The sequence below is a fragment of the Astyanax mexicanus genome, chromosome 19, assembly GCF_023375975.1.
Source record: "Astyanax mexicanus isolate ESR-SI-001 chromosome 19, AstMex3_surface, whole genome shotgun sequence".
Lineage (NCBI taxonomy): Eukaryota > Metazoa > Chordata > Actinopteri > Characiformes > Acestrorhamphidae > Astyanax > Astyanax mexicanus.
The window spans coordinates 14,572,434-14,834,960 of record NC_064426.1 but is presented as its reverse complement, the minus strand read 5'-3'; the positions used below and the strand labels follow the sequence as shown (position 1 = coordinate 14,834,960).

Below are 262,527 nucleotides of genomic sequence, written 5' to 3'. Positions count from 1 at the left end.
TGTAAACAGTCTTCAGACGGCCCAACCACAGATCTGACTGTTCACTGCAGAGCTGGGGCTCCGTCACAAACACACATAGAAAAATAAAAAGAACAATAGAACGAGAAATATGTGTTTAGTGAGACTGGTTGTTAAGAGTATATGAGTGGTTAGAGAGCCTGTTTAGTCAGGGGGTCTGATTAGTTAACAATGTTAACAGAGCTTACCAGTCTGTGTGAACAGTTGTCAGAGGGCCCAACCACAGATCTGATTGTTCACTGCAGAGCTGGGGCTCCGTCACAAATACACACAGAAGAATAAAAACAACAATAAACAGAACAATAGAAAGATAAATCTGTGGTTAGCAAGACTGGTTAGAGTATATGTGTGGTTAAAGAGTCTGTTTAGTTGCAAAGTCTGATTAGGTAACCATAGTAACAGAGCTTACTGGTCTGTTCAGGCGGCCCAACCTCAGATCTGACTGTTCACTGCAGAGCTGGGGCTCCGTCACAAACACACACAGAAAAACAAAAATGACAGTAGTTAGTGAGACTGGTTAGAGCATATGTGTGGTTAGAGTGTGTTTAGTGGAAGAGTCTGTTTAGGTTACAATTGTAACAAAGCTTACCAGTCTGTGTGAACAATCGTCAGACGACCCAACCACAGAGCCGGTGCTCCGTCACAAATACACACAGAAAGAGATACACTAAACCAATCAGTTCACAGTTGGCAATCTCTTAGTAAATCCATAGCAGACACTACGCAATTTAGACAATTTAGAAACCCCACAGTAAACACATTTCACTCAGCTAAATGATTCACACGCGACACCGTTACCATGGAGATCGGTGCTACTAGTAATGTCCGGTGATTACGTTACGTTCACATTGCAGCGAAGCGATGCGTTTTTTCCATTGTTTTCTATGGAGAGCGGTGGCAGTATCACGCAGAGGACTCTGGGACCGGTAGCGGCGCGAACGAGGCGAAGCCAGCGGCAAAAAAATTAGATATTTTCAACTTTATGCAAATAAGAAGCGAGTTTCAGAGAGGTAACGTAGCGTTTCCCCGCCCATAATCACACCCCTACCCCGCTGCCGCTCACCGCGGTCAAAGTTCAACATGGTTCATTGACGTGACTCACGCGACCAGGGATAAACTGTAGTCCAAACAACTATAAACACGAGCCAGTGACTGTTAGTGAACACCCTCAGCTGTACATCACTTCCCTGCACTCATATAGAGATCAGAATCAGAGCTTTATTCTGAGGCTGAGAGACAGATACAGATCTGTAGAGACTCAAAACTACAAAACACCGGTCGCGGACGTGACGAGTTTTAGAAAACCTCGCCTGTTATCAGCAGGCCACGCTCCTTGTCAGCAGCACCACAACGTCTCTCAAGCTTAATTTTTCTCCTTTGGGGTGCTTTTTTTCCTCGTGTGCTGTGTGTAGTGATGGGTCTGACGACCCTGAAACCTCGACACATGCGGCGAGCTGTCAAGGCGAAACCCCGTGTCGGTGCGCGTATCAAGTTAAGGAAAACCACGTGACCGATACACTTCCTGTATCGTTTGGTAGCGATGGGTCTGACGACACTGAAACTTCAGCGCATGCACCGAGCAAACAAGGCGAACCCCTGTGTCAGACCGCGTATCATTTTAAGGAAAACCACGTGACCGATGCATTTCTTCGCGCAGTTGCTTGCAATGACTTTCTTAGTCCAGCAGATGTCGCCATTAAGTGATACAGCAACACAGTTTCAACACAGTGTCGATACAGTTTGGGAAATGTGCCATACACCCAATGAGGCTTCATCTGCCCATCACTAGCTGTGTGAATTACCTGCAGCAACAGTTTGTGCTCGACTGAGTGTTTTGCAGAGTTTTGAAAGGGGTGGTTTTGACACTTTGGGGGCGGAGTCACCTCCCTCAGCGAACGCTATTGGCTGATATCTCCAGGATTTGTGACGGACCGCCTACCTCCACCAGCCGGAAGAGGGCGGAGAAAGAAGCAAGACAGCAAGAGAGTTAGCTAACTGGCTATGCTAACATTCAAACCCACTCTCTGGCACTCTTCGCCCGGCTATAGTGCCTGGAACGACCAGCTCTCGCCTGGAGCGATCGGGTCTCCCCTCTGTCTGCCCGGAGCCACTGGCTCTCGCCAGGAGCCAGGGTATCTCCAGGGTTTGTGACGGACCGCCTACCTCTACGAGCCGAATAATCAGTGTGATGATCATGAAAGGTCTGATTTGAAATCCAGCAGAAAGTAGACTGAATACCGTTTAAACAAGACCACATTAACATGTGTCTGATGCTCTTGCTTGGATGTGCGGTGTGCTACCCTGGCTAATCCAAAACTTGCATAAATGTAATTTTAGCATTAGCATTAGCTACTTCAGAAGAGGAAAAACCAGCCCACATTAGTGCACAATTGTAGTGAAATTATAGTAAAATTAACTAAAATAAGGCAAAAGAAGGCTGACTGTAGTACAGCCTGACCGCAGAATACATTCAACATCGCGCTAAACACAAATAATCAGTCAATGACTGATTAATTAATAATTAATTAAAGTTTCTGCATTTAATTTGACAGCCCTAGAAACAACTAATGTAATGCTAAAGTAACAAACAGCAGTAGCACATAAACCCAAAACAAGACGTATATATTTAAAAATATCTTTAATTTATCTGTTTTATGAATACAAAGAATGATCTACTACCACAGAGGGTGAAAACTGAGTGTATAATATGTGTGACTCTACACACTGGGCAGATGGTGCGCTGCAGTGAAGAGTATGAAAATGGGATGAGAGTATATAGCAGTATTATTGCAGAACATCTAAAGATATGAGTCACTTTGTGTAAAAGCATTCCTGTACATTGACCTCAGGGGCAGGTTTGACCCCGGACCCCCTGCCCCCGGCCAGCCACTGATTCTCCATCAGAGGCTTTGTTTTTGGGTGAACTGACCCAGATATAGAGACGCTTTGTGTTTGTTACAGTTTTTTAGTCTGAACATAGTCTGAGAGAGACACAGACAGAGAGAGAGGGAACGAGAGAAACAGCATCTCAGTGGAATTAATTCAGATGACATCAGTAGGAAGCATTTGAAGCCAAGTTAATCCTGTTTTTAGAGGATTTACTGAAGCTCAAGCACAATGACAAGGACTTAGAGTGAGAGAGAGAGACACAGAAAGAGATACATACAAAGACAGACAGAGAGAGAGAACACACAATGCTACTATAGATTTCACACAGTCACAGATGTGAGACGTTCTCATTAGGTGTGAGGGAAGAATACAGCCTTAACAACAGTAAAGTGCTTCTCTAATGCACAGAGTATAACCCCACCCCTATAATCCCCCACATAAAGACCCTTCCCACAATCCTCTTCTGTGTCCGGCTGCATCTATACACACATTATCATTCAACATGCACATTCACATATACATTATGTACATTATATACATGTATATAGTATACACAGTCTTAGGCAAACATTTAGACACCCCTGATCAGTGTTCAGTCACATCCTCTACAGAGACACATTTCTGCACATTTTACTAAATTATATTTAATAATTACTCAATTCAACTGATTAAAAACAGGGATTTATTTATGCAAAATCTCCATTCTGAATGCTGTGCAGTCTAAGACTAGTCTAAACTGCCCTAATATGTGGTGTGTGCAAAACAAATAACATTTAATTTTAAATTTAAATTATTGTTAATTTTAGATAATAAAACAATAAGTAAACAGAAATTATTTTTTTTTAAATGCAAAGTCAATGTAAAAATATTTAATTCAATTCAATATTCAATAATTAGTCATTTTGGAGCATGTTCATTCATCATCAAGTTCTGATAAAATATAAAGAACAACTGACAAATTTACGTTATGCCAAAAAAGTGTAAACAAATCTTAGCAAAAATCTATAAATACACTTATATAGTAAAAAAAAATATTTACAGGACACAAACTAAAATGTGACATTTTTCTAAATATTTATGACACTATTTCTATGTATTTTCTAATAATAACTGATAAATAAACAGTATAATAAAATGTACAGAAGTGTGCTCTTGTAAATTGACTGAGGTACCTAACATTTTGCATATGACTGTGTTTACATACATCACCAAGAATAAAAAGCAAAAATAATTATTTTTTGGGATGAAAGAAAATAAAATGTAAGAAAAATCAGGGGCCTTCGGGGGCTGTTAGCAGAAGCCGAGTGAAATCACATGACCTCACATGGCTTTTACTAACTAACAAAAACAAACATGATAAAATATATCAATGTTCAATAAATATATATATTTTAAATAATACATTTTAAATGAATACATAATAGTACTTGAAATGAACAACCCCTTCACCAAGCCGTGAAGTAAGCTAGGGTTGCCAGATTCATTGATACTAAACATTCACACGTGGGCCTGACAAAATTAATTTAAAGTTTTCTGCATTAAGAAATGACTTTAATTATTTTGACTGGGGTTGGTGTGAAACTGTGGAAATCATGTTTGAAGAGAAACCTCTAAAAAAAGCTTGTCACAAAAATATATTATAAATATGAATATAAATGCACTAATATCTGATGTCCAAACAGTTTTAAAGAAATACAGGAAATTATTTTGTGTCTAAAAACGTGTTTTTAAAATTGCATATCATTAAACTGGTGGAGGAATATACACAGACGTTGTGCAGCAAAAAATAGTCCCTACAGAAAAACAGATTTTCATATCTACATTTTATTTCATTTTTGCTATTTTATTGCCAGCAACAAAACACATGGCACTCAGAAGATACATGTTGGTTTATTGGTGGTATTGGACAGTAATGAAAATGGCTTTTTTGTGTGTTGTAGGCACCTATGGCACCTATTCACCACCACTGTAAAGAAACCAGGGTCATAAAATGAAGCACAGTTTCACACCAAACCCCGACTCTGAATGTGTTCATCTCACACACGGAATTATAGAGGAACTGTAAAGCCTGACTCCTGGTGTCTTATTATGTCACATCAGCATTAGGTCTGGCTCAGCCAATCAGATTTCAGGACTGCAGTGGGACTCTTCTTAGGATATGGTGGCACAGCTCCCGCGCGGTGGCAGCAGGGGTCTGTCGTGTCCCATCTGACTCATGGCAGTGTGCACCATCTTCTGCTTAATGATGGGGATCCAAACCAGCCCAGTGACCAGAAACATCAGTCCCATAGACAGGAACAGGGGTCCCACCAGGTAGGGCACGTTCCCCACGTGGGTGAAGTACAGCAGGGACATGGCAGTGCCAGTGCCGAACACCAGTGCCCCGATTAAAATAGACAGCAGAGGCTTGTGAAAGTAGTTCCAGCGCCTTTTCAGCGCTGATTTAAAAGAAGTCTCTCGGGGCGGTAAACACGCCTCCTCCACACTGCCCTTCCGCTCATCGCTCAGCATTAGTGACATGGTGCAGACAATCCTGAAACTGAGAGAAGATGGAAATGTGTGCGAAAACATTAACACTTGATTTTTTAAATCAATTTAATACATTTAAAACATCAACAATCAGCTAAACATAGAGACATAAAAACAGTAAAATGCTGGCGATAATTAGAGAGTTTTTGGTCAGCAGAACTACCAAAGCACCTTTTTACCAAATAATCATTGAGTCCTGTACGCTTACTAACAGAGATCAGCCATAACATTAATTACCATTAACTGCTTAACACAGTTGAAGGGCTCTCTGGTGCTCTGACTTCTGAAGGCAACTAGATGTTAGCAGCAGATCCTTTAAACGGTTCTGTAAATTGTAAGGTGGGATCTTCATGACATGATCTTTATCTGTGAGCTTTGAATACATTAAAAACACTGCATACAGGCAGCACCCTACAACATCTAGTTATCTATAACATCAGTTTGTTTCAGATTCTGAGGTTTACATATTAAAAACAGACTGTTCACCTGCTTCGTAATATGTCCACCACTCTACATGAACCATTGGAACCAGATCATCAGTGCTTTTATTTTTACTTGTTTCAATCTAATGGTTGATCTGTGTGCACACTCTGTACTGGCTGGCTGAGCCTGAAATTTCAATAAATGGTGGAATTCTTAGAACGGATGTAAAACATGTGCAAAAGTTTGTGCAACATAAATTACTCTTGCACGTTTTAGATACATATGAACAAAACAATATTAAAATGTGGAGGAACCTTTCCAACTTTTACAACTGCAGTAGTATTTTTTTGTGTTCTTTATTTAAGAACTATACATAATAATTTAAACCATACCAAACCATTATTTAAAAAAATGAACCATTCATATAATGCAAACCATTCAATGAATCTAAGACCTAATGATTTGATTTGGTTACGTGATTTCGATACATTAAATTCATTCATATACATAAATCTACACAGTGGAAAATAAACAGCAAAAACATTTTTTTTACATTTAAATATAGTCTGACATTTAGTTGCTTATCACAAAACTGAGCATTTACTTCATTATCAACTGTAATTAATTCTATAATCGGAAAATTAAAGCAGCTGATTTAGATCAGTAAATCACAGCCCTGTGGATATGACTGTGGCTTTTGCTTATGTCTATACACAGAGACACACACACACATCATAAATACCCTATATCATAACACATTCTTATGCATACCTCAATAGTCCATAAAGGAGGTCCGGCGAGGGTCCTGAGTGGATTGTGAACTCTCAGTGGCTGTATTTGCTGAATAAATGCACCAGGATAAGGCCACGCCCCACTGGGTGACTCCGGTTAAACATCTGTGCACATCTGGCACGGGGTCAGCATCATGCTGCCCTATTTGTGCTTCAGAGAGAGCAGCGATTAGAGCAGTAAATCTCTGCTCTGTTTAGAAGAGCAACAGGTCAGCCTGGAAAACTGCCTCTAAAATAGACTCTAAACCAGCCTCTATACCAGAACACGTTTAAACAGGAGCCCATCTTATTCAGGTTAAACAAAAACACACACTCACAGTGTACAGCATGATGTGAAATATTATATTGCATTATTTTAAAACATTTTCTAAATATGCTGACAGAAAAAAACGCTCAGAAGATTTCTACTAGATTTTGGAGCATTTCTGACAGGATCTGACTGCATTCGATATCACAAGCAGTTTTAGTGAGTAAGTGAGGTCAAAATGTTGGATAATCACCAGCCCACCTCAACCTCAACTCATCTCATCCTGAAAGTATTAGATGGAGAAACATTATTCCAGAGAACACAGTTCCTCTTCTCCACAGCTCAGTGCTGAGGGGCTTCATACCCTTCTAGTCCACACCTTGCATTAGGCATGGTGCCAACTGATTCATAAGAGTCCTATTCTATCTGTAATACTTCTTTACCAGGATTAAGCAAGCCCCACCTCAACTTCAGTAGTAAGCTCTAATGGGACAGTTATTACATTTCATTCGGACATGAATTCCGCACTGCTCCTAGACGAAATGCAGCGCCACACTGTGACATTCAATGAAGTTCAGCAGATTGAATTTTAGGTGCAATTCTGACACAAATTTAGCTTTTGGTTTTTAAAATGTAAAATCTTGTGTATTGTTTTTCAATGAAGAGATCAAGTGCAGTGTAATGTAATGTAATAGTGGGTTCGCATTTCATTTTGGCACGTATTCTGCATGTTAGTGAGGATTGCATTTGTGGATTGCATTTATATTTCTCCATACTTACCTACCAAACCTGCACTATTACGATAAGCATATATAATATATGCCTTATAGTATTAGTGTATGCAAGGGCGTAGGAGCGGGTTTGATATTGGGGGGGGGGGGGGGGGGACACATCTATAATGTAATATAATATAATATAATGTAATCTGCTTATTTGAATGAGCCCATCTTATAGTCTCTTAAAACAACATTTCTGGAATTACCTTTAATCACAAATAAACCATTCTTTGCTGTACTTCTGTTTATTATTAGTTACATCCAAGTAAAGGTCACTTTACAACCTAAACATGTTACTCCACATTACATTTACTGTTGTTAGAAGAAAATATGCGTGAAATGTCTATATATATATATATATATATATATATATATATATATATATATACATATATATATATATATATATATATATATATGTGTGTATATATATATATATATATATATATATATATATATATATATATATACACATATATATATATATATATATATATATACATATATATATATATATACGAAAAAAACTGATGAGGTATTACCTAATGTTTAAAAGAATATAACAGATGTTATTATTATTATTATTATTATTATTATTATTAATATATACGTATTGGCATGTCAATTCTGTTGTATATTTGTATATTTACATTTACGCCGCCCTTTTCGACTAAAAGTACTTATGATGGCGATCTTTTACGTAAAAGAATATAACCTTAAGTTTCATAGAGATTTTTGGCAGAAGTTAATATAAACTTTAGATGACCCAAACCCTCCTAGTCTGTTAGTTTCATGAGCTTTTACTAAAGGACCAGATATATTCCATTAGTAAATCTAAGGGACTAAGGGATTTTAACAGGTAAACTCAATAAATGAGTGCTTATTAGCTGGTGAGCTGGATCCTAGTTAAGCTAGCTAAAATAATTTTCCTTCATTAGAATTTACAGTAATCCTGCAATCCTAGTCTACAAGTCACAATGACTATCACAAACTCACAGTGGGTTTGATCTGTGGGTTTTGAGTCATTTATTTTTAACCAGCTATCAGAAATAATCTCAACACAGTTTATATAGTTAGCTCCGTTACCTTTTAGAAAAATCGCTGTATATCCAGATATGTTTTAACGTCAGCTCGCTGCGCACCGCTGCTAAATCTAAAAAAGAAAACTTTACAAATCCTCCACAGCGAGGGGGGCTTCCCCACTCTCCTCCGCGCTCCGCAAAACCAGCGAGCTGATTGTCTGTTTCTATTAAGAGGCGGGAATTTCTTCCTGAACCGGCTCCGTGATTGGTGCTAAGAGATTTCACATTTACACAGCATTCTGTCTACTCATTAAAAACCCAGCTGAGCTGAGAGAAACGATTCGCTCCTGGCGACGCCACTGTTCTGCGGTATCATTTTTGGAGGGGACAAATCCACCTGTTTCTGATATTGGGTGGGACATGTCCCTTCCATCCCCCCGGTTCCTACGCCTATGAGTGTATGGTACACAACTGGGATACAACTAAAAATTACCAATTGAAATGTGGTTTAGGTTTGATAGACACTAGAGGGCGCTGCTGAGGCAGCCCAAAATCAATAGCTTGATATGGGCTTTTATACAGGGCCCCTTTCATGGGAATGAGATCATTAAGGCGTGCCCACAAATTATTAAGGCGTGGGAATGAGTTATTTAAATCATAGTTATTAAGGTGTAGCCAAAAGGTACTTTTGCTTCACAGCTAATAAAGCGAGCAGCTCTCAGGGGCTGTGCAGAATATGACTGTGTAAGGAAGGTAAACAGGTGTGTATACTGTCTGCGTCTGAATCTGTGAGCTTTTAGTATGAGAATTAAGCGTCTTTTACTTAAAATTATTCCATGTCTCACTGCAAGAGACTTCAAAATATGACCATAATTCATTCAGAGATGAAAAAAAAGGACCCAATTTACTTTTTTTTTTTTTTACTAAAGATTATCCTGGATTGGAGCTTTGATTTAATGTTCAGTTTGTTAATGGGCATTAATTTACAAAAAAAGCAAACTTTAATATTCTCCAGCTAGATTTAATTTACTCATTCCCACGTCTTAATAAGTTGTGGCCATTATTTTTTTTTTACATGATGTCACCTTAGGGGCTTTGTATTTTTAAGCTAAAGCAGATTAAATATGTTTCATGATATTTTTTGCACTATAAGGCGCACTTAAAATTCCCAAAAATCATCAGTGCATTTTTTAATCCGGTGCATTTTATGTATGAATTTTACCAGTCAGGTTGGAAGGAGCAGTAAAGTCACTCTGCTAAAGTACAGCATATTACAGGAGCTTCAGTTTAGTTCTCCAGCACAGAGGCTGGAGCAGTATTAGCATTACCTGCTAACCAGGCTAAGTGTTAGCTCTTTAGCCGTTTAGAGGTGAGCATTATCTGACTGTAGCCTGTTGCTAACCCTGGCTAGCGCTGCTAGAGCAATATTAGCATTAGTTGCTAACTGCACTAAGCGCTAGCTTTTTAGCTGTTTAGAGGTGAGTATTATCAGCCTGTAGACTGCTACTACTATTGGAATGTAGTCTGCACATTTACTGTGTTAAATCAAGCTATATGGGACAAACCGCCAACTAACATAGCCCTAGATTACCGGAATAGCTACTTAGGGTTTCTTAGTGTAGCGCTGTCAGGTGGCATTTACTAGCGCTAGCTGCTAATGCTGCTGCACCCAGCCTTGGTGGAAATCTGGAAATCTCAGCTTACTGTAAAAAACAGTTTAAAGGAGAGAAATGTGTGTGGATTAACATCCAGTGCTCATTTGACTTAAAAAAAAAAGCTTTTTTAAAGAATTAGTTTTGTTTACTTAACTTAGTTAAGTATTGCCAAGTAGCAGTACAGCGCACTCGGAGTAAAGCACAGCAACTCAGTAAACCTTCCCCACAGAACATATTTACAAGAGGAAGGAGTGAAATGTTTCCCCTAAGAACTGGGACAACCCCTCTGAAACCCAATACAGATATAGCTATAGTTTGTTACTTTTTTTTAACCAGGGAATATACGTTTGGGTTTCCTTAGTTGCTTGTGCTGCCATCTGGTCAGTCATTCTGGGTCCTCTATTTTGAGTGTTCTGCTGAAAAATCTATTTGAAGGGCCATGTAGCCCTAACCCTCCCCCTCTCTTTTCAGCCTTACAAGAATCTGAACATCCTGGATGTATAAGCACACAAAACAAGAGGGGTAGGGCTAAGTAGTAAAATGGGACTGGGTCTAAAACTGATACTACTTTATCAATTTGTAACCTCTGAAATCACAGGAAAATTGCCACTAGACAATGTTTTGTGTTTGCCAGAAACTTAACTGTGCTCCTGAGTGAGTCCAAAACATTTTATTATGTGTACTGGAAAATACACAGATTCCCCAACACAGAACATAATTAAATCCTAAGCACTGTAGAATTGTAAAGCTTTTCAACTCCAGATATAAGCTTTTCAAACATGATCTGGCAAAAACTCCAGTATCAGCTCACAGTAGCCGTTATGCTAGCATCTCTATTTACGAAAAATAAATACCATCTTTTACTTTACTTCTTTAAGACGGTATCTTAAAGTGTTTTTATCCGATTAGCTCTTTTCATCCACATACATTAAGGACTCACTTGCTGGCTCCCTCTTGCATTTTCTGATATAGGATAATTAAGAAATGGGCAGACACTATAAACCAGCTCTGGGGCCACTTCAGTGTGCAGAGGGACACCAGGCACTGTGCTGAGGTGGAAGTGGTTCAGTTTCCTCCAGCTCAGATTTGTGGAGAAGTGTTTGACGCACTCTTATTAACCACATACATTTAGCTACGAAAACTAATGAAGATCTGGTCGTCTTGGAAGGGAAACATTTTTGGGTTCATTTGTTCAGAGTCTGCAGTAAATACAAATCACACTGTGGGCGCTCCTTCACAGACTGCTGTACCTGTGCATTTGTTGACAAGCTGAAAGATACAGAACCATCACAGCAGAAAAAAAAAAGGCAGACAGTAAATGTACTAACACAGGACTTCGCTCAAATATCACTTTTATACAGTGCTGGCTTTAACAAAATTTCACGGAGCAGTAGCAGCATTTCAGCCCATAATGGGAATGGCAAAGTCCATTCTCACAACTATAGCCAGTATATTATTAATATAATTCCAAAGCTGAAATTACGAGATAAAACAGAGACATTATATTTATACAAGTATTAATAGCATTTACTATATACCCAGATAAACTATAAAATATCCCAAACATATCCATCTCATCTCAAAAGAGTAACGTTAAACTCATTTTGATTGAATATCCATAAGAGTTAAAAAGGTAATGGTTAACATCTGTATAAAAGAAACTCAGCCCATGCATGAGTAATCACAATTTCCCCAATTTAATATTTTATTGTCATAGAAGTCGCTTTAATAACATGTGAGCACGCTCGTGCACGTCGCAGGAACGTCGCTTTGAGAAGAGAAACCAGAGTGGGTAGAAGCAAAGGGAGACGTACAATAACATTTTGGTTTCAACTGGTTATCATTTCAAACTTCTTTACTGTTTGTAACATTTCTTTATTGTTATACAAGCAAACTCTGGTCCACGTCTGCTGCCACTGTATTTCTCTGATGGAAAAAAATAAACAATTTATAAAAAAAAAAAAATAAAAAAAATTAAATCATCAAAAAGAGCTGCATCTCTGGCCGTCTGTATGGAGGAGGAGGAAGAAGAGGAGGAGGAGAAGGAGGAGGCTGGTGAGCAAAAAGGTTGAAAGGTCATAAAGGGGGGGAGACCCTAAACAACATGGCATCGCTGAGCTCTCAATATGAGAAAGCTGACACGTGTGGACTTTGATTTCTTTTTCATTTGCTTAAAAACATGTTTTTAGAGAAGAAGTTTCTTTTTCTTTCTTTTTTTTAAGCTGGCCTTCTGGAGGCAGGAAGGCAGTGGGAATCGTGTTGCTAAAGCAACACCCACCTCTCCGCCCCCTTCAGCTGTTCCACAACAACCATGCAGTGTGTTCATTCCTTTTCAGCAACCAGCTTCAGCACTTTCCCGATGGCGATAGTCTTCCCTGCAGGACAAAAAACAAGAAAAATTAACCTAAACTACAAAACACAGTTATCAAACCATAAACAGACATATAACTGTACATTAAATAGACAATTATAAATCTAAACACAAAAATATGTATTATTTTATCACGTATGCGTACACACAAGTCTCCAGGACTAGGGAAATTCAGTATTTGGGACATCACACACTTTTAAGGCGTCCCATTATAATTCCACAGGCAATAATATGAAGCTGATCCTCCCTCTGCTGCTCTGACAAAAAGTTCGGAACTCTGATTTGATTGATTTAGCAGAGCATTGGTGACTTTTATGCACTGTGTCTCACAGCATCTGGCTGTATTACAATATGCATATTCTGTCAAAAAATAAAAACTTTTTTTTACAGTTTTCTGCTGTACATAAAATAACATGTATGTATACGATTAATTCAAATTCACCACCTGCCCAAAAAAGTAAGGAATTATTACTGAGCTTTAATTATTAAACACTTGTTACCCTTGTTGGAAATCAACTAATTTTGATCTATTTTGACGACCGAGGGTTCTTTTTGTTGCTTAAAATGCCAAACCATAAAAATAAAACATTACAGTTACAGTAACTCTACATAGAGCCTTTAAAATATTCCCAAACTACTTAAAAATATATTTTTTTACAGAAAACAATACTTTTAATATCCCAGTGTCTGCACCCCTGACCCGTCCAACACTTAAAGCACTGACCTTCGTCTCTCAGGGTGAATCGCCCCATCTGGGGGAAATCTTTGAAGGTTTCAAGGCAGATGGTCCCGGAGGTTCTCAGACGGGCGATGCACACTTGGTCCTGTTTAACGAAACGCGGTCGCGTCTTACTCTTCTCACCCGTCTTCTTATCTATCAGACAGATTAAGGCCTGCAGGAGAGAGAGACACAAAAAAGTATAGTTTACAAAACTGCACAAAAATGTATAGAAACAGTAAAATAATAACACTAAAAAATGAATAGCATAATTACATTACTTTGCAACCTTAGTGAAGCAAAGTATAGCAGAAGCTTTACCGTGATTTGAACTTCCTCGATGCAGGTATGAATGTGCAGAACTGCATTGTAACCCGGACAGATGATTGACTTGTGTTCAATGATGACTATCTGAAAAACACAACCAAACACAAAAAAATGTTTTATATTATCCGAAGAGAAAATGTATGGAAAAAAATATATAAAAAATATCTTCAGGTGTATTGGCAAAAATATAAAAGCATAATGAAGTTATTAGACATTCAGTTTACACAAAAAGTGATTAGGTGATTATTTCCTATAGTAATTAAACAAGTCAGATGAAACTATCACAGTTTATAGGGTTCAGCTCATTAATTCATCATCTTTTTTTTTTTTTTTTGGCTTGTTATAGCTACTACTAGTGGGGCTGGTTTCCCCACTAGCACAGTGCCCTCCACACAACCAGCACACTGATTGGCTGTTTTTGCTGAAGAACGGGACTTTGTCCAGGAAGAGGCACCATGATTTGTGTTTCAGAAACTCCCATTCATACAGCAACCAGTGGCTTATTTTATTAATAAGCAATTGCATTATCTTGCTTTTTGGTTTGCTGTATTGTTATAATGTTTTGTACCTGCAAAAAACTGTACACCTGTACACTGAACCTTACACCTTTAGAGAGCAAATACTCACCTGGGCATCAAAGGTACGGCCGGTGTGGCAGAGGCTCTCTGAGGTGCAGAGGATGAAGCCTGGCAGGATCTCCTCCTCCTCAATGCCCTTCAGTCGAAGCTTCAGGTTCTCTCCCGGCCCGGCGTCGTCCGTCTCCACCTCGTCAGAGAGCAGACTCAGAACCTCCACAGTGTGCTACAGAGGACAGAGTTACGACAAACGTGAATACTGGTGACGTTACATAATATTGTCCTGTCCTGCAGATAATGTGATTAATCCAAAAATCATAACCAATTAAATCTTGAATCACGTTAAACCTTCATCATTAACTGTTAACAATTTTTCCCCTCCAGTGTGAGATTTATATATTCAACTTTATTGCAATCTACTGCAGAACCTATAACATTAAATACAAAACTCAGCAGACTTTACAAACCCTGATGGTTTAAAAACCATGTAGCAGAGTCAAGTAAAACAGTTACTTTACTGAATTAAATAAAAATAGAAACATTGTCTATAAAGAAACTGTGTGCATGTAGTAGTTAAGATTCTATATTAGGGATGATGCATCAGTGGTTAATATATTATTGCAAATAAACAGAAAAACTATCAGCCTGAAACAGAAATGATGTCTGATGATAGTGTCTCATTTTGTGATTGTGAACTGAGACAAATCACAAGTACTAATTCAACCTTAGCCAAAGATGCTTCAGTGTTTCAGCTGTTTTTTTCTGCAGGCTTTTAACTGAAATTTTCCAATCCATCATAAAATGTTGCAGCTGTTGTATTCTTGCTCAGGCTGACCTAGTAAACTGCTGCTCCACTTAATGTGAGTCATCGCCAGTCTAAATGCCTTTTAGTGGATAAAACTAAACCTACAGAATGTCCAGGGGTTACTCTCTGATTAGATTTGTTTTAGATTTTGTTTGCTTACTTTGTCTTGAAAAATTTAAAAAGTAATGTGAAGCAGCACCTTTAAATGTGGTGCTTTTAGCTACATTGGTCATTGTACAACTATTTTATTTTATTATAATAATCCGAAGTATTTAGTCCTAATTAAACAATTTAAAAAACTGTAGGTTTATGATGATAATATCAGCCACAATAAGCTGATCATTTGTGTTTAATATTTTAACTTACAATGTTTTTCTAATAATCTTAAAAGTTGTACGAAAAGGAAATATCTATAAAAAAAAAAAAACAACATAATTGATGTTTAAGTCTTATTGCTTATAATATTTAAAAATGTGAGCTTACTCTGTTGGGCATCATCACGAGCTGCTGGGCTTTGCTTATGGACCCCGACTCCAACTTCCCCAAAATCACTGTGCCCATGTCCTGCAGAGAGACAAACAACATTATTTAATACCTGGGTCAAGACCACAGAAAAATTTAGCAATTATTACTAAAGTTACAAATGCAGTAATCTAAATAAAATGCAGGTATTTTAAAGCAGTTCTTAAGAGTTACCTAAACACTCTTCTGCTACCAACTTCAGATATTACAACATAAACATCTGTTCAATGCCGATATTTTAACAATAAGTAAATGTTTTGTCCATTACTGTTCATACTATGATTTCACTGTGCATTAGTAATATAAATATTAGAATCTGATGTAAATATCTCAAAATAAAACCACATACTGATCTATTTACCTTGTATTTATCTACAATCGGTAACCTCACTGGTCCGTCACTGGATCTGTTGAAATTTGGCAAACTGTCCAGATGTGGAATGAATGGTAACCCTCTGTGAAAAACAAACACATTTACATGATTAGTTTATAAGGTAAGTTTTATGTAAATAGGTTTCTAAAGAAAAAAAATTATACAGCTCATTTATATATCATAGCAGGTGTGAAAAATGAACTGTATTAGCGTATGTTCAGTGTGGTCAGATCACCCACCTCAGCTTTAACACATTTACACATTAAACACTTAATTTCTACTTTTAATATCACTCTTGTTCATCTGAAATTAACTGTTATTAAAGGGATCTTCACTCACGTGTACCAGGTGCAGTGCTCAGCTGGCTCCTTCAGATTGGCCCCTGTCATTCCTGAGCATGGCATGAAATGAATGTCTTTTCTTGGGTTGAACCCGACCTTCTTCAAAAATGGCACCAGTTTCTCCTTACATTCCTCGTATCTGTGAATGAACAGTGTGATGAGAACCAATTCTGAACATCATTTAAAAAAAGAACAACATGTAAAGCCTGACTAAATGATTAAAAATCAATGACAAAAAATAAAATAAAATAATGGGGTTTAGTGTTAATACATATTGGAGCTAATGTCACAGTGAACATGCTAATGTGATCATGGTTGGACATTGGTCATTTTATTATTTATGGTTATTGTTCAATATATTTTGATTTAAAATTAAAATCCAATTCTAATATAACAAAACTAATATATTTGTATACTTTTATACCATCTGCATATTCAGTTTACAACTTAGACACATGGAAAGTGATCTTCAGAAGGCCCATAAACAAACTCGATCCCACCCACATAAGCTTTGAACAGTGGACCCTTATTTTGGATGACCTTGGGCTGGGCTCACCTCTCCAAACTCCAGTTTACTGTGGGGTCGTCCATTTTGTTCACCAGAACAATCAGGTGCTTGACCCCAGCAGTTTTAGCCAGCATGGCGTGCTCTCGCGTCTGGCCTCCTTTCTCAAATCCCGTCTCAAACTCCCCTTTCCGCGCCGAGATCACCTGCAGGGCAGAGGCATGTCTCAGTTTAATGTAATAGAACCCAGTTTGTGTGTAAGCGAATGCTTTAATCCGCTCTGAATTAGCATCTGTGAATGTTTAATCACTACACAGGAGATTTACAACACATGAGCTTTCACACAGCACCCCCTGCTGACCATTACACAACATGAGTAGCTGTTGCATGAACCTACAATGGGGCAAATAAACTAAATTTTATGAAAGCAGAAATATCAAAAGGTTTATTGTATTTACATATTAAATACCAGCTAATAGAGTAGTCTAAAGATGGATTGATCAGGGGGGAATGAGAATCTGGGCTGTGTATTGCTGATACCTTTACTTACCAATAATTCTTTTCTATCAGTTCTTTAAAATAAAGAGTGTTTTAAAGAAAAAGCACAAGGTCCTGAAAGTGAGTTTATTTACCAACTGTAACTACAGTTGAAAGATTTGCTGAAATTAAAGATTAATTTATATTTGTGTGTGTTTATAAACCAAAAACCCACACAAATTCATCTTTTGCCTTTAAAACTTTGTGTGTGAAGGAGCTTTTCTCTTCTGACTGGCTGCCTGCACAACAAAAGGTTTACAGACAGTAACTGCCTGTTTTTAAGCCTAAATAGCATTTTGAAACTGAACATTAGTTGAGTGCATGCTGGTCCAAATTGCTATCAGGCCCTTACTCACCAGCACAGCCAGGTCAGCTTGCGACGCTCCACCGATCATGTTGGGGACGAAGCTTTTGTGGCCTGGAGCATCCAGAATGGTGAAGTGTTTCTTCTCCGTCTCAAAGTATGCACGACCCACCTCCACAGTCTTCCCCTTATCTCTCTCCTCCTGGTTTGTATCGAGAGCCCAAGAAAGGTACCTGAGAAAAGAGAAATTTTAGCATGAATACTTAAGCAATAAAATTAGCATCACTGGCACAGAAAGTCATAAAACACTTGATTTTACATTACATTTATGGCATTTAGCTGATGCTCCAATCAAGAGTGACTTCTAAACAAAAATACTAAATTTTTGTAGATATTTCAAAGTTTTGTTTATACAACATCCCCTACACTACCTACAGCACTGAAGTTTGCCAGAATGAACATTTGTATCATATAAATATCAGAGCACTAGAGTGTCCCCTATGCTTTCTGGAGTGTATTGCAGTGTGTCTGAATGACTGCATGGCTCATATGAACATTATAGTGTGCCCCTTATGTTGCCTGTAGCGTATTACAGTCCGTCAATTTTGTAGTCAGCGCCATGTTGTTTATGCCCATATTTGGAGTTCTGTGTCTAAGCTGCATTTGTCTATGGCTGAAATAAATGGGCGTTTTAAAAGCCTACAATATTTTCAGAACCCTGTACATTTTATTGTGCACATGTTCCTCCTAAACATCACTGAATCCTCTGAAATAAGAGATTGTTTAAGAGTCGTAATAAAAATAATGCTGGCTTTTAGCTAATGCTACAGCGCACTGAACTGACGTCACAGTACAGCGGCAGAGAACGCGAACAAACTTCGGCTGGATCACGTTTTGGATTATTATTCTTTTTCACAGAGGATCATTTAAGTGTTCAGAGAGGTGAAAACAATTTTAAGCTGGTGATGTTGAGCAGTGTAGCCTGTCTTAGAGTTTTTAGAGAAGCGCTTCTACACAGATTTTTTTTTATAATTCCGGTCATTGGTTTATACTGATTACAGCACTTCTGATCCAACTAATCAACTAACAAGCTGCCCTCACTGGGTGTGTTACAGCACGAAACCCCCAAAAAGAGCAGGACAGAATTACTCCAGAACCACAGAGCTAATCTAGCTAGATGAAGGACCAATAAGTGAAAAGTCTAAAACTCTTAAAAAAGGCATAAAACTGTTTTAAGGTTCGATGAGATTGATGGTCTAACTGGTCTGTCAGCATAACCAGAGTGGTCGGCTAGAAAGATTAGAGGTAATACTGATATAATAGCACATAAAACAGGGTAGAATCTGCTTCTCAAATTTAAACACACCACTCGTAATACCAATGGTAAAGCTACAGCATTTAACCCTAGTTCTGGGGTAACTCTGTGCTGCTTGTTTTAGTGTTTTATTGCTGTTACACTCTATAGCACACTATAGCTTTCCTTAAAGAGGGCAGTTAATTCATTTGTTGGATCAGCTGGGTTTAATACGCTGTAAACATACAACCAGAGTTCGCCAAATCGAGTCCGCTCCCGTTCTCTGCCGCTGTTTTGCAACATCAGTTTAGTGCGCTGTAGCATTAGCTTGAGGCTAGCATTATTCTTGACTCAAATGATCTTGTAATCCAGAGGATTCAGTGACGCTCAGGAGGTAAATGTACACAGAATAAAACATACAGGGTTCTGAGCAGATTCATTTACCACAGAATGTAAAAGAGGTGAGTTTTTGAAAAGCCCATATATTTCAACCATAGACAAATACAGCTTAGACACAGAACCCCAAATAAGGGCAAAGAAGAATTACAGAATGATGCACGACTGCAGTGGTCCAAGCTTTTTTTGAAGGAGAAAATCAGTGTGAAGTCAGTGTAAAATTGACTTGGAGTGTAGTAAAACATGATTAAGTACAAACTTTTGTTGAAGGAACTGTAAAGAGTGTTTTTTTTAATATCTGCACTTTTTTATAGTTTTTAGTGCCTCGTTTTAAATGTCATGGCCCTCAGGATTCTACCAATGAAGTGTGAAACTACTTTGAGCTTGTTAACGCTGTAAAAATTGTGATTTTGGAATGCCAGGGGCAAACTGAGGTGGGCTATTTAACAAAAGTTTCACTACCACCCAAGGCCATTTCACACCTGATTTCTCCTTTACAGGACAACTGGTGTACAAAAAGAAATCAGACAAGGAATACTTCATATAAACACTGTATACAAAGTAACTTAAATTATGTCCTGCTACTGTTCTCATCCATACAAATAACTCAGTCCAACGACTTGGCTTGTAAAGACTGTAATATACTGTATCGGCTCCTCTCAGAGCTGCGGTCTATTGAAAAAACACCAAAGGGTTCAGTTACCAGGTCTCTCTGTTCTTCTCCTTGGCTTCCCTCTCATACTTTTCCAGAGTGCGCTTATCCACCATGCCTGTCAGATACCTGTGAGAGAGAGGCACAAACACAGCAGTGAGAAACTGCTCACAGCAGCCACATATACCCAACACCAGCAACGACAAGAAAACTCACATTATCTGTCCTCCAATGGTCGACTTGCCAGCATCTGGAAGGACGGGAGATAAGGAGGTGAGTGAGGAGATAAATCACACTGAGCTCAATTTACATTACTTGTGGCAAAAGATGCAGTTATGAAACGGTGGCGAGAATAATAAACAAAAACTGAACAACATCGGGAATCATTAGATCAAAAATACAGATAACCCACTCTCCAAAAAACAATTTAAGGACACAGAACCACCAACAATCACTTAATGTATATATGCACAATGTACCAGCTACTAAACATTTTTTATTCTAAATAAAAGTTAATTTCTTTTGTTTAAAGAGAGCATAACACTTCATTAACCAAAGGCTTCACCCCACTCTTGTTGCTTGGGAAATACGCATTCACATAGAAATACATTTATTGAATTGATTTATTTTATTGTGGTATCAAAATTGGTATTTCTTTTTTATTTCAGAACTATTGGTACTGACAACAATTGTGTCAACAGACACTATTTTTGCTGAACACTTATTATGGAATATCTCCAGAGTAAACCTCTCTAGAGCATCTGAGCTGTTCAGAACACAGTGCCTCAAATACTTCAAATATGAACTTAAGAAAAGTGATCTTTAAAAGTATCAATACAAACTGAGAGATATTGAGAGTTGAGGGTGCAAACGCTACAAATTGACCCATATACTGAGTTAAATGTGCTGATGGACTGGTCATTCTGAATGGGTGTGTAAGATGGTGTTGTGCTAGAACACGTATATCAGATACAGCAGAACTGCTTAACAAAAGTTTTTAAACACCTTTAGTGTCACGATTAGTCCACCAACCACAAATATACATACAGCAGCATCCTGTGCTCACTGATGAAGGACTAGAAGATGACCACGGAGTGTCTAATAGAGTGACACAGTACAGTGCTTAAAAACTCCAGCAACACTGCTGTATCTGATCCATACATACCAGCAGTAACAGTGAAAAAGCCCTTTCAAGGCCTTATTTTCTTTTCTCCAAATCACAAATACTGAAACTTTTCCAAGGTCCGTGGGAACCCTGTCATTAGTCTGCACTTTCCACTCTGGCTGACTCCACTGCAAGTCCTTTTCTCAGAAACGGAATATTGTGAAACCACCTCAACAAGGCATTTTTTCACATGTGAAATATCTTGGGCAGAACGTCTATAACAGTAAGCACCTGAATGGATCATAAATAGATTTCGATTAATACAGGCCTGGGTGATTTGGTGAAAGTTTTCCAGTAATTAACAAAATGAAATGTCAAACTTCACAAAATCCTACATCCTACGATTTGAGACATTCTTATAGGACATGCTATACACAGGCATTTTTAGACATCTTATATTTGTCTCTAAACTCAGTTTTACACATGCTGAATCAGCCATACGGGAGCACTTCTCTTCACTGTGGAAACCTGGCCCTGTTACAGGCCTGTGCAGAGACCTGGTCCTGCAATAAATACTCAGTACGAACCCAGACAGGCAAATGAGCATCTGCATGGCCATGATAGGTAACCGAAATTATGATGCTGAGCAGTCTGGTTCGAAGTAATCTAGACACATGACCTGTGTTTTAAAGTGATAACAGGAGGAAAGAAAGCAACTCTGATATGAATCAGAAATGGCACGTCTGAAGTCTGCTTGGCGCTAACTGCATACCTAAATCACACACTTTTTCAGAAGGAGGAAGTATTCAGAAAGTTTTAATATTCTTGCTGTTAAGTCTATGACACTGTATGGCTTACCTATGAACAAATTCTAGAGGAGTGTGTGACATGGACGTGGGCAATATATCAATGTTTAGGATATAAAATTTATATAAGTGTAATGGGGTGTTTTCAATGGCAATAAAAAAAAAAAAAAAAACTGCTCTTGCCTACTGGCTTGCAATATAATACTGTATATTAAATAGTATTGTGATATGCATTGTTTCAGCTGGTTCCTGCTAATACACACCCCTACCTAAAGATGAGGAGAGTAAATTCTAAATTATCACTTTACTTTAAACACCCCCCCCCCCCCCCCCACCCACCTCAACCCCAAGAGTAACAACTGCAGGGTGAAGACTCACCGACGTGGCCAATAAACACCACGTTTACATGCTCCTTTTTGGGAGCGTTTGGCTGGGCGGGGGTTACTTTGGGCGTTGGCACTTCTTCATCCTCCTCTAATCCTTCCTCCTGCAGGGATTCTTCCTCAGTCGGCCCGCCGCCTCCAGGCTCTGCCTCGCAGCCTTTCTGCTCCCAGCTGTCCTCAGCCCCCATCTCTGCGTCTCCGTTCTCCAACGGTGGAGCTGCTGTCACAACAAACACCAACAGGTCACTATCACACACCCCATTATTTACACACCACCTTCCTGAGGTCGCCACTGCTGTTGCTGTTACTACATAAAAGCAGGCAATACTGGAAAAGCCGATCATTTTCAGAGGGTAACAATTTCACCAAACAGTGGATAAAAAAAAAACACTGTAAAGAGTGACGCCAGAAACACTTTGTATTAGCCAGTTTTGAGGAACAGAAACTTCGCAACCAAACAAAGTAGTATTAAATATTAGTTTTAGTCTTATATTTACGATCTCAAAGTTCATAATTAACAACTAAGAGGTTTTTCTAAATAATTTCTATGTAAACACTTAAGGGAAAACAACACACTACAAACAATAAAATGATCTATACTTTCATCAAATACAGTATATACACATTTAAATCAGTTGTTCAAGCAGTAATGTCATTTAATCAAATGTAAGATCACTAGGAGTACAGAAACAGTCGGTCATCAGCCTCGTCAATCGTTCAGGCTCCTAAAGCAGCTCCTAACACAAGAAACAGCTCAAGCTTTACCATAAACATCTGCTGGCACAAAACCACAAAAACACCTCCACCCCAATGTCCATCTCAAAGCACAGTACTCATAAGGTCAGAAGGTCAAAAGGTTTACAGAGAGTATCTGAGTGCACGAGTGAGTTTGTCAACCACGGAATTTAACAGCAACGCAGATTAAAACAAACTGCATCTCATTCCTTTAACCAACAGCACTTGTGGAACTTTGCTAAACAACTCTTTACTACAGTGTTGAGGCTTCCTTATGGTTCTGCTGTTCTCTAGATGTTTATTTGAGGCAGTCAAGCTGTACAATACCACTGCTAGAGCAGACCTTTATCACTGATGGTACAGTTAAGTCTTTCCATATTTCTGATTGTTTAGGTCTGTAATTCCTCTTTCAATTCCAGCATGAAAAAGTAACAGGCAAACATCAAATAAAATAATCATTCAAAGTGTAAAACATATTAGCCACAAATGCACTACATAGAGAAAAATATTGGTACACCAAACTAAAAATAAAGATTTTTTTTTGCTACTGTTTTTGCTGTAACTGTCTAGAGTCTGGGAAGGAGTGTCCACAAACATTTGGACATAGAAATGGACATAAGCTAAAAGTTTTATTATAGGGAAACTGGAAAGTGAACCTAAGGGCAGAAAATAAAAATGACAAAACAGGACATGGGTGCTTAAAAAAAAAGCATTAATTTATCTCTGTACAAAAACAACTTGACCCAAACCTAAAATCACTTGAATGTTTCCTAAACTGTTCAATTTTATGACAATGTACATAACTATTTCTGATACCATGCTTCCTACCTTTCTAAATGAAGCATTACAACACACAATGAAGATACGTTTCTGTTAAACCAGTTTTTACACCTGATTTCCCTCTAATAAAAGGCACTAACGTTTATTTTTAATGCTGTATAACTAAACATCAGCTGTTCTTAAACGAACAGGTCAGGTAAGTCTAAAGTATCAAAACTGACCTCTGACCCCAGATTCAGTCAATCAGCTAAGACATGTTTGGTATATGATGTGTGTTTAGTTTTCCACAGGAGATGCCAAGCTAACTCTGCTAACAATCATTGGATTTGAACTGTGAAGAATGTATTTATCACCCCCATATCTTCATCTGTACACTTTAAATTATGTTAAAATACTGCTGAATGTTAAATAAACCGAGTCTTTATTTAATAATTTTTAAATGCAAATAGATCATGACTAAGCATCTTTAGACTAAAGTCAGCCACACTGTTATAAACCACAACCATTTAATAAAGATATGGAGGAGATCTAAGAGCAGTGTTAGCTTAACACAAAAAAATACTACCATCAATCACTTTTTGTATTGGACACTAGGGGTGGGCAATACTATATCGTATACAATATATTGTGACGCAGAAATATCGTGATATTATAAATCCATATTGTGATAATAGAGATGTTCTGTCTTAAAAGTAGTCTATTATTTACTGTGTATTTATAGTGTATTTATTGTATAATCATTTTAGTTTGCAGTTTATAGGCATGCACTAAACATTCTGCAAATTTTTTTGCTGACTTTGCTGATATTATTTTATGCTATGTTATTTATTATGCTGTTATACTCTTATACTATATTCCTGAAATTAATTAATTATTTTTCTGTTTTCCTATATCGCCAAGTATATCGTTATCACAAAAATACCCTGAGATATTGTGATATTATTTTAGAGCCATATCGCCCACCCCTATTGGACACAGATGGGATCTGACTTCCACCTGTAAGCCACCCCTGCAGTTAATATAATCATACACACTGATAATCAAACACACACCGTGGACAGTAAGCACACCTGCCCAGAGAGTTGGGCAGCTTTAAGTTAACATTGTGTTAAGGCCTTGATCAGATGCCCAACAGTGGCAGCTTGGCAAACCTGGGCATCAATACCACAACTGTCTTCAAAGCACTGACCCAGCACAAGCCAGATGACCAGTCGTGACTAAGAGAATGAATCTGGGTACAGAGATCAGGTTATTAAAGTAGTAAAATAAGAGTAACAAAAGAGGTAAGTTTTACTTACATTCAGGTTCCGAGACCTCTATACTGGCATCCTCAGAAACTATGAAGTAGAACATAAAGAATCAATATACTTTTTTTAAAAATATATATGCAATTTTAAAATCACACAAGCAAGTTTAGAAAAAAATAATTAATTAATAAATTTGCGTACATTATTTTTGTACCACCCAGTATATACAGACTGCAGTGCACTGTGCCTAATGCTAAAAGCTAGGGAAGCAATATTATATCAGAAAAGTACTGATCATACTACTTTAAATCTCTTGATTTAAGCTCATTTTATTTATTTAAATTTGTTTCAATTGTTTGACTTGTATTTAACATGATTTACTGAAAGCTATACCCAATCTATGTAAGAACCTGTTGGCTAAATAAAAGTGAATTAAAAAATATGTGAAAAACACATTTCTAAGGAGGAACCATTTATTTTATTGTTTGCATATAGTTTATTTAAAGCAAAATCGCAAGGCACATAAATGTTACATTTGTGTCTAAGGTTATCCCGGGGTGTGTAATCTCTGTTTAACTTATAAATATTTATACTGGTATCGGCATCTGTAGATATATACATGTGTAATATTGGATGTCGTAGTATCCCTAACTAAAAGCGAATGGAGTGTGGGCTGAAACCGAAATGTGAAAAGGCAGGGCTAAACTTCAACAGGTTGCACAAATGGAAGTGTGTGGATTTTCTGTGACATGTTAAATATTAATACTTCAAACTGACTGTATTATGTTGTTTTCATATGTGGATTAGAAAGTAAATGATACATTGCTTTTTAATGTCACAACTTCACAAAATCGGTGGAATTTTCCTTTATAGTACAAGCATGTATAAACTAGGAGAAGCGATAGTTAATGATTTTTTTCATGAAACTGTAGTTAATTATGGAGTCCATAAAACTTAAATATCATTATCATAAAACAAATAAACAAATTCATTGACCAATGAGAGTGTCTACCTGTGTTAACACTCTATATAACATTGGAATAAACACAAATAAACGAATTCAGTAATCAGTATCTACATGTACACGTATATAACATTAGAATAAACCAAAGTAAACTGAGTGTCTAGCTGTTGTAAAACTCTATATAACATTAAAATAAACCCAAATATAAAAAGTGAGTGATCAGAATGAGCTGCTGTGCTGGGAAACGGTTTTCTGTAGATCATTTTGGGTGTATATCTGGGCTGATCTACAACCACAGAAGATGGATGTCCTCCCTCTCCCTCTCCAGTGAGCCAAACCCAGTAAGAAGAGGCCTAAAAGCAGGGCAGCCCAACACAGCACCACCAAACTCAAAGCATTTAAACAACTGTAGAGGCATTAATGCACCGCCAGCAACCTGGAAAAGCATTGTATTAAAGCCACACGCACTGTGACAAAACCTGCAGTCACATGACACGCGCTGGCATTAGACTCACTCCTAAAGTGGGCTAATAATAAGTGCAGCGTTCACACATCAACAGACCGGTTTTCAACCTAAACCGGTTCATTTGTCACACTATATACATTTAACACAGTTCTGAGGTGAGATTTTCGAACTTTGACTGATGTAAGTGTCGCTAGCTCAGCGCAGACACGTGTGGACAGGGGTTTAACCGCTGCTAACGCCAGTCTCACTAGTTTTACTGGAACTTTTACTTTAAAGCTCTAATAATTAACATGTAATATATCGTCTTCAGCTCATTAAACCGGTTTTAAATCACCACAACTGAGTCGAGCTGATAAAAGCTCAGAAAAATGAAGTTTGCAGCGGCGCTAACAATGTGAGCCGGTTAGCTTAGCAGCAACGTATAAACACCCCCTGCGCTTGCGTTACTATAGCTTAGCTTAGCTTAGCATAGTGTGCTAAAAGCGCTACCCCGCGACCGGCGCGAGGAACAAACCGAGCCCTCACCGGCAGAGGCGACGTTTTCCCCCGGGGACTTCTGCAAGAAACCCGGGACGAACTCCGCCGCGTTCACGTTGGGCACGAACGGCTTGGCGTTGACGTTCAGGCCGGTTAAAGCGTCCGAAAGTCGGTTTTCCGCCACGGCCTCGCCGTCCTCCTCCTGCTGCTCCCACGAATCCAGCACGGCGTCTGTGGATGGCTCCATGGCGGCGGTTCGGCAGTTCCTGAAGTTTGAGCTCGTTAAAGCGGCTGTTCGCGGAGGCGAGGCGGCCTCGGGTTCGGTTCCGGCCGCTTTCTTTAGGCGGGTAAAACTTTGTTCTGCGGGAGCGCGGCCTGTTTCTCCCCGCTTCGCCGAACTGAAGCAGCCGGTTTAAGGGGGCGACAGAGAGGGAAAGTCGAGTCAGCAGCAGCAGCGCTCCGAGTGGAACCCTCGTGTGTGTGAAAAGGCGTGAGTGTGTGCGTACGCTGCAACCAAAGGGAGCGACGCCCACAGGCATGCTGGGAAATGTTGTCCCAACGCATTCGCTGAAACACTGCGATCTGTTCACAAAGCCCTTACTGGAAACTACAGTTCCGCGTCGCGATTCATGTGCATAGAACAATCTACGGTTAAAGTTCAACAGACGCACAAATTTAAAGTCGTTACGGGTCTGTCATTCCTGAGTTCAGGTTTGTTAGACTAATATTTTCACTTTAGTGTAAAATTAAACACTGCGGCTCCAGAGTAAGAGACGTGGTGAACTTACCAACACAACATAAAACAAACAACCAAAGCTCAGAAAAGAAAATTAGAACATTAATAAGTGACATCAACCATATATTTAGATACAGTGCTGTGAAAAACTATTTGCCCCATACAGATTTCTTTTGTGTTTTCTTTTTTATCATACTTATCTTTTTCAGTTTAACAAACACATTTTTTAGAAAAAAATATTTGGTTGGGCCAACATTGGTTCTAACAACTGCAATCAAGTGTAACTGGCAACAAGTCTTTCATATCTCTGAAGGAATTTTGGTCAAAATTTGGAGGGTTTTGAAGCATAAAAGTCCTGTTAAAGTTCATGCCACAGCATATCAATCAGACTTTGACTAGGGCGATCCAAAACCTTCATTTTGTTTTTTAAGCCATTCAGATGTGGACTTGCTGGTGTGCTTTAGATAATTCTCCTGCTGCAGAACCCAAGTATACCTGAGCTTGAGGTCATGAACTGATGGCCAGACATTTTAGAGAGCAGAATTCATAGTTTCATCTATTACAGCAAGTTATCCAGATCAGAAAGCTGCAAAGCAGGATGTTCTTTTTCTGAAATTAACTATTTTGTCAGTCTACAGATGTCTCATCAGATCATCAAGATGTTTGTTGGCAAATATGAGATGGGCCTTTATGTTCTTTTTGGTCTACAATACTATTGTCTTGGAACTCTCCCATGGATACCATTTAATTATTATCACTGGCTAGGGCAAGTGTGGCCTGCAGTTCTTTAGATGTTGTTCTGGGTTCTTTTGGGACCTCCTGGATGAGTTGTCCATGCCCTTTTGGAGTAATTTTGGCAGCCTGGTCACTCCTGGGAAGGATCACCACTGTTTCATGTTTTCTTCATTTGTAAATAATAGCTCTCACTGTGGTCTGCTGGAGTCTTAAAGCCATGTAAATAACTTTTTAACTTTTTCCAGACTGATAAATGTCAATGACGTCTCATCTGTTCTTGAATTTCTTCGGATCAGGTCATAATGTGTCGCTTTTTGAGATCTTTTTTGAGATTCTGCTTCATGTTGTCATACAGATTCTATTTACAGGGGCTTGCAAAAGTATACATACCCCTTGAATTTTTACACATGTTGTCACCTTACAACCACAAACTTGGATGAATAAAATGAATTTTATTGAGATTTTTGGTGATAGACCAACACAAACTAGCACATCATTTTGTGATGTAGAATTAAAATGATACATGGTTTTCAAAATTTTAATTAAATAAAAATCTGAAAAGTATGACACGCATGACAGCTTTTCGCATCTAGAGACTGAGATTTTTAACCATTCTTCTTTGCTAAATAGCTCAAGCTCAGCCCGGTTGGATGAAGAGCAATTTTCATGTCTTCATGTCACAGATGCTCAATGAGATTTAGGTCAGTTGCTGTGTCCCCTACATGGCTTGTAGCACACTGCAAATGGTACTTTATATGTCTTTTTTTCTACAACATTTTCTTCTTGCCACTCTTCCATAAAGACCAGATTTTTTGGAGTGCACAACTCTCCCACCAGAACTGTGGATTTTTGTAGCTCGTCCAGAGTGACAATGGGTGTCTTGGCTGCTTCTCTGACCAGTGCTCGTCTTGCTTTATCTGCCAGTTTGGGTGGACGGTTATGACTTTAACCGTTGCAGTTGTAAAATTCTTTTTCCATGTTTGGATGATGATGAATTGAACTTTGCTTCTTAGAATGCTTAAAGCTTGGGATATGTTTTTCATAACCTAACACTCCTTCAAACTTCTCCACAACTTTATCTCTGACCTGGTGAGCTCCTTGGTCTTCATGATGCTGTTTGTTTACTAGTGCTCTATTACAAACCACATAGGCTTTCACAGAACAGGTATATTTATACTGAGACTAAATTACACACAGCTGGACTCTGTAACTAATTAAGTGACTTCTGAAGGCAACTGATGCACTGGTTTTATTTATTTATTTGATTTAAATCCAAGATTACATGTATCCATGTAAAAAAACATATATTATTTTTGTTGAACTTCACAATTATGTGGTACATTTGTGTTGGTTTATCACTTAAATTCATTTAAGCGAAGTTTGTGACAAAATGTAAAAAAAGTTCAATGGGTATGTGAATACTTTGGCAAGCCACTGTAAGTGAATCTCTGGTTCTACAGACCTGGTTGTGGCTAGTGAAATTGAACTCAGTTTTCCAAAAATGTGATTAAAGTGTGGTTAATTAAATTATTTAAAAACACTTTTTGTATTTACTCAGGTTATTTTTGTCAGATATTAAAGTTTGTATGATAATATTTAAGTATTATTATTTTGCTTACCTAATACTTAACTGTCCCCTGATTTCAGACCATCTTGGAGAATTTCTACTGGTCTATTCATCAAGAAGTGTGGACACAGTGTAAGAGACGGTTTTTCAACAAAAATGGATGGAGATACTTGTTTTTCATTGGACAGCACATTCTACTGCTACCACTTTACAAAGTGTGAAAGTGTTGGATTTACAAAAACGCAAGACTGACTTTTCTTTTAGCATCATTATCATTTATTATATTTCACAGATTTGCTGATGTGATTATAAAAAATCCTCTACATTACCTTCTGAGTCAGAGATTTACTGCCCCAGTAAAGACAACCAGCTGCTGACGGAGAACCCAGTCTTAGTTTACATCAGTCATCAGGAAGAACAGAGATAAACACACTCCATATTAAAGCTCCACAGCTCTCACAGACATGTGGTCATCATTAACATCAGGTCCAACACCTGTTTATGGCAGAGCTGCAGTCATACTTCATATAATATTCAGATCTTATTTATTAGTGCATAAAAATGACTGACACAACGACACACTGGAAAAAAAAAAAAAAAAAGTTCAGGATTTGAAATCAGGCAATAACAATGATAACTGTGTGAAATCATCCTAAATCTAATCTTAATCTATAATACTACTCATTTTGAAAATATGCCTATTCTATTGCATCACAAAAAAATAGAATATCATTCAAAAGATACTTTTATTACAGTTGTTCAGTTCAGAATATGAAACTTATATATTATAAAGATGTATTAAACACAGAATTATATATTTTAAGTTTTTATTTATTTTATTGTTAATGATTATGTCTAACAGACAATGAAAACCAAAAAATCAGTGTCTCAGAAAATTAGAATATTATATAAGTCCAAATGGTACTTTTGGCAGTGTGCCAAGTCCTGCTGGAAAATGAAATTAGCATCTCCATAAAAGTTATGAGCATATAATCATAATCCATAATAATCAACAATAAAACAAACAAATGTTTAAAATAAATCACTCAGTGTGTAATACATCTATTTAATTTTATTTTTAGGAGTTTCACATTTTAAACTGAATTACTAAAATAAAGCAAATTTTAAATGATATTCTTTTTTTAAAAGAACTATATACAAATCATTTTCCCCTTTTTAATAAATAATTTAAACAATGTTCCTTTTTTGAAGAAACACTGCAGATATGTGTCCTTTAAGAAATAAATCAAAATATTTTAAGACTTTAATGAAACAATGCCGATTACTTAACGTATGCCAACAAATAATTGAAGACTATAAGAATATTACTTTTTCTAATAAATAACGCAGATATTTTTTCTCCTACGACATTCTTACAACAAATTAGTAAAATATATATTTGTCAGATTTACGATGATTTCACTCACCAAGTCATCCTTTATGCAGAGCAAATAAACATGACTGTTAAACCTTTTTTTTTTTGTTAACAGAGATTCTGAACAAATTGTCAGGTTTCTGAATGTGAGGAAAATTGTCAGTGACACGTTTTAATGAGATGAAACAAAAATCAACAGAGTAATCAACATTAATCACAAAGCAGCCGGGGGGCATAACAGTTATCCTTCGTAAACATTAAGACCCGCTGCTTTTCCCAAAAGAACCCAGAAGCCCTCAAATCCCTCCAGAGCAGAGTATCAACCCCAGCCAGCTCAGAACATCAGAACAGAGAAGTGCAGGACGGACAGATTAGATTAGATTACCCTTCTCTCTTTTTTTTATTATTCTGAATTACAGATACAGTATTAGAGTCTAACTAACAGCCTACAGTCTAGTCTGTTCAGATCACAATTTTGTAGAATAAATAAACATTTATTTCTGATTAAATTATGACTTTCTGTACAAAAAGTGCAATAAGGCATTCTGATCAGATCAATAGCTGCATGAGTCTCAAAGCATCGCCTTCGACCTCCTTCACCGCATATCTACACCACCATGTTTTGGCAACTAAACAGAACAAATTATAAAAGTCTTTAATCACAAAGTAAACATCAAAACAGCCCTTATTTTATGCAAATGAAGTGTACTAGAAACTATGAAGAAACAATAACGAGGTCAATCAGATCTCTAACGTATGAACACGTCAAAATATGGCATAAAGTAAATCGATTACAGGAACGTAGCAAACTGGCGGTGCACTGACGGACTGAAGGAGTGTTGCAGTGACACACAGCCAGGGTTTTAAAGGTCTATTCTACTGTTATTTAGCCTGGTCTCCATTTGCTGCATCTGTGGAGTTCAAAAACCTCATCATCCAAAACTCACTTATAATGGAAGTCAATTGGCAGCTGCTGAGTTCTGTGAATAAACATTTAATATTTTATACTATTTTCTTACCAACACAACACAACCCACTCATTAGGACTCTCCCTATAACTAGCAATGCCCCCAACACTAGGAGAGTAAAGACTCTTAAGCAAAGAATATTGTGAAGAATGTGAAGTCAGCCACGCCTCTTTTCCAAACCCCACTGATGCAGCATCACAGGGTAGCCAGCAAAGCTAAAAGGAGAGCGCTACCACCCCCACTCCCCCCAACATATACCCACCCAGGGAGAGCAAGGTGAATTGTGCTCTCTCAGACTCTGGCTGCTGATGTAAAGCAGCATGATGCAGGATTCGCATCACATTTTCTCTATGCAAAAAGGATCTGTTCTTTGCCGTGACAAGAGTAGAGAACCCATATTATTGCTACACAGAACGATCTTTAAAAGGCTCTATGAAGAACCACATATCAGAAGCTTTCCACCATACTTTTCTTTAGTGGTTTAGGACCACACAGATGCTTCAATAGTTTATTGCCTGGTTATAAAGGGTTCTTTTAATTGGTGGAAAGCCTTTTCATATAGCACTATAAAGGCTCTACTATAATTCACAGAATATATAAATCTCAGTATTGATAAAGGTGCTATTTGATAACATTTTTAACATTTTTACTTCCAAAAATAATAATTATAATGTTTGTTCTGTTTTTTTGGAAAAGAGATGTTTATGAAATTAAAATGGTTCTTAAAACAGATTTCACACTATCATCGGAACCAAACATTCTTTAGTGAATCAAAAGTGGTTCTTCTGTGTATTCTATTATTTTAATGACGGTTAATCACCTGCAGCGACTTACATTATAAAGGAGTTCTGAGTTCTCTGGGATCTAAGCTGATATCAGTGTTTGTGGTAATGGATGATACACAGCAGATGCAGCAAACAGAGATGAGGCTGGAGAATACTGGAGTGTCCCTTTTGCCAGGTAGGACGGCAGGTATCTAGATCTGTGTGGTGAGAACCGGGCTGTGAGGAACTACGCATGCTGTTGGAACCCCAGTGTCGCAGTAGTTGCACTTAAAGCTGCTTCATAAACCTAATTTCTAGAGTGACTCTGTCAAAGGCATCGAGGTCGCGCACCCGGGAGCGATCACTCCGCGCTTCATACAGTACACACACTTCGCCTGCAGCGAAGTGAGCTCTATCTGATGGAGTCAGGCTCCGCCCCCTGGCCGTCCGGGACACGCTGGTCCGAGACGGAGGTCTCCTCAGCGTGGAAGGGGGGCGTGTGAGGTACCTCCAGATCCGACTCAGTGTGTTCAGACGTTTCAGCCGGCAGCGGCTCTCTGAAGGTCTCCTCCAGGTGGCAGACTGAGCTGGTTTCACTGAAAGAGTCAGAACCCGCCCCCGAGCGTCGGAACAGCTTCTGACCTGAGATTAAAAAAAAAACAGGTAAAAAGAGTCTAGTAAGAACTTAAACATATACATACACTTCAGTCATAATAAACATAGAGGATACAGCCAGGGGAGGAGCTGAAACACCAACTGGATATTATAATACAGTGGTGAAATTAAGTATTTGATACACTGCCGATTTTGCTCATTTTCCCACATATAAAGAATAGAGAGGTCTTTCATTTTTTTATTGTACGTATACCTCAGCTGTAAGAGACAGAATCTAAAAACAAAATCATGATGTATAATTAATATATACCGTATATATATATATATTAATTTACACTTTACTGCATAAAATAAGTATTTGATACGACTTAATATTTGGCACAGAAAACTTTTTTTGCAATTACAGAGCTTTTCAGTAGTTCTTGACCAAGTTTGCACACACCGCAGGAGGGATTCTTGCCCACTCTTCAATTTCATTCATCTTCTTCAAATCTTTTATTTTTCACACTGCAAAAAACTAAATCTTAGCAAGTGAAAGTTTCTAAATTTAAGGCAATAAATAAATCTTATTTTCTTCTCTGATAAGACTTTTTGTCTTACTAAGCATTAGAGTGTTAGATTATTTTGCTTATTTTAGGGATAATTATCTTAATCATTCTTACTTAGAAATTGTACCTTATTTTAAGTAATTTGAACTCAAAATAAGCACAATCAAGCAGCAATCAAGTTATTCTGATTCTTGTGTCCAAAAACAGTGACTTTTTTGCTTGATTTAGGTGTTACTTCACTCATTTTGAGACTTTGCCACTGCTTTTTGTAAGAAATCTTACTAAGAATATTTTGCTTACCCCATTGGCAGATTTCTTTTGCTTAATATACAAATATTTGTCTTAATTTGCATATATTTCGTCTAGTTTTTGCCAATTGCAGTGCAGTTTTTTGCAGTGCAGGGCTGTCGCTGGGCAGCTCACTCCAAGATTTCAGACTGGCTAGGCCACTCCAGCACCTTGAAATGCTTCGAACAGAGCCACTCCTTAGTTGCCCTGGCTGTGTATTTCTGGTAATTGTCATGCTGGAAGACCCAGCCAGTGCTTTAACTGAGGGAAGGAGGTTGGTGGAAATCCTCCCTTCAATTTGGTGCAGTCATGCAGGATTTTAATCCATGACAGCGAAGTGTGTTACTAATTCTGACCTTTCCCAGAATCATCCTTACCCCAAGAGGCCCGATCTGGCACAGAGTGTGTGGACAAATGTCTTTTATACAGATAACAAGTTTAAACGGGTGAAATCAATAAAGGTTATGAGTGCAGAATAGGAGGGGTTCATAAAGAAAAACAAACAGGTATGTGAGAGCAAGAATTCTTGCTAATTGGTAGCTGATCAAATTTTGTATTTGTGCAATCAAATGCAAATTAATAATTTAAAAATCATACGATGTGTTTTCTGTTTTTTGATTGATTAAAATGTACCTACAATAAAAATTACAGACCTCTCTATTTTGTGTTGCTGGGAAATAAATAGTATATATGATATATGATCTGTACATTTTTGACAAAAAATGTTGAACTATTGCTATAAATGGAACTTGTTGTAAGTGAAGATCGGAAAAAGGCTACCTGGCAGGCGTTTGGCTGTGGCTGTTGGGGTTTCAGAGGAACCCTCTTTATTCGTTTGGGCTTTCATAGCATAAATGGGATCAGTAGTGTCCAGTGAACCTGCAGGAAACAAAACAAACAAATACAAATACAAAGTGATTTATACTGTGTTGTCCAAATGTTCGGATTTAGGTATTAATATTTATTAATTTATAAAGTCATTGGTACATTTCTATTGAATTGTTGAATGAACAATTTCAAAAAAAGAAGAAAGGCATCTGTGTGGCAGGTGAAAACAGCTGTTTCTTACTTTATATAATTATATACATAATATAAGTTTCATACAATAGTTTTTCACATAAGGCGCACTTAAAACCCTTTATTTTCCCCAAAAATCGTCAGTGCACCTTATGTATGAATTTTACCAGTCAGGTTGTAAGGAGCAGTAAAGCCACTCCACTGAAGTGCAGCGTTATAAAATTTCAGTTTAGTTCTCCAGCAGTATTAGCATTAGCTGCTAGTTCTTTCGCTGTTCAGAGGTGAATAGTATTGGCCTGTAGCCTGCTGCTAACCCTAGCTAACACTGCTGGAGCAGTATTAGCATTACCTGCTAACCGCTAACTTGTTTTTCAGAGGTGAGTGTATCAGACGGTAGTCTGCATGTTTTCTAAATTAAAACAAGCTACGTGGGACAAACCGCTAGCTGATAGCGCCTTGGCTTACCGGAACACTCAGGGTTCCTCAGTGTTGCACTTTTAGGTGGTGAGACCTGCTGTATTAGAAGGGAAAAATGGTGTCGCATAATTTTCCTAATAATCTGGTGCACCCATAGACTGTATATAGCTGGACAGAGCATCGTCTCTTAAAAGTGAAGCCACCACAGGTCAGGCGCCCCCTGCTGTTCGGCTGCAGAAAGCTGTGTAACCCCACCCATCCCCATAGGTTTCAATGGCAAAACAGACAACTCTCAATCACGTTTTTTTCTAATATACTGTAATTCTACCTCCTTTATTTAAATGTAACAGCTAGTGTAACCTCTACTTATATTGTCAAATTTTTATATCCCCACAGAATTCGGTTTTTAAAACTTTATTCAGCTCTATTCAAAAAAGGTGTGGTTATGGTAAAAGGGCTGCTTATGGGCGGGACCAATAACAGACCGTCAGCTCCGCTCCGCCCCGCTCTGCAGTCTGTGACCGCGAGGCAGCCCTCAGGGGCGGGGTTATTCAAATGAGTAGGTTGCTATCCACAGTCTTTCTCCCTCCTCTGGTCTCTACTGCGCAGAATCAGGTGGCAGGATCGCCAACATGGCGGAAGATTTTGGCTTCATTTTCATTGAATGAATGGGAACGGAGACACGGCGTCCATCTTTTTCACAGTCTCTGGGTGCACCTTCTTTATGAAAATAGACCTGATAACTGATAATGCGCCTTATATTGCGATGCGCTTAAAAACACGGTACCTTTAAATGTACTTTAAATGTAAACCTTTAAAAACAAGTGCTTTTTAAATATTTTTTTTCTAAATATTATTAAAATCTATACTTTAACTTGTATAGAAATTTGGTGTAGTGCACAGTTTCATAAAGAATTACAGTATTAACAGCATCCCCTTGTGGAGGATCATCAGCCTGCAAAACATGAGTTGATTACTGTGTATATAGTTAGTTAGGGAATTAGTTAATTAGCTGGTTAGAATCATCTTACCTAATTTGCCCGGTTGCATTTTTTTTTCTGTGCCATTTTTTAAAACCAAAATATGGTCTGTTTTTGTGTGTGTGAATGTTTTGTGTTTGTGTGTGTGTGTGTGTGTTTACCTGCAGCGAGGTTGAAAGTCCTGCCTTTAACAGAACTCTGAACAGGGGAGAACCAGTTCACCACTGAGCTCACCAGTGGGATCTGCCTGAGGACTCCCTGTAGAGATGAATACAGTGATTGTGGCCATTGAGTGATGTGTGTCATAGCATTTTAGTACCCATTAAGTTTTTAACACACACACACACACATACACACACACTTACATCCCTACATACCTCCTCCATGAGCTTCTCCTCTGACGCTTTCTGCAGCTGCAGTTCAGCCTCCAGGATGCCTTTCCTCACCACCTCGGTCATGTTCTCTAACAGCTGAAGAAAATGCACTGTTAGAATTACCGTAAAACTCTTTACTATAAACTATTTATAAACTATTATTTTTTGAAGCAAACTGCTGATACCTTTCCACTCTCTTCAATCTCTCTCCCAGTAGATGCGATGGTGTCTACCAACGCCGCTACATCCAGATCCTCAGTTGCCATTCCGATAAATATACAGTTCCTCTCTTCACTGAACTCTGGACCTGCAACATGAAGGTCATAAGACTCATATAGAGAAACGAATGATTATTTAGGGTCTAAATAAGTGATTAAAACAGCATTATGTGAGAATTTGTATGTTTTGCTCCTTAGCTACCCTATACAGATGGGAAGTGTAATTCACTTTTACACCATTTTGTAAATACATGTACACATTCATTTGTTAACAAGCTAAGAGATACAGAAGCATGCGAGACGTGAGATGCATGGAACTAAGGTGGTACAGTAGTATTACAGGATTTTACTCAACTATGACTTCATAGTTTATAGTGTATTAGCAGTGCAATTCTTCCAATTACAGTCAGTGTACCATTAACATTTCTCTGCTGTTTTATTGCTGCTGTTTTAAAGCTCACCTTCCGCAAAAATCCGATTTTTCTTGTTTTTTGTGGAATACAGTAGGTCTCTCCGAGTTGAATGTGTACACCTGCACATTAAACTGTTTTGCAGCCCCCATTGTCTGCAGGAGCTAAGCAAAGAAATCCCCCCTCCCCCCCTCCGAAAAACGGGTGAATTTTGAATGATCTTTCTGCCTACGTAGGCAGAAACTCACAGACCAGCCCACCTTGGCTCGAGAAACTCCCAGAGGCGGAGCTGAAGCGACGCAACATCACCGCTCATCAGTTAGGAGGTGGGAGGCAGTGAGCGGCAGAGCGGTGGAGGGGCGTCGCAGTGCTCCTAGCCAATCAGATATTTGCATGCTGTTTGCATGTATGAATATCCATGAGCAAAGCTGGAATCCGGTCATTTTGGACACACCCCTAAAACAGTCCATTAAAAAAAGAGCTATACAGAGACACCTGAGCACTTTTTTTTTACAAAAACGGCTCACATGTCATTCATTCATACTAGAGACCACAACTAGACATTTTAAAATGAAAGAAAAAACGACGGAAGGTGAGCTTTAAGGTAAGAATACTGCATAGTGCTGCTTTAAATGTTTTATTACATGTAAACATATATAAATAAATAAAATATAAAAATACAGACCTGTTGAGAACTCCAGATCAGTGTCCAGTTCCCTCAGTTTCTTCAGCAGCTCTGTATTGATCTTCTCCAGCTCCTGCTGCCTCTTTCCTTCCTCTAGGTCCGTCCTCCGAGACTCATACCTGCAGACATACAAAAACACACACTGTTCATATATCCAAAATACTACAGTGCTGTGAAAAAGCATTTGCCCCTTCCTAATGTCACATTTAAATCTTATACATAATTCAATTTTATAAAAAGACAATATAAAGCAACACAAGTAACAAATAAAAACAATCCACCTTTTGAATGATCATTTCATTTACTGGAGATAAAAGATTTATTCCAAATGTACATTACCCAGGTAAAAAAATACTTGGATGTGGACTATTTATATATCAGAATAGTCTGTACATTTAAGATTTTGCAGTGTGTAACATGGGAACAGAGATGCAAAGAGGGAGGGGTAATGGGCTCCTTCACTCAGTTTATCTCTACATATCAGCACATTACATATTTAGACATCTTCTGGCCAATATCATCTGTTTCTTTTATTTAGACGTGATAGAAAAAAAAAAGCTTGGAACAGGAGCGGTAGCCACAGAAAGCAAAAAGACTACGGTAAATGAAAAAATAGTCGACAGTCAACTCCCAAAATAATCATAAGTTGCAGCCCAACTACCATAACTAACACCAACAAATTTATCTATTAATACTGGTGTTCCTATGGAGGAATGCAGCGTTAGTTTTACGCCAAATTTAACAAAAAAAAAAAAAATCTACTTTGACTCATCAAATGGTCTTGGGGTCATCTAACTATTTTCTGGCAAATGTGACTTCTAAAAAATTAAGCAAATAATAAACAAATTCCCATTTGAAATTCAACAGTTTGGGGCGCCCAGTGGTCCAGCGGTCTAAAGCGCTGTCACTATGAGCGGGAGGTTCAAACCCCTGCTTATGCAGCTTTGCCATCAAGCTGACGGAGCTCAGAGGGAGCAAATTGGCCCTGCTCCCTCCGGGTGGGTAGATGGCGCTCTCTCCCCACATCACTCCTATGGTGATGTCTACAGCACAGGGCGTCTGTGAGCTGATGTATCAGAACCGAGCCGCTGCGCTTTCCTCTGAGCGCGCTGGCTGCTCGGCTATGCTGCATCAGCAGCAGCTCGAAAAGAAACATGTATCAGAGGAAGCATGTGTTAGTCTTCACCCTCCTGGTGTGTTGGGGCATTACTAGTGATAGGGGGAGTCCTAATGAGTGGGTTGGGTAATTGGCCGTGTAAATTGGGTAGAAAATGTGAAAAATTAGAAATAAAATTATAAAAAAAAAAAAAAATAGGATCTGATATCTTCAGCACTTTTCTCTCTCCGACCTGACAGCGCCGAGACCAGGCCAACTCAGGTCCTCTATGTAGCTTAGACACGCATGCTGGAGAACCTCCTCTCTGAAGTCCAGCCTGAAACGCAGTGTACAGCTCAGCACAGGAACCATCTCAGCCAGCTTCTCCACCAACAGAGCCACGTCTGACTCCTGAGTGCCCAAAGCTGCGCGCACACACACACACACATACACACACACACTGTTATAAAATACTAAAAGGAGGATCTGGGTCAATTCAGAAACACAGTGTAAACACGTTAGTTTTTTATTGGACAGTTCCTGCAAGCGCTAACACACCTTGCACAAACATATGTGCCATACAGATAAAAACTGTAGTGTTACTCAGCACAGTGTATGTGTGTGAGTGTGTGTGTGTTTGTGTGAGGGTGGGTGTGTGTGATTGAGTGTGTAAAGGTGGTGAATGGGTGCATGTAATGCTTACCTGCGGCTGTCATTAGAGGGTTAAAGCGCACACACACTCCTTCGTCCTCCAACTCCACAACATCCACTCCACTGGTCGGAACAAGTAGTGCCAACTGCTCACCAAGCTAATACAAATACAAGTTATCAAGACAAACATATTGATCAAGCATTGTTTCTTCTAAAAGGACATTAAAAAAAAGAATTAGTTGCAATAAAAACATGTTTATTTATTTAAAAAAATTAATGGATACAGTGACAACAAATAAGTTTTGTTCTATGATTATTTTTTGAGACTGACTGCTTTTTACCATGACCAACATTAATAAAACTCAGAAGACGTGTAGGTTCAATTGTCAAGACAACTAATGCATGGAGTTTGGTTTGGTAAGCCCTTCTCTGAATGTGTACATTTTAAACAATGAATTATGAATATAATTCTGTAAATTTTGTAAATTTGTGAATGGAATACCACTGTAAGTTACTGTCCTGTACAGTTGGGTCTTTTATATTCTTACCCATCTGTTAAGGGAATCCTGCACCTCTCTATCTCCTGAAAAATACCCCTCCACAGAGCCGCCACTTGACGCTGTGGAAACAGAAAAACACAGTTATGGTTACACTTTTCCAGATAACATGATCATATGGGGTCTGTATGGGTGGCTTAAATGCAAACATGTTTAAAGAACTAGAGACCCTGACTTCTCAATACTTAAAGAATTGTGTTATGTAATCATTACAGAAAACATTCAATGGTTCGAATATAATACTGCAGGAGTGAAAGGCAGAATGGAATCAGCGAGGTCTTTTTATAAGATCAGCTTGACCGCCTGATTCACTCAATGATGAGGAGGAGCTTCATCAAACCTGGTATGGGTTTTAAATGATTCCTAACATTTTTATAGTTGTAGCAAGTAATAATGCAGCAGATACAGATGTATCACGGTTTAAATATTAAACTCATCAAAAATATGTAGTGAAGTACAAGTGGAAGTAAGAAAAAAAAATACTGCAGAAAAGCACAGATACAGCATTTTTTACTTAAGTACGGTAGTTCAGTAGTTATTGTTAATACTTATTCATTACTTAACACCTCTAAATGCCTAAATTGGAACCAGTATGCTTTGCCCATGGTTTCCATGTAGGCCCCTCATATGGAAGTCATGTGTAATAGGACCAGGATAAGTTAAACAAAAAAAAAGGGCCCCATCTGGGTTGTACACTGAGTTTAAGTTGGGCTGTAAACTTATAGAGAAAAGTCACCTGAACTGGTGTCTTGGGAGAACCTGAAGACGACCACAGGAGAACTCAGCTCGTCCTCCACCTGAAAATGTTATAGAGCATTACAGAGAAAGAGAAGAGTGAGAGAGAAACAGAAAGAGAGAGAGAGGGAGAGAGAGAGATAAAGAGAGAGAGATGGTATCTAACATAACTTATTGACACTTCTATATGAATATGAATCACAGCGGGGTTGTATCATGCAGAAAGCAGCACTGGTTTGTGACTTGTTCATGTCCAGCTTTCAGTCTGAATCACTGGGATGTGATGTCATGAGGAGGTTTAGTGTGAGGCGCTGGGCAGACTGGTTAAACTGGACGACATGGCTCTTGACCTGAAGTCATGCACTGGTGCTGGAATGTCTCGCTGGATCCAGGAGTGATGCTCTAACAGCCTGCATTCCATCTTCACAGCAATACAATGAACCACAACTAAATAAAGCAACAGGCTAGTACCTCTTAGTTTCCTCATATTCCTCACTATATTTCGCAATTTGTACTTTCTTTCTTTTTTCCTTCAGAATTAACCAGGCTGATTTATGTACTGTGCTTTATGACTAATTCAATATGCAATGCAGCTCAGTTCTGATTGGCTGCTCTGTACTAAGCCTTGTTCAAAAACTGTTGTAGGCTAAATGGACAGGGATAAACTGCTGAACAGAAGAGACTAAATTCTTTAGGCTAAATGAATGGTGACAACCTGCTTTAGGCTAAATGGGTGGAGCTACAATGCTGTGGTCTTAATGGGTGACGTTTACATTGATTAATTTGCGATATATTGTTGTTTTGCAGTATATATTGCGATATTGTATAATATATAACAAATAACCCAAATCTTGCCAGAAAATCAATACTATGTCATGATATTTATAATGCAATCTGTGAATCAATGATTTGAGTGACGTAAATGGTATTTCATGGACAGCATTTGTAATTTGGTAGGTATTTTCATGTAAAATATGAACAGTGCATTTGTTTTCTTTTCAAGCAGCAAACAACCTTAGAAAATGTAATTTAGAACTGAATGTCCTGCAATGTGACTATTGCTATTGTTTAACGGTAGTAGGCTGGTGAGAACTGCTTTTTAGGTGGGAACAAAAACTGCTGTAAACTATGTATGGAGCTAAACTGAAAAAATGTTAGGGCTGAGTGGGTGGGGCTATACTGCCATAAGCTCAATGAGTGTAGCTTACTTGCTGAGGGAGTGTTTGGCACTAAAATGGGTGGGGCTAGGATGCTGTGAACTGATTGGGGAGAATAAACTGCTGTGGTCTTAATGGTTGGATCTAAACTGCTGTAGGCTGAATGGGTGGAGCTAAACTGCTATGAACTGAATGGGTGGGGAAAATTGTTGTAAGCTAAGTAGGTTAGGCTATTCTGCAATAAGCTGAGTAGGTGAGGATGAACTGTAGCTAAACTTTATATGTTCTTGTGTTCAGGTTTGTGGTATTTTATCGTACATATAAAGTAATTTTTTCTCACCTGTAGGTGTGAAAATCCCTTAAGGATAAGTGCAACTCTATAATATCACACAGGTTTTCCTTATACAGTAGCCTCCCTTTCCATTCTACAACCTGTCAGGTAACAAAAGAATAGGAATGTGAGAGTATCCTGTCTGGTCAGTGTCAAAGTAGCATTCAAAGCCATTAAAAACCTGTCTGTGCAGTTTTTACCAAAAATCACAGCTTCACAACCTGCTGATGCCACAGGGGCAAATATTTCTCATTTCATTTAAACAATAATAACTAGTTCATAAAAAGCTTAGGGGCCAATTCCGTAACATATATCCATGTATTCTTGAACAACAACTACTGCGTTTTAAACAAGGACCTATACAGGACAGCGAATCAGAACTGGAACTTCTTTACATATTTCCATCTTGACAGCACAGTCTAGAAAATTGTTGTGTAAAAATTACTTTTGTTGTTGCTATTAATAATAAAGATTTAAATAAAAAAGAAATTATATATCTAAATCTACACTTAAACCATTTTAAAATGAAATGCTATTTAGCATGGTGGAAACAACATACATGAGCAATGAGCCAGCTTAAAGTTCTAATTTAGTGATAAAATCATATTTACACAATTTCCCCCTCAACCCAAACATAGCCATGTGCCTGAATAATGTCAGAACTATAGTTTTAGCAATGAAGCTAGGATGCTAATGTAGCTTACAAGTAATAAAAGCTTATGTTCACAAATTAGCATGATGCTAACTGTTTGGCTAAATCCACAATCTCTCCTCAAACTGTGTGAAGGCATTTAGTAGCCACCTATAGACTTCCTCATGTAGTTTCTGACACTGTATAATTCTCTGTTATCTATAAACATGGACTAGGATGCAGAGCAAAGGAAAAAAAAAAGTCTGTACTTTTGTTCATGTTTATAGTTTACAGTAAGTTTTACATTTTACTGCACCCTGAACCAGCTCCACAGGTCCAGGTCACCTAATAAAGATCTAAATGAAGGCAAGAGACTGTGTGCTTGCTTGCGTGCGTGTGCGTGCGTGTGTACTTAACAAAATGATCTGGATGGTGGTTGACTTGTCAGTTACAAAAGCCATATGGCTCCAGCGCTAAACTACAAACATGTCTTGGCTGACTGGCTACAGTGCTGTGCAAAAGTGTCTGCCCTCTGATAAAGAGCTGAAGCTGAAGTGGATTTTGGGTCCTACAACAAGACAATGACATAAAAAAAAAATATAAGAAATCCCAACTGAAAAAACCCTTCCCTGTATAGTAGAGACATTAACCAAACTAGAGCAGACTAATCTCGTATTTTATACCCCTAAATTCTAAAGAAATAATGATTAAGTAAATATCCCAATACTTTTGTCCATGAAGTTTTAAATTGCCTCCAAAATTTACACACACCCTGTCCACTAGTCAAGTCTAAATGAAACTGCTACTCTGGGAAAATATGGAAGTGACACTAAATAGGCTAATGGATAATGCTAGCTGAATGGGTGAAGCACCAAGCAGGTTTCCACACAGCAGATGGGCTGGAGAGGCTAGTGCTAGTGCCCCCTAAGTTTAGCATTTAGCATACTAGCACCTGGCTAGCACCCAGCCAGGTGCTAGTATGCTAAATGCTAAACTTAGCAGAGCCTACTACAATATTTTAAGCTAACGCTACCTAACAGGACACTGTTCTGAATGGACACAGAGAGAACTGAGAAAGGACAGCTAAACTATGTAATAAAAACAGAGAATATTACAAAACGTTCTTGTTACAATGTTTAAAGCAAGGCAAAGCTAAAAGTGGCTTTGTAATGCACTGCTATGTGGCTGTGGGCATTATGAAACAGCCAAATAAAAGCAGACTGGAAAATCAGTGTGGGTTAAATAACAAAGTAACAAACCTTGTCACACACTTACTATTTATACATAAAACAACTACAATGTACCCAATATCTTTAACCCATAAGAGCCCAGACCCATGTCCAAATATTTATTTTAAATGTAAATTTAAATCAGATAAATTCACTTAAATATTTTGAGGTTAAATCCTGATGTAACAAATGAAAAGTTCATAACTTTATAACTATATTTTAACATATTGTTTCAGAAATCATGTCAGTGCTAGTTATATAGGATGTAAAACCTATAAACAAAGAACATGAAACTAACCAACATTCTGTAAACTAGATAAGTGCATTCCCTGAAGGAAACGCAGGATCTAAAACAGCTCCCACTGTTTGCTATGGTGGTTGCTATGGTATTGCTAAGGTGTTGCTATGGTATCTGTGGTGGTCGCTATGTTTTGGTAGGTGGTTTGCAAAGGTGTTGCTATAGTATCAGTGGTGGTTGCTATGCTGTTTTTAAGTGGTTGTGAGATGGTAGCTAAGGTCTTGCTATGGTATTTGTGGTGTTTGCTTTGTTGTTGGTTTGTGGTAGCTAAGGTGTTGCTATAATATCTGTTGCGGCTGCTAGGTGGTTGCTAAGGTGTTGCTATGGTGTTGCTAAGTGGTTGCTAGGTGGTAGCTAAGGTGTTGCTAGGTGGTTGCTATGGGGTTGATAAGTAATGTATTTGCATAAATAATGTTTTGCAATTCGCAACCATAATAAGGTCAGTATCAGGAGTATGACATGAGTTAAAGTAAAAGTAAAAGACTTAAAGTGAAGGACAAAGTGATTTAAGTAACTTTCCACAGCTTTTAATGGGTCTGTGACATTTACATCACCACGGGCTCCTTTGGTTTAAGATATAGTATTCAGTTGTTTAATTCATTAATTTAGAGGAGGGCAAATAGTTTTTCACAGCACTGTAATCTACCATTAAGGAGAAAAGTGTGATTAATGAGAATTTTCACCAAACAATACTTTAAACTTTAGCCTGTCGCTCAACTCAGGTCAGGTCCAGCGCTGATGACCCACAGGCCATCAAAGCTCTATGAGGGACATCCTTTGGATGCTGTGGAAACATGCCTGATGCACTGATCGGTGAAGAACCCTCAGAGCGCGAAGTTGCAGGCAGACATGGTGAGGGAGGGAGAAGTGGAAAAGACGAAGCAAGCAAAAAGAGAGAGAGAAAGAAATAGAGAAAAAGAGAGAGAGAGGTGAAGTGCAGGAGAAGTGTGAGGTCAGGCAGAGAGAGGGTGGGTCCCACCTACAATAGAGAGAATGAGCGAGCCCAGGACGTCCCGCAGTGAAACCCCGGAGATAGGCGGGACCCGCGAGCGAGACACCGAACCCTGAAACCAACGGCACCCGATTCTCACTAACACACACTACTGCAGAGCCCCACACTCACACACACACACATACACACCACTGCCAACTAGAGCTGGGAGATAATCACATATTTCAACATCAACCATTCATTTAGCAGATAACAATTACTACTCATAGTAGACACTAAAAAACACAAAAAATATTACTGGATAATTCATAGAACACATAATAGTAGATTCTGAATAATTCATAGAGAATTACACTGCGTTTCATTATGCAAATTGGATTTAAGTGTTATAAAGATTTTTTTTTTTTCGTTTTTCAATTAAACTCATGGATGGTACTGTGTCTCAGGGCTCTTTGGATTACTGAAATCAATCTCAGACACCTGTAATAATTAGTTTTAATTAGTAATTAGGAAGGATATTACACATTGTTAAGATGGCCACAGGTTTCAAGCAACATGGGAAAGAAAAAGGATCTCTCTGCTGCCGAAAAGCATCAAATAATGCTATGCCTTGGACAAGGTAAGAAAACATTAGATATGTTATAAAAATTAAGTGTGATCATCGTAACGTGAAGAGATTTGTGGCTAAATTTAGAGCCCAGATGGGTTTGTGCAGATAAAGGCAAAATGAGGAAGGTTTCTGCCAGGCAAGTTCAATAGATTAAGAGAGCAGCTGCTAAAATGCCATTATAAACCAGCAAACAGGTATTTAGAGCTGCTGGTGCCTCTGGAGACTCGCGAGCCTCAAGGTTTAGGATCCTTCAAAGACTTGCTGTAGTGCATAAACCTTTTATTCAGCCTCCCCTAACCAGAGCTCACCAGCAGAAACGGTTACAGTGGATCCAGATATACATGAAGACTAATTTCCAAACAGTCTTGTTTACTAATGAGTATTGTATAACCCTGGATGGCCCAGATGGATGGAGTAGTGGGTGGTTGGTGGATGGCCACCATGTCCCAACAAGACTGCGACGCCAGCAGGAAGGGGGCGGAGTCGTGTTTTGGGCCGGAATCATGAGGTTAGAGCTGGTAGCCCCTTTAGAGTCCCTGAAGGTGTGAAAATGACCTCAGCAAAGTATATAGATACAAAAAGAAGAACCATGCCTTCCGGAGCAAAATCATATTCACGCATTACAATGGACCATCTCATGCTGCAGAGAATAGCTCTGTGTGATTGGCTGCTATGGTCATAAAAGGAGAGAAACTCCTTTTTCCCCTGACCTCAACCCTATAGAGAACCTTTAGAGTATCATCAAGCAAAAGATCTATGAGGGCGGGAGGCAGTTTACGTCAGAACAGCAGCTCTGATCATGCAAAGAAATTAAAGCGGAAGCTTTTCAAAAACTCACAAGTTCAATAAATGCAAGAATTGTGAAGGTGATATCATAGAAGGGTTCCTATGTTAACATGTAACTTGACCTGTTAGGATGTTTTTAATTAAAAAAGCTTTTGATTACAGAGAATGTGAAATCCTCCAAACGCTGCAAATTCAACAAATGACCATTTCAGTTCTTTATAACCTATAAAATGTTTTAAAAATCTGATGTGCATAATAATTTGGAACAGTACATTTTGAGTTTTTTTATTTTTAAAGAATATACTGTTTTCATCGGGAGGTTGGTTTAATAAAATTCGATTTATACTCTAACGGGTGATGACTTTTATTATACTGACTGTGCATCGGCCATTTATGAAAATCAGGGAAAAATATAATTTGCATAATAATTTGGAATGCGGTGTAATCATAGCAGAACAATTCATAGTGGATGCTGAATAAACTACAGTAGATACATAAAAGATTCAAAGCAAGAACTAAAATTTAGAATAGTTACTCTATAATTCATACTGGATATTAAATAATCATAGAGGATACTGAATAATTCACAGTACATACTGATAAATTCATAATGGAAACTCTAAATACAAAAATCATTGCAGACACTGAACAAATTCAGCACATTTATTGTTCTAAAGAATTATTGCTAAAATATCTTGTTTGTACCGCCCAGCTCTATCGCTACACACAGACACAGACACACACACACACACACACAACAGTGGCTGCTCTTTACCATGCTCAAAGCCTCGAGGAGAGAGATTTCACTGTCGATGACATCCTGATGATGGTGACACAGGGAGAAAGGTCTGGTTTTAAGGGGAGTGATTAAAGCACTAAAGATAAGGGCCATTTTATCTCCTTTACACCTAAAAGCCTAATGTGCCACTTGATCACTCTAAATTACATTTAATTTAGGGAAAAGTGAGATTTAAAACGATAAACATAATCTTAAAAGAGCATACACTGCCTGTGACAAGTCTGGGGACACCTTGCTGTTCAACAAAAAAACAATAATATAAATCCTAATGTGTTTTAAAGCCTTGGAAAAAAAATAGCATTTTGTGTCAGCAGTCAAAAGGAGCTTTAACCTGTGCTTTCACTCTGTGCACCACAACCAAGGATCTAATTTGTGTAGATGCAATGTTTTTCATGAACTTTTAGCAGACTGTCTAATAGTTGTGCACTAAATGTAATGTGCTAGCAAACACGATAGCTACACAGCACTGTTTTTAACAAAGATAGACAACCTTGAGGTAGTTTTATTTATTTCTGCTTTATGTCTGCTGATTATATGTTTACCAATATTCAAAAAAGCAGTAAGACACTATTTAACAATAATTAAAAAATAGTCACACAATCTTTTAATTTCTTTAATTTTATTAACATCTGCTCTTCTTTTTCATAGACAGTCAAAGCTGAAGAGTGGTTCTATGAAAGCAAGGTGTCCCCAGACTTCTGATGGACAATGCATAATACTCTGTTTCTCAGAGAGGCTTTGCCTGCATGCTGCTGAAAGCTTTAAAATGTGTTTGTTCACCTACCGAAGTCTTTATGGAGGTCAGTGACTTTAGCTGCTCCAGTAGTGTCTGACTCTGTAGAAAAGGCAGAAAGGTCAAAGAGGTCAGCCGGTAATTATTTCTACCATGTTTACAATACTTAATACAGTTATCTATACTCACACTGAATGTTCTTCACTGTACCTAACTCTTACTGTACTACCAATACTATTTATTATTTTATAGTGCCCAATATAATGTGCAGAGCACAACTATGTGTTTTAATAAAGTGGCCAGTAGTGCATTATGACTTTAGCATTAGAGGTGTAACGGTACATGTATTCTATGGCGTCACATCAATGTCAAAATTCGGGGGTGCAAAAACTTGCTAGCAAATAAAAAGGGAATCGGTGCAAGCTTCATTTTTCTCCCCTCGGGGGCTTTTTTCCTCGCGCACTGTTTGAATTACCTGCAGCAGCAGTTTGTGCTCGACTGAGTTCTTTGCGCTCGAGTTTTAAAAGGGGTGGTTTTGAAAATTTGGGGGTGGGGCCGAGGTCACCTCCTCAGCTAACGCTATTGGCTAATATCTCCAGGGTTCGTGACGGACCGCCTACCTCCACGAGCCGGACGGCAGGAGAGTTAGCTAGCTGGCTGTGCTAACATCCAAACAGCCCGCTCTGTGGCGCGACCCACTCTGTCTGACCGAGTTTAGTGCCCGGAGCGACCGGTGCTAACCCAGGCAGACAGAGCCGGCAAACGATCTCTTCAGGCGAGAGAGCATAGCCAGCTAGCTAACTCTCCTGCTGTCCTTCTTTCCCTGCCCTCCTCCGGCTCGTGGAGGTAGGCGGTCCGTCACAAACCCTGGAGATTTCAGCCAATAGCGTTCGCTGAGGGAGGTGACCCCGGCCCCGCCCCCAAACTGTCAAAACCAGGTAATGCTGCAGGTAAGTCACACAGCGTGAGGAAAAAGCATTCGAGAGGAGAAAAATGAAGCTCGAAAACAACATTTTCTTCATCGCACACACATGATTCCCTTTTTTTGCTCGCTAGTTTCACATTTGTGCTCACGAGAAGTTAATTTACACACACAAAAAAAATTAAAACACGCTGGTAATTTTTTTTCACCTTGTATTTTTGTGCCCCCGACTTTTGAGATTGATGTTACGCCATAATATTCTTTACGAACCGTCACAGTATAGGGGTCATGCTTCGGGTCGCGCGAACGCACGCATAATACATGGGACAGGCAGGTTATAGAAGACTTGTGGAACCAATGAATGTAACCCAGAAAGTGTATCTGTAGCACTGTTACTTTTAGGAACTCGCTCTTAATTTTAACAATCTAATGCTTGAATTCTTAAAAGAACTCAAACACTGAAATGCATCCAGTACTATGCTTAGGAAAAATATTTGTAGTTTAAGCAGTTAAAGTAATGCTGTTGTTTTTGTTCCTAATAGAGCACCACAATCAGGCTCACTGTTTGTTTGTTCCAACAAGATCTAAAAGGTGAGACCTCTTATGATGACAGTAGGAGAGAACCCTGGTTTTAAGCACATAATAAAAGAGCTCGAGCCCTTTTACAACAATCTATCCCAAAAAATGAAACATGATTATAATGAAGTTCCATTGTTATTATAAAGTTAATATAGGTGAGGCTATACAGAATGCCCAGTGTATTTTTTTTCCCCCCACTAACCAAATCGAAAACGTACTGAACCGTGGGGTTCATACTGAGGGGTGAACCGAACCATGATTTTTCTGTAACGTTACACTCCAATTTAGTAGTGTAGTTAATATTTAGTTAAGTGAATAAGGAGATATTTTGTAGATTGAAGAGGTACTCTCTGTACTTACGAGGTGGGCCGAATGCCTGATCCTCTCTACAATCCCATCATGCCCCAGGTACTGCAGAGACAGCCAGAGAGGCAGAGCACGCAGCTTCTCCACTGGCTGACTGGATGTTAGGCCTGCTGCTAGAGACTGAGAGAGAGAGAGAGAGAGAGAGAGAGAGAGAGAAAACAAATAACAGATTTTTTTATACAAGTATAGGAGAGAAGCAGCACCCCCCTTCAGCTTCCCAGCTAATTTTCTAATTTCTGTCAGCACTCCCCTTGATTTAGCATAATTATACACTGATTTACCAAACCAGCTTTTAATATGATGATAGCTTTAAATAATACTATATATATATATATATATATATATATATAAAATCTCTGTTCTTTTTTTGTGTGTGATGATTGTTGTGAGTGTTTACTTACCAGCGCTGGATCCTCGTGTCTGTAGAGCGTGACAGCTGGCACAGCCGGCAACCCGAGCCAAGGACCCGGGGTCAGCGTCATACTGTCACACTTAGTGGCTGCCTGAACACACAGAGATACAAAGGCAAATAGACAGACATACAGGCAGGCAGACAGACAGACAGACAGACAGACAGACAGGATCAGCTAGATTTCAGAACAGACAGAAAAAAAGAAGCCAACTGTTCAGTTCTGACTGGCTACCCTGCAATAAACTGCTGTAGCTTGAATGGGTGGGGCTAAAGTGAGGTCAGCTTAAATCATATGAAAATGTATTCATGGTTATGTGTATACATTTTTCTATATGTTTACATTACATTACATTTACATTACACAGTTTAAAGCTTAAAACGGGCCCTTTAAAATATCGCAGACAACTTCCAGACAACAACGAAGACCTCACAAGTCAAATTAAGCAGTGTGAGGGAAGAAGAGGCTAGACACTCCCAACAATCACACACAGATTTGGCCCATCATGAAATGTCTAAAACTGTTGGGGTTTAAACATGCCTGTATCATTACTGTAAAAATATATCATTAGAGTTTTAAAGAAAAAAAGCTATTCTCTTAAATAAAAAAAAATGTAGCCTACTGTGACCACAGAGGAAATTTGTCCAAGCACCAGGGTTGCCAAGTTGACACTAAGAGAACAGAGAAAAAAGAATTAATAAACACAGAATATTGCTAACTATAAACTATAAAAGTAGCATAGTAGCATAGTAGCATGTTTAAGTAGTGTCAGAAGCATCCCTTTATTATGCCTATTAAAAGCAAGAATTAAAACTTGGGTTGATTCTGTCATATGGAGTTTTACAGGTTCTCACTAACTACCGACTTTTTGTTCATTAGGGTTTATTCTAATGGTATAAGGGCAGTTTTCCAGACAGGGACTTAATTAAAATTAATGGACTATACATCATTTTAAATGGAGGATTTTAAATGAAAAGGCCAATTTAGTCTACAACTAGAATTAATCCCTGTCTTAAAATATTACCCATAGAGTTTTATAAGTAAACACTCTCCATGTAATGTATATAATTGAATCTACTAATACTAACCCCTCAACATGCAGCCAGACATTATACTGCACACACAGCTCTTTGAGGCGACTCAGTTTATCTGTATGACCTGCGCCTGGAGTTCCTGTAGAGAAAAAAAATGAATAAATTAATATTTAAAAACATTTAAAGAAGCATTAAACATTATATTTTCTGCAGTAATAATATAATCAGGATGCATCATCAGATAATAAAATGTTAAAACAGGTTACGATTAAGCACCAGCCCAACATCATTCCCCCAGTCCTATTTCCACATGTCACTGTGCTTTAGTAAGGTAACCACTAGCGTAATAGGGATGGGCTTTCAGCATTTGAGTGCAGCATTGCTCCATGTACAGCTGGGTTATCAAGGCTGTTTGTCAAGGTGTTTGAGATTAAAGTAGTTAAAGTAAATGTGGACAATGTTGGTTAGTGTTGTTATGCTGCAACAGGCTAACATAAAATTATATCAGTCGTATCAGATAAGCAGACCGGCCACAACTGATCACTAACATGGCAGTAACTACCGGAAATCTATCAGAAACACAACAGAGCAGTGGGCTTTTTTAGAATAATGGACAAGAGGTGCATAAAGGTAACAGAATTATTTAAAATCCACATTTTCGTTTTAATGTGACTTTATAATGTCTTTAATGTCCAAACAAGAACACATTGCAAATATACAGCTCTGGGAAAAAATTAAGAGACCACTTCAAATCCTGAATCAGTTTCTCTAATTTAGCTATTTATAGGTTTATGTTTGAGTAAAATGAACATTGCTGTTTTATTCTATAAACTACAAATCATAATATTGTCATTTATTTACATTTTGCAGAAAATGAGGAATGGCTGAAATACCAAAAAAGATGCAGAGCTTTCAGACCTCAGATAATGCAAAGAAAACAAGTTCATATTTATAAAGTTTTAAGAGTTCAGAAATTCAATTTGGCGGAATAACCCTGGTTTTTAATAACAGTTTTCATGCATCTGGGCATGTTCTCCTCCGCCAGTCTTACACACTGCTTTTGGATATTTGGATAACTTTATGCATCAGTTCAGCTTGGTTTGATGTCTTGTGATCATCCATCTTCCTCTTGATTATATTCCAAAGGTTTTCATTTGGTTAAAATCAAAGAAACTCATCATTTGTTGGTCTCTCATTTTTTCCAGAGTATATAAATACATTGTCATTGCTTGCCACTGTGCAACTGTGCAAACTGGCAAAAAACAAGAGCTTCACATCTGGGAAATTGGACAGCTGAAGTCATTTCACACACTTATTCTCATTTCTTACTGATTGTTCCTTTAATAAATAATATGCTGCTGTTATTTTTCTAATTTAACCAACCAGCATTTGCTATTAAGAGCAAAGGGAGCTTCCCCGTCTCCACATCGTCTCTGATCAGCTTGTCCAGCAAGGCGATGTCCTGTGAGAAAAAAAGAGCTGACAGTAAAAAACAACATTTCCACCTTTAACAATATAGAAAAGAGAAAGAACACTGATAACAAACCATTTGGTGCTGAGATCCAAACATGGTGTTGCAGGGCACGATACAAAGACTGGACAAGGGCAACCCGAGCTGCAAACAAAGTCACACAGATCTGATTAACAATATTAAATAAGCAAAAAGGTTCTACATACTACTAAAAAAGAACCATCTATAAATTGTTTTTCAATTTAAAGAACCATTTAATCAGACAGTGGACCAATCTAAAATCTATTTTTTAAGTATATATGGTCAAAAACCATTAATAAGAGGGAATAATGAAATTAAAGTAATTCCAAAATAGTTACAGTAGAGTTACAATAGAGATCAGTGTGAAAAAACACTCTAAGTGTACCTGGCTGCACAGATGCTGTCCCAGGCCAGGCCTGCAGGAAGCGCTCTGGTAGATTACAGGCTGTTTAACGCTGAGCACTGTGAAGCCCTCTGTGGCGTAGTCCTCATATCGAGCGTTAATAACCAGCCTACACACCTTTACCAAGCCCTCACGATCATCTTCATGATAGTACGCTGAACCATTTTCATACCTGCACAAAAGTAATATATATAAATATTTTCAGACATTCCAACTCAACAGATGGCATTAAAAATAATATAGCGTAGCATATAGATATATATATTTTTTAAAGGTAATAGTAGATTTATGTACATATTACATTACACAGATGTTATACTTATACCTCCTGATTACTCTGGAAATCCACAGTATTACTATTAAGAACTTGAATAAACTTTATTCTAAATGTAGTGAAATGTAGCCAATTATTAGTATTAATTCAGCTCTCTGTAATAACACCTGTACTTGTTCTGTTCTCAAAATAAATGCACAATAATATCAGAAACACATGACATTTTATTTAACATTTATCTTAACTATACAATGTTATCTTACCACCTACCTCTTATTAATATTTTTATATTAATAGTGCTAATTTACAGTGGTGTAAAAAAGTGTTTTCACCCTTCATGATTGTTTATTTTTTAATGTTTTAATTTTTCAAACAAATGTAAATACTAGCCAAAGAAAACACAAGTAAACACAAAAAGCAGTTTTTAAATGAAGGTTTGTATTATTAAAAGAGAGAATAAAATCAAAACCACATGAGCCTGTGTGGAAAAAATAGTTTAAAGTATTTTTTTTTTTCAGTGTAAAATTTCTTCTGCTTGCCTTGAAATGGTGATGATGAAAATAGTTCATCTCACATATTTGCAACCACCCCCTGCAAACACAAGTCTAAACAAATCTAAAACAGAATTTTAAATGTTATGTTTCAATGTCCAATGTTATATGTTGATCTTTCAAAAGTAATAAAGCAGTGAAACATTAAAAAACGTTTGAACATGTGGCGCCGAGTGGTCCAGCGGTCTAAAGCGCTGCCACTATGAGCGGGAGGTTGCAGGTTTGAACCCCAGCTCATGCAGCCTTTGTCATCAAGCTGCCGACGCTTAGAGGAAGCACAATTGACCCTGCTCCCTCCGGGTGGGTAGATGGCGCTCTCTCCCTACATCACTTCTTAGGTAAGCTGATGTATCCGAACCGAGTCGCTGCGCTTTCCTCCGAGCGCGCTGTAATGCTGCTCGGCATCTCGAAAAAAAGTGGTGGCTGACTTCACATGTATCAGAAGAGGCTTCACCCTCCTGGTGTGTTGGGGCATCACTAGTGATAAGGGGAGTCCTAATGAGTGAGTTGGGTAATTGGCCGTGTAAATTGGGTAGAAAATGGGAGTATTTTTTTCATGAAAAACAAATGAATTATCCTTACTAAACCATTACCTGTAGGTGAGGAATTCCACTGCACTAAATATTTACTATATTGATAATAATTAGTAGATAGATTCCTCGCACTCGCATTCCTGCCCACACCTTTCTACCTAGAGCTCCAGCCAAAGTCTTATCTATACTGACCTGAAGAGTCTGCAGAGCCAGAGGGTCGTATCTGAGAGGATGCGGGTGGTCAGTTTTCTGAGCCTGTCTCTGTCCAGGACGGAAATGTAGGCGGCCAGACTGTGTCCCAATAAAGCCATGTGTCCTTGCTCCCCTACATATTGCATTCTGCTGAAGAAACACACACACACACACATGCGTCAATAAGTATTGGTTTATTATGAACTCATGATAATGTGGAGACTACAAGCTAATATTCTAGCTTAGAATTATAACATGTTAAAAAAGTCTTTAGAATTAGCAATACCAAATTTTTACTTTTTCCCCCAAACTAATATTTTCACAGATTCCCCTGAAGACCTACCGGTGTGCCTGTTTGTCCTCGTCGTCATGCATGAGATTCTGAACAAGCTGGAGAATAGTTACCACATTCTGACCACTGAAACAAGACAAAAAAAACAATACACATTTATAAGACTCAGCAAACAGACATCTTAGATTAACATTCTGTATAAACTGTTCAATCACAATCAGTTTCAGAATGATATTGATGATGTTGATGACAGTAACAGGGAGAATTACGCCTCTGTCATTCTCACTCTGGGCTGGACACTTCTAATGCACTATGGAACCTCGCTGGAGCTGCAAGAGAGCCCTCTCCAGAACGACATAACACAGAATAACTTGATTAATATGTATGTAAAAAGCTGTAATATTACCCTACAGGCTCAGTCCAGATGCTTCTTCCACCTTAAATGCTGCTTCTGTATTTCTTAGCTTGTCAACAAATGCACATGTACAGCTGTTCAAGAGTGGGTGCTCGAAGTGAGATTTGTATTTACAGCAATGATACTGTAAATTATCCTCTCCAACTGAAGGCTAAGCCCAAGAGCAAAAATACCAATATCATCAATTTCATTTAATTTGTTATACTGCGCTCCTAAAACACATTCCAAAATGTTGTGACAGGGCAATTTACGGCTAATAATGAGGGTTTAAAAAATGGCATAATGATGTCAACAACTGTTTACCCATAATCACCCATGAACCCATGATTCTTAATGCCAGGTTCACACTACACGATTTTAGCCCATTTTTTTTAGTCGCAGACAGTTTTTTGTTGATCGCCAGCAAAAACAGTCGCAGACGCCTAGACGTGAGGAACGGTGTGTTTATTTATTTCCTTACCGCGTCTGCACGGAACCGATTGGCAGAGGAGAGCGTTTGGTGATCTTACCCCACACGTGATTGGTCTGTGAGTTTACTGCGCTGCAAAGCACGTATACAATTAAATCCTTCTCAGTTTGTTGGTTTGGTTCTGCATTGGACAACATTTGGGTCCGGACCGCGGTCCGCCTATAAGTGACCTCTGCTCTAGAGGAAGCCCGTGAGCGAGTCCCTTATGAATGGGAGTAAATGGAGCTAAGAGCTAAAAACCTACAATTAAAAATAATAATGTACTTGTTCTGAGTATTTCTTTAATTAAAGTAAGAATAATGAGAATAAGAAAGTAGAATAATGTATTTGTACTACAAAAGCAAAGAACGTGACCCAATATATATATCAGTTTATCTACAGAAAACAGGTTTTACAGTGTAAAGCATTAGCATTACTGCTACTGTGAGCTAATTGGTTGGCGAGCTGATCCTGGAGATACAGGTAGAGCATGTTTAAAAGGCGTATAACTGGAGTTTAAAACAATAAAACAAATTATGTCTGTGGTACTGAAACATTCGTCTGTGTTGAGGACATAAGTATATATTTCAGTATAAGACTGAGCAAACATTTATAAACTCAGTTGCTTCATATGAAGCCGTTCATGTTGGACTCATTGCGAGTGCTTGTGTGTGTTTAGTTCAGGTGTGTTCTCGTGACGAAACGTGTTTCTGGAGAGCAGCCAGGTGATTCGGCGATTTCACAGGGTAAAAACTGTGTTATTTGTGAACCTGTGACGCCGATCAGTAGTGTAGTGTGAAATTCTCAACATCTGAAAGTGTGAACAGCACAATGACCGATGACTCAAAATCATTGTGTAGTGTGAAATTCACAACAACTGAAAGTGTGAACAGCACAATAACTGACGACTCGTCATGTAGTGTAAACTACAGAGCCTCAGATGGCTCTGCAATCAGTCACATTCAGCAAAAGCTGATAGAAGATAGAACCACATGGTCGAGGGTTTTCCTTTGATAAAACTTCATCAAGAATTACAATAACAGAGTTAAAGTTACATTCACAAATTCAACTAAAACTTATTGTACAAAAAGAAGCCTTATGTTACCCATGACCAGAAGCAGCAAAAACCTTCCTGGTCTTCTGTTTTTTTTTGGTCACAGATGCCTCTGGGATGGACTATCATACAGTGGAAATGAGAACTGTGGTCAGATTGTTGTTTAGTTTTTGTTTTTTTCGGCTTCAAAAAGCACTGATGGAAAAGGACTGTCCACACTATTATCAACAACCAGTTCAAGGGCCAGGGTCTGTCATTCTATAGTGTTGTGTCAGTGGTGGCATTGATGTAGAAGAGTATATTGATATTTTAGGGCATATATATGCTGACTAGAAATGTTTTCTAGAAATGTACCTGCATTTTTCAACAAGACAATGCAAAACCACATGTTCGTTTTTATTTTATTTTTCTAATTTTTTTCCATTTTACACAGCCAATTACCCAACCCACTCATTAGGACTCCCCCTATCACTAGTGATGCCCCAACACACCAGGAGGGTGAAGACTAACACATGCTTCCTCTGATACATTGATGCGGTTCTGATACATCGGCGCACAGACGCCCTGTGCTGCGGACATCACCCCAGGAGTGATGTGGGGAGTGAGCGCCATCTACCCACCCAGAGGGAGCAGGGCCAAATGTGCTCCCTCTGAGCGCCAGCAGCTTGATGCCAAAGCTGCATGAGCTGGGGTTCGAACCTGCGACCTCCCGCTCATAGTGGCAGCGCTTTAGACCGCTGAACCCCTTGGTGCCCAAAACCACATGTTCTTGAGAGTCCTGCTACCATAGCAGTGGTTTGAGCTGCTGAAGGTAAATGACATAACAGGTGGACTTACTCTCCCTGCAGGGGTCCGGGGATATCCCTCCAGCTCAGCCTCCGTCTCCCTGTGTCTTCTGCTGTCTCTCTGTACATCAAACACAAATACACACACACACACACAAAAAATCAACACAGACAGCCTTACACACACTAATGTCCAAGTGTTTGTGGACACTGCTTCTAATGAATGCTTTCTGCTTCAGACACAGCTGTTTAAATGCACACACAGCTTGTCTATTAATCTACTCCCTGTAGATCAGTAACGCCAATTAAATAGGACTCTCCGGGGCAGATTTACATGACTCTGTTGGCACCATGCCTAATACTAATGTGGGCTAGAGGGGTAGCCCTCCAGAATTTTACAGAACAGAGATGTGGAGCAGTGGAATTGAATACTCTGAAATGATGAAGCAATTCTTTTGAGATGAGATGGGAATGAGGTGTTGTGGAGATCATTTATCAACTAGTTTACTTACATTTGTCCACTCTCCAAAATCTTCATGGCATCAGAGAGGTGACTCCCCATCTCAGCGAGCGTTGGGTCCATCTGAAAACATGTAGAAAAGTAAAGGTTTTAAGTTTTAATTTGTTTTAACTGCAATTTATACCAAAACATTACCATATACCAGATGAAAAGACAATAAATTATAGTATAATAATAATAGTACAAGTGTGTTACTGGTTGTTGCTCTCAGAGTTGAAATAAGGGAACATATTCTCTACAGGAAACAAACTTGCCAGTGGTGGTTTAGTGGTTTTAGCACTGGGTGAATTGTTCACATGGTCGTAGGTATATATATAAATTCAGTTGTTTTTTATATTATTTAAACATGTTATGCATTTTACATTAATACTAGTCATCCAAACTATGAAAAAACATATGGAATAATTTAGTAAACAAAAAACATGTTAAACAAACCAAAACTTATATTATATTTTAGTTTCTAAACTTAAATAAAGGAAGCTCAGTCAACCTGTAAATTTTCAAGAACTTTAAAAGTATCAACTGCAGCCACAAAGACAATCAAATTATATGATTAAAATGGCTCTTATCAGGACTGCCCGAGGAAAAAAGGAGCAAGATTTACATCTGTTGCTTTAAATTCAATAAGTAAGACAAATAAATGTGTGTTACATTGTGCAGAAGTGTGCAATTCCTAATTATTTAAAACATTGTAGAATAAAAATATGAAAGATTACCATTTCCATAATCTTTTATTTGTGGCTGAATGTTTGTCCTATTTTATGCTTATATGTGAAAAGTAGTAAATACACAACACTTGTGTATTAGAATGTAGAATGTGCAATGGTGTTATGTATAATTATGCACCAAATTAAACAAACTAAAAAATAATAAAACAATAACATATAAAATAATTTGACAGATACGCTTTGTATTCTATGTTAATTAAATTAAATACAGTAAATAAACAGTAAGTGTGTATTCAGTTATGTACAGGAGTGTATTTATGTGTGTTTTTATTATTTATTGGATTTAAAAGGTTGGAAAAATAAAAATCAAATATAAATGTGCTATTATTTTTTACATATGAAACAGTACCAGTCAAAAGTTTGGACACACCTAAAGCTACACAGAAACAGATGTGGAATTGTTTAGTAAACAAAAAGTGTTAAACAGACTCTTCTAAGTATCACATTTATCTTTGAGGACAGATCTGCACACTCTTGGTATTTTAATCTTAGTGTTTTTATGAGGAAGAGCCACCTGGAATAGTTTTCTCAGCATCTTGAAGGTTCCTGGAGGTGCTGAACAATAGTTTCACGCTGTGAAGCTCCAGCTCATCCCAAATCACCTCAAATCACCATTGTAGATCAGGTTTAGGTCAGGGGATTGTGGAAGACTTGGCAAAACACTCTTTTTTCTGTTACTACATAATTCCATGTTTGTCCTTTAATTGTATTCATGTTTTTTTATTATTAATCTACAGTGTAGAAAATAAATTAAATAAAAAAAATAAGAAAAACACTAAATGAGAAGGTGTATTAAAACTTTTGACTGGTACTTTATATGTTTTAATGTTTTCTTAAATTGTTCAGTAAATAAACAGTAAATGTGGATTGAAATGTGTAGTAGTGTGTCTCTGTAGGATTTAACCTATTAACAATTAATTGCATAATTCTTCATATTTGCTAATACTAAGCACATGCAGTGTATTAATCAAACCTAAAATTCACTGATGAGCCCAGTTGTCCTGAGAGCTGCTCCTCTGCTAGTGTCCTGCAAACGTGACTGAGCTTGTTTGGACTGCAGTGTTCTTCACTTTCCATACATGGAAACTACTCTGCCAAAACAGCCTGTTTTGAATGACTGTTTTTGTGACGTCATAAAGATCCAAACACATTTGCATACAATATATAACCGCCCATTCTGGCAACAGACAGTTAGCTCCACCCATAAGCTTGAGTTGGAAGTTATAAGGAGTGTTTCAGGTTGGTTTGCAGATGCGGGTTATTTACATATTTAGTAATAAAAGTACAGTAAAAAAAAAAAACATTTATTTTAAAAGGTAAAGATAGACAGTGATTTTAAAAATAAAGAATGACTAGTTTTTTAAATGTCATAGGTTAAATCATAGTTTATAATATGTGGTCCCTAAGGGGCCAGCATGCAAGAATATTACGTGCCTTTTAATTTAAAATACCTCAGGCAGCAACTCCAGCTAAGAAGTGGATGAACCAGAATTGAACATTTACAGTGTGGGAGTGGCTCTGCTACACAAATACCACCAAACAGGATCCTCTCAATGAATAGAGGTGAGACAGGCATGTATGCATGATATCAGAAAACACAATCACCAGAATGCATGTGTGCATGAGGCCAAATATGAAATGAAACAAACTTAATTTTAAATTAGTTTTCTACTAAGCTTTTTTGGAGCTTATGATTAATAGTCACCTCCTACAGAAAAGCAGAGAGTCCTCCTACACTACCAACAGAGCAGAGAAGTTTAAATCAACAAATATATGGCCATGAAGATGATAAACTCTCGCTGTTATTCTATCTGCACTGCCTCAAATCATTAGAATTTATGTTATTCAGTTTAAAAGCAGGACCAGAGTAAGTGTGGAAACTTCTTCTGAGTATCTAGGAGCTTATGGTCAGCAGTGGTCCTCCTAACAGAAACAACACAGGGACAGACAGGGTGTGAAGTTTAAAGAAAGGGCTTTGTGACTGGATTGTTATTGTTTTTAAACTTAGTGCCCTCAAGCAAGGCACTCAACTGCTCCCTGGGTGCCACAGCTAGGGCTGCCAACCACTCCAGAATAGTGTGCTCACTGTTTACCTTCTTCTTAATAGAGCATAGAGGCTCAATTATATCAATAAGTTGATAATAAAGATAACACAAAATTACCTCTCTAGCTGCCCTGCTATAATTAGTCTGAGTGAATTTGTTCCGAAACAATGTGAAATGAAATGAAATGAAATTATTTCATGTATTATTAAAAATACTATTCATAAGTTTTAAAGCAAGTCCAGGGTATGAAAATGCCTGCAAACGTTTTACTGAGCTTCTAGTTACTAGTCACCTCCAAACATAAATAACAGAGCAGAGAGATCAATTTAATTGACATATGACTGTGACGATAACTGTGAAGATAACTCTCTCTCTCTCTATGTATGACGCAATATCTCTTTCAGCACCTTTATCAGTTTGTACTTCTCTCTGAATTTCTGAGTATCTCTCAGTGTCTCACTATGTCTCTCTTTCTGCATCTCTCTATTTTTGTCTCAGTTTGGATCTTACTATGTTTCTGTATGTCTATCTTGGCATATCTCTTTTGTCTCAGTAAGTATTTCTTTCAATGTCTCCCTATGTTTGTCTAAGAACCTCTCTCCATTTTTCTTTCTTCATGGGTCTCAGTATGTCTTTATGCATGTCTCCCTATGTTTGTCTCAGAATCTCTTTCTCTCTCTTCATGTGTCTTTATTTATGTTTCTATGTCTTTTTATGTCTCTATGGCTGTCTCAGTGACTCTACTTCTCCGCGTATATATGTCTCAGTACCTCTCTTTCTCTGCTTCTCTCTCTCTCTCTCTCTATGTCTTTTAGTATCTCACTTAGTAACGTCTTTCTCTTCTGGTATCTCTCCTGATATATCCCTCTCTCTACTCTCTCTGCCTATGTCTGTTTTAGTTTCTCTCTCTGCATGTCTCTCATTCTCTCACTAGGTCTCTCCCTACAGGCCTGTCTCAGTAACTCTCTTTCTTTCTTTCTTTCTTTCTTTCTTTCTTTCTTTCTTTCTTTATGTCTCTCCCTACAGGCCTGTCTCAGTACCTCTCTTTCTCTCGCTCTCTGCATGTCTGTCTCAGTATCTCTCTTGATATGTCTCTCTTTATGTGTCAGTATCTCTCTGCATGTCTCTCATGCTCTTAGTATGTCTCTTTCTACAGCTCTGTCTTAGTATCTCTCTCTGTATCTCTCTTTCTTTTTCTCTGTGTATGCCATTTCTCAGTATCTCTCTCTCACTCTGTGCATGTCTGTCCCTGCATGCCTGTGTCAGCATGTCTCTCATTCTCTCACTATGTCTCTCACAACAAGTCTCTCAGTATCTCTATCTATCTATCTATCTATCTATCTATCTATCTATCTATCTATCTATCTGTCTATCTATCTATCTATCTCTCTCTCTCTCTATCTCTCTCTCTCTCTCAGTATCTCTCTCACTCTCTCTCTCTCTGCACTGCTGTCTAATCACATGAGCTCGAGTCTTCAGCTCTGTGTAAATCAGTCTGAGGGCAATGTCACTCTCTCCTGCTCTCTCATACCTTTCAAAATCAGTCCTTCCTCGGAGCGTGGAGACCAGAGGAGCGTCAGAATATCCGCGGCTCTTTCAGGGAAGCCCAGAATAAATATGGAGAAAGGAATTAAAATAAATAAGAGTGATATTCCGCCTCTTCGCTCCTCTGCTTTCAGCTGTTAGTGCAGATTTAGCTCGCTTCCTGGTGTGCTGGCAGCGCTGACGTAGCCAACGGAGGACACGCCCCTACATCCAGGCACCCATGACAACGCGACGGGTTTAATTTTACATTAATAAAGTAGTTTTTAAAGCATTACTTTACAAAATAACCTAATATAAACACGCGTGTAAATAATCACAGACTTTTTAATCGATTCATAACGATTCTCCTGCAGGAAACAAACTGAATATGAGAACTAGAGCGCTGACGTTTCCAACACAGGACACACCCCTTACCTTCCAGCAGCGCGCGGGCACGCGCGGCGCGCTCTGTATTTACTGTAATATGTTACAGTAAATATACAAATAAATGTATTTATTTTTTAATTTTATTATTTAAATCATTATTCAAATATGAGTTCATAAATAATTGTGTAAATAACTGACCCTTGTTTGACGTATAAAACGCGTGGTACGTCTCTAGATAAATTATAGCGCCCATGATAAAACCTATTTCTTTCTTCCTTTTTCTTTTTTTTTACATTATCACAATAATTTAAAGCATTAATAGTAGCAATTATAGCCTTATTCTAGTTACGTGGATATTGTAATTATAGCGTTTTTAATTTATTTAGCTAAGTTTCTTTTGGAGAATAAATAAATATGAACCTTCAGTTTGAAAAACGTTTTTATTTAATAGTTAACCGTGTGGAACCTGAAAATGAACCGCGCATGCGCACACCTAAATCTGATCTACAAACATATGGGTTGTACCGTAGCGCTGCTCGTTCCGTAATAGTACGATTCACTCACTTTACTGATCTGACCAAAGCCGGTCTATAACATGCCTAACTCGGGCAAACGCGCAGATTAACCGGGATTTATTGAGCTCCTGACGAAGCAACTGGGAAACTGCTGATGGAGATCCGGCGGGAGGCTTTTTATTATTTAGCTGCTTCACGGATAAATCAACTCCAGTTTGACCTCGCGGACTCTTTTAAAGGGAATAAGATCATAATCTGATTTCTACAATAAATGTATTAAAGTTAGACTGGATGTTCTGGAGCATCAGAGCTGCGCACCGAACTGTTAATTGCGAGTTTACAGCGCTTATGTTTCTGATATTCTGTTTAAACCAGCCTGACATGGATTAATGGAGCCACATTGATGTTTAATTTTTAGGGGCAGATGGACTGGGAGGCAACAGGTTCTCATCTACTCTTTCACCATCGTGTTTGACCTGCACTCAGCAGAGGTCAAAGTCTCTACAGGCCACTGGGACCTCTGTATCTGACACCAGACCACCTGTCTGAGAGGTGCTTCCATCCACTGACAATATAACCTAATACTTTTTATTAGTTTTTCTTAAAAAATGAGAAAATCTCTTTTTCAAAAAGCAAAAGTCTTCCCTTGGATAACCAATGTGACCCTGTACGGCTGCCTATTCGCTGGAGGGGACCTGGCGCACCAGTGTCTGGCCCATTCAGACCACATTGACTGGAGACACACAAGGAATGTGGCCATAGTGGCCCTCACTTTCCATGGAAACTTCAACTACTTCTGGCTGCGAGCCCTGGAGCGACGCTTTCCGGGCAGGTCTCTGGGCATGGTTCTCAGGAAGCTGGTTCTGGACCAGAGCTTTGCATCACCACTTGCAACAAGTGTCTTCTACACAGGTGGCTTTAACCCCAGCCCTAAACCTCACTTCTCTTGACCTCATGGTTTAGCTTTTGTTGTAGGCCTCGGTAGGTTCAGCTATAGGCCAGTTGTGTCTGTATTGAGTTAAAGTTCACTCATTTTTATATAGTTTGTGTGAACAAACTAATGCACAATGGGTTTGGTGACTTACTTAGTCAGAATTGTTCACAGTGGAGGTGACTGGACCCAAACATACGTCTTAATGTTTCCTATTATAAAGTTATTGCAGACAATAGAGTTTGTGTTTAGGAAAGTATACAGCTTTGTTTATATGTAGAACATAGTGTAGCAGTGAAGAAATCTGTATTAATTCAGAATTGCCACCATTTCACCAACATCACCATTCCATATAACACTCAGTACACAGGCAAATGAAATGACTATATTTGTGTTGTTGATGTGGCAACAATAGCAGCCAATGGGTAATTTGTTCTAGAGTAAGTGTGTTTTGTGTCAACAGGTTACCAGTGCCTTACCAGTTCAGGGAAATGTGTTGAAATGACTGGCTGTGGAAACTGACTACATGATTCAGATGCAGCAGATAGAGATGAGGTGAAAGGAAGGAAGTGTTTCTGGAAGTAGAGCTGGTGCTACCAGTAGGTGTAGTCCTTCCATCATCAGCTAATGACCAGGCCCTTCAGGAGCTGAATCAGCTAAGAGTTAAGAGTGTTAAGAGCAGGACACATATGTGTAGGTGGACTATAGAACTGACAGTGAAAAATAATGATGAATTTCAGGTAGTAATAATAATAATGGTGAAACCAGACAGATTTTTATATTATTTTATTTATATTTTGCTGTGCAATTTAATTTCTCTCAGCTATAAGTAGAACCTAACAAGTATATAAACAAAACTTTGTATTTGTACAGGAATTAGTGTTTTTGGGAAAAAAACAGCGTCCTCATATGGGGGATGTACTTTATTTTTTACATTTAAATTGATTCTTGCCATCTGGGATCAGAAGGACCCAATTATTTCAAATTAATTCAAACATAACATTCTACGAGAATCATCTGTCCCATGTTTTGCCTAGACTGGCTGTAGAAACTTTTGAATGGGATTCCTGCCGTGTTGTTTTCAGTCAGTTAAGTGTAATGTTGTCATGTGACCACTAGATGCACAGGCAGTGTTTCCATATTAGGGTCGACATTTTATGGTGCAGAGAAGCAGAAATGTAATGTCCCATATGAGGACTCAGGGTCTCAAGAGGTAAACAAACAAATATAATGTCATCTTTACTGACCAACAACTTGTTCTGTTCTCTGGCTTTATGTTAATTTTGTATATACAGGTTTATACTCCATTATGCTATTTACAGGTAGATACTCTCACTGACTACTGACTTTATGTTTATTTGGGTTTATTTTAATGCTATATAGATTTTTTTTTTCAGGTAGACACTCTCACTGATTACTGACTTTATTTGGGTTTATTCTGATATTTTATAGAGTTTTACAGGTAGACACTCTTAATGCCCAGTGAGTTTATGTTTATTTGGATTTATTCTAATGTTTTATAGAGTTTTACATGTAGTCACTCTCACTGATCACTGACTTTATATTTGTTTGGGTTTATTCTAATGTTATAGAATTTAATACAGGTAGACACTCTCACTGACCACTGACTTTATGTTTATTTGGGTTTATTCTAATGTTATATATAGTTTTTAGGTAGACACTCTCATTGTCCACTGACTTTTCTTTTTATTTTGTTTTATTCTAGTGTTATATAGAGTTTATTTACAGGTAGACACCCTTACTGACCACTGACTTTATTATTATTTGGGTTTATTCTAATGTTTTATATAGTTTTTAGGTAGACACTCTCACTGACCACTTACTTTGGGTTTATTCTAATGTTATATAGAGTTTTACAGGTAGACACTCTTACTGCCTACTGACTTTATATTTGTTTGGGTTTATTCTAATGTTTTATAGAGTTTTATAAGTAGACACTCTCACTGACCACTAAGCGCAAAAAGACGTTCAGAAAAAAACACAGCGCATCCAACAAGAACAAAAGACTTGTTCTTTTTTATAGAGCAATTAAAACATAATATGAAGACACTTTATTTTACTAGGAATTGTGCTGTGTTCATCTATAATATGGTCATTTTAAATATAGCTCAGGTTCAGCATATTTGTAAATAACAAAATTACATTTTATGCACTGGATGGACAAAAGTATTGGGACTCGTACTCATTTACTGTTTCTTCTAAAATCAAGCATATTGAAAAATAGTTTATTTTGTTGGAGTAACTGTCTCTACTGTCCAGAAAAAGATTTCTACCAGATTGTGTAGCAGTGCTGAGTACAGAGTCTGCCTAAGGGAGTCCCATTCTATTGGCATTACTTTGCTGCATGGACTAGACATGCTGTGTTTGTGCCTATGCACATCTGTGCCAGCAATGGGAGCAACTTAAAGAAGTTAAAGATTGTTCATAAACATTTGGACACATATAGTGTATATCAACCCCAGATATGTCTCTTTAGCACTGGCTTTAAACTGAGGCCACTGTGGCAGCGCATAGAAGGTCATTCAACCCCATCAGGCATCAAAATATCACACACAAGAACATCACTGTAGAACTGTAAAATGAAGGGAAGCTGATGATCTGGACGTATGTTGCTGTTTTGTAGGCGTCAGTTTCATGGAAGGAAAGGAAGACATCTTCCAGGACTGGAGAGAGAAGTTCTTTAACACGTATAAGGTAGGATCTCTGACTGAATGGACCAGGAGGACACCCTGTTCCATCACTCTTCAACGATTAACCTACTTTACTGGTTGCGCTGTGGCGTGATGCCAGTGTAATTCAGTTAACAGCTCCGGTGCAGACAGGCCATATTCCTGCACTAACACACCTTCTAAACCTGCTTCAGCTCTTTATTAAACAAACGGTGCTGTAAGAGGCGGGTGAAATGATATTAGGATACACTCTGAACAGTAAAGCCACTACTGTATAAAAAAAATCATTAGTGTTGTTATATTGCAAAATACATATTCATTTAATGCTAAAATAACACAGATTTACTCATAACACAATTACTCTCTAATTAATAGTGCCTGTAGTGACTGTGTAGTCAGTGCCAAGATCATTAGTTTGTTGTTATGCATCTCGCACCCAGAAGGACTGGTGGCATGGTGTGGGATACAGTTTTACAAGATGCCAGCATAAGATGACAGCAAGGTCCTTCAAAAATTGGCTCTAACTTATTTAAGATTATTCCTTGATTAAAAATATTTTAACAGGAAAATGCTCGCCCACATACTGCTGAGACCTTAAAAGATCACCTTGGAGACACAGATGCTATGCCATGGCCAGCCACATTGCCAGATCCATTACAAATTTGTGGGATTTTAAATCCTGTTCATGTAGCTTGCCACTGGCTACCAGAGCCCTGAGAGAGCCCAATTGGTCTTGCTCTCTCTGGGTGGGTAGATGATGCTCTCTCCTCAAATCACTCCTAAGGGTGATGTCGATCAGCACAAGGCATCTGTGAGCTGATGTATCAGAACCGAGTAGCTGCGCTTTCCTCCGAGCGCACTCTGATGCTACTCGGCAATGCTGCATCAGCAGCAGTTTGAAAAGAGGGGGTGGCTGACTTCACATGTATCGGAGGAGGCATGTGCTATTCTTCACCTTCCTGGTGTTGGGGCATCACTAGGAAAACAAATTGTGGGATGCTATTCAATCTGCAGAAGTATTTGAGCTGCATGGACTGGATTAAATCTAAATCTGTATAAAAAGATAGTAGTTTAACAAACATTGCCCGTATAATTTTCTTTAATAAATGATTTTTCCTTGGTAGGCCTGTGACAATAATTGTATTGGTTTGATTGATATACTGTCCCAAAAATAATTGCAATAAATGATTATACACTGAAAAAAATCTGCATACAATATTACCTAATTACAATTACTTAATTTATACAATATTACTCAAATAATATATGATACATAACATATTAAAATTTCTGAAATTTAAATAGTTTTAGATAAAACACACATATTTCACTGTCTCAACACATGGACATAAATTATATAAAGAGTAATTATTAATAGCATATATAATTTAATAATAATAATACAAATGTAAAAACATGTCTGACATTTTGGTACATTGTGATCTGTTTATAAAGTTGTAATATTAATAATGTTGTGTGTTTTTTAATTCCAGACTGGCCTGATGTACTGGCCCTTTATGCAGGTATGTGAAGTTTCCTAACCTGTATACCTGTACACACACACACACACACACACTCTACACTAAGGGCCTCTTGCTTGTCTGTTTTGTAAACACTCTGAACGTTCTCTCTCTGTTTGTAAGGATTTCTACTATATTTCTATATTACTATATTTTTCTCCCTCAGTTCCTGAACTTCGTGCTGATGCCGCTGTACCTGCGCACGGCCTTCATGGGCTGCTCTGCGTTCCTCTGGGCCACGTTCCTCTGCTTCTCACGGCAGAACGGTGACGGGACGGCGGCCGTGGCTCTGGCCTGGATGATGGCCCCTAAAAAGAGGCTCCTCGCCCGAAAAACCAAGGAAGAGAAATAGCCCACTGGAGGCACATCTCACCAGCAGCGCCTGTGCCTTTATGATCCTCACTGATCCCGCTGATCATTCCAGCGATTTCCTTCTGTTCCACATCATTAAAACACCTTCAGGATCCCTTACACGGAACAGGTAACTGACTTAAAGTGGAGATGAACAAACACTATGCATTATTAACCTGGGAAGCACTTTAAAAAAACACACACAATTAAAGGACAAGGAGAAAATAACATTATCAAGTGAAATTAGGTTTGAACTAGATTAAATATCTAATATTGATTATTTAAATGCATATACAGCTCTGAAAAAAATAAAGAGATTACTTTAGTTTCTGAATCAGTTTCTCTGATTTTGCTATTTATAGGTTTATGTTATAAAGTATAAATAAGGTATAAAGTAAAATGAACATCATTGTTTTATTCTATAAACTACAGACAGCATTTCTCCCAAATTCCAAATAAAAATATTGTCATTTAGAGCATTTATTTGCAGAAAATTAGAAAAGGCTAAAATAACAAAAAAGATAGCTTTCGCAAAAAATGCAAAGAAAAGTTCATATTCATAAAGTTTTAAGAGTTCAAAAATCAATATTTGTTCGAATAGCCCTGGTTTTTATTCACAATTTTCATGTTGGCATGTTCTCCTCCACCAGTCTTACACACTGCTTTTGGATAACTTTATGCAACTCGAGTAGTTTTGCTTGGTTTGATGGCTGGTGATCATCAATCTTCCTCTTGATTATATTCCAGAGGACTTTAATCAAAGACTTTGGTCTCTTTTTTACAGAGCTGTATAAAGGTTTATGAATGCTTTGATGTTTATTAGTGGTCATAAATTTATGTCATAAACACCTTACAAGTAACTAGTAATCAATTATAACACAAATAAAAAGGACAAATATAGATGTTTCTATTTCCTTTGGCATGTAGGTCAGTCAGTGTTAAATCTCTCAGCTTCAGTTATTTTTTTCCTCAATAGATTTCACCTATGAAACCACAACAAGAGTCAGTCTTTCACTCACAAACCATCATCTGAACTCCATTTTCTCCTGCTTTATTTGATATTTCTTGATCTCAGATGGTCTATTTCCATTTATTAATGAGTTATTCATACTTATAACACTAAAATGTATCTTATATACTACATGTAAAGTGTAGAACATATAAACAACAGCAGCATTTATTCAGCAAACCTGAAAATGAGAAGTTCAACATTTTTGCTCAGAGCTCACAATGTGAAAGAACTGAAAGGGACAACACTGAATGAAAGAGAACACACTAAAAGATCGGGAACCACCAACATCTGAGCTTCACTGAGGAAAAGTATGGAGAAAAGTAGCTCAATGTTTGCAAAGCTGCAGGCCACTGTTGTCCTTTTTATTTATGTGTTACTTAATGAAGTTTAATATGAATATCTATTAGTAAACACATTTTAATCATTCATATGCCCTCTGCAACAGCAGCCTTACAATTTAAAGTGAATGTATCTCCTGACTTGCTGAGCTCAGGAATCACACAGTTGATTAAAAGCCTTTGAACAAGTTTAAACAAGCAAAAATGTTTAGACATAAGATAAATAATCTCATAATGTTCTATTAACAAATTATAAGGGAGGAATATCCGATGTTTGAACAAAAATAACATTTTGTCACTTGCTATAATGTTTGCAGTGTGGTCTAAAACCAGATTTGCACAATTTACAACAAATGTAGTTGATCAGCCAGGTCATGTTTGGTGTCTGAAATTTAGCTTCTTTAATTTTGCACTGAAATGAAGAGGCTAATGTAAAAGCCATCAATTAAGATTCTGGGAAAAAAATGAAATCGTCTATTTTGATATAAATGTGCCTGACATATGTGTTTTTAGCAAGAACCCAACTGTAGCCTAGCTAGTAAGCTAAATTAGTAATGCAGTGCTAAGGGGCTAACATAAGCAACCAGGGTTAACACTAAAATATTTAATTTAGGGTAACAAATTTAAACTAACTACATCTGAGGGTTTAGGTTGAAAGCAACACCTTTAAATTTAAAGTTAAAAGTCTAAATAACAGATTTACTGTATACTAACACTAAGAGGTTTAATTTAGGCTACATCTTACTAACATTTATTTCAGGACCACATATGAAAGGCTACATATATATTACCAGGATGAAGTGACTCAAATCAGATTTTTTGGCCAATGTGTCTCAGGTCTGATTTTTTTATGGCTGTGTGAACATGGTAAATCCGATTTTTTCAAATCAGAGTCACTTTCATATGTGGATAGCTGCAAAAACAGCAAAAGCAAGCATCCTGGCCTTTTTTCTCCTCTTCGTACTGAGCATGAACTTCAGACCAGCTGTTTATTCTCCACTCCAGCAAAAGATGCTCCACTTATAAAGAGTCGTCTCTCAAATAAAAGGTTTTTTGTTGTTGGTAAAGAAGGCGACGTTTATATCAATGTGAGCATGTGAGGCGTTTCAGGTACAGATTCATTCACATTACACAGATACAGGTCACTTACATTTATGAATGTGAACCGTCGAGATCAGATCTTAAATTTAGCCTGGTAATGTGAACATAGCCTAAGGTTTATGTGGGGTAAATAACAGAATTAATTCAGGCGAATTCATTTGCTGTGTGTAGTTCAGTACTAGGAGTGGATTCTATGGACAATTGAGAAATAATGGAGCTGTCTGTCCTTCATGTTGAGGACATCATGTCCTGTTTAATGTTTAATGACACTTTCAGGAAAAGCCTGAGGTGGTAAAGCCTGAACATTACCAGTAAAAGTATCCCAATTACATCCAGGGTGTGAAAAGGGCTAAACAGACCTGCTTCCTGTGTGACTCACTGTGATCTGTAAACATACCCAACATCACTCTGCTCTCTCCTTCATTCCACGTTTTACTCTAGATCAGGGGTGTCCAAACTACGGCCCCGCAGGGCATTTGCGGCCCTTTTCCTTTTTTGGAGCGGCCCGCGAGGTATTTTAGAAATAGAATGAAAGTTGGTCCGCTGTTAAGCAGGTTGTTATAATGTGAGATTCAAAGTTTGAACGCTAGGTGTCAGAAACGAGCCATAGAGTCTAAAAGCGGAGAGGGGGCGCATTTCTAGCGCAGAGAAACTGGCCAAAGAGTCTAAAAGTTGCCGTAATTAAGGAGTTTAATATTAAGAGACATCATGAAAAATCAATTTGAAAAATCTTAGTTTACACAACACTGTCAAAGATAAAGATAGTAAGTCAAGTAAAATGGTGTGTAAATTAAATAATCAGGAAAAAGTATTATTTAAAGTGGTATATTTCATTATTAGTTTTATTACAGAGTCTGTGGCCCGTGACTTCAGATATATTTCTCCTTCTGGCCCCCAACAAAAAAAGTTTGGACACACCTGCTCTAGATAACTGTGAGAAATATACAGTGACTTGCAAAAGATTTTGTACCAATGGAAACTTTTTACAATACGTCACCTTACAACCACAAATTCAAATCTATTTTATTGAGACTTTAGGTGATCAACACAAAGTAGCACATGATTGTGAAATGAAACAAAAATGATACATGGTTTTCAAACTTTTTGTCAAATAAAAATTAGAAAAGTGTGATGTGCAACAGTATTCAGTCCCATTTACTCTGAACCGCCTAAATAAAATCCAGTGCAATCAACTGCCTTCAGAAGTCACTTAATTAGTTAAGTCCAGCTGTTCTGTGACAGCCCAAGTGGTTTGTTAGAGACCAAAGAACTCACCAGACACGTCAGAGATAAAGTACAAGCTTTGAGCATCCCAATGAGCACTGTTCAATTCATCATCACATAATAAAAAAAGTATTCTATGACTGCAACCTACCAAGACATGGTGGTCCACCCAAACTCACAGATCGAGCCAGGAGAGCACTGGTCAGAGAAGCAGCCAAGAGGCCCATGGTCACTCTGGAGGAGCTGCAGAAATCCACAGCTGTGGTGAGAGAATCTGTCCACAAGACAACCATAGATTGTGCACTCCATAAATCTGGCCTTTATAGAAAAGTGGCAAGAAGAAAACGCTTGTAAAAAAAATAAACATATGAAGTGCCGGACACGGCAAACAAGGGGAAGAAGGTGTGGTCAGATGAGACCATGAAAACCATGTTTCATTTTTACAATTATGTGCTAGTTTGTGTTGTGTTGTCTTAATAATACATTTAAATTTAAAAAAGATCAAGGAGTATGAATACTTTTGCATTACACTGGAATGTCAGACACATAATCAAGTCTATTAGATACTAAATGTCCCTACACTCTCTGAACAGAGTATTTGAAGATTTAGGGCTGCAGTTAGCACAATGCTAATTGGAATACATTGGCTTATATATACTTGTTAGCTACATCAGCCTCGTAGCTTCAGCACAAAACGAAAAAGCTGATAAAATAGAGGAAACGGGAAATGGGAAAACGTGTGTTTTGGGGCTGAACTATAACTTTAATATTTCACTTCAGTATCAGTTTATGTTTTTCTTTGTGGTTAGATTTCAGGTTTCATTTAATTAATTTAGTTTATTTAAAATTTTATTTTTATGGTGCTCAAAACACAAAGTTGTTAGCTACTGTTATTATAATGATCTGTGTATGAATACATTACCTGGGTCTAAGGGTTTGTATTGATGTGTGTTTGGTGTATTACTGTGTATTTATTTAAGTTATAGATAAAAAAAAAACATTCCTTTACTTGAAATATCTCTTATTACATCAGGCTGCCATTTAACCTCAATACCTTATTACACATGTACATGTACGCATAATGGTTTTACCTAGATATTTTACTGTTGTTGCCCCCCCACACACACACACTTTTAAGATTTGTATTGTTTGGGTTTGGAGATATTTTATGTTATTTATAATTATTTATTTTTGGTACAACCCATAACCACAGTTATGTCTTCTTTAGTCTCTGGAAATCTGGTTAAAGTCTTTTAATTTATTTAAATCAGTTATACACTCTTCAGCCATGACATTTATACCACATTCAGGTGACACAAATAACATTGATAATCTGGTTCCAATAGAGTACACTTTGGCATACGGGTAAATAAATATATTATAATACTGTTATTATTCTTTACAAAAAAACATTTGTACTTTAAATGTCTGGGGTCTTTAGTTGTCAATGAAACCATATAAAATATAAATATAAAAAATAATATACAAACTTTAATGCAGTTCTAAGCCAAAATAAAGATAATAGCAACTTGCACTTGTAAGATAATAGCAACTTGTGGTCAGAAACTCAATTATTAGATAAAATATAACTGAATACCCAAGCGAAGGTAGCTCTGGTAGGCAAGGATTGTGTTTGGGGTATTTGCCCATTTTGCAAATAAAGGATGTCAGGAGCCAATAAGAAAGATACAACATTTGTGTAACACAGTAAAATGTTATACAAATAAGAATTTATATTGTGTATTATCTGTTTAATTTTGGTAATATAAAAAATAAGTAAGAGCAAATTGCTGCTATTTTATTGGGTAGAATTTCTGCATGCAGTAGATTTATGTGTTTTGCTTTGCATTTAGTCTCACAACAAATCTGTACATTTTATTAGAAACATCTTAAATACAATCACTCGTTTCCCTCAATTGATACAAATAAAATTGTGGTTTTATTCTATAAACTATGGACAACATTTCTTCCAAATTCCAAATAAATATATTGTAATTTAAAACATTTATTTGCAGAAAATAAGAAATGGCTGAAATAATAAAAAAATATGCAGAGATTTCAGACAAAGAAAACAAGTTCAAAAATCAATATTTGGTGGAATAACCCTGTTTTTCATCATATTTTTATGCATGTTGGCATGTCCCCCTCCACCAGTCTTACACACTGCTTTTGGATAACTTTATGAAGCTCCGGATGCAAAAATTCAAGCAGATCAGTTTGGTTTGATGACTTGTGATCATCCATCTTCTTCTAGATTATATTCCAGAGGTTCTCAATTTGGGAAAAAAAACAACTCATAATTTACATACAGTTATCAGAACCAGATATCGCAGGTCCAGTGATGCCTCGATGGGTCAGAGCTGTTCTGGAGAGACATGAGGGTGCCTACACAATTTGAGGGACGTGGATTTAATGCTATGGCTGATTGGTGTGTTATACTCTATGCAAATCAGTGTTTAACTTTCTCTAATCAGCCTTCCTCTGAAGTGGTGATGTCATGCTGATGTGTTTACACTTATAGATCAGTCCAGCACATTCCCACTCGAATATTCTATATAAAAAAAAAAAACTTCTTTTAAGTTAATATTAATTATTTCTGACTGTTAGTTTGAATGAAACAGGTGAATAAACTGTGGGAAAATGCAAATATCAGTGTGTAGTCCTTCTCACATCAGAATCAGTAATTATAAAAGATGTTTTATTTTTTCACCTTTCCATTCTTCTTGAAAAAATAATCAGGTTGAACTGTATGTATCTGTGTTAAAGCAACAAGTTTCAGTTAAAGGACAAATTCACAAGATACTTGTATACACTGTATAAGTTAATGTTTAAAATGTGAACTAGATAATTCAGAGTAGATACTTTACAAAAAAGTGAATACACCAAATGATTATGAATTTACTGCCTGATATCTGAGACATTTTTTAAAATCATATATCATTAAAGTGGTGGAGGGATTTATGCAAGGTTTTGGTCTGCAAAAAATAGCTGTAGGTTCACTGGTGGGATTAGATATTAAATAAAATGGTTACCTATATTTGTGTTGCTTCCCAAGTCCAACAGGATGAAGAACTGCATCAGGTTTTGTCAGTTCTAGCTGTAAGAAATCTGCCTTTATGTTGGGTTGTATATCCTACTGTAATTGTTGTTTATAATGAGAAAATCTAAATAAAACTGAGTATGAATTGAAGATGAAGTGTGTTTCTAGATTTTTCATAAATGTAGTATTACTTCAATCAGTTCATTTCTTACATGGGTTTAATTAATTGAGCTGGTCTAGGAGTGGAAGATGCTATACTGGATCATTTGGATAAAGTATTTGTGCAGCTTAAATAGGAGTGTAAATGTATTCTTCTCTCAAAATAACTCGATATACAGCCATTAATGTGTAAACCACCGGCACAAAAGTGAGTACAAAGAGACTACACCTCTACATGTCCAAATTGAGCACTGCTTGTCATTTTCCCTCCAAAATGTCATGTGACTCGTTAGTGTTACTAGGTCTCATGTGTGCATAGAGAGCAGGTGTGTTCAGTTTGGTAGTACAGCTCTCACACTCTCTCATACTGGTCACTAAAAGTTCCAATATGGCACCTTATGGCAAAGAACTCTCTGACGACCAAGATTATTTGTTGGTGGCAATCAGGTGAGGAGTACAAAGATAAGTGTGCCATACCTACAGTCAAGCATGGTGGTGGAAATGCCAGGGTCTGGGGCTGCATGAGTGCAGCAGGTGTTGGGGAGTTACTGTTCATTTCATTAAAGGACACATGAATTCCAATATGTACTGTGAAATACTGAAGCAGAGCATGATCCCCTCCCTCTGGAAACTGGGTCGCAGGGCAGTGTGCCAACATGATAATGACCCAAAACACACATTCAAGTGATGGACTGGCCAAGCATGTCTCCAGACCTAAACCCAATAGAACATCTTAGGGGCATCCTCAAGCGGAAGGTGGAGGAACAAAAGTCTCGAATATCTGCCAGCTTTGTTATGTCGTCATGGAGGAGAGGAAAAGCATTCCAGTGGCAACATGTGAAGCTCTGGAGAGTTAAGGCAGTTCTGGAAAATAACGGTGGTCACACAAAATGTTGACACTTCAGGAACTTTCACTAAGGGGTGGACTCACTTTTGTTGCCAAATGAAAGTTTGAAATTGTTCTACTGTGCCTTAAATATAAATTATGTATTCTTAAGAGCAGTGATGGGAATAATGTTGTTGAAATAAACGTAACTTTTTCCAGTAACGAGTAATCTAACTAATTACTCTGACTGTAACTATAACGCCGTTACCATTTTTTTTTACTTCGCGCATACAGACAAAGCCGCAAGTGTGTGTGCGCGTTGTGTGTGTGAGTCACAAGGGAGGGGAGGATGAGATAAACACTGTCATGCACTCTATTCATCTGGCTTATGAAACACGCTCTGAGAAGGTGGGGGCCAGGGGGTGGGGGTTACAGGGGCGAGTAACACAAAAGTAATGCAATAATTATTTTACTGGTAACTAGTTACTCTTTTAGTGGAGTAACTCAGTAACTACTCCAGTAACTATAACTAATTACCTTTTCAAAGTAACGTGCCCAACACTGCTTAAGAGTGAGACAATTGTGTAATCTGTATTACTATTCAACAATGAACTTTAGAATGACCAGAATATACACTCAGGAGCACTTTATTAGGAACACCTGTGCACCTACTTAGTGTAATTATCTAACCGGCCAATCCTGTTGCAGCATTGCATAAATAATGCAGATACAGAGCAGCATATTTAGGTAATGCTCAGGATCTCAGATCTGCAGACAGCAGTATGGCCTGTAGGTGGGGTGATTCAGCTGTCTGTGGTTACGGCCGTAAAATCCTATTCATTTTTATGAATTTTATTCAGGCATAGGAGCCATTCACACATTTGACACATATGATCCTAAATCAGCTGAAGTTCAATATGTTTAATTTTTTTACCTTGATGTTTACTCATACCAATCAATTTGAAATATTTAAATATTTCTTTTCATTATTTGGTAAGATGTGGAGGTTGGGTTTAGGGTATGTTGGTTGGATTTAAAAATGCACTCATAAAAACAAAAAAGTTTTTAACAAATCAGAATGTTTTATATTTTAGATTCTTCAAAGTAGGTCCTCTGGCTTAAACGACAGCTGTGCACATCTTGCCATTTTCTCAGTCAGCTTTATGAGTTTGAGTCACATGGAATGGCTTCAGGTAACAGCTGTGTCTCATCAAGAGTTAATTACTTGAATTTCTTGCCCTTTTAAAGTGATTGAGAGCATCAGTTAGGGTTAGGGTTGGTGTTGTGAAAAGGTTATTATTTGAGTAATGTTCTAATCCATATTATGGCAAGAACTGCTCAACTAAGTAAAGAAAAAAATACTTTATCTTCATGGATCATAGGAGACGTTTGAGTGGCAGGTTCTTGTCACAGAGCTGCTCTACAGACAGACTCAGGAGGTCCTTCATTCCGAGAGCCACCAGACTTTTTAATCTCCTCCCAGTGGAGCCGGAGGAGAGATGAGGACAGTTGAGGAACGAGTCTCTTATGCTTTCTTAATCACAGCCTATTTTTATCTGTACTGTAATCACACTCTGTAACATGTACATCTGCACTCTGGGACTCTATTTTACTGTTCATTTGCACTCCTGGGCACTTGTCACTTTACAGTACATCCTGTACCTTTGCACTCCTGGGCACTACTCACACTTAACTTAAATATAATACTTGCACAGGGTTATGTTTAGTATTTGTCATATCTGCTGATACCTGCTATCTGTTATACTTCATTCTGTATTATTGATAATTGTATTATCTCTTATCTGCGGCTGATTTCTTTCATAGTTGTATAGTTTTTGTATTTATATTCATGTATATATTCTTCTTTCAGCATTTTTTATTTTATTTATACCTTAATATAAATAATAATTATAAGGTATAGTAATTTTTCAAATCTCAGTTTAGATTCTAATATAGTGTTGTACCACCCCTATTATGATTGTTTGTTTCTACTGTGTTGTGTAACTGCTACTGGCTGCTAATTTGCCTTTGGCATAAAAAGAAGTATCTATCTATCTATCTATCTATCTATCTATCTATCTATCTATCTATCTATCTATCTATCTATCTACCGACCTACCTACCTACCTTACCTACCTAAGTTCACCAGGGTTCACCATGATTGGAAGATTGCTTGCTTGAATCCCGGTCATGTAGCTTGCTATCAGCTGCCTGAGCCCTGAGAGAGCACAATTGGTCTTGTTCTCTCTGGGTGGGTAGATGGCCCTCTTTCAACACATCACTCCAAAGGGTGATGTCAATCGGTACAAGGAGCCTGTGAGCTGATGTATCGGAATCGAGTCGCTGTGCTTTCCTCCGAGTGCGCTGTGATGCTACTCGACAATGTTCGAAAAGAGATGGTGGCTGACATCACACATGTCAGAGAAGGCATGTTCTATTCTTCACTCTATTTTGGTTGTGGCATCACTGTGATGGGGGATATACAGCTGAGTAGCACCCATAAAAGTGAAACAATTGGCCTGGCTGAATTGGGAGACATTTAGAAGCAAGCTTATAAAAAGAAACTGAGGTGAATAAGAAAGTGTGTCCATACTTTTGAATGGTACTGGCATTGCATTTGAAAAATAGTATAATAGTACTATATAAAAGTATTTTATTATAAATCCTGCATTTAGAAAACACAATAATTTGATGCTTAATTAATCTATCTTTTTAAACCTTTTAAGGCCTTAAATTCCATTAAAATAACTGTGTATAATAATCATATAATAATTATCTGTAGTGTTGCAGCCACCATAATGGAACTGCTGCATTATTTAAGGTGGAACGGAAAATTCGTGTTAGAGCAAACTTCAGCCTGCAGTGTCACTTCCTATTCCTGCCACTCCCTCCTCCTCACCTGGGCTTTACCTGTACACACACACACATACAGAGAGAGAGAGAGAGAGTTTGGAGCTTTAGCTTGAAGCTAAGGCCAGTTTACGGTCACAGAGTCAGCAGGTACTGTGGTACTTTCTCGGCATGGAGGAGGTGTTCGGGGGTCTGGGCCGGTGCTCCTGGGCCTTCTGGCTGGCCGTGGTGTTCGACTCTCTGGGGCTGGTCGTGCTGCTGCTGGGCGTTTTCGCGGATTTGTTCTTCTACGACTTTCTGATCTACGCCGGAGCCATCGTCATCTTCCTCAGCCTCATCTGGTGGGTCTTCTGGTACACGGGCAACATCGAGGTTCCTCCAGAGCAGCTGGAGGACGACGTGGGCCTGCTGAAGAAGGAGAGAGGTCTGGGTGGGGCGCTGAGGAGGTTCTCCAGCCGCCTGTCCAGCGGGATCAGGGCGTCTCTGAGGAGGAACCAGCCCAACAACAACAACGCTGCTGGAAGAAGATCTGGAGCTGCGAAGAGAGGAGGCCCGGTGACTCTGGCCATGAACGCTGAGGATCTGAGCACTGTGTGTGAATCTGTGACCACTGTGGAAACTTCTCACACTTCAGCCATATGAACAGTGTCTTCACATGACCTTTCTTCAGTGATGGACATCACGTGGGATCATTTAAATAATGATTCTGTAAATTAACTCGTTTTAAAATGTTATTTCAGTAAATGAAGGTGTACACTCAGTTAAGATGTGTAAACCTTTGTTTTGTTTATAGAAGAACATATGCTAACTTATTAATAGCATCAGTAGTGTTATTCAATATTAGTTATTTTTCTTTTTGCTGCCCGTTACGTTAAATTTCATTAAATGTCATTTTAAATTACAATGTTAAGAACTACTACTAGAAAAAAAATATTTAAGGATATTCATTTTGTTAATAAAAACTAAGATGCTACTTAAGTTAGCTTACTTACTGCTAAGCATCAGTAGGAGGTTAGTTTAATAATATCTACTTTACAGTACTGCACAGTTTTTCCCCACACAATACATTTACATGTTCCTAAATGCTGTTTTAACTAGTATATAAATTAAATAGTATATATTTAAATGAAGGCATACATTCATTTAAGCTTTGTATGCCTTTGTTTAGTCTTTTTAGCTAATTATGCTAACATATTACAATCAATATAGTGTTTCTTTGGCTAGCTAACACTGCAAATTTTTTTGGCACATATTATGTTTAAATATTACTAAAAGTAATTTGAATATTTATATAAAACATTCTTTTAATTGTTAAATTGTAGAAGTAGTACACAATGCTAAATAAGAAGAGCTATACATTTTGTTTTTTTATGGTAATAGTTGATGCTGTAAACTTGCCTTTATTGTTGTTTGTGCTGATTTGGCTACCAATTATTTAAAAAATCTTTACATATCAATTAAGTATAAAATTACAGAAATTACACTTAATATTGGCATCACAAGTGATTTATTGTCCCAACATTGCTGTAGTATGACCTGCATTTTGTTACCTGTATTGTTTAACAGTCTTGCACAGGCTGAACCAACATTTCTTTATGTGTTTTTGACTCTTTGTTGTTAATTTTCCCTCAAAAATGGGCATTTCAGTTTGAGGAAGTACAGTCTTCAGAGAAATGAGAGCACATTAGCCTTCTTATCAGTCTGTTAACCATTAACCCCATTTTACTGAGGACCTGCCCAGTGCAAAAACCACACACTTAAAATGCGGGATGGAAAAATGATGTGTAACACCTGCTAGCAGTAGTGGAAGTTTCTGAACACACAGGACTGTCAGGTTAATAACGAAATAATTATCATGTAATTGAGAACTGTACAGAGAGACCATATTTACCGTTCTTTTTTTTTCTTTTTTTTTTGTATGCAGTTTGTTTTACAGTGTTTTTATACCTGTTTTTAATCAGCATTGCTGAGAAGATTCATTGCAGAAGACTAAATGATGAATATAATTATTTTGTTGTTATGTTTGTATTTGTTTACACTATGTTGATCAAATTTAATTTAGAATTGCTCAGGGTTTGACTGATTTTCAAAATATAGTGTATTACAGGTTATTAATGAGCTGTTTCAAATTCTAATTAGTAATCTGTTAGACAACAATTTTCAATGTAAAGCAATCGTATTAAATTTTGTTTTTGTAATTTGCAATGTTTTTTATGTTCTATTTAGAATTTACGTTAACCATCATTTACATTTGTGTCATTTTACTGATCGTTATGTTTTGTTTCTGAGACCCTGCCTTGTGAAATAATTAATAAATGAAGCAGTATTTTTTTATCTGGTGTTTCATACTGATTTTAATGGGGAAACCTTCACTGATATCCTTTTCTATGCTAAATTACACTCATAACCTTTGACCAATGAGGATCGTTGAATTGTAGATACTTCCTCTTATCTTCTGTTTGCTCTTATAAAATAGGAACGGCTGGCAGAGATGGTCAGAATTAATTGGTGGCAGTTTAAGTTGTCTACTCATATATTGTATGTATAGTTTAGTATACTGTTGTGTTATGGTTCAAGATTTTTGTATTTTATGTGCAGTTCAGATTCCTGCTGCTGCCCAGAGTTAAACACAAACAAGTAAACAATCAACTGTGATAGAAATATCTCAAATATACAGAAGGGAAAATAACTATTTGATTTTGTAAGTTTATTCCCTTACAAGGGCAGGAACAGTCTGTATTTTTAAGGTAGATTTATTTTGACAGCGACAGTCAGAATATAAAAAAAATCCATTGAATTAAGGTTATAAATTAATTTGTATTTTTACCAATTTGTATTATTACTAATTAAGCTATGCTAGCACTAGTAATGCCCCAACACCAGGAGGGTGAAGACTAGCACATGTCTCCTCCGTTAGCTGCTGTGGAGTAGCTAGTGCACTCAGCGGAAAGTACAGAGACTTGGCTCTGATACATCAACCCACAGATACCTCGTGCTGACCAGGACCAGGATTTGAACCAGCATTCTCCTGATCATAGTGTCTGCTGGACCACTCAGAGTCCCAGTGTTAATTTGTATTTGATTATGTGAAATAATAGAACATGACTTTGCAGAAAATTTCCAAATCCTAAAGGTTTAAGGGTGTCAGCAACTTTCCACATATTTTTTATGGGATTAAGGTTTGGGGACTGGCTAGGCCACTCCAGTACAATACAGTACAGTACAGTGTCTGTCCCCGTTAAAAGTAAACGTACCATAAAATTATAGCCATATAGACATATGTTCATGTCTTTTTAAACTTGAGTAAACTTGCTTAATCAGCAGGGGATTAAAAAATATTCACCCAAAAATATAAGTTGTTTGACCAAAAAAGGTTGGTTTATGATGTTGGTTGTTGAAGTAGGTCATCCAGAAAAAAATAATCCTACAACTATTCTAGCTAACTAAAATCAATCTGGTTGACCACCATAATCATGATTAACTTGCTTACCAGCATGACAGACTGACTTAGGTAGCCGACCAGTAAGCCAGTTTAGTCCATTAGACAAAATGAAATAGAATCCATGTCTGAAATGTCTGAAACTCTAAAAGCTCCTTCATAAAAATGTATTACAGCAAATGGTTATGAATACACTGTTTGATTGGTGGGTTTGGATAGTAAATAAAATATCAAAAGTATCAAGAAATTAGAGTTTGTAAGTTTTTTTCAAAAACAAACCAAAGATTTCAAAATAAACATATTCTAAATGTGTTAGTTTGACCCCTGAATGATGCTCAGAATTTTCTAAATTGTGTAGACTACATGTATTGTGTAAGCAATACATGTATTGTGTGTTAAACATGTTAAAATAAGTTTGCAAAATTAATTCAGTGAAAATCTGTGAATACTATAGAGATATTTTCATCAACAGCTGAAATTCATGTATTTTCAGAGAATTAACTACCTTGTGAACTACCTGAAGGTACTGAACTTTTAAAAATTTATTAATATGAACTTTTTTTCTTGCATTATTTGAGGTCTGAAAGCTCTACATCTTTTTTGTTATTTCGGACATTTCTCATTTTCTGCCAATAAATGCTCTAAATGACAATATTTTTATTTGGAATTTGGAAGAAATGTTGTCCGTAGTTTATAGAATAAAACAACAATGTTTATTTTACTCAAACATATACCTATAAATATCAAAATCAGAGAAACTGATTCAGAAACTAAAGTGTCTCTTATTTTTTTCCAGAGCTGAATGTTCAGCGCTATGCAGTATTGGAAACCTGTCAGGAGCATCGGCTAAAAGCTCTGTATTTCAGAGTGCTGGGGGTGAATGGAGGTGGTCTATTCGACACAAGTTTTACTCGTTATCGTGTTTTACTACAACCAGTCCATTTTCACTTCGGATTTCTCGTCTAATAAACCTCTTAGACCGCTGAGACCGGTGTTTTTACTCCAGGCCGGCGGGGGCGCTGTGAGAGCTGGCGGCTCTCCGCGGTTCTTGTTGTGAGAAGTCCAGCATGGTGCATGTGGCTCTCCAGTAGCAGCTGTAGGATTTTCTAAATATTGTGATTAAAGCAGTTTATCAGCGCGCGTATGGTAATGAGGTAGGTAATTTATATGTGTTTAATTGTTACAGTAACTGAAGAGTCGCGCTGTGGTGAAGCGACCCTTTATTAAACCTGTCCGCTTTACTGTGGACTAGTCCGGGCATGTTTATCAGAGGAACGCGGGGATTTAACACACTAACACACACTCATATCCGCGGGGAACAGGAGGGCTGGACATGTGCAGGGAAAATGTAAATATTCTAATGTCAAAAAATATCTTATTTAATAAGATATTTGCTATCTGCTTTTTTTATTTTCCTGTTCTACTTTAAATGCCTTAGGTACCAGAATGTAGTTAACTAGCTGCTGTACTGTTTAAGGTGAAACGGCAATTCCAAAAAGAAATCTGAATTAATACCTTAAAAAAATTAAAAGTATATATTGTGTTTGTTTTATTAATACTTTACAAAACACTACATGTGCTTCATATTTTTTTATATCTTTTTAATACTCTTGAATCACCTTAAAGTTATAACTACATTTGCAGAATCCTCTTAACACCAAAGCTATATCACCTGTATCAAGCATGTTTTAGTTAACATATAAGATACTAGACCTATAATAGTTAACTCTAAATTGAATGTTATAAAATGTATAATTATATATATATATATATATATATATATATATATATATATATATATATATATATATATATATTGTTTATAATTATAGTTTTTTTTATTATTATTAACTAAACAATTCCTGCAATTGTCAACATAGTTTTTTACTATATTTAACAGCTACATAAGCACTGGCTGCAATTTTTTTTTCATTAATATAATAAGGTTTATACTGATCAACAGTTTGCTGTGTTGCGATTTGTTTTCCAGATCTGATTGGTTATTCTTTAGAGGTTTAACATGGAAGTGGAAAGAGATTTTATGAACAGTCCTCCAATGAAAACAGTGCGATTTGGAAGCAGTGTAATCAACACGTTAGCCAAGGTGAAACAGGTAAGTTTTAATTCTGAATTAAATAGTTAAACAGTACTAGTCAAAACTTTGGACACACCTTTAATTTAGTTGTTTTTTACTTTAAAATGGTCTGCGTTGTAGATTAAGGTTAAAGTAATCAAAAATATGAAGAAAGGCATATAGAGTTTTTTAGAAAACTAAATAAGTGTTAAACAAATCAGAATATGTTTTATATTTTAGTTCTGTAAAGTAGCCCCTCTTGATTAGATGCCTGATTTGCACATCTTGGCTGGATTTTCTCTGTCAGCTTTATGAGGTATGTGAGCGTTCAGCTAACAGCGGTCCTAAACTTGTCAACAACACAGTGAAGAGCTCTATTTGAGTAAAGAAAACATACTTAATAAAATGAAGGTGTCAAACTGTAAAAAATGATTTTTTGATTGTTTTACACTTTTAAGTTCACTACACTATTCCTTTATTTACTATATCCTTCATTAATAGTGTTGAGGACTTCAATATTAATTTGCAATGTTAGAAAATAAATAATGGACATTGAATAAGAAAATGTTTCCAATAAGTTACCCTGAAAGGAGAGGGGACAGATGACTGAATCAGTTCATATTTGCTACAAAACATATACAAATACAGCAGAACAGCAAGGCTTTTTACAATTGGTATGTATTTAACGTCTCTCTTTTTTTTTTTTTTTTTTTAAGGGAGATACAGGTGATTATGAGCTGATAAAGCATCAACTTGCGGACCCGGACATCAAGGTACGAGTGTTTCTAAAGAAGTTCAATAAAAAATGAGTAAGGAATGCACAGGTGAATATGATTCACTGAGCCACAGCCCATCTCTCCTCCTGTTTCAGGATGCTCAGATTGTTAACTGGCTGCAGGAGTTCAGGAGCTGCGTCACTATGCTGGGAAAAGAACACGAGCAGCTGATCTATTCTGTCCTGGTAAGAACTACCATCATCACTATTTAGCTGTTTCAGAGTTAATCTATTTAATTCATTAGTTAATTCACTCACATTGTCAGTCAGTTGTTCACTTATTCATTTGCTCACTTGTTAAGTTTTCACTTTTGTATTTGTTTGATTACTCACTCACTCGCTTGTTTGTTAATTGTTTGGCTCACTCAGTTGGTCATTTGTTTCTTCATGTCCTCAATCTGTTACCCACATAGTCATGTATTCAATTTACTAATTTAATTACACACTCACTGATTGGTTCATTTCTTTACTTAATCTGTTGCTCACTCACCAAGACATTTAGATGCCTACTCATTAGTTTGCTCGCTTGTTAACTCTCTGAAATGTTCACACGTTGGCTCACCTGTCTGATCACTCTTTTGTTTTACTTGCTCTTGTCACAGTTGTTGACCTTCTAATAGGTCCTTCACAGAATAAGATGCCATAACAAGGTGACAGCTAGGGCTGGGGCGGTATTGATTTTTTATAACCGCGGTAAAAAACTAACGCATCACCGCGATATTGCGGTTAACCGCGAGACCCCAAACCAACCCCCCCCCCCCCACCCACCGCCCCCAAAAAAAAAAACACCACAAATTTATTGGTAACAAATCTTTATTCTTCAAACCATACAGCCTACATACAACCTCTACATAAACCATAAATACAGCATAACAAGTGAACATATGCTGCCTGTATAATTCGTCATTGTACAGCTAACCTGTCTTTTTCCGAGCAGACTTTTTGAAGGAGGAGCTTGTCCGCCTACCCCTTCTCCATCCATAGATCTATTTTAGGGCTGGCCCGAATAGCGGTTTTGAGCTCAGGATATTCGGCAGTAATTGGTAGCGAATATTCTAATATTCGTTTAAAAAAAAGACGAATTAATCCACAGCAAAATTTTCCACTGACCCCCGGCCCCGAAAAAAATATATTTCTCACCCCTTTCCTCGGGCCGTTCGGGCTCAAGGCTCAAGAAGTCTGTGATAGGCGTCTGTTTTTTTTTTAATTCACACTCTTCTTATTTCTCATTAAATATCTACTAGATACAGATTATATCTGTACAGTATCATTTATTTCACTTCCCTCCTGAATATTTGGAGAGCATTATGTCTCCTTATGTTGTGTAGTTATGTAGTTTTCACCCCAGAATTTCTGCTGCCTCACACCAGGCTTCGGCTGCATCGCAGGGCAGGAGCGCAGCTGCGTTACGGCTATTTCGTTTGAATTGTGCAGTGCAGAGTATTACAGATTTTGTATTTTTGCACTTGGGCTATTAGCTCAATATTAAATATTTCGTTTGTTTATAAATTATTTTATATTCTTAAACCATGTTAAATTATATTCGATTGGAGGAAATTAATTCAGACATCATTTCTTTTTTGTCCCGTTACCGTTCCGCAAAAAAAATCCTTCTTTTAATCCCGCATCAGCCCGCCACATACACAGTTTTGCCGCACCTGCCCCGCGGTCCTAAATAAATTTAATAAATTACATTTAGTGCTTAAAATTAAAAAAAATATTTATTAAAACCGCGCTGAATAGTGCGGTCACGTTTCTTACCACATTACAAAAAAAAAATCGGTGTGTGTGCGTGCGCGTGTCGGTCCATTCTCCGCTCCTTTTTTGTGCTTAGGGTTTTTTTGTTGCGTGCATGAGAATCACTGCATGATTATTACAATTTTCTTAACTATTTATTAATGTGCTCCCACATCCTCTGGATTGATTAAACTCCTGTTCCCGCCAATAACAATTCAGTTCTGTCTGTGCCGCAAGATATCCTGACGGGACCCGCGTCATATAATATGTTGATTAAAATGTCGTGACGTTAAGAAATCGGCTCGCAAGAGACAACCGACCAAAAAAAAGACATTAGTTCCATTTTAAAATAATAGAAACCTGTCCTTTATGTTTGACAATTTTTGTTTCACTTTACGTGTCCTTACTCATCTGAAGTTTATTTATCTGAACTGAGTTTTATATGGTTATATTTGTAGCGGTTCTGAACTCAGACTTGGTCAGATAACAACATTTCAGTAAAGATGGTGGTTATAGTTTTATATCATTGCTTTGCTGTTTGAACTACACTTCAACCAACCTTACTATTTTTACCAAGACTGAGGCGCAATGCCGCACGTTCTCCGCGGTGCTCACGCAGAACAGCCAGCAGCCAGACAATGAATTAATATATTTTACTTTCTCAAAATGTGACCACGGAACACCTTACATGGCTCTATGGTTTACCTTGAGGTGGGTGAATTAGTTTCATGTGTTGGCGAGAGGTGCAGACACCACTTTCCGGCAAATCTTGCAGATGATTCTCTTCTCTTCTGAGTCTTTTTCTTCCTTTTTTCTCAACTTACTGAGCTTGCCCTGTAGCTTCCATTTCCGAGCCAATATTAGTGCTGCTAATCTTCACTCTCTTCAGCAGCCTCAATGGAGACGAAGTGAGCAGGAGACTCCAGAGCTGTTCTGACCTCAATGAGTACCACGCACCGCGTTTTGCTTAACCCATTCGCTGCCGCGCCAGTGCAGCGGCAGCACAGATAAATGACAAAAAATTTTATATTCGATATTATGAATTTTGAGATCGTTTGACACCAATATCTATCACGATCAAAATATATTTGATATATTGCACAGCCCTATAGTGTAGGACTTACACTTGACATATTAATACTGAATTCACCACAGTTGTGCTTATATGGAGCATTTTACTACCGCTCAAAACGCAGTCAATCAGATTTGACAGCCATAAAAAAATGCGGTAATGACGGTAATGAGCTCATCACCGCGGTGACGTCCCATAACCGCGGTATTGCGGTAATAAAATTATCGTCACAGCCCTAGTGACAGCGTGTTCTCATTAAAAGCAGCAATTGGTCTAAAGTGTGTGTTTGTGCGTGTTTGTGTTTGTGTGTTTTACTCTCTCATGATCAGAGGTTGCCGTGGCTGGGCCGGAGTCCGGCTGTAGTGGACGAGTATTTGGCGTTCCTCGGTAACCTCATCTCAGCACAGACAGTTTACCTCCGGCCGTGCCTCCGAATGCTGGTCTCCAATTTCACACCCAGTGAGTGTCATTAGGCTGAGTGTGTTACTGAGTGTGTAACTGATCTATAATCCATGATGATTAATCAGATTTCTAACCTTTTCAGAGAGAATAAAAATCCAGGAGGGAAATGTCGATATTTCTGATTCTGACGACGACGACGAGAGTAAGATGATTATTATTATTATTGGCGTACAATTATTTGGACTAGAATATGTTAAAGCACAATGGCTTATCAGCATTTGTCTAGACCATAATTGAATGACCAAACTTGTTTGATTTTTCATGATATCAGCCCTTGGATCAATCAGAACACCCTCAAGATCTGTGCTTGGTCTGGGTGCTCACAGTAAAATATTTAGTGATTGGTCTAAAGGCTCATTAATTCAGAACCAGTGGTATAGTGATAATGACAGCTTTTCATAAGTGTGTTCAGCTGCTTCTTATGTTTATTTGACTTTATACTGATGTTGTTAAAATGCAATTTCCCATTCAGGGATTAAGCCTTAAGTCTTGAGCTTTGGAGATTTTTAGTTAAAAGGAATATATATCTATGACTAGGTATAATCCCTGTCTAGGAAACTGACCTATAGAGTTTTACAGGTAAACACTCTAACTCTAAAATGTGTTTATTGTTTGTTTATTTGTTGTTTATTCTAGTGTTATACACTGACATGCCAAAAGTCATGGTACTGCAGTTTGTAAATTGATCATGAAGTGTTATCTGGTTGACTGTGTGGAAATACCCACACCTGTATTGGTGAGGTGTTATCCTGTGAGCGAGGTTTTACACTGACCTGTGTGCTCATGGCAAGGCATTGTGAATTATCGTAGTTTGAGCGAGGGCTAGTAGTTGGTGCAGATGATTGGGACATTCCATTTTTGCGTGGACAGATGCATAGGTCTTGATCCACAGTATCACTTGTGGATTACTGGAATACATCATAGATGGCATTACCACCTGCAGTGGACAGTGCAGTGGGTGATAATGACTGCCAAATGACTCTGGCAGAAATAACAACCACATTAAGAGAACGAGGCAACACATCCACATCCTGCAGGTCAGTACAGTGTTCCTTGGTTTCTATGGGAAATTAACTAGTTCCTGTCCCATTTACTTTTTGCATGACATTTTACTGGTTCACACACGATACTGAAGATAAAGGAAAATTACCTTCAGCAATGGAGTGTCCAATCCATCTGGCACCCACTACCAGGCCTCTTTTGTTTCTAGCTAGTCAAGAACACGTTAGCCATTGTTCAACCTTGCACATAAGATAACTCCTGACAACTTAAACAGGGGTGTGGGTTTTCCCAAGCTTTTCCCTAATGTAACACTTCATGATCAGTTTACATATTGCTGTTTTATGACTTTTGGCATGTCACTAATGTTATTTTGTGTTTTGCAGGTAAAAACACTTTTAATATGATCTGTTTTTGCAGCTTCCTGGGGCTTTTAAAAAGATCAGTGTATGAGCTAATGTTTGCTGCACATAGACTGTGTCTGTTCTGTTTCTAATTACATCTCTTATTACACATTTATTAAGATCTCCCCCGGATATTTGATCAGTGTCATCAGGCCCTGCAGATGATAGCAAGATATGCCCCTTCGTAAGTAACAGTAAAACACTAATAAACAGTGTACACAGATTGTCTTTATTCAGTCTGTAATAAAAGCCCTAATTCTTTTGTCTACAGCACCAGCCGGTTCCTTATGCCAATCCTCAGTGAGAACTTTCCTTTTGTGCAGAAATCATCCAGATCCTTGGTGAGCTCTAGTTCCATTTTCTAGTACACACTTTTTCCCTAATGTTTTTTCCCCTATTAGCTTAGTCATGTTTGATGTCCAAATTCACTTCTGTAGATTTATAATGGAGATACTGGTCTAATATAGACAACATTTATTAGAAGCTTAACAGGAATTCTAATGTTACTGACGATAATTTGTTTCGCTTTATCAATTTTAATACCTGAGCATCTAGATTCAACTCTGTCTAACCTGAATGTTGTTGTTCTATAAGTGCTTATAAACGCTGACATCTATAGTATTTACCATATTTTACAGACTAAATAAAAGGGTGCACCAGAGTATAAGACACAGTATCAATGAATGTCTATTTTATAGTCTATTTTCACACATAAGGCGCATCGGATATTAAGCCTAACCGGATTATAGGGTGCCTAATAAACAAAACTGTAGTTCTTAAAAAAACAAACAAACAAAACAAAAAAACACTTTCTTTCAAAGTCAAACGAGCACAGGATGTTAGTCTGCACAGGTTTCTCTCCTAAAAACTGTTAATTTGCCGTCTGTTATTAAGCTTAGATTTCCAATATTTTCAACAGCGCAGTTAGCAGCAGCGCTTAGCACTACTAAATGCGCCAGACAGCACTACACTGAGGAACCGCCAGGGTGCTATCAGCTAGCAGTTCTTCCCACAAAGCTTTAGTTTTAAAACAGGAAATATTCAGGCTAAATACTCACCTCTGAATAGCAAAAGATCTAGTGTTGCGGTTAGTGGCTAATGCTGATACTGCTCCAGCCTCGGTGCTGAAAAAACTCCCTCATAACACTGGACTTCATCGGAGTGGCTTTACTGCTCCTTACAGAAGGAGCACCAAAACACAAAATGCTTCTCTATCTCTGTAAAACTACTGGGTTTTTGTTCAACAGTTTTTTGTGTCTCAGCCCAGGTTCTGCAAATAATTACCAGTATCTGAGTGTCTGTATTAAAGCTATTTGTGTGTGTGTGTGCCTGCAGGAGTGTTATGTCCATAACCTGCTGAGGATTGCAGTGTATATCCCCACTCTGAGGAGGGACGTGCTGGAGCTCATCATCAGTAAAATGCTCACGCTGGATGTAAGAGATTTTTTTTTATTTTACTCTTTTACCCTGTATTTGTATCTTTACTTACATGTTGTAATAGTTTAGTCTGAAAATGGTTTAACACTATCCCTGTATTTGTGTTAGTGGTAACCTGCTGCTGCTGTTTTCTTCAAGGTGAGCGCCCCCCGCAGTGAGATTGAGGATGTGGAGAGCTCAGGCCAAGAGAACCAGAGCGGAGATGATTTCTTATTCGACATGGTAAGATTTAGTAGTGTATTTCTGTAGTATTATAGTTCCCTTATTGCATTGCACTCCATCAGAATATGCATGTGGATTATGTGAACAGTAATAGAGAATTATACAGCTCCCCTTATGCTTCCTGTAGTGTATTACAGTCTGTCAGAATGAGTGTGTGGATTATGTGAACAGTTTTAGAGCATTATACAGCTCCCCCTAGGCTTCCTGTAGTGTATTATAATCTGTCAGAATGAGTGTGTGGATTATGTGAACAGTACAGATCATTATACAGCTCCCCCTATGCTTCCTGTAGTGTATTACAGTCTGTCAGAATGAGTGTGTGGATTATGTGAACAGTATAGAGCATTATACAGCTCCCCCTATGCTTCCTGTAGTGTATTACAGTCTGTCAGAATGAGTGAGTGGATTATGTGAACAGTATAGAGCATTATACAGCTCCCCCTATTAGGGTTGTCACGATACCAAAATTTTGACTTTGATACCGATACCAACTGTAGTATCACGATTCTCGATACCAAAACGATACTTGGAAGAAAAAAAAACAATAAAAATATCTGAACATAAAATGTTTATTTTTGACTGAACTGGATTGAACACTGAACAATCGGTGCAAACGTTTTTATTCTAAAATGAAACATTTGAACAAAAAACAAGTTTCATTATTATCACCTTAACTATAACATAATTATCTAAACACTTCCTAAAAACTAAAACTAAAACCAGAGGTAATGGTAGCCTGACTATGTGAACCTGACGGGCGGGCAGAAGTTAAGTTCTGAATAAGGAAAATAAAGAGACAGAAGAACATTACAATGTTATGTTCATTTTAACACTCACTGCTCCGTTTTATTAATCAACCGTTTACCGTTTTTAATAAGCCCATGTTCAGTGTAACGAGCAAGCAGGCTACGTGCCTGACCACAGATTTGCGATGGAAACGCGAAAACGTGAACATCTTGAGTTCATGTTTCACAGCCAATGGGATAATGGAGAAATAGAGAAAACCACGGGTCCAAAACAAAACTCCTGCACACTCCTCTCCGTGTTAACGTGATTTACTAGCAGTCGCTAGTAAATCTTAGTTAAGCTACAGACAGAGTGTATCTTGACTAACTCCACTAACCTGTCGACTTCTCAGCTCTTTGTAGAGATCAGGGTGCTTGTCTGCTAAATGAATGAGCAAAATATGATCAGAATTATGTTAAATAACACTGTAACATAGAAGCATAGAACTATTATTTAATTAAAATGATTTTTAAGAACAGCTAAACACAGTGCTGCAGGTCAAACGCGGAGGCGTTCAGAGAGAGACAGATAGAGACACAGAGAAAGAGACACAGCGAGAGTGAGAGAGAGAGAGATTTGCGTGTTCTGGTGTGAGCTACTCACAGGTAAAGGTTCTCTTTTATCTCCTCGTGCTCATATTCTAGTCCCACACATAAGCCTGCAGCTCCCTCAGTGTTTTCTGTCGTATTTTGCGGCTAGCGCGAGCGCTCACAACTAACACCGCGGACCGCGAGGTGCCGCCGCGCTTGTGCCGAATCCGCTACTGAATCCGACTCCCGCTTCGCGGACAGAATCGGCACAACACCCCCGCTGTACAACTGCGGGAGTGAAAACAGCGCTAATAAATAAAGTAGTTTAGTTTCACTTTCAGTTTTCGTTATTTTATTTAAAAATAAAAATATAAATAAAAAACAGATGCCTACATCTCAGACTATTTTCCCACACTTCACTCCTCGCGCCCGTTTTGTCCACAAGTCGCGGACGAGAGACATCTGTTATTTTAGCCGTCGCCATTCTACACTCGCTGCTGCTCTGCTGGCTTGCGTGTGCGTGTGTCGCTCTCAACCGAGTCAAATGAATCGATTCACACGTGAATCGATTCATTTGTTCAGAACACTAAGTTTATCTGAATCCTGCCACACCGACTGCTGCGGTGTGAATCAGTTTTCTTATGAACTGAATCAAATCGTGCCTACTAATTTGACTCATTTGAAGCTAGTGACTGGGCTATATACAGTATCGAAAGCATCGAACACTAAAGAACCGAATCGTTTGTGATGACGTAGTATCGAAAAAGAATCGAACCTTCGGTACACCGTGCAACTCTACCCCCTATGCTTCCTGTAGTCTATTACAGTCTGTCAGAATGAGTGTGTGGATTATGTGAACAGTGTAGATCATTATACAGCTCCCCCTATGCTTCCTGTAGTGTATTACAGTCTGTCAGAATGAGTGTGTGGATTATGTGAACAGTAATAGATCATTATACAGCTCCCCCTATGCTTCCTGTAGTGTATTATAATCTGTCAGAATGAGTGTGTGGATTATGTGAACAGTATAGAGCATTATACAGCTCCCCCTAGGCTTCCTGTAGTGTATTACAGTCTGTCAGAATGAGTGTGTGGATTATGTGAACAGTAATAGATCATTATACAGCTCCCCCTATGCTTCCTGTAGTGTATAACAGTCTGCCAGAATGAGTGTGTGGATTATGTGAACAGTAATAGATCATTATACAGCTCCCCCTATGCTTCCTGTAGTGTATTACAGTCTGTCAGAATGAGTGTGTGGATTATGTGAACAGTACAGATCATTATACAGCTCCCCCTATGCTTCCTGTAGTCTCTGTTCCATGCTGTTTACACACACAGTGTGTGCCGCGTTCACTGTTTACAGCCGTGTGACATGTTTACTACATGTACATTTGCGGTGCACGTCTCGTTAAAAAAACTCAGTTTGGAAGCGCAGTGGCAATTTTTTTTAGCATTCTATGTTAAAGCAGCTTCACACTGCACTAATATGTCTGGAATACAAAATGTTCTTGCTATATTTACTTTCTTGCTCCAGTGTCAGACAGCTCTTACCAGGGGATCAGGGGAGACAATGTGCTTGCGTGGTTTATTGGTGCACATTTTGGTGCAGTTAGGTTTATGCCTGTGTGAAACCAAACCAGGTTGAGAAACGCTTCAAGCAAACAAACTCATCAACTGATTCAGACCATAGAAACCAACTACAGGTGTAAAAAACGCTCTTACATAATGCAAGTGGTCCACGTTATTGTGAATGTTTATATCTCTGTAAGTTTGCAATTTCACTGCTGAAACAACGGCATGGGTGGGAAATATGATGCGAGTTAGGATCTCCTGAATTTGTACTCTCTTTTTCTCTTTATTTGTAAGGATGATGATGAGGATTCTCCGCTGAAGAGCTCTCAGTCTGTGGACGGGAAGCCTATGCTTCACCCCATAGCAGAAAGACTGGACACACTCATGAGTGTCCTGCTGGCCTTCATCAAAGACATGTGTCATGTTAATGGTGAGAAGTTAATACTAGTAAATAATAAGTAATTTATTATTTTCATGTTATACATAACCTTCATAAACATAGTACTAAATAATAGTCATCTGCAGACTAGTGGATGAGAGACGTATTGGGAAAATTCAGTATGTCTCTTTGCGTATCAGTCAGCTACTGTGAATGTGTTTAGTGACTGTATGAAATTATAACATCTGCAGGTTCTCTGGATGTGGAGATGGCTAAAGGTGTTTACAGAGACCTGGTGTGCATTTTTGATAAGCTGATGTTGCCCACACACGCGTCCTGCCACGTGCAGTACTGCATGTTCTACCTGTGCAGCTTCCGCCTGGTAAGGAACCACACCACAAACATTTACACTATTTTATAATATACAGCTCCACTTCAAAATGATTTTACTATTTGTTGGTATGTGTTTGAGTAAATCATTGTTGTTTTATTCTATAAACTACTGTCAACATTTCTTCCAAATTCCAAATTAAAATAATGTAATTTAGAGCATGTATTTGCATAAATTTAGAAATGCTCAAAATAATAAAGATATAATGCTTTCGCAATGAGTAACAAGTTCGTAATCATTTAGAAACAACAACAATACTAATGTTTTAAGAGTTCAGAATAAATGGAATAAACCTGATAAAAAAAAAAAAAATTAAGCAGCTCAACTTTGTTTGCTGGATTGTGACCATCCATTTCCCCCTTGATTACATTTCAGAGGTTTTGCTATATGGTATGCAGTAATATATAAAAATATTGTGATCTTGTGATATTCTTAAAAGCGTTGTCTGCTGTTTTTTATTTGTTGTGATATTTACTGTATGTATTTTTTATTTATTTGCAGTTTGTATTCATGCACTAAATATGCCGCACTTTATTTTACAATACTTTATTTTTGTAACACATTATTTTACTTTTTATTCAAAATCAGTCATGATTCTTAGCAAATTACTATTGACAAAAAATATATATATATAAATATATTTTATTTCTACTGAATGAACACTATATATTTTTTATAAAAATAATTTTATTTTTTGTTGCAGTAGTATATTCTTGAGGAAAAAATCAGTTATGTCACCAAGAATGCATTTATCTCAAAAATACCTTGCAATATTGTGATATTACTTTTTTGGCCAAATCACACATCAATAAATACCACTTAATTACATATGGATATATTAATAAAATCTATTTAAAAATCTATTATAATTAAATCTAGGGATTGTAATTACTACTGTGTAGTAATTGAAGGTGGACGAGATATTAAATAGTATAAGAATTTTATCAGATTTGTAACAGGTCAATAATGCAGAATGTTATGACACTATAAATGCACTCCAATTATATCCAGGACTACTTCTGCTTTTATTTGTCCATGAAGGCGTGACATGTAGTTACATTTCTTTGGAGCTAAGAATCAGGCTACGGCCTCAAGTATGCGGTTAAGGCATAGGTTACTGCATAGGTTCGAAGCAGAAGTATAAATTGGCTATAAATATGTATATCTGTGTTTAAACTGTTCAGGAATGTGGTCAGATTGTTCTGGTTCTTGTTTCTTCGAGCTGGTGCTGTAAGGGTTAATGTGTCTCTCCTGTGGTTTAGGGTTTGGCGGAGGCGTTTTTGGATCACCTGTGGAAGCTCCTGCAGAGCCCCTCCCAGCCCCCGGTGCTCAGACAGGCTGCTGCAGGGTACATGGGCAGCTTCCTGGCCAGAGCAAAGTTCCTGCCCATCCCGTACGTCATTCCCCCCACTCTCATTACTGCTTATACTCAACTACAGTCCTGTTAAAACCAAATTATTCTTCCCACAGAAGTGTAGACAAGACTGCAAAATTCATACTGGATTAAAACCACTTTATAGTTATTGCTTTCAGACGGTAACTAGCCGTATTGTAGATTCATGCGAACACATTTTGGAAATGTAGAAATTCTAAAAGGTTTTTTAAAGATTTCAAGCACCACTATATTCATGTATTTACTGAAGTCTAGTAATCTTCTGTGTGTTTGTGGAGCAGTCAGTAGCACTGTTAGACATGATGCACTTTTCTGCCTCAAAACAAGACCAGACAATGTGTTGCACAGATAAAGATGTGTTCCACAGTCACACACATTTCGGGAATTCCACCGTTTCTGGTAATTCACAGTTGTGCCTTGAGGGAAGATTTAACCCCGCCGCACAGTGGAAATTGAACCAGGTGGATTGTTCTCCTTGTTTCTCTAGAACGGTTCGGGCGTGTCTGGACCTGCTGGTTCCGTGGCTCCATCTGTACATAGACAGCCAGGACTCGGGTTCTAAAGCTTTCTGTGATGTTTCACTGCACGGCCCGTTCTACTCCACCTGCCAGGCCGTCTTCTACACCCTCATCTTCAGACACAAGGCCATGGTGGAGGGCAACATGAAGAAAGGTTTGTCTTAAATAGCTTTGCATTAAACATGTTTTCTTTTCAAACACTGATATTATTATGCATTTCCGATCATTTTTTTATGTGCTGCATCGTTACTTTTATTACAATTATAAAACTATTAGGAATCATTCCAAACCCACATTACATTACTGCCAGAGCAGTAGATGCTCTGCACTGTCATCGAGTATATATAACAGTATATTAGATACAGATACAGCTTTTTATTACTTAAGTACAGTAGTGAAGTAGATCGACATTAAATCTCTGGATCTAAGTATTAAGGGCTTTAGTTATTAAGGACCTGTGAGCATTGCAGACTGAGGTGTTTTAGATCTGAAATATCCAGGGTTGCAGATCTCCAGAGCACCAGGAATGATTTAAGATATACATTTATGATATTAAATTTAAAGGGGTAAATACAAAGTACCAATCTGTTCACACTATAAGGCACACTGGATTATAAGGCCCACTATCAAAGAATGTCTATTTTCTGGTCTATTTGCACACATAAGGCACACCAGATTATTAAGGCGCATTATGCGACACTAGTAAGGAACAGGGGTGTGGCCATGTTTTCCTTCTAATTCAGCAGGTCTCGCCGCTAGGTCGTGGTGGGGGGTAACTAATTAAGTTAAGTAAAGCTAAGCTAAGTAAACAAAACTGTAGTTCTTAAGAAAAATGACTTTCTATAAAAGTCAAATGAGCGCCAGATGTTAAACTACGCAGATTGCTCTCCTGAAAACTGTTTATTTGGGTGACTAAAGCGCTTCAGTTTATTTGCAGCAAGCTTGGATTCCAAATTTCTCCAGCACTAAGGCTGGAGCATTAGCATTAGCACCTGACAGTGCTACACTAAGGAACCCTAAGTGTTCTGGTAAGCTAGGGTGATGGGTAGCGTTTTATTTCACATAGCTTGATTGAACACAGTAAACACGCAGGCTACAGTCTGATATACTCGCCTCTGAATGGCGAAAGAGTTAGCGCTTAGCCCTGTTAGTGGCTAATGATGCTTCAGCAGTGCTAGCTGGGGTTAGCAGCAGGCTACTGGCTGATAATACTTACCTTGGGAAAAATACAGAGTAATGTAGACACCTAACTTGACTCTGTGTTGTGTATCAGGTTTGGCGTACCTACAGAGTCTGAATCTGGAGCGGATCGTGATGTGCCAGTTAAACCCTCTGAAAGTGTGCCTTCCAGCCGTCACTAACATGTTCGCTGCCATCACCAGGTAATACACACCACAGACCTGACACACACACACACACACACACACACACACACCACAGCTCTAACACACACACTGACTGTAGAGACGATAAACCATTCTCTTGTCATGTTTCTTCAGGAAGTATCAGTTAGTCTTCTGCTACACCATCATCGAGCGAAACAACCGGCAGCAGCTTCCGATCATCAGGAGCTCAGTGGGCGGAGACTCGCTCTCCACCAACACCAATCCTCTGGACACATTCTTCCCCTTTGACCCCTACCTACTGAAGAGGTCAGAGCCAAACCTGCAGCCTGTGCAGTCTTAATGCTGTTGTGCTGAATTCAGTTTGACTTTTTGTGTATTTATGTTCATCGTCAGGTCTGGGAAGCTGTTTGAGTCTATCTATCAAGTGTGGGAAGAGCCGTCAGACTGCATGGTGGATGTTGCAAGAAAGGTTGATAGAAAGGTAAAGCCTTTTACTTGCAGTTAAGTTAACTTGAGCTAAGAGGCTAACATAGCTTATAGACTGCCTATTAGCATGATGCTAAGTACACCCCTTAATCATGTTGAGGTGTAAAATAATCTCTAATAGATTTGATTATGTGGTTTCTGATCTGCACACATCTGAAGCAGTCTTTCTAAACTTTTAATTCAGCTCTAAAATAATAATGGTGTTGTGTAGTGGATAACAACCCTCCCCTGTAACAAACTGCCTGGCCAGACAAGCACATCATACACCTCCAAATTGTGTCTGTAAATTAACGTATTTTCTGGTCTGTTTTTTATACACAAGGCACACCGATTATAAGATGCTTTTGGGCCACTAGTAATGAACAGATGTGTTATCATGTTTTCCTTCTAATTCAGCAGTTCTTGCCACTGGGTGGCAAAACCTGTAAAGCTAAGTAAGCTAAGTGAGGATAAAGCGCTTCTGTTTATTTACAGTAAGTTTAGATTTCAAGATTTCCACTAGCGCTAGCCGCGGTTACCGCCTCTACCGCTACTCTGGTAAGCCAGGCTGATATTAGGTAGCTGCTCGTCCCACGTAGCTTGTTTTAATGCAGTAAACATGCAGGCTGCCAACGATAATACTTCTGAACAGTGAAAGAGCTAGCGCTTAGCACGGTTAGTGGCTCATGCTAATACTACTCCAACAGTGCTAGCACAAAATTCTCACTGCATCAGTTAGGATTAAATACCTTGTTTTAGCTGAAACAAACTCACCCATTATTATTATTATCCAATGGGAAGTTCTTAACAATGTGCTTAGTTAAGTCTAGGTGGTGACCTTGTTTGGCCAGGCAGTCTATAACTAAATACAAATGATTTGAGATGAATGTGTGTGGAAAAATGCACACAGTTAGCATCATGCTAATTGGTGTTCTTTAGCTTCTGACACTTTTTAATTATCAGGGTCCTTTTTAATCTTAGTTAATAGTTGATACTGTTGTCTTGTCTCAGGTCTCTGCAGATGATGAGGATGATTTCCTGCAGTCTGAAACCCCTCGGAGTGATGTGATGATGGGCGTAACTCCTGGCTCCTACGACTCTCACCTGCGGAGCCCCAGCAGTGTAGGGTCCCCACCTATAGCCTTCCTACAGAGGCCGTTCTGAAACACTCACCTGAACATAATTTAAACATGCAGTTTGCACAGTGCAAGACGACTTCCGTCGTGTGGAGATACATAAGCCTAGGGGAGGCCGATATGACATAAATACCTTATTATGATACGTGATATTTTTACCACACATACAGTACAGTGCAGATGTTTCAGGCAGCTAAGTATACTGCTTAGGAAATATTTATCTGTGCAGTGAGTGCGTTTCTGTGTTTATATCAGGTTAAACGTGATATATTAGTAAAACAGATGAAGGAATAAATACAGTAAACAAGTCTGAAGAGCCTGAAGAGTCTGGGAACAGATTTGTCCTGGATAGCTCAAGCTAGTACAGTTTTTGGATTAGTACTGCAGAAAATGGTGTCCTGTGGACTCTGAGTGATATAGTTAACTAAGGCGTTATCACTATGGTCTGAGGAGCACTGGTTCGAATGATAAATTGTACTGCTTTGTCATCAGCAGCTGGAGTCAGAGAGGGCACAGCTCTCCTTGCTCTCTCTTTGTGGGCAGATGGTGCTTTTTTTCTCACATCACTTTGTGTATGATGTTTGTCAGAAGAGGCATCTCTTTGCTGCTGTATCAGAGCTGGGGATCAAGTTCTAGCTGTTCAAGTGATGCTACATTAGCGGTGGCTCACTTCACATGTATCTGAGACGGCATGGGTAATCAGCCTTTCAGATTGTGTCAAAACTGGGGCGATGGGGAATAAATAAATTAATAAATACTGGGCTGGGTGAGAGAAGCTTTAGAAATGGTTAAAGTGGTAAAACCTCTGCATACTGTATTGATGTATTAATATGATATCATCTTAATATTCGTTTCCATTTATTGCATCCTTTACATGGAGGGGGTTGTTTAAAGGCTTTTTTTTTCTTTTCTTTTTTTAAAGTAAAGCCAGAAATTCTAGAAAGAATGATCCCCAACAAATGTATCTTCACCACAACACAAAGGAAAGAGTTCTGTACAGGTTCTAGTCAGAACTATGTCAGCTCAGAGAACCATTTAAATGCCTAAACGATTCCTTTTCTGTTTAAATGAATCATGTATATAAAAAAAACATATATTTAATGTTCAACGACAATGGTTCTATATAGCACCATTATATCATACAGAGCCCATTTTCAGCACCATACAGAATATTTTTTGACATTAGGTGAGATTAAGTGTTTTACCCTGCAGATAAACACATTTTTAATTCTAATTTTAGTAGCTGTCTTAACAGTGCTTTAATACCTACATTGTTGAGTTCAGACTTTAGGGCTTTTAGTTTTGGTCCAAAACAAAATTTGGCCAATTAAAAGAGGTGGTCTCAGTACAGATCTCAATACAGAACAATGGATCTGGTTCCTCTGCTGGTTCCATCTTTCAGACTAGTTACAGAAAGTTAAAGCACTTTATCCTCAGCCTTTTTAAACAACATGGTAGCAAAAGAACTGGTGTTTGTGCTGACATCTGACTCCCCTTTGATTCCTGTATCTACTGTAACTGTAGAGTAACCCTGTTTTTAAACGGAATTTAAAGGAACCTGAGGGTAATCCGATATGCTGAATTTGCTGTGTAATGAACATATATGTAAGAGGAGTCAGATCTGGCAGGAAGGCAAAATTCAGCACATCATCAGGAAAGGCAACTTTCCACACTGACAACATTCAATAAACCAATCCGTGTGAAGTATAGGGAGCTGCGACCCTTTAGAGTGTAGGAAATGTGGTTAGATCACTTGCTAAAACTGCAGTAAAACCACAGGCAGCAAAATCATCCTGAGAAATAACATCAGCACTGTTTCACTATATCATAATATGAGCTTTAATAACCAGGCAGAAAGCCCAGGCAGTCAGACTTCAGCAGAACACTGTGTAAAGAGAGCTTTTACTGCAATGTAATGAAGCATCCAATTGGTCTGTGAACGTAAATACTAATAAGTTCACAATATACACAGACATATACACAGAAATCATAATGTGAAGTGTGGAATATATCACTGTAATCTTAAATCTGGTCATATTGCCCACTCGTATGGTTGCCTCACAGCTCCAGTACAGAAATGAAGACAGTCAGACAGCAGGAGACCACAAGGGGGCGCTCATAACACACCAGAATTGGTCTGAGTTGGCTTTTCCTTCTCATCAGCTGAACTGTTTATATAAGATCATTTATTTATACACGATCACGTCTTTTAGGAGCAGTAAGAGGAAACGCCTGGTGTTGTATAGACACACAGGTTTATGCACAAGATTTGAACGTATTTGTAATATAATTTATTATTTATTACATATGAGAATCTTTGGATCCTAAAAAAGACAGCAGGAATCAGAAAATGATGTGAAATGTTATTAGGATTAGGAGTTTAGGAGCAGCATTATTACAGAGAAGACAGTAGATTTAATTCTGTTTAATTTGATGTATTATAGATTTTATTCCTGTGTTTTCACCTTCTGTTAAAAAAAAGAAAAGAAAAGAAAATGGAGATTCTGAATAAAAACAAGTTTGACTGTAAGATTTTTTGTTGTTTTGTGTTTTTATGTTTGTTGTAAACAGGCTGTGTGATCAGTGATGAATAAAAATATATTAATGATATTAGTGTCCTACATCTTAGAATTACATTTGGGCACTTATAAAGCACATTGTTGGGTATTGGAATAAATTATCAGATTGATTCAAATTATAATAAAAACTGCCCAGTCAAATAAACATCTTAAAACATTGTAATATTTAATTTGATAGAGTGTTACAGATTTAAAGCAGCTCTATATGACCCATTTGCAAATGTCACACACGGCCTTATATACATTTTTATATTATCTTTATGTCCTGATTTTTACAATGTACAGCTGGACCAAAGTCTTATAATTGTATACTTTTGAAATTATACTTTTTTACGTTGTATTTTTGTTAAAAATAAGAAATAAACACAATTCCACATTAACACACAGTTATAACTACATTTCCCTCAAAATACGACAACTTTAATCTCGTAATATTACTTCATTCTTGAAGTGAACGGTATGTATATTTTTTAGGAGTGGCTCTGCTGTTTATAATACATTTATTTAAAGCTAAAAATTTATTTGTTTTTATATTAAATACGCCACACTTTCAGGGTTTTTTTTTTCTAAAAAAAAAAAAAAGGTTTAAAATATCCAATAAATTTCGTTCCACTTCATGAGTGTGTCCCACTTGTTGATTCTTCACAAAAAAAAAATAATTTTATATCTTTGTGTTTGAAGCCTGAAATGAGGCAAAAGGTTGAAAAGTTCAAGGGGGCTGAATACTTGTGCAAGGCACTGTATCTATAGTTCTATGAGTATGACTATATTCTGGAAATGTTTGCTTATTACATGAAACATGAAATCCAGTCAGAACCAGTTCAGTTTGCCCAAGAATGTTCCTCTCTATTACACCTGTGTAAAATCCAACTGTGCCGCCCCGCCCACACAGGCCCAACATTCTGTCCACTTTAATTCCACACTTATACCCATCTGTGCCTATAGTAAACCCATATGCAACACCTTTGAGCTCCAAACGAAGATATAAACCTGATATATGCTACCCATAAGGGTCCCTCACTGTACCTATATTGCACCTGTCATTAACTCAAATGGGCTGCTGCATAAGGTGCCCGCATGGAGACTGAGGACAAAATGTGTTGAGGCCCTTCATACAGTACACATAAGGGCCCCAGGTGTCCTCAGCCCTATTTGCCCATGAAGGGCCCAGCCTGTGCCCATATTGCACCCATAAAAATCCAACTTGGGTTCTAAATGCAGAACATTGGATCCGAAATGGGTAACCTTGTTGGGGCCCATAGAAATGTGCTGAATGGGGAGCAGTGGAACATATATTAATGTTACTGACCTTTTTATGTCATGTCCAGTGATTATAGTGTTGTTCTTTAAACATATATAGGCATATTAATAGTGTTGTCCTATAAATATATGTAAGTATATTATAGTGTTGTTCTTTAAAGGTATCCTACCGCTAAAATCCACATTTTCTTGTTCTTTTTAAAATACTATAGGTCTCTCTGAGTTGTATATGATGCTGCATATGAAACTGTTCTTTAACCACAATTGTCTGCTGTAGCTAGTAAAAGAAAATATTCAGAAAAACAAGGGGATCAGCACTGTGTCTACATCAACCCGTGAATTAGAATTCATGGCCTCGCCCACCTTGGCTCGCGACCGCCCACAGACAGAGCTGCAGCAATGCAGCCACACTGTCTGCTCAGACAGGAGGTAACAGTGCTAGGAACAGCATGGAAGTTTGTTCCTGTGTTATTTGTGCAAATAACACATCAGTGAAACATGCTTTGCCCAGTAATTCAGAGCTGAGGAACAAATGGTTAGACTTTGTCTATGGAACAGCACCAGTGAAGCATGAATGAGACAGGTAGGTATATGTTTAAAACATTTATAATTGTTGTGCTATAACCTAAATGGTCTTTTAAATGATATACCTGGAATTCAATCCATAACTCGCTAAAAAGCTGAATTCAGTAAACAGTCTAAATCAGCTAATTAATAAATATTTAGAGCTTTCCATTTTCTCAGTGTTTTATTATTTACTATAAACATATGAGGTGAAAGAAAGACATGGTTTTCCAAATTTTAATATCCCCAGCAGTCTTATGTTACATAATTTTCATAAAGACACGTTCAAAAAGGAATAAATACCTAAGAATGATCAGAATGCTCTCTCTCTCTCTTTCTCTGTCACAAGCCACTCACAAGGATTTTTTCTGAGATCAATACAGTCAGTACACTGTAAATGTACATATGTTGAGTTTACTTTACTTTTTAAGTAATGTTTACTGATAACTTTAATTAATTAAACTTAAAATGTGTAGTTATTATGCCTAAATACTATGTTAATGTAATTGATGTTCTTGTGTTATATTAGTTTCTTTGCACAATAGTTCTAATTTTTTTTCTGTATGGTCAAGCGAATGAAACAGATTTATATTTAGTTTTTTTTTATTTCAAGTAAAATATAGATCTGAAACACCCAGAGAAATTTAGACATAGAAATAAAATTGTACATAGGGAACAGCATAGAGTTTAGATGCTTGTTCTTACAGACTACAAGATCAAAACCACACAATTACTTAAAATATATAAGTTTATCTAAAGGAAGCCTGGGGGAAATCACTACACACTGATGCTGAGATTCAGAAACTGGGGAACACACCCAGTGTGCCAACAGATCTTACCGAAAGCCAATTGTGGAGTGTGGATTCAACACAAAGATCCTGTTTGAATGTATATATAGCTACACATGTTCCCCTAACTCAAAATGTGCTTGTACTAATCGGAACCAGTTTCACAAGTACATCACAGGGCATTCGCTCCGAGTGCTCATAGCCTGAGGGAAATAAGTAGATCCTCACTCTGACAGGAAACTGAACACTCAGTCATAGCGCTCTGAACCTGCATACAGTGTAAAGAAACTTTTATTAGATTTTTTTCACTGCTACAATCAAACTTAATAATCTAAAAAAGGAAACAGTAAACCCTGGTCTTTCTGCCATAACAAGGTTTATACTTGAGTTTGTTTTTGCTAACAGTAAATCATTAGTCCTTCTTAACCCTTTCAGGCCTGAATTATGATTCAATAATGAAATAATATGAAAATGCTATTTTCTGCCTGTGATTAACACAAACAAAGACTCTAATATTCTAATATAAACTCTAAATGTAAAAAAAAAAATCCAATTAACTCAATATTACTTTTAGTTTTATTTAATTGCTTTTTTAATGTCCATTGCATTGGAGGCATGTGCTTAAAATTTTTTTTGATAATGATATTTATAAAAGGTGTTATAAATAACATCAAATTAGAAAAAAGGAAAAGGGCTTTTTCTTTGCTTCATTGACTCTAGTGCTGCCATGCCATAATGTCTGAGTTAAGTGTTGATTTTCTATTGGCTGATTAATGGTCTGCTGTAGGCCTTTAGTTTCTCTGCATACTTTATTATCCTCCTTTCACCATTCTTCTTCTCCAATGGTCAGGACCCCACAGGAGGACCACCACAGAGCAGATATTATTATGGGGGTGGTTGGTCATTTATTTTCAGCACTGCAGTGACTGTACTGGCCTGGTGGCATATGGGGTGTTAGTGTGTGTGGTTCTGGTACTGATAAATAAATCAGACACAGTGCAGCAGTGCTGCTGGAGTTTTTAAACACGGTGCCTAGACACTCAATGTTACCAATAAAGGACTGTAAAATGAATAAGTAAAGATTATTCACTGTGGAGAAAGCATAGTACTGTACAAGGGTGTCACCTGGCCTGGGCAGCAGCCTCGAATCGAGCTTCGAGTGTTAAACATTATTATATCAGTATACGCAGATGACACCTCTCAACCAAACCTAATGTTGCACTTTCACCTTCATCCCTCACTGATTGTCTGAAATAAAACATTGGTTTACCCAAAACATTTTAGATTAAATTGCAATAAAACAGAACTTTGGTTGATTGGTACTAAATCAACACTAAGTCAATCTCATAACTTCTACATTACTGTTGATACTGAGTCTGGGTGTTATCCTCGATAGCACCATTTCCTTCGCATCCTATTTGGTAGGGTTTCGGGATAGGAGGTTCGTTTAGGTATTAGGAGTTATCCAAGATGGGGCATCGATTAGAATGCCAGGTAGGGGAATGATGAGGAGACGATGAGGTTTATTTTTAAAGGTGATGATAACATTTACTGAAGAAGCTCAGATCTGAATTCACATGTATTCACAGGTTCACATTCACATTTACTGGACATCCCCTTTAAGGTTTACATATACATCTACAGTGTTTCATCATTGACTGTGAGAAATGTACTATGAATACTTGAAGAACTAAGATTAAGATGGATGAGGGTCAGCTTCTAACTTTAACTCTGAGCCTACTAAATGTGGTCAGCTCTGTTTCTGGAACACGTAAGTGAATCAGGCACAATTAAGATTTACCGGAGCTAGAACGTCACAATAAGAGTCCCGTCCTTTTATACAGCCGCCCCCAAATGTGCAGGGCACAATTGCAACGAATAAAAGGATACTCAATCAGGAGGCAGGAGGGCCATGGATGGCGAAACATCGTCCTCCCCAGGCGGGAGGGCTGGAAGTAGAACCAACCGGGCCACCGGTCGGGTGTAGGTGTGTCCTTTGATTAGAACATCAGCGGACCTGATGTAGCCGTCATCGCTGCGATGAACCTGGGTCACGCGGCCAATAGGCCACAAGGCCCGGGGAAGCTGCGGGTCCACCATCATGACGACAGCGTTGTCCAGGAGCCCGGGAGGAGAAGAGTGCCATTTCTGTCTGGTCTGCAGGCTGGGGAGGTAGTCTCTGATGAATCGGGACCAGAAGTGGTCCGCCAGGATCTGCGAGTGCCGCCATCTCCGACGACTCAGGATCTCGGACTCCGGGTAGACCACCTGGGGAAGTGATCCATCAGGCCGCCCCATGAGGAGGCTATTTGGGGTCACCGGATCGACATCTGCAATGTCGGCAGATACGTAGCCCAATGGCTTGGCATTGAGGATAGCCTCAACCTCCAGGAGTACAGTAAGGAGCACCTCTTCAGGGACTGGTTGAGACCCTACACAGGTGTAGAGTGCAGACTTAACTGAACGCACTTCTCTTTCCCACACACCCTCAAAGTGTGGGGCTGCGGGGGGGTTAAAGTGGAACTTGATCCTCTGGCGAGCTAGTTGCATCTGCAATGTGGGCGCCATGCTGTCAAAGGCTTCCTTCAGTTCCCTTTCACCTCCTTTGAAATTAGTCCCTCGGTCGGACCAGAGCTCAGCTGGAGTGCCTCTCTGCGCAATAAAACGCCTCAGGGCCATGAGATAGGCGTCAGCATCCATAGTGTTCAGGAGGTCCAAATGTACCGCTCTGGTGGTCATACATTTGAAGAGTATTCCCCAGCGTTTCTCATGGCGCCTGCCCACCTTCACAATCATGGGGCCAAAGCAGTCCACGCCGGTGGAATGGAACGCTGGCTTATGCAGCCGTAAGCGGGAGGCGGGAAGATCAGCCATCTTTGGGACAGCTGGCTGAGCTCTCCAGCGTTGACACTCTGCACAGGTTCGCTGGTGTCTTCGGATCACCTCTCTTCCATGTATTACCCAGTAGGACCGACGCAGCTCCGCAAAAACGCGCTCGGGACCAGGATGGTGCAGGTCTTCATCAAACTTCTGGATGAGCAGGCGTGTAATCGGATGAGATGCATCCAGGACAACAGGGTGCAGGGTCATGTCACCTTTCCCTTCCAGTCTCCTGAGTCGTCCACCGACTCTAATAAGGGCCATGGACTTGTCCATCTCAGGAGCCAGGGTAACAAGGCGACTACCGGACAGGACAGGTTTCCCGGCTGAGAGTAATCGGTAGTCATCAGGAAACGACTGCTGTTGAGCTCGCTGGAGAATGATCACCTTGGCCTGGCGATACTCCTCAGCAGTAGGTTTAGAACTGCTGGGGTTCTGTTGGAGTTCTCGTGCAGTATCATCCATGAGCTCTTGCCAGGTGCTGTATGATGTATCAGGTGCTTGAGTCATGGGTGAGGTGACTGCCACAGCGCAGAACGCAGACTTGCGCAGCTCGGTATTGTCCTCAAGTGGCTCTGCATTAGGCTGCTTGGGCCAGGTGTCTGGGCTCTGGAGCAGGAACGGAGGTCCTTGGGACCAGCGGTTGGGCTCCACAAGGGCTTCTAGAGGTTTGCCCCTAGTCAGATCATCGGCAGGGTTATTCGCTGAGTCAACGTAGCGCCAGGTGCAGTTCTCTGTTAACTCTTGGATTTCGGCTACTCTTGCCCCTACGAAAACTTTATAGCGACAAGACTGGGAGTGTAGCCAGGTCAGTACTGTAGTGGAGTCGGACCATAATACAGTACGGGCCACTTGCAATGTCAGCTCTTTCTGGAGGACACAGGATAGCTGGGCTGCAACCAGAGCAGCACACAGTTCCAAGCGAGGAACAGACAGCATGCGTTTTGGCGCTACTCGAGAGCGGGCAAGGATGAAGGACAGATCCAAATGGCCATCGACATCCTCAGTTCTCATGTAGGCCACTGCCCCATAAGCTTGCTCTGAAGCATCTGCGAAGATGTGCAGCTCACGTACAGCGCCATCTAGGCTGAATTTGGCAGGTGCATAAGGACGAGGAAAGGCGATGTGGGGTAGGTACTTCAGTTCACCTTCCCAGGTGGACCACGATTGCAGGAGATCAGCTGGTAGGTTGGAGTTGTCCCAGCCACGCTGTTTGTCCCACAGCTGTCGGATGATGAGCTTTGCTCTGGTAGAGTAGGGCAACAGGTAGCCTAGGGGATCATACTGGGTGGCGACGACTCGGTATATGTTGCGCAGCGTTGGGGCATCATATACGACTGGCCTGTGCTTGTAGCCGAAAGTGTCTGTCTGCCAGTTCCAGCTGAGACCGAGGGTGGACTCAAGTGGGTTGGACTTATCCTGGGCAAGCCACAGGTCAAGACTTTCTGATCTGGCTTCCTGAGGTAAGTGGCTCAGGACGCTGGGTTCATTACAAGCCCACTGACGCAGCTGGAAGCCTGCTGAGGCCAGCAGTTCCCGGAGTCGATCCACTAGAAGCTTGGCTTCCTCTGTGGAACCTACACTCTGCAAGCAGTTGTCCACGTAGAAGCAGTTCTCCACAGAGAACCTCAGGCTGTTATCAGGCTTGGTGTGGTCAACTACGTGGCGCTGGAGTGCATACGTTGCGCAGCAGGGGCTGCAGGTAGTACCGAATGGTAGAACCTGCCACTCAAAGGTTTTAGGGGGCTCACTGATCTTCAAATCACGCCACAGGAACCTTAGTAAGGGACGATCATCAGGAAGGAGGCAGACCTGATGAAACATCCCCTTGATGTCTCCACTGACTGCCACAGAGTGTTCCCGGAACCTCACAAGGACTCCCAGCAAGGAGGCACCAAGGGTGGGACCAGGCAGGAGGTACTGGTTCAGCGTCTGTCCTTGATATTGGTGTGAACAGTTGAAGACCAGGCGGTTCTTCCCGTTGTGGCTCACGAGGTGATGAGGGATATACCAGCCTTCCTTCGAGGAGCTTTCCTCGCTGACTTCCTTTACCACACCGTCTTTAATTAGCTTGTTAATTTCAATCCTGTACGCATCTGCTTGCTGGGGGTCTCTGAGGAGGCGCCTCTCCGTACTACGCATCAAGGGCATCACTGACTCTTTAGGCGCACGCAGTGGAGGCATATTTGCATGGCGCAGTAGGGGAGTAGAATACCTGTGGACCCCTTCCACTTCAGTGCGGACCGTCTCAGCTTCAAGCAGAGCGACAGCCTGCCTGTCCTGCTTTGACCTGGATACTTCCCTTTCTCGCTGGTGAGGTAGCGCGTCCACTTGCCAGAGTCGTTGGACGTGCTTGAGGACCTCTTCCTGCGGTGGAGTGGCAGAGATGAACAGACACTCTGTGGTGTGCGGTGTCCGGCCCATGGGCTGGATAGGGCCTTGAAGAGTCCATCCCAGGCGAGTGTGGACTGCTGCTGGGCTACCCGGTGGGCCAAGTCGTACGGGTTCGACAGGGGTTATTAGGTGAGGCTGGTCCGAGCCGATCAGGAGACATGGCTTGGCTCCCTGGAAGGCAGGTAGGGGGATGCCACGAAGGTGTCTGAACTTGTGTTGAAGGTGCTCAATAGGGTAAGTATATTGGGCTAAAGTGAGACAGCTTGCGGTGAAGGCACCATCTATCTGGTAACTGACCTGAGGTGTGGCAGCAGGAGAGACACGGAACGAAACCGTGTGCCCGTGGAGCACCTGGATATCCTGACAGACTGTGCGCAGTGGTAGGACTTCAGGCGTTCCCCGTAATGCGAGGGATTTTGCTGCCAAGGGCAACAGCATTGTCCTCTCAGACCCATCATCGAGGATCGCAAAGGTATTGAAGGTCCTTCCACAGCAGTGAACAAGCACAGGGACAACTTTAAGCAGAGCACGGTTGCTTGCTCCAGGTCTATCAAGGTAGAGTGTGTCAGAGGCAGTACTGTTCACGGAGCCATCTTCCTTTGCTGACACGTTCCTCGGAGCCTTGTCCTCACATTTATTTCGTGGAGGGCGAGGAGATGCTTCCCTTGACAGACGTTGCAGGGTTTCTTGAGCGTGCACTGCGCTGCCTGGTGAGCTCGTGCGCAGCGCCAACAACGCTTGTTGGATTGGATCCACTCTCTTAGCTGATCCTTGGAGAGCTTGGCTACTTCAGTGACTGAGGTAGTGCTCTGTACTCTCGCAGTAGGCACAGTAGGCTTTGGGCTTTGGTTTCTTCTTCGCAGGTGACTGGGAAGCAGACTGTGGAACTTCACCGGCACCATGCAGGACTGACACTGTCTTCTTTGCCTGACGGCCCTCACTCTTTGTATTCTGTTTCTCCTTACTGTATTTCTCAGGGGCCAACTCATCGGTGCCTTGACACCATGATTCATGGCGGAGCCACTCTGACAAGTTGTGCAACGTGTGGACAGCTCTGGAATGCTTCAACTGATATCGGCGAAAGTTAGCTCGTAGTTCAGGAGGGAGCTTGCTGAGGAGGTTGGCTACATGTGAGCCACAGTGGAGTTCAATCTCCCCTTCAGGTCCTACGGTCTGCAGTAGGCCCACAAGTGACTGAATTTGGAGTGAGAACGCCTCAAAGGCGGGTATGTCACCGCGCTTAACTTCAGGGGCAAGCTGATGAGGTTGACCGAATTTATCGTATAAAGCAGACATTGTGTCAGAGTAAGGTGTCGGTGAGTTTAGGTAGGCATCAGCGATGAGCTTAGCTTCATCTAGCTTCAGGTGGTCTACAAGTATTTGGTACTTGAAGAGTTCTGTAGCGTTAGATGGGAGCAGGTTCCCCAGAGCTATACGTAGCCGAGCAAAGTCGCTAGGATCTGGGCGAGCAAACTTGGGGATAGTGGGTTTTGGACCCCTATAGTGCTCTTCAGGCACTGAGGAATGCAGAGGTAGGTAAGGTGTGGGCGCAGCAGGTCCCACTCTGTGGACTAACGGTGGAGGGTACGCTGAGCTAGGTGATGCAGGCCATGGTCGGGCATAGGCTGGAGTAGGATGAGCAAGGGGCTGTGAGAATGACACAGGAGGTTGAGGTTGGGGGTACTGTGCATGCGTATATTAGGCTGGTACCCCTCTACGAGCCACAGATATTGGAGGTGGGAGTTGAGGCTGCATCGGAGGTGGGAGCTTGTAAGGCTTGTACGAAGGTTCTAATGAGGCATAAGGGGGTTGGCTGTAACCTGGCTTTGGTGCCTCAAGCTTTAAGTTGTACATGCCTTCATTCAGTTCCTCCTCAGGCTTGCACCACACTGGAGGGTCGGGCCATGCTTCCTCTTCCTCCTCCTCGTCATTAGGCTGTACAACAAGGAAACGACTTGTATCTGCAGCACTGGGTGGTGGAGGTTGGTATGTGTGGTAGTTCGATGCCGGGGCATTGGACTGCCCAATGTCTGTTCTCAGTAAGCGTGCCACCTCTATGAGCTCTTTAATCTCGCTTCTTGCCTTGTTGAGCTCTGCTATGCCTGACTCAACATGCTGCCTTGTTTGAAGCAGCTTAGCGTTCTCTTCTTGGATGGCTCTCAACTCTATTGTGAAGTGGGAGGCTAGGTGTGAGCGTTGCAGGTGAGGGTATTCAGGTAGGAGGTCCTCACTGGTCAGATATCTCCCCTGGGGGTAGCTGAGGGCTAGCTGAGGAATCTCGGTGTAAGCAGCATCCCTCTGGCGGCTACTGGGACGAGTCTGTGAGGTTAGAGGACTCGAATGATTTGAATACATCCCTGCTGAGGGAGCTGATGAGCCCATGTGATAGTCCAGCTCATAATCATCAAGCCAGGGAGGTCGACGTATTTGCCGTTTGGGACGCACGTCAGGCATCATCTCTTCACCATACTCCATCTTGAACACTCCGATCCGGCTCGAAGGACCAATATTTGGTAGGGTTTCGGGATAGGAGGTTCGTTTAAGTATTAGGAGTTATCCAAGATGGGGCATCGATTAGAATGCCAGGTAGGGGAATGATGAGGAGACGATGAGGTTTATTTTTAAAGGTGATGATAACATTTACTGAAGAAGCTCAGATCTGAATTCACATGTATTCACAGGTTCACATTCACATTTACTGGACATCCCCTTAAGGTTTACATATACATCTACAGTGTTTCATCATTGACTGTGAGAAATGTACTATGAATACTTGAAGAACTAAGATTAAGATGGATGAGGGTCAGCTTCTAACTTTAACTCTGAGCCTACTAAATGTGGTCAGCTCTGTTTCTGGAACACGTAAGTGAATCAGGCACAATTAAGATTTACCGGAGCTAGAACGTCACAATAAGAGTCCCGTCCTTTTATACACATCCCATGTCAATAGTATCACTCGGTCAGCCTACTTCCATCTACAAAATATTAATCACCTTCGTCCTTCTCTTACTCCTCACACTCACACACACAACACTCACATTACCCAGACTCCCTCAGTCCATCATATCACACCTGTTTTACAACAGCTTCACTGGCTTCCTATCCCATATCACATCAACTATAAAATACTCCTCCTCACATTCAAAGCTCTTCACAATCTTGCCCCTCTTTATCTTTCGGACCTTTTTCACATTGCTACACCTGCTCATACTCTCAGATCCTCTTCTTCTATTCATCTTGTGGCAGATGGTGTTTCTTACTTATTCTAATTTATGTTATGGTATGGATCAATGGTGGGACGGTCGCTCTAACCCTATAAAAATGGGAAGTGGGAGGGTTTGGGATATCGTTTGCCCTGGTTAACTCCTCCTCTTTCCGGTGAACTTGACCTTTTAGCAGCTGGGCCTGTGGGTGTGCAGGGGTTTGGCATGGTGAAGTGAGGCACAATTGCAACGATTTTCGTGCTCTAATCAATTCAGTTAGGACCATGGGTGGCGTTACATTTTTGTATTTGTGTGTGGGTTTATATCGTGTGAAGTAATGGGGTGATTTTTGTATTTATTTGGTAGGTCTGAGGCCTTCATTCGGTTTCTGCTGCGCATCTCTGTTGCTTTGTCTTTTCCTATCATCGCCATTTCACTGTTCCACAGTTTTACTCCAGGTAGGAATATTACTCCATCTTTATTAAGAATATTTTAAGCACGTATTGGTATTTTCTTTTAATTATTTTGCTAGAACCATCAAATAGCCCGCTGTTCCTGTTTTCCTAATGGAGGTCAGCTTCCTAACACTGGTATGCCTTTTACATACATTTTTTATTAGATATTTATAAAGGTTAATGAGAGAATTGTTTTTTTTTTTTTTTTTTTTTACGTGGAGAGGCCAAGTTCCGTTTAAAGCACTTTATGTCATGTCTGGTGTTGTAGGCACTCCTTGTGCTTCCACACTTAGCTCAAATGGAGGTTCTCAGTTAGACAACTACAACACCCAGAATGCACCACCCACTGACATCACACACACTGCCGATCACGTGACACCTCACCTGCCCCGGCCAGGAAGTCCCGAATATTGATTATTCCCTGCAGTATATAAGGACAGCTCACACACACACACCTGTTCCGCATATTGCCTGGTTTCGCCCACATTACAAAGCGTTTATTTCTATGATTGGGTTCTCGTGTATGACCTTGCCTTTTGTTTTCCGACCTCGATTTTTGCTTTGCCTACTCTGTGGATTTTTTGTGTATTACCTGGACTGTGTATCGTTTCTGTTTTTGGATTTTCTCTGATACTGCCTGCCTCATGTATGAACTCTGGACTGTGTATCGTTTCTGTTTTTGGATTTTCTCTGATACTGCCTGCCCCGTGTATGACCATAGGACTGCCCCCCTATCCTGTAATGGTCTTTGCCTCCAGGTATCTGTTTACTGGTGTTATTTACTCACTGCTATTTTCTCTGTTTATACCCTGTGGGTTTTTAATAAAATCTTTAACTGGTTCCGCGAGTGTCTGTATTCTGTACCCCACCATGACACTTTAAGGTCTCTTTAGCTGCTCCGGTTTCTGTGGTGCTGCTGTTTTCACTATTTTCCTCCTTGGTAAAGCTGTTTGATACAGCTGTTAAACTGTTATATTAATATCATTTTAATTTTTTGTTAATTATTTTGTTTTTGTACTGTTGCACTCAATGTGACCCCGTGTCCTATACTGAGATTCACAGCCAGCTAAACTCTCTCCTGCATCTCTTCCTCCAAGGAACAGGCAAGTGTTGTGTTTGGACAGGATTTAATGCAAAAAAGTGTGAAACTGAAACAATACAAAATACAGAAAAATACTCAGTATGCAAATCATATGTCCACTTACATCAAATAAACATTTCCTTCAATGTATAAGGTGCATTAAACAGTTAATTTAAACTTAGCAGCCACATTACATGAACTTTAAATGAACAGATATGATGTTACTATTCTGATACATTTAACACATTGAAAACATCTCAAATGTACTTCAATAATCCCATGCCTAACATCTATCAATCACATACAAATTAACACTTACTCATATTGCCACTGCTTTGGATTAGTTTTGGATTAGCAGAGACACACTGCTTGATGCCTCATGAGAAAAACAATGCCTCCAGTTCATTTATTCTATTTACTAACTGACTCAACATAGCAAAGTCTGCGCCCCCTATAGTCCTGGGGGAACAACAACTTAATCAACATAAAGTCTGCGCCCCCTATAGTCCTGGGGGAACAACAACTGTTCCAGTACAGTTTTTGTTTATATATACATTTTCTTTTGAGTGTGGTTTTGGTTTGTTTAATTTTGTCCCCAGATGTGTCCCCAACTAGCTGAGGGTAGTTTCTCTGTCCCAGCTTATATTACAACATCCCCATATTATGTTCCATCATCCTTTAATAAAGGTTGATGTAATTTAAGAGCTGCAGCTAAATATTTTAGTGTTTTATGGTGATACCTGAATTTGTGAAATGTGGAATTAAAATTAAGTCTCTCTGAAACTAAAAATTGGTATTGTGGAAAACTTGTGTCTGTCTCCAAAAAACGAACCTGGTTTTCTTTTTTATGGCTAGAATTTACTAGTTTAATTTCCTGAGGTGAAATTCCTCAGGTGGCTAGTTGGATTGAAGGGTATTTCTGTATAAACTAGTGGTGATTTCTCCTTTTATTATTGTACAATTATAGCTAGACATACACTGTAAATGAACAGTAAAATAAAATGTGCTGCATTAACACAGCAGAAAAATCTTGGGAAACTTCTTCAGTGCCAAGACCCTTTTTCCCCTCAAATATAACAGTTAAATGCACAGGTGGCAGCTGTTTTCATAGAGCATCTCAAGAAGCATTGCATTCTACAGTTTTACAACAATTTATGATTTTATGTTGGATTTTACTGTAAAAAGTATAGCAATTGATTACAGTGCATCCTCTACTCCTTCATCAGCGCCCAGCACTGCTGTGCCTGATTCACTCCTACCAGCACAATACACACTCAGGGCCACGCCCCAAAGCTGTAAGCAAATGGTATTTTGAATTTTATGGCCAGGTGAATGTAACAGATTTGTGTTTAGTTTTTTTATTTGATGTAAAATATACATCTGAAATACCCAGGGAATATAGAAATAAAAAAAAAATTACATAGTGAACAGAATAGAGCTCAGAAGATGATGCTTGTTCTTACAGCCTACAACCTAAAAAACACACAATTCATCAGAATGTATGATCTATAAGTTTATCTAAGGGAGCCTGGGAGGAAATCACTACACACTGATAGTGTGTAGCCCTTGGTCTCTCTGAGTTGTATATGATGCTGCACATGAAACTGTTCTTTAACCTCCATTGTCTGCTGTAGCTAATAAAAGAAAATATTCAGAAAAACAAGGGGGGCAGCACTGTGTCTACATCAACCTGTGAATTAGTATTCATGGCCTCGCCCACCTTGGCTCGCGACCGCCCACAGGCAGAGCTGCAGCAACGCAGCTGCAGCAACCCACACTGTCTGGTCAGATAGAAGCTAACAGCGCTAGAAACAGCATGGCTGATCGTTCCTGTGTTATTTGTGCAAATATCACATCAATGTCCTATGCTTTGTCCAGTAATTCAGAGCTAAGGAATAAATGGTTAGAATTTGTCTATGGAACACCACCAGTGGAGTACGATGTGTTCATGTTTAAAACATTTATAATTGTTGTGCTATGACCCAATGTTCTTTTAAATGATGTACCTGGAATTCAAGCCATAACTCGCTAAAAAGCGGAATTCAGTAAACGGGGTTTTACAGAGACTATAAGACTAGGTTAATGGCTGAACTGCATTTAGCAGGGCATCACACATGTTGTAAAGTAATGTATGACATTGCAAAGACTGTTATTAGTGTAAAAATGTCTTTATTTTAAAATGTTTCTAACTGTTGTCCGTCTCGCTGCCTCCTGGTGTCGCAGTGCTGTTAGCTAATCAGTTTGCATGTATAAATATACTTGAGCAAGAGCCGAAGTCCTATCATCCAATCCCCCAATCCTCCTCCACTGGACTAAAGAAGCGTTATTCTGGATCACCGGAGCACTTTTTTCACAAAAAACAGCTCACATGACATTAATTCATACTAGAGATCTCTACTAGACACTTTAAAATGAATGAAAAAACGATGGAATGAGACAAATGAGGTGAAATAAACATATAAGGTGACAAAAAAAAACACAGACATGGTTTTCCTAATTTTAATATCCCCAGCATAGAGTCTTATATTATATCATTTTCATAAAGACACATTCAAAAAGGAATGGTTACTGGAAATACCTAAGAATGATCAGAATGCTCTCTCTCTCTCTCTCTCTCTCTCTCTCTCTCAAGGCCCTCTCAGTGGAATTTTTCTGAGATCAGTACAGTCTATACACTGTAAATGTAAGCTGAGTTTACTTTACCTTTCAAGTAATGTTTACTGATGACTTTAGATAATTCAACTTAAAAGGTGTAGTTTGTGATGTAATTGATGTTTTTGTGTTACATCAGTTGCTTTGCACAATAGTTCTATTTTGAATTGTATGGTCAGATGAATGAAACAGATTTTTATTTAGTTTTTTATTTCAATTAAAATATAGATCTGAAACACCCAGAGAAATTTAGACATAGAAAGAAAATTGTACATAGGGAACAGCATAGAGTTTAGATGCTTGTTCTTACAGACTACATGATCAAAACCACACAATTAATTAAAATATATAAGTTTATCTAAGGGAGCCTGGGGGGAATCACTACACACTGATGGTGAGATTCAGAAACACCCAGTATTCCAATAGATTGTGCCAAAGCCCATAGAAAAGAAGCGTTTATTATAGTGTTTATTATATATAAGTGGATTCAACACAAAGATCCTGTTTGAATGTATAAGTGGCTACAAATGTTCAGAAATTCAAAAAAATTGGAATATATATATATATATTTTCTAAAACAGACATAATTTGTTGGATTTCAGATCATTTGTGGGTTTACAGTGTACTGTGCTCGTGCTAATTGGAGCCAGTTTCACAAGTACAACGCAGGGCATTTGCTCCGAGTGCTCATAGCCTGAGGGAAATCGCTCTGACAGGAAACTGAACACTCAGTCATAGCGCTCTGAACCTGCATACAGTATAAAGAAACTTTTAGTAGTATTTTTTTTTCACTGCTACAATCAAACTTAATAATCTAAAAAAGGAAACAGTAAGCCCTGGTCTTTCTGCCATAACAAGGTTTATACTTGAGTTTGTTTTTGCTAACAGTAAATCATTAGTGCTTATTAACCCTTTCAGGCCTGAATTATGATTCAATAATGAAATAATATGAAAATGCTATTTTCTGCCTGTGATGAAAACAAAGACTGTAATATTCTGATATAAAAATTTAATCCAATTAACTCAATATTACTTTTAGTTTTAGTTTTATTTAATTGCTTTTTTAATGTCCATTGCATTGGAGGCCTTTGCTTAACATTTTATTGATATTTATAAAAGGTGTTATAAATAACATCAAATTAGAAAAAAAGGAAAAGAGCTTTTTCTTTGCCGCATTGACTCTAGTGCTGCCATGCCATAATGTCTAAGTGTTGATTTTTTATTGGCTGGTTAATGGTCTATTCAGAGTAATTATATGTCTTAATTAGTGCTATGTGCAACACAACATCTTTAAAAATGTGATGTCCGTTGGAATAGTCAAAAGTCTGAAAGGTTAATGAACAGCATTGATAAGTAATACAATAAACAAAATAAGGAGAGTTTTGTGTTTTGTCTATTTTCTTTTTTCCTTTTTACTTCTTTTACTTCTTATTCTTGCACTCTTCTATACGTGTTGCCTCCGCTGTAACCTTCGCACGCCCTCTGAAGCTCTCTGTAAAAGCCCTATGGACATATGAAGCTGGAATTTCAGGATCTACAGGTATGAGGACCTGAGACACTGTGGTGCTCTCCCTGTTTATACGGGGGCGGTTTATCTGGATTTGTAGGTTATAGTAGCGCTGATTTTCTCTTGGAAACACCCCCTGTAGATCAATACGAAGATCTTTGGACTTGATCAGTCCAGACTTGGCCTTGTCGCGCAGGTAGCCATTGTTCCACTTTGCAATTAATTCTGTTATTTCTTTTCTGAGGGAGTGGCCATCTGCTATATGTTTATGGTCTTGAAGTGCTATGAAATTCACTTGTATGCATTCTCTCTTATTTGTCTCTATAGAAATCCAGTAATGCTCTAAAGCTTGGTTGTACTGCAGTGATTTGTGGCACAAGTAGTAGTTGTTGTCTATCTTACAGTAAAGTGAGGTCCTCTCATGGTCCTGGCTGTATTCCTGGCTGTTCTCTGCAGGGCAGTACAGGGTGAGACTCTCCCTGTTTTTTGTCTTCATCTGACACACATACTTGCTCTCGTGCAGCTTGCAGTTCTCTACACACTCTATCCCGGGACAGGGTGTTTCAGAAGCACAGTATGGAAGCATGCAGGTCATATATGTGAAGAAGATTGCACAGATGGTAAGGGCTGGATGATTCTTCATTTTAACTGTTTCAGAGTGGGACAGAAAAATTAAAAGTTGGCATTATGATTAAATATATAAATTAAACTATAGTAATAAACTCTAATAATTTGCATAATATGTGGAACACACAAAACACCATCTTATACTCTCATTGCCCTGTTTTTCAGCTGCACTGATATATAAATGTAGGAGCACATTCTAGTTCTATAATTACAGACTACAGCTTCAGTTTCTCTGCATACTTTATTATCCTCCTTTCACCATTCTTCTTCTTCAATGATCAGGACCCCACAGGAGGACCACCACAGAGCAGATATTATTATGGGGGTGGTTGGTAATTTATTTTCAGCACTGCAGTGACTGTACTGGCCTGGTGGCATATGAGGGGTTAGTGTGTGTGGTTCTGGTACTGATAAATAAATCAGACACAGTGCAGAAGTGCTTCTGGAGTTTTTAAACACGGTGTTCCCTCACTGCCTAGACACTCCACCCTGTAGATGTAAATCTGTTGCTCTACAGTTTGTGTTGGTCACACTTTAAAAAGTTTCCTGTAAATTTTACAGTAAGTTAACTGCAAAAAAGTTGCCAATATAAGACTGTAAAATGTGGAGAAAGCACAGTATTGTATAGTAAAGCATAGTACTGTATAGTAAGAATTGTAATTAGTATTACAGCTTTAGAAAAACCTAAATACATTCACAGTTATTCTTGACAATAAAATGTACTTTGAATGTTTGGAGTCTTTAGGTATCCAAACATTTAAAGCACTCTAAAATTATTACCATTATATTAGTGTACAATTATAGCTAGACATACACTGTAAATGAACAGTTAAATACTGTCAGCAGAGACACTGCCAAGTTACTGCATTGGAACACAGCTGTAAGATCTTGGGAAAATTCTTTAATGCCAACACCTGTTTTTTCCCTCAAATGTAACAGTTAAATGCACAGGTGGCAGCTGTTTTCAGAGAGCATCTCAGGAAGCATTGCATTCTACAGTTTTACAACAGAATATATGATTTTATGTTGAATTTTACTGTAAAAAATATAGCAATGGATTACAGTGCATCACACTGCTGTGCCTGATCCACTCCTACCAGCACAATAGCGGTAAGCAAATGGCGGAGAATGCGATTGGCTGCGATGCTGCAGTGTGAACATAGTGTTACTGCTTTTTTTTCTTCTTCTTCTTTCTTCCTCTTACCTTTATACTTTCCTGCTTTGACCGTCACAGAATTTAAAGTTGTGCTCAAACAGTTTGCTGTTGCGTTCAGTTGATTCAGTCGTTGTCTAGGGGCCCCAGGCCAGCTCAGGGCTCTAGATATTTAACTGGTACAGCAGCCCTGCACACACCGCACCATGTCACTGCAGTTCTGAAAATGATCTACCCAAATGAAACAAATAATAAAAAATCAGCTCTGTGGTGGTCATGTAGCGGTCCTTTCCAATGAAGAACAGGTTTAAAATATGCAGACAAACTAATTATAGAACTACAAGGTGTTCCTGTGTGATCAGTGGAGATGAATAGATGGATATTGGGCTAAGAAACAGTTATTTCAACAGTTAATGTCTGTAAAATCCACCTATATTTTACAGGGTTAATCTGACTTATTTAACCCTTCGAGGCACTGTGGTAACTCAATGCACATGTGAGTTTCTTATTTCTCACTTTTCGATAAAGTTTTAAGAGGAAATCTGTACAGCTACTTAACTACTTAATCTTATCTGTACAGCTACTTTAACTACTTAACCTCAAAATGAAGTTCAAATTCATGATAATCAGATTTAATGATCTATATGATTTTTTTTAGGGATTTTTCAGAAAACCTCTAAATCAATGAAATTTAAACCCAAACTTAACAACCTGTAATACATGTTTTAGTGTAAGTGGCTTTATACAGGCTTACACAAACATTTGCTAGTAGCAAAAATACAAAGTATGAATAGAAGCTGGAAACAGGGAAAAAACAAAGTTAAAATAAGTTACTCACCAATCGCCCCGGCCACCAAAGCAGCAACAGTCACGTAAGGAGAGCTGATGAATTCACCAGATGTATTATTAAGTATTCTGTCCGCTCTGTGTGCAGAATGACTACAGAGTGAAGCCTACAACAGTTTCCTTTTCTTTTATATTCAGTATAGTGGTGTGATGTGGACAATGTATTCTGTTGTCCTGCGTGTTTGTTGATACAAAGGAATCGAGACGACACGGAGAATCAGAGTGAACAGTGAAGTTATTATTTATTTCAGAATTCTGGGGAGAACAGTACAAGCATGCAGCCTAGTCTAACCTATCCGTTGCCCAAAAGTTCTCCTACCACGCGCTCATCTGACTCCATCTTTATACCCTGTTATGACGTACATTGGTTGCTAGGTGGATGTCAAGCACAGTTCTCACAGTTCTGCATCTGCTATTTCAAATACAATATTAAAAGTGTTGTTTTCGAAACTAGTGGGATCTAATCTTGACACTATCAGCGTTTTCGAAACTAACAGGATCTAATCTTGACACTATCAGCGTTTTCGAAACTAACAGGATCTAATCTTGACACTATCAGCGTCCCGCTTCTCAGAAGAAGAGGAAGTTCTCTCTTCGTGCTCTTCCAGACAAGTTTCATGTACCCTCTGATAATATTTTCTTACTGCCCAAGCGTGATTAAATAGAATAATGCATTTAGGTGATTTTGTAGAATAATGCATTTAAGTGATTATATAGAATAATGCATTTAATTGGAGCTAATTCATTTAGCTGATGCTGAAGTTATGAATCTAAGGTTACAGGTGCATCATGTTCGCCCCAGCCAACCTCTGTCTAAGGAGTTTTTTATTCGAGGCTGTGGTTTGTTTACTGGCCACTGGCCTCAGCGTCTCTAAGCGCTTAGTTGTTTGACAGCCGAAAAGTCCCCTGAGATAAGTTCACATGCAGGTCAGTTATTGCTTGTATGAGTGGCTTAAGTGATCAGATTATAAATTCTAACAAATATGAAATGTATGGTTATATGAGTCAATGATGATTAACTGATCAATGACTAACTCAATAAAAGCTGAAGCTTTTGCATTGTGCATAAGTCATTGTCACTGTTTGACAGCTCCATTTTATATACCACTAAAGTATATATACTAATGGAATGCAATATACTTTGACATGTACATATACTGTATTCATTCCTCTTGAACGTTTTTAAATTTTGTCACATTTTATTGAGTTTTTAAGGGACAGACCAAAACAAAGTAGCACATAACTGTGAAAAATCCCACCCTGCGCACTGCACTTCTCCACAAAATCTACTGATCAGTTGTCAAAAAGACATATAACTATAAAGCAAGACACATACAGGACACATAATTTAAAGGTGTCCTTCTACTAAAATCCACTTTTACACTTTTACAATAGGTCTCTGAGTTATATATGATGCTGCACATGAAACTCTTCCTCAACCTCTATTGTCTGCAGTAGCTGGTAAAACAAAAATATTCAGAAAAAAAATCGATCAGGAAAAGCTCCCGTGTCTACATGAATTAGTACTCATGACCTCGCCCACCTTGACTTGCGAACGTCCACAGAAAGTGCTGAAGCCATTGTCTCGCCGGCCAAGTGACACCATCTCGTCTAACAGCGCTAGTAACAGCATGGCAGTTTGTTCCTGTGTTATTTGTGCAAATAACACATCAGTGTTATATGCTTTGTCCAGTAGTTCAGAGCTAAGAAACAAGTGGTTAGAATTTGTCTATGAAACACAACCAGTGAAGTACAATTGAGATAGGTAGGTGTTTATGTTTAAAACATTTATGATTGTTGTGCTATGACCCCAATGGTCTTTTAAATGATGTACCTGGAATTCAAGCCTTAACTCCGAAAAAAGCTGAATTCAGTAAACAGTACTAATTAGTACTTAATTAGTAGCTAATTAATAAATATTTCGAGCTTTCCATTATCTCAGTGTTTTTATTACTTACTCATGAAATAAATGAAATTGTTCTGTTTACTATAGTTACTAAAACTAGCTAGCAGTCTTGTGTAAGCTGAGGTGGGTAGTCTACCTCTGTGTTTAACTATAGGTTTACATAGGATCTCCGGTGGATTTCACATTTTACATAGACTCTAAGGGTGCTTTCACACCTGAAAGTCCGGACCGCGGTCCGAACCAAGGTTCATGTGTTGCTACATTGTATATATTTAGTCCGCTTATTTTTGTTTTCATACTGCAGTTTAGGGAGCGCACCAAAGACCTTTGTGTGATATTCCTACATCCTTTCATCATCACTTACGCATCGATGCGTTTTCATTAACTTGACGCTGATTGGTTTTAGAAGGACATGTGTCACACCCACAAAGTGTGGTCACATTTGTGTTAATATCATTTAATATATATTTGTTTTATTTAATTAATCAAATATGCCAAGTAACACTCATTGCTTTAATATGCTTTCATTCTAAGCATTAATAAGTTAAATTTATCTGCTATTCCTTGTTTCTGCCAGTAGGTGGCAGTGTAGAGCTGATTATTCTATGATTATTCTATGTGGATGAGATGGGAAAGTGTAGAGAAGCGGAGAATCACCTGGCGAGAGTTATGGGGATTGGATACAGGCTGTATAAAGTTTCTTTTGGGAGCTACATATGATGTTCTGCCAACGCCACAAAACCTTGCTCAGTGGGTGGGTGAGGATCCAAGTTGTAAGCTATGTGCAGGAAGTGGCACGCTGAAGCACATTTTGTCGGCATGTAAGGTGAGTCTATCCCAGGGGCGCTACACATGGAGGCATAATCAGGTACTTAGATCTCTTGCAGGTGCACTTGATAAGAAACGGTTAGAAGTTAATAACATGCCTGTGGTAGGTTGCAGTAGGGTAATCACGTTTGTGCGTGAGGGGCAGCATAGTGGAGAAACAGCACAGTGCTTGAAAACTGTTGGTAAGTGGGCCAATGCACGAGATTGGAAGTTATTAGTGGATGTAGGTAGTAAACTGCAGATCCCAGAGTGCATTCTGGTTACAACCTTGAGGCCGGATGTAGTGTTGTACTCTGAAAGTAAGCGGATAGTGTATTTTATAGAGCTGACTGTTCCGTTTGAAGACGAGGTAGATGGAGCTTATGAAAGGAAAAGGCTGAAGTATACAGACTTGGTGGCTGAGGTGAGAGAGCGTGGGTGGCAAGCGTATATTAGACCGGTAGAGGTAGGTACTAGAGGCTTTGTTGCGAAGTCTGCCACAAGACTGCTGTCTGAATTCGGAATTAGAGGTCGTGTGCTAAGGACTGTAGTGAAGGAGTTGTCAGATGTAGCTGAAAGATCTAGTCAGTGGTTGTGGTTCAGAAGGGCTGAGGCTGTGTGGGGAAGGGAGTGAGTTTGTGCTTCTACAGCAAGCTTGGAGGGGGGTGGGTCTGGGACGCCAGACTTCACTGTTGAGCCTTCTGGAGGTGTCGTGGGCCTAATTCAGCGAAACACTGACGAAGGAAGGTGCCTGCCTGATGACCCCTGAGAAGAGCTTGCACTGAAGTTTGTGTTAGAGTTTGGATGAAGGGGATTGGTGTGGTCCTGCTCTTGTAATAATTTGTCTCATGAGTTTTTGTAGACGTCTGAGTACTTGGCAGTTGAGGCACGGACCATGAACATAGTTCGCTATGCTTCTGGATTCTTGTCGAGCCAGTATCAGATGGTAGTGGTTGCTGTGTTCTGCTCACGCAACTTATAATGTGATTTATTGTGTGTGATTGTGCTTAGGTAAGTGTGTTGTTGCCATAGTTAAAGGAAGTGAGCTTAGATTAAGGAGGGATTCTGTTTGTTCATAGGTTATTTTTCGGTAGGTCTGTTACTTGGCAGTTGAGGCAATGGACCATGAACATAGTGTTAGGCTGTGCTTCTGGATTCTTGTCGAGCCAGTATCAGATTGTGGTGGTTTTGCTATTGTTGTTAGTTGAGTGAGTATAGTAGATCCTGGCTGAGCCCTATGCATAACCCCAGCTGTTAGGTGCAGGATTTGTCAATTTCCTGTATTATATTACTTGACTAAGCTGTGACTATCTGAGGTAGCCATGATTTCCCCCTCAGACCAGAGAGGCATTCGTGGACACCAGTCATGGTTTTGGTCTCTTGCTTTTTAACCTGTTTTTCAGGTGAGTTATGTACTCAAAATGCACTAAAATAACTTTAAACCAGTTACTAGATAATATTATCTCATATTTAGTCTCCTAGATTGAGTTGTAAGTTGGATAAATGTTTATTTGGTGGAGATGCAGAGATGAGTGTAAAATGGCCGATCTGATTAGTTTTGTTTGAGTTAATTGTGTTTTAATTATGTTACCTCCCTTAAAAATACTTAAAATTAAAAGGTTCTAAGCTGTTTTTAGAGTGTTACCATGTAATTGTTGTCCATTTAACTGCATATTAACGTGTTTTCTAGTATTATAATCATAGCAGTGAATGACTTTGCAATTTGTTGTGTTTCTCTGTCTGTTCATTTCTCTGTTAGTTAGTTTACAAGCGAACCTCTAATGTTTGGTCTTTGGTGAAAGATGTGTAGTAAGAGTACATTTCATGTACAGGCAAGAGTGTGTCAGAGTATATATATATAAACAGTATATATTTTTTGGTAAATTACCTCTAATAATGGTAAACATTTGTAAAGCTGTTTGTGGATGAAGAGGATATCAAATAGAAGGAGAAAGCTAAATATCTTTCTGTATGTTGTTTTTTTTGTATACATATTTGTGGACTGATTGTACCTACATTATACTGTGATTTGTGAACAGAAAAAGAAAATTAGATTTCTTAAAAAAAACATGTTTAAATAAACCTCAGACCAGAGAGGCATTCGTGGACACCAGTCATGGTTTTGGTCTCTTGCTTTTTAACCTGTTTTTCAGGATTATCATCTGTCTATGGGTCTCAGGCCTTGGACCTGTAACAGATTTTTGGAGGCACTGCTGGGATCAGCATTAAGCTGGTGATGCTGGTCCATAAATCAACGAACCCTTAGACGAGTGTTGGCGGAGAGTGTGATCGATTGTATGTTGGCGAATCCCAGGGCTGGTGAAGTTCAAGGCAACGTGTGAGCAGTGACAGTGAGCATCGAAGTGTGTGCAACATGGCGAGCGAGGACAAGGAGAGAAAAGGACTGGTTTGGAAGATTCGGAAGGGACTGCACACCTTGACGGCTGACGAACTCTTTCAAATCACCAGGACCATTACAGAGGTACCTGAATTGGAACACATGACAGTTGAAAGAGACGATGAGGAAGGGTGCATTGACTACATCTGTACCTATATGCAGTGTGATACTTTACTTGACTTAGAGGACAAGGCGTTTTCACATCTGTTAATGTTGAAAGATGCTGTAGATGACCTTGTTCAATTGCTACTGTGGTAAGTCCACCAGTGGGTTCTGAGGTTATAATTGATGTTCCAGAGCAGACCCCATCCCACAGAGTTCAAATTAGCCACACACCACCACATGTAGAAGTAGAACATGCCACCAGTGATTGGTTTCCAGTAACAGCCACTAGTCCCAACACTCACACATCAGAATACCAGCAGTTGTTGACGAGCTATGAAGAATTAGGTAGGAAGTTAGCTACATACAAAGTGTCATCTGGCAGTCCTGAAAACCTGTCCTGAAACCCTGAAACCTCCACAAACCTGAAGCAGTAGTTTCAGTTAGAGATCTGTCATTCCTACAACGTAGAGAGTTTAAAATTCATGGGGGTCAGGTAGGTGACACCACCTCTGACATTAGCTACAGCAGTTTGTCCAAACAAATTGATGAAGGCCTTAAAGCAAACCACACTGAAATTGAGATCATCCAAGGTGTGCTTTGTGTCATAAAACCAGGACAGTTCAAAGACATGCTGATTAATAAAGCTGATTTGACTGTGGCAGAGATTAAGAGTTTTCTCCAATCACACCTGGGTGAAAAAAGCAGTACTGAGCTTTTCCAAGAGCTCATGAGCACCAGACAATATGAACATGAAACACCAGGCAAACACCGACATTGAGTATGAGCCACAGAACATCCAAAACGTGTTCCTTCGAACAATTTTTCAAGGCATAGCTCCCAAATACAGTGATGTAAGAAACGAATTGAAGCCTTTGCTGTCCGACCCTACTGTCTCGGATGAGATATTGTTAAGGCGAATAATCAAGGCAATGAGTGACGAGAGTGAGAGACAGCATAGGTTGGGTCAGACTCCACGTCAGAAGGTGACCATAGCTCGCTGTGCTCAGCTTGAGTCTGTAACAGAGAACAAAGCAGAGAAAAGTGTCACAGATAAAAAACAAACAAAAACACTACAAGAACTTACTGCTCAAGTAGAAGCCCTGACAAATGTCATAGAGGCCATGAGAATAGCCAGAAATCCAGAGACTCTTTGTAGGTGTGCATCGGGCAAGGCCTTGCCACAACATACTGTGAGAGTGTACAGATGCCCCAAATGTACAGAACAGGGTGTCATCAGCTGCAATCACTGTTTTGCTTGCGGAGAAGAAGGTCACAGGGCTGTAGAGTGTTTAAAGAAGCAGGCCAGAGGAGAAAACTGTATCCAGCCCTTGCAACAGACCAAACCACGCCTGCAGCACCAGAAAGAGTTTAGCAAGCCTGAGATCAACCATGCCAGTACCAGCTGTACAGTTTCACACCATGTTTCCGGTATGGCCAATTCTACTGATGACAAGGTTGCTGAGTTGGTGGGTAGTAAGTGCTTGCTGAAGTGCTACATGAATGGATATGCTGCCTGTGTTCTTCTCGATACAGGAGCACAAGTGAGTATCCTGGATCGCAGTTGGAGGAGGATGTATTTGCCTGATCACACAGTTTGACCACTCAGTGAGCTAATGGGCACTCAACCCCTAAATGTGCTGGCTGTTAATGGAGATACAGTTCCTTTTGATGGCTGGGTTGAGGTGACTGTAAATCTGTCTGGCAATAGTGACCCAAATCTGTCAATACAAGTGCCATTTTTGGTGGGCAGCAGGCAATTGGAACGCCCAATCCTTGGATTCAATGTTCTAGAGCAGCTGATAAAGGGGCACCAGAGTGGAGCAAAGATCCTGGCTACAATTGCTAACCTGTTGAGTGGAGCCATGGAAATAGAAGATGACAAGGCTAATGCTATTATCAATCTTATTCAGACACAGAGAACTGAAAGGGTAATCCCTGCCCTGGTGAAGGTGGGCCAGCGGGATGTTGTCATTCGAGCAGGACAAGTAGCTCATGTGAAATGTAAACTACCAGACACTCCTCAGTCTCCAGTCTTGGTTGTGCTGTTTGAGCCAAGTCAAGAGAGCACACAACTAGAAAAGCTAAATTTGGGAGATGGATTAATGGAGGTCTGCTCTGCAAAGAGTTCATTTGTCAATGTTTCCATAGGCAATCACAACAAACATGATGTCACTCTGCCCCGCCAAACAGCACTAGGATGTGTCCAGCCCATAGCAGCTGTAATACATACAGACCACCCAGAGCCAGCCAAACAGCTTCCTATGTCTGATGTGAACAAACTAGAACCAGAACCAATTCCTGCAGCCGATCAAAAAGAGTTGCAGAGTCGATGGAATCCCCCTGTTGACATTAGCCACCTCACTGAGGAGCAACAAAAGATAGTAAGGGAAATGCTATATGAGGAATCCAGTGTTTTTGCTCGTGATGACCATGATATGGGTTGTATTCCAAGTCTCCAGCTCTCCATCACATTAAAAGATGACATCCCTGTCCAGCGGCCATACACATCCATCCCAAAGCCACTTCATCAGGAGGTGAAGCAGTACATCCAAGATCTCCTAGCCCGTGGATGGATAGTAAAATCTAAGTCTCCTTATTCTGCACCAGTTGTGTGTGTAAGGAAGAAAGATGGCACGCTCAGACTGTGCATTGATTACCGGCTCCTAAATCAGAAAACCGTTCCTGACAGGCACCCTCTTCCCCGGATCCAGGATCTCCTTGATACCCTGGGAGGGTATTCCTGGTTTTCAATCCTTGACCAGGGAAAGGCATACCATCAGGGGTTCATGGCCGAGGGGTCACGTAATTTGACAGCCTTCATTACACCATGGGGCCTACATGAATGGCTACGGATCCCTTTTGGCCTGACTAATGCCCCAGCAGCCTTTCAGAGGAGTATGGAAGGAATGCTTGATGAGCTTCGTGATGAATGCTGCATTCCCTATCTAGATGACATTCTCTGTTATGCTCAGACATTTGAAGACCATTTGGAAGTCTTAAGGAAAGTTCTAAGAGCCTTGCAAAATCATGGTGTGAAGTTGAGACCTACCAAATGCGAGCTATTTAAGCGAGAAGTCAGGTATGTAGGGCGGCTGGTATCAGCTGAGGGTGTTTGCATTGATCCCAAAGACATTGAGGCTGTTACTGCCTTGTGAGATAAAACACCTAGTACAGTTGGCGATATTCGCAGACTTCTTGGCTTCCTGAGCTATTACCGTTCATACATACAGGACTTCTCCCGGCTCGCTCCACTATATGAGCTGCTGCAAGTGGGTGACAAGAAAGTGGCTGCACAATCAAGTAAGACTAAGAGCGAGATTAAAAGAGGCGCCCAGTTGCCTTCACGGACCCTCGATCCAATGGACTGAAGATCACCAGCAAATCTTGGAAAGACTGATCAACACGTTAACTAATCCACCTGTGCTGGCCTACCCAGACTTCAGACTGCCCTTCACACTCCACACTGATGCATCAGAGAAAGGCCTTGGGGCGGTCCTCTACCAGCGTCAGGAGGGTAGAATGAGAGTTATTGGGTATGGCTCGAGAACCCTCACTCCGGCGGAGCGGAACTACAAGCTTCACTCAGGGAAGCTTGAGTTTCTAGCCCTAAAGTGGGCTATCTGCGATAAGTTCCGGGATTATTTGTTCTATGCCGTGCATTTCACCGTGTATACGGACAATAATCCATTAACTTACGTCCTGAGCACTGCTAAGTTAAACGCTGTGGGTCATAGATGGATCGGTGAGCTGTCTGACTTTAGATTTAACATCAAGTACCGACCAGGCAAAGTGAATGTGGATGCTGACACATTGTCACGGTGTCCTCTTGATGTAGACAGATATGTCTCTGAGTGCACAGAAGAACTGACAAGAGAAGCTGTTAATGCAGCATGGGAAGGTGGCAATGCTGCACAGAACCAAGATGTTGCATGGATTGCTGTACTTGACCTGTCCACAGTTGACTCATCTGAACAGAGTGGCATGAAACTTCTGTCAGCAATCGACCATGATGAACTAGCAAAAGCCCAACGGTCAGACCCAGATATTGGCCCAGTATTAAGACTTAGAGAAACAAGCCAAGTACTGACCAATGACATGAAGCGAGAAGCGGGTGGTGCAGTAAAACGAATGATGCATGAATGGAACAAACTCTGCCTTGAGAATGTTTTTTTATTTCGCAGAACCAGTCATAGACGTCAGCTTGTACTTCCAGCTCAGTACAAACAGATGGTCCTCAAACACTTGCATTTTGACATGGGGCATGTGGGCACAGAGAGAGTCCTTAATCTGGCTAGAGAGCGCTATTATTGGCCTTTCATGAAAAAGGAAGTTGAGGCATATGTGACTAGACTTTGCCCCTGTATAAAACAAAAGAAACCAGCAACACACGTAAGAGCACCAATGGGTAGCATAATCACCACCTCACCTTTCGAGCTTGTGTCCATTGATTTCTCCACTTGGAGCCAAGTAAGGGTGGCTTTGAGTATGTACTTGTCATTGTAGACCACTTCACGAGGTTCGCGCAGGTGTATGCAACCAAAGACAAGTCCGCAAAAACAGCTGCTGAGAGAATCTTCAATGATTTTATCCTCAGATTTGGATTTCCCTCCAGGTTGCACCACGATCAAGGTCGTGAGTTCGAAGGAATGGGGCATTCAAGAACAAGTGTTTACCATCCACAAGGCAACCCAGCTGAAAGATTTAACAGAACACTCCTACAAATGCTGAGAACGCTTGAGGAGAAGGAGAAAGCTCAATGGAAAGAACATCTACCGCAAATCGTACATGCCTATAATTGTACGCGGCATGAAGCGACTGGGTATTCCCCATTCTTTCTGTTATATGGGCGGCATCCACGTCTCCCAGTTGACATCCTCTTCCATCTGGAAAAAGATGAAGAGACTTGAACCCCAAAGAGTTATGCTGAGAAATGGAAAGAGAGGATGATTGAGGCCTACCGCATTGCATCTGAAAACGGAAAACGATCAAGTGCACAGGGAAAAAAGTACTATGACCAACATATGAGGGGAGCGGTCTTACAGCCAGGTGACCGTGTGCTGGTGAGAAATCTGAGTGAGAGAGGAGGCCCTGGAAAGTTAAGATCGTACTGGGAAAAGACAGTTCATGTGGTAAAAGAACAACTGCATGACAACCCTATTCTACACCGAAACCTTCTGCACTTGGTGAATTATTTACCTGCAGACATACCTCTAACCCCAGAGTACAGAGCCATCTCAAAAAGGGAAGCGAAGTAGACGGCAAAAGCCTGAGATCCCTATAGAACAGACCTCAAACAGTAACACTGATGATGATGATGATGAGAGGCCTACATATTGGTTGAGAATACCTGTAAGAAAAGAGCAAGGAATACCTGACCGGAAACCTGTGGAAAGCAGAAAAGTCAAGTCCCTATCGGCACTCATCCAAAAACTCCAGTCCAGGTCACACCTGTGGGAGAAAAGAAAAAAAGAACCATACTTACCTGCATTCCTGATGGAAGCTCCATACAAAACAACCCTGAAAGAGAGGAAGAACTTACCCAAAGCATGACACCTACGGAGGAAATTAATAGAATAGACCATCTTGGGGAAGAAATTGATGCAGAACATTCCCTAGCAGATTCAAGACTGATGGACGATGAGAGTGAGCCTGAGCAAGTCAGTGACCCTGCAGTGGTGCATAGTCCTCCCAGTCCTACTCTGACCCCCACCACTGACATTCAGTCTCAGATACTTAGGAGATCCTACCGAGATAGGAGACCAACACACAGATTTACCTACCCCATTTTAGGCCAGCCTGAGCTTAGGCCACACACACCACTTAACACCATAGGAGCTTTTGGGGCCACACACACACCAGTTTGGGGAATCCCTCCCTTTTACATTCCACACCCAACATTTCACTCTACTTCAACTCCATTCTATCCAATACCTGTGTTAATGTCCTAGAAGTGGTAAATGGTTCTAAAACATGCTTGGTTATTTATGTAAAAAATTAAAAGCTAGAGATTTGTTTTGGTAATGTCAGGAGCCATTTTGTTTTGTCCGGGAGCGTGTGACACCCACAAAGTGTGGTCACATTTGTGTTAATATCATTTAATATATATTTGTTTATTTAATTAATCAAATCTGCCAAGTAACACTCATTGCTTTAATATGCTTTCATTCTAAGCATTAATAAGTTAAATTGATCTGCTATTCCTTGTTTCTGCCAGTAGGTGGCAGTGTAGAGCTGATTATTCTATGACTAAGCTGTGACTATCTGAGGTAGCCATGATTTCCCCCTCAGACCAGAGAGGCATTCGTGGACACCAGTCATGGTTTTGGTCTCTTGCTTTTTAACCTGTTTTTCAGGTGAGTTATGTATTCAAAATGCACTAAAATAACTTTAAACCAGTTACTAGATAATATTATTTCATATTTAGTCTCCTAGATTGAGTTGTAAGTTGGATAAATGTTTATTTGGTGGAGATGCAGAGATAAGTGTAAAATGGCAGCTGAGTGTAAAATGGCCGATCTGATTAGTTTTGTTTGAGTTAATTGTGTTTTAATTATGTTAGCTCCCTTAAAAATACTTAAAATTAAAAGGTTCTAAGCTGTTTTTAGAGTGTTACCATGTAATTGTTGTCCATTTAACTGCATATTAACGTGTTTTCTAATATTATAATCATAGCAGTGAATGACTTTGCAATTTGTTGTGTTTCTCTGTCTGTTCATTTCTCTGTTAGTTAGTTTACAAGCGAACCTCTAATGTTTGGTACATTTCATGTACAGGCAAGAGTGTGTCAGAGTATATATATATAAACAGTATAAATTTTTTTGGTAAATTACCTCTAATAATGGTAAACATTTGTAAAGCTGTTTGTGGATGAAGGGGATATCAAATAGAAGGAGAAAGCTAAATATCTTTCTGTATGTTGTTTTTTTTGTATACATATTTGTGGACTGATTGTACCTACATTATACTGTGATTTGTGAACAGAAAAAGAAAATTAGATTTCTTAAAAAAAACATGTTTAAATAAACCTCAGACCAGAGAGGCATTCGTGGACACCAGTCATGGTTTTGGTCTCTTGCTTTTTAACCTGTTTTTCAGGATTATCATCTGTCTATGGGTCTCAGGCCTGTGACCTGTAACACATGCGTCTGACATTGGCGTGTTGACAATTCAGCAGGTGGTTCATTCGGCGGGAAGCCTTTCCAGGATAAAGATAAAATGAATAAACAGATTCATTTCATCTCCATACTAGTGCTGCTATTGTGTTTTTTATACCATCAGCAGCAACTTCAGGCACAGTACTCTAGGTTAGTTCTAATTCACCAAAAGAACGTGTTTGTCCTGGAGCAGCTGTATCCACGGCTCATTTTTCCTGCTGTACGTTTTTTTTGAGAGGGTATAAGTCTGGAAATGGTTATAAAGCCATTTCTGAAGTTTTTCGAACCACAGTGACAGCCATTATTCACAAAAGAAAAAAAAATTAAGAACAGTAATGAACCTTCCCAAGAGTGGCCTGCCGACCAAAATGACCCCAAGAGCACAGTGACAACTCATCCCAGAGATCACCAAATACCCCACAACAACATCCAAACAACTGCAGAGCTCACTTGACTTTGTTGAGGTAAGTGTTCATGACGCCACCATCAGAAAAAGACTGGACAAAAATGGCCTACATGGCAGAGTTCCTAGACGAAAACCACTGCTGAGCAAAAAGAACAAAACAGCTCGTCTCAACTTTAAAAGAAAACATCTTGATGATTCCCAAGACTTTTGGGAAAATACTCTAAGGACTGACGAGAAAAAAGTTGAACATTTTGGAAGGTGTGTGAAACACTGCATTCCAGAAAAAGAACATTATACCTACAGTGGTGGTAGTGTGATGGTCTGGGGCTGTTTTGCTGCTTCAGGACCTGGAAGACTTGGTGTGATAAATGGAACTACGAATTCTGCTGTCTACCAAAAGATCCTGAAGGAGAATGCAAGTTACTGCTAATGCTTGGTTCAGTTGTTGCTGCTAAGGGTGTTTTTTCACACAGGGTCATATAGGTTTGGATTTTTTTTCTCCCTTAAAGCTCACCTTCCGCGAAAATCCGATTTTTCTTGTTTTTTGTGGAATACAGTAGGTCTCTCCGAGTTGAATGTGTACACCTGCACATTAAACTGTTTTGCAGCCCCCATTGTCTGCAGGAGCTAAGCAAAGAAATCCCCCCTCCCCCCCTCCGAAAAACGGGTGAATTTTGAATTATCTTTCTGCCTACGTAGGCAGAAACTCACAGACCAGCCCACCTTGGCTCGAGAAACTCCCAGAGGCGGAGCTGAAGCGACGCAACATCACCGACGCAACATCACCGCTCATCAGTTAGGAGGTGGGAGGCAGTGAGCGGCAGAGCGGTGGAGGGGCGTCGCAGTGCTCCTAGCCAATCAGAGGAGAGATATTTGCATGCTGTTTGCATGTATGAATATCCATGAGCAAAGCTGGAATCCGGTCATTTTGGACACACCCCTAAAACAGTCCATTAAAAAAAAGCTATACAGAGACACCTGAGCACTTTTTTTTTACAAAAACGGCTCACATGTCATTCATTCATACTAGAGACCACAACTAGACATTTTAAAATGAAAGAAAAAACGACGGAAGGTGAGCTTTAATAATAAAAACATAATAAAACAAACTGCATTTTGTGTTTACTTGTGTTGTATTTGACTAATATGTAAATTTGTTTGATGACCTACAACATTTAAGAGTAAAAAACATGCAAAAATAATAAATCATGAAGAAGACTTCTTCACACCGCTGTCAATGTAAACAAGGTGTCCCCAAACTTTAGCAGAGTGGTGTACCTGTTCTTCACTGCTTGTGTAATCCTGCTGCGGACTCAACAGCCTGTGCTGCACTGTTTTTAAATCCGTATGGCTGAACACATCTGTACACTTCACTCTCAGACAGGTCTGCTGCATCTGACCTCCAGCAGACAGACACACACCTGCACTCAAAACAACAGCAGTGACATAACAGTGCCATCTTCACTCAGCACCCTGAGGATCATCCCTGGTGCTGTGAGAGCTTCTAGTGTATTGAGGAATGATCTAAATCACTGAAAGCTCAAACCCCTTGTAAAAAAGGTGGTGTTTAAATATAATAATAGTGCACTTAAACTATATGCTGAATAAAATAAAGTATTCCTTTTATACTTATTTACATATTTTTTTTCTGAATACTTTGAAAAAGTATACTTTATTTAGCTGTGCTAATTTTGTACTGAAGATGTACTTAATAAAAATATATGCTTAGTTATTATTTTTATGAAACTAGGAGCCGATATTTCTGCAATAAAGCTGTACTTTAGTGAAATTTGCAGCCAAAATATTAATTTTGTGTTGACAAATTAAAACTGTGATAATGAACATTTTTACGTGTTAAAATTACACTTACAAAGTTTACATTAGTTAGTTTAGTGTAGGTAAAATTTTAACAACTTTAACAGCTTATCATTGCAGAAATTACATAGTTTTTGACAGTTTATATACAGTCTTTAATATGAATGTGATGTTAAATCCATATTTTATTTTTTAATTTTAATGTTCAGTTTGACAGCTCACACAAATATATTTCAATTGTATTGAATAGTGGCAAAAATAACATATGACTAGTACGCTCAGTATAGATTTCATGCTAATTTGTCACTTTACAAATGAAGTACAAATTAGTAGGTCCAAAATAACATAACTTAAGTACAGACCCATTTTTTCACAAGGGACCATAAACATTTACTTACTTGATGATTATTAATACACTGCCTAAAAAAAATATTAGAATATTCTAGGCCTTAGTTTTAAAATTACATATCATTAAAATGGTGGAGGAATACATGCAGGTAAAAGACATGATGTGGCAAAGTACTTGTTTGTGTTTATTTGAGCATCAGTCTTACAAAACAATGTAAAAGCTAGCTGTGTGTCTGATAGGAAAGTGTTTCTTAACCCTGGTCCTGGATTGTCAACTGTCCTGAACATTTTAGCAGATTTCCTGCTTTAACACACCCACTTTAACTCTATAACTGTGTGTTAATGAGCTGATTAGTAGGATCAGGTGTTTTATGAGCAGCAAAAGCACTAAAAAGTGTAGGCAGAGGGTCTCCAGGACCTGCAGTATCTCAGGTGTTGTTATATTAGGCTTGAAAGCGATGTGCAGTTCTCTCTCCTCTGCAGAACAAGTTTAAGGAGAAAATCCCAGAAGCCTCATTAGCTGTCGGTTAGCAGGCAGGGATCTGAGCCTGAGTGACAAATCCTGTATTTCTGTATCAGAGGAGCTCAGAAGTGTCTGCTAAACACGCCTCCCTACAGCTAAACACCATCAGTGCTACACCTCAAACGACCTGGATTACAGTCCAGAGTCTGAACTGAAGAAACCTTCAAGTTCCAAAGCACACCGTTCATTCCTTCAGTCTATATCTGGAACCTGTGTGGTAAAAAAGACCTTCATTAAGTTTACTGTGTCTGTAATGTCAGGAATATTGTAAATTATGAATAGTCATTAAACTGTCTGATAAAAGCATACAAACACTGTTCATTCATTACAGTTCTATACTGTTTAAAGCTGACCAGCCTTTCATCCTATTGACTGTATATAAGTATGCACAGGACACCCACATTCATTACTACATCTCATTACGACGTTTTGAAGCCAAAATATGGCAGAAATTTAAGTTGCCATCCTGCGTGTGCTTGCGCAGTACAGGCCAATTGGAGCCAGAACTGGCGCGGCAGAGGTGGGAGGCGGGCCCGCCCTCCCCCTCGTGAAATCATCGTGAAATATTTTAATACTCGCCCTTTATTACTCTTTACGTTTCACCATCATTCTCACTAAACAAGTTACTCAACTAACCTGAGTTGGTTAACCTAGTTAACTAGTTAGCTATAGTGTTAAGTACCTAACGCCAGGTTAAACACCTAACCTAGATACTGAAATTAGGGAGTAGATTAAAGTATGAATACTAATGAACTTGGATGGAGGGAAAGAGAACGTTTCCCTGAGTCTGTTTTACAACAGTTAACTGCTGAACAAACCACTGCTTTACTTCAGAAATGTCATTTTTAACAATAAAGTCTTATGTCAGAAAGTTCAGACGGTGAGCTCCACGACTGCGCGTTCACGCTCTCAGGCGACCTGTCAATCAACTTCCCCTCAGCTGTCAATCACCACATCGCCACACCCCTTTAAATATCAAGGAATAACTCCATACCTGTCAAGTCTCCCGTTTTGGCCGGGAAACTACCCTATTTTACTGCTCATTCCCCCCTTCTCCCGTATTAGTATTTCCCCGTAAAATTCCCGTTTTCTATTAACAAACATTAGGAGACAGGCGCTGTGTGAACGGGAAATCTCTTAACCAATATTGGAGCTGGATCAAGGAGAAAGTCCCGCCTTTCAGGAGAAACAGCCAATCAGCTTGCTGGTTTTGCGGCGCGAGGAGGAGGGTCAGTGTGGGAATTGTCAGTTGTTAGAATTTGTTTAAATCTCAAGTATTCTGTTGTAATTTATTATTTAGAAGGGGTAGAAGAGATGGTTGAGCTGGAGAGAGAGAGAGAGAGAAAATGTGGGGAGGACTGAAATGAACTGAACTGATCAGGACTGGACTGATAAAAAAAAGTATCAATTCAAGAGTATTAATAGTGTAGGCCCCTTAGGACTAATATTTATTAGCATTTCTTTTAATAATGTGTTCCTTTGTATTATAAAAGGTAAAATATCAATTTAGAAACAAGTGAATTGTTTACATTATTACATTGCTACATGGAATCCATTACTGATGTACTGATTTGCATACTTTATTAAGGAATGGATTCACTGATGGAATATATCTGCTCCATGTCTATATGTCTATATGTAAAAGCTCATAATACCATTTTTAGGTCACCAACAGTAATTTGGCTCCCTACTCCCTCATTAGTGTTGCGCTATGTAGGGAGACACTATTTAGTTCACTAATTAGTGGTAAAACAGGAGTGAATTCGGACACTACCTCATCATTATCATGCGCCAGCACCTGTCGCATAAACACACACAGGTGAGAGAGGGGTTTAGACGCGTTTAAAACTCCATAAAGACACTGAACTGAGCTCTAAATTAAAGTTAGTGAAGCTCTGAGCTGATCATGAAGTAATTTCTCTGCCTGTTATATTTACTGTTTAAAAGATAATCCTCACAAAGCCTGAAATTAACAGCGTACACCGGCTCACAAACCACAGCTTAGGTGGTTTCATGCCAAATGTCGAGTTGTGTCTGAAGTTGTCTGGAGGAAACGCTGTGATTTGACGCGTGAACAAAATTACCAAGTGTTAGGAGTTTGTAAATTTAACTCGGCAGTGTTATAGTTAGATATCTAACCAGGCAGAGACCAAGCTCCTGCTGATGGAAATTTGAAGCTGTGTTTATGTTCGTTATTAAATGTGAGTATTTCTTTCATTGCTTGCAAGGTTGTTTTTATGTACTGTTTTTACTTTTTGGTTTGTGTGTCCAATGATACAAGGCACAAAACACAGAATACAAACATGCAGATAAACTTAATTAAATATCGTTTTTTGTAATTAATGATATTTAAGATATTTAAGGTATTTTAGTTAAGATCATGTTTGGAATAAATCCTGCAATATTGTTAATGTTATGAACATCAGCTGTTTGGGTGGTTTACTCAGTATTTTGGCGGATTTGAAACACGTTTTACCCAGTGAATTGGTTTTATCTGAATCCCACTGTAACAATCTGGCAACCCTGGTGGTTCGCTGTCCGCTCCGTTTCCGTCTGTCGCTTAGTAGCGAGACCAGCAATGCATTTTGGGACACATTCAGCTCGCTTAGTAAGCAGCGAAGTTTACCATAAATCATGATGCATTATGGGAGTTTTTAGTGCCCTCAAAAACATGTTCCAATTCCCCCTTAAGATTCGGACACTCAAAAAAAAGGGCTGACATACTCAATAGTGCCCTAACTAGTAAATAGGGAGCCATTTCGGTCACAGCCTGAGTTTCATTCACACACAAAAAAGCTGCATTCAACGCTGTCCATTTATTTCACACCACAAAGAACAGCAAAAATCAGCTCAATAAACTCAACTAGATTTTATAAACATCACATGATCCAAACAGTCCTGAACTGCTGCTGTGACTGTATATGGAGATCTCACTGTTTAGTTACACTGGTGTCTTAGTTTGGAGGTTGTACTTTAAGACAGAAATCTGGTGTGAAATTGACCTGGGGTCTACGAAAACATAGTTTTCGTCACAAAATATTGTGACTTCATTTAAAGATTGCGATGGTTAGAGATCTTACTCAAGGTACTGTGTGTCCAGGTAATAATAGTTTTGAATGTCTCATTATATTTTTATTTTATTTTGTTTTAATACTTTGTTTTAGTTTAGTTTTCATTATTTTTAGTAGTAATTTTAGTTTTTCCATACCTTCTATTACGTAGTAAAAACAAAATGAAGGAAAATTATCCAGTTACTGTTGAACAACCAACTGTCCACGAAAACTGTAACAGTCCACATGATAGCAGCCTTAAACTTAAAATTTAAATATATCACTGCTGCTTAAAATAGGCAATATTAGAACATGAAAATAAAAATGTGAGAGACACATCACATCAGGGAGCTCAATCTAAACTTTACAGGTTTAACTCATTTTGACAAAAATTACCAAATCAAAAATAAGTGGACTATCAGCGCTAGAGCTACACTACAGCTTTTTACCGTATCAGTGCAGCAGAATTAACTATACTGCACCTCATATCAGAACGTTAACACAGCTGTGTGAAGTACACTGCTTTAATGTATGATTGTGTGTTCCGGAAATCATAGCTGGGATTTGCTCCTCTTTCAGGCAACTACTCAGAGACTCAAAAAACGACTCAAAAAATGTCCAGCCAACTATTTAAGACCTCAAGCTGAAGTGCACTTGGGTTATGCAGCAGGACAAATATCAAAAACACACCAGTAAGTCCACATCAGAATGGCTGGAGAAAAACACGGATAAGTGAGAACTCTAGAATGGCTTTTTGTCAATTCCTGACCTGAATCCTATTGAGTTGCTTTGGCACAACCTCATGTTCGGAAAACAATTCCGCAAACATAAGGGGAGCCAAAACTTATTTGCAAGCAAATACAAATGCTTGATTGGATTTCTTTTTCACTAATTAAGATCTTATTTACAAACTGCATTTTATGTTGTCTTTTTGTAATATTTCAATTTATTTGGTGTTCTGAAACATTTAAGTTTGTACAAATGTGTAAAAGAATAAGAAATCTGAAAGTGGCTCTGGATGGTCATTCAGGGATTCAGCATAAAGTGTCCTCTGAAAAATTTACAGCAATCATGTGGTTGTGGACCAGAATCTCAACAGGACGTTTTAGATAAAGAACTGAGGATATTCTGAAGTAAAAGAAAAGTGTCATTAGCCAGTATTAGTGTAGTCTTGCTGATAGAGCTCAGTAAAAATAGTTATGGACTTAAAAAAGACACATTTAGTCTCAACATTCTTCTCTTTCCTTTAATAAAAACAATGAAATTAAACAAAAAAAAAAGATATTTAGGCCACACATATGATGCGATCTAGTTACATTACAGAACTACATTATTATCAGTATAATTAGAGCGAGTGCAATTATTAATATAAACAAGATCAATCGCACACGTAACTGCAATGTTAAACACACACACATTCTCCCAACACACCAGGTGAGACGGGCCGACAGCATGTCCGGCTGAACATTGCACTGTTTGCTGGAGCTACATCCAGCACTGCTGTTGGGAAGAGTTGGGGTGGTGATTATGCAACATCCTGACCTCGTTAATGCTTAGCTTTTCGCTGAAAGCAATCAAATCCTCACAGCAATGCTCCAAAATGTATTAGAAAGCCTTCCCTGCAATAAAAGCAGGACAAACTCTTTTTGAAACCCTTGTTATGGGATTAAATAACAAATGAGAAGGTGTCCCAATACTGCTGTAACAAAATAGTGGTGGTGATTTTTACTGTGTTTTTTTCTGGACCTGGATTTGCCCCTCTGACAGTAGGAGATGTAGCCAGCAGGAGTATTAGTGTATGAGATGATAATAGAGGTAAAGAGGAGAAGACTAAAACAGCGACGGCATTCAGACTCAAAAGCAAGCCACGCCCTCTGCGTTATAATAAAAGATTCAAAATATAAAATCTCCAAAACATTAGAGCACTTCTCAGAATTCTTAGATATATGCATCATATCAAATGATGAGACTTAAAGTGTAGACTAGCACTCAGCTAACAGAACATAAGCGACCGCTCTTCCGCTCTGCTTAGCCTGCAGGACGCTCCACCACATGAGTTCACATGAGTTCAGAGGACTGATACTGTACACAGAGTTTAAAATCAGCTAGACTGAAGCAAAGTCAGAACGCTCCTGTTACACAAAACCATCCCAGGCCCATCGTTGTGCTGCTTTCTGCTTTATTATTTCACTTAATTTCCTTTTTTCCTATATATATATATATATATATATATATATATATATATATATATATATATATATATATATATATATATATATATATTTAAATTGTCGCTGTCACACATTTTAAACCTTTGGCATAATGTGAATCTGGCTGTTATTATTTTATATTGTATTAACATTTCATGATGTATAGGCCAATAGAAATGCTTTAAAATCATATGGAGGACACTGTAATGCTCAAGCCCATTTCACCCCTTGGCCCTACCCCCTGATTCTTGTTAAGCTGGAGGGGAAGGAGGCTTGCTAGCCCTTCAAACAGAGATTTTTTTAGAGGCACATCTTCAAAGGGGGGGTATGAGAATCACTGACAAGATGACAGAACAAGCGACCAAAAGAAACCCACAAATGTAAGTATTTTCCTTGTTAAAAGTGATGATTAGCGCTATAGTACCATAGTTTAATGTGTAGTTTCATTGTTTTATGGCAAATTCTTCATAAAGAGAAAAACATGGTCGCTAGTAGTCTAAATAGTACTTTAAAAGGAAAAACAAAAATAAAAGCTCCCCAAAATGTCAGCTCTTTATCACAGAGGAAGAAAAAGGATAGAGGATAATAAAATTATTTCTGCACCACCTCCCATCTACCCCTTTCTGAAGATATACGATGCCCTAAAGTCAACTAGTTAACCAGCAGCTAGCTTACTAAAATTTATCGCTCCACTGGTTTTATCACATCAGCCCGACAGTGTTGCCTACAGACCAGCGCCAGTAGCCTGGTAATAAAGCAGTGTTAGTTATTTAATTATTATTATTTATTTGTTTATTGTTCATTGACAAATGTCATTGTGAGATACCGGTGGTTCCCAAGTCTGTCACTGACGATCCACATACTGCACATTTTAGTGGTTTCTTGTAACACATTACCTCCTGTGTATGCATTCTATTTTTAATAAGAATAATCTTTCCTGTCTTGCCCAACAACTTCAGCAAATTCAGTTTTTTGGATTATTCACCCTAATAACTGTAAGAAATTGGTTTATTTCAGATCAGAATAATTTAAGTCACATGTTCTGTCATTTTGATGACGTATCGTGTGCTTGAAGGGTTGTTTGTCCCACTTCTTAGGAGGAGGATTTCACCCCTTTCCCTTGTAACTCTGTTCTAAGGGGATGGGCTACACTCAAAAAGAAGTGGTAGGGGAAAGACGTAGGGCAAAGGGGTGAAATGGGACCGGGCCTAAATGTTTGTAGATACCCCATCTAATGAATGTATTCAGCGACTTAAAGTTGCACACATTGCTGACATATATGTGTAAATGCACACACAAACATGCAGCTTGTCTAGTCCCTGTAGAGGTAGAAAGTACTGCCAACACCCAATAAATAAATACATTAAAATTTAAAATGTCCAGTTAAAACATATATATAAAATGAGGCTTCTTCACTGTGCAGACACAAATATGGACCTCATTTCATTTAGAGAATACCTTTATGACTGGTGGAGTTCTAAATGGAAGCATGCCTAATCTTCCAGTCTGTTTTGGTAAAGTGGCCTTTCAGCATTCTGACTTTGCTTCTGTACACTGATCATGTAAGACTGTAAGTTAAATACATTAATATACAATGTTTTTATTAAAAACACACTAACGAGTGGTTTAATCAGTAAAGCACTCCTCGCTCTCACGCCTTTACTAACGCTGCACTTCCACAGTCTGTCTGTGAGGGAGAGAAAGCAGTCTGAGAGCTTCAGTCTCTCTCTGATGGAGATTTTCACAGTAGCAGATGTTTCTCTGTCCAGGTTCTGGCTGGTTCTCTACAGACAGCGCTTTTCTTTGGCAGGAACTCCAGGAGGCCAGTGATTTACCCTAAACAACAAACAAACAAACAGACAAACATTAATGAGACTGTATAATCTACAATGTGTCTTGAATTTGTTATTGAATTATTTTTATTTAAACATTTCCAAAGACTCATTTCCAGCCGGCTCGGGTTTTGTGAGTTGGATTGCCCTATAAAGACTTTTAGACTGCTGGAAAATAAAATATACATCTCCATAAAAATTGTCAGCAGAGGGAAGCAAGAAGTGCTGTAAGATTTTCTGTGGAAACACTGCCCTGACTTTGGGCTTGATAATAAAACACAGTGGATCAACACCAGCAGATGACATGCATCTCCAAACCATCACTGATTGTGGAAACTTCACACTAGACCTCAAACAGTTTGTACTGTGTGTCTCTCCACTCTTCCTCCAGACTCTGATCCCTTGATTTACAAATAAAATGCAAAACTTACTGATGAGAGAGCAATGTCATCTGCTGCTGTTTCTCCACTGTGTTTTATCAAGTCTAAAGTCAGCGCAGCTTCTACCAGGAGATTTTACAGCACTTCATTCTTTCCTCTGCTTTAATGGAGATGCGGATTTCTTTTTCCAGCAGGACTTGGCACACTGCCCAAACTGCCAAAAGTACAAATTGGTCTTAAATAGTATTTAAATTTTCTAAAACACTGCTTTTGGGTTTTCATTGGCTGTAAGTCATAATCATCAACAATAAAATAAATAAATACTTACCATAAATCACTCTGTGTTTAATACATCTATATGATATATGAGTTTTGCATTTTAAACTGAATTACTAAAATAAAGTAACCTTTTTAATGATATTCTAATTATTATATAGATGTTCTGAAGTAGGATTTGAGTGTTTTTATAGTTTTCTTTTAAATGGGCCAATAATACTGATTAACTTTAACTTTGCTAAAATAGTGAAGAAGCTTAGTAGAACTGATGACATTTTTTAAAGCTAAATGTGTACATACATGTGACACGTGAGTTATTAATTAGAAATATTTTTATTATAAAACAATTTGTCTTTTTTATTGACTTTTGACGTCCAGCTTGAGAGTTACAGCAGTTTATAAACCTTTGTCAAAGCAGATAAGAGCAGATCAGAGAGAGAGACTTCTTTAGACAGGTAATTTCACTGTGAGTTCTCTGAGTTCTGAGATACTCTGACATGAAGTGAGTGGACTGAGCTGAAGCCTATGTTCTCCTTGTCTGGCTGAGGGCTCTTAGTGTTCCCTGTCCTGCTTACTTACTCTACTGCACACTCCAAAACTGGACCAGTCATACCGGACCCCTCAGAGACCTGCGGCACTGCAGCTGAAAAAAAAAACCCATAAACACACTGTCACATATTCACATACATCACTGCTCAAATATCAATGCATTCAATAATGTGAGAAACTGTTTTAATCACAGATAAAGTACAGCTTTCAAATCATTAGGATTCAGTTACAGTGTTTATATAATCAGTAGAACATCTAGAATTAAGTCGTAATATTACTGTCCAGAATGAAAATAAACATGCTATGAATCTTAACTGTGTATTTCAGTGACGTCGGATGTTATATAAGGAAGTGAACATGCTGAGTGTGATTTAATGCAGCACAGTGTGTGTGTTTGTAGCTGCCGGTCTGGCTGGAACTATCCTGACAGAACAAATGTTGGACACATGTTCTAACATCTGTGAGACTGGTCAGTGTATCCAAACACATCAGAGTTCAGCTTGCTTTAAATAACACTGATATAAAGCCTATAAAACATGCTGATAATTCTGATGATTTAACTCAATCTTAATAGATCAACAGTTTGGTGTTGCATGCAGAGCTGCCCCATGTGTCTGATTATTTGGCCACTTCTTTGAAAAAATTGTTTGGTGTACAGAAGCTCACCTGCTGGTTCTAATACTTTGGATAAGAATTTTTTAGCTCGAATATCCATTTAATAACTTTGTGATGTGTATAAAAAATGAATATGTAAACAAACTCTTTGGTTTTGAATTAAAAAGAATCATTCTACATTTTTGTTCAGGGTGGTGGTGAATAGAATTAGATGTATGAACCTTTAAAAGTGTCTAAAGCCTTCAGCAATTAAATAAAAAAATCACAATAATTATTGTTTTTTTTTCACCATCATCATCATTCCATATTAAACTCAGATTATGTGTGTAGGTTCACTAGTGGGATTGGATAGTACATAAAATTACTACAATTGTGTTGTTTTCATGGCCAAGTTGGGTTTATGATCACTGTAAAGAATCTGGGTTAATAGGTTTCTCTACAATGTAAATGTCACTCTAAATGTGTTCATCTTAAACACTGAATCAAGCAGAGAATTTTGATTTAAATCTTTCTTTAAAGGTCTCCTTCCGCTAAAATCCACTTGTTGTTTGTGAAATACGATAGGTCTCTTTGAGGTGTATATGCATGCTGTATGTAAAACTGTTCCTCGGCCTCCACTGTCTGCGATAGCTAAGAATAGGAAATACTCAGAAAAACGAGTCGATCAGGAAAAGCATCATGTCTACATCAACCTGAGCTGAGGTAGGTGCATTCATAAAAATTCCTGAGCAAGAACCCAAAACCCCTCTTTCTTCAGAGATCAGTAATTCAGTGATCTAAAGCAGGGCTAAATAGAAACACCTGAGCACTTTTTTTCCTACAAAACATGGCTCACATGGCATTCATTCATACTAGAGACCACAACTAGACATTTTAAAACGAATGAAAAAATGAGAGAATGAGACTTTAATGTGCTGATATAGTGTTTTCCAACAGATTTACAGCAACAAAACTGTATTGAATGAAGCTAACTACAGTAAAGTAATTAGTGTGTGTGTGTGTATGTGTTTGTTTATCTACTCACTATGGTCTTGCACACAAAGTGAGCAGACTCCCTCCACCAGCTCTTTGGCCTCAGCGGCCAGTTGATGTGCGGGGTCTGGGACGGGGGAGGGCGTGTCCGGGCTCTCTGTCGCGGGGGATGATCTGACGCTCCTGTAGAAAAGGAGGGAAGAGACATCAGACCAGTCCAGATTTCAGTCAACACAAGATCACAGAAACTGTACAGCTGATTTAGACACTCACCCGTTTTCTGAGCCTAATAAACTGGTGGTGGTGAGAACTTTGTGGACATTCTGTCAGAAAGCAAAAGAAACATTACAATTTTAACACACTACACACATATTTATAATCTTCTCTTTCTGTTGTTTGTGCATTTTTGTACATTATACACTCATATATACTGTAAGTGTCTGTAATGGATTAAATTAATTTCATCTAAGAAAATTAAATTAGTAAAGCTGTCCAGATACTTAAACATATATTTTACTCCGAATTATTCAACAGCTAACATATTTTTTGTTGGAAATGTTATTCATAGTTTAATGCAGTACATATTAAGACCTTATTATCCATTAGAAATTATTTATATCTTCTAGCAATTATTCTATATAGTACCCAGAACCTTGAATAAATTGAGTATTTTCTGTTAATAATCCAGAATCTACTATATGCTATTCAGTATCTATTATGAATTATTCAGTATCTACTACAAAATATTTACTATCATAAATGTCAATTAGTCAGTATCCCACTATGCATTACTGAGTATCTACAAATGCAGTATATACCACAAATAATACAGTACTTATGAATTATTCACGAATGAATGAATTATTGAGTATCTACTATGAATTATTTAGTAACTGCTAAGAATAATTCAGTATCTAACATTTATTACTCAGTAACTGCTGTGAATGATCGAATATGTACTTTGAATTATTCAGTAACTTTATTCAGTAAATATTACTATTAATCAATTTAGAGTTACTATTACTTATTAAGTATCCCAATAAATTATTAAATATTAATTAATTATCATTAAGTTAATGCTATGAAGTTAAAATTGAGAAATTTTGTAACCACATACAGTGTGTGTGTGTGTGTGTGTTCAGGTGCAGATGTGTTAGGTATACCTGAGCAAAGCCCAGCAGCTTCTTATTAGAAATTTCCAGATGTTTCCTGGATACTTCAGAGCGTCTGAGCTGACTGTCGATGATAGAGAGTCTCTTGTTCAGCTCCATCATTTCCTCCTGCCATAAGAACAGACTCATTAACAGCAGCTTCTGACACCCAGAACTAATGCTTTAAAACGATTTGTGAGTCTGGAGTTTCAGCATTAATCTTATGTACCTAAACTGTATGGACAAAAGTACTGGAACACCTGCTTTATTAGTGTTTCATTTTTTTAATCCAGCTTAACAAATCATTTCATCCTGTTTTTGTTGTAGTAACTGTTTTTATTGTCCAGTGAAGACCTGCTGGAGCATCTAATTGCATTCAGTGAACAATGGATTTTGCATATCTAAGTCAGCAATTCATTAGAATGAATCTTTCCAAATAGTTTTGAAAATATACAACTTATCATACAATATATGGATACAATCTCAAGTTTTGCTGACCTTAATTTTACCCATTACATTTTTCTAAGCAAGAAGAGCCGTTAATTCACAAAATTGCCTTCACAAAAGTTGATGTCCAGAGAAAAAGAAAGATTAATTTTATCTGTATAAAATGAATGATTATTTTATGTATGCTGAATGTAGAATAATTAAACATTTTTAGATTTCAATTTCAATGTCTGCATATTCTAAATAATCAAATCATCTTTAAAAGTTTGGAACTGTATTATTATGTTATTATTGGCACAAAATGGTCTAAAAATGACAACAATTTATCGCAATTCTTTATTGGATTATATACTGTCTAAATAAAAATGGTAAATACTTATACAGTGCTGGACACAAATATTGGCACCCCTGCAATTCTGTCAGATAATGCTCCATTTCTCCCAAAAAATGATTGCAATTACAAATGCTTTGATATTAAAATGTTCAAAACATTCAATTTGTCTTTAATGGAAAACCACAAAAAATAATTGTCAAAAAGCCAAATTGGATATAATTCCACACCAAACATAAAAAAGGGGGTGGACAAATGTATTGGCACCTTTTGAAAAATCATGTGATGCTTCTTTAATTTGGGTAATTAACAGCACCAGTTACTTACCTGTGGCACATAACAGGTGGTGGCAATAACTAAATCACACTTACAGCCAGTTAAAATGGATTAAAGTTGACTCAACCTCTGTCCTGTGTCCTTGTGTGTACCACCACATTGAGCATGGAGAAAAGAAAGAAGACCAAAGAACTGTCTGAGGACTTGAGAAGCAAGTCCATCTCGAAAGACCTGAATGTTCCTTTGTCTATTGTGTGCAGTGTCATCAAGAAGTTCAAAGCTATGGCACTGTGGCTAACCTCCCTAGATGTGGACGGAAAAGAAAAATTGATGAGATAAGATTGCGCGGATGGTGGATAAAGAACCTCGACTAACATCCAAACAAGTTCAAGCTGCCCTGCAGTCCGAGGGTACAACAGTGTCAACCCGTACTATCCATCGGCGTCTGAATGAAAAGGGACTCTATGGTAGGATACCTGGGAAGACCCCATTTCTGACCCAGAGACATAAAAAAGCCAGGCTGAAGTTTGCCAAAACTTACCTGAGAAAGCCAAAAACGTTTTGGAAGAATGATCTCTGGTCAGATGAGACAAAAGTAGAGCTTTTTGGGAAAAGGCATCAACATAGAGTTTACGGGAAAAAAAAAACGAGGCCTTCAAAGAAAAGAACGTGGTCCCTACAGTCAAGCATGGCGGAGGTTCCCTGATGTTTTGGGGTTGCTTTGCTGCCTCTGGCACTGGACTGCTTGACCGTGTGCATGGCATTATGAAGTCTGAAGACTACCAACAAATTTTGCAGCATAATGTGGGGCCCAGTGTGAGAAAGCTGGGTCTCCCTCAGAGGTCATGGGTCTTCCAGCAGGACAATGACCCAAAACACACTTCAAAAAGCACTAGAAAATGGTTTGAGAGAAAGCACTAGAGACTTCTAAAGTGGCCAGACCTGAATCCCATAGAAGACCTGTGGAGAGATCTCAAAATGGCAGTTTGGAGAAGGCACCCTTCAAATCTCAGGACCTGGAGCAGTTTGCCAAAGAAGAATGGTGTAAAATTCCAGCAGAGCATTGTAAGAAACTCATTGATGGTTGCTGGAAGCGGTTGTTCGCAGTTATTTTGTCTAAAGGTTGTGCTACCAAGTATTAGGCTGAGGGTGCCAATTCTTTTGTCAGGCCCATTTTTGGAGTTTTGTGTAAATTGATAATTGATTTGATTTTTTTTTCATTCTCTTTTGTGTGTTTTTATTGCAAGCAAAATAAATGAAGATATTAATACCAAAGCATTTGTGATTGCAATCATTTTCTGGAAGAAATTGAGTGTTATCTGACAGAATTGCAGGTGTGCCAATACTTTTGGCCAGCACTGTAGCTGTAACAGACTGTAGATAACAGACAGGCAGTGGGAGAGCAAAATCATCACCTTAGTGACCTCCATGCTCCTGCGTTTTCTGCCAGCGAGTTGGTCCTTTAGGTCCTTTATTTCAGCCTCCAGAAGCTGGATGACCTCCTCGTAGTCCTGCTCCGCACTGTTGGTCTGTCTCTGCACGGCCTCGGCCACCTGCAGCCGATTCTTCAGAGACTTGTTCTCCTCCACCGTCGCCGTGGCCTTCTGAAACAGTTCAGACAGCGTATAATTCCCTTTCACTTAAACTGTTAAAACAATACACACTTTAACATGCACCACTGCAATTTTGTGTGTGAATACATCATTTAGCCATAACATTATGTTACTGGTCAAAATGATCTCAGCAATGACTGTATTACTGCGCTTCAGCTGTCAGACCTCTAATTCTTCTCTTTACTTCTGAAACTGAGACTTAGTACATGGTTAAGTTGAGTTAAAGAAGTTGCCGCTGAAGTACAGTGTTGTACAGTGTTGAGTTTCAGTAAAGTTTCTCCAGTGCAGTGGCATTAGCATTGGCCGCTAACCGCAGCGCTAGCTCTTTTGCCGCTAAGAGGTGTTATCGGACTGTAGCCTGCATGTTTACCTTGTTAAAAAAAGCTACATGGGATGAACCGCTAGCTGATAGTGCCCTGAGTTACCGGACTACTCAGGCTTCCTCAGTGTAGCGCTGCCAAGCAACATTTACTAGCGCTAAGTGCTGCTAACAGCGGCTAGTGCTACTGTTAACTGTGCTGTTGCAATCTAAGCTTTACACAGCCAAATAAATAGTTTTCAGGAGAGAAATCTGTGTAGATTTACATGCAGCGCTGGTTTGATTTTGAAAGAAAATGTTTTTTTTTTTTTAAGAATCACAGTTTTGATATACTTAGCCCCCCACCATGCCATGACACCACTACAAAAGGTCTACTAGTGAACTTCCTGTATAGATATTTCATCTTCCGCTGTGTGTAATTATTATTAAAAAGTGGAAACGTTTAGGAACCATAGCACCTCAGCCATAAAATGTCACACTATGTAAAGTTACAGAACGGGGTCTCTGAGTGCTGAGAGGAACAGTGTATAAAAGTCTCTGCTGATCAATAACTGCAGTTAGATACAAATCTGCTGTTAGAACTGTTAATTCTTATTAATTTATGATTTGATATATTAAGTTTTAAATTCAGGAGCAAAACAAAAGTTTCCCATGTGTGTAAGTAGGTATAATCTGTGTATCAGAAAGGCTCAGAGAAGTGGGATTTTTTTTTTTTTACCTCAGAAGTCTTCTGAAGCTCCTCCTCCAGATTCTTCTTACTGCTCTCAGTGTCCTTCAACAAACCCTGCAGACATCAGTCCCTCAGTACATCAGTACAGAGCAAACATCCTTAAATACAGGTATATAAACTGTGTGGGAATGCCAACTCTCAAACCGTGAGTCAACAGAAGGACAACTGAGATGTTTCATTATGATCTGAATTTAATATAACACTATTATTGTCTTAATTTAAAAAAAAAGTCCTGGATTTGATTATTTATATGAATCACAACATTTACAGTGTGGGGTTAAAATTAATAATAATTAAAAAATACAAATAATTTTACATGTTTTACAGAAGTGTAGGGGGTCAGATGGTGCTCACCTTGAGCTGCTTCATCTGCAGCTGAAGCTGCTTCATCTCTGACTGAAACTGCTCCAACTCTTCACTGCTGGAACTGCACTCTGACTCGTAGGTCTGGAATAAAGAGACATGCTGTCACCATTCAGTGACTGACAGCTTTGTACTGCTTTGTGCTGATCATGTATATGAATGAGAAAGAACACACTAGACTGCAGATGCAAAGAACAGGATTTTTAAAGGTTAAAATGCAATTTTTTCAGTACTTAATCACTGATTAATCAACATTATGTTTAATTAGAAGAAAATGAATTTAGAGTCAAAAAGTTCAGAATTCCTTTTCCTGCTGAGAAAACGAATATTCTGAAGCACTCTGAAATTACACAGGGTGAAGTACTGTGAAGTTACCTGATTAATTGAGTTCAACAACTATGCGCATTTAAGTAACGCTTAAAGGACTTATTTTAAGACCCCACATCTATTATAAATAAGGCTGGTCTAAAACACTGTCCATCACTGGAGCTCTACTTCCTCCACAATAGCTCTCAGTACTTGGGGCCTGAGATTACCACTTGTAACGTAGTAACCTTTCTAATATCCCAATATAAGAAAATGAAAGCAACGTTTTATCTTAGTTATGAGTGGCCCATAATAGTTCAACATGATTTATATGATGTTCATAATATCTTTAATCTTACAAAGAATTACATGTGAATTAATTGTAATCGAGTGAAAAAAGCAAGCCCAACAGGACACCTAAAAAAACTCTCAGAGCAGCACTGAGAACAGAATCTTCATGCTGTACTCACGGGTGAGTGGAAGGCAGAGGTGTCCATCAGACTTGCTGCTTCATGATAGGAAAACATGAAGGGCCCCTGTGCTAGCCCCGCCTCCTCCAGCTTATCGTGGTACACACTGCGCGTCGCCTCCACAAAATCTGATTCCCATAGAAAAATACAGATTTCTTATTAATGTCACAAATCATGTACAATTAAAAAAAATGTTTCATTATTTATTTTGGCAGTTTCCAATTTGAATTATTTGGACAGATGGGAACACTTGTTAAATACAATGCCAGAAAGCTCAACAGGGTTTTTTTTTTTTTAAGAAAAGCTTGATTTGCTAGATAATAAACCAACTGAGCTCACCTCCATATGACACTGTCCCCTGGGGGTCCGTAGAGAGACTCTCTCTGAGCTGCCTCCCCTTTTCCTCTGTCACGTCCAGCCCCAGGTAGGACAGCGCCTGGAAGATCAACAGCAGCTTTAACTTCTTACAAAGCCAGAAATAACCAACCACAACCCAGTACAGTACAGTACAGTGGACAGACTCTATTCCTGTGTAGAATTAATTTAAAATTTTTTGCTTCCTTGTTTTATTTTTCCTTGTTAAAATACATTCATCTGAATGCTTTTAAGCAGTGTGAAAACCTGGGCTTTAGTGAGTATAATGTGTTGTTTACAGTGTCTTTACACCACTGTAAAACTAAGGAATAACTATAAAGATGCTATGACCTGGCTGAATGGGAGTATTTACACCTACCACCACTGGGTGGCAGAACAGTTAAGGGTCCAGAGCTGGACAGAAACAGCAACTGATTGACAGAAACTAATTATTAAACATTCTATATTATTTAAATATGAATTAAAACACTACAATAATAATAATGCAATTGATCCTGACCATTTTAATATTTATATTTATATAAATAAAAAGCTTGTTCCAAAAAAGAAGAAAAGCTTTTTGCCACAAAACAACAAACAGTAGATTTAATATATTAATATTAATATATTAATATATAGAAATGTTTCATGTTTTTTTCTAATTGATATTTTATGAATTATTCATATTATTTTTGTATTATATTTTACAATTGTGAATGTTCTTTTTATATCTTGTTGTTTTTTATTAGGGATTTTGAGCTGCTATAAAAACGGAGGTATTTTATTATTAAAGCTGCAAAGTCGATTTCCTGATTTCCACAGTGAATGTTTGTAACCTGCTCAGTACCTGACACCTGTCCACATGCCTACACTTCAAGTCTACTCCGTGTCCATGTTCATCATCAAAGTGCTTTTTTCCCCACCGGACCCAAAGCCTATTAATGCAGTGGTAGATTAGGGTCAGCCTCAGGATCAGTGGGATCAGATTAAATCACTGCTAAACAACTGCATTATGACAAAGAGCAGGGGTGATTTGGTGGTGGGGTGGGTGGATAAGGCAAAAGACAGCAGAGTATGCTGGAGAGAGGGTTATCTGTGTAAACAGTCTGCCTGGCACTGAAGGACAGTTCCACTCAAATACCCTATAGATATCTGCAGTAGATTAAAGAGGATTAACCCTTTAAATTCAACTTATGTTTTACTTTATCCACAGACTTTAATCCTGCACTACGCCGAGCTGAATCCTTTCAGAGGAAGACGGAGGACTGAGTTTCAGGAACTGGAAGCTCTGTGTTTAATTATGAATAGAGAGTATAACTAGGCTGCAGGAGTGAGTTAACAAACAGTCTGGCATCTTCCTACTCCTTCTATTGGGCGTAAAAATAACTTACATTGTGGTGAATAGTGTAGGCTAAACAGCTAAGTGCTGGGTGCTGAGTGGCTGACGATCTGGCTGTTGGCAGCTGATTGGCTGGCGAATTGATCAGTTCACTGGTTTCTGGTTTATACTGAGATCCTGAATTTTAATCAGAACAATTAATTATAATTTGCAAGTGGTAGAAGGTGCTTCCAAGGATGTGTTTTATTTCTGAAAAGAACCTTAAAAGGCTACAAAAATATTTATGTATTTATTTATGATTGTCTGCCATTCTGGATATTGGGTGCTATTTGTCTGGTTGCAGGTTACAGATGGGGTAGCATTCTGGTTACTGAGTACTGACTGGCTAATATTTTGTGCTAATTTGCTGGCAATGTGCAAACTGAGTACTGACTTGGTGTGAACAAACTTTAATTTATGTTTGATTCTACATACTTACCATGGAATAATAACAAATTTGTGTGTGTGTGTGTGTGTGTGTGTGTGTGTGTGTGTGTGTGTGTGTGTGTGTGTGTGTGAGAACAGCAGTGCAATCTCACCAGGTCAAGTTTCTCTGATCGAAGGCGAATGTGGGGGTCCAGAGAGATCTTGGGTTTAGGGACTGTGGAGCTTCTCTGTGTGCTGGAGGCTGTCAGGTACAAAACACACATACACACACACACACACACATACGCGCATTCACAAACACACAGAAACCATCTTTACTACAATCCAGATTAAAACTTAAACACTGATCACAGCATTTACCACAGACAGAGAGAAAGAGGAAGAACAAGAAAAGTGATAAAGAGAAAGAGTAAAAGAGACAAAAAGACAGATAAATAAAGATAGATAGAGAAGAGAAAGAGAAAATAAGAGAGACAGAAAGAGAGCAGACAAAAGCCAAGGGACAAATAATTGAAAATAATGTAAAGACATCCAAATAGCAAGGAAAAAAGGATAGAAATAAAAAAGGAAAAGTGTGTAAACAGAGACTGGTAAAATGTGTGTGAGTGTTAGAGAGAGAGAGAGTTGGAGTCCTGCCCTGCTAAACAGCCCAGATTAATGAGTGTTATTTTCTCAGAACTGAGTCTGCTGCTGTAATTACTACAGCTCACTCACATCTCCCTTCAACCCCAACAATCACACCAGATTAGCCTCCCTCTCACCTCCCTGATTCCACAACTCACCACAACTCACAACAACTCACAACAACTCACACAACTAACAACAACTCACACAACTCACAACAACTCACCACAACTCACTGATACTCTGCACCCTCTGCTTTTGCAGACATGACTCTGTAATGTGTGCAGCGTGTGGGTTAATAAGTACATAAGTAAATAACTTGAGGACATGTTATAATATCCACTATGAAGTATAACATTTTTGCTATTCAATAATTACTTAATATCTATTGTGAATTATTCAGTATCCATGTTGTCTTCATTCTCAAACCATGTTACACTTAAGCATTATTTAGGAATCTACCAACAACTGCGCTGGCTGCTCGGCAATGCTGCATCAGCAGCAGCTCGAAAAGAAGCGGTGTCTGGCTTCACATGTATCGGAGGAAGAATGTGCTAGTTTTCACCCTCCTGGTGTGTTGGGGCATCACTAGTAATAGAGGGGAGTTCTAATGAGTGGGTTAGGTAATTGGTCGTGTAAATTGAGGAGAAAATGGGAAAAAAATGTAAAAAAAAACAAACAAAAAAAAAAACAAACAAAAAAAACTTGTGTCTTAGGAGGAACAATCACAGGTAATCACAGAATATTGTTGTGATTACTCAGATTAAAATTTTTAATCGATTGACACCATTACTGATTATTCATTAATGATATACAGATAATAGAGATAATATTTAATGTCTACTATTTAGTATCCACTACAATTCAATATCTGTTAAGAATAACTTGAATATTTAGCATTTACTATGAATTATTTAGTATAAACTATGATTTGTTCAGTGTCTTTTATAATTTATTCAGTATCCACAATAATTCATGAACTACTTCATATTATAATTATACTTTATTGGTAAACAAACAGTTGTAGCTCGTAGAGAAGCAAACATTTCAAAGGGTTTGTCTGGGTTTGGTAAGTAAATCACAGTCTAGGCAGGGTTGGTGTGGGTGACACATCTTAAGACCTGCCATTCATCTATGGAAAACTGGATTGCAATCAAAATGAATTACTACACCAACAACTGCAGTCCAATTCACTAAACTCACGATCGCACACACCTAGTAGTTTCATAGCAAACCTAGCAACACCACAGAAACCACATAGCAACACCACAGTCACCACCTTGCCTGATAATAGCACCTTTCAACCCAGGAATCACAGCACTGTACTCATCATTAAGACTCGTTATTACATAATGAACTTGATTCCTAACGTCATTTTAACTGATGAGTGTGATTTCCAGTGATTAAGCTCCACACAGTCTACCAGCTATTCATGTGGATTGTGACCTGCCCTTCACAGGGAGAGGTCAAGGAGAGGTCAAATGAGTTTACATTAACTTCCCAGATTAATTAGTGATGCACCTAAAGCTCCTTCAGTCACATTAGTCTGGGGTTTGAAGAGCCACCCTGCGGGAGACACTGAGAGACTTACAGCGACTTAGAACTGCGTCCAGGTGATCAACAGAAAATCTCCCACTAAACCAAACCCTCTTAGAAACAGACTGTTTCATAGTGTAACATAACACAACAAAATACAGTAACACACCACACTACAGTCACACACCAAACTAGTCACACAGCACACTACACTACCCTGTAGCCCTGAAAACTGCTATTATTTTATTGGTTTGTTAAAGTAAACCCAAATAAACAAAGTAAGTGTGGTTTCCAGTTTACATGTCTTTACTCTGCTTCCTAGAGAACAACAGTTTTACACATTTTACTGAAGTTTGAAAAAAAAAACAAAAAAAAAAAAACCCTGACGACATGTTTCCTATTGGATTGTGCACTAAAATATAACACAGCGTTTCTGCAGCGATGTGCACACGAATCTCAGGACCCTTATTTCATGACAAACACAACCCACAAGTGCAGCCAAGAAAAAACAGACTACAAGCTACAAAAGATTTCTCACTCCATCGCTGCTGTATCGCAGAGGATTTACCACCATACAGCTCATCAAAGGCGAGGGCTTTAAGTTTATGGGTAATACTTTCATGTAGCTTTTTTAGTGATAAAGCAGTGCCACAACTCTACAGAGAAACAAAGAATAAAGTGTGAGAAGCTCTAATTAATGCTGATAGACTTACGTGTGACTCTTGGACCAAGGCGTATGTTTAATATTTAAGGTTAAGGTTTGAAAATGTAGCCACCATGCAGTATGGTTAAAAAGAGTGTGATGTCTGTGTTTTATTTTTAAGGTTATGTTTTAAAGATTTACCAAAAATTTAATATGAAATGTAAGGAACCAGTAAGGAACCTAAAATGATTGTTTTAAATAAATGTTTAAATTTGTTTGAATTGTCATTTCATTTTCTCAGTCACATAATTTAAACAAAATTCATAGACCACTATAATCGTTTCTGAATCGAATCGTGACCCCAAAAAACTGAACCAAAATGACCAGACACTGAGAGATTCACACCCCTGTACTTTAACTGTGCTCCTGTTCTCTGTGCTGAAGCCCTGTAAAGATTACTGAGGGAGTCTTAAAACCAGCGAGGCTTATTAAGTAGTGCAGGCAGAAGTACAATAATGCTGCTGTTCAGAAGAGACAGGGACTGTGAAAAAGGTCTAAAGCTTAACTGCACTGAAAAAAATTAGTAAAAATTACTTTAAAAAAGTAAATGTTACATAGAGTTAATACATGAACTGAACCTTAGTCAATCCTTTCTTTTAGTAAACTTTACTAAATTTATTTTTGCTGAATCAATCCTTTCTTTTAGTAAACTTTACTTAATTTCTGCATACAATATTACCTAATTACAATTACTTAATTTCTACAATATTACTCAAATAATTTATGATGCACAATATATTATAATTCCTGAAATTTAAATATTTTTAGTTAAAACACACATATTACACTGTCTCAACACATGGATGGCATGTAACACATTATTGTTTGTGTGTTTTGAATGTGTGTTTTAGCTAAAATATTTAAATTTCAGTAATATTGTATAAATGAAGTAATTGTAATTAGGTAATATTGTATGCAGAAATGAAGTAAAGTTCACTAAAAGAAAGGATTGATTCAGCAAAAGTAAATGAAGTAAAGTTTACTAAAAGAAAGGTTTGACTGAAGTTCAGTTCACTTATTTACTCTGTTACATTTAAGTCTTGAAACTGAGTTAAAGCTACTTAAATTTATCTATATAAGCTAATGCAGAAAGTTTGCGAAACTTTTTTTAAAGTAAATTGTACGCATCCTTTGTTTTATTGTGGCTAAAATCAACATGCAATAGACAGTAATTACAATGGACAGCTTTGAGGTCAGCAAAAATATTCAAATCCATACATTGTACAAAAAGTCAATAGTAAGATAAGTGGTTGCCTAGCAGCAAAAACCATAGCAGGAACCATAGAAATGCCCTAGAAACACTATAGCAACTACCTTGGATATTACAGTATATTAACTGCATAGAAACATCCTATCAAACAAAGTAGCAACCACCTACAACATCATATGAGTCATCTGAGATACCATAACAACACACTTCACAACACAACAGCAACCACTGAAATTCAGTGTTTCCTTCAGCACATTTCCAAAGTTGATATAAAAAATATGGTGTATTGATAAAAATAATTTGACGAAGTTTTTCATTCTTCGTTTCCCTTCCTGTTCTGAAAACACAATAGGGCTTTTATTTCTCAGTAGCTTCAATAAATCCACCAATTTCCTCAGCATTGTGGTCATTAAAACATGCTTTTATAGTATTCAGTCTGCAGTGTGTGTGTTGGCATGTGTGTGTGTGTCTGTGTCTGTGCTTTAACACTTCACACACGCACAGTACATGTCCAGCCTGGGGGCGTTCAGGAGATTATTTTTCAGCTGGACGGTGATTAAATTCCAAACACTGCTCCGGTCTAATCCTCTCTCTCTCTGTCTCTCTCTCTGTCTGTCTCTCCCTCTCTGACTCTCTCTGTCTCTGATTCTCTATCTGTCTGCCTCTCTCTCTTTTGTTCTCACTTTTCCCAAAATTACAAATGGCTTCAGTAGAAATTTTGTTTATAAGGCCTGTATCACGGATCATTTGAATAAAATAAGCTGTAGTATGCAAACTACTAAAATTTAAACTAATCATGCAAAAACTAAACATACGAGACAATTTTTACTTCATTCACTTCATTGTTATTGTGATTTTCAAAAACAAATGCATTAGCATATACAGTACATATTAATTCAGCCTACAGCAGTTTAATCCCACCCACTCAGTATATACCAGCCTGCTACAGTTCAGCCCCACCCCCCACCAATGTGCTTTACTATGCTATGGTTAAGCTCCACCCCTCACCTGAGGTTCATCACAAGACACAGCTGCGGCTTTAACAAAACAGATAAATAAGAACTACTCAGAATTACCGCGGATTGTTCTGTATCTTTGAGGTCTGTGTTATTATCCTGAATTATAAGCATTACTGCTATTATAGATTTGCATGTGTTGTATCTGTCTGCTTACTTTTTTACCTCCACATGTCCTGACCATTAATATAAAAGTCCCTTTGTGTACGTAGTCTGCCTCAACCCACTAGTTACAAATACAGAACACTGAGGAGATGGGCCCTTTAAAATGGTCCGGTGTGTGTGTGTGTGGGTATCACTGATACAGGTCTGGGAGCTTCCAGAGGACACTGATGGTTCAGGTTTCTTTTTCAGGCATATTTGGGTCCATCTACAGTATGACACTGCATATTTGGTGGATGTGTGTGTGTGTGTCTCTCTCTCTCTCCCTCTCGAGTTTTCTCTTACGGACACACACACACACACACACACACAGAGGTGTTCAGTAACAGACTCTCAGGTTGAGACAGTCTGGCCTAAATGACCTTTTCCAGAAATAAAAGTGAAGTGAATCATTCAATTATGAAGACAAATAATGGGTAATGATGCTTATGGACAAAAATATGGGAATTGTGAGAAAATGTTTCTGATATCTAAATATAAATGATATTATTTTGATGCATATCCGTGGTTGTCATTAAAAAAATAAATTAAAGGTAAACCACCTTCCTACAAATGTATTTGAAACATTGCAGTAACCCGATGAGAGTAAAGTACCTGAGACATGGATGTCGGGTGGACAGACGTCAGGAGACGATGAAGGCGCTGTTTCTTCTGCTCGAATCTGTGAGAACAAAAAACAAATATTACTTGTTCAGTGTTTACTTCAAATGATTCAGAATCTAACATAAATCATTCAGTAACCACTGGTTATCCACTATGTATTATTTAGCAACTACTATGAATTTTACAGTATCCACTAAGGCTGCATGATATTGGAAAAAATTGACATTGCATTGTTTTGTTTGTTTTTCGGCGATATATATCACGATATTAAACAGTGCAGGACACTTGAAGTCACCAGCCCCGCCCCCACCCGCACGCTCATGACAGAAATCCAGACCGACGGAGAGCTGAGTCAGCACTTTATAGTCAGCCAAGCACTCAAATCCCGAGGAAAACAGCAAAACAATAATAATCAAGCATTTAAATGGCCTTTTAAAAGCTAAATAAAAGTGTTTTTTTCTGGGTTCAAAAGCGTGACTCCAGCTGTAACTGGAAATATCTGCGCAAAATTGTGTGGAACTAAGGTGCACAGCCTTGGACTGGCTGTCTGCTGCAGCATTTACAAGCACGTGTCTAACCATGTGGAGGCCATGTAGTTACCTCATGTTTACGCCCACGCCCACTCCCACTCCCAGTCCCCCTCCCTCTCCCCCTTCTGCTTCTTCAGCAGCAGCAGACACAGAGAAAGCACTGCTCACTCAGAACACTGTGAATCTATTCCTGTGTCAAGAATTAAAACATTGCATAATGACGTGTTTGTTTTTTTTGCCTTAGGTGACATCGCACATCCTGTGATGTAACTATTGTGCATGTGCACATCGCGATAATATCATGCAGCCCTAGTATCCACTATGACTTATTCGGTATCCACATCTTTAAGTTTGAAAATGTTATATTTTTAATGTTTCAGGGTTTGCTTTGCTCACCTCTGGAGATCGTACATGAACTTTTAACCTGCCGGAGCTGTACCCATTCCCCACAGCTCTCTGAACCCCGTTGTGTAAGGACGCACTGGAGGGGAAAGGACCTTTTCCTGGAATAAAGGCAATCTCCACCACTGGATCCTGACTAAAACAGGAAGAACAGAACAAAACTTCTACTTACAAACCAGTAATAATACCTGATGCTTTGTAAACCAGTAATAATATGAATCTATCTATTGTGTGGTCTTTTTACAGGTCTTCTACTTTTTTGCTAAGACAGTTGACACATTGACACATCTAGGAGGCAGAGACAGTCACTGTTGATGGACAATGTCTGTACCTGAATTTAACTTTGTTGATGGTGCTTTTAGCCTCTTCGTACGTCACTCCGATCAGAGACTCTTTGTTGATGGCGATGAGCTGATCTCCAGGCCTCAGCCGTCCGTCCTGCAGCGAGAACAGGGTAACACAGGCTCGGGTTAGACCTGCACCTTTAGGCTTCGCTGCACCTCATCCCACCTGCGCCATCATCAGCGGGAACACGACCCGACTCAGTCTGCCCTACACCCCTCTTCCATACCACTCTTCAGAACACCACAGCAACCCCACTCTGATCTCTGCTGCAGGAGATGCCCTATTCACCACTAACACACTCTACTCACACAACTGATGTGTTCACTAATCTCTAAGACTTGATTTTTTGGTTTCTGACACAGTATGACTCACAGTTATCTATAACTTAAGTTATAAAACATGACATTATTTTATTGTATTTTGTTACATTTTGTAATTTTGATACACAATATGCATTCCTGAGTATAATGTAGATGTAATCAGATTTAACAGCTATGTTTGACAAGTCAGCTTTTTTTTGTAAATTATTCGGTGTAAATTCAGCCTAACCTTGCTTAATATTGTGACAACAAAATTATCTCTGTAATTAGTTTTCCTGGATAATGTTGCTATCCTCCTTGAGAACCAATGGTTAGCATTAGTGCTGGGTGATATGACAAAAATGTTTATCACAGTATTCTTCAAGATTCTGACAGTTTCACAGTATATCACAGTATTTTACAATATTTAAATAAAAAAAATTATGATAGGGCTTCAATATAGGTTTGTGAGTTACTGTACTGTTAAGAGTACATATAATATAAAACATTAATTCTTTAAAGTAAGGCTTTGATTAGTATTGGGTTTACTTTGTCCCACAAAATTAAACAATATATGAAGAAATCAGACTTCATTAGCAGAAAAACAGCTGAAGAATATAAACAATAGACTTTAAAAAGAGATACAACTTTAACACAGCTTTCTTTTCAAAACTAAATATTTTAAATATTTCCATAAACACAATAAATTGATCTGAAATACTACAAATGTAAGTATTTAAAAAAAGATATTACAAAATGTATCTGCTTCTTCGGTGGTGCTGTTCTACACAGCGCTCTGCAGTGCCTCTAGTGGTATGGCGGTATGTGAAAAAGCATACTGGTTTTAATGTCCTCTCCGGTCTCCAGTATGAACCTCACTTCCTTATTTTTCAGATTTCTCTAGTGGGTAAGGTTTATGTAAATGTTGGAAGTGTAAATAGTCAAGACTGTCATGTAACAGTTTTAGAGGGTTAGAATTGGTCATTGGCAGTCATGTGTGTATACTATGTGTAAACTATGTGTCATATATATGGTTACTGTGCGCCGTGAAGTGAAAGCAGAAGAAGCACAGTAAACTTACAGTATAATCTTTGAAGAATTAAAAGCAATAAAAAAACAGAAACAAAGTGCGGAAATAGCACCTGAGCAAGGAAGCCAGTGACCCTTTTTAGATTAGTTATCACCTGTTAACAATGCTGATAAATACGACCTGACTACAAATAGCTGGATAGCTATGTGTGCTTTTCATACATAGATACGGATTTAGGCTTCAAAACAAACAAAAAAAAAGCTGAAGCACCAAAACACTGACTGAATGTCCGCAGAACATAAGCTGCTGTTAATCAATAAAACTTAGCACTGCAGACTTTACTGTTTTTAAAAATATCTGGATAAATGTGGACGTGTCTGAATAAATACATTGTTCTTGGTGATTATTACTTGTACAAATCCCTGCACGTATTTGTCCAATACTTTAATTATGTACAATTTTAAGAACAGTTTCAGATCCAAAATATTCTTAAAGAAAAATATTCTATGGTAAAACTGTGTTTCGGGCATCAGGCACTGTATTCATAACCATTTAGTGTAAAACTTTATATGAGAAAGTTTTTAGAGGCATACGTCTAGAAATATGTACAAAAGCGCATCAAGCTTTACTTGTGTTACATTTACCTACCATTTACTATACTATTATATATATTACATATTAGGCGTAAAAAAACATGTAATGCTATTCAGCTACTTTAGGAGACCTAAAATCAGCCAATTTTAGCGCACCACTATAATTAAAAAGGGAAATAAGGTAAAATAAGTCTGCAGCACAACCTGACCACAGAACACCTTCAACATGGTGCTGAACACAAATAGAACCTCACTGTGATGTCACCTGTCAACAACCGATTTTTACAGCTCTTTTTGAGGCCAAGTCCAGTGACGTTTCCACAATCAGTGATGGTTTAGAGAGCCATGTCATCTGCTGGTGTTGAACCACTGTGTTATATCAAGTCCAAAGTCAGTGCAGTGTCTACCAGGCACTTTTACAGTACTTCATGCTTTCCTTTGCTGACAACTTTAATGGGGATTTCATTTTTCAGCAGGACTTAGCAGGACTTTGTGTTTGTGTTTATTATATTTGCATATTTCTTTACCGCTCTCTTTCCCGCTGTGCATGTCCCAACCACACTGAAAAAAAAAAAAAAAAAAAAAAAAAAAAAAAATTGCCACATAGAACTCAAATCTTGGGAAGACACTGCAAAAGACAGGGTGAGCTGGAGAAATCTTGTACAAAAGGGTGCTGCACTGTATAACGATGACCTCTGCCAGGCTGCACAAGTCAAACACAGACTTAGAAAAGAGAGAGCAACATCCAAGCAGGCCAGACCCAAACCTACTACTGCTACTTTCCCTTGTCCATATTGTACAAGAATAATTGGGTCCAGAATCGGCCTCTACGCCCATCTGAAGACCCACAGGGATTAAGAAGGAGGATAGTCATACTCGATTACGAGTGACCGCCGATGATGATGACTACTATGCTGAGATAAACACACTTAAATACTTCAGAGCCCTGCTAAGGTCCACATTTACAGCTAGATCAGGATCCCAAAGGACAGCATAATCCACAAACAAGTATGACGAAAAATAAGAGAAACCAGGACACCAATACTCTCAGAACAAGAAAAAAACTAAAACACACAGGAGACACAGAAGAGTACGGACAGAACACAAACATGCCTACACAATAAAAATACATGAGCAAGATAAAGAAAAGGCAAGACAGAGGATAGAAACCAAAACTGCAACAAAACACATGTCACAAACTGGAGTGACAAAACCAGGCCACAAACAGAAAGCTAAAAACACAGTGATAATTTCACATCTATTTCATCTCACACTCGTTTAAAAGCAGAATGGCCACAAGAGGGGGTACAGGACAAGGTTGAGGACCCTGTATGTCTAATGCCTAATCTCATTTCACCCCTTGGCCCTACCACTTAGACCTATCCCTCAGTTTTGTGCGTGAACATCTGGGGGTAGGGTGTCCTGATTTTTGTCAGGCTGGTGAGTGACAAGTGTTTGGGCTACAGAACCACAAACAGAGCGCTATGAGAATCACTGACAAGATGGCGGAACAAGCAACCAAAGAAACCCATTAAATTTCCTTGTTAACAATTACAATTACTACTATATTTCCATAGTTTAATGTGTTCTTGTAACGTTTTACGGACATTTTATTCATAACCAGCTAACAAAAAACGCTAGCGATTTGTCTCAGTAGCTAGCTAGCTAACTCTCCGATTCCACCTTTAATGGTGCAATACATAGCAGAGGCTTCCGCATTTAAAGTGGGGAAAAATAAAATAATAAATAAAAGCTAATAAAAAACAATTTCAGCCCCCCTTTTAAGAGAAATTAAGGAAGAGACAATAATAATGAATTGAATAATGAATTTACCGGAACAGAGCCACGCTTTCCTCTGAGCGCACTGGCTGCTCGGAGGAGGAGCTGGTGGCTGACTTCACATGTATCAGAGGAAGCATGTGTTAGTTTTCACCCTCCTGGTGTGTTGGGGGCATTACTAGTGATAGAGGGAGTCCTAATGAGTGGGTTGGGTAATTGGCCGTGTAAGTTGGGGAGAAAATGGGAAAAAAATTGAAATAAATAAATAAAATAATGAGTCGCTGCTCCCTTTCTTAAGACATACGATTCCCTAAAGTTACTTCATTAACCAGCAGCTAGCTTACTAAACTTTAGTGCTTCACTGCTGTTTTCTTCAGTTTGAACTGCTTGCATTTAGGGCACACCTCAATGTGAAACCTCAGGGTTAAACTTGGCTGCGGGTGGGGCAGTACCATTTTTCAGTGTTTCCCCATAATAATATCAGGTAACCGCGTTTCAGCATGGCGCTCTCCTGCAGTCCCAAAGCTCATATTCCACTGACCTCTGCGGTCTGACCCAAAGCTCTCGGGAGCTTCCATCAGATACACACACCTGCCCTAACGCTCTCCATCACCACTAACCACTCAGCTCTCCACACACACCAACACACTCAAATATTTGGGGTCATCCAGCTTTGAATTGAACACTTAAATATAAATCTCAGTTGTCATCTCAGGCTAAAATTAGGAAGGCACCGTAGGTACACAGTTTGGCTAAATCAAACAAACGAAAAAAATAAAAATAAAATAATAATAATAAAAAACACAAATACCAGTTGCAATGTTTTGGAGTTATTCATAACTGTTTTTACCATTTTATAAATAAAAAAATAGCCTAATGTAACTTTTAAAATGGTTAACTGACCAGAAAAGATTTTAGCAGCCCAGCAGATGAACCAAAAAGTGCTACCCTAGTCACACTTTTACCTTAGCAGTGCAATTTTAGACATCAATTTACCGCAGCAGTGCTATCCAAGCACAAGTGAGTAAAATGTACAAAGAGAAAAACTCTCAGTCTTTGATAAACAAACAAATGCTAAGACTAAATTAGATCAGGTGGTGTTACTATCCCAGCTAGCCTTGCACGAATTTATGTTGGAAAATGTAAAAATGAACTGCTCGCCGTCTGAGAGCCCCTAAGCTTATTTTCTGACAGCACTGTACATAGTAGCACTCTGATACACAGCACTACTGGGCCCTAACATTACAGGAAACACTGCAAATTACTAATTATTTAAAATGACTAATTATTTAAAAAATTTCCAATTTCAATAACAATACAATACTTTGAATTCGATACTGATATCCAAACAAAACTTTTTTGATACTTTTTTCTAAATTGTAACAAAAAATAGAAAAGTGATAATTATTCTCACACAGTCTATTTTTAAAAGTCAACATGTGTAATTACATTTTCATACTATCATCATGAGAGACTACCACCTTTCTGGATCTTGTTGAAACGAACCATAAGCATGTTTGTGGCACTTTATTAGGAACAAAAACAACAGCATTACATTAAAAGAAATATTTATTTTTAAGAAATATCAGCATAAGCTTGGCAAAATTAAGATATATTTTATTAGTGTTGTCAATCACTTTAATTTAAATTAAAATCATAATTCTATTTTTTAAATGCTGCTAGTTCCATGTATGTTTGGGAGGCAGTAATAATAGTGTAGCGTGGTTTAGGTCTGGCAGAATAGATCTTTTTTTTATTTATTATAATATCTTAAGGTAGAGAGAGAGAGAGAGAGAGAGAGAGAAAAAACAAAGGGGGAAGAGAGAGAAATCGTGAAAGAGAGACAGTGTATGTTTACCGCGCTGTCTGTGCACCAGGGTGCTGTTGTATTATTTTTCTACCTTGCTTTTTGTGCTCTCTGTGTTTCATTCATATTGAGAGTATTGAAAATGAACACCAATTTTTTTTAAACCTTTCAGTATTTATTAGTACCGACACATTTTATATAAAGCACATTTGTATAAAATAAAGGGGAAATTCATAAACTTTTAAACCTCTAAAAGCTCCCTCAAAGAAAATTAATACACCAAATGAATAAACTGCCTTTTGCACGAGACACTCTTTTGCCACAGTTTAAAGAAACTTGAGGGTCTAAAACATTTTTTAAAACCACATATCATTAAAATGGTGGAAGGTTACATACAGGGAAAAAAAGTCCCCCAGACACAGATTAGTTTAAATTTTGCCATCATCAACACATAACACTTAGAGTTTGGATAGTACATAAAAAATGCTATATTTGTTTTAAAGGAATGTTTGAAGCACAATTTTCACAGCAAACCCGCTGTGAATGTGTCTGTTCACAGTGTTAGAGATAAACTCTGAATGACAGGGTTTATCTAAAACTCTGAATTACTGGAATTAAGTGTAAGAGGAATTGCTGCAGGTGATTAATTCTGCAGACAGATTACAGCACTATAAGAACACTTTCCACTGACCAAAGCCAAATCAGCGGGGAGTAGAGACCAGAGATCAGACCCCTGCGTCTACGTCAGACCCCCTGGGTCTTATTTATCTTATTTAACACTGGGCTAAATGCATTACAGCTTAACCCTCCTTGGTCGCCCTTCAAACACTTCCTCTTTCATCTCCACAGCTCAAGTGAGAAAAGTTTATTAAGATCTGAATTTAAGGAAATGTCTAAATAAATATATATATATATTTTTTCTGAACAACTGTGCAAATTTTAACTTACTGGAAAACTACAATCATAAATATCTGAAACATGAGCTTGAATAAAAGAGCTTGTATGTATGTGTATGTTAAATGTGATTTATCACGTAAAATTATACTTTACTGTGTAATCACAATTCCTGTGAAGTGTGTTTGTGTGTGTGTTTGCGTGTGTGTGTGTGTGAATTGTGTTTGCGGGAGTGTATCTCTCACCCTGTGGCAGTCCCCTCCTGATAACACCTCCTGAATAAACACTGCAGGACCATCCGGTTTGTTGGTGCCACCCCCAATACTGATACCCAGACTGGAGCAGCGAGCGACAGAGATCAGCTGAATCACACCCTCACCTGGGTGACTGAAACACACACACACACACAAAAACACTTGTTTTATGTTTATATTTTAATATAGATAAAAGTAACCGTATTGATGAGGTATTAGTACTGCATACGAAGGCCTAGGTTCTCTATTTAAACAGTAACTAAACAATCTGATCATATCGACATCTTAGATATGGAGAATTGACTCGATTTTTAAATTGCAGGAGCTGCGATTTGAATTAGCCAATAGCCTGCAAGTGTGTGGGACGACGCAGCCTGCTCTTGCGGAGATGTGTCACAACTTAGCGGCATGTGTTCCGTGACGTGACCGTGTTTGTAGTCTGTAGAGTGCTGGGGATTGTAGTCTTTGGGAATGTCAGAAGGTGCAGAATGGGCCATGGCCGGTGTGAAAATGTTTTAATATTTATTTCTTATCATTTAGTTCTGCCTAGTAATAAATAGAAGCTTAGACAAATGTGGTTTGAAGAGAATTTTTTTTATATATATATTATATTTTTTAGTTTGTTTGTTTCTTGAAATGTAAAAATAAAACTGACAACTGCCTTTAATCTAAGTAGAAATATTTTATATTTAATGCGGAAAGAAGTTTATAATTATGTTTGATAGATATGTTAACCACTAATACAGGTTTAGGGGTTTCTGAATAAAAAATAATAATAATCAAATTTAAATCGCAATATTCCGTGGAAAAATCTCAATAAATTAGATATTTTGCTCATATCGTACAGCCCAATGGGCCAGACCAATAAGTTCAAAAGACTGATCCAAATGAGCAGAATAAGTCAAGACTGCAATAATTCCAATTCACAACTAAAGTCAGAATCTGTTGGGATGTCTTAGTGCAGGCTACCACAGATACCACTTACAGGGGTCTTGTTCTGGCCGAGCACAGATGAACAACAGCATAGTAGATATTTGATCATAATGTTTTGACTAATCTGCCTATATTATGTTTGCGACATCTTGTTTCTTGTGTTTACAGGCACTTAAATACTTAAATAATGTGGAAAAGACTTGTATCTCCAAAAAGGCAATTTTACAGGACTTTCAATGGAAGTCAATGTAAAAAAATAGCTTTATTAATTGAATATTTGTCCATTTATCATTAAAGTCTAATATAATGCAAAGAACATTCAGATTCACATTACGTCAAACATTTAAAAACATTTAAAATGGAAATACTAAGGTTTTTTGTGTTACGTACAAAAAGTTAATCTGTTTTCTTCATATGTTCAACACACAATTAGTGTATACACAATAACTATGGTATATTACCTGAGTGACCGCAGTAACTGTCCGGTGTTATTGTAGGTGCTTTGTGACCCAGCTGGACTCAGCAGCAGTGGACTCTGGGATCTGGACGAGGATCCTGAGGATGTGCTGTCCAGATATTTGCCTGCTTTTACAGGAGGAGACAAAATACAAAAAGCAAATCAACTTTTGTCACATGACATAATAGACTAAATATCAGTGGTCAAGTTTCTTACTGACCCCACACTCTCTCTCTCTAGTGAAGTAATAGAGGATTTAACCTCTGAAACTCAAAAGCCCATATTTGGCATTGGGCATCGCTACCTTAGGGTCATGTACTTGTGTCTGAGTGAGCCGTTCTATTGGTCAGTGCCGTTCTATGGAGAGTACACAGCTGTAGTAAACATGTGTACCAGCTACACACTGCAGTTCACAGCAAGAACTGCCAATTGTATACCGTAATTGTATTTTGTAGCTTTTTTAGCAACCTGAATAAATTTTTAACCAAATCAAAAACTATTTAGGCATCTCTTCTGTTCTTTAGGTTGTTGTAGCTCTGTACAGAACCATCATTCTTACTTCTGCGTTTTTCGAACTATAGGTGCACTTTAAATCCTTTACATTTCCCCAAAATCGTCAGTGCACCTTTTAATCCGGTGGTCTTACGTATGAATTTTACCAGTCAGGTTGTAATGAGCAGTAAAGCCACTCTGCTGAAGTACAGCGGTATACAGGAGTTCAACTTTAGCATTACTTGCTAACCGTGTTAAGCACTAGCTTTTTTGCCATTCAGAAGTGAGTATTATTGGCCTGTAGCCTGCTGCTAACCCTGGCTAGCACTGCTGGAGCAGCATTAGCCGCTAACTTTGCTAAGTGCTTGCTCTGTCGCCGCTCAGAGGTGAGTATATCGGCCTGGAGCCTGCTTGTTTACCGTGTTAAAACAAGCTACTTGGGACAAACTGCTAGCTAATATCACCCTGGCGCACCAGTAACGCTGCCGGGCAGCATTAGCCGCTAACCACTAGTGCCTAATGCTAATGCTCCAGCCTTAGTGCTGGAGAAATCTGGAAATCTGAGCTTAATGTAAATAAACAGAAGCATTTTACTCACACAAATAAACAGCTTTCAGGAGAGAAATCTGTGTAGATTTACATCCAGCACTCGTAAAAAGTATTTTTTTTTAATTACAGGTGAATTTAGGAATTACTGCTGAATTTAGAAGGGAAACATGGGACACCCCTGTTCCTTACTAGTGTCCCATAATGTGCCTTATAATCCAATGTGCCTTGTGTATGAAAATAGACCAGAAAATAGACGTTCATTGATAGTGCGACTTATAACATGGTGCGCCTTATAGTGCAAAAAATTTGATCAATATCCCCTGAAGAACAGTTTTCAAAGTGTTTGCATCTTACAGGACCTGAATTTGCCTATAATCAAAGTACCATTAATATAATCGCTTTCTTTGCTTTAAATTTAAATTTTGTATAGGTTACTCTTTATCCTAAAACATCCTCACAATCAGACTGAGATAAATCCCAACCTAAACAGACAACAAACACCTGACTAATGAGCTCCTCAAACTTAGTCTAGACTGCACAAAGCAAGCCGTGAAATCCTGGTCTGACCTCTGAAGCTAAACAGCTGAAATCAAACTCACTGCGCTGCTTAAGAAGAGTTACATCATTAGAATTTTCTATACTTAGGCGGTGAATACATTTGCCAGTGTGGGGATAAGGCTGCTATCCTGTGCGCTCTTCTTAAACACTTCTGCCAGTGGAGTGTCTTTTCCTCCGGCTCAAACAGATGTTCAGAATTGCATAATGGACAAGTGTGCTGTCATAAGCCATTTTCAAAGCCCGATTTATGCCCCCTTCCAACTTTAAAGGATTAAAGATTTAAAGTCTACAGATTTCCTTTGGCATACAAACACATTTCATGACACAAAGTGGTAGAGGCACTGCGATACAAGAGTGCGCACGAGTGTGTGTATGAAAGAGTGTGTGCTAGAGGATTTCCCACTGTTAGAAGGTGCAGGTGTTTAAGTAAAGCTAATTAAAATACTACTAAAAAATATACACCTTTCGGTTTGTAGTGTCTCCTTGCAAAGTATTGCCAATCTTTCTCGTGGTGTACCTGTGAAGTGTTTTCTCTGTCCGTGTCTTTGCTGGTTATTGATCTCAGTTTGCTTCGCTTTGTTGCTTCAGATTTGTTTGTCTGGTTTGTTTGATTCTCTGATTCTGCTTCGTTTTTTTTGCTTTATGACAGATTCGTCTGTGTATATATTAGGTGCCTTGCTGTTGTTACTCTGTGTACTGGTTTTTATTTAAACCTGCTTTTTACCTTATCTTTCGCAAGCGTCTGATCACAGTGTAGGTTGTTTTCCATCAATGATAAAATATAAAGTTTTAGGGAATCCTTAAGGTCAATACGGATTTTACTACGACTATTATAGTTATGTTATTGTTACGTGTAATGTGACATGTTGAAAATTGCTGAGTAATATTGTCGGTTTGAGATGTTTGTATATATTTTTAGAGCCTATAATTTTCAGAAAAAAAACAGGAATATCAGTCAAAAAAGTTTTTTTATCGCATCTTTCCTATAATTAGCTATAAAAATATAATATATGAGGGTGAGAAGGTTGCTAGGAACCTGGGTGTTATGGTTGATGACCAGCTCTCCTTCACGCACCATGTGGCCTTGGTTGCTCGATCCTGCCGCTTCGCGCTTTATAACATCAGGAAAATTAGACCGTTTCTGACGCAACAGGCCACCCAACTCCTGGTACAAGCGGTCGTCATCTCACTCCTCGACTACTGCAATGCCCTGCTAACTGGCCTCCCGGCCTGCGTAGTAAAACCACTCCAAATGATCCAGAATGCAGCAGCACGTCTGGTCTTCAACCAGCCAAAACGGGCACATGTCACCCCGCTGCTCATTGAGCTCCACTGGCTACCAGTTGATGCTCGCATCAAATTCAAAACTCTTACAATCGCCTACAAGGTGATGACAGAACAGCTCCTTCCTACCTGCACTCACTCCTGAAGGCTTACGCTACCTCCCGGCCGCTGCGCTCCTCCAATGAACGTCGCCTCGCTTTGCCAAACACTCACACAAAGCAATCCAGACTGTTCTCATACAGAGTTCCCCAATGGTGGAACAAACTACCTTCTACTACCAGATCAGGAGAATCTCTCACTATCTTTAATAAACTCCTGAAGACAGAGCTCTTCAAAGAGCACTTACTCTCCTAACACCTCTAACACACTACCTACTTCTAACCTTATTTCCTTCTTCCCCTCCTTCACTTCTCTATTCCTTTATTTCCCTTCGACCTCCTTTAAGCCCTATCTAAAAATGGGTTATCTAAATTCCTATTACTTTGTACTTCATTATTGTAAGTCGCTTTGGACAAAAGCGTCTGCCAAATGAAATGAAATGTAATGTAATGTAATGAGAAACAGAAACCTTACCATGCTGAATGGGGGAGTTCCTTGTAGATCCTGTGCTGCCGTTTGATCCGTACTTTTCAAGAAGTTCTGCAAATTCTCTCCTTCAGCAAAAGATAAAAGAGAAAATGAACACCATTTCCAAACCAAATCTAAGAGACAGCACAAATGAGTTCCCAAAATCACATCAGGTATAATCCAAAACCGTTTAGATATTTTAGGAGCACAACCCCCAAGTTAATACCTTCAGATTACCTAAGAGGAGCTCACAGGGTATTGCAAAGTAATCACAAAATTATGACTCCTTTTAGGCCCGGAAGCCAAATCAATCAATTTAATCTGAAACAGAGTTGGGCATTAAAACAAGCTGAAACCAGTAAAATATTTCACTCAGTGTATCGAGTGGACAGAAGTAATGGTTCAGCTTTACTTTTTCTTATTTAAACACAATTTCTTATTAGATTAAGAAGCCAAACACATTTTATATATTATAGTAGTGGTTTACATTCCACTGGTGGTACGTGAAGCACACCAAGCTGGTACACCACCAAGTAAATGTTTTTAATGTATTATAGACAAAAACTATTTAAGCAAACACATGTGGGTACCAGGGATGTCCAAATTTGCCTGGTTTCATTGGATAAAAAAACATTATATGGCTAAAATATACATAAATTTCTCCAAAGGTCATGAACTTGACAATGAAAGTCATTTTGGAGTATTGAAATGTGGAGTATACATTTCAATAGCATTTCTTTATTGTGTTTTCACATTATTGTTCTATACTGAGCCCAGTGCTGTTCCTCACTGAATATGATGCCATAAGTTCAATATATCATCACGGTTGTTACTGTTGCTAAAAATGTCTTATCTCCAAAATGGCAGATTTACAGTAGAAGGAAATAATGTTCTTAACTTTCAATGGAGTTAAAACATCATAGAAATAAACATTTGTAATTTAAAACAATTTATTTGAATTCCAACAAGTAAAACATATATTAAAAATGATTACAACAGAAGTAAAACAATGTGTAAAACAAATGTCAGTCACAAAAGGGTCAGGACCCCCGCTCATTCACTCAAATAGTTTATCCTGCTTTTGTTGTAGTAACTGTCCTTAAGATCCAGAGAAGGTTTTTTTTTCTAGATTCTGGACAATTGCTGTAAGGGAATGGATTGCATTTAGATTCAAGAGCATTCGTGATTTCAGGATGTTGCACGATAATATCGTGATATATATCAGGACATATTGTATATTATATATTATAAATTATATAATATATAATAATCACCCCACTTTATCATCCCCAACTCCACAACTCATCTAAAAAGTATTGGATGGAGCTCCATCTTTCCAGAGAACACTGCTCCTTAGATAAATGCTGGGGAATTAATGTCCATTTAGCCCATGTCTGGAATTAATCAATGGGACACTAATTTATATCTAAATTTATAATAAAAGAACACTAAAAATGATTTGATTTTACCAAATTGAAAGCCTCTGGAATATAATCAAGAGGAAGACGGATGATCACAAGCCATCAAACCAAACTGAACTGCTTGAATTTTTGCACCAGGAGGGGCCTTAAGTTATCAAAAAGCAGTGTGTAAGACTGAGAAGAGAACATGCCAAGAAGCATGAAAACTGTAATTCAAAACCACCAAATATTGGTTTCTGAACTCTTTTTTGTTATTCCAGCCATTTCTCATTTTCTGCAAATAAATGCTCTAAAAGACAATATTTTTATTTGAAATTTGGGAGAAATATTGTCTGTAGTTTATAGAATAAAACAACAATGTTCATTTTACTCAAACATACAGCTATAAATAGTAAAATCAGAGAAAATGATTCAGAAACTTAAGTGGTCTCTTGATTTTTTTCCAGAGCTGTATGTGTCAGCAATGCATTTATTAGAAGTAGTGTCAGCATATGGTGTATTTAAAAATCCTCTGTGTCTAAGTGTATACCTTAAATAACCTGGTTTCACTTGTCAGTCACGTCAGGTAAACCCCTATAATCTGGAACCGCTCACCAAGTGTCTAGCTAACATTATTAATTGGATGAGTGAGAATTACCCTGAACCTTATGTACACACTATTCACTGTATCTGAATACAGATTACTCCTTGTCTAGAACTAATTTGTCATGCCAATGAAAAGCACATTTAGTCTAGGATTAAGCTTAATCTGGGTCCATGAACTTTGAAGCAATGCTGCTGCTCTAACTATTTTTAACTATTTATTTTGTAAAGATTGTTGATACAGTATTGAATATAAAAGATAAAAACTATTCAGGATTAGTAGTGCATGCTTCTTGATAATCTGTATCAGTTCAGTCATTGCTGGCCTTTGTCTGTCCTTTTTAAATAATTCTTCTCCCTCCCTTTTCCAGTCTCCCCAGACTCCCCCTGAGTGGCAGATACAGGGCAGCAAAAACATCCTGTCGCTCTGCTGAGGGCTTTGGTTCACTTCAGTCTGAGTGAAATGCTGGACAGCTTCAACTCTCACCTTCTTAACCCACCTACAGTACATCACCCCACAGCCTCCCACAGCAATTCAGCCCAGACACACTCTCTGCTCTTCCTTAAACTACAGGAACACTGATCACTGTACAACAGAGCTCTGTGTGAGCTACTGGGATTTTATAAAGGGCGAAAGATATTATGGACATATTTCAAAGTATCACAGCATTATCTTTTACAAAATGATTTTTTGATTTTACACTTATTTAGTTTACAAGCAAAAATAGGTGTCAGGCAGTGTATCATCACAACACTCGACAGAATTCTGTACTCTCTGTCTTTAGGTCACACTGTTATGACATTAATTCATATGATGATGTGTTTTTTTACTTTGACAGCTTTCTGAAATTTCATAAAAACATTGCAATATATCACCTTGCTTACAGTCATTTACTACTACATATTAGACTGTATTGCATATTAACGTCATGGAATTTTCAGTCTGGATTTTATGTTAGGAAATCTTCATCATGAATATTAAACAAAAAATAAGCAAATTTATAGTTGACAATAGCTGTTTTTTGGTCAATCTTAAAGGTTTCATTCCATCATTTTTTTCATTTATTTTAAAATATCTAGTTGTGGTCTCTAGTATCAATGAATGCCATGTAAGGTGGGTAGTCCAGGTTCAAAAAGTAAAAATTCAGGCCGGGGTTTTGTCGGCTGAGCCGCAGCAGAGCTACCCAGGCAGTTGGAACAAAACCCGGGGGTGGATTTTTACTTTTAACTAGTCTAAACAGAAATGTTTTAAAAGTACAGCTACCTATCTCTCCTTAGCTCTGAATTACTGGGCAAAGCATATAACACTGATGTGCTATTTGCACAAATAACACAGGAACAAACTGCCATGTTGTTTCTAGCGCTGGTAGCTCTTGTCTGACTGCGTGGCTTCATTTCTGCCTGTGGGCGGTCGCAAGCCAAGATGAGCGAGGCCATGAATACTAATTCACGGGTTGATGTAGACACAGTGCTTTTCCTGATCGACTCGTTTTTCTGAATATTTTCTTTTACTAGATACTGCAGACAATTGAGATTGAGGAACAGTTTCATGTGCAACACCATGTACAACTTAGAGAGACCTACTGTAAAAAAAAGTGTGAAAAAGTGGATTTTAAGCGGATGTCTGGATTTTTTGTTAGTAAAACTTCATTAAATATTAAACATAATTACAAACAAAGCAAATTTACAGTTGACAATATATGTTTTTGGGTCAATCTTAAAGTGTTAAATGATTTGATATGAAGGACGGTGATTAATAAGTCCAGTTTTGATTTCAGGTTTATTTGAACCGTAGTTTAACACACAGCCAGACCTGCTTTAGGCTACATTCTTCATTGTAAAACTATAAAAATATATAAATGTGTTTTTCCTCTCTCAGGAGAGGGATTACAGAGGAGGTAGAGCGAGGTCAGACAGTAATGGGCTGGGAGTATTACTGGGTGGGCCTACTTAGGTTTACTCAACTCACAATATAAAGCAGTAGTTATGCACACACACTCACTCACACACACACACACACACAAGCACATACGCATACACACACAGTGCCCTGTGTGATGCCTGAGCACCTATTAATTAAATAATGCTTTTTTGTTTTTAAAGTTGTGGTTAAAAAAAAAAAAAAAAAAAATACTTGTAAATAATTAAACGTAAAAATGTAAAATAATATATCTATAAATGTCTTAGCTCAAAATATTTTATACTATTATTTTGGGTGATTTACATTCAGATTAAAAAAACATCCTTGGTGGACTATTTAAATATTGGTTATAAATATAACCATTGTATTTATATACAATGGTTACAAAATTATCATCATTTTCCAAAATCAAAACAATAACATTTTTCGACTGATGCGTTTGAGATGATACGTGGATGTGTGTTGCTGTGTAGTCCACAAGAGGCGTGTACATGGGGAGAGAGAGTCAGAGAATGAATGTGTAAGAGAGAGAGAGAAACAGATAGAGAAAGAGAGAGAGAGAGTAATCCCCTGCACACACTTAAACACAGGGTTAAGGACAGAATGCAGATTAATGCGTAGAGCTCATCTCGTCACAGTCCCAGCTTAACCTTCCCTGCTCTCTCTCATTCTCTCTCTCTCTCTCTCTCTCTCTCATTTTCTCTCACACACACATATGGTGCAGAAGAAACCCTCCTCATTCATGCTATCTCTATGTTTTTTTGCTTCCATTTCAGAGCCATGTGACTAAGCGTCACTCAGCACTTCACTTCTCTAATAGACCTGTTCATGCAGCTCCTGAAACTGTGAGCCTCCACCATCTTGGGGAGAGCAAAATCTGCCTGTAAACTAATATGTAATCAAGGATGCACTGAATATCTGGCAACCGAAATTGTTCAGCTGAAGAAAAAAAAGCCTAAATTTTTTGCAGTGGACAATGCCTAATCTTAGTCATGTTGCAATATTTCTTTGAGAATTGTTCCAGTAGTGGTGACACTTGATGTACTGGATTTAAAGACACTAAACAAAGTGAAAAATATGCAAGAGGTAGCTTAAAGCTATTGTGAGAGGGAAATAATTTGTATATGTAGTTCATTATAAGTCAGTGTTAATTTTATAGTTTAAAAATAGTAGTAAAAATGTTAGAGTTAAAATGTGAGGTGATACAATGTAAAACTGTTAAAAAATAATAAACAGTAACTTGCTAAAGTTACTGTCCAGAGCCGTACGTTGTGAAATAAACAGAGTTCTTTTTCAACTTTGTAACCCGACCATTTTTCCATCCCTCAGAAAAAGAGACTTGGAGTTATCAGGAATTACACACAAACATTGAGGGTTACACTATCACAAGGACAGTGTGAATACTTGTGAATACTTGTCACCAGCTCAGAGAAACTGTTAGAATTGCTAAACCACATTGACTCTTTTGTGTGACAGATGCTAATAGAGCCAGGCTGATAGCACTACAATTAAATCAGATAAACCCTGCTCAGGAACAGCTGTTAACATCAGAGCTAAAGCACTTCATCTGGGCTGGCTGCAGAGTCTGTACTTGTCATTTAAATCCAAAAGAGTTTTGTAATTACCTTATTTAAATGTAGGCACACTTTACTTCCTTGGTAAAACAGAATTCACCTTGCATATTTCACCCAACCGTGGCAGTGAACACACACTCACACACTAGGGCAAACTGGGGCAGTGAAATTACACACCCGGAATAACAGGCAGCCACATCAGCGCCAGCGGAGCTGGTGTTGGTGTTAGGTGCCTTGCTTGAGGGCACCTCAGCCATAGGTAGCAGTTCTGGGGATTGAATTAGTGACCTTCCGGTCTCACTCTCACTTCTCCAACCATCTAAAATTTTAAATACCTTAAAAAACAATAAATGCCAGATATACACCACTTCAAAATGATCAGTTTTTTTCTGATTTTGCTATTTATAGGTATATATTTAAGTATAATGAATGTTCTGGTTTTATTCTATAAACCACTGACAACATTTCTTCCAAATTCCAAGTAGAAATATTGTAATTTAAAGCATTTATTTGCAGAAAATAATGAAAAGCGTACAGTGCTTTCAAACCTTAAATAATGCAAAGAAAACTATATTCATATTAATATTCAAATTCATATTCATTTAGAAACAACAATTATAATGTTTTAAGAAATCAGAAATCAATACTTGGTGGAATTACCCTGATTTTTAATTACAGTTTTCATGCATCTTGGCATGTCCTCCTCCACTAGTCTTACACACTGCTTTTGGATGACCTTATTACACTCCTGGCACAACAAAAAAAGCATGTTTTCTTTGAGTGTTTTGAGGTTTGAAAGCTCTGTACCTTTTTCTTTTTGACCATTTATCCTTTTCTGCAAATAAATGCTCTAAATTACATTATTACTTATACTTATTCATTTTTATTAGGAATTTGGGAAAAATGTTGTCAGTAGTTAGAATAAAACAACAATGATCATTTTACTAAAACATATACCTATGAATAGCAAAATCAGAGAAACTGATTATTTTGGAGTGGTCTCTTAATGTTAATATAAAGAATATAAAAAACACCGTCAAATACTTTTCTGACCAGAGGGGGCATTAATATTTGCAATGCAATAGTGGGAAAATAAATATTTTTTTATTATTAACAGAGGCAGAGTTACAGATGAAGCAGAACTGAATTCTTAACCTTTAGGATGCACACTACCCAGTTTTGGAACAGCAGAAATTCCCATAATGCAACATAAAGTATTTTAGTGAAAATGTTTGTAGACATTTTTAAGACACAATCAGAAGAAGATAATCAGTACACCTTTAACACATACACACATTTAACACATACTGCCCAATCCACCCACTGCCGTCTAAACAAACTCTGCACCCCAAAACGTTACTATATACTGCATCTATTCTTCATGCTGTACTTTCTACACAACACATTTTGAACCTGCATCACTCTTATAATTACTCTGTCACCTAGTGGGCTATTTCCTCACTTCCAAACACACTCTAGATATCTGCACATTTAAATAGCATTGTACATTTATATATTCAGTCTTACTTAACGTATTTCCATGCAATGCCACTTATCAGTATGTCTATAGTGTAAGTTATTGTGTTTATTGTAAATTTATCTGTATATTCTATTTTATTTTACTCTTCTACTTGTTGTAAATACTGTTCTTTGCACACTAGTTGGAATCTGCACCCACGTTTTTTACTCACATGTACACCTGTCCTCTGTGACGTGACAATAAAAATCTTAAATCTTGAATAAAAAAAAACAAACATCTGACCTGAATCTCAAACTCAGAGCCAAAATCTGAGGCAGTGGGAGTGGTGGTGTGAAGGCTAAAAGGAGCTCACTGTTCCCGGGAGAGTCTCTAAAGAAACAGCCAAAAACATCTCCCACGTGCCGCCAGACCCCTCAGCCTGTCCAGTTTATCAGTAAAATTATTCATCAGTGAATAATTCAGCAGTGCTGCTGAGATGAGGACAGTTCAGAGGGGATGAAATGCAGGTCAGCAATCTGCAGATCAATACGAGCGATCAGAGAGGAGGCGGAGACTGGAACCGCTCTGAGCAGGGCTGTTTTAAGTGATAGTTATGGTGTTTTGAACGATTTGCTCTCGGTTCCTCTTCACGGACTGAGATCTGAGATCCTACACTCAGCTTAGAATGTGCTAGAAGTGTGTAAAAAAATAACCCTGGAGAGGTTTATCAGCACACAGGTGTAATTAAGCGGTTTAAAGTGGGTGTATTTTGTCTTCGTCAGTGATTTGGAGTTAATCTGTTCATTTGTTAAAGGTGAGATAGAAATCTAAAGGTTCCAAATTGGTGTTAGAATCTGAAATTGAGAAATAAAATCCTGCACATGAATATATTCAGCTACTGTATACCCATTGCTGACACAGATGTGGAAATACACACAAAGACACACACATACGCACACATCATATATCTAGGCAGGTGTACAATGGTATAATGACTCCAAGCACTGAGCTATGGAGCAGTGGATCTGTGGTCTCTGAGTGATGGTGCTTCATCCAATAGTTCTGAGCTGTGGTGAGGAAGTTAAGGATGATGGAATGGTGGAGTGATAATTACCAACATCTTGACCTGATTAACACTCAATTACATTAAATTATCACAGCAATGCTGCAGGATCTAGATAAGCAGGGGTCCCAATACTAGTCAATATAGTGTATGTTGTATGTAAGTATGTAGGGTTGAATAGGTCAGTTCTATAGAGTAGAACTCAACAGTAAGTGTGCTGGAGTGAAATGTTCACGGCACTGATGAAAGCTGTGTGGAGAAACCCGCTAGACGGCAGCTAAATCACCCTAGCCCATCAGAACAGGGTTTAAAATAGGCTCTGACTCGCATAATCTGCTGAGTTACTGTAACAGGCAGATCTGGTTGTCAGAGAACATTCATATCTCCTCTCTCTCTCTCTCTCTCTCTCTCTCTTTCTCTCTCTCAGACTGATGTTATGCATCCAGATCAGTAGCTTACCTAGCATCTTCATCCCTCGCTATCAGGAGTCGCATGTGATTAGTGGACGATGCCGCTCGGAGGATGTCCACCGCTCTAGAAACAAAAAAACAAATTGATTTGCTATCAAATTATAGTAAATATTTAATGCTTCACGTGCTAAACTTCATTAGTGCCATTTATTATTACATTCAAAGCCATATACAGTCAATTTATATATAATCAATATAGCCAAAAGTGCTGCATTAGTAGCTGATTTTTTAATGTATTTTTGCCAGCCCAACAAAACAAAAATCTCGATTCACCGAATTATACAATTTAACAAATCTTGTTTCGCTTTTTAATGTTATAATTAAATAGAATGTTCCAAATCAATATGGTTAATTATTCATCTTCAGACTGAAGCACGACACACAAAAACCTAGAAATCTACAAAACAAGCACTTTGTAGCATGTAACTTTAAATGGAAGTGTATTTCAATAAAAAATTGCACAATATTCAGAAGCTGCTAGATTTGCATCATGACATGTTTTTTACTTTTCTTGTTTGACAGTAACAATATGTTTTAGATAAATAATGAAGCTTATCCACAGCTGTTGCTGAAGCATGGCTAAATTAGCACTTTGATATTTTTCACTTCAATCTAAATCATTACACTAGCATTTCTAGTTTCTGAATTAAATTTCTTGACTATTAAGGTGTCTAAAAATCCTGAACACTTTTACAATAAAATGTAACTTTAAAATAAGAAACACAACTTACTTCTCACTCGTGACACCAATCAAGCTTTCTCCATTAACCTCAAGTATCTGGTCTCCTGGCTGTAAGTGTCCTACACAAACATTCACACAAAGTGGAAAAAAATCAACATGCAGCATCACAATTTTTATCTTTTGTGATTCTTTTTTATTAAAAATCAACAGTAATGAGGGAAACAGTTGGTACTCATAGGGAATAGAAGGAACAGATCTACAAGCAACCATAGAAACTGTGATAACATACCCTGCTTCTAGCTGAAAGTCTTGTTCACTTTAACATTTAGGTGCAAAAGCTGCTCACAGAATCAATCTTGTGACCTTAAGAACGAATCAATCGACACCATCCATCATGTGCTTCACTAACAATCAACAGCTTTAGCTGGTCAATACATCCAAACACAACACACACACACACACACACCCCAGGTGCTCACACACTTCTACATATCCATGTTTCTCAAGACTACAGTCTGAACAGTAGTAGAGTTACTTATCTGTATTTAACTTCTATGAACATTTATTGGCTTTTTTTAGGTGAAAAAGCTCCTCATCAACTAGTGTAGCTTACCGTTTTCATTTATTAGCAAAACATTAGCTAGCATTTCTGTAACCCGCAACACACGCATAAAGAGGTTAAGCTAGCTGTGAAGAAATTAGCTGTAAATTTCACCTCACTTTTACAATGGGAAGCTATAGTAAAAAAAATGGAATAATATATTTTACCATAATACTATACATTTGTTTGACGAATTAGACATGCTCTACGTTTGCTTATGGCTAAATTACTAAATTTATGCTAGCTTGCTAAATGTAAACACTACTGTAAACCACCCAAACTATTAAACTGTATAAATCTGTCATTACTGACATGCTTGCTTTTTACCTTGCTTTCCACTGCTTTTATAATCATTAGTAAAGGAAGGTGGTACTAAAAAGCTCAATGAGCTCCAGAACGATGCTGTAATAGGATTCCACCACTGGTCACAAGTCAGCTGGTGTTTTTTTTCCTACTAGTGCTGGGCGGTATGAAAAATGTATATCACAATATATTTTTTAAGATTCTGATGGTTTCACTGTATATCACGATATTTCATTCAAATTTTTTTCTGCTTTTTTTTCTTGTATGACTGGACTTTAATATAGGTTTTTGAGTTACTGTACTGTTAGGAGTACATATAATATAAAACACTAACGCTTTAAATTAGGGCTCTGATTACTATTGGGTTTACTAAGTTCCACAAAATTAAACAATATATAAAGAAATCAGACTTCTTCAGCTGTTTTTCTGTTAATAAAGTCTGATTTCTTTATATATTGTTTAAGTTTGTGGGACTAATCAAACCCAATAGTAATCAGAGTGCTGTTAAAATAACAGCTGAAAAATGTAAACAATAGACCTTAAAAAGAGATACAACAACAACTTTTACATGGCTTTCTTTTCAAAATTTTTATTTTAAAAGTCAGCAAATACAAATTTAACAAATACAAATAATTGCTGTTTGCTGTTGTTTTTGTTTTATTTTACTCAAATAAAAAACACTCATACAGTGAGGAACAGCAGCAGGAGCTCCTCAGATAAAGTTCTCAATTATGTTCTCATTTTTCTCCAGGTAGGACAGCACTAGACAAGCCACAGAGCTGACCTACCATTGCTCCAGTTTGTCAGCTTATTATGCTAACTGGCTATCATTAGCCAGCAAGCTGTACCAGTATGCTTCTTTGGCCGTAGAACAAACAGCGCTCTGCAGCACCTCTAGTGGTATGGTGGTATGTGAAAAATGCATACCGGTTTTAATTTCTGGTATACCACCCAGCACTATCTTCTAGATATTTCTCCATCAGGTGTAAGTGGAATTACTGAAAGGGGAATTGTTTAGGTACCACAGCAACTTCAGGAAGCCAGATAGTGTTAAAACATGTAAAGTTTCAGAGTTGGGGTCTCTGAGTGCTGAGAAGCCTAATGCAGAAAAGTCTCCAATGCTTTGCTGCTTAATACAGTGCTGTTAGACAAACTTCATACTAATTCACATGGAATCTGAATGAGATAAAAAGTCATAAAAGCTCCTGCAGGTATCATGTTTAGATGTGAACGAGTTCCAACACTATATATAAAGCTATATCAGAAACAGCTGACAGGCTAATAGGCTCCTCCAAAAATATTTAGAGAAATGCCCATGCTGCGTTTACACTGGAAGCGACACATATCCCTTATATCAAACAAGACCAGTTAGCACAAATGCTAATCCTGCAAGCTACCTATGGAGCCATCTGCTACTTTCCTCCGCTTCATTTTCCTCCAAATTAAAGGAAGATGCATTGTTTATTTTGTGCTAAAAATGGTACGTTTTGATCGCTGCTTCAACAATAATAAAATGTATTTAAAAATCTTAAGGGACAACTTGGATGTGTTCTTTTGAGACTCTGACTTGGACTCGTGATCAGAATATCCCTTTTTAAAATTTAAATAAACTGACTTAAAAATGCCTGGGTTAAGACTGGAGTTGAGTGAAATTAAGTCTACAAGGAAAGTGATTATATATCACTGCAAGCTTGGTAGGGCTTAACGATACCGGGAAGGAATAGATAGGTCAAATTGTCAAATTACGGGCGCTGAGTGGTTCAGAGGTCTAAAGCGCTGCCACTATGAGCTGGAGGTCGCAGGTTTGAACCCCCGCTCATGCAGCTTTGCCATTAAGCTGCCGGTGCTCAAAGGGAGCACAATTGGCCCTGCTCCCGCTGGGTGGGTAGATGGCGCTCTCTCCCCACATCACTCCTAGGGTGATGCAGCATAGGGCATCTGTGAGCTGATGTATCAGAACTGAGTCGCTGCGCTTTCCTCCAAGCGCGCTGTGATGCTGCTCGGCAATGCAGCAGCTTGAAAAGAAGTGGTGGCTGGCTTCACATGTATCGGAGGAAGCATGTGTTAGTCTTCATCCTCCTGGTGTGTTGGGGCATTACTAGTGATAGGGGGAGTCCTAATGAGTGGGTTGGGTAATTGGCCGTGTAAATTGGGGAGAAAATGTGAAAAATATAATTATTTTTTAAAAATTGTCAAATTACAGGTCAATCACCCAACATATTATTAATAATGCAATCTGTGTATCAATGATTATTGTAAAATAAATTCTGTTGGGTGGATATAATCATTACTCTGGCAGATTATGTAATGCAAAATGTAAACAGCATGACTTTCTCTTTGTATGCAGCAAAAAAAAAAGTAATCTGACATTGCACATCCGGCAGTTCCTATTGCGAATGTGTTCATTGTGAAATCGACATTGACATGATATACTGTGCAGCCTGATAGGTTGGTTCGAACATAAGAGTAAGGAACTTTAAAGACGTAAAAGAAAAGCATTTGTTTTAAAATGTATTAATATTCAACTGGAGAAAAATCCTTGACTTGTTACTATTGTCAAAAATATTAAAAATAGATATTTATGAGAGCTGAGAGGTTCTATCTCCATTTACAAACCACAGAGTCTCTGTAATAATAGTCATTGTAAAATGATCCCTTAATGGGTAAATGATTTTGTTAATCAAATTTAGATTTTGTATAGACAGAGATGTGCTTATCTGTCTGAGTGTACTGTGGGAACAGTGTTTCACTCAGGGCTGCCCTGATGTTGGAGAAGTTCTCTCCAGATGTAGGTCACGCAGGTAACGTGTCTGCGGCCCTGAGCTTTATATATCTCTTAAGTGAGATCCTGTCACGCCCTATCAGCATCACCTCACTTATTTTGGTGCTGAAATTGGGAGCAAGCTTCAAGGTTTCCCAACGGCTGCTGACATCACACCACCTGGGAGTCTATACTATAAACAAGCTCTGTCTTTCAACAGAACACAGAACACTTCCATACAGAACGTCCCGGTAATCAGATCTCAGGACCACAGTATCAGAGAGTGTTTCTGAAAATCTGCGTGTCATGATTCTCTGATTCTAGATGCAGTCCATCAGCCCAGAAATGTTCAGTATCTTATGTTATGAGAACACACAGCTGTAGGCTGTGGAGCTGTGATCTCTGGAATTATAGAGTTCCATCCAATACCTCTGGTATCAGCTGTTTGGACATACTTTTTTCTAAACATTTCAAACAAATAAATCAATTTCAATTTCAAATTTAATTGTCACATACATAGTAATACACAGTATGACCTGCAGTGAAATGCTTGGAATGATCACACAATATTACCAAGCTGATTTTTTTAACTTTTAAACTACACAATGTAAAGAGCAAATATTCAAACACGCAAAATGTTTAGGTAAAAATAATAAAATACTAAGATTTACAATGTAAAAACCTGCGGTCAACAAAACAGACAAACAAAGATAATCTAAAAAAAAGGATAAAATTTACTTTAAATATTAGGGGTGTGATGAGACACTAATATCACGAGACAAGACGAGACACAATACTGGGTTCACGAGAGAGTTTTATTTGCCAAAATCATATAATGCAAATTCAACAGACTGGTTCCTCTCACACATTTTATAAAAAATAGGAATAAGAATAAGAATAAAAAATGTGAATAAAACTTATCTAGGTCTTATATAGTGCAAACAATAAGTCATATTAAGACTATGGTTTGTGTTTTTCTCTCCTAAATCTCTTGTAATTTAACTATACATAACCATTACCAGTCACATTAAGACTATGCTTAAAGTGCATTGGGGCGCTGCACTAAAGGGGGCGCCAAATGAAAGCCCCAATAAATTTTCTCTCAGTAGAAACAGCCAATCAGCTTGCTGGTTTTGCCGAGTGCAGTTGGCTAGTAATGACAGAACTGTCTCCTCCACCCCCTCCCCCCCGGACTTGCACTCCTGCTGTGTTGCCAGATCCCGCTTAAAAAGTCCACACTAAACAATTTTTTTCCCCGCGAGACAGGTTAAAGCTTGACAAGAAATATCGTAAGTCCTGCTGTGTTGCCAGATCCTGCTTAAAAGGTCCACACTAAACAATTTTTTTCCCCGCGAGACAGGTTAAAGCTTGACAAGAAATATCGTCACGTTTTAATCTTGCGAGAGATCTCGTCACACCCCTATTAAATAAAATTTATACATAGCAAAAAAAAGACTGTAGAAAAAGACTGTGTTGTAAGTACAACACGTATTAAAAACAAATAAATTAAGACTCTGAGTTAATGTGAACTAATGCGCTGTCGCTATTATCAGAGGATTGCTGGTTCAAATCCTTACAATGCTGACTGCCATCAGCAGCCAGAGTCAGAGAGAGCTGAATTAATCTTGCTCTCTCTGGGGTGGGATTATTGCATTTCCTCCCCACTCCTGGTGTGATGGTCATCATTACAGGTGTCTGATAACTAATGTAGAAAAACCGTGGAGTCACATCTTTATCAAGAAAAAGTGGCTGACATTTATCAGAGGAGCCATTTGCTATTACTTACGCTGCTAGTGGTGGGGGCATTGCTAAAGAGTTTTAGGTAGGATTTATATAGTTAGGGATTATGTAATTGGCCTTCCAAATTTAATAGAAAAGCAGGTAAAATTAGAACAAAATCCTCAAGAAAAAGATTGTAAATATCTACTATTTGCAAAATTCTTCTTTCTGCATTTAAAAAATGTCTAGAATATTGCTACTGCTTGCTAAATCATTTGTTTATGCATTATAGTCGCCCATATTTCTCATAAACATAAGTCACATAACACAAACTCATAGTTTTGGCCATTATTGGATTCATCTAATTTACCTATACATTTTTAAATGCAACTGCAACATTTTGATAAAAAAATGTCTGTCACAAAATTAACTCAACATAGATTTGGAGTGGCAGAACTAATAATTCAGCATCAGAACCTCACTGATGCTCTCATTCTCAGGGCTAAAAGCAGTCAAATCCTCCTTACAGCAAACTTTTGCCACAGAGTATCATATACAATGTTTTAGAATTAACAGTTTGTTTGAATGAGGTTAATCTATATACTACTATAATAATTTTGAGTTAGATTGCGTTCATTTAGATTTCATTCAGGTTTTCCCATAGCAGCAGGACGGTGAACGCATGCTAACATCTGTAGCGTAGCATCATGCTAACAGCCTGCATTGTTAGAGACACAACAGAGAAGCACAGGGCAGTCTCTAATTCCCACCAGCAGCATTAGCTTAAGCACACGGATGATGCCGAACTCTTCAACACACGTGACTCAAACACAGATACGAGGTCAGTAAGAAACATTATCTTCTGTCTGTCTGTGAACACAAACGGCCCTTACTTCTCTTAACATCACACTGTTACTTTAACAGCATGACCCCTCACAGACCGAATACACAAGCTTCTTAAGATTTGTTTCTTAACTTCGTACTGTAAGAAGATGTAAGACAAATGATCAAACATCATAACTTTAAAGATGATAATTAATCTTAACTTTTATCTAAAAAAATATTAAGAACTGTCAAATTTTTCTATTAGGAAAAATTATATACACAATCGGTTTTATTTAAAATATTATTATAACCTTAAAACAGCCCAGAATGTAAGAGGTCAAAAAATCTGCCTCTAAAATGATTAGTTTAAATAATTACAGAAATAAGGTCTAAGCTGTCAGAACAAAAATTTTACATTTTTAAACAGTTTTTAGCATTTCTGTTTATTGTAAGGTACAATTTTGTAGTTTGTTTTAATGCTTATTTTGATTCTAATTTTCTTCATTTTGCAAAGATTTTCAAAGATTAGAATACTAGAAAATGTTCTGTGCAATGTATGATTTGTTAGAAATGGCTACAGAAGAAAACCTCTTTGTAATTCTTAAGAACAAATTCTGAATAAGAATCACACAGAAGAATCCTTGTAAACTGAACAAATTCCAAATCAGAAAACACTCTTCTGAAGCATGGTTGGTACATCAGGCTTCCTAATGTCTATCGTGTGTGCAGAATGCTTCTGTGAATCTGAAAACTTATTACATCATTAACCCTAGTTTGATTTGTGTAACGATTCGTTTTTTTACTCTGTGTTTTTATCCCAACCAAACGTCACAGGCCGAGTCCAGCTTTCAAAGGCTTTAACTCACAATAATGAGATTGCTGCTCTTTGTTCATTAGCAAAAACTGCACAAAATCAGACGGATAAAAGCAATTTAATTACAGCAGCAAGTCAAAGCAGATTTGCACTTGTCTCTGGCTGCAAAGTCTGTAATCACTGAGAGGCTGCTTCTAAACAGACCCACTGAACATCACTGCCCATAGCCAACAATTACATCATTTACAGAGCACTGTTTACACCCTCATCACACTGACGCAAGCCTCATAAACTTTATTACAGCACTGACCAAAACTGACCAAAGTCATAAAAACTTAATTAGAAACCCCTACCCTGTGCTTCCACTCACGGGCTACTTTATTAGAAACCAGAGGTGTCAAATAATGAGGTATAAATGCCTTGTTATCTTACTTAAGTAGATATGTTGGTTATTTATACTTCACTGGAGTAATAATTATTTTTACTTCTACTTCTTACAGCTTCACACAATTATCTGAACTTTATACATTTTCATTACATTTCATTTCACCCTCTTTTCATTCTGGCTTCCTAACTAAAAAAAACCCCTACCCAGATAAATCTCTCCATCCAGATAGAAGGAATTTGATCGTGGTTTGATAAGAAGTATAAACATATACCATTCAGACACCCTATTGGTTTATTATTATTTTGTGATCCATTACACCTGCACATACCTGCACTATAGGACCCTGTTGCACTCACTTTTACTTTTACACTTTAGTATTGAAAGCAGTACTTTTACACTTTTACTTGAGTAAATAGCTTGACTTGATACTTCAACTTCTATTTTTAAACCTTAGTGTCTATACTTCTACCTGAGTAATGAATGTGCATACTTCTGACACCTTTGTCAGAAACGCTTGCGCTTCCATTCACTGGCTGCTTTCTTAGAAACCACTACCTTGTGCTTACACTTAATTTAAAGCTTCAAGATTCAAAAAAAAGATTCATTCTTACCATCACTGGAAGCAAGGCCACCGGGTAAAATCCTCTTCACATACACTCCAAACTCCTCTCCTGTTAATTCTTTCACTCCACCAATCACTTTTATACCTAGAAAATAGCATACAAAAACATTACTGCAATGAGAGAGAGTTCACATGAAGTAAGAATGATCTAGCATTTTAAATAAGTGATTTAGGTCAGCGGTGTATCATTTCCATAAGCAGTAACAGACACATTTAATAAACAGGTCCCACGTCACACAGCACAGCACAGCAGCCCTAGAATAACTTAATACCCCCAGGATAAACATCCATTACACATTCATGACTAGATTAAATGACAGAAAGTGATGCATGTGCATGATGCATGCATGTTTATATATAACAGTGAGTTATAGTGTCAAAAACCACATAGATTACAAAATGACCGTATAAAATCATTGAACTATTGACTGAAATGCTGTGAGGTACACTAGTAATGCTGGGTAGGCTCTCCTTTTGCTCTCAAAACATTCTCAATTCTTGATGGCATGGATTCTACATGATGTCAGAAACATTTCTTTAAGACTCTGGAACATTTTGACATGACTGCTGATCTACTGTATTTTGGAGATTTGGAGATTGTGAAGAACCACTAACGAATAACAATGAGCTCACAATCTTGCTGGAAGTAGCCAAAAGAAGATGGTGTAATGGGGGGGAGAGCAGTAGCTCTCCAGCCCAGAAGGTTGTAGGACCCAAGTGCAGAGCAGCAGATCTCAAAGCAGGTAAACCCAAAAAAAAAAAGGAAAAATAGCAATAATAAATGATATATATATATATATATTAATAGGATATTTAATTCTCTCTCTCTCTCTCTCTCTCTCTCTATATATATATATATATATATATATATATATATATATATATATATATATATATATTAATAGGATATTTAATAATTATATATATATCTATATATAAATATATAATTCTTATTATTCAACCCCACCCCACGTGGGGATCGAACCCGGGCTGTCGCGGTCACGGCCCAACGCTCTAACCGCTGCACCAGCGAGCGGATTGGGACGCGGCCGCTTTAATTACCCTTTAGAACAGCCGCCGAAAGGGGCGGAGCAACTGAAACGGGCGGAGAACGGGCTCGATCAGTCTCTTGGGCTTGCCTCACGGCCTCCAAGAGAGGTGCCAGGATCCTGGCTGGAGGCACAATGGTGGAGGGACTGCCCGGAAGAGGGAGGGGCTCCCACTGGCGAGAGAGGGCATCTGGTTTGACGTTCTTTGACCCGGGACGGTATGACAAAGTAAAGTCAAACCGGGTGAAGAACAACCCCCATCTGGCCTGGCGTGGGTTCAGGCGCTTGGCCTGCTGAATGTATGCCAGATTTTTGTGGTCCGTCCAGACCAGAAAGGGGTTTTCTGCACCCTCAAGCCAGTGCCTCCACTCCTCCAGGGCAAGTTTCACCGCCAGGAGTTCCCGATCTCCTACGTCGTACCTCTGCTCCGCAGGGGTTAGACGGTGTGAGTAGTAGGTGCATGGGTGCAGTCGGCCATCCGGTCCTGCCCACTGGGACAAGACCGCACCCACGCCTACTTCAGAGGCGTCCACCTCCACGACAAACGGGAGTCCGGGGTCAGGCAGTCGAAGAACAGGAGCTCTGGTCAATAGATGCTTGATAGCATCAAACGCTTCCGCACCTTGCGCCTCTCCCTCAAGCGGTTGTCCAGCCTCTGGGTGAGCTCAATGAGGTCGTCAAGGGATGCTGGAGTATCACGATGAGCAAGCTCATCCTTGAGTTCCTCATTGAGCCCGTGGTGGAACGCGCTTGCCAGAGCGCTGGGGTTCCACCCGCTTTCAGCCGAGAGCGTGCGAAACTCTATGGCGTACTCTGACACCGACCTCCTACCCTGTCGTAGGTTTAGGAGGCGGGTCCCCGCCTCCTCTCCTCGGACTGGAAGGTCGAACGTCCGCATGAGGGCTGCCGCGAACAGTTCAGCGGTAGCGCAGACGTCCGGTTGGTGTTCCCACACCGGGGTGGCCCAGATCTCAAAGCAGGTAAACCCAAAAAAAAAGGAAAAATAGCAATAATAAATGATTGAGATATATATATATATATATAATATATATTAATAGGATATTTAATTCTATATATATATATATATATATATATATATATATATATATACTGTATATATATAGGATATTTAATATATATATCTATATCTATATATAAATATATAATTCTTACGCGGCCGCTTTAATTACCCTTTAGAACAGCCGCCGAAAGGGGCGGAGCAACCAAAACGGGCGGAGAATAAAACGTGCGGAAAACAAAACAAACCCGAAAACGGGCGGACAAACACAAAATGGCGCCGAGCGCGAGTGAGGGAGAAACAGAGGATCGCCTGGGAAGCGAGGCTGCCCCTTATTTTCGGGGAGGTAAAAGGAACAACTTCCCAACTAAAACAAAAGGTAGGACTCTTGGTGCTTGTGGGTGAACTGCGGTTTTGCCGGGGGGGAGGAAGGGGGAACCCCACAGCTGCACAGTGTTGGTAAGCCTGTACCCACTGCAGCCTCATCTTTCTGTTCTTGGCTGAGAGAAATACAACTGGGCATGTTCTTCTGCTACTGGAGCTCTTCCACCTTCCCAATCTGGAAAATTCCTTTAAATGACTTTAATCACCAAAAAGTTTCAGTCTACAGAACTGCTGCTCACTGGGAGTTGTTTACTTATTACAGCATCCTGAGTAACTTCTGCTGAAAATCTCAGGAGATCAGAAGTTCTTGAAATACTTAAGCTAGTACACCAGAGTTCTCCATTCTGCTGGTTGAGGTCAAGTTTACCTGCTGACCCATATCTGCACTGTTTTATAAATTTATCATTATAAGCTGACTAGATAACTACACAAATGAGATCATGAGACCATATAAAACAGTCTTTTGATGATCTACACTAAATGCATGCATTCACCTTGACCTCATTTTACCCCTCATGACTGGTCTAGAGGGTGGGATTGAAAGCATTTCCCACCATCTGATGAAATGAGGGCTTAAGACTCCATCGAAAGTTCATTGTAATTGGAGGTCACCTATTGGATTAATGCATAGGCTCAGGATAGCAACCAACAGAAAGTCTAATTGCTGTATTAGTGGATACCAGCACCCCCTCCCTCCTTCTCCGTCTCACAAACACACACAATGTCGGTCGTATGAACATGTCCCATTTGTAACAGATAGCTAAGCGTGATAATTAAAACCATAACCAGCTTATGGGTTCAATGGCGGGCAGCAGCAAGGCCTCAGATCAACCTCACACTCCTCCAGTTCAACACTGAGGAGCAGCGTGCTCTATACTAACACTGCTCTCAAACTGAGCATTACGGACACACAGAAAACGCATGAAATGGATATAGTGGTTTTCTGTGGTAGGCATTGATTCTGCTGCTCTTCCTGGTAACAGGATGGACCAGTGACGAGTGTGAGCGGTCCTGCTGGTAGTACCGTAAATCTCAGACCTCACACTTTCTTATTGGGCTAACAGTTCAGAACATTGACCCGCAATCACACCAGACACTGCAGTTTAGATTATATCACCTTGTAAGACTGGAGTGACTGTGAGTGGAACTGCAATTGTGTGTATGTGTGTCAGAGGTTTCTTTTATTTTAACTCTTACTCTTAATTCTTACAATAAAATAAATAAAAATACATTTTCACTTTTAACACATTTCAGAAATCTTTTCATGCGAACAGAAAAAAAAAATAAATTAAATACGTAAATACAGTAAAAATGTTAATATAATTGGCATAAAAAATGACAGACACTCTTCTGTCTTCTTGTAGAAATTGAAAGGCTATTACTGGGTGTGATTGATTTGATTCTTATAAAAAGCCCTTGGACCTTTCAGAATTTTTGTTACACTTGGTTCCAAGACAGAAACTATATTTTATCTTGAGCTGACTTATTTCCAGATATCCTTACGTATTTCTAAGCTGTGGTTATATATGTAAGCAGTGGTTTTCTGTAGTTTGGTCAATGGCTGCATGTAGCTGCAGGTACATGTAGATCAGTTGTAGTGGTGGTCTTAAAAATTGTGTTCAAATTTGTGAAGATCCAAACATAAAATGTAGAAGCAACACTAATGTCAAATCAGCAATTTACATGTTTTTTACATTCCAAAAAAGAAAAAGAGGAAGTATGGCAACCCTAGGAAACATGGCCAATTAACAATCATTTGGTGCTGTTAGCACACTAGCACTGGCTAAACAGTGTGCAACTGCTGTGGTTGGATCTCTGTGTGGAGCTGGAGTTAGTTTGGAGCTAGCTTAGTAATTAGCATGCTGGCTAATGCAGCTACCATAAACAGTAAAACACAAACGTGAGCACATATTTACGTCATGTAATTATAAACATTACAAACCACATTATAGTACCAGTAGAAGCTCTGACTCTTTTTGTTTTTTTTTTGCACTTTTTTAGATTAATTCACCAAAATATATGTGCATGTTTAGCTGTATCTGAGTGGAACTGATAAATGTCAAAACTAATAGAAGGACTGCCTGGCAACAATGAGAAATTGCACATCTTCAGTGTTGTGCCAGTTCACATTTAAAATTAACTAGTTCAAAGTTCAGTTCATACTAATTTAAATGAACTAGTTCACATTCATTTATGTTTTTTTAAACTAATAGGTAGGCTGCTATTCTTTTTCAATAGAACCTCTTTCTGCCCATCCATCACCAGCCCAAAGTCACTGCAACTCCCAAAATAAATATATTATCATATACCATGCTGATTTTACATTAAAACCTATACTAATTCCACTAAATGCTCTGGTTTTAACTCCAGCATCAGCTCACAGTAGCAGTAATGCAGCACCTTTACTGCATAAAACCTGTTTAATTTATATAAGTAACTTTTCTTTGCTTTTATATCAAAATGCATCTTTCTACCTTTCTAACCAAAATTATAATAACATAATTGTGAAGTGCATAGTTACTATTTTTAACTTGTGTTTTTAGCCGTTTATCTCCATTAACCCTCATTTGTTTAGGAGTTATGCTCTAGCCTGACTGTGCATTCAGTTGCACAAGAGTGAACAACTCTTGTTCATTATTTGTAAAGTAAGACATTTAGTTTAGCATTCACAAAACATATGAATGTGTTCATGCACCCCACAGCATGTTTGTGCTTAATTCACTAATCTAAAAAAAGAGGATTAAATGCTGAATTTCCCTGACACAAATTGTGTAATTTTTAAGTGATTTTGATTATGAAGTGTTTTGAACAAAATTTTGGCTTTATAAAGAGAGTACGCTGGCAGGCAGGTTGAGAGTGTTTCACCACAGATCCACTCCAGCATCCTACAGCTCTATTCTTCACTCAGCACAGAGGAACATTTCAATATGTTCCATTTCTAAAACCTCACAGAGATGCTGAGCTGTGAAAGATATCTTTACTCTTCAGAAGTAAATACAGATTATGCTCTTGACACTGGAGCTGTATTCAGGAGCCCTACAATGGCCTGACAGATTCTGCAGATTCACCTGCAGGCACAAAGAACCGCCATACATTCCAGTTCGGCAGAGTGTTTTGATGTTGGTGTGTGTCTGTGTGTTCACATCAAAGTGTGCGCTGTGCTGTAATGCAGGGAGCTGTTGACGGTGCAGGTTGATATGAAGGAGAACAGCCTTAAGGAGCTTAGGGCTCCCGCAGAAAGCACGGGCTGGGTATACAGTTGTGGTCAAAAGTTTACATACACTTGTAAAAAAACATAATGTTATGGCTGTCTTGAGTTTTCAATAAGTTCTACAACTCTTATTTTTCTGTGATAGCGTGATCGGAACACATACATGTTTGTCACAAAAAACAGTCATAAAATTTGGTTCTTTCATAAATTTATTATGGGTCTGCTGAAAATGTCACCAAATCTGCTGGGTCAAAAATATACATACAGCAACAAAATTTGTCAATTTTGGTGATGTAGCGAGTTGTGTCAATCAAATTAGCTTCATGTCATGGCCTCTTCACTTCTTGTAAGTGATTCTGATTGACTACAGCTGTTGACTTCTCATGAGCCCATTTAAATAGGGCTCATTTGACCCAGTGATTAGACTCAGCTACAAAAGCTACAATGGGAAAGTCAAAGGAACTCAGTGTGGATCTGAAAAAGCGAATTATTGACTTGAACAAGTCAGGGAAGTCACTTGGAGCCATTTCAAAGCAGCTACAGGTCCTAAGAGCAACTGTGCAGACAATTATACGCAAGTATAAAGTGCATGGAACAGTTGTGTCACTGCCACGATCAGGAAGAAAACGCAAGCTATCACATGCTGCCGAGAGGAGATTGGTCAGGATGGTCAAGAGTCAACCAAGAATCACCAAGAAGCAGGTCTGCAAGGATTTGGAAGCTGATGGAACACAGGTGTCAGTCTCCACAGTCAAGCGTGTTTTACATCGCCATGGACTGAGAGGCTGCCGTGCAAGAAAGAAGCCCTTGCTCCAGAAAAGGCACCTTAAGACTCAGCTGAAGTTTGCTGCTGATCACATGGACAAAGATAAAACCTTCTGGAGGAAAGTTCTCTGGTCAGACGAAACAAAAATTGAGCTGTTTGGCCACAACACCCAGCAATGTTTGGAGGAGAAAAGGTGAGGCCTTTAATCCCAGGAACACCATGCCTACTGTCAAGCATGGTGGTGGTAGTATTATGCTCTGGGGATGTTTTGCTGCCAGTGGAACTGGTTCTTTGCAGAAAGTAAATGGGATAATGAAGAAGGAGGATTACCTCCAAATTCTGCAGGAAAACTTAAAACCATCAGCCCGAAGGTTGGGTCTTGGGCGCAGTTGGGTGTTCCAACAAGACAATGACCCAAAACACACATCAAAAGTGGTAAAGGAATGGCTAAACCAGGCTAGAATTAAGGTTTTAGAATGGCCTTCCCAAAGTCCTGACTTAAACCCCATTGAGAACATGTGGACAGTGCTAAAGAAACGGGTTCATGCAAGAAAACCATCACATTTAGCTGAACTGCACCAATTCTGTCAAGAAGAGTGGTCAAACATTCGACCTGAAGCTTGCCAGGAGCTTGTGGATGGCTACCAAAAGCGCCTAGTTGCCGTGAAAATGGCCAAGGGACATGTAACCAAATACTAATGTTGCTGTATGTATATTTTTGACCCAGCAGATTTGGTGACATTTTCAGCAGACCCATAATAAATTTATGAAAGAACCAAATTTTATGACTGTTTTTTGTGACAAACATGTATGTGTTCCGATCACTCTATCACAGAAAAATAAGAGTTGTAGAACTTATTGAAAACTCAAGACAGCCATAACATTATGTTTTTTTACAAGTGTATGTAAACTTTTGACCACAACTGTAAATACAACAAAGGCAGTGCAAGCGTGCATGTTTATGTGTGTGTGTGTGTGTGTGTGTGTGTGTGTGTGTGTGTGTGTGTGTCATTATTTTAGCCCCTCTCTCTTTATACGCTTCATTTCTCATCCCTAGCAGCACTGCAGAGCACATGCATGCTGAAGGCTGGACCTCATTAGAGAAGGTCACAGCACGGCTGTCATTAATATTTAAATTATTCTATTATATAATTGTGTATTCTTAGTCCATATCTTGTTATAACATGTAAACCATAAGGTAAGTTAAATCTCAGTGGTTCTTTTGGACTTTAGGAAAGTTCAGCTCATCTACTCCTCAACAGAAATCTCATTTGCATGTTTTCACCTGTTACACTCATATCCAACTTCTTTACAACACTGTATATATTTATTTTAACCATTAAACATGTGTACTGTCCTACTACATAGTATGATGTAATTAGTGGCTGCATATTGTTTTTTTTTTGTTTATTGTTTTATTCTGCACTGCCCTCTCAAATAAGTAATAATTAGGAAATAATTTGCATATAAAAAGCCCATAAATACCAGAGTACTTAATTACGTGATTCTGGTTCCAAAGTGATTCTGACTATAAAGTGATTCAGATTTTTCATTATAAAGTGATTTTAACTGTAAAACATTTTGTATTTCAAAATGTTTCTTTATTCTGATTCAAGTGCCAATATGATGCTGATTCTAATGTGATTTTAATGTAAGCTTATTCTAAATGCTAAGTGATTCACACTGTAAAGAGTGATTCTGGCTTCACTAAGTATAAACACTGTACCGTAAATGATTAAAATGATTAAGTGATTTTAATACAGTACCAGTCAAACACTTCATTTGTTTCTCAACTCATTCAATGTTTCTGTTTTTGATTTTTTCCTACATTGTAAATTACTACTGATTATGAAGGAAAACATAGTCTTCATGTAGAAACTTAAAAGTGTTAAATCAAAATACTCTGTAAAAAAGCATTAAGGTGATCTTATCTGGGTGCTGTTAACTTGCAGTTTCTAAGGCTGGTACCTCTGATGAACTTATCATGTGCAACAGAGGGAACTTCTGCTCTTTCTTTCCTGAGGTGGTCCTGATAAGAGCCAGTTTCATTATAAAGCTTTTAATAGTCTTTGTGACTGCACTTGAGGATAAAATAATAATGTTCTTAAAAAAATCAGATTGACTGATTTTAACTCTACCTCGTCACAACACAATTATGCTCCTAAACAAAGAAAGTCAAGTAATTAACTTTTGATAGGTTCATCACAGCTGTTACCTGAAAGCCATTTCAGGTGATTCTTCTTTTAAGGCTCACTGAGAAAATGCAAAGATGTGCATAGCTGTCATCTAAGACGTGTCTACCTTAAAGAATCTAAATTACGAAAGATATATTATTAGAAATCACTTTTTAATTACAAAAAATCCCATGTGTTTTTTTTTCATAGTTTGGATGACTTTTTTAAAATAATGAAAAAAGACTAAATTTAAGGTGTGTCCAAACTAGCTACTGTATTTATTTTAAACGGATTCAATCTGTAAAGTTATTTTGCCTGTGAGATGATTCAGTGATAAATGATTTTCACAATAAAATGATTGGGGCTATAAAGTGATTCTGATTCAGAAATCATTATAATACACAGTCTATAAAATGATTTGGGCTGTCAAGTGATTCAGATATTCACTATAACGTGATGTGAGATGTAAAGTGATTCAGACATTCACTATAAAGTGATGTGGGATGTAACATGATTTAGATATTCACTATAAAGTGATGTAGGATATCAAGTGATTCGGTAATTCACTATTAACCCTTGTGTGGTGTTCGGGTCTGTGGGACTCGTTTTCATTTTTCATCAAATGATACAAAAAAATATTTTTTCTAACTCAAACTCATTGGCATTGGCTCATTTTATTGTGAAAAACACATTTTCAATAAACACACACTGTACACCCATGCCCCCCCCCCCCCCTACACATTTATATTACATGCAGTATGTTTGGCCAAGGGCTAATAAACATTGCTTCATTTGTAAACTTGAAACTAAACAAATTTTCTACTCATATCTTGAGTTTAATTCATTTTCTTTTACATTTTATTAAAAAACTAATAAAAAAGAGTAGCACTTTTTAAAAGAAATGTAACATAAGAAAGGTAAAGGGCAAATATTAACCATGTAAGCTGTTTATATTGCTTGCAATTTAGGTGAAGCAAGCATGTGTAAAGCATTTTAATGTAAATTTCTTAATTTTGCTGAATTAAATACAAGTAACAAAGTAAACGAGTAACAAAAATATGAACACCACACAAGGGTTAAATTATGTGGGCTGTAAAGTGATTCAGATATTCACTATTAAATTATGTGGGCTGTCAAGTGATTAACTGTAAAGTGATTGTGATTCAGAAATCATTCTGAATGTAAAGTGATTCTTACCTAATCCATTCTCGCAGTCTGTAAATTCCATAGAATGTACGGCACGGTCGACTCCGTAAGGACCCATTAGTGTCCTGCAAAACAAAATGAGACAGTTTACCATTTTTCACAATTCATACTGCTTTATAGACCAATTAAACCACTCACTAATTCCACAGAAATTAACTAAAGAATCAGAAACAGAGACTGACTGATAAACATACAACAAAAGCCTCTTCAGGAGCTGAAGCCCTCAAACATAATCAATTGTGATAGTGATGAGACACCAGTGCGCAGGGCCCATTATATTACCCCCCTGGGATCAACACTCAGTCCACAGTAAAGTAAAAGCAATTCCTAAACGCAGTTTAGTGCATTACTCTTTAACCAGTGTGATAGGAAGAAGACGATTGGAGAAAACAGCAGCTGCAGTTCAGAGTGTGATTTTGTAACATTTTAGTAAAAGACCTGATTCACAAAATGATTCAATTCAGTACATTTCAAAATCATGTTCAAAAATGCACTAAACACACAAATGTGACTGGAGGAATGTTTAAACAGTAGTCCAATACAGATAATACAACAATACACTGATTTTTTTTTATAAATAAATAAGCTTATCAGTCTTTACTGAACATTACATAATACCCTAGTCCAGGTCAGTGAAGAGCATCACACACACAGAACTGAGGAAACTTGCTGTGTTTGGGTTTGGTGTATTCAGCAGTGAAGGTCAGAGGTTTTCACCTTTGAACAAGAATCATCAATTATTCATTGTGAACATCCGGCAGTGGACTGATTCATAAAGAGACTCTTGGGTGGAATATTTAGCCCTAAACCTGTGCAGATTTAGGATTTGCAACAATGTAATAGCCTACTATTTTAAGTAATCAATCTTACAATATTTCCTAAGGGAGATTTTTTTATAAATACAAACTATAACGACTGAAAAATTCAGACCAGCTAAACAGGACTACTTACTCTCTCTCTAAAGAATATGCAAGTGTACTGACAACATTCACAATGTTATTTTTGAAATAACAGTATTTTTGAAGAGTTAAAAAACTATTTTTAAATATTTTTTTAATTTTAAGACTATACTACTGAAACAAAATTAATGTTAAAGTTTTACTTTCTGTAAGTTTAACAGTTTTAAACATTTGGCAGACACAAAATCTGTAAACTTTTGTGTACTTTGCAACATAAAAATAATAATAATGTAACAAAATATATGAGGTAACATAAAAATAATGTAATGTAATCAAATAATCTACTAAAATACTAAAGTACAGTTTATTTAATGAATGCATAAAAACTCGTCTCACGCTGTCCTGCGTGAAGAGAAATGAGAACAGCACTTTATCTGAGGAGCTGCTGCTGGTTCCCACTGTATGAGTGTTTTTATCCAAGTTTAATATAAAAAGCAACCGCAAACAGCAATTATTCACGCAGAAAAATGACACTATTGCATATATTAATACTGTAACTGGAGAAAGAAGGGAATTGTGCCTGATTTTAATACTGTAATGCCTCCAATTGCTTGAGGAACAATATATTCTAAATTGACATTAAACTTGTGTCTTACTTGTGCAATAGAGTTTTTGAAATATATCTCTTTTGAATATTTAAAAATTTAGTATTTAGGTACATTTATAGAGTTTATGGAACTATTTAAAATATTTAGCCGTGTTCAGGTTGTTGGGGTATCTTTTTTTGAGGTATATTGTTTACATTTGTCAGCAATTTTCCAGCTAATGAAGTCTGATTTCTACATATATTGTGTAATTTTGTGAGACAAAGTAAACCCAATGGTAATAAAGGCCTTAATTTAAAGCCTTAGTGTTTTATATTAGATATACTCCTAACAGTAGAGTAAGTCACATACCTATATTAAAGCCCAGTCATGCCAATAAATAAATAAATAGATAAATAAATAAAATCCCACAATCTAAATTTTTGGTCATACCACCCAGCACTAGTCAAACATCACAATTTAAACACTTCCCTTCAATTAACGACCAAAAGTTTCAGTCAGAATCTTTCACATGCTAAACAGGAAAGTATTCTTTTTGTAAAATGTTACACTGTTTTATTTACTAAAAGCAAACCACAAAGTTCTATTCTTACTTCCTCACTGCACAGGGCCTGATTCCAAAATGCATCAGGGCTGTTTGGGTGTCCCTTTAATATTAAATTTGTTGTGCAGGTGCAGAAAGGACTTTCTTCTGATGATTCTTTAATGAAGGTCATATACAACAATTTACCACTATTTAAGAGTCTGATCAGTGTTCACCTTTCTAGTAATCCTACAAGTAGTTCTTGTTGGAGGTTTTCTTGGTCTTTCAGGGGTTAATTTAACCTCCACACTTCCTATAAACTTTCTTATTTCTTAATTACATTAACTGAGAACTGTGGAAACGTTTCCCTGAAAATTCTTAATTAACCTATTATAGAAGCCACGGATGCTGATTGTTGGGTCAAGAGCCTGAGAATTCAGAACATTTATAAAGCTTTGAAATGGGCATTTTCATCTTTTCATCTAAAACATCTTTAACTATATGCCTTAAGTTAATTAATTGCATGCGTTTAACAAGGTTAACCTTGAACTTAATGAAATTACTATTAAAGTGACATTTCGCCTGTAGACTTTTTAAATTAGGGTTAAAATCCAAATACAGAAGTCTTGCAGAATAAATATGGGATTGAAGTGATGTAACTGCAATTAACCCAAATTTACAAACATCCAGATGCCCTAAAATGTGGTGGATTTACTATTATCACAACAACATAAACAAACTGTATTTTTTACTAAACAAATGAATTAATCCAGATATTGTAATTAAATGTCAATTTCTAAACATTTGTATTACCTGGAATTATGTTATGAATGAGAACGTAAATGAATTAATCATATATGAACACTAAAATGTTTGGTAATAAATAGAAGATATATCATCGCTAGGATAAACACAATGTATCCAGGTTAATGTAAAAAAAAAAAACAAAGTCTAATACAAATAATGAAACACCAAAATAAGCAAAAAATTACTATAAATAACTAGTTATAAATACTGTAACAAGCAGCTGTACACACTATATACTGATGATGCAGCTCCAAAAGAGGTGTTCTAGATATGAAGTAAATAATACAGCTAGGCGCTATTTATATTTATATTCAGTGCAGTTTAACACAGAGAAGTACACTCGCAGCAGCAACAGTTTGGATATGAAGCTAACAGACAGTTAACGTTATATGTAAACGCAGCTAAATTCGCTGTTTTTTTTAAACGAATAAAAAAGCAAAACGTCGCAGTTCCATTATTAAAAGTGCACAAATGTGTCGAAAACAGCAACAAACACATTTTAAAAAGACTAAAACAAGTGTAAACTCGGTTTTCTCCGCTTTTAGTTTTCGAATTTTCATTCCACCTTAAATAGCGCAGCAGTTAACGTTACAGTACAGACAATAACCGCGCCATTTAAGGTGGACAGGACAATTTAAATTAAAGAAGCTCCAGATTCCTGTTTCTAAAAGTCCAAACACACTGAAACCCTCCCGCGCGCGGTAAAGCGCGTTCACACCAGTGCTGAGGATGTTAATCTGGCTTTATGTCGAGTTTACAGCAAAATAAACAGATTAATATTACCTGCTAATGATGACAGCTCCTTTATACATGACCGAAAACGTTGGCATATTGGAGTTTGTTGTTGTGGTCGTCCAGCATTCCTGATCCTCCTGCAGCCTCACACTCTCTCTCTCTCTCTCTCTCTCCCTCACACACTCCCTCACACACACACTCTCTCTCTCACTCACACACACTCCTCTAAACTCCTCTGCCTCAGTCACAGCAGCCCAATAACACCAGATTAAGCCTTATGCAATATGGCCACAAACCCTGTGTGCTGTTTTCTGCTCAGTGCTGTTGTGATGGATCTTCAGAGCATCCACAGGTCATCTATCTGTTAGATCACCACTTAAAGAGCCCATCTGAAGGTAAAACCTTGATACTGTGGTATTTTCCTGCCTTTTTCCTTCTTTTTCTAATAAGCAATTAGTTTTAAATACTATACTAGCTGGAAAAATACAGTCTTTAATGTGCTGCTTCTCTGATGTCACAAAAACAAGCACATTTACACGAATCTACTAATACCTAGAATATAAAATCTATAATTGTCTATGAAATTAAAAGTGCAGGATATAGGGGCTCAAAGCGCTGCCACTGTGATCAGGAGATTGCAGAGATTGTTCGAATCCTGTTTATATAGCTTGCCATTAGCATTGGCCTTGCTCTCTCGGGGTGGGAAAATGGCGCTCTCTCCCCACATCACCCTAAAGAATGATGTCTGCAGCACAGGGCGTCTGTGAGCTGATGTATCAGAACCGAGTTGCTGCGCTTTCCTCCAAGCGCACTGTGATGCTACTCGGCAATGCTGCATCAGCAGCAGTTCAAAAAGAGGTGGTGGCTGACTTCACATGTATCAGAGGAGGCATGTGCTAGTCTTCACCCTCCTGATTTTAGGGCATCCCTAGTAATGGGGGAGTCCTAATGAGTGAGTTGGGTAATTGGTCGTGTAAACTGGTGAGAAAATGACAAAAAGTTTGAAATAAAATATAAAAAAGTACAGGATTTTAACTCTATGATAAAAACCTTTCTTTAGCGTTTTCAAGAGAACCTCTCTCTCATAAGAAACATCTACAGTTATTAATTATTAAAAGGTTGATTGCAATTGATTTCTTTTGTTTTGTGTAATCAGTCACGATTATTTGCCTGTCTAATTAATGGATTATCGATTTGGCCACATGATCATGATTAATCACATTCAACCCATCTGGTTGTGATTAACCACGTTAGACACTGTGACACTGAAGAAAATAAAATAAAATAAAAAATAATCACGACAAGAAAATATTACTCATACTGATTAATTGTGGAAAACACTGCTTTAAATCGTGATTAGGTCTACGTTGCAATTAGTTCCATAAAATGTGATCAAATGCAATTATTGGAGAAAAGCTACAAAACAAAACAATGTGACTAATTGTGCAAAAATTATGTAATTCACTGCTGTTAGCTTCATTGAAAAAAATATAATCAGTTATGATTATCTATACACAAACAATGTGATTAATTGTGCAAAAACAATGCGACTTATTGCAGTTAGTTCCACAAAACAATTAGATTAATTGTGATTAGTTCTACACAACAATGTGACTAATTGTATAAAACAAAGCAATTAATTGCAATAACCTACACAAAAGCAATGTGACTAATTGTGTTAAAAACTATGGAAATAACTGTGATTACATATACAAAAACAGTGCAGTTAAAAGCAATGTGGCTAATTGCAATGATTTACACAAAAAATATAAATACCTCAGATTATTTTAGTTCTTGATGGGTTTAATGATTATAATTATTAAATCTTTTACGTGGTGGGTGTGCTGTCTCTGCAGTAAACTGCTGTTTGTTTTTTCTGTCACATTTCACAGGACTGCTGTAAGGACTTCTATTGTCCTCTTTTTATTTGTAGTGATATTTTGACGGCTTCAGCAGTTCCAGCAGTACAGTGTCCTTCAGTGCTGGCCTGCAGGCTGAAACAGCAACACGTGCGCATCTGTAACGTGAAGATACAGTAAGTATTACAGTACCAGGCCATTTACTCCTCTGCCTGTGACGGAATATCATCAGCACAGAGAGCTTTTTGGGAGAAAGGCAGTATTTGCACGAAAGCCGGAAACCAAAAATCCTTGTCCACCCTGAGCGGAACACGTTTAATCCCAGAAACCATTTGCTGTGTTTCCATTTTTAGCAAAGTCCTATTGTCTGTGATCTCCGGCAGCTCAGCATCAGAGAGCATTAAACAATCGTTCACTATTAAACTGCCTTTACTCATATTTTACAAATGAGTAAATGAGTCATAAAGTTACTCTTATGCCATATGCATGCAATGCGAATGAATAATATTTCAAATTAACATAAGAATATTAATATATTACATAAACATAAACATTTTATATTAAAATGTAAACATTGTGGGTTTTTTAAGACTAAACTACTGCTTACACATTTACTGTTTATAACACATTCAATAAACAAAACTTTAGGTAGTAAAAACCAGAAGTGGAAAGTAATTAATTACATTTATTCAAGTTACTGTAATTGAGTAGATTTTATGAGTAATTTGTAATTTTTAAAGTAGTTTTTAAAATAGGTAATTTTACTTTTACTCAAGCACATTTTGACACAAGTAATTTACTTTGCTACATTGGAAAACCCCCAATTACTGAGTAAAAAATAAAATGCTGGGAAAAAAAAAACAATTGTCTGAATAAAAAAAAATTGGCACGAATGCTCGCGTGTGGAATAACGAGGCAATAACATCCTCATGCAATACAATACAAAATGTGCCTCGCCGGACAGAGCTGTCAGCTTTCAAAACTTCCATATCAAACCTGCGAAAGCATGTGGTGTAAGTACATTTATCATTAAACAATCTGCTTGTTAAAAAAAACATGTAGATAGATAGATAGATAGATAGATAGATAGATAGATAGATAGATAGATAGATAGATAGATAGATAGATAGATAGATAGATAGATACTTTATTGAACCCCCGGGGGAAATTCTTGAAATAAATAGCAGTTCTTGTATTCTTGTAAATAGCAGTTAAAGAATAGCAATGGCAAGTAAAAAATAATAATGAACTGTAAAGCTATAAAATTACAGTTTATAATCACCTATATTACCATAAACGTTTAATAGTAAAGAAAAAAAATGGGTCATAGAAACCTATGCCACTTGTTTTATGGGGTGGTCTGAACAAATACTGCCTGAAAGGTCCAAATTATTATGTGGAATAATAGTTCAAATAGTTCAAATAATAGTTCAAATAATTAAAAGTAACTATGTATCGTTTACTCAAAGTAAATTTTAAATTGAGTTCTTTTTTACTTTTACTCGAGTAGATTTTTAGAGGGGTACTTTTACTTTTACTTGAGTAGAATTTTAGCAAAGTAAAGGTACTTTTACTTAATTAAAATTTTTCAGTACTTTTTCCACCTCTGGTAAAAACTAAAAAAGTTAAAATACAGGGAGCAAGAAAGCAACTTACATCATCGTTTATTTACAAAAAAGGCTTCTCTTAGTACTTAATGATTGAAAGGTTCATGATAGTAAAATAGTAGCAAATCTGAAGAAATATCTTTTTTATTACTATTATGTGCTGCACAATGCCCTCCATGTATCCTTCCACAATTTTAGTGATGCACACTGTCAAAAACATTTTTAGACACAGAATCGTCTTATATACAGTGATGTGCAAAAGTTTTAGACACCAAAGCAAATGACACTAATCCATTTATTTCAGCAATATGAGTGTTTTTACCTGAAAAAGGCACTACATATGATTTGAACAGATGCAAATAAATATACATACAGTAAAGCGTAACAAGGAATTCTCATTTTTAACTAAGTATGTTGTATCTTGTGAGCCGAGCTGAAGAACAAAATGTAGTTCCAGATTTCTCCTGGATGCTCCTCAGCCAGCATGTGTATATTATGTTCAGTTCCGTCAGCAGCTCACCTGATTTACTACATATACCAATTTACCAAACCAGGTGTGGATATAATGAGAACTAGAAATAACTCAAATAAACTTGAGGAGAGATTAGGAGATGTTTTAAGGAAAACAGGGCTGTAAAAGCTCTGCTTTTTGTAAAATTGCTGTTTGTATTTCTTGTAATGCTTTAGTGTTTTACTGAGCTAATAAACACTTCACCGAATAGAAGCTTTTACTTTACTGAAATTCCCACTTTTGCACAGTGCTGTATGTTTCAGGTATCAGACAGTGTATTCTTAACCGTGTGGTGTAATAACTTTCTGTGAGGGAATTTTTAGTTTGGAAAAATGGATGCCCTGAGTTCCAGACCAAATTTGAAAATGATTGTTTTTAGAAACAAGTCCAGAAGTCAGGGTCTGTCATGGTATGGAGGTGTGTCAGTTCATCTCTGTGATGGATCATTAATGCAAAAAAAAACATAGCAATCTTACAGTATCATATGCTGCCTTTAAGACCACATATCTTCACATCCAAACAAGACAATATAAAACAACTCTCTGCGCACTGCACACATTACAAAAACATGGCTGTGAAAGTAGGGGGTCTGGGTACTGCACTAATTGTCCTAACCTGTTCCCAACAGTGATGGCATAGTTACCTTCAAAAAGTAATCTGATTATTGACTATCCCTGTAAAAAGTAACTTAGTTACTTCATGGATAACTTGATTTTAAAAGTAAGTAAGTTTACAAGTTACTTTAATAGTTACGTTCAGCAGCTGCTCACAACACCCCCTACAACTCCATGTTTTTGAGCCTAGGTAGCACAAGAAAGTGCAGGGTCTCTCTCTGATCTGCACTGCACCACCTGCCTCCTTTCTGAAGACATACGATTCCCTAAAATGAACTAAAGTCCAGCAGCTACAATGCTGAACTTAATTGCTATCAGGGGGATAGCAATAAAAAGGGGAGGGTTTTACCCCATTCTAATTGCATCTCTGTTGCAAAGGGAAGGGTTACACTTTAAAACAAAAGGTAGAGGTACAAATTACAAATGGGATTGAGCCTCAATATCTTTGACTCATGGTGTCTCCGACCAAAAAAAGAAATGTAACAGATTTATTACATCAATTCTATTGTATATTTACCTAAATCAGTCTGTATAAACTAGAGACTGTAAAAAAAGATGGACGCCGTGTCGCTGTTCCCATTCATTCAATGAAAATGAAACCAAAATCTTCCACCATGTTGGCGATCCTGAAACCCGAGTCTGCGCAGTAGAGACCAGAGAAGGGAGAAAGACTGTGGAGAGACAGACTACTCATTTGAATAACCCCGCCCCTGAGGGCTGCCTCGAGGTCACAGGCTGCAGAGCGGAGCGGAGCTGACGGTCTGTTATTGGTCCCGCCCATAACCAGCCCTTTCACAATAACCACACCTGTTTAAATAGAGCTGAATAACCTTCTAAAAAACGAATTCTGTGAGGATATAAAAATTGACAATATAAGCAGAGGTTACACTAGCTGCTGCATTTAAATAAAGGAGGTAGAATTATAGTATATTAGAAAAAAACGTTATTTAAAGTTGTCTGTTTTGCCATTGAAACCTATGGGGTTGGGTGGGGTTACACAGCTTTCTTACACAGCCCGACCTGTGGTGGCTTCACTTTTGAGAGACGATGCTCTGTCCAGCTATACACAGTCTATTATTAAAAGTAGTAAATAAGGGGCGCCGAGTGGTCCAGCGGACTGGGCGGCATGAGGCGTCTGTGAGCGGATGAATCGGAACCTGGCCGCTGTGCTTTCCTCCGAGCGTGCTAGCTGCTCAGGCAATGATTCATCAGCAGCAGCTTGAGAAAGGGGTGATTGGCTTCAGACGTATCGGAGGAGGCGTGTGCTCGACCGCATCCTCCTAGGGTCGTAGGTGCCACTGGTGATGGGGACGCACAAAGGGGTGGGACAAATGGATAGCCACATTGGGAGAAAATGGGTAAAAATCTGAAATAAAATTATATTAAAAAAATAAAAAGTAGTAAATAAATCAATTTTAGAGTCATAAACCACATTACACACACCTGTGTGTTCACCTGAAGGTCAGCGTGGTAAGGAAAGGCAGAGGGACGGTGGGGCGATGTGCCCTTTGGATGCCACGTCTGGACTCAACATTCATCGTAAGATAGACTGACAGACTCTGTTAAAAAACATTACTGTCATTCCCCTCCAAACAATGCCCTGCCACCGGCCCACATACACGCCGACTGACACACACACCTAAACACACTGTCACTGTGTGTTTATTTCCTGTCATTCAGGTGGACACACACACACAAACACACATCCCTGTGCCTGAGCCTGTGTTCTAGCACACACCCAGCAAGCTACCATAATGTTTTCCATCAGTCTTACAGCACATTACAGGAGTTTACTCCAAATCCAGGCCTGACCGGAGGTCCTCTTCACATCACACTTTTACTCTGTAAACCCCCTACAGCCCACATGCTTCTTCTGGAGCCAACTGAAGTTCAAATGAAGTCTAGTTGTAACATCATTGTTTATTAAATGGAGTTTTAAACATTATTAAACCAAAACCTGCTGTACAAGGGACATTCCAGGATTTTGGTACATTTCCTGTACCACCACTTAAATTTCAAATGTACATATCCAAACTATCTAAATGACTATTTTTGGTGAAAAATGTACAAACTGTAAAATTTGGTGGAAAAATAAGCTCCTTAGATATTATTCAAAAGACCGAATACCTTTGGACCACCTCAAAAAAGTTTCTCTTGTCCCACACATTGCGTGACCAACTCCTTTGGCAAATGTAACAATTAAAATAAGCTCTAAATAAATGACTTCCTCTTGTATATTGTTGATATGCATCTCATTTACTTATGAAAACAACTTCTTTGGTCCACATTGTATTGCATGTTACAGTTTTTATGCTATTAAGTTCTGTCCCACAACATGCGCGCAACCCTGTTACCATAAGGAATTTTACCTGGCAGAGAAAGAGTTAAAAATATGTGTGTACTGGCACAAAGGAAGTGACATCACAAGGACATTTTCTGCCCACATGGCAAGACCAAGAGTACATGCTCTAACAATTTTCAAGTTTTTTTCCAAATATGTTTGTCCAGGTTGTGTGTGTCACTCAGTGAACGCAACCCTGTTACTCATATTGTAAGACTAATAATGAGTAGAGTCAAATTTTACTTTATATACTTATATAACCATGTTTGTCCTTGATCTTGTATACATAGCTTAATTTTACAGTTAGTATCTGTTGCTGGGGTAAACCACAACCTAGCCTGTAAGTTACCAAATATTTTGCATAATCTAATTTTAAAAACTGCTTTGATACCTGAGCTTGACGAATCAAACTTTTTGATAGTCTATTATCTGTATTTAATAAAGATATGATTAAAAATGATCAAATTCAAGATCAAATTTTCAGAAGTGACCACCCCTGAAATGTCCCACAAAACACTGTAAGTTCTACTTAAAGCATATCATTTCTACTATATTTTTCGCACTATAAGGCACATTTAAAATCCTTTAATTTTCCCAAAAATCATCAGTACTCTTTATCCGGTGCACCTTATGTATAAATTTTACAGGTTACAGTCAGCTTGTAAGGAGCAGTATAGACACTCTGCTGAAGTATGTAACGGCCAGTATTTTTAGTTATGTGTACACTGTCCCTTTAAGAGACCCTCGCGGCAAGCGCGCGGGCACATGGGTAGCTACGCTGATAATGTTAGACGCAGAGAGTTGTTGTGCTGTACCACTAGACCCACTGGACCTAAGCTCCTTTATTTTGTTTATTTTATTTTTGTAGTAACGCCTAATAAGTGCTTTTGGTGTCTACTTAGTTCATGTATGAACTAATAAACGAGTGGAGTACCGCCAGAGTGAGTCCGAGTCTCTCATCTGATCCAGAGTGCTTCGTGTTTCACCCGCCCAAAGGCTCCCTATCCGGGCTTGAGTGTTACAAGTACAGCGTTATAAGAGTTTCAGATAAGTTCTCCAGCAGTATTAGCCGATAACCACTCTAAGCGCTACCTCTTTTGCCATACAGAGGTGCGTATTATTAGCCTGTAGCCTGCGTGTTTACCATGTTAAACAAGCTACGTGGGACAAACCGCTAGTTTATATCCCCCTGGCTTAATGGAACACTCAGGGTTTCCTTAGTGTAGCGCTGACTGGCGGCATTAGCCTCTAACCATGGCTAGAGCTAGCGGTTAGCTAGGAAATATAAGCTTACTGTATATAAAGAGAAGCACTTTACTCACCTAAATAAATAGTTTTCAGGAGAAATATCTGTGTAAATTAACATCCAGTACTCTGCCTGAATTTGAAAGAATTTTTTTTACAGTTTTGTTTACTTAGCTTAGCTTTACAGGCTGAATTAGAAGGTAAACATGGCGACACACCTGTTCCTTACTAGTGTCGCATAATGCGCCTTATAATCCGGTGCCCCTTGTGCATGAATATAGACCAGAAAATAGACATTAATTGATAGTGCACCTTATAATCTGATGCACTTTATAATCCAGTGTGCCTTATAGTGCAAAACATATGATAAGTACTTCCACTATTTACCACAATATTTGCCAGGAGAACCCAATAAAAATGCTTCCAAAAACCTTTTCAGTTCAGCTGCACTAAAATGTTAAACTGTATATCTGAATTATCTGAGCTCAGTACGAGCTCAGACGGAAACTTAAAAAATAACATCCAGTAGAACCAAAACAGAGCCAAAAATGTGGTTTTGATACTAGAGAGTAGCAGAGGTGTCAGGTACAAATAATTCCTTACCTTACTTGAGAACAATTTTTTAAATGTTGGATGACTTTGTACTCAAATTAGGGTACAGCGTGGTACTGCTGGACATAGACACAAAGGGCAAGCGTTCGGATTAATGTTCGTCAAACAATGTCAAATTTTGTGCCTATGTCTGCAAAAATGATACAATATTTGGAATATACAGGTGCAGTATTAAATTGTAAGTGTTTTTACCTAAAACGAACTGGTTTAATCATGTTACTAAGATGATAATACATAAGAGCTGTAATAAATCAACTTTTATTTTAATACTTACATGAATGTGAAGACACACACTTTTGTACTTTTACCCAAGTGGAGGTCTAAAGGGAGAACCTCTACTTTTACTGGAGTAATATTTTACCTCAAGTATCACAACTGTAACTTAACTACATGGTTTGTGTAAAGTTGTCCGTACACTACACGACTTTGAAAAGACTCTGAAAAGACTTTTAACAGACTGAAGTCTGACTAAAGCCTCTCACATCTTTTAGTCGCAGAATAGTCACGGGCTGAGATTTTACAAAGACTGAGGATCCCTAACTGCAACACATCATTTGTATATAAATACTTTGATTTATCACTTTATAACTCTTGTCCCTATCAACAGTTTATTTTTCTGCCACACTGTTAGTCTTGATATGTTTTAATAGAATACATTTTGTGTTCAGCTCTGCCTGTAAGCTTCTTTTCCCCCTTTTTGCTACAACCTTCCCAGTTTCACTGCTGTACATTTGCCCCTTAGATAGAATTAATGCAATAAAGAACATCATTCTTGCTAAATGTGTATTTATTAAACTTGTTTGTATTAAAAATAACACTACACAATAAGACAAAATAGTGGCAAATAAAATATAGTGCCAAATTTAAATATAATTTCTTTAAAGTGCTACCTGTGTTTTAAATACTGTACATATTAAAGTAAGAACCATATATGGCATATTACCTGCAAAATGTGTTCTTTTTTAAATAGTTTGTATGTGAACAGTCATGTGGAATATATTCTTGCCTCGTCCCAGAGCTCTCCTATTAGTTGTTGACATTGTTCACGTCACTATTTGCGTGAGCCAAGTCTCAAGACTTGTGATAATATTAAACATGGTTGATTTTATCGGAGCGTCAGGACGGAACCACCTTACACTAAACAATCCAGATGACGCGACGGCGACTCAACTGCAGCTTAACTCTAGCCAGACTCTCATGATTTTATCCCGACTCTGGAAATTTGTCGGCGATAGAAAAATCGTTTGAAAATCGTTAGGTGCATAGACTGTATATAGCTGGACAGAGCATCATCTCTCAAAAGTGAAGCCACCACAGGTCACCACAGGTCGGGCACCCCCTGCTGTTCGGTTTCAGAAAGCTGTGTAACTCCACCCATTACCATAGGTAACTTTCAATCAGGTTTTTTTCTAATATACTGTAATTCTACCTCCATTATTTAAATGCAACAGCGAGTGTAACCTCTGCTTATATTGTCAAATTTTTATATCCCCACAGAATTCGTTTTTAAGAAGGTTATTCAGCTCTATTCAAAAAAGGTGTGGTTATTGTAAAACGGCTTGTTATGGGTGGGACCAATAGCAGACCGTCAGCTCCGCTCCGCCCCGCTCTGCAGCCTGTGACCGCGAGGCAGCCCACAGGGGCGGGGTTATTTAAATGAGTAGGCTGTCTCTCCACAGTCTTTCTCCCTCTTCTGGTCTCTACTGCGCAGATTTGGGTTTCAGGATCGCCAACATGGCGGAAGATTTTGGCTTCATTTTCATTGAATGAATGGGAACGGCGTCCTTTTTTTACAGTCTCTGGTTAGGTGTAAGGCCGGCATGTATTCTGTGCAGTGTAGGGATGCTACAGTGCCCTCTGTGAACACTAACCAAGCCTCTGACACTAATTCTCCTCACACTGGAGTTTATTATAGTTAATATGAGTGCAGTGCTTTTATACTGTATGGCATGCATGTTGTTATATGGCTTGATATGAAGGTCAATTGAAATCAGCTGGAATAGGAAGCTAACAGCATCTCTCCTATGATGAAAATCAACTCAATTCATAACTATTCATGAACATAAACCTCTAATGCTCCAGTGTGAGGCTCCTGTGGAGACGTTAATGTAATGCAAATCTACTCTCACAGCCGTCACACAGGCCCAAGATTACTGGAGCGTTCCTGAAGAGCAATGCTGCACATTTAAAGCAGATTAAAGAGCACGGCTGCTTTAATGTGAAGGAGAAGCAAGTAATTCTGTTACTCTTCATTTTTATCTCCACCAGGTCACAAAGTGTGCATATGCTTGTGTTTTTTACATATAATATGTAGACAAATATGTCAACACCTGCTCAATTATTGTGGAAATGGATAAAGCAGTCCAATTTCCAAACACTGGAAAGAGTTTTCTGAGAGAGTGTTTCCTGCTCATCCCCAAACAAAAAGGTCACACGGGTTGCCAGATTGACACACTATCAGATCATTAGCAAATATATACGTTTCAGTGTCCAAAATGTCCTTCTAAACTACACTAGTGGTGTTGGAACATTACCTGTCTATGGTTAGCAACCGTACTGAAGCTCAGTGATCACCTGTTTAGCAGACAAAATAGCCAGCTTGCCCATTTCCATGCCTTTAACTGTCAGGTTGCAGCAGGCAGAACGTGAGGCGGACATAAACAAAAAAAAGAAACCAAAACTAAACTCAAAACAAGATACATGAACAGACAGGACTACTAGAATTAACACTGAATAAACTAACAAAACAGCAACCAAAAAACAGCAACCTGACTGATTTGGAACATGCACATGACCAGACAAACTAACACAGAAAGCACAGGGGCTTAAATACACATGGAGTAAACAGGAAACATCTGTTGACAGATAATGAGGGGGCAGAGCTACAAATAAACACAGGTTGGAGCACTGAAGATATGGGGGTAACACTTTATAATAACTTTCATTAATATACCATTAACTAATGATTAATAACTGTAATTTTTCAAATTTTAAGAAACTAAAAAGTTGCTATCACATTTGTAAACATTAATGATCACATTGGCAACATGAACTGCAATTGATAAACATTTGCCTGGTTTAAAATTCATATTTTCAATTCTGATGAGCTCATGATTTGCTAACATTTCTAAATATGAATATCCATGCTGATAAATAAGTGTTGTGTGTGAGCATCTGTTAATATTCAAATTCTGATGAACTACTGCTTTGTTCAAATCTATGGTTCATTAGTTAAAAATATATGAATGAAAGTTATTATAAAGTGTTACCGATATGGGAAGAGACAAGGAAAGACACAGAGAGCCATGTGCAATGAACACATGGCTAAGACAACACACAAAGGGGGGGGGGGGGGGGGATGGGGAGACATGGAGGCTGACAAGGGACAGGACAAGGACGTGACATTAACACACTGTTTGTGTGCTATTGTCTATACCTGGCAACCCTGAGTGTGGAAATGGGACTGGGGGAATGGCAGTGGGCAGATTCAGAGGCTAAATCCTACACAGATTTCTGTGATATGTTTCCTCATGTAAAAAAATATAATAATTCCTTATGCTCCTTTAAAACTGAGTTTATCTTATTTTCATTGGAGTAAATGTCTCTACTGTCCAGGGAAACGTTCTACTAGATTTCAGAGGATTGCTGTGAGGATCTGATTGCATTCAGTGGCAAGAGCATTAGTAAGACCAAGATGGTGGATGATCACCACCCCACCTCATACCCAAAACCAAGCCTCTAATGATTCATCCCAAAACTATTGAATGGAGCGCCATCACAGAAAAAAACAATCAAACAAACAAACGATTTATATTCCTCTAGCCCACACCTGGTATTAGGCAATGTTCATGTTTATTTGCTTCAGAAAGTCCTAATCTATTGGGAATATCTTTCTAGATTTGCACATATGTGTCAGCAATAAGTGCAAAGTAGTGGAATAAATTAATTAGAAGGGGTGTTCACAAATATAATTTATTCAAACTGCTGGGCATCTGATCTTTATTTGAACAATATTTTTTATTATTTAACCTACGGACAACATTTCTTTTCCAATTCCAAAAACAAGCTCATATTCATAAAGTTATTCATAGAGTTCAGAAATCAATATTTGGTGGAATTAATTACAGTTTTTATGCATCTTGGCATGTTCTCCTCCACCAGTCTTACACACTGCTTTTGGATAACTTTATGCCACTCCTGGTACAAAAAGTTTAAGCAGTTCATATATATATATATATATATATATATATATATATATATATATATATATATATATATATATAACCAATATATAAAACCACAGCTCCATATATATACCACTGCTCCATATATGAGCACATAGGAGCAATTTGTAGCTATATAACGACTGTAGTTGTGTATTTGTTTCTATGCATTGTATATTATCATTCTTGCACTCTGAGAATAATCTACAAACAGTGTACTGTAGGGCACCGTCCTTTGACATACTAGAGGATGACCAACACAAACTGTTGTGCAGCAACAGATGAGTTTCTGTCTCCAACTTTACATCTACAAGGTGGAACAGCTGTAGATAGGAGTGCCTAATACACTGTGAGTTGAATTTACTTAAAAAATGGGAGGAAACCGGTTATAAGTTAGCATAACTTAGAACATCAACTTATTACAACTAAAGCGGAAGTTGATTTAACTTTTTTATTTTTGTTATATTGTAAGGTGAGTTTACTTAACATTTTAAGTCAATTCGTTTGCTCAAATGTTTTAAGTAATGGGGAATAAAGTTCATTTAACTTTTTTATTTTTGTTATACTGTAAGACTGGATAAGTTGAGTTTACATAACTTTTTTAAGGCAGCCGGTTTGCTCAAATATGTTAAGTAATGGGGAATGAAAAATTGAGTTAGCATAAATTAAAAAATCAAGTTATTACAACTAAAGGGAACTTGATTTATTTCTAAGATAGCCCAGGGGGAATCACTACACACTGATGGTGAATTTCAGAAAACTGTTGGACACACCCAGTATGCAAATAGATTGTGACAGAAGCCAATGGAAAAGAAGCTGTTAATGGCAACAAACTAAACTCAGTTATTATAAGTTGGTTCAACTCAAAGATGTCAGTTTAAATGTTTATGTGCCCACAAATGTTCAAGTATTGTTTAGATATATCCAATTTTATGTAAAACAGACTCAAATCATTTGAGTTCAAACAACTTTTGGGATTACAGTGAGAGTGGAGGACAGTGAGTGAAAACTCCAACAGAACTGCTGTGTCTGATTTACTCTATGCACTTGTCGCTTATCTGCGTTGGTCTTGTGGGGTCCTGAACATATATGCAGAAAAACAGCCCAGACAACAGCCCCCCCTACTAACCAATAAAAAGCAGATTTGATTGCTGGAGCTTCACTTATGCAGTGAAAACAATGCCAGCTAAGAGCACCGGAGATGCTTCCAGTTGTGTGAGCATGACTGTGCTATTCTCCAACATCTGTCCAATAAAAGCCTGTAAACATGCTTGATTTACATGTAACATGTTCCAGTTTATACTGAACATAATGTGCCTTTTTAATACCACATTCTTTAGTACTTCAATTTTGCTGCTGTTGCATCATACTATAAAAGAACATGAAATAGTAACATCCATATATATTAATACGCAAAAAAACTCTGCTGTTGAAGGATTCCAAGCACAGCATGGCTCTCTGAGGCTGTTATAAACACGCGGCTTAGAATAATCGCCAGCAAGAATACAGACTGATTTTTATTATTGAGGGGAAAAACACATGGGGATTATTCAGTGCAGGACTGCTTTCAGTACTGAAGAATACTGAACAAACACATATACACATATAATACATGTACACTATATGATAAAATGACCAGCAAATGCATATGTGAAAGCTTGTGTGGTCAATGCCAAGATGAACAGTTATGCGTCATATGTCCAAAAGGTCTGGTGTCATAATGTGTGGTGCAAATTGGAACAATGCCAGATCACCCCATTTTTTTTCCCGTTTTTTTTTTTTTTTTTACAATTTAGCTAGGCCAATTGTCCCACCAATTCAGCTTCTACTTAGCTGTATAACCCCCTATCACTGGTGATGCCACAATACAAGGAGCATGAAGACTAGCACATGCCTTCTCCAACATGTGTGAAGTCAGACTCCGCCTCTTTTTAAACTGCTGCAGCATTACCGAGTAGCATCACAGCGCACTCGGAGGAAAGCACAGCGGCACCTGCCTTGAGCTGATCAAAATCACCTTAGAAGTGATTAGGGGAAAGTGCGCCATCTACCCACCCAGAGAGAGCAAGGCCAATTGTGCTCTCTCAGGGCTCCAGCAGCTGATTGCAAGCTGCATGACCGGGATTCGAACCAGCCTAATGTACAGTTAATGCGGTCCTGCATACAGTGGTCTAACTTTTCTGAATGCACCTGTTGCTGTGCGCTATTCCAACAGTCTATGCTTGTCCTCATACTGCTGCTGTGCTATCAATAGTCCACTAATACAAAATCTTCAGAAACTAAGAGGAATATTCATGCTGCATAGGATGAATTATCGCAGGACACCTTTAGGAAATGTGTGGCATAATGCATTACATATAAATTACAAATTACTTCTGTATAAAAGTACAGTCTAAATAGTCTAAATTTTGTATAATTTATTTTTCATGGTAATCTTTATTTTCCTTCTGTGTATCATTGCAATCCAACACTTTTTTATGATGACTGATAATGAAATATGATGCCTGATTTCATTCAATTCCCCGAAAAAAAGTAACACCTGGTGCTGAAAGCGCACCTGTCTCCACCACACTCAGCTCCACCTGCGATCTCCAGACTCCAGACTACATTACCCACAATGCACCACACACTGACATCGCTCCCTCACGCAACCACATTACACTGTACACAACACTACCTGGAAGCCAATCACCTATTTATTAAGATCACCTGTCCCACTCAGTATAAATACACCTCCAATCCACTCACTTATTGCTGAGTATTGTTTGGGTAACCCCCACTTTACCACACGTTTCTGTTCATTGTGTTTACATCTCTCGTGTTCCGTTTACCCTGATCTTTGACTCACCTCTGATATCACCTTGCTGTGTCTGTCCTTCTGCTCTGGTATGGTTAACCCTTGCTGGTCCTGTCTGCCGATATTGACCCTGTTTGTTCTGACCACTCTTAGTTTTGCCCCTTTATTCAAAAAGCACTGTTTGCTGTGTCAGTGCATGTTTGAATTCTGTTGAAACATGACAAAATTTTGAATTGGTAAGTTTTTCTACAATTCAGCCCCATTTTAAATTACTTTACAGCCCAACTACTGCTTTATGGAAGCCTTGTAATCACTCACACACACACAAACACAAACACACACACACACACACACATTGTGATACAAAGTGAAAGCCATCCTTTTTTCTTCTGCCAGCCATGGCAACTACCAATTGCATCAGAACTTTAATCAGTAGATCTGCACAGTGGGTTGTTATCAGATTATGGGATAATCCAGGCCACACTGAGGAATCACAGCACAGAGTTCTGTACAGAAATGCAGTGTTGAACGCCCACTCTGGCCTCTCTCTCTCTGTCTCTTGCTTATTCACCACATCCCCCACCCACATCGCTTTAGAGAACTGCCCAGTTTCCATGCAGGCCCACCCAGGGCTGCTGAAATGGGTTAATCTTCCAGTGTGTGTGTGTGTGTGTGAGTGCAGTGAGACACTGTGACCTGCTTACAGCAGGCTGAATCCAGGGCCTCATACTGCACTCTATAGGGAGGAAATGGAACAACATTCTACAAAGAAAATTATCATATCAAATAATAACAATTTATCCAGTGCTCTTCCAATGGTTGCTATGGTATCAATTATATATACAAAAAAAAGTTCTCATGTTTTACAAGACGATACTCTGGTTTTAAGATGGTGTTTAAAGTGGAGATATTATACCTCTTCTTACACAGGTTAGAAACTGTCTATGGGTTACACAAAACATGTTCATGAAGTTCTTTACACAAAATCACCCTCACATAATGAGATCTCACTAGATCTATTCTTGCCAGTTTCAGTCCCTCATTCAGAATGAGTAATTGAAAGGCTATGTCACATTCATGCAAATAAGCTGTTGCTGGCCATGCCATGTATATTCTTAATGCCTACCACACGTTAGTGTTAGCTTGTGCTAAGTGGCAAAACACAAACAAGCTGGTTTATGCTTAACTGCAATAGAAACATAAAACTCATTATTTGTAACTTAGCTACAGTGCACGAGTGAGCTACAGGACACTCTAAAACTCAGCTCACTGGTGTCACTAAATCATTTAAACATTTAATATCTAACCACCTTCAGACAGCCTGTACCTGTTTTACTTAATCTTATTTATTCTTAACTTTTATTTTTTTATTTTAGTTCTCCTTTTTGTTTTTTATTTCTTTTTTTTATTTGTTATTTTTTTTATTTTATTATTATTTTTTATTATTTTTATTATTAGTAGTATTATTATTATTATTGTTATTATTACTTTTTAATAGTTTTGTATTATTGCTTTTTAACTTATTTTGATTTTCTTTTATTGTTATTACTATTATTTTTATTATTATTATTGCTTTTATTTTTTTTGTTCATTTATTTATTTGTATTTTTATTGTATTATGTAGAAGTTTTTGCAAATTTTAACTTATTTTTGTTGTATTAGTCTTATTTTCTTTTGATCTTAATATTTAATCAATTAAACCATACTTTATTATAATAATTAATTTTATTTTTTCTATTTTATTTTAATTCTATTTTTTTATCTATTTTTATATTTTATTTACTGCTATTTTACGATAATTAAATGTAGCTATTATTTTCTCTGTCATCTCACTCCCTGTTTCTGTAAATGCTCTGCTACTTTGAAAATGAGGGTTGCCCTCAATGTACATCCGAGTCAAAATAAAGGTTGATTGATTAATTGATTGAACTCATATAAGTTCTTGTCTCCCTTGCCAGCGGTTCACCCTGACTTGCCAGTTGCCACAGATCCCTCTATCAGACGAAGTTTGTTGGCTAATCCTAGTGTATACTGTCTGAGGTTCTCAACACTCTAAAAAACAGAGGTACGATATGAGTACTTTTTTGTACTCGAAGGTACACTCTTTATAATTGTACCCTCAAAGGTACAATATTGGTCTTTACGGGGTCAGATTTGTTCCCTCTGAAGTACAAAGTCATTTCTAACAGCAATAAGTACAAATTTGTACCATTTAACCAGCCAAAGGGTACATTCAGTATTCTGCATCACTGTACTAATGAATTATATATATTTTAATTGCACATTTTTTTATTTGAAAGCCAGACAATTTTGTATCATCAAGTTTTTGAGCCATATTTAGTTGATGATAATGTTTATAATCTTTATGATCTTTACTGGCACAAAAACCATGGGTACAAAAAAGGACTTTCACTGAAAGGTACTTTTTTGTGCCTCAATATAAGGTACAGCCCCAGCGACAAGCTTTGTACTCTTTTAAGTACAAATCTGTACTTATATTTCTTAGAGTGAACCAAAATGACCAAAATGCTGTTTCTTTCACTGATCAAGTGGATGGGGCTCTGGTGGGGGTAGATGGATGAGGGGTGGTGTTGTGGTGGATCAATAAACGATTCCTTACTGTGATGTCACAATAAGGCAGTCATCCTAATGCCTCATAGAAGCATATGATTCCTGACACCAAACCTCTTTTGGAGTGTTTATAAGGACAGTTGAGATACCTTTAAGGAGTTGCTATGCTCTTTTATGTTGTTGCTAATCAGTTGTAGCTGATATGGTTTACCTAGGTGGTAGCTATAAGCATGGATCTCTAAATGGTCGCTATGCTGTTGGGGATGCCCACCATAAGGGATGCCCACCACCGCTCCTCTGGGCCATGTCCTCCAACCAAACATTTCTGGTAACTGTTGATCAGTCCTACACATTTTAGCCCATTCCTCATCAACTCTGGGATGTTGGTTGGTTTTCTCACATTAACTGCTCTCTTCAGGTGCTTCCACAACATTTCCATTGGATTAAGGTCAGGACTTTGACTTGGTCATTCAAAAACATTAACTTTATTCTTCTTGAATTATTCTTTGGTTGAACGACTTGTGAGCTTAGAGTCATTGTCTTAGAGTCAAGGAATGCCTTGTATTCCTTTTTTCTAAACACTTTTAATTTAATTCAAAATGTACAATTTTGTTCTCATCCCTCCACAAATCATTCTTCCAATAGTCTTTGTGACCTGCAGGCAAGCAGTTATGTTCTTTTGGACTCTGGATTAGTGGAGTTTAAACTTTTTCATCCTGAAAAGCATCATCAACTCTTTTTCTGATGTCCTCAGAAGTCTCATTTGTCCGTACTCTACACCTGACTCTAATTTCACCTTCAAAACTGAACTCAACTGCTGATCCTAGAGGATCAATAATTTTGCAACTTACAAATATGTAATATTGGACAATTTTGCTTTAATAAATAAATGGCCAAGTATAATATTTTCTAACAAACCTCATTTGTTTACCTGGATTCTCTTTATCTACTTTTAGGACATATTTATGCAGAAATATTGAAACTTCTAAAGTGTTCACAAACTTTTAAGCACCACTGTAAATTATAAAGTTTTTTGTTTTGTTATAAGTTATATTAATCATGACGTAGATGATCAGTCACTCTACCTGCAGAAGTCACTCTGTTTTTACTGCTGAATAATCTGCATCATAAATAATAAAGCATATCTGCGTTTGTAATCTGAGTGTCCCACTGTGTCGGGCACGCAGTGTGTATGAAAGAAGATGCCGCTGCAGTTGTTGCAGAGTCTGCAGAGTCTGCAGGTCTGAACTGAGCTCACACTGTGTATCGCTGAGTCACCCTCACTCAAATCACTGCTCCCATAATAATAATAATAATAATAATAATAATAATAATAATAATAATAATAATAATAATAAATAATTATTTATTATTTTTAATTTCAATTTTTTATAAAAAGGTCAAGTACTTTACTCACTCATTAGGACCTATCTCACTAGCAATATCCCCAAAACTGGAAAGAGCAAGGCTAGCACATGCCTCCCTCAATACATGTGAATATATTCAAACGAGTCACCACCTCTTTACAAATCATCTCAGGATAGAAGTTGTGAGGCATAAAGTATCAGTCAAAATTTGGGTATACCTGATTTTTTTTATTGGAAATTAATACTAAAGTCATACAGACCCTGAAGAAACACATAAGGAATCATGTAGTAACTTAAAAGAGTTAAACAAACCAAAATACTCAAGTGTGTTTGATCACTTTGATGAACTTGTTCTATGCAACAGACATAACTCCTGCTCTTCCTTTCCTGGGGTGGTCCTGACGACAGCCAGTTTCATCATAACGTTTTTGATTGTCTTTGTGACTGCACTGTATAAAAATACTCTATGAAGTTTTTTTACTGCTTAAAGTCTGCTATACTATTCCAGGTGGTTACTATAAGATAAGGTGACTTGTAGATAGCTATGCTGTTGCTAATGGTTGCTGTGGTATCTCGAATGGTTGCAATACTGTTTAAAACTAGGAAACTGAGGGAATTCTAAAAAACTAAAGGAATGGTTCGAGTGCAGAACAATGAGAATAAGCTGTGTTTGTGTGTGTGTGTGCATGGTCTCTTTACTGGCTGTGCTTGATGTAAGATTGTACTTGTCGCAGCATTTCTGCCATGTATTTCATGTCAAATCACATTAGCTGCTAAAGCTGAATCAGCATATAAACAGCGTGCATCTGAGGAACAGCATGTCTGCAAATTATTCATTCATACAGCCCTTTTGTTACAATAACTGCTGTTAAATGCACTGTACCCATACAGCAACACGATATATGACCATATAATTAACAACATGTGTATATACATACATATATTTTGTCACACTTATGCTATAAATAGGTTTGTGCATCCAATCTAAAACATATGTATGATTCAAATATTATATGAACAAAAAACTGTATATTATGCATACGTGTCCAATATACAGTATAATGCTTGCATATACTTTACAATATATAGAGAGGTCTCAATCAACTAAAAAAATTCAAATGATCACAACATTCTGTGATTAACTGCACTTGTTCTTGGTCTTAAGGCAATTGTAAATAAATGAAAGAATGTTAGATTTAAAAATGCATTTTTCACATTTTTCCTTTAAAATAATCACAAAACAAATCTGAATCACCTTCAGTAAGTAAAGAAGTAAGTAAAGAAATATTTTCAAAATCTTTATATGAAATATCATTTATCAACATTACAGAAATCTGCATGTTGCCCTGAGAAATAATAGAATATCATACATCAATAACAGGCATACAAGGGTGGAATACAAGCAGGGTAACCTTCCCAGCAGAGTGTGAGGGACCAGCCTGAAAAACATCCAAAACCCCCTGTAGAACCGCTGCAATTATCCAGGCTGTTCATGCATTGTAAAAGTGAAGTGGTCAAACTGTGCAAACTAACTGTGTTTTTCTGTTGAAAGGAATTGCTTCCTTGACTTTTATAAGAGGTAAGAATTTGTTTATGTACTTGGGTATGCATGGGCGTGGTAGTGGGGGGAAAAGTGGACCTGACTACCCAGGGCCCGAGTAGGGAGAGGGGCCCATGAAAATCCTGATTTTTTTTTCGCTCACTTTCCTTTGTTTACTGGCATGGATAGGGGCCCATTAACATAGAGGGTGTACAGGGCCCAGAATTTGCTGCTACGCCCCTGTGGGTATGTACTTGTATACATGAAGGCCCTTGTGTGTATGTACATGTTTGTCAAAATATTAAGATAAAGGTATGAATAATAATTTACCTTGAAACAAGGCTGACTGAATTTTGTTTTGATAAAATAATTTGGTTATATTTGTGTTCCATGATGGTACATTGTTGCCAACAGAGGGATAAAGATATGTAAACGAGGGTGATGCCATCTTTCTAATGGGAAAAACTGGGGGAAGCGCCTAAATAAACAAAACTGTAATACTTTAAAAAAACATTTCCTCAAAAGTCAAATGAGCAATGGATTTTAATCTACACAGATTTCTCTCCTCGGGTGAGTAAAGCACTTCCGTTTATTTACACTAAGCCTGGACGCAGCAGCATTAGCATTTGGTGCTAACTGCAGCACTAGCAACAGCGATACACTGAGGAACTCTGAGTGTTTAAGTAAGCCAGGGCGCTATCAGCTAGCAGTTCGTGCCACGTAGCTTGTTTTAACACGGTAAACATGCAGACTACAATCCAATATACTTGCCTCTGAACAGCAAAAGAGCTACCACCGCGGTAAGCAGCTAATGCTGCTGCACCCAGCCCTAGTGCTTTAGAAACTTCACTGAAAACTCATCCTTATAACACTGTACTTCAGCAGAGTGGCATTACTGCTCCTTACAACCTGACTGGTAAAATAAATACATATGGATTTAAAGGCACACTGTCGATTTGTGGAAAAAAATAAATTTTGACTGCACCTTATAGTCAGAAGAATATGGTATTCATGTTTGTTCATTAAAGTATCAAATGTTTCAATTTATCCGTTATGGTACAATGTTGCCTAAAATAATTTTTTTGTTGTTGAAAGAAAGCAGCGCTGGGTTTGTTGACCCATAGCCCTGCCCTGTCCACCATGCTGACCCCGCCCCCTCAGATTTCTTTTTTCTGATGCCTCCACAGCTGCTGATAGTGTGCGCTACATGAAGCTCCAGCTGCTGGATTTAATCCACAACTGGAACTCAGGGTCGAGTAGGCTGGGAGGAGACTGAACCATGACAGCGGAAATATTCCCATCTCCAAATATGCACACACACTCAAGCTCACACACACACACACACACACACACACTCAGAGCAGGATTCAGCACAACCCTTTATCCCAGTCTGGAATCACCAGCAAGACAAAAATCTGTATCAGGGTCACAACCCCTGAGTCTCAACCAGCATGATGTAGCATAACGCTAATCCTCCAGACTGAGGCTTAAAGTATACGAAATCAGGGTGAACCTGCTGGAAATCAGGAATATAATCGACTCATACATCAGTCATCATACTGCATACAGAGTGTTGCGTGCATCAGCTATGTAAGGCTTATATCCTACATTTTATATTAACAACAATATTTATTCAGAACATGTTTAAGCATTTATAAACCAAAAACAGTCTGTTTTTGTATCAGTTGTTTTTACACTAGCTGAAAATGGTCTGGATGTTTTTCAGGCCCACCAACTTTTAGAATTTGACTTTGTTACACCACCCGCGAAGTACAATTGAGATAGACAGGTGTATGTTTAGAACAGTTCTGTTTACACCAGTTAAAAGTAAAAATCCACCCAACTGCCTGGGCGGCTTGGTACTGTAAGCCCACATATGTTGAGTTACTGAATTTGATCAAGTTATTACAACTAAAGGGGAAGTTGATTTAAGTTAACAGTGCTAGCCAGCCACAGTTAGCAGCACTATCCAGCCCCATTTAGCAGCGCTACTCAGCTAAGTTCAGCAGCGCTAGCCAGCCACGATTAGCAGCATAGCCAGACCAGGTTAGGAGCATAGCCAGCTGCAGTTAGCAGCGCTAGGCAGCCGCGGTTAGCAGCGCTAGCCAGCCTTGGTTAGCAGCGCTAGCCAGCCCTGGTTAGCAGCGCTTGGCAGCCCAGGTTAGCAGTGCTAGCCAACACTGGTTAGCAGCGCAAGCCAGCCATGGTTAACAGTGATAGCCAGCCCTGATAAGCAGCCCTAGCCAGCCCCATTTAGCATTGCTACTCAGCTAAGTTCAGCAGCGCTAGCCAGCCCTGGTTAGCAGCACTAGCCAGCCTTGGTTAGCAGCACTAGCCAGCCACTGTTAGCAGAATACTCAGACCCGATTAGCAGCACTTGCCAGCAAAGGTTAGGAGCATAGCCAGCTGCAGTTAGCAGCGCTAGGCAGCCGCGGTTAGCAGCGCTAGCCAGCTGAGGATAGCAGCACAAGCCAGACCTGGTTAGCAGCGCTACTCAGCTAAGTTCAGCAGCGCTACTCAGCTAAGTTCAGCAGCGCTAGCCAGCCCTGGTTAGCAGGGCTAGCCAGCCGCGGTTAGCAGCATAGCCAGACCCGGTTAGCAGCACTTGCCAGCCCTGGTTAGCAGCATAGCCAGCTGCAGTTAGCAGCGCTAGGCAGCCCAGGTTAGCAGCACTAGCCAGCCGCAGTTAAGCCAGATCTGGTTAGCAGCGCTAGTCAGCCGTGGTTTTTAGCATAGCTAGCCAGGGTTAGCAGCATACCCAGACCTGGTTAGCAGCACTAGCCAGCCCCAAATAGCAGCATAGACAATCGTGATTAGCAGCACTAGCCAGTCACGGTTAACAGCGCTAGCTAGCCACAGTTCTCAGCATAGCCAACAACGGTTATTTGCTCAAGCCAGGTACTGTTAGCAGCGCTAGCCAGCCTTAGTTAGCAGCGCTAGCCAGCCAGGGTTAGCTGCATAGCCAGACCTGGTTAGCAGCGCAGCTCAGCCCTGGTTAGCAGCACTTACCCAGCCACAGTTAGCAGCATAGCCTGACCTGGTTAGCAGCGCTAACTCCTTTATATATGTACTTCAGCAGAGTGGCTTTACTGCCCCTTACAACCTGACAGGTAAAATTCATACAAAAGGCTCACTGGATTCAAAGGCACACAGATGATTTTTTGAAAAATTAAATGATTTTAGGTGCGCCTTATAGTCAGAAAAATACAGTAATCAAGGCTAGACTGCAATAAAGTCTTTTATAAAAAAAAGTAGAAAAGTTTAGTTTTAGTTTACCTTTTACTCATGTATTTGTTGACAAACTGAGAGACACTGAACCTTCACTGGATTCTGAAGCTACTGTTTTTTCAGTCGTACCTCAATCACAGATAAGCCTACAGTCTGGGTATAAAATGCTGATTTTGATTTACATAACAGTATGCCTGCACCAAGTTGCCTGCGCTGCACATCATTTTTGGATCATGCTTTGAATGTTCTTGCAAAACAACAACAGAAAAATGTTCAAGAGCATTTCTGTTAGCTTTGCGTTATCAGAGTACTAAAATCCCACAGTAAGAACTGCAGAAATCAGAGCCTGAGTGTGTTTTCTCCTCTGTTTTAATGTTTGTAAGCTGAATTGAAGGACGACCTTTAACAGGCACGGTTCAGCACGGGAAACCTCAGTGACGGGTTATGTAAGAAGCTGCTGTTAATCAGTCTGTGTGGAGGTGGAGGTGTTTGAGGTTTGATTGACAGAAACAACAAAAACGATTAATCTCACAGCTGGAGCAGAATTACATATAACCTCCTTAGACAGGTACAGCACAGGTACACACAGTACCAACCAGCACTGTCACACTGCAGCCCCACTGCGCAGCACATATTTACACACCATTCACTGCAGGCTATCAGCCTGAGACTTATAGCCTGTGTGTGTGTGTGTGTGTGTGTGTGTGTGTGTGTGTGTGTGGCAGAACTGTCACAAAGCACTTTGTCAAACCTCAGGGAGTCACTCAGGGTCATCACTCACTGAACACACACACACACAAACACACCCCTGCACTCCATCACTAACTCAGCGTTTCTGTTCCACACTGAACAGACTGCCTGGCTGATTTAGTCATTGACACTTTTATTGATTAATTGGTTGATAAACGTTATTTAAACATTGATCAGCTAAACTGAATCACAACTTTACAACATTACAGAATCATTAAAAAGCCTTATTCAATAAATCTGCCATTAGAGACATTTGTAAAAGGTTTTATAAAGATCTGTACATTTACATTAGTTCACTGTTTATTTACTATATTAACTAGAAACTGCAAGAAAACATTGAAATTTTTACATTGAATGAGTAGTAAGAGCCTCTTACAAAGATCTAGGCTTAACCATAAAGGGTTATAACAGCAAAGAAACACTCAGCTCATTTACTAAAAGAATGTGCCGTTCACTTACAGAGCTCATACAGACCATGCCCCCTCCAACCAAAAAAACTAAATATTTAGTCTCAACTTGGTTTCCATTATTATACCCAAAACCATCCAGCCAACCTCATCAAACATTATAGAGCAGAAAATAACCACACTTAACAAAACTACTACTATACGTTCTTTCTTTCTCGCTAAACACAAATACCAAACAAACCACAAAGCATTATGGGAGCACTCCATTGTCACAATAATTTAAAATTGTTTTTTGACAGACAGAAATGTTTATATCACAGAATATATTCCTATTCCTAACTTTTTATTTGACAATTTTTAAATTTCATTAAAAAATTGACAGCTAAAAGCTGTTCAAAACAGATAACTCATGAATTTCACTTATTCAGCATTAGTTTTGTGAAATCATGTGACAGTAAAAAAAAACATCTATTCTTTTTTTCCTATTAATTTATTTTTATTTTTTTATAAAAAAAATATAAGAAAGTATTGCCCCCAGAACTAGAAGGGTGAAGACTAGCACATGCCTCCTCCAACACATGTGAATGTAGCCATCACCTCCTTTTTAACTGATACTAATGAAACATTGCCGAGTAGCATCACAGCGCGCTCAGAGGAAAGCGCAGGGACTCGGCTCCAATACATCAGCTCACAGATGCCTGTGCTGACCTACATTACCTAGAGGGTGATGTGGGAAGAAAGCGCTATCTAACCACCCAAAGAGAGCATGGCTAGTTGTGCTCTCTCTTTTGAGAATAATTTTAACAAGGTTAAAGAACCATACTGTAAAAAACACTTTAACCAAGCACACAAAGGTTCCTCTGAGATGTTTTGGCTCTATATTTTAGAGCATAAACGGGAAAATATTTTTAAAAAATTCACTTCCTTACTTTACATATGCAGCTATTTAGAATAGATTAGTCAGTCAGATTAGATCAAATTTACATATTTGTACTGATCTGAACAGGAACAGAACCGTTTGTTTAATTCTATACAAATTTGTTTTTTAGTATAATGTTTACACAACAATTTACAAATCTCCGCCTATTCCACCTACCACGGTTTAGCCCCACCCACTTGTATTGCAAGTTGTAAATTGGCACAGCCAATCAGAACAGATAATTTACTTATCAGCTTGTTACAGCCTGATAACAAACCTGATGATTCAGATCATTACCTGCTTGCCCTCTTAGCCAGCAAGTGGAGCTGTAAGAGCATTACAGTTCTCATCCAATCAGCTGCCACTTCCCCTCTTGAGTCTGTTTAAATCGATCCTTTGACTTATATTTATTTATTTATTATTAAACCTTTTCATGGCTGTTTATTTTGTATATATGTGTGTATATATGTTTATGTATATATGTATATATTGTTTTATCTTCGAAATAAGAGAAGTCCAGTGCTTTGTCACATACTGCCGTTCTTACAGGAAATGAACAGTTTTTTATAAAGAAGGTTTTTATAGCTATAAAGCTACTTAAAGCTACTTAAAGCCAGATCAAGTGGGATTAAGATAGCTGTCATATAGACCAAAAAGGAACATCTACTTACGGTCAGATCAGGACTTAAAGTATAGATGAGTGAGGATGTGTAAGGATGAGTATGAATGGGTAAAGATGGGAGAGGATGGGTAAAGATGAGTATGGATGGGTATAGATGGGTGAGGATGGATAAGGATGAGTATGGATGGGTGAGGATGGATAAAGATGAGTATGGATGAGTATAGATGGGTGAGGATGGGTAAGGATGAGTATGGATGGGTATAGATGGGTGAGGATGGGTAAGGATGAGTATAGATGGGTATAGATGAGTGAGGATGGGTAAGGATGAGTATGGATGGGTAAAGATGAGTGAGGATGGGTAAGGATGAGTATGGATGGGTATAGATGAGTGAGGATGGGTAAGGATGAGTATAGATGGGTATAGATGAGTGAGGATGGGTAAGGATGAGTATGGATGGGTATAGATGAGTGAGGATGGGTAAGGATGAGTATAGATGGGTATAGATGAGTGAGGATGGGTAAGGATGAGTATGAATGGGTATAGAAGCCTGAGGATAAGTGAGGATGGGTAAGGATGAGTATGGATGGGTAAAGATGGGTGACGATGGGTAAAGATGATATGGATAGGTAAAGATGGGTGAGGATGGGTAAAGATGGGTGAGGATGGGTAAGGATGAGTATGGATGGGTAAAGATGGCGAGGATGGGTAAGGATGAGTATGGATGGGTATAGATGAGTGAGGATGGGTAAAGATGAGTATGGATGGGTAAAGATGAGAAAGGCTAGGAAATGATGAGTCAGGATGTGTAAAGATGAGTATGGGCGGGTATAGATGAGTGAAGATGGGTAAAGATGAATATGGATAGGTATTGATGGGTCAGGATGGGTAAAGATGAGTATGGGTGGGTATAGATGAGTGAGGATGGGTAGAGATGAGTATGGATGGGTAAAGATGGGTATAGGTAGGTATTGATGGGTTAGGATGGGTAAAGATGAATATGAAAGGGTATTGATGGGTGAGGATGGGAAAGATGACTATGGACAGGTATAGATGGGTGAACATGGGTAAAGATGAGTATTGATGGGTATAGATCGGTAAGGATGGGTATGTGTGGGCATGGGTTCATATTACATCACAGTTACATACATGCATCAGCACCACTGTATTTTTCTGTTTACTTGTGTTTGTGTTTTACTGTCAGTGCAAATGTAACAGTTAATTAAACAATTTTATTTTTACATAGAACTTTTTATTGTAATTGTGTTTCCTCAGTTTTGATGGTGAAGTGCTGGAGCTGGCAGGCAGGTATGTGTGTGTTCTGTAATGTGTAGCACAGTATCAGGCTGTTACTTCAGGTCACAGCATGGAACTGATTGACCTCTGTGGCCTGAGTCTGTAAGTGGCCCATTTTGACCCTCAGGCAGTCAACAAACTCTAAATATAGTGCATCTCTGTGCAGAGTGATCAGCAGGTGAACTTACCTTTACCTTTCTACACCACGTCAGTGTCGTGCGTAACACACCAATCACCCATAACATTAAAACCACATGTGTAATATTGTGTAGGTCTCACTTATCCCACCACAACAACTCTGACTAGTGTGAGAAATGGGTTCCACAAGACTCCTGAAGGTGTTCTGTGGTTTCTGGCACTAACACTAGCATTAGTAACAAATTCTGCCCTGTATGTTAAAATATTTAGGGCTGGCAATTAAGAATTGTATATCATTATAGAAAAAGACTGCTCATATTGATATTGATGAAATAAAAATATATATTGAGAAAGAACTTCTAGCCATATTTTCCACCCCTAGAAACATTCCATTGACTAGTTATATTTCCGCTGAGACTTTTGGTAATAAGCAGTGCCAGTGTTCTGTGCACACAGATACTGCATTGCGTGTAGGGCACCAGAATATCATCATAGTAATAGTAATCATACTATTCAAATAATAATGAAACAAAAGCATGAAAAGCATGTTAATAGATAAAACCAATACAAAAGTAATATATTTGCTTATGAAAAAGATGAATCCATGTAAAATTTGGAGTGCCCGCAGCACAGCGGAGCTGGGGGGGGGGGGGGGGGGGGGAAGCAGCTTGTGCTTCTCATACAGAGACTGAAAATGGATAAGAAATCAGCTTTACGGCTCAACAAACATAATTTAACATGTATTTAATGTATAATTTATGTATATAATGAAATATACACCAAAGAAGTATCTGTAGATCTGTATCTGTAGAACATTCTGGAAATGCAGACCTTCTCTGTTTTCAGGTAAAGTCCTCTATATTTGTAAACATTACGTTATGTATAATCCTATATAATTGTATAAACTGTTATTAAATAACACCACTGATGTCTTGAAAAACGTACTGTTAATGACATGAGTTTTAAATGTTATTACTGCAGAAATTTGGAGTAATGAGATGGCAAAGTTAGAAGAATTTGGTTCTATATAAGATCATAATTTAGGCTTGAAAAAAATAATAAGGATTATCAAATGGCATAACTAAAGTCTTGAAAAACATTTGTAATAGTATTCATTATGCATTTTTCAAATAATAAATGGAATGGCAAATGCAGCAAAATTGTCTATTTGGATTTATGTGGAGTCCTATAAAAATTGATAATCAAAGGGTTATTATATCACACCACTAAACTTGTAAAGATCAAAATAAAGGTATATGTTTCAAATTATATTACTGTAGCATTAGGGAGTAATGGGAGATCAAACTTAGAAAAAAATGCCTGTTTGGTTTTGCATAAACCAGAATTTAAACCAGACATACTAATTTATCAGCACATAAACCAAATTCCAGCTCTTTTTATTGTGCGTAATAGCCAAAAGACCGCACAGAGCGCGCGACCTTTACGCACGAACACAACTTGTCCATTTGTGCTTACTTCAGCACGCGCGCGCTCTGGGGTGATCTGCACGATCTGCAGCAATCTAATGACCTTGTCTGGGAGTTCTGGGTTTTGTTTACTGTTATCACGAACATCGCGTGCGCAGCGTGCGCTCTGCACTACTGAAGATCTGAGAAGAACTCACCAGTAGATGAGAGAAAGCCCATCAAAGCGCTCGAGCTGTCTGCCCCGGGGGTTCAGACAGGACATTGCATCCAAATGAAAGGTAAAGGTGTGATCTTCTAGCTCCCCAAAACTGTCTCGAGCCTCGGGATCAACGCTGAAACATGATGCTGCGCGCGTGCTGCAGGCGTGTCTCTATACCATGCCCGTCTCTTTCTTTCTCTCTTTCTCTCTCTCTATCTCTCTCTCTCAGAAGAAGGACTGGAGTAACCCCGCTTCTAATCTGTGCAGCACGTGGGGCTCAGTGCTCTCCGCGCGCCGCTTTACTTTTCACAATACTCAGAGCGCGCGAGGGTTTCACTACACACTTTCTTTTCCCACCCCTTTTCAGACAAGCCACGCCCACCGGAGAACAAGACTGGCTGACGGAGCTTTTGGAAAAGAGCGCACAGACACAGGTCAGCGAATCGCAGCACAGGGGGGCGGGGCTTGCCCGAAAAAGGATGGGTATCCTGAAGCGTGCTCTGAGTGTGACTGAGGACAAACAGGTGAATTTAACTCTCTAACTCTGTTCATTCTGTTCTCTCCTGTTCTGTTCGTTCCTACTCAGTTCATACATTCTGTTCTATTGTGATGTGTTGTTCTTTTCTATTCTGATATATACAGGCAATACATGATCACAGCATTTACTGAGGTAGAGAATGTACAATACATAATGGTATATAGAGTTAGCAGCAAATATTGCTGATAGGTATATAGACTGTTTGGTCTCTGTGTGCTGTGTGTGTGTGTAGAGTGATGGGTGGGTTACAGTGCAGTCTTTTGTAGTGTGAGGAGTGGTGGAGGGTTCAGTTCAGTTCTGTGTGTTGAGGAGTCTGACTGCCTGGTGGATGAAGCTGTTGCAGAGTCTAGTAGTTGAGGCTCGGACGCTCCAGTATCTTCTGCCGGACGGCATCAGCACAAAGAGTCTATGTGAGGGATGTGTGGGGTCGTCCACAATGCTGGAGGCTTTGCAGATGCTGCGTGTGGTGAAGATTGAGAAATAGGATGCTCTCGCTCTCTGTAGAACATGGTGAGCATGGGAGGTGAGAGTAATTTTTTTTTGCATTACTGGGTTTTTATATATGGGTTGTGACTTACTCTACTGGAATACATATAATATAAAACAATAAGGCTTTAAATTAAGGCTCTGATTACTACTGTGTTTACTTTGTCCCACAAAATTACACAATATATGAAGAAAACATTAGACTTCATTAGCAGAAAAACAGCTGAATGTAAACAACAGACCTTAAAAAGAGATACAGCAACAACTTTAACATGGCTTCCTTTTCAAAACTAAATATTTTAAATAGTTCTATAAACGGTATAATTGGTCCTAAAATACTCAATGTTTAAGTATTCAAAAGAGATATTTCTCAAAAGCTCTGCACAAGTAAAACACAAGTTTAATTTCAACTTACAATATGTTATTCTTAGAGTCATTAGAGGCATTACAGTATTTAAATCAGCCACAATTCCCTCTTTCTCCAGTAAACAAATACATTCAATTCAGTGTGTGTTAGAAATATCCTTCAAGCTACAGTATTAATATATTTAAAAGGGCTATAATTACTTCCTTGTATCCAGTGTTTATGGAGTTTATCTCTTGTGCTGAATAAATAACTCCACACTCAGGACTGATTCTGGGCTCGTCTGGGGGAAGAGAGGCAGGTTTGTTTGAGCTGTGGATCAATTGTGCAATTCCATTCCTTTCACTTCAGGGTGACTGCTAACTGTTATGCTTGTTATGCTAACTGGCTAGCCTTAGCCAGCGAGCTCTACACTTCACAGCGCCTCTTGTGGTATGGCAGTATGTGAAGAATGTATACCAGTTTCTAAATTCCCTCCAGTATATCATATGAACCGATATATTGCCAGCACTAGATTCTATTCTATTCTATTCTATTCTAATATTCTAGTCTATTTTATTCCACTATGGTTAGTCCTATTGTGTTTTATCATTATTATTATTACGACATAATCTGTTCTATTCTATGTTCTGTTATGGTCGTGTCTATAATTATCTGTTGAATTCTATTCTATTATGATATTCTACTATGATCTCTTCTGGTCTATTTTATTCTGCTCTGTTCTATTGTGTTTCATTTAGTACTGTTCTATTCTACTATGATCTATAATGTTCTGTTTGGTCACATTCTATTCTACTTTTGATCTGTTTTATAGCTTGCTATGTTTTATTTTATTCTGAAATATATTGTGTTTTAATCTGTTCTGTTCTATTTTATCTATTATATGTGTAATATTATATTGTGTTCTATTCTATTGTGATCTATTGTTTTCTATTTTATTCAGTACTGTCCTATTATGATATATTGTATATTGTTTTATTGATTTACTTACTGTACTTTTAATATATGTAAATTTGTTTGTTATGAGACTTCTAGGGCTTATATCTTTAGCACCAGTGGGCTAAGGTAATGTAGTGTATGAGAGCCTGCATGTGACAAAAACTAAATTCAAAACATACTGGTATCACAGAATCATGTTGGTGATATACTGAAGAACTAGGGACCTTTGATTGAACTGCAAGAGGCGTCTCTCCAGAACTAGAGACCACTGCAAAGCATACGTCATATTGGTGTAAAATTCTGCAACATTACTTTACTGCCTCAGTCCACATGCTTCTTTGAGTTCTAATGCTGCTTCTGAATCTCGCAACTCAGGAAAAGACTTTGTACAGCTGTCTAAGAAGGGCTACTTAAACAGAGATTTACAGTAGTGGAGTAAATTAGACTCCCCACTTTCTGCCCTAAAACAAAACATCCCAAATGTCATGAAATGTTTAACTTTCTTAAAAGTGTTTTTTGTTTGTTTGTTTTTGTTCTTTTTGAGATCAGAAAAAAATATATAAAGATACAGACTTAAGAGAAAAAGCAGGATAGGGTAGTTACAGAGTACTATGGTTATGAGAGTCAGTAAGTGAGCGTGTGGCTTAAAATCACATTTTTAATCTCCAAACAGCCTCATTCTCTGCCTGTTAACAGACATGACCTGATAACAGCAGACAGTCAGTATGACGAACTGATGAAATGTCTGTAAACTACGGTGGCCGAGAAAGCCCAACGCAGTGCAAATTGAAAAGCGCTGCAAAAGCACAAAACACATCCATCAAAATTACAACACAGGCGCAGCAACTAGAAAAACGCGCTGCAAATAGAAAAACGCGCTGCAAATAGAAAAACGCGCTGCAAATAGAACCACAACACAACGGAAGTGAGTCACAACACAACGGAATTTTCCCGGGGGACCTTAAAAGATACTGTACCAGCTAAGCTGCGTCTTCAGTAACGTCTCGGACTTCACTATGTGTACAAAGGACAATAAGTGGCAAACAAGGCGTTTTGTGAAGCAGAACTTTTAATAATATGCACACAACCGTGGTGATCACAGGTAATAAACATAACTTACTTTTCAGAAGCTTGTTTGCCACTTACTGTCCTTTGTATACAGCTGGTACAGCATCTTTTAAGGTCCCCCGGGAAAATTCCGTTGTGTTGTGACTCACTTCCGTTGTGTTGTGGTTCTATTTGCAGCGCGTTTTTCTATTTGCAGCGCGTTTTTCTTTTTGCAGCGCGTTTTTCTATTTGCTGCGCCTGTGTTGTAATTTTGATGGATGTGTTTTGTGCTTTTGCAGCGCTTTTCAATTTGCACTGCGCTGGGCTTTCTCGGCCACCGTAGTAAACAGATTAAATCTACCTTTATGTGTCTTAAACATTTAAAACAGTGTAGTTTGTTCTGCTGACACACTGTATATGTGACACACAGATGAAACAGACATGGGTAGTTAAATACATTGGAAAACAGTAATGAAGTAAATGTCATTGTACTGAACTTAGGTTAAAGATTTAAACAGTGGAGGCCATTAATAGAACTGATAAGTTCTTTCTGACAGGTAAATTAAAATTGTGGTGTCTGCAGTTTGGTTTATGACATAATGATATTCTGATCTCTGAGGTTGAGAGTTTAGAAAGGGTTGTGAACAAGGCTGTAAGGAAATGACTGGGGGTTCCACGTTGCCTTTGTGGTGTGGCGTGATGTGGGATGGTAGGATGGTAGGATGTAAGATGCAGTTTTGAGGGTCAAAATACAGGCTGGCAGAGGCGTGCAGACATAGACATCAGGTGGTGCTAAAACCCTTTATTAACCAAAGTGCCCTTTATAAACTTTGTTTTTTTAAATATATATATATATATATATATATATATATATATATATATATATATATATATATTACTATTATTAAGATTTTACTGAGGCCGGTTTGAAATGATCTTTTGAAAACCTGAGCGATTAAAAACGAGTGAAAACAGAATGCCCTGAAATCAGCTCGCACACACCCGATCTCTCTCTTCGTCTGTCATGTGACCCTACGCGGTCGCGCGCAAGGCACACTAGCGCTGCAGCAGCAGTTCAGTTCAGCGAGTCTTCAGCACAGCACGCACGGCAACAGATTCTTCTTCTCACCCGTGTCCCACCAGCCAGGTAACATACACATCAAGTAAAATCGTGCCGTTTGCCCTCTAAACCCAACGTGAAATCATTTTGTTGTGCAGTAAAATGTCTCTTACAGCACCAAACTACTAAGCATCTTTAGCCGACTGGTCATCAGATAAACGAGCCGCTCCAGCCCAAATCAATGATAGATAACGTGAGGACCACCACATACAGCCCCGGTTCTGGACTGATTTGCTTGAGGGGGCAGTAAAATGTAATGGGCATGTTAATATTCATGTTGAAGCCAGAAATATATTCAGGACTTAATTTGTACATATGGTATTGATAAAAAGTGCCCTTTTTCCCCCTGAGCACTTGCCCCCCAAAATGTCTCTGCACGCCACTGCAGGCTGGTTAAAGCAATGGCACCAGTGACTAGATCAGCAAAAAAGTGGAATTCTCGAGAACTAATTCAAGTGGCAAAGTGGGCATTGTAGCATAAGGATTTGAGGAAAGCATTTGGCAAGGCCACATCACCAGAGAGAAGGCGTATGGTTACAGGGTTTATTCGTAAGCAAGAGGAAAAAGTAAGATGAGCAAAATCAGCAGGGCAGATTAAACAGGGGCAGTGGATGAGATGGGAAAGTGTAGAGCAGCAGAGAATCACCTGGCGAGAGTTATGGGCATTGAATGCAGGTCATGTAAAGTTTCTTTTGGGAGCTACTTATGATGTTCTGCCAATGCCACAAAACCTTGGACAGTGGTGGGTGAGGATCAAAGTTGTAAGCTATGTGCAGGAAGTGGCATGCTGAAGCACATTTTGTCGGCATGAAAGTTGGGTCTCTCTCAGGGGTGTTACATATGGAGACATAATCTGGTACTTAGATCTCTTGCAGGTGCACTTGATAGGAAGTGGTTGGACGTTAAAAATGCATGTTTTAACAAGGTAATTACATTTGTACGTGAGGGGCAGCGTAGTGGAGAAACAGCACAGTGTATGAAAACTGACGGTGAATGGGCTGATGCACGTGATTGGAAGTTGTTAGTAGATGTAGGCAGTAAACTGCATTTTCCAGAGAGCATTGCAGTCACAACATGGAGGCTGGATGTAGTATTGTACTCTGAAAGCAAACAAATAGTATATTTTATAGAGCTTACAGTTCTAGTCAAAGATGAAGTAGACGGAGTGTACAAAAGGAAGAGGCTGAAGTATGCAGGCTTGGTGGTTTGACTGGTAGAGGTAGGTGCTAGGGGTTTTATAGCAAGGTCTGCCACGAGATTGCTGTCTGAATTCAAATATAGATGTTGTGTGTTCAGGACATTCATAAAGAAGATCCAGTCAATGGTTGTGGCTAAAAAGGGCTGAGGTTAGGCGGGGAAGGGGGTGTGTTTAAAGATGCTTCAACAGAGAGCTTGGAGGGGGGTAGGCCTGGAACGCCAGATACTGTTGAGCCTTCCAGAGGTGTCACACATTTAATTCATTAAAAGATGAACCATAAGTAACATTGGACATTTACATCTAAAATGAATTCTTAATGAGTTGAACGAAGATCGGTTTTGTGACAAAAATGATCATATGACACTGGAGCCATACTGTCGAGGTCTACAGTGAGGAGTTCTTTTGGGCTTGTCGCCTGAAGAGCGAGCAAGTTTATCTGCCACCAGCAAGAATGTGTAGAGGTGTAGTTCAGTTCTGTGTTCAAATGAGATGCTGTTATTCTTATTCTAATATCACCTTAACAGTATGTTCACACTGCAGCGACGCAAAGCGTTTTTCGCACTGTCTTCTATGGAGAGTGGTGGCCGCGGCGCACTCTGGGACTCTGGGAGCGGTAGCGGCGCGAACGAGGCGAAGTGAGCGGCAAAAAGTTGAGATATTTTCAACTTTATGCAAATGAGAAGCGAGATTCGCTGGGCGGTAGCCAATCAGCGCTACGCAGCCAGGCCTAAAGGGCACCACACACACCACAGGCTGAAGTACAGAGTGAGAAAACAGAGAAGAGGCTGATTACAGCTATTTCAGGCTTTTCTGTGCTCTACATTACCTCTCCGTCTAATTAGAGAGATATATTAAATAAATGAACTTATAAAAAGTTAACAAGGAAAAGAAGTGTAGCTAAATAATTATGAACATTTTTATTTTTTACTAAACAAACTAAACATGACCCATGAGTTTATTTAATGGTACAAACCCAATTTAATTATATAACCAAGACAAATATATTTTACAAAACTACACAGCTGAACTCCGAACATGACCCGAACATCGTGTGACGTGACGGGACCAGATAAAAACTGTAGTCCAAACAACAACACGGGCGAGCAACTAATAATAATAATAATGATTAGTGAACACCCTCAGCTGTACATCACTTCCCTTCACTCATATAGAGATAACAGGAGGAAGAACAGAATTTATTCTGAGGCTGAGAGACTAAAAACTACAAAACACTTGTCGCAGTGTCAGCAGCAGCACAACGTAACCACTACTGGCCACCGTCCTGCAGAGGGGCAGCACTGAGTAATGCAGCGCAGTATACCGCCTGCAGTGTGTATTAGTCTAATATTGCTAACAAAACTGTCCAAATTACCAAAAAAATAATTTATTTGTGAAAAAGGTATGTAAACAAAGTTTTAGTAAAGTATATAGATTTTTCTTATACTGTAAAATCAAAGAGTCATCCTCAAAAATGGGCACCCTCCAACCATTTTTTACCTGTAACAACTAACCCTGTAACAACGTTTCTAATCAGTCACATTAAAAATGTTATGGTGCTAAAAAAGGATGTGTGAGACTGGTGCTAAAAAGGCAAATGTATTTTTGTACTAGCGAACACTACTGTATTTCTGTATTGGCAGTGTGCTGAGTATTTCAAATATGTTCATGTGAAATTTAGTTAACTAAGATTTAAATAAGAACAGATTTGAAATATTGATGATATATCTTTATATATGATTATATATAAAGAAAAAGGTGTACAATAATAATGTGAACAAAAACACTTGCTGATGTCACTGTATTAAATATCAGAAAGATGAACAGAGCAGGGTGCTTTTTTACTGTCAGTAATGTTTACACCAGAGTCAGTTCTCCTCTGTTTCAGGAGAAAATTACTGCTCACCGCCAGAGGGAGCCCGCGAGCTACTCCTCAATGAGCGGAGTTGAGGGTTTAATAGACGAAACCAGAGACTGTAAAAAAAAAAGATATACACAGCTATACACAGTCTATGGACGAAACAACCAAAAACTCCTTATTCAAGATATTCCTTTAATTTTGGAAATTAAAAAGTGTAAAAAAATGAAGTATTTTGTTCAAAAAATATATACTTATAATATACTTATTAGTTCTAACATAGGACTAGATTGCACAATCCCTTATTGATTGCACCCCTGAGATTTGAGGTGGTTTGATGCAGTAACCTGTAGGAGGTTAAGAAATAAGGTGCTGTCTGTGTAACAATAGGGTTTGGAGCTTCATTGGAGTCATCAGGTGGGCACCCTCCTTCACTGGTGTTTCGATGACAAACCCACTACACCTCCAGAGAGCTCATCGGCGACACCTGGCGTCCCAGATGTGCCCCCCTCAGCTCTTAGCCCTCCTGCGTCACAGATGCTATTTTGGGGCCCAGGTGGCATCTTTCCTCTTTAGCCAGAGCCACCGGCTTGCCTGCTCCGCTGTGCTCGAGAGGGCTCTGATGGTTTGGCGCTGAGTATGGCCTCGAATTCCCAGTTCCCCAAGAAGCCTGGTAGTCGTTTTTCCCACGAAGCCTCTGCAGCCAACTTCCACTGGACAAACCTTGGCTTTCCAGCCACGTTGCTCAGAATCAGCTGCCAGTTCAGCGTACTTAAGGCTCTTTCTTTCGTAGGCCTCCTCAACAGAATCCTCCCAGGGCACAGTAAGCTCAATAATGTAAACCTTACGCAGTGATGTGGACCAGAGCACGAGGTCTGGTCTGAGACTTGTACTGGCAATCTCCACTGGAAAGCATAGCCTTTGGTTTAGGTCCGCCGCTAGCATCCAATCTCGTGCTCCTCCCAACTGACCAAAGTCTGATGCTGTACTGGCCTTGGTCTTGTTTGGCTTAGCACCTTCACGGATGAAGTCTTTTGCAGTTACACAATGGGATGGTGCAGGTAGGGCATTGACGGCTGTTCGTCTAGCGTCTAGCGTAGCTGCAAGACATTTCAGAACTTGGTTGTGCCGCCAAGTGTACCGGCCTTGTGTCAGGCTTGCCTTGCAGCCAACCAGGATGTGCTTAAGGTTTGCTGGAGATGGACAGAGTGGGCACGTTGAGTCTTCCCCATACCATTGCTTCAGATTACTGGGAGATGGCAGGACATCATATGTTGCTCGCAAGATAAAGCTGATGTGAAATGCTTCCATGCTCCACAACTCCTTCCAAGAGAATCTTCTTCTCTCCACCCCTTCCCATCTCATCCACTGACCCTGCTGCACTTGGGAGACAGCCTTTGCGCACCTTGCTGCCTGCTCCTGCCGGCGCACCTCCTCCACAACTAGACCTCTGCGCTGAGATGGAGCTGCCTTGTACCAAGATGGATTACTCTTTCCCAGGCCAAAACCTCCTTTCCCCTGTTGCACATGTCCTACGATGTCACGATGCCTTAGGTCTGCCTTTGCTTGCTGTATAGCTAAACTTGCGGACCACTTCTTTCCGGTCACGAGGGTCGGCGCTGTTTGGGCTACACATGGATCCTGGGATTCTAAGAGTGTCATCTCCAGCCTTACTTTAGAGCTCTTAAATTCTTCAGTAAGACTGGACACAGGAAGTTCAAGAATGCCTTTTCCATACAGTCCTACGTTGCTGAAGCATCTGGGAAGACCCAACCATCTTTTAGCAAATGAGCCAATCAACCTCTTCAATTTATGGACGAAACAACCAAAAACTCCTTATTCAAGATATTCCTTTAATTTTGGAAATTAAAAAGTGTAAAAAAATGAAGTATTTTGTTCAAAAAATATATACTTATAATATACTTATAAGTATATATTTTTTTCTACAGTAAACTGATCTGAAACTACATATGATTGTAAATGGGGTCAAATATGAGCTTAACTACAAACATTAAGAGAGTATTAAGCAGCATGTAATGCGTTTTATTTCATTTTGAAAATAAAAATGGTTTTAACTGGATTAATACAATATGAAACTGCATGTCAATATTTAAATATTATATTAATGTAATTCTAATTTCTCCACAGTATTTATGACTGTGCTTACTGGGTGTGTGTGCTGTGTATGATTCTGCCCCCTAGTGATGCCCCCTGTGAGCTTCACCATCAGATTAAGATATGCTCATTCAGGCAGATGAGTTAATGTTTATTATGTTAAGAAGGGTGAGTTTTTTTAGGACAGGTGAGTTGTTAGAGAGAGGCGAGTACTTACAGCAGATGAGTTCATTATGAAAGGTAAGTTGTTTTGGACAGGTGAGGACAGGTGACCTATTTCAGATGAGTTCTGTAGGACGGGTGAGTTATTTAAGACAAGTAATTTTTTTAGGCCATGTGAGTTATTAAGGCCAGGTGAATTATCAGAGATAGGTGAGTTCTTTAGGACAGGTGAGTTTTTTAAGGCAAGTGAGTTCTTTAAGGCAGGTGAGTTCTTTAGGACGGGTGCCGTATTTAGGACAGGTGAGTTCTTTAGGACAGGTGAGTTCTTTAGGACGGGTACCATATTTAGGACAGGTGAGTTCTTTAGGACGGGTACCATATTTAGGACAGGTGAGTTCTTTACAGCAGGTGAGTTCTGTAGGACAGGTGATTTCTTTAGGACAGGTGAGTTCTGTAGGACAGGTGATTTCTTTAGGACAGGTGAGTTCTTTAGGACAGGTGAGTTATTAAGGACAGGTGGGTTCTTTAGGACAGGTGAGTTCTATAAGACAGGTGAGTTCTGTAGGACAGGTGAGTTCTGTAGGACGGATGAGTTCTATAAGACAGGTGAGTTCTGTAGGACAGGTGAGTTCTGTAGGACGGATGAGTTCTATAAGACAGGTGAGTTCTGTAGGACAGGTGAGTTCTGTAGGACGGGTGAGTGTTCTGAGACTGAGTAGAGAGCAGGTTGAAGGTGAGGAGAGTGTAGATGATGTTGGGAGGGGGAAGTGAGGAAAGCAGGGTTGTGTTTATTAAATAATGACATTGTATTTTGGATCAGTCTGCATTCCTGTTCATTCAATCACTGCTGGAAACCCTTACTACATCCTTAACAAAGCAGATACTGTTTCAGTTTGATCATTTTTTTGTACTTCATTGTTTGTACTTCATTATTGTAAGTCGCTTTGGACAAAAGCGTCTGCCAAATGAAATGTAATGTAATGTAAAGGTATCTACTATGTATAATTTAGTATCCACCATTAATCATCAAGTATCCACTATGATTTTTTGGCATCCATTATGAATGATTAAATCAGTATGTATGATTTAGTCTCTACTAAAAATTATCCAGTATCCACTATGAAATATTCTTTACACACTATTAATTAATCAGTGTCCACTATGATACTATGATACTATGAATTAACTATGATGTATGAATGATTAAGGACTGATCCTGGCTGGATAGTTCAGGTGGAGGTTTGGAGGGTTCGGCTGTTCTGCTGCTCCTTTTTCCGGAGTGTTTAGGCTGTTTTGGTCAGTCCAGCTCAGCAGGTTCCCTCTGATCCTCATACCTGCAGCAGGTGTGTCTGTCACTACAACCATGAGTGACACACCCACCCACACACACACACACACACAGGTACACAAAGCCCATGTATTTGCATGTATTCAGCATTGAGCAAAAGTCTCTGGCAGGCAAGAAAATTGTTAAATATTTGACATTTTTAGACGTCTCACTGCCGAGACGTAAAATGCAGTTTAAAGTGAGTCTGTACAATAAGTGCTTAAGGCTTTACTAATTACAACTGGAGAAGCATAGTAACTAGATACGCATTTTATACAAATACCATTGCTGGCAAAAAGTGATGTAAAAATGTGTAGTGAGGATCTAACCTGAGGGAGTATACAGTATGTAGTCCAGTGGCTTTCAGGCAAAAGAAAAAAACACGGTCTGGTTTAGGGAAAACATAATTTGGAGTCTATTAATCAATACATTTGAAATATAAAGGCAAAAAATAGATACATATAAATAGAGAGAAAGCAAGAGAAAGTGACAGAGAATGAGAGAGAGAGGCAGACAAGGGTCAGAGATAGGCAAAGGTGTCAAAAGTTTAAACTAAGGTTGAAGTACTAACTGAAGCAAAAGTGTAAAAAAACTTTTTTCAAAACTACTTATACTATAAATGTAAATGTAATTTAAAGGGTAAAAAAAACATTCATTTTTTATTGGTACTCCTCACTGCGGTTGCCAGCACACATGCTGGACACCATCTGAGCCACCTTTTGGTCCCAGTAATCCATGCTCTTGAACAGCTTGTCTTTGGCAAACTGTTTGCAGGCTTTCTTGTATGGCAGCTTCAGAAGAGGCTTCCTTCTAGGACAGTGCCATACAGACCGAGTTGATGCAGTGTGCAGAGTATGGTTTGAGCACCGCAGGTTGATCTTTTACTTCTTCAAGATCTGCAGTAATGCTGGCACATGCTGTCTTTGGCAGTGTCTATTTTTTAAAGCCAACTTTTAGATATGAACATGTGAACGCTTCTTTGTTGGTCCCTGACGAGGCCTGTCCTGAGTGGAAACCATCCTGGAAAACTGCGTTATGACATTGGCCATTGTGCTAAATCTAAGTTTCAGGGTGTTAGAAGACTTCTTATAGCATAGACCATTTATGTGGAGAGCAACAATTCATATATTAATGGCTGTGTGTAAAGTTATTTTGAGGGCACAATAAATTTAAACAGTTTTACAGTCTTTACATTGAGTACTTTACATTGTATCAAAGTGTAATCTTTAGTCCTTGTATCTTCAGTGTTGCCCCATGAAATTATACAAGAAAATATTTTTTAAAAATGGGTGTACACACTTTTGTGAGATACTGTAAAGTTTCATTTAATTTAAACCTCTTTATGAGTTTTTTTTTATATATAAATAATTGTCAAATTGCACCATATTGTTTGTAATGGCAAAATAATACAATACGATGACACAAGAACTTGTGTCATTACTATCTGCAAAAGTTCATGATGATTTGAGAAACAAAACTTATTGTGAAACTGTGTGTGTGTGTGTGAGGAGTGAGGTCAGAAAGTAGCTCATGGGTACTGGATCCTCTCTCTGATCCGCAGACAAAGAGAGAAAACCTCTCAAACACCCTCTCACACACAGAACTGCTGTGCTGGAGAAATCCAGCCATGCCACACTGTACACACACACACACACACACCTCACCATCAAATCCCCTGCAAACACACTCTGATATCAACAATAGAGTGATATCAGCTGCCAGCCGCTGTTCAGCACTTCAGTCTGCTGTTCTCTCTGAGGCCTAAAAACTGCTGTAATCAGTAAAGTACAGAACAGTTTAGATGTCCTGAGGTTGCCCTTTAGAACCAGGTTTTTAACCTTTCTGCAGTCGGAAACCCTTCCTGTGTAACAAACAGAACCCCCACAGATTTCGTTTATAATAGAATCCAACTGAGAAAACTACCAACCAAACCCCCTAAAATCCACCTAGCAAAGCCACAGCAACCACCTGGGAATTGCTTAAGCTGCACAGACACTAAAGAACATGCACTTTGTTACTGAAAAGCATAGCAACCACCCAGCAACCACCTTGGAATTGCTTAAATAATACTGTTACTAAAGAACATGCACTTTGTTACTGAAAAGCATAGCAACCACCCAGCAAACATTTAGTAAATACCTTGGAATTGCTTAAATGGTACTGTCATTAAAGAGCGTGTTTGATAGTAGATTAAAGAGCACTTTGATAGTAAACAGCATAGCAACCACAAAGCAACTCCTTAGCGACCACCTGGAAATTGCAAAAGCTACACAAACACTAAAGAACATGCACTTTGATAGTGAAAAGCATAGCAACCACCTAGCACCCCCTTAGCAACACCTGGGAATTGCTTAAGCTACACAAACACTAAATAATATGCAGTTTGATACTGAACAGCATAGAAACCAGCTAGCAACCCCTTAGCAACCACCTGGGTTTTTTTTTAAACAGTACTGTCACTAAAGAACATCTATTTTTTCAGGTTATCTAGCTGTCAACATTAAACATCATTGTAACCAAATAGCAACCACCTAGCAACCGCTTAGCAATCACCTGGGAATTGTTTAAACTGCACAGACACTAAAGAACATACACTTTACTACAGCTTTGCGACCACCTAGCAAATAGGACTTGGCGATATGGATCAAAAACTATATCTCAATTTTTTTTCCATCCCATACACTCTAAAAAACAGAGGTACAATATAAGCACTTTTTTGTACTCAAAGGTACACTCTTCATAATTGTACCCTCAAAGGTATAATATTGGTCTTTAAAGTGTCAGATTTGTTCCCTCTGAAGTACAAAGTAATTTCTAACAGCAATAAGTACAGATTTGTACCATTTAACCAGCCAAAAAGTACATTCAGTATTCTGTATCACTGTACTGATAAACAATATATATTTAAACAATTTAAAAAATTTTGGATCATCAAGTTTTTGAGCCATATTTAGTTGATGATAATGTTTTTAATCTTTATAATCTTTACTGGCACAAACACCATGGGTACAAAAAAGGACTTTCAATGAAAGGTACTTTTTTGTACCTCAATATAAGGTACAGCCCCAGCGACAAGCTTTGTACTCTTTTAAGTACAAATCTGTACTTACTTTTCTTAGTGTGTAAGGTAATATCAAAAAGATACTTTTGAAACAAAGTTCCAAATTTTATATTGGTACTTTTATAATTCAGTGCCGTATCCTGTATATTAGAGTAGCCTCAAGAAATAATCAAATAATTAAAATAATACTAATTATATATATATATATATATATATATATATATATATATATATATATATATATATATATATATATACAATTACTCAGAATAAATCTTTTTTCCACTTAATGTAGCCTAAAAAAAGGAATATATAAAAAATTACATTGTGCTTTTGGAAAATGAGCATCTAAATTGCTTAATAAAAAGTAAGTAAAAAATGCAGTTTGAGTTTTCTGTAAATCTGAGCTGAAACAATGTCAGGTCTATTCTCATACCCATGTGAAGGAGCTGATCGGTCAGTTCAGTTTAGAGTGAGTGTGTCTGCTCTAAAGATCAGTGTTTAGTTCAGTGGTGATGGTGATGTTTTGCAGAAAAGTCGGGTTCTGCCGTCACTGTGTGTGTTTTTATAGAGAATAGTGTCTGAATGAGCTTCGTATCTCTCCTCTGTGCGCGCCACACTTTATTTAGAACACATGCGATTGGTCTTTGAGTTTCCTGCACTGCAAAACCTCCGTCAACGGAGGTTCAAAATAAACCCTGTCGAAATGAACTAGTTCTCAATAGTGCACCAGGGGCCTCATGTACTAAAGGTGTGTACACACAAAAACATTGCGTACGCCATTTTTCACGCTCACGGTCAGATGTACTAAATTTGACTTGAACGTGAGAAAGTGCGTTCCCCCACATCACTTTCGTTTCAGGTGTACGCATGTTTTTTGTATGTATGTTTTGTGTTTTTGTCATTTGGCGACACTTAGAGGCGATGCATTGAAATTACAACTATTCAGATATCCTTTATGCACACATTGTATTAATAAGCCATTATTGGGTAAAATAGAGTAAATTAATCAGACAATTTCATTGGCTTACAGAAATAATCGTTTAACATGTTTCCACTTAGCCTAGATTATATAAACATGCATTAAATGTTGCGCTGGAGTTGTTGGAGATGGCAGCGTTGGCATTATTGGAAAAAATATTGCTAATGGCCGAATTCACTGAGAGCTCATTTTCTGTGACCATTATGTTTTTTTGGCCCATGATGATGACTGGCTTATAAACCGTTTTAGATTTCCAAGAGCATACAGTGCCCTCCATAATTATTGGCACCCCTGGTTAAGATGTGTTCTTTAGCTTCTCATAAATTGAGTTTTGTTCAAAATAATATAGGACCATGATGGGAAAAAAAGTAAAGTCCAACTTTTAACTCAAGTAAATTTTAAGGGGGAAATAAAATCCCTGACTAAGAAATAATTATTCTTCATAAAATCACCTGTTCCACAATTATTGGCACCCCTAACAATTCTTAGGAAATAAATTTAATAAAAGTATTTCTGTCACTTCTACAGTAGTTTACGAAGTTGATCAGAGTATGTAGGAACATTTAATTTGTAATTCACAACTTCCTGTTTCCCTGGGGTATAAATATGACGTGACACAGAGGCCATTTATCTTCAACATGGGAAAGACAAAGGAACATACCATTCAAGTGAGGCAGATGTGTGTTGACCTTCACAAGTCAGGCAATGGCTACAAGAAAATCGCTACTCGCCTACACCTGTCCATATCTACTGTCAGAGGAATTATTAAGAAGTTTAAAACAACTGGAACAGTGGTAAACAAGCCTGGACGAGGACGCAAGTTTATTTTGCCACCACGCACAGTGAGGAGGATGATAAGAGAAATAAAAAGTTCTCCAAAGCTCACTGTTACAGAATTGCAACAAATGGTAGCTTCTTGGGGTCACAAAGTCTCCAAAACAACCATCAGGCGCTATCTACATGCCAACAAGCTGTTTGGGAGGCATGCACGGAAGAAACCATTTCTCACTCACAATCATAAACGCAAACGTTTGGAGTTTGCTAAGCGGTACTGGGACTTCAACTGGGACCGTGTGCTTTGGTCAGATGAAACAAAGATAGAGCTTTTTGGCAACAAATGCTCTAAGAGGGTCTGGCATAACACAAGAGCTGAGTATGCAGAAAAGCACCTCATGCCCACTGTGAAATACGGCGGGGGATCAGTGATGCTGTGGGCCTGTTTCTCTTCTAAAGGCCCTGGGAACCTTGTTAGGGTGCATGGCATCATGAATGCTCTAAAATACCAGGACATTTTAAAACAAAATCTGGTGGCTTCTGCCCGAAAGCTGAAGATGGGTCGTCACTGGGTCTTTCAGCAAGATAATGACCCTAAACATGTGGCCAAATCTACACAGAAATGGTTCACCGCACACAGAATCAAGCTCCTCCCATGGCCATCTCAGTCCCCAGACCTCAACCCCATTGAAAACCTGTGGGGTGAGCTGAAGAGGAGAGTGCAGAGGAGAGGACCCAGGTCGTTGGATGATTTAGAGAGAATGTGCAAAGAGGAATGGTCAAAGATCCCTCTTTCTGTATTCTCCCATCTTGTGAAACATTACAGGAGAAGATTAGGTGCTGTTTTGTTGGCAAAAGGGGGTTGTACAAAGTATTAACATCAGGGGTGCTAATAATTGTGGCACACATGATTTGATGTTAAATAATTATTTCTTAATGTGGGATTTTTTTCCTACTGAATAAATTCACTTGAGTTAAAGGTTGTATTTTACTCTTTTTTTCCATCGTGGTCCTATATTATTTTGAACAAAACTCAATTTATGAGAAGCTAAAGAACACATCTTAACCAGGGGTGCCAATAATTATGGAGGGCACTGTAAGAGGATAAGAAAACAAGCAGAGTGCCTGACGGGAGGCAAGGTGAGGGTTAGTGTGTTTAGTGAGGGAGGGAGGCGGGGCTAGGTGAGGGTTAGTGTGTTTAGTCAGAGTGGGAGGTGGGGCTAGGTGAGGGTTAGTGTGTTTAATCAGAGAGGGAGGCGGGGCTTGGTGAGGCTGTACAGAGAGACAGCGGAAGAACTGGCGGGGCTCACTGTAACGCAGCGTAGTCTATATCGATATATAAGATATTGTCTTGTCTTATATCGCATATGAAAATATATCGACACTGTCAACTCTTGACAGTGTGGACTGCTATCAGGCACACTGGAGAAGCAAATGGGTCACAGCCTTTTCTACGCCAGCAACAAGCAACAAAACAGAAATATACAACAGAAACCAAAAGTTGGACTATGAATGTGATCGTACATCACCATTGCAAATTTTCTTAAACTCATGTTGCTCTTCTTTTAAGGGCAATTAGAAATCAGTTATTCTACTGCCCGCAAAACAATTTACAAGTTAAACAATTTACAAGTCCATCCTAGCGAGATCAGCTGAATAGCAGACCTCAAGGTGCATAAAGAAATCTCCAAAACTCATAAAATGTCATCATAGGGCCTACATCTTCTCACCGTATTCTTCCTAAGGTTTATATCACCAGCTTTCTCAGTTCAAATGTATCAGTGAGGTAAAGAAGTGCAACACGAGCACTAGGAGCTTTGTCCTTTGATTCCACCTTTATCTAGCAGCTGTCTAAAGCTCTGCAGGTGAAAAGTCAAGACGCACGGTAGGCACCGTGTTTGAGCTCGGTATTCTGAGGGATTTAAAGGCATGGTTTCACTCTGAGATGCCGTAAAAAGCTGCAGGCCATCGGATGACTGCCATATTTCAGAAGTCTACGGCTGTGAGTAGCATTTTTGACATGCATGAAAAGAGAAACTGTATGACACACCTTAAGAGAAAAAATGTGTGTGTTTAACCCTGTGAGCGGTGACACTCCTGTAATTGAGTGATAAGTCTACACACACCCAGCCAGGAGACACTCCTTTGACATTTTACAACTGCACGTTCTGAGAAAGCATTTTACTCTGGAACACATTCTTCAGATCATCGGTGGGCACTTTCCCTGAAGTGAAATAATTCACCTCTTTTAAACTCTACTCTAAAACCAGTTTCAAATAATATCAGACATGCAGTATTCTCCATACTGCCTTCCAAAATAAGCCAGTCCACCAAAATGTACACTATGATTTGATATCAGGGGATTAAGACTTGCTGAAGACTATATTAATGTCTATATCTATTAATGGAAAATCTCCATTCATAATGCTGTGTAGTCCAAGACTAGATGCATAATACCCGTCAAGGAATCCAGCTAATGACAACTTGTAGTCACTGTAGAAAAGTAAGCCAATGGAATTGGACCATTTGAAGCTGATAAACATAAACCGAGTGGCACATTATGTGGGCAAGAAGGGTGTAAACCTCTAGCACTGAGCTGTAGAGCAGTGGAACTGTGTTCAAATCAAATCAAATCAAATTTATTTGTATAGCGCTTTTTACAACAGGTGTTGGCACAAAGCAGCTTTACAGAAACATGATTACAGGACAAAGAATCAGGCAAAACATTACACATAGAAAATACAGAATACAGAACCCCCAGTGAGCGCGGAGGCAAGGAAAAACTCCCTCAGAGCTGCAGGAGGAGGAAGAAACCTTGGGAGGACCAAGACTCACATTAAAGGGGGGACCATCCTACCACTGGTCAAACGGCTTTTAAATTAAAATTTAAAAAGTCTTTTATACATCCATATAGGTTTTATGTACTCAGGAGTGTAATAGCGCCACTAATGGCTTGGATGTAATCTGTAGTGGAGAGTAAGATGGTCGATGAGCAGCTGATCTGTGGTGGTGGTGGAGAAGAGCTGACTTCAGAAACTTCCATCAGTCTGGCCGGACAGGAGACGCGAGAGCCTGAGGGTCCAACATCGGTATCGGGTCAGACAGGTGGGCAGTCAGTAACTCGGAGGAAAGCAGAGAGATGGAATTAGTTTTGACTGGATTTATGCAAAACTGAGAATATTAAAACATTATCAGAGTGTGGCAAATGACTCCGGCAGAACTGAATAAAACAGCCTAACTAAAGGCAGAGAGCCAGAAGGTAACATAGACATGGAGGCTCCCTGAAACACTGGCATCCACCCACTCCACCGTCCACAAACCTGAGTGACCGTGTGCAGTGGGAGAACAACAGCACCAGCATCTCAGTTTACCACAATTTCCTCTGTCCATGAACCCCTGAATCTGCAGCCTTATCTAGAGGGAAAAACATTAATTACCAAAAGCTAAACTAAACAAGTAAGTTTTCAGTCTAGACTTAAAGATTGGGACTGTGTCTGAGTCCCGAACATATTCAGGGAGATTATTCCAGAGTTGAGGCGCTTTATAAGAGAAAGCTCTTCCTCCTGCAGAGCTCCTCTGAATTTTAGGCACTACTAATAAACCAGCACCCTGAGATCTGAGTAATCGCGGTGGTTCATAACAGGAGATGAGGTCTTGTAAATACTCAGGAGCGAGTCCGTGTAGGGCTTTATACGTTAACAGGAGAATTTTATAGTCTATGCGGAATTTGACTGGAAGCCAGTGCAGTGCTGATAGTACTGGACTAACATGGTCAAATTTTCTAGTTTTAGTAAGGACCCTGGCTGCAGCATTTTGAACTAGCTGAAGTTTATTTAAGTTACTGCCGGAACATCCAGACAGTAGCGCATTACAATAATCTAGCCTTGAGGTAATAAAGGCATGTACTAATTTTTCTGCGTCATGCAGTGATAGTGCATTTCTTAGCTTGGCAATATTACGGAGGTGTAGAAAAGCTGTTCTAGTAACATTAGATATGTGTTTATCGAATGCTAGATCTGAATCTATGATAACTCCAAGGTTTTTAGCTGCTGAACCAGGGGTGGCTGAGAAGTCAGCCAGATTTAGCATTAAGTCTGATAATTTATTTCTAGCAGCTTTGGGGCCTAATAGGAGAACTTCTGTTTTATCACTATTTAATAGGAGGAAGTTGTGCGACATCCATGATTTTACATCTTCTACACAATCCTCGATTTTCTTTAATTTCACTCTGTCATCAGGTTTGGCTGATATGAAGAGCTGCGTGTCATCCGCATAACAATGAAAATTCACATTGTGTTTTCTAATAACTTTGCCCAGTGGGAGCATATATAATGTAAATAATAACGGTCCTAATATAGAGCCTTGTGGAATTTCATATCTTACCTTGGTATAACTGGAAGACATATCATTTATCCTCACAAACTGATAGCGATCGGTTAAGTACGATTTAAACCATGCTAAGGCAGTTCCGGTTACACCGACCATGTTCTCTAGTCTTTCTAAAAGGATAGTATGATCTATTGTATCAAAGGCTGCGCTCAGATCGAGAAGTACGAGTAGGGAAACACAGCCTTGGTCGGCGGCTATAAGTAGATCGTTTGTTATTCTAACTAAAGCTGTCTCAGTGCTATGATAAGGCCTAAATCCAGATTGAAATTTTTCATAGATCTGGTTTCTTTGCAGGTAAGAGCAAAGTTGTTGGGCTACAGCTTTTTCTAAAATCTTAGAAATAAAGGGTAAGTTTGAAATAGGTCTATAGTTGGACAGTACACTAGGATCAAGATTTGGTTTCTTGATCAGAGGTTTAATTACAGCTGTTTTAAAGGCTTTGGGTACATGGCCCAGGGCGAGCGATGAGTTTACTATCATTAACAGAGGTTTAATTATATCTGGCAGTATCTGTTTTAGTAATTTTGTGGGAACAGCATCAAGTGTGCAGGTAAATGATGGGACATGATTCAATACTGCTGCGATATGTTGGGGTGGTTATCATCCAACATACTGACTTCACTAACTGCTATCTATCTAATATAGATGGATGGATGGATAGATTGATAGATCAAATATCAGTGTGTGTGACCTTTTTTTGGTGGCTTGATGCCTAGTACATTTGTTGCTCATCACTGGGGTCTTTGGTTCAAGTCCTCATCTGGTGGAGTTTTCATGCTCCCCCTGTGTCAGTGTGGGTTTTCTACTGGGACTCTGGTTTCCTCTCACAGCCCAAAACTTGTGTGTGTGTGTATATATATATACACAAAATATGGAGTGGCACTCTACCAGTTACTACCCTTTGTGCTTAATATAGTTCTCCAGGTGGATGGTTGTCATGCACAGGTGGCTGATTGGCTGCCATCTCTTACTGGTCTGTGCTGGTTGAGTGTAAAGGATTGCAGAAAGACTGTTAACCATTTCAAACCTTATGTGCCAGTGATGGAAAAATATAAATAATAATAAGAATGTTGTTTTTGTTTAATGCACACAAAGAAAGACTCTAATACACGAATATAAAATCTATATAGCAAATAAATCCAGTTAACTAAAATAAGTAACTGTTTTTGTAAATTGGATCGGAAGCCTATGCTTAACATTTTTATTTTAGATTTGATACTGACCTTTTTGTTCACAAACCATCCCTAAACACTAAAATCATAACATAATAAAACGTGTGATTAAAAATGACTGGCCTCTTTGATTCTAGTGCTGTTTTTTTCTTTTCCAGTGCAGTGAGCGGGGCTAAGCTATTGTTTCATTGGCTTATAAACCTTTTCATTGGCTTGTTAATAGTCTATTCTGATTAACAAAGTCTCAATTAGTGTTATGGGCAACAAAACATTTGAAAACAAAAAAGAAAACACACAATGTCCATTGTAATGTACACAGGTTTAAAAGGGTTAATTGAGAAGTGTCCTTGTTTTCTAGAAAGGTACAATGTAAGTTGTTACTTCCTGTCCTGGGGCGATCCTGATGAGTGCCAGTTTCATCATAATGTTTGATGACCTTTGCGATTGCACTTATACTTTCGATTCTAAAAGTTTTCAGATTGACTCACCTTCATTTTTAAAGTTTTTTCTTTGATCAGTTGAGTAGTTCTTGCCATAATATGGATTAGAACTTTAATCAAATAGAGGTATTCACTGTATACCTGTAACTCTACCTCTATTCTCCACTTTACAACTGATGCTCTCATACACATTAAGAGGACAAGGAATTCAAATAATTAACTTTTGACAAGTTCAGTACAGCTGTTAACTGAAGCATTTCCAGGTGAGTTGAGGGAGAACATCAAAGTCAAGATGTGCAAAGTTGTCATCTAAGCAAGAGTTGCTACTTTGAAGAATCTAAAATATAAATCATGTTCTGGTTTGTTTAACATTTCTTTGTTGAATGCACAATTTCATGTTTTTCTTCATAGTTTGGCTGACTTAATCTACAATAAGGAACATTTTAAAATAAAAAAAATAAGAATTTAAGGTGTGTCTAAACTTTTGACCAGTACTCTAGACAGACAGATAGACAGAAGGACAGATAGAGAGATGGGTGTGTGGATGGTCTGACTGACAGACAGACAGACCATGGTAAATTGACCCACACAGCACGACACTGTCTCCACCCTCATTCAAGAGATGCACCTTGTACCAGGAATCACAGAAAACACCCACCCACACACAGATAAACACACACACACAGTGGACATTCCAGTCCTGCACCCTCAGCAGAGCTCCACCCACTGAAGGAATGCACTCCTGACTGTCACTTCACCACTGACAGCGTTCCGAGCTGATGCTCTTTACATAAACCCCCCAGAATGGTCTAACACACTGTATGCAAAGCACACCCCACCTTCAGCAAGAATGCAGCACCCACACACACACACAGGCTTACACCTAGTAGGTGTCATTGTTTTGAAGTTTCTGTGTACATAAACACACACCTCCGCATGTGTGTGTGTGTGTGTGTGTGTGTGTGTGTGGAGGCTGCTGACATTTAGCTGCTCCTTATCATCAGCTAAAGAATTTTACAGGTGTTTCAGGCTTTCCTCATCTCTCCATCCACCTGCTTCTGCTTCTTCTTTTGCTCCATCCAGCTTTAGAGCTGCTTCACCACACCATCCACTCAACAAACATAATCATTAAAGTGTCTGAACACTTTTTAAATACTTTATTTTAAATATTACCCCATTTTCTACCCAAATTAAAGGGCCAAATTGGGTACCTAAGCCCAATTCAAATGAACCCCCACTATCACTAACAGTGGGTAAAGACTAGATAAATGTGAAGCCAGCCACTGCCCCAGATTGTGGAACCATAGTTTGAATCCCAGACATAGTAACAGTGTATTAGTCCACATTTTGCAGTACGTGGAGGCATCATAATCAAACCCTCCCATTGGATAATTACTGCATGGGTGATTATGTTACAGTAAATTACAGTTGCAAGACAAAGTATGTAAACACTCTGGGATTACTTGGATTTCTGCATAAATTGGTCATTAAATGTGTTCTAATCTTCATCTAAGTCACAACAGTAGACAAACAAAGTTTTTTGGCAGACAAATGGTCCTACGTTTTCCTGCAAAATGTCTTGGTCAACTTGGGAATTCATTTTTCCTTTGATGACGGCAATCCGTCCAGGCCTTGAGGCAGCAAAGCAGCCCCAAACCATGATGTTTCACAGTTGAGATGAGGTTTAGATGATGGTGTGCTGTGCCTTTTTTCTCCACACATAGAGTTGTGTGTTTCTTCCAAACAACTCATTTTGGTTTCATCTGTCCATAGTATATTTTACTGCTGTGGAACATCCAGGTGCTCTTTTGCAAACTTCAAACGTGCAGCAATGTATTTTTTGGACAGCAGTGGCTTCCTCCGTGGTGTCCTCCCATGAACTCCATTCTTGTTTAATGTTTTCCTGATTGTAGATTTGTCAACAAAAATGTGAGCATGTGCCAAAGATTTTTGTAAGTCTTCAGCTGACACTCTAGGATTCTTCCTCACCTCATTGATCTTTCTGCACTCTGCTCTTGCAGTCATCTTTACAGGACTTTACCACGCCTAGAGAGAGTAGCAACAGTGCTGAACTTTCTTCATTTGTAGACCGTCTGTCTTACTGTGGAAACATGAACATCAAGGCTTTTAGAGATACTTTCCAGATTCATGCAAGGCCAATGTTATGTTAATTAAGTCCTGCAACCAGTGGCCTTTGCCTTTTCTGAACACACACTTTGATGTGCTATTCCTGCAAGACAATGCTTGTCCACATACTGCTGCCATAACATCAGCTAAACTGATGTAAGCTTATTGCTTATTTGATTGCAAATTAGATTTTTCTTTGTTCTTTAAAACAATGACTTGAAAATGTCCTAATTTTGCAGCTTAACCATGTTATTAAAGTGTTTACTCACCAAATCAGGGAACTGAAGGAATGCACAGCAAAAACTGGAGAGTTGAAATTTCAGAGTTAAACAGCGGAGAGTTGATTTTTACTCTCAAAGAATAATTTTAACTCATTCAGGTTTAAATGGTTTTACGTGTCGGAGTTATTTGACAGAGTTGAATATTTTAGTGTTAACCCAAATAAACCAAATAAATACTGCCTAACTCCACAGAGATTTAATTAAACTCCGCCCAATTAAATTCATAATTTGCATAATGGGTTTGCCCCCGCCAATCCTAACTTACCATCAGTGTGTAGTCTTGCCAACCAGGGCTACCTTCCATTGGGTATTCCATTATATTTTATGTAATGGTTGTTTGCCTAGCCAACGTGTCGTAGGCTATAAGAGCAAGTTACCATCTTCTGTACTGTAAATTGTGACAAACTGTTGAAAACTGCAATGCAGGATTGAAGTTCCCATGCTATGGAAAAACACTAGCAGGACATAAGCAGGGATGTTTTATTCTGTATTAGGAACTGTATTAATCGGTTAATTGACTAATTGTTTTCTAAATAAACTCTTTTCAGTGTTAATGTAACAATTTAGGAGTTTGGGAGTTAAACAAATACAAATGTGAGTTAAAAAGGTTAAAAATGTGAGTTTAAAACTCTGGCAAGGTGTTAAATGTTCAATTTTGTTGAAAGTGTTGATTTAACTCCAAAAAATGTAGAGCTATATAAACCATGGGAAAGAGATTAATTTAACTCTGTGGGAGTTAATTCATCTTTTGACTTCTCGCTGTGTTGGTTTGTTGTTTTATGTGAGCACATCCAGTTTGTTTCTAAGTGAATTAGATGAACTAAATGAAACAATAGCACCAATTAAAGACACTGAAAAAAAGTCCTTTGGCATTTAGAACTACACGCTCAGCAACCGCATTTGAGGATGGGTAAAGATAGGATATACACTATATGCTACTTTAAGTTATACCTATTGATGACACAAATGTGTACACACAGCTAGTATTCCAAAATAACTTTTAAATATTAATATTTTGAAAACAGCTGCAAATAAGTAAGTCAAATTAAAATCTTGATGAAAAACAAATGGCTAGTAGCACTAAACATTAAAATAAATTAATCAAGATAGATAGATAGATAGATGAGTAGTCTCCATGAGTGTGAATGTACAGGATGTACCTTAAACTATAAAGAGTCCATAGTGTCCAGCAGTGCAAATGTAAGAAAGTGCAATTTCTCCAGTAAATATACACAATTTTCTCCAGTAAATAAGTACAAATAAT

General features: G+C 38.5%; 6 protein-coding genes across 14 annotated transcripts; 3 read left to right on the top strand and 3 right to left on the bottom strand.

Moving 5' to 3' along the window:
* Positions 1 to 12,028: 12,028 nt before the first annotated feature.
* Positions 12,029 to 27,523, bottom strand: gspt1l (G1 to S phase transition 1, like). Of its 2 annotated transcripts, none has more exons than XM_007235333.4 (14): positions 27,082 to 27,523; positions 25,178 to 25,216; positions 22,360 to 22,581; positions 20,287 to 20,320; positions 20,122 to 20,199; positions 17,781 to 17,961; positions 16,939 to 17,093; positions 16,381 to 16,521; positions 16,030 to 16,123; positions 15,630 to 15,710; positions 14,394 to 14,567; positions 13,761 to 13,850; positions 13,446 to 13,614; positions 12,029 to 12,725 (listed from the first exon to the last, which is right to left on the bottom strand). In XM_007235333.4, the coding sequence occupies exons 1-14, from the start codon at positions 27,278 to 27,280 to the stop codon at positions 12,673 to 12,675; spliced, it is 1,710 nt and encodes a 569-aa protein (XP_007235395.3). In that variant the 5' UTR covers positions 27,281 to 27,523; the 3' UTR covers positions 12,029 to 12,672. The 2 variants fall into 2 exon arrangements, with proteins under 2 accessions (XP_007235395.3, XP_007235394.3); XM_007235332.4 differs by having other exon boundaries at positions 22,360 to 22,584; positions 27,082 to 27,522.
* A 5,442-nt stretch (positions 27,524 to 32,965) lies between these two features.
* pdxdc1 (pyridoxal-dependent decarboxylase domain containing 1) lies at positions 32,966 to 64,083 on the bottom strand. 4 transcript variants are annotated; one of them, XM_007235334.4, is made up of 24 exons: positions 63,870 to 64,083; positions 59,558 to 59,628; positions 59,098 to 59,166; positions 56,395 to 56,469; positions 56,052 to 56,201; positions 54,484 to 54,673; positions 54,153 to 54,221; positions 53,990 to 54,068; positions 52,661 to 52,745; positions 52,195 to 52,243; positions 51,564 to 51,665; positions 51,157 to 51,282; positions 49,347 to 49,397; positions 48,539 to 48,583; positions 41,771 to 41,831; positions 41,026 to 41,096; positions 40,530 to 40,635; positions 40,080 to 40,251; positions 38,731 to 38,849; positions 37,603 to 37,724; positions 37,421 to 37,513; positions 37,205 to 37,301; positions 35,410 to 35,508; positions 32,966 to 33,820 (listed from the first exon to the last, which is right to left on the bottom strand). In XM_007235334.4, the coding sequence occupies exons 2-24, from the start codon at positions 59,626 to 59,628 to the stop codon at positions 33,591 to 33,593; spliced, it is 2,331 nt and encodes a 776-aa protein (XP_007235396.3). In that variant the 5' UTR covers positions 63,870 to 64,083; the 3' UTR covers positions 32,966 to 33,590. The 4 variants fall into 4 exon arrangements, with proteins under 4 accessions (XP_007235396.3, XP_007235397.3, XP_007235398.3 ...); XM_007235335.4 differs by having other exon boundaries at positions 56,052 to 56,198; XM_007235336.4 differs by lacking the exon at positions 48,539 to 48,583 and having other exon boundaries at positions 63,870 to 64,082.
* Positions 64,084 to 64,845: 762 nt separating this feature from the next.
* mpv17l (MPV17 mitochondrial membrane protein like) lies at positions 64,846 to 77,121 on the top strand. The gene is made up of 4 exons (XM_007235331.4): positions 64,846 to 65,676; positions 68,340 to 68,410; positions 69,879 to 69,908; positions 70,072 to 77,121. The coding sequence occupies exons 1-4, from the start codon at positions 65,373 to 65,375 to the stop codon at positions 70,255 to 70,257; spliced, it is 591 nt and encodes a 196-aa protein (XP_007235393.1). The 5' UTR covers positions 64,846 to 65,372; the 3' UTR covers positions 70,258 to 77,121.
* A 3,717-nt stretch (positions 77,122 to 80,838) lies between these two features.
* On the top strand, positions 80,839 to 83,138 carry si:dkeyp-72e1.6 (transmembrane protein 238-like). The gene has a single exon (XM_007235330.4). It carries the CDS (start codon positions 80,978 to 80,980, stop codon positions 81,446 to 81,448), a length of 471 nt encoding a protein of 156 aa, XP_007235392.1. The 5' UTR covers positions 80,839 to 80,977; the 3' UTR covers positions 81,449 to 83,138.
* Positions 83,139 to 85,271: 2,133 nt separating this feature from the next.
* Positions 85,272 to 104,476, top strand: rrn3 (RRN3 homolog, RNA polymerase I transcription factor). 2 transcript variants are annotated; one of them, XM_007235329.4, is made up of 18 exons: positions 85,272 to 85,399; positions 86,236 to 86,358; positions 87,036 to 87,092; positions 87,191 to 87,280; positions 90,233 to 90,362; positions 90,448 to 90,507; positions 91,889 to 91,952; positions 92,040 to 92,109; positions 93,104 to 93,202; positions 93,344 to 93,427; positions 96,613 to 96,748; positions 96,949 to 97,079; positions 98,351 to 98,481; positions 98,969 to 99,153; positions 100,273 to 100,381; positions 100,499 to 100,651; positions 100,739 to 100,826; positions 101,822 to 104,476. In XM_007235329.4, exons 2-18 carry the CDS (start codon positions 86,266 to 86,268, stop codon positions 101,972 to 101,974), a joined length of 1,833 nt encoding a protein of 610 aa, XP_007235391.3. In that variant the 5' UTR covers positions 85,272 to 85,399; positions 86,236 to 86,265; the 3' UTR covers positions 101,975 to 104,476. The 2 variants fall into 2 exon arrangements, with proteins under 2 accessions (XP_007235391.3, XP_049323969.1); XM_049468012.1 differs by lacking the exon at positions 85,272 to 85,399 and adding an exon at positions 85,501 to 85,593.
* A 39,203-nt stretch (positions 104,477 to 143,679) lies between these two features.
* si:dkeyp-72e1.9 (syntaxin-binding protein 4) lies at positions 143,680 to 237,179 on the bottom strand. Of its 4 annotated transcripts, none has more exons than XM_049468011.1 (22): positions 236,885 to 237,179; positions 203,038 to 203,111; positions 193,228 to 193,323; positions 185,255 to 185,324; positions 184,513 to 184,587; positions 176,040 to 176,119; positions 172,588 to 172,711; positions 171,185 to 171,326; positions 164,524 to 164,630; positions 164,187 to 164,328; positions 163,252 to 163,318; positions 157,559 to 157,647; positions 155,627 to 155,723; positions 155,288 to 155,415; positions 154,503 to 154,595; positions 154,137 to 154,202; positions 152,902 to 153,090; positions 150,445 to 150,561; positions 149,555 to 149,604; positions 149,334 to 149,464; positions 147,725 to 147,788; positions 143,680 to 146,493 (listed from the first exon to the last, which is right to left on the bottom strand). In XM_049468011.1, exons 1-22 carry the CDS (start codon positions 236,947 to 236,949, stop codon positions 146,442 to 146,444), a joined length of 2,118 nt encoding a protein of 705 aa, XP_049323968.1. In that variant the 5' UTR covers positions 236,950 to 237,179; the 3' UTR covers positions 143,680 to 146,441. The 4 variants fall into 4 exon arrangements, with proteins under 4 accessions (XP_049323968.1, XP_022521596.1, XP_022521595.1 ...); XM_022665875.2 differs by having other exon boundaries at positions 152,902 to 153,087; XM_022665874.2 differs by having other exon boundaries at positions 172,588 to 172,708; positions 236,885 to 237,178.
* Between the last annotated feature and the right edge of the window lie 25,348 nt (positions 237,180 to 262,527).

Coding starts and splice junctions, on each gene's coding strand:
- gspt1l (XM_007235332.4), bottom strand. CDS start 27,280: ATGGAGCCATCCACAGACGCCGTGCTGGATTCGTGGGAGCAGCAGGAG. Junction 16,522..16,938: donor GTAAACTGGAGTTTGGAGAG/GTGAGCCCAGCC, acceptor GTTCATTCACAG/ATACGAGGAATGTAAGGAGA. Junction 12,726..13,445: donor ATTCACCCTGAGAGACGAAG/GTCAGTGCTTTA, acceptor TTTGTCCTGCAG/GGAAGACTATCGCCATCGGG.
- pdxdc1 (XM_007235334.4), bottom strand. CDS start 59,628: ATGGACCCAACGCTCGCTGAGATGGGGAGTCACCTCTCTGATGCCATG. Junction 51,666..52,194: donor AAATTTCCTCTGTGGTCACA/GTAGGCTACATT, acceptor CTGTGTGTTCAG/GCAGCCACTAAGTGTGACAG. Junction 41,832..48,538: donor TCCTCGAGGCTTTGAGCATG/GTAAAGAGCAGC, acceptor TAACATTTTCAG/GTGGAGGACGAGCTGAGTTC.
- mpv17l (XM_007235331.4), top strand. CDS start 65,373: ATGAGAAAATCTCTTTTTCAAAAAGCAAAAGTCTTCCCTTGGATAACC. Junction 65,677..68,339: donor AACAAGTGTCTTCTACACAG/GTGGCTTTAACC, acceptor GCTGTTTTGTAG/GCGTCAGTTTCATGGAAGGA. Junction 68,411..69,878: donor AGTTCTTTAACACGTATAAG/GTAGGATCTCTG, acceptor TTTTAATTCCAG/ACTGGCCTGATGTACTGGCC.
- si:dkeyp-72e1.6 (XM_007235330.4), top strand. CDS start 80,978: ATGGAGGAGGTGTTCGGGGGTCTGGGCCGGTGCTCCTGGGCCTTCTGG.
- rrn3 (XM_007235329.4), top strand. CDS start 86,266: ATGGAAGTGGAAAGAGATTTTATGAACAGTCCTCCAATGAAAACAGTG. Junction 86,359..87,035: donor CGTTAGCCAAGGTGAAACAG/GTAAGTTTTAAT, acceptor TTTTTTTTTAAG/GGAGATACAGGTGATTATGA. Junction 98,482..98,968: donor GCAAAGTTCCTGCCCATCCC/GTACGTCATTCC, acceptor TTGTTTCTCTAG/AACGGTTCGGGCGTGTCTGG.
- si:dkeyp-72e1.9 (XM_049468011.1), bottom strand. CDS start 236,949: ATGTCCTGTCTGAACCCCCGGGGCAGACAGCTCGAGCGCTTTGATGGG. Junction 193,324..203,037: donor AGACTGCGAGAATGGATTAG/GTAAGAATCACT, acceptor GCTATTTTCTAG/GTATAAAAGTGATTGGTGGA. Junction 185,325..193,227: donor TGGCCTTGCTTCCAGTGATG/GTAAGAATGAAT, acceptor ATGTTTGTGTAG/GACACTTACAGCCAGGAGAC.